This window comes from Melanerpes formicivorus, unplaced genomic scaffold, assembly GCF_026170545.1.
Source record: "Melanerpes formicivorus ecotype bairdi unplaced genomic scaffold, bMelFor1.0.p_v2 SCAF_14, whole genome shotgun sequence".
Lineage (NCBI taxonomy): Eukaryota > Metazoa > Chordata > Aves > Piciformes > Picidae > Melanerpes > Melanerpes formicivorus.
The window spans coordinates 266,043-540,410 of NW_027142366.1; the positions used below are offsets into that span (position 1 = coordinate 266,043).

The 274,368-nt window shown below is 58.2% G+C and overlaps 7 protein-coding genes across 14 annotated transcripts; 3 read left to right on the forward strand and 4 right to left on the reverse strand.

Moving 5' to 3' along the window:
• Positions 1-11,820: 11,820 nt before the first annotated feature.
• On the forward strand, positions 11,821-102,647 carry LOC137445064 (polycystin-1-like). 2 transcript variants are annotated; one of them, XM_068146470.1, is made up of 46 exons: positions 11,821-12,250; positions 42,554-42,625; positions 43,332-43,403; positions 44,757-44,926; positions 46,543-47,211; positions 47,712-47,895; positions 53,317-53,531; positions 54,981-55,093; positions 55,171-55,297; positions 56,283-56,560; positions 57,382-58,131; positions 59,359-59,490; positions 60,140-60,315; positions 60,680-60,813; positions 61,624-65,246; positions 67,599-67,748; positions 71,071-71,214; positions 72,427-72,706; positions 73,593-73,809; positions 74,655-74,805; positions 75,278-75,430; positions 76,843-76,987; positions 77,722-78,324; positions 78,759-78,915; positions 79,795-80,047; positions 81,119-81,314; positions 84,210-84,380; positions 84,941-85,084; positions 85,468-85,678; positions 86,108-86,234; positions 86,707-86,823; positions 87,715-87,764; positions 87,919-88,121; positions 88,803-88,908; positions 89,512-89,630; positions 89,894-90,096; positions 90,882-91,076; positions 91,594-91,733; positions 92,604-92,731; positions 93,454-93,622; positions 94,268-94,393; positions 94,990-95,164; positions 95,630-95,917; positions 96,725-96,859; positions 97,417-97,731; positions 98,626-102,647. In XM_068146470.1, the coding sequence occupies exons 1-46, from the start codon at positions 11,997-11,999 to the stop codon at positions 99,193-99,195; spliced, it is 13,110 nt and encodes a 4,369-aa protein (XP_068002571.1). In that variant the 5' UTR covers positions 11,821-11,996; the 3' UTR covers positions 99,196-102,647. The 2 variants fall into 2 exon arrangements, with proteins under 2 accessions (XP_068002571.1, XP_068002573.1); XM_068146472.1 differs by having other exon boundaries at positions 67,602-67,748.
• Positions 102,648-102,746: 99 nt separating this feature from the next.
• Positions 102,747-144,478, reverse strand: LOC137445065 (tuberin-like). Of its 4 annotated transcripts, none has more exons than XM_068146474.1 (42): positions 144,424-144,478; positions 142,029-142,192; positions 140,786-140,872; positions 139,501-139,611; positions 138,337-138,481; positions 137,182-137,299; positions 136,675-136,723; positions 135,811-135,936; positions 134,881-134,954; positions 134,391-134,517; positions 133,348-133,491; positions 133,096-133,233; positions 132,370-132,473; positions 132,031-132,112; positions 131,172-131,327; positions 130,410-130,526; positions 129,865-129,987; positions 128,927-129,033; positions 128,066-128,219; positions 126,595-126,717; positions 125,860-125,994; positions 124,939-125,128; positions 124,263-124,356; positions 123,542-123,644; positions 123,293-123,387; positions 121,193-121,321; positions 119,624-119,788; positions 119,097-119,249; positions 118,822-118,934; positions 117,944-118,165; positions 117,165-117,380; positions 114,500-114,568; positions 112,249-112,409; positions 111,044-111,546; positions 110,229-110,304; positions 109,383-109,469; positions 108,647-108,833; positions 107,732-107,871; positions 107,444-107,522; positions 106,221-106,312; positions 105,914-106,012; positions 102,747-105,067 (listed from the first exon to the last, which is right to left on the reverse strand). In XM_068146474.1, exons 2-42 carry the CDS (start codon positions 142,164-142,166, stop codon positions 104,900-104,902), a joined length of 5,499 nt encoding a protein of 1,832 aa, XP_068002575.1. In that variant the 5' UTR covers positions 142,167-142,192; positions 144,424-144,478; the 3' UTR covers positions 102,747-104,899. The 4 variants fall into 4 exon arrangements, with proteins under 4 accessions (XP_068002575.1, XP_068002574.1, XP_068002577.1 ...); XM_068146473.1 differs by having other exon boundaries at positions 121,193-121,324; XM_068146476.1 differs by lacking the exon at positions 121,193-121,321.
• Positions 144,479-144,573: 95 nt separating this feature from the next.
• On the forward strand, positions 144,574-150,887 carry LOC137445067 (endonuclease III-like protein 1). Of its 2 annotated transcripts, XM_068146479.1 has the most exons (6): positions 144,574-144,682; positions 145,422-145,669; positions 146,429-146,599; positions 147,220-147,379; positions 148,888-148,993; positions 150,370-150,887. In XM_068146479.1, exons 1-6 carry the CDS (start codon positions 144,616-144,618, stop codon positions 150,491-150,493), a joined length of 876 nt encoding a protein of 291 aa, XP_068002580.1. In that variant the 5' UTR covers positions 144,574-144,615; the 3' UTR covers positions 150,494-150,887. The 2 variants fall into 2 exon arrangements, with proteins under 2 accessions (XP_068002580.1, XP_068002582.1); XM_068146481.1 differs by lacking the exon at positions 146,429-146,599.
• Positions 150,888-152,283: 1,396 nt separating this feature from the next.
• On the reverse strand, positions 152,284-194,244 carry LOC137445066 (Na(+)/H(+) exchange regulatory cofactor NHE-RF2-like). 2 transcript variants are annotated; one of them, XM_068146477.1, is made up of 7 exons: positions 193,858-194,244; positions 188,513-188,770; positions 162,993-163,169; positions 161,063-161,216; positions 159,043-159,086; positions 158,326-158,388; positions 152,284-155,780 (listed from the first exon to the last, which is right to left on the reverse strand). In XM_068146477.1, the coding sequence occupies exons 1-7, from the start codon at positions 194,065-194,067 to the stop codon at positions 155,622-155,624; spliced, it is 1,065 nt and encodes a 354-aa protein (XP_068002578.1). In that variant the 5' UTR covers positions 194,068-194,244; the 3' UTR covers positions 152,284-155,621. The 2 variants fall into 2 exon arrangements, with proteins under 2 accessions (XP_068002578.1, XP_068002579.1); XM_068146478.1 differs by lacking the exon at positions 193,858-194,244 and adding an exon at positions 190,985-191,054.
• A 23,376-nt stretch (positions 194,245-217,620) lies between these two features.
• On the forward strand, positions 217,621-232,984 carry LOC137445068 (E3 ubiquitin-protein ligase ZNF598-like). Of its 2 annotated transcripts, none has more exons than XM_068146482.1 (12): positions 217,621-217,942; positions 221,797-221,909; positions 223,439-223,568; positions 224,877-225,088; positions 226,460-226,677; positions 226,902-227,019; positions 227,710-227,891; positions 228,386-228,458; positions 229,203-229,957; positions 230,827-230,962; positions 231,624-231,771; positions 232,274-232,984. In XM_068146482.1, exons 1-12 carry the CDS (start codon positions 217,760-217,762, stop codon positions 232,619-232,621), a joined length of 2,616 nt encoding a protein of 871 aa, XP_068002583.1. In that variant the 5' UTR covers positions 217,621-217,759; the 3' UTR covers positions 232,622-232,984. The 2 variants fall into 2 exon arrangements, with proteins under 2 accessions (XP_068002583.1, XP_068002584.1); XM_068146483.1 differs by having other exon boundaries at positions 217,622-217,942; positions 231,627-231,771.
• A 1,335-nt stretch (positions 232,985-234,319) lies between these two features.
• On the reverse strand, positions 234,320-251,953 carry LOC137445086 (synaptogyrin-3-like). Its single transcript, XM_068146510.1, has 4 exons — positions 251,636-251,953; positions 243,410-243,650; positions 239,972-240,114; positions 234,320-237,742 (listed from the first exon to the last, which is right to left on the reverse strand). Exons 1-4 carry the CDS (start codon positions 251,732-251,734, stop codon positions 237,533-237,535), a joined length of 693 nt encoding a protein of 230 aa, XP_068002611.1. The 5' UTR covers positions 251,735-251,953; the 3' UTR covers positions 234,320-237,532.
• Positions 251,954-264,668: 12,715 nt separating this feature from the next.
• LOC137445088 (FAD-linked sulfhydryl oxidase ALR-like) lies at positions 264,669-270,715 on the reverse strand. Its single transcript, XM_068146512.1, has 3 exons — positions 270,512-270,715; positions 269,687-269,898; positions 264,669-267,006 (listed from the first exon to the last, which is right to left on the reverse strand). The coding sequence occupies exons 1-3, from the start codon at positions 270,713-270,715 to the stop codon at positions 266,844-266,846; spliced, it is 579 nt and encodes a 192-aa protein (XP_068002613.1). The 3' UTR covers positions 264,669-266,843.
• Between the last annotated feature and the right edge of the window lie 3,653 nt (positions 270,716-274,368).

The following is a 274,368-nucleotide window of genomic DNA, read 5'->3' on the forward strand; positions in this document are numbered from 1 at the left end:
GTTCTGTGACTGGCAGCATCCCTGCGAGAGATCAGATCTGAGGGCAGAGTGTGGGCTGCTGGGGCATAGGCTGGAGATTTTTCTCTCCAGTCTGTCTCAGCAGCTGGTTTCATGAGCAACATTTGGCTGCAGGTTGAGGTGTCACCTGAGGCACTCGCAGGTCTCTCGGATGGAATAAACCTCTTCAGCCATGTGACATATTTCCAGTGGCACAGCCTCATCCTGACTGGAAAAGGAAGCTGGCAGGCATGGTGACATCAGAGCAGGAGCAGAAAATAAGTTGCTGTGGTGAGAAGCTGGGCAAGGAACAATGAGGATGTAAATAAAGAGCTTGCTCAAGAGGGTGGGGAGGTGGTGACCAACACGGTGGGGCTCAGATACAGCCAGGCTGGCTCTGCAGCTCGGGTGTCAGCAGGGTGATGCTGAGGGGTTGCTTTTCCTGTGTATGTGGACAAACCTTTCCCTTTTCTGCCCTGGGAGCACTTAAATCTGTAGTTAATCCACATTCAACAGCCCTAAAGGGCTCCCTCCAGTGAAGGAGGAGCTGGTAGCAGAGCTCTGATGGCTTTGGCCATGGACAAGGGTGATGAGCTGTGTCAGGAGCTCCTGTCCATGGTTCCTGGGTGAGATCCTCCTTCTCCCACCAAAGGTGTGTCAGGAGCTCCTGTGCACATTTCCTGTGTGAGATGTTCCTTCTCCCAGCCCTAGTCTCAGGCATGGGCACAACATCATGGGCCCCAGGAGCTCTGGGTTTGCCAGCACACAGCTAAGGCCAGAGGAAAAGCTCTCATGCTTGAGGTTTATTCCCCCTGCTCTGTGTGCTCCTCATCCGAGAGATGGAAGACCTGAGCGGGGAGAGCAGACTCACTGCCAAGGCTCTGCATGTAATCTGATTTCCAGAGCAGCTGCATCAATAGAGTCCAAGGCCTCGAAGCAAAGTGCAGTGCTGGAGCTGTCTGAGGGGCTTTTAACTGTTCCTTTTTCCATGGTGTGGCTTTTCTCCAGCATTACCTGCCTGTGGGAAAGGGGTACAGAGCCCTGGCACTACACACCTCTGGGGCACACCGGGCCACAAGCACTGAGTGCTGATGCCTGGGGACTTTTCCCCTGTCTCAGCCCCGGCTGCTGCTGATGGAAATCTCCATCAGCAGCCTCGTGTTCAGGAGCAAACAAAGCCAGCTGCTTATCGCTGCAGCATCAAGGCAACGCCGGAGGAGGATGGGCCTTTATCACCGGGAAAGGGCCTTGTTAATGCTGCCCTTACCAAAGGTCAGGTGCTGCAAGGGCTGGCCCTTGCTGCCCCCAAAAAGTCATCTGCCCCGAAACTCAGCCCACTCTAACTCCTCTTCGCCAAAGCTCGTGCCTCCCAAACTCTGCCCTCTGAAATTCTGCCCCTCAGAAGTCATCTCTCCCAAATTTCAGCCTCCTGAAAGTCAGTCCCTCAAGACTCAGCCCATCAAAAGTCATCTCCCCCAAAGCTCATCCCCTTGAAACTCATCCCCAGAAAAATTGTCTCCCCCAAACCTCAGCCCCCAAAGCTCATCCCCTGAAACTCAAACCTCCTGAAACTCTGCCCTTAAACTTATCCTGCCCAAAAGTCAGCCTCTGCAGCACCAAAGCTCTGAGCACCAAAGGCAGAAGCATCTCTAGCAAGTTTTTCCTCCCCTAGCAGAGGTGGGTGCAGAGCTGCAGCCTGCTCAGCGATCACAGTCACGCCTGGAGATGTTGATCCTCATGTAGTTACAGGAACTAATCAGATAACTGCAGCTGAAAGCAGGGGAATATAGCTGCTAAAAATAGCTGAATGGGCTACCAGGTGCCTGCCAGCACAGCATGCCACAGAGAACAGGGCTGTGGTGGCTGCCAGGGCTCAAAGTGGGGCTGGCAGTGCCAGTGGTGATTGGAGACTCTGCTAGAGCTACACCTAAGCAGGGAATTGAGGCACTCTCAGCCAGTTTGCAGATGGCACTAAATTAGGTGAGAGTGTTGATCTGCTGGAGGGTAGGAAGGCTCTGCAAAGGGATCTGGACAGGTTGGATCAATGGGATGAAGTCAGTTGTATGAGGTTCAACAAAGCCAACAGCTGGGTCCTGCACTTGGGTTACAACAGCCCCAGTGATGCTGCAGGCCAGGGGCAGAGTGGCTGGAAACTGGTCAAAAAGGACTTGGGGGTCCTGGTTGATAGCAGTTGAAGATGAGCCAGGGAGTGCCCAGGTGGCCAAAAAGGCCACCAGCATCCTGGCCTGGTTCAGCAATGGTGTGGCCAGTAGGAGCAGGAAGTAATTGTGCCCTTGTACTGGACACTGGTGAGGCTGCACCTTGAGTCCTGGGTTCAGTTTTGGACCTCTCACTCCAAGAAGGACATTGAGGAGCTGGAGCAGGTCCAGAGAAGGGCAACAAAGCTGGGGAAGGGTCTGGAGAGCGTGACTGGGGAGGACCAGCTGAGAATGTTTAAGGATGTTGCTAGGTCTTGTAGGAAGAGAATTAGGGAGGCAAAAGCACACTTGGAACTTAAACTGGCCTCTACTGTGAAGGACAACAAAAAGTCCTTCTATAAATACATTAATAGTAAGAGGAAGGGGAAGGAAAACCTCCACTCCTTGGTGGATACGGAGGGGAACATTGTAACCAAGGATAAGGAAAAGGCAGAGATACTTAACACCTTCTTTGCCTCAATTTTTACTAGAAGGGCAGAACGTCTTCCTGACAGCTGGTCTGCAGAGCTAGCAGAAGGAGCCAGGGAGCTGCACAGTTTCCCTATGTTCCATGAGGCGGTAGTTGGAACTCTCCTTAGCAGCTTGGATCCCCACAAGTCCATGGGACCAGATGGGATTCATCCTAGGGTGCTGAGAGAGCTGGCAGATGAGCTGGCCAAGCCACTCTCCATAATTTTCCAGCAGTCCTGGCTCACTGGCGAGGTCCCAGAGGACTGGAAGCTGGCCAACGTGGTGCCCATCCATAAGAAGGGCCGGTTGGATGAGCCAGGGAATTATAGGCCTGTCAGCCTGACCTCAGTGCCAGGCAAGATCATGGAACAGGTCATCCTGAGTTCAATAACACAACACTTACAGGATGGCCAAGGGATCAGGCCTAGCCAGCATGGATTTAGGAAGGGCAGGTCCTGCCTGACCAACCTGATCTCCTTCTATGATCAGGTGACCCGCCTGGTGGATGTGGGGAGGCCTGTTGATGTAGTCTACCTGGACCTCAGCAAGGCCTTTGACACCGTCCCCCATAGCAAACTCCTGGCCAAGCTGTCAGCCCATGGCTTGGACGGGAGCACACTGCGATGGGTTAGGAACTGGCTGGAGGGCCGAGCCCAGAGAGTGGTGGTGAATGGTGCCACATCCAGCTGGCAACCAGTCCCTAGTGGTGTGCCCCAAGGATCAGTGCTGGGCCCTGTGCTCTTTAACATCTTTATTGATGATCTGGATGAGGGCATTGAGTCCATCATCAGTAAATTTGCTGACGACACCAAGCTGGGGGCAAGAGTTGATCTGCTGGAGGGTAGAGAGGCTCTGCAGAGAGACCTGGACAGGCTGGACAGATGGGCAGAATCCAACGGCATGAGATTTAACACATCCAAATGCCGGGTTCTGCACATTGGCCACAACAACCCCATGCAGTGCTACAGGCTGGGGTCAGAGTGGCTAGAGAGCAGCCAGGCAGAGAGGGATCTGGGGGTGCTGGTTGATGGTAGGCTTAACATGAGCCTGCAGTGTGCCCAGGCAGCCAAGAGGGCCAATGGCATCCTGGCCTGCATCAAGAACAGTGTGGCCAGCAGGAGCAGGGAGGTCATTCTGCCCCTGTACACTGCACTGGTTAGGCCACACCTCGAGTACTGTGTCCAGTTCTGGGCCCCTCAGTTTAGGAAGGAGGTTGACTTGCTGGAACGAGTCCAGAGAAGAGCAACAAAATTGGTGAGGGGTTTGGAACACAGCCCTGTGAGGAGAGGCTGAGGGAGCTGGGGCTGCTTAGCCTGGAGAAGAGGAGACTTAGGGGTGACCTTATCACTCTCTACAACTACCTGAAGGGAGGTTGTAGACAGGCTGATGATGGTCTCTTCTCCCAGGCACCCAGTACCAGAACAAGAGGACACAGTCTCAAGCTGCGCCAGGGGAGGTTCAGGTTGGATGTTAGGAAGAAGTTCTATACAGAAAGAGTGATTGCGCTATGGAATGGGTTGCCCGGGGAGGTGGTGGAGTCGCCGTCATTGAAGGTGTTCAGAAGGAGACTTGACGGGGTGCTTGGTGCCATGGGTTAGCTGTTTGGGTGGGTTGGATTGGTTGATGGGTTGGACACGATGATCTTGAAGGTCTCTTCCAACCTGGTTTGGTTTATTCTAATAAAGGTTTATTCTAATAAAGGGAGCTGGGGGTGTTCAGCCTGGAGAAAAGGAGGCTGAGGAGAGACCTCATTGCTCTCTACAGCTCCCTGAGAGGCTGGAGCCAGGTGAGACTTGGTCTTTTCTCCCAAGGAACAAGGGACAGGACAAGAGGCAACAGCCTCAAATTGCCCTGGGGAAGGTTTAGGTTGGACATGAGGAACAGTTTCTTCCCCACCAGGGGTAGATATGCAGGGACCCAGAGGGAGCATGTTGGAGGGACATGTGCTGGAGGTAGATCCCAGCACCCTGCCACACTTGGCAGGTGAAGGCTTTGGTTTTCTCTCTGCTGCCCAGGGAAGGTCCCAGCCCACGTGGTACTGAGCAGGCACCTTTCCCTCCCTCACCATTGATTGTTCTCCCCTCCTCGTTGCTCATTTAACTTGGAGGGCTTCAATCTGGCTGCCTTTGTCAGTGTCACTGGCTTTTAATTGAAATTCCTCAGACAGCAGCTCAGCAGTTCCCTCTGTGTGGGAAGCAATTGTTTTCCTCCTGCAGCTTCAAAAGTTAAATCCCAGCCTTCTGCTGGGAGGCTGCTTTTGTCTCTTCCCTCTCTGACACTGCCAAACCCCATCTTACATTGCAGCCCTTCTTCCTTTGGCTGCTTAGTTCATCTGCCATCTCTCCTGTGCACAGTCTCTCTCTTTCCATCTTGGGCTCTTCCACTTCTCTGACCCATCCTGAGGAACATCTTCCACCACCATCTTCCGGCAACCTCCTTCATCACCAATGTTTCTCTTGAAGAGCCCATGGGATCACAGAGTCATAGAGCTGTTTGGGTTGGAAAAGCCTTCTAAGACCATCCAGTCCAACCATCGACTCAACACCATTAAACCCTGTCCCGCAGTGCCATGGCCACAGGTTTCTTGAACACCTCCAGGGATGATGACTCCACCACCTACCTCCCTGGGCAACCTATGAATCCATTGCTTTCTACAGCTCCCTGTGAGAGCGTTGCAGTGAGCTGGGGGTTCATCTCTTCTCCCTAGCATCACCTAGTACCAAGGTGACAGAACAAGAGGAAATGGCCTGAAATTGTGCCAGGGGAGGGTTAGGTTGAAGATAAGGAACAATATCTTCACTGCCTCCAGAGCATCCCTGAAGGTCTGAATTCTTCCCTGACTCCAGAGCCTGGCAGAGCTGCCCAGTCAAGATGGCAGAGCCTTGGTGTAACTCGCTGAATGTCACGGGCTCATGCTGGCAATTGTGGGGCACAGCTTCCCCCTGCACCCTGCTTTGATGCTGGCTCCCCAGGAGTACCCACACCACGGCACTGGGAGGTGGCACCAGTATCCAGGGCCAAGCAGGACACTGTGGCTGCTGATACTGGCTGTAAAATAACCTAACCCCTAGCAAACACCCCTCACACCAGACAGGTTCTGCTCCCTGCAGGCTGACATCCCTGCCAGCCACGAGGCATGCCTGGCACATCCTCCAGCACTGGCATGTCTGTATGGGCATCCCCAGGGAATCACAGTGATGTCCCTGGCCCCTGCTGCCTCCTCCTGCACACAAAAGGGTGATGGTGCCAGATCTTAATGAGCCTGCATTGGGCTGAGGCCAGGAAATTAATTTTCCTTGTGCCAAGACTGAGATGAGCCAAGGTTCCAGCCAGTGAAGGACCAAAAGCAGCAAAGTCTTGGCTCCAGCAGTCACCCATGAGAGCTTCCAGACATGATCAGGAGTTGGATGTTCAAACCTTTTGCAGAGAGGAGGGGAAGCCTCAGCTTTCACTGCTTCTCATCAGTAGCATCTGTGGTGGAAAGAGGAGCATCACACGTCAAGCTTGGGACCAGACAACACTTCTCCTGGGCTCTCTGCACCAGGCTGGGAGTCTTCTCCTTGTGCAGATCAGGGTCATGCCATGCTGGTGGGTGTGAGAGGTGAGGGAGAAGGGACATGGCTTCCTGAACCCCTCCATGGTGAGGAAATGAGCAGCTCTGGCTGCTCCCTGACTTTTTACTCAGCTAAACCCCAGGATGTCTCCAACCCTCCTCAATGCAAGATGCCAGCTCCAGCCCTGCAATGCCTCCTGACGGTGCTGCGACATCAGCATTGCTATAGCAACGGGCCCAAAGCAGCCGCAACTGGGGGGGACCTGGCTGTGGTCAGATGGGCACTGATGCCCTGTTGCTGCCCATTGCTATGTTGCATGGTCAGCCCCTGTGCAATGAGGCTGGACCGTCATGGGGCACCCACTACAGAGAGCAGGTCTCGTCCCAGCTCCTGCAGCGAGCACCTGCCAGCATCTTCCCGACTCACTTCCTTGTTCCCTCCTTGTGCTTTGGACTTTTCCAGCAACACAAGAAATAAGAGACTGGGCTGGTTTGTCCCTGCTGCCAGCACTGATGTGCCTGCAGCTGGCAAAGGAGATTTCAGCAGCATTGGATCTTGGGGGAACTGGTGCGTGTGATGGTCAAAGGAGACTTTCAAGACCCATCTAGATGCATTCCTGTGTGACCTGCCCTAGGTGATCCTGCTTTGGCCACGGGGGTTGGACTCAATGATGTCCAGAGGTCCCTTCCAACACCTACCCTTTTATGATTCTATGATCCTATGCCCAGCATTGCAGAGGTGCAGCTGGGAGCTGTTTGGTGGGCAGATTGCTGCTTTAATTCACAGAATCATTGAATGGTTTTGATTGAAAGCACCACATCTACACAGCTCTGAAACACTTCCAGGGATGGGGACTCCACCACTGCCCTGGGCAGCCTGGGCCAGGCCTTGACAACCTTTTTGGGGAAGAAATTGTTCCTCGTGTCCAACCTAAACCTCCCCTGGGGTGACTTGAGGCCATTTCCTCTTGTCCTGTCGCTTGTTCCTTGGGAGAAGAAACTGCCCTTCACGTGGTTCCTTTCAGGGAGTTGTAGAGAGCCAGAAGTTCTCCCTTGAGTCTTTTCATCCAGCATGGGTTATATCTGCTCGGGAGGTGAGGTGGCTCTGCTGGCTCTGGCTGAGCTGGGAAATCAGGCTGCGCACAAGCCCTCACTGCACGCACGGATTCCATATGGATCCCCGTGCAAGGAGGATGCTGCTGGCAGGAGCTGGGCTCTTCCCCTCTCCACACCGGTGTCTATCCCAGGGCTGCCCGGGCTTTGCTGCTCCCTCGGGGCTCTGTTCGCGGCCGATTCTAGGCAACACTCGGCGCCGGTGCTGCTCCAGCCTTTACCCCACCCCGGGTGCGGCTGCGGAGCAGGGCGAGAGGGCGCCCGGGGACCGCGGTGCGGGGTGGGAAGGAACCCTTAAAGCTCATCCAGCAGGGACATCCCCAGCCAGAGCAGGTTGCTCAGAGCCCCAGCCAACCTGACCTGGGATGGTGCCAGGCATGGGGCAGCTCCCACCTCACCGGGCAACCTGGGCCAGGCTCTCAGCACCCTCCGTGTCGAACATTTCTTCTGTGCAGTCATCTGGGTCATGGGTTGCAGCTCTTTTACCGAGAGGTGATGCAGAAGCCAGGTCTGGGTGGAAGGAGGTGGCTTCTGGAAGGGTCGTTCTCCAGATACCCTCTTAGCAGGATGAGCATGAACAATACATTCACACAGCAACAACCTGCAGGGATGGAAACAGCTGCATCCTCCCATGACAAGGAGAGATCTTCACCTTCCCTGGGTACCTAGATCCCCTTCAAAAGCTCATGGGACAGCTCTGTCCCCCTGGACACCTTCTGAGAACATGCTGTACCACTTCCATCAGGCTAGAAAACTTCTAAGCAGGGAAATAAAAGCAAACAGAGCACCATGGCCATAGGTGGGCAGGGACCTCCCCTCCAAAGGGACCAAACACAAGGAGAGAGGACAAGTCCAGTGTTTGTCCCAGCCTGTTTTCAAACACAAGGTACAGAGGACACAAACTGCTGGAGACAGAAGGCTCCCTGTCCTGGCCCAGCTATCCCAGCCCCAAACCAACCTCCAGTTGAGACACAGAGCTTCCCCTCCATGGGCCAGAGATGCACCTGTGTGATGAGGTGTCCCCATCCCTCCAGCCCATGCATAAATGTGACAGAGTATTTCTGGATGAGAGAAAAAGCAGCAAACTAAGGCTTTAATGCCCAGAAATGCAGTGCTGAAGAGGGGTGCCGCAGGGTTTGGGGCTGCCGAAGGCATCTGCAGTGTCTTTGGGATCTGGATGGAGGGGCCTGGAGGCAGTAGTGACATTCCCAGCTGGCCATAGCTCCATCATGTTTTGCTGACCACAGTGTATCTGCTGCTGCTGCTGTCCTGGGTGAGTTCAGCCTGCAGGACTGGTGGGACAGTGAGAATTAATACTCTCTTAGTTGGGGGGTGGAATTGCACTGCAAGTAAACAGCATTGAGAAACTCTCTGCGTGCTTGCCAGTAGGAGGACCCAGAAGAATCCCTTCCCCAGGAGCAGCCGTTCCCAGCTTCACCATGAGCAGCAACCTCCCCACTTGCATTATTTTTAAGCAGCTTGGGTTTCTAAAACCCATCCCAACTCCGCCACAGGACCTTCCTCCAGGATCAAACATTGTGATCCTGTATGAGCACAGAACGTCTGTGGCTGTGTTGAGATTTGCTGTCTCCTTTCCCACTCACTCAGTGACTTCCTTGTTCCTAGCCCTCATTCCAGCTTGGCAGCTCCAGCCTTCTGAGGGAAGAGCTCTTAGGTTCTCTACATCTGCTAGGTAACATCAGCTATCTGAGCTGCTGATTACAACTCATACAGAGGGTGGTTTCTCCTTGCTGTTATCTGAAAAAAAGTACAGACATCGGTACAGCAAAAAGGGGGGAAAAAAACCAAAACACCCCCCAAAAAAAGCAATTTACAGCTGAGGGAGAGGAAATAAATCCACCGTAGTCACATGAGGAAGTAGTAAGCACTGAGCTATTTTGGGCACAACGCATCCTGCAGGAGCCTGTGTGTCTTTCAGGCAGGTTTGGAGTCCAAAAGGCACAAAATGGTTTTTTGGAAAGTAAATTCTCACATACATTAAAGCACCTTGTGAAGAAGTGAAACTGGAGTCTGGCAGGTTGCTCAGCATTAGGGTAAGGAAATGTGGAGCCCCAGCTGATACAAACCGATACCGTCCCTAGGGTTTCAGTGGGACAGTACCTAACACCATGTAGGCCCTTCTGGATTTTATGGGATCAGCCCCATCCCGAATCGATCACTCTGGGTAGAGCCCCTCTGGGGTGTAAAGCAGCTCCCTAACCACAGTGGGTCTACAGCCAGTGCTGTCAGCTCAACCCCTTGTTCCCTGGAGAATCACTGTGTCCAAAAATAAAAGCACCTTAAAAACTCCTCCATGGTTCAAACCCCCTTGGCTGGTTGTCCTCCTCTCTCCTGAGCTCTCCAAGGGTACCTCATGCCAGAGGGAGAGTGAGCTCAGCAGTCATCAGCTCTTTTCTCTCAGGTGAAGGAAAGCTGCCTGTGCCTCTGAGCTTGGAGGAGCTGTGGTGCACAGGACCACAGCAGCCACGAAATCCCATGCCCTGGCCCCAAAGTGAGTGTGTGCCCATGGGGTGACTCCATTGAGGGCACAAGCACTAGGCAAGGCCAGCTGCCAGGAGAGGCAAGCATGCCTGCACATCCCTCCTCTCCCCCAAGTCTCTTCTGAGAAGAGAAGCAGGCTTGGAGGCTCCTGTCCTTCATCTGGTGCAACCAAAGAGCTGTTCTGGCTCCCTGATGCCTGAGCTCAGCAGATGCCCATGGACAGCTAAAGTGTCTCTTTCCCATCCCACCACTCCTCCTGTGGTTTCTGCCTTGAAAACTGCCAGGCAGGTTTCCTGAGCCTCTCTGTGGATGGGTGACTTCGCCCAGGGGTGCTGGTTGGACAGCCCAGACTGAACAGGCTGTGTTGTGACAGGACAAGGGGTGGTGGTTTAAGAAAACAGAAGGAGATTTGGACTAGAGAGAAGCAAGAGGTTTTTGCCCCTGAGGGTGGTGAGACTCAGGTCACCCAGAGAGGTGGGAGATGCCCCATTCCTGGAACCATTGCAGGTCAGGTTGATTTGGGCTCTGAACAACCTGCTCGAAATTGAACATGTCAGCTGACTGCAGGGGGTTGAACTGGATGGGTTTTAAAGGTCCCTTCCCAGCCAAACCAGTCTGGGATTCTGGCACATGGGTAGCGCTGGGGACTCCTGGGGACGCCTGCATGGCTGACACCAGGGCTGAGGGGCTGAGGGCTGATGTGCTGTGCTGAACCTCAGCATTACAGAGGAATATTTGAAAGGGTGTGGATTGCTGCAGGAGTTAATGGGATCACAAAAATTAAGAGAAAGATGCTCATTTGCATTTAGCAAAACCCCTGCTGAAAGGCTTGCCCGGGTCAGAGAATCTTTGGTTGGTACTTGAGATACCAGCCCCCACTGAGCAAACCAGCCGCAGTGTCTGGAGGATGTGCCTGTGTCCCCCAGGGATGGTCCCTTGGGATGCCACTGTCCCCCAGGATCTCCCTGCCCCTCGGGATGCTCGTGTTTCCTGCACTTCCACGTCCCTCGGAATGTTCCCGCCCTCCAGGAGTGCCCATAGCCCCTTGATGCTCCTGCTCCAGGAATGCCTTTGCATCTTGGGATGCTCCTGCCTGTCCCCAGAGACGGCCCCTGCCCCACGCGATGCCCCTGCCCTGGGATACTCCTGCCCCATGGCATCCTCCTGCTCCCGGGACACTCTTGCACCCTAGGACCTCTCTGGTTCCCGGTAATACTTGTGCCCCTCGGGATCCTCCTATCCCTGTGATCCCCCTGCTCCCCAGGATTGCCCCTGTGCTCCGCGATCCTCCTGCTCCCTGCGATGCATCTGTTTCCCGCGATGCCCTTTCCCTCCGGGTTCCTTACGCTCCCGGGACACCCCCGACACACGGGATCCCCTTGCTCCCCGGGGTGCCTGTATCCCCTGGGATGCCCTTATCCCCGGGATGCTCCTGTCTCCCGGGATCCCCGTTACCCAGGCATGCTGCCGAGATCCCCCCCGGTCCTGAGACCCCACCATATCCACAGAATCCTCCTGCTCCCCGAGATACCTGTGTACTCAGGGATAGCCCTGTTCCCCAGGGATTCTCCGGCCCTTCGACATCACCCTGCTCCCAGGACCCCTCTGCTCCCCGGCCCCCCTGACCCGAGGGGTTCGCCCGCATCCGGGATCTCCCTGCACCCCCGCTGCCGAGCAGGGAGCCGCGGCCCGTGTGTGCCCCGCTGCCCGGCCCGGCAGCGCTGCCGGGAGCTCCGCATCAGCCCCCGGGCTGGGTAGCGGAGCTCTCCTCTCTCCCCGGCGAGGCTCGGGCGGGCGGCGGGGGCGGCCCGGGCCGGCGGCTGGGCTGGAGCGGCGCCGGGTTTCCGCCGGGCGGGAGGCGGAGCGGGGGAGGTGGCGGCCGCGGCCCGGGCGGAGCGGAGAGCGCAGAACCGAGAGGCACCGGGCCGGGGCTGTCAGCGCGGCGGGGAGCAGCAGCGGGCCGGGCCGGGCCGGGCCACCGCAGCGCATCGGCAGCCCCGCGGCGGTGGCCGCCATGCCCGGCGCGCGCTGAGCGGGGCGCGCGGCGGCGGGAAGCGGCGGCGGGCGGCGGCGGAAGGGAGCGGAGCGCAGCGGAGCGGGGCGCGGCCGGGCCCGGCCGGGGGAGCGGCGGGGCCGGGGCCATGCCATGCCCGTAGGGAGAGATGCCTTTGGGAAATGCAGACACTGGATCACAGCGCAGACATGGCGCCCCCGCGGCGCGGCTGCCGCTCTCGGGCTGGTGCCTGCTCTGCTCCCTGCTGTGCGGGGGGATGGCGGCGGCGCGGGCACCCCCGGGCCCCGCCTGCCAGCCCTGCGCCGCCGACTGTACCTGCACCGGCCCCGCCTGCCTCCTCAATTGCTCTGCCCGAGGGATGGAGCGGCCGGGAACCGGCTTCCCCTCGGCTGCCACCGAGCTGTGAGTACCGCGGTGGCCTCGGGGCTGGGCCCGGGCCCGGGGCTCTGCTGCGGGTCGGGGGCTCTTCCCGGGGCCCGGGGACTCCTCTCTGGACTGGGGATCGGCTCTGGGCCGGCAGCCCAGCAGTTCCAGTCGCCCTCGAGCGTTGCTCAGCCTGATGGATGGGGCAGGGACGAACATCGAGACAGAGCAGAAAGTTTGCTAGGAGCCCGAGGGGGCAGGCGTGGGCAGAGAGGAGGAAAGGGGAAAACCTGCTTTAGGAGGTGCAGGACGTGGGCCCGCAGCCCCTAGGAGCTGTGGCTGGGTGGATGTGCTGCCTTCACGGCTGGGGACAAGTCTGCAGGGCTGAGCCCAAGCTGGGTCATCTCCTAACGCGTTGTCTTGCCAAGAGCTGGTGCTGAGGGAAGTGGTCTAGAACCAGACTTGGTAGAGAAGAGCTGGACTTAATGATCTTGAAGGTAAATTCCAACCCAAAGGATTCTATGAACTGGCTGGGTAACACCAGGGAGTGAGGTTAGAAACAACCCAACAGGTATGTTGGGGGGACCTTTGGACAACATTCCCCATGAGAATGGGGTCAAAGAGAGCTGGGAGCTGCTGTGATGGAGGTTTTGTGCTGAGAGTTTAATTTCTGAGGTTTTGGGGGAAATGGCAGGGGGAGAATGGTGTCAGGAAGCGAGCAGTTGGATGTGGTTTGAACACTGCTAACGGTGAACCCAGAAGACTCAAGAAACAAGGTCAAATATAAATTTATCCATGGAAGTGCTGGGATGGGATGACAGTTTTGTTTGTGCCTGGATGCCGAGTCTGCTGTTTGGGAAAATCATTTGGAAAGGTGTTTCTTGGAGGGGCCTGAGAATGATCCTTGTGCTCAGTCACTTCTGTAAAGTTATGACACAGAAAATAGAGTTAGGGGGAAAGTGCTTTGGGTAAAAACCCAAAATGATTTTTGAACCTCAATTTGTTTTCCTTAGGGAGCAACTTTTCTGTCCTTGAGAAGACAAAAGCGTGGAGTGATTCATGTAGGCGAGGTGACATGGGGCCCAGCAAGCAGAAAAATCTCAGCAGCACTAATTGGTGCTGGTATTTCAATAAGCTAAAGATCTGCTTTTCTATTCACGTATTCCAAAGTTTCCACTTTCTAGTGTCAGCCTGGGCTAAGGCACATTGCAGAAGCACCACAGTGAACATGAAATTGGAGGTCAGTGAGATGTGTCTGGAAAGTGTGTGTCTAAATCCAGCAGGCAAGGTGTTTCCCCACTGTGCTCTTACAAGATACTCTTAGGCTTTTCCAGAGAGCCCAGCCGTTGGTTGCTGCAGACAGTCCCTGCCTGGGGCAGGCTGATTTCTGCTGCAGGGTTTCTGGTGCTGTGTTGTCTGCGGTCCCCTGGCCATGGGGGTCTGCAGCTCTGGAGACCAAACGCGCTGCTGTGATGGGCAGAACGTGCCTGTGCCTCGCTGGTGATCACAGAGCAGCCTGCTGAGGGCTTTGGAAGTATTTGGGGTTGTTGCAGTGTGACTCTAGGATTATTCACTTAGGTAGTAAGTGTTTGAGACTGTTTATATTATTGTTGTTCAGAGGCATCGAGTGGTAGAAGCTCAGCTCCCAGAATGTCTTGGATCAGATTCTGTTGTGCAGTGACAAAGGGAAGTTGGGCATAAAGCTCTTGCAGGTTCACAAAACGATGTGCCCAAAGCTCATGCAGATCTACAAACAAAGTGCCTGGAATATGGAAAGGGGAAATCTGCTGAAGCAGAGAGAACACTAATGGACGTTTGGATGTTAGGAAGAAGGTGGTGTGAAGGTGGTGGGATGCTGGAATGGCTTGCCTAGAGAGGTGGTGGAAGCCTCATCTCTGGAGACATTGAAGGTCAGGCTTGATGGGACTCTGAGCAATCTGCTCTAGTTGGGGACGTCCTTGCTTACTGCAGGGGGGTTGGACTGGATGACCTTTAAAGGTCCCTTCCAACCCAGTGTGTTCTTTGACTCTGTAACTGAAATGGGAGGATGGTGTTTGTGACATCTCCCTGTGATTTCAATAGGGAAATGTTTGTTTGCAGCAGTGTCAGATCAGCGTGATGAGAGGAAGAGCTCTGCTGCGCTGAGGGATGTGTCTTGGAATTCAGAGAGTGGAGCCTTCTTTGTCAGCCAGCAGATCATCTTCTGTGTCTAGTCTTGGCTCAGCTGAAGGAGTGTGCGCTGGTCACACTTTGATGACTGGTCTAGGATGTGCTGGAGCAGTCTGTGGCACATGGATTTCCTTTGGGGAGAAGTTCACTGCCCTGCTTGACCTCCTGATGAGGGGAAAGAAGGTGGGTGTGTGTCTGTGTGTCATCACTGTGCCCATGAAAGACTGACAGATTGATTTCTGTTGCGATGAGAGGGACTCTGGCTCTGGCACAGTGACATTATGCAAGCAGTTTTGTCTATTCATTTCATGTTCTCTTGACTGAATGCTGACAGATAAAGTCAGTAACACTTTTAATGATTGCTGTCTGGTCTTTCATTAGAGAAAAGCATTTTAGTATCTCAACAAAACATTTTTTTTTGGTTAACCCAACATGACAACAGCCTTCAAAAGGCTGAGTGCAGAAAATTAACCGAGACTGGAGCTTCCTGATTCTGCGGCAGAAGCCTGCATGAGCAGTTGCTCTCAGCAAATGGGACACCTCTAGCTGTAGAAGCAATCTGCTAGGAAAAATGTCTTCACTGCAGGAGTGGTCAGGGATTGGAACAGGCTGCGCAGGGAGGGGGTGGAGGCACTGTCCCTGGAGGTGTCTGAGAAATGTGTGGCCATGGCACTTGGGGACATGGTTCAGTGGCCGTGATGGCCTGAGGTTGAAGGTTGGACTAGGGGACAGGCTATGAGAGCTGCAGTTGTTCAGCCTGGAGAAAAGAAGACTCCAGGGAGACCTTAGAGCTACCTTCCAGTACCTGAAGAGGGCTACCGGAGAGCTGGAGGGGCCTTTTACAAGGGCTTGTGGTGACAGGACAAGAGGGAATGGATTGAAGCTGGAGGGGGGCATATTTATACTGAATATTAGAAAGAAATTCTTTCCAGTGAGGGTGATGAGACACTGGAAAAGGTTTCCCAGGGAGGCTGTGGCTGCCTCCTCCCTGGAGGTGTTGAAGGCCAGGCTGGATGAGGCCTTGAACAGCCTGGGCTGGTGGGAGGTGTCCCTGCCCATGGCAGGGGGTTGGAGCTGGATGAGCTTTAAGGTCCCTTCCAACCCAACCCATTCTATGAATCTATGATCTTAGAGGTCTCTTCCAACTGAAACAATGCCATGATTCCATGGTAAGGCCTAGGAAATGAACTGCTCTGCTAGCAGACGTTCTGGACGCAGCAGCCGCGAAGGAGCAAATGCGCCACGCTGTTACTAGGAGCAGAGAAGTGCCCCATCCAAAGAATCACTAAGGAAATGAGCTCTGCTGCTTGCAGACGCTACAGAGCTAGCTGGAAGCGGTCTCCAGGCAGAGTGAGTGGGAATATTGGCCCTTTCCCACCGCCAGAGTCGGGTTCTTGAAGCGTAACGCAAAGTCTGGCTGGAAGCAAGAGCAAAAGCTCTTTTTCCAAAGCATCTGCAGACAGGGAAACAAACTCCACTTCCAGAGCAACGTGCTTCAAGTGGCAGCACTGCACTTCCAAGTCCCTCTGTCTGAGAAGCTCTCTGATCCGAGCTCTTTTCAAGTGTTCTGCGTTCAGAGCTATGGATTTTCTTCATGTTCACTGTGAGACTGAGCTGTTTCAACCAGCCCATGTCCTTTCTTTTATTCCTCAACTGGAAGTAAACCTTGTAAAGATGTTCTGACTTTTCCCTTGCAAATGCTGGCTCCCTCTGTCACATCTTCAGGATGGTGACAGTTTTGAAGTGGAGATTAGAGTCTTGATTTATGAGACTAGAGGTGAAACTCCCTTCATGAATGTGAAATACTACTGAGAATCGTAGAATTGTTTCACGTGGAAGAGACCTTTAAGATCAGGGGGGTTGGACTGGATGACCTTTGGAGGTCCCTTTCAACCCAAGCGTTCCATGATTCTGAGATTCTATGATCATCCAGTCCAACCTTCAACCTGAGACCACCAGGGCCACAGGTTTCTTGAAAGTGTCAAGGGACAGTGACTCCACCACCTCCCTGGGCAGCCCATTGAATCCACTCATGGATGGGTGAGAAGGAGGAAATAACAGAGCAGTTCTGCCATCAGCCTACTCGTCAGGAGCTTCACAGATCTGGAGGGCCTGAGCTTTCATCTGAACCCCTGTGGGGCTTGTGTGCATTTGTGAGTCCCCAGCGCTATGCTGCCCAGCAGTGACTTCACCTAAGCAAACCATCCTAAAATGAGCAGATTTTCTGATCTGGGGTATTTTAGTCTCAGGGGTTGGCAACAATCAGTAGATTTTGGTATGGTTATGTGATGCTGTAAAAAACTCTTAAAGGCTCAAGGGATGTTCAAAATTTATCTATCTATCTATGGGGGAAATTACAATTAAGACTAAAACCCAGTTCAGGTAGAAGCAGAAGAGGTGCAGTGTCTATACAGCAGTGCTCAGGCTGGTCTGCCGAGTTCCTAGAGAAAATTCCTGCAGCCTGGAATGTCATTCTTATAGGAAGCCACATCCCCCTCAAAACAAGGCTGTGCTTCTCTGTTGTAAGGGATTTTGGAGGGGGGAAAAGCCCAAATGAGGTGCTAGATAAATATTTTGCAAACGAGGGTCATTCAGCCTGTGGAAGGGGCCAATCACGGAAGCAGACTGTAGATTAAGCCCCAGACAAAGAGGTAGTTCTGTACTATTCTGTGAGAGCATAATGATCCCTGGTGTTCCTGGAGTGTCACCCTAATGCCATTGCAGCACCAGCAGAAGGGCTGGCTTGGTTACTGTGCTCCATCCTGAAGCCTCAGAGAAGTCCAAGTCCCATGAGCAAGAAACTTACTCAATTTCAAATTAAAACCTTGGATGTTTGTTTTTTGGGGCATTTTTATGGTGTTTAAAGATGTGCTAACACAACCATCCTTCTCGGTAAGCAAAGGCTTCCCTGGAGAGGCAGTGTTTGGAGATGTTCCTGCACCATGTTGTAATTAAATAATCTCAAGCAGCACCCAGGTGTTTCACTCCCTTGATGTTCATGGAAAGACTTGGGATTTGCACTTTGGTGCAGCTACAGCTGTAAGCCCTGGTAGTGACAGAAACCCACACATTTAAACCCAGGAGATTCCATCTGAACAGGAGGGGAAACTTCTTTGGTGTGAGGCTGCTGGAGGCCTGGAGCAGGCTGCCCAGAGAGGTTGTGGAGTCTCCTCTGGAGAGCTTCCAACCCCCCCTGGGCACTGTGCCCCTGGGCAAGCTGCTGTGGGTGCCCTGCTGGAGCAGGGGGGTTGGAGTGGATGATCCCCAGAGGTTCCCTCCAGTCCCACCATGCTGGGATTCTGGGACTTCATCATCAACATCCAAAGCAACTGCACAGAGCCAGATGAGCTTCTTGATACAAGGAGCTGTCTGCATGAGCAACTTTAAGTTGCAGCTGTTAGGACAAAAAAGAAGTTGCCCAGGTGACCAGAAGGAAGAAGGCCATGGATTGGTGTCTTGGTACAGTCTCAAAGACCAGGAACAGGCTGGCAGAGTCCTGGCTTGGATCCACAATTCATGTCACTACAGACAGTCCCAGTGGCTTGTCAAAGGCAAGAACAGCTGCAGACAGCTGCTGTTAGAGGGAGCACAGTCTTCTGACAATGCTCAGGAGCATCTGCCAGCACGACTGTGTACCTGGACACCGTTCTGTGGCCTTTTTCCTTCTAGGGGGGGGGCTGGGCAATGTATATTCCTTGCACCTCTTCAGGCAGCTCCTTGTATCAAGCAGCACATCTGGCTCTGTGCAAGTGTTATTTTGCATGTTGATGATGAAGTCATGAGGTCTAATCCCAGAATCCAAGATTGTGGGGCTGGAAGGGACCTCTGGGGATCATCCACTCCAACCCCTCTGTCAAAGAAGGGGCACTGACAGCAGCTTGCCCAGGGTCACAATGACTAGAGGGGGTTGGAATCTCTCCAGAGGAGACTCCACAACCTCTCTGGGCAGCCTGCTCCAGGCCTCCAGCAGCCTCACACCAAGGAAGTTTCTCCTCCTGTTCAGACAGAACCTCCTGGGTTCCAGTTTGTGCCCCCTGCCCCTTGTGCTGTCCCTGGGCACCACTGAGCAGAGTCTGGCCCCAGCCTCTTGCCGAGCAGTGCTCAGATCCCCTCTGGGGCTGCTCTTCTGCAGGCGAAACTGCTCCACTGGTTTGAAACTGAGATTTCCAGGGTGGAGTTTGTAGCCTGGCTGGAGCCTGTGCCCACCTCCTTGGATGGACATCACTAATGGTACTTGCAGATCCCCAGCAGCGGCCTCCTCACAGCTCCATTGCAACATCCCCTGGCAGGACTTCGGCCCTGGCTCCCGCAGAATCCCTGCTGTGCTGGGCTCCTCTGGCAGGGAGGAGAACTTCTGCAGATCCAGAAGCGAAAGAGCAGTTTTCTCTGCAGCTGCGACTGAGGCGGGCAGGGAAGCTGCTCCTTGCTTTCCGTGGTGCAGGGCTGTGGGGTTCTGTGAGCACCTTTCCTGCTTGTCCCAGGGCACGGCTCCTGCTGGGAATGGGTTAAGTAGGTCTTGCTACAGCCTAGGCTTCTTGGTCGGGAGAGGTGGGAGTGGCTGTCTAAAAAGAGGATGAAGGGTGTGGGTTGAGTCCTCCTGAGGGAGGAACCAGAGGAACAGCTAAGCCTGGGAAAGCAGGAGCCCAGACCAATTGTGTTGGCCAAAGCTCTTCGTTTCTCTCTAAAGCCACGCCTCGGGAAGGGGTGGAGTGACCCTGGCCTGAAGTGTGCAGCTCTGGGTTGGGTCAGGTCGGTGAAAATAGCCCTTTGGGGACCACGAGTGGCAGCGGCTCTGCACACAGCCCCGTGGTGGTTAGCTGCGGGGTGGTGGGGAATACCCCATGGGTCTTGAGAGGATCGTCCCTGTGCCGCGCCGCAGCCCTCGGACAGCTGCGAACCCCCCGAGTGCTCCTCCTCTGTGTTTGTTTTTGTAGGGCAGGCTCGTGTGGCTTAAAAGAGCACGACAGGAGAGGCTATTTTTGTCCTTCTCTGCTCATCTGCTGGCCTCACAGCTGGGCTGCTTGTGTTCTAGGGCAGGAATACTGCACAGCTTCTCCAAGTGCGGCTCAGAGAAAACCCAGATGCTGCAGTCCCTGTCTCTGCTGCTGCTCTCAGATGCCATGTTTTCAACCGCAGGACATAGGTGCTGGCACATGCGTTCTAGACTGTGCACAGGAGTGTTTCTGTGTGCCTTCTCTAGGGGACCCTGCCTTGGCCAGGGGGTTGGACTCGATGATCTCCCGAGGTCCCTTCCAACCCCTGCCACTCTGTGATTCTGTGAATCCACCTTCTGGGGCTTAGAGAGCTGAGGAACAGCTGGAAACTGCAAATGACATGCAGAGTGGTGTCCCTAAGAAAAGTGTTGCAGCCACATTTGTTATTAGCTAGGTTTTTTACAGACACCTCTGTTCAAGCTACTCTTCTTGAGAGAGAGGAGTGGGATGAAGGTTTGGGGACAGTGTCTTGCCTTGTCACCCACAGACATATTTCAGGAGCATTGTGAAGACCTTGTGAAAGAGTCTGTGCTGTGCCTGGGCCAGTGCAAGGCAGCATTGTGTGGAGCTGGCCCTCAGCAAAGAGCTGTGTTTCAGCCCTTCCCAGGTGAAAGGGGATTGGAAAGCTGTCTGGAAAGAGTGAATTTTTGAAAGGAGGATTTGGATATGGAAAGTGCAGTCAGCTGGCACCTTTAGTATTTTGTACTGCTGTATCACCTCTGGGAGCTTGTAGCTCCTGCACAGTGCAGGCAGGGCAGGGGGCCAGCCCTTACCCAAGAGCTGCAGGGGGTCCAAGCAATGTATTTTGTACTGCTGTACCACCTATGGGAGCTTGTAGCTCCTGCACAGTGCAGCCAGAGCAAAGGGCCAGCCTTATCCAAGAGCTGCAGGGAGTCCAAGCAATCCTGCAGAAGCTTAAGTTGTGGGATATGGGCACTTGGCTTTGAGGTGTTAGCCGAGCTGCTGCCATTCTGGGCTCATAAATGATTCCAGCAGTGATTTGTGTCACAAAGCTCTCCTCCCACCTAAGCACAGCACAGTTAAAAGAAATCTTCTCTCTCCTGAAAGAAAACAAAGCACTCAGCTGAAAGAGGATGCAGGGTGATTCCCTGGGAGAAGAGTTTCCAATGGAAAAGATGCTGGCTCTTGGCCAACCTTCTATAAGGGAGCTGGAGAGCACAGGTCGTTCTTGCAGCCTGGGCTTTCTGCACGAGGAGTGCTACATAAGCAACAGGTTGGTGAAGCCATTGGTCAGGAAACCTTCTCTGCTACCTGGTGACAAAAGGGTTCCCTGTCCTGGACGCAGGAGACAGCTGGGAGCAGAGAGCCACTGAAATGAGCGGTGACGTTGGCCAGAGATTCATAAGTAATGAATTAAATCTGTGTGGAGCAAAGGTTTCTATCAGAGTGTGGGAACGTTATTGTACTCCTGCAGAGGCAAAACATGAAGTCATTTTGCTTTATAGACTGCCTAGATGTGCAGCCTCTGAGTACATGGAGCAGCACAAAGCTTCCAGCGGGGGCCTGAAACCATTTGGTGGAGTCAAAACTGAGGTGGCAAGACAAAAGCTCTTGGAAGAGGCCAAGATCTGGGCTGTGTCAGTCAGCTTGTTGTGTTGAGGAAGTTTGCTGCAGCCCTCGTGTGTGGTGGGTTGTGCTCAGAGCAGCGAGAAATGGCTGCACTTGGAGAGCGAACAGGAAAACTGCTTTGTGCAGGAGAGCTGTTGTAGGGCACAGTGCCGTGGAAACAAAGCTTGAGCTGTCTGGGTGGTGCTCCAGACTCTGCTAGACTGACACAAGACAATTCCCAAGTTTTAGAGAGAAGACACTCCCCATTTTTTGGAGGGTGTGCCAGAAGCATCACTGATTCTCAAGTCTGTGTTTCATACAACAGAAAACAACTTCAGTAGCTCAGCAGCCAGAGCTTGAGCTCCAAGATTCCTGGTCCTCACTGCTTTGCCTCACGTCATTGATTGCAGCCAGTAGCTGGCCAGATGTTCATCACCTTTCTGCCTTTCTGGTGCTTGCAGGAGACTAAATTGTCAGTGCAGCAGTGTCACTGTCCTTGGGTAATTTAATTTTGATTGCCTGCATGGATTGCGCCTGACACAGCTTCCAATTTCAGTTGTGTTGCCATGGGCTTGCTTTGCACTGATTGGAGTGATCCATGACCTGATCCCTAGTCTCAGGTGATAGAATGAGAGGAAAAGGCCTGAAATTGTGCCAGAGGAGGGTTAGATTGGAGATCAGGAGCAATTTGTTTGCTGCAAGCGTGGTCAGGGACTGCCACAGGCTGCCCAGGGAGGTGTTGGAGTCCCCATCGCTGGAGGTTTCAAGAAAGGTATGGCCATGGCACTTGGAGACGTGGTTTATGGCCGTGGTGGTGTTGGCTTAATGGTTGAACTGGATGAGCTTGAAGGGCCTTTCCAATCCAAACCATTCTGTGATTCTGCCAGCAGTCAGACTGGGTGTTTTCCTCTGGCATCATTTGGAACAGGCAGCATTTAAGGGTTTATTGCTGCTAGCCATCAGAGCTCTACAAGAAGACAGCAAGGCTACTGCTGTGGTCTGTCCTCCAGAGAATGAGCTGTGACACATCCTGTAGCTTGATCCCATAGCTCCAGAGAGAACTGGGAGTGGAGACTGGGTTTGGAAATCAGTCTCCAACACCCCCATTCCCACAGGACACAAGCATCTCCTGAAGTAGTTTCAGTGGTATCCCACGATAGGACAAGGGGCAATGGGCACAAACTGGAGCCCAGGAAGTCCCACCCCAGCAAAAGGAGAAACTTCTTTGGCGTGAGGCTGCTGGAGCCCTGGAGCAGGCTGCCCAGAGAAGTTGTGGAGGCTCCTTCTCTGGAGCCTTTCCAGCCCCATCTGGATGTGTTCCTGTGTGCCCTGCCCTGGGTGATCCTGCTCGATGATCTTTTGAGATCTCTTCCAGCCTCTGCCATTCTCTGATTCCTGGAAGGTGCTAAATTCTGCAGCAGCCAAGGAGACTGCACATGGTGTGCTTAAGGCCAGGGTTTACTTCCCACTTTGTCCTTCTCCCTTCCACAGCCAGGGAATTGCAGTGCATACCTTAGCTTGGGAAGGAAGCCGAGCTACTGGGGGCAGTGTTGTCTAACATCTGGAGCACAGAGCGGGACCTGGGGCTCGGTGTTTTGTTTCCAGCTCTGACCCCGGTGGGGTGAGCTGGGCTCTCATTGCTTCCTCTGCCCTCAGCCTGCCCTGGCTGGGCAGTGGGGCTGGGGGTTATTTATGGGAAGCCAGTGCCTGTGGAGGGCTGGAATGCTTGGCTACTGGATGAATGCCCTGGATTGCTGATTCCTGCTTCCTTGGTGCTGTGCCATTCTTGTGGGAAGGCAGCAAAGGGTTCTCCTAGACTAGCTCTTTGGGCATCTGAATCTTGTCTGAGCAAGATAAAGAGCACAAAACACAGACTCATCCTGACCATCTTGTTGATAACCTTGGTTCTACCTTCAGCCCCTTCTTGCCATCATCCTTGAGCTAAACACTTAACCCTGTGCTTTGGTGGCACGTGCTGTGACTCTGACACTGTGGCAGGCAGCAGGAGCTCACTGTGCCATCCTTGCTGGACAGCCATTTGTTTTGCTTTTAAACCACCTAAAATAAAGCAAAGTTGTGTTTTCTGCACAGCTTTGCCCTTTCTTTCAAGGCAATGCCATCAGTTTTCCAAACAGAGACATCTCAGCTCCAAACAGGGACTCAGTGCTGACTCCAGCCCAGTCTGTCAGCTCCTGAGAGGATGTGGCTGCTCCCTCTGGGCTCCTCAGGGATGAAGGACATGGAGCTGGGACCTGAGCTTGTAGCACCAGGCTGCAGGTACAGAGAATGATGTACAGAGCCAGAGGAATTCTGCTGGGACAAGGTGGTCCATCTCAGCAGGCCTTGGCCATGTTCCTGGGTCTTGATCTGCTCAGCAGGGTGATTTTTCAGTGCTGCCAGCACCTCCAGTCTGTCTTTAACACCGTGAAACTCATTTCAGTACCAGTTTTTGGGGTTGTTTTCTTTTTCCTTTATTAATGATCTAGAGTAAAAAAGCCCTCAGCAGGAGCTTGATCCTACTGCTGGGATGAGACATGGGCCTGTGGCATGGATGGTCTCAATTCTCTTTCTGTCTTCAACCCAACTTTTGCATTTGTTTCTTTTAACTTCTTGGGGTCCTAATTCTTGTTTCTCCTGGGCTGTCTGGCAGTAGCAGAACCAGTCATTGGGTGATGAAGCACAGAATCATTAAGGTTGCAAAAGACCTCTAAGATCATCAAGTCCAACCTTCCACCCAACACCTCCATGGCCACTAGACCATGTCATGAAGCACCACATCTGCTCACTTCTTGGACACCTCTGGGGATGGTAATTCCACCACTTCTCTGGGCAGCCTGGGCCAGTGCCTGACAGCTCTTGCAGCAAAGAAACTATTCCTAATATCCAAATGAAGCAGCATTTACTGTGTGGAGGGACCAGAGTGCCCAATATAAAACACAGAGGTTTGGTATTCTCTCTGTTGCATGGTACCTGTGGGCTTGTGCATGGTCTGTGTGGGCTTGCAGAAAAGACCCAGAGCTCTAGGAACTGGGGTGGTGGGGCTTTTGGGTGTTGTGCTGAGAACTCTGGGCAGGATTGGGACCTCATGGTGCTGGCCACTGTGCACAAGCACATGGAATAGCAGACCTTATCCTCAGGATCTGGCAATGAAAACAGACAAGGCAGAAGCAGAAGGAAGTCTTCCTGGTTTTCAGCTGGGTGAGACTGCACAAGTTCTATGCTCACAGAGAAGGGAGTTGCCTGAGGTCATACAGCGAGCTTATGTCCCAGCCCAGCACTGAGCCCTCCCAGCCTTCTGAGGGGCAGCTGAGTGTGATAAACACGTGGGCTTGCACGTGGGGCCAACCTGATGTGAAGGTCCTGCTGTGTGAGGGGACTTGTTGGGGATTCAGATGGATCTTAATGCCACTGCTTGGAAGCATCTGCAGCCTGGCAGAGCTTGCTGTCCTTGTAGAATGTTTTTGGATCTCAAAGATCATCAGTCACCAGCCCCCTGCTGTGGGCAGGGATGCCTCCCACTAGACTTCCAAGGTCCTGTCCAGCCCCAACCATTCTAGGATTCTGTGACTGTAGACCAGGTTGCTCAAGGCCTCATCCAGCCTGGCCTTGAACTCCTTCAGGGAGGGATTCCACAGCTTCCCTGGGCAACCTGTTCTAGTGTCTCACTGGAAAGAACTTCTTCCTAATCTGCAGTCTGAATCTCCCCTCTTCCAGCCTAGAGAGGTGGTGGAGTCACCATCCGTGGAGGTGTTCAAGAAATGTGATGGTTTGATGGCCACGGTGGTGTTGGTTTGATGGTTGGGCTTGAGGGCTTCGAGGGCTTTTCCAGCTGAAACAATTCTATGATTCTATCCCAACAAAGCCTTGTAAAAGGTCTCTCCAGAGCTTTCTTCAGGTACTGAAAGGCTGCTCTAAGGTCTGTCCAAATCCCAAAGGTGTGCTTCATTTCTGGGGTGAGTAGAGGAACATCCTAGGCAGTGCCTTCTTTCGCTGCCTCACAGGGGGCTGTCCTTGCAGTAACCTTTGCTCCTGGTGGTCATGGAGGTCCTGCCTCTGCAGTCCTCTGCAGAGACCTCCAGGAAGCAGAATTTACTTAGATCTGTTTGGTGTGACAAGAAGAACACCATTTCACCATGAGCTGAAGGCAGGGTTGTGGATTAATCATTACTGCACTTAATGAGGTTTAACTCGAAGCTAGACCCATCTGCATCACCTGACGCCTCGGCAGGTCAGGCCAGTGGGGTATCAGGTTTTGGCGTGGCTTTGCTACCTGGAGCTGGGCTTTCTGCAGGGCATCAGGGAATGGAGAGCAATAGTTAATAGGTTGGATGGAGTTAATCATTCACTGAATTTCTTCCCTACAAACTCTCTCCTCGCTACGTTTTTCTTGGTGTGTTGCTGGAAGGGCAGTGGGGCTGTGTGAAGCAAACCCATCCTTTCCTAGTCACAGTAGCCCTGGTGTGTGGAGCATTCCTTGCTTTTTGCTGAGGGTGGAGCTCCCCTGAGGCAAGAGATGCTTGAATGGTCTGTTAGAGCTGAGCAGGGCTGGCAGACCCGAGAGATCTGCACTGTTTTGGGATGCTTGGGCCTGAGATTGGAGGAGGAATATCTGACCTTTCTTTCCCCTCCCTGAGACCAGAGATTGGTATTTTTCTCACAGCAGCCAGTGGCATCCCCAACACCTCAAACAGAAGGGGGAGAACTTATCTTAATTGATGAAATAACAAGGATGCAGTTACTTAGAAGAGACTGTCCCTGGCAGCCAAAACATGAGTCAGCTCCCTCTCATAAATCCTGAGATTAAAAATACACCAAAAAAGGTCAAATGTTGCTGCCTTCTGGGTTTTGAGCCTGAAATGTTATCTAGGAGACACTTGAAGGCATCTGTACTTCTTAATAAGGAGATGTGGAGGAGAAAGAAAGACTTTAGCACAATAAAAGGGGAGGGGAAATTAGAGATTATCATTGAATGCCATGGTTCTAGGAGACAGCTATAGGGATCCCACTGCTTCTTCTACAGCAAGGCTGAGTATGGCTTCTGATTCCCTTTTTGGGGTAAAAGTGGGACATCTGGAGCCAGCTACTATGGGACTAGCTACAGGAGCTGGTTAGGGTTAAGTGAGGTTGCTAGAGAGGCAGCTGAGGGTCAGTTTTCACAGAGTCACAGAATGGCTTCAGTGGGAAGGGACCTAAAGGTCACCTGGATTCAACCCCCCTGCCATGGGCAGGGACACTTCCCACTAGCCCAGGCTGCTCAAACCTCATCCAGCCTGGTCTCAGACACTGCCAGGGATGATTTGTCATATGACCAGATGGATTGTCCAATTTTTCTGCTGTTTAGAGGTAAAGATTTCATCTGCAGCTAACCCAGGGCTGTGCCAAAGCCTCTGATCCAGGAATCCGAGTCATCCTTCCTCTCCTCCCTAGCCCTGATACACCTCCCAAATACCTCTCAGACATGGTGAGCTTTTATCTCTGATCTTCTGCCTTTTCCCTTTTTCTGAGTTTGTAGGCTTGGGGATGGTGGTTGCAAGGGTGGTTCTCGAGTTGGGAGTGTGATGTGCCCAGCCCTGACTGATCTCTGCCCTTCCTTGGGAGCGCTGTCTGAATCCAAGGGCTGTGACTGCAACTGGGACCTGTGGGTTCAGGATGTGTTCAGTAGCTAGCACCAAATTCAAGCACTCTGAAGTATTTAAGGGGAAGGGCAAGCTCCTGCAGCTCACTCTTTGAGTTCCAGTTCTCCCAACTCTGCCACTTCCCTGGGCAGCCAATTGGAACAGGCTGCTCAGGGAGGTGGTGGAGTCCCCATCCCTGGAGCTGTTCCAGAACCCTGTGGAACATGTGCAACCCTGGAACATGGTTTGGTGGCCATGGTGGTGGTGTGCTGAGGGTTGGACTGGATGACCTTAAGAGGCCTTTGCCACACCAAACCATTCTGTGATTTTTCCAGCATCACCTTCTCCCCATGTTCAACAGGACTAACTTGGCACTCTTTCCCTCATGCTTCCTGAGGACTCTAGTAAAAATTGGTGACTTGCAGCCTCATTCTGCTCTGCCTCCCAGCAAGGATCCCAGTGTTATTCAGCTGAGTGCTGTAAGCTCACACCAGCAGCACAGAAGTGGAACAGATTCAGACTTTTCTGTCCATAGAGCTCATGATCCTCTAAATGCCAACTCTAACAGCTCATACCAGACACCCATGGGACACCTAACAGAGGTGGATGGATTGCTTGTGCAGCTGTTTGTTCCCAGTTTGAAACTACCCCCTCAACTGCTCACTCTTGAGTTACCCAGACCCCCCTGTGGAACCTCATTAGAGAGCAGAGGTCATGGGAGAGCAGGGGGAGCATTTAAAGTGTGTTTGATGAGATGTTGAGCTAAGGAAGATTAGTCCAAGAGTACAGATGCCACTAGAAGGGGAAATCTTCCTGCAGTTCCATTCCCCACATCTGAGTTGCAGGACTGGGGCTGTCTTCACATCATGAAAGGTAGATTACTACAAGAAAATGATAGATTTAATTTACTGGCATGGTTTTTTTGAACCTTTTTAGATCCCATCTAGGATGAGCATGCTGGCTGCTTCAAGGATCCTGTGGGAGCTGCTGGTTGTGCAGGGAGGGACTCCTGGAACTGGCTCTGTGGTTGCATGTCTTGGGAAGTCTCTCCCATTTCTCTTCATGCCATTAGTGATGTTCCCAGCCCAGTTTGCCTCCTCCATTAAATGAAGCCACAGCCTGGCAAGGAGGAGGGGAGGTTGTGGAGGGAGAGCTCTGAAATCAGAATCCACAGTTTGTGAAAGGCTTTTCCTGGTAGGGGAAAGTGTTGGTTCCACAGGGTGTTCCATACACCCCTGCATGCTTCCTGGGCCTCCTGTCTCTGGCCAGTCTTCTACAGGTATATTAATGGGAAGAAGAAGACTAGGGAAGGTGTGGGCCCCCTCAGAAAGGAAAATGGTGACATGGTTGCAAGTGATGAGGAAAAGGCTGAGGTACTTAATAACTTCTTTACCTCAGTCTTCACTGCAAGGGCCTCTAGCCACACTCCTGATGTTATGGACGGGGAGGAAGAACTGCCCATTGTAAGTGCAGATCAGGTTGGTGATCACCTGAAGAACCTGAAAGTGTTCAAGTCCATGGGACCCGACGGGATACACCCACGGGTACTGAGAGAACTGGCAGAGGAGGTTGCTGAACCCCTCTCTATTATATTTCAAAAGTCATGGCAATCTGGTGAAGTCCCCACAGACTGGAAAAGGGGAAACATTGCCCCCATCTTCAAAAAGGGCAAGAAGGAGGAACCAGGGAACTCCAGGCCAGTCAGTCTCACCTCTGTGCCTGGAAAGATCATGGAGCAGATCCTCCTGGAGTCACTACTCGCTCAAAAGAATAGTGAAGAGGTGATTGGGAGCAGTCAGCATGGCTTTGCCAAGGGCAAATCCTGCCTGACCAACCTGGTGGCCTTCTATGAGCAGGTGATAAAAATTAATAGCTGAGGGGCAAGCAACTGATGTCATCTACCTGGACCTGAGCAAAGCCTTCGACACTGCCCCGCACCACATCCTGGTCTCCAAACTGGTGACACATGGGTTTGATGGGTGGACCACTAGATGGATAAGGAACTGGCTTGATGGCCGCACCCAAAGAGTGGCTGTCAATGGCTCCATGTCCCAGGGGAGGCCAGGGACAAGCAGAGTCCCTCAGGGATCAGTCCTGGGACCTGTCTTATTCAACATCTTTGTGGGTGACATGGACAGTGGCATTGAGTGCACCCTCAGCAAGTTTGCTGATGACACCAAGCTGTGTGGTGCAGCAGACACGCTGGAGGGAAGGGATCCATCCAGAGGGACCTGGACAGGCTGGAGAGGTGGGCACAAGCCAACCTCATGAGGTTCAATAAGAGCAAGTGCAGGGTCCTGCATCTGGGTCGAGGCAACCCCAGGCACAAATACAGGCTGGGTAGTGACTGGCTGGAAAGTAGCCCTGAAGAGAGAGACTTGGGGGTGCTGGGGGAGGAGAAGCTCAACAGGAGCTCTCAGTGTGCACTTGCAGCCCGCAAAGCCAATCAGATCCTGGGCTGCATCAGGAGAAGTGTGGCCAGCAGGTCGAGGGAGGTGATCCTCCCTCTCTGCTCAGCTCTGCTGAGACCCCACCTGGAGTACTGTGTCCAGTTCTGGAGCCCCTATTACAAGAGGGATCTGGAGGTGCTGGAAGGTGTCCAGAGAAGGGCCACAAGGATGATCAGAGGGCTGGAGCACCTCTCCTGTGAGGACAGACTGAAGGAGTTGGGGCTGTTCAGTCTGCAGAAGAGAAGGCTCTGAGGTGACCTCATTGTGGCCTTCCAGGATCTGAAGGGGGCCTACAGGAAGGCTGGGGAGGGACTGCTCAGGATCTCAGGCAGTGATAGGACTAGGGGGAATGGAATGAAGCTGGAGGTGGGGAGATTCAGGCTAGATGTGAGGAGGAGGTTCTTCACCATGATAGTGGTGAAACCCTGGAATGGGTTGTCCATGGAGGTGGTTGGGGCCCCGTCCCTGGGGGTGTTTAAGAGCAGGCTGGATGAGGCTCTGGCCAGCCTGATCTAGTGTGGGGTGTCTCTGCCCATGGCAGGGGGGTTGGAACTAGATGATCTTTGTGGTCCCTTCCAACCCTGAATGATTCTATGATACTATGATGCAGTCAGCCAGGCTGTTGGTCACTTTTCAGGGAGAAAAAAAGGAAGGGAGAAGATCCCCAAACTCCTGGAAGCACAGAGCCAAGCATGGATTGTAGAAGCATTGCTGAAAATGCCACAGAACTCAGCTAAGGCAGCAGGGGTCCTGCAGCTCTTCACTGGTCGGGGGGCTGTGGCACTTGGCCTGTGAAGATGATCTGAGAGAGTTGGGGTTGTTCAGCCTGCAGCAAGGAGACCTTCTGGTGGCCTTTCACTGCTTAAAGGGGGCCTGTGGAAGAGACAGGGAAGGACTCTTATCAGGGGCTGTAGTGATCAGACAAGGAGCGATGGTTCGAAATTAGTAGAGGCCAGGGTTAGGTGAGATTTTGGGAAGGAATTCTTTACTGAGGGTGGGGGAATGCTGGGATGGGCTGCCCAGGCACATGGCAGTGTCCCATTTCTGAAGCCATCCCAGGCCAGGTTGTTTGGGGCTCAGAGCAACCTGCTGTAGTTGCAGAAGGCCCTGCTGACTGCCCGGGGGGTTGGACTCGGTGAGCTTTAAAAGTCCCTTTCCACCCAAACCAGTCTGGGATTCTGTGGTGGGCTGAGGGCAGCCTTACGGGGACAGTCACCTTCTTGCTTTAGCTTCTGTAGCAGTGACCTTCCTTCTGTACTTGTGTCCTGCCCAGCCTCATGGGCTGCAGCTGCCTTTTGTCTAAAAGAAAACCAACGAATCATGGAATGGTTTGGGTGGGAAGGGACCCCCAAAGGCCATCCAGTCCAACCCTCTGCAGGCAGCAGGGACATCCTCCACTAGGTCAGGTTGCTCAGAGCCCTGTCCAGCCTCACCTTGAATAGCTCCAGGGATGGAACCTCTACTGCTTCCCTGGGCAACCTGTTGCAGTGTTCCAGCAGCCTCCTGGTGCAGAACTTGTTCCTCACATCCAGTCTCAGTCTGCTCTACTCTCATTTCACACCATTGCCTCTGGTCCTGTCCCTGCAAGCTTTTGGGAACAGTCTCTTTGCAGCCTTCTTGTAGCCCCTTCATGTACTGGCAGGCTGCTGTGAGGTCTGCCTGGAGCCTTCTCTCCTCCAGGCTGCACACCCCCAGCTCCCTCAGCCTGTCCCTTCTGCTCACTGTGCTGGGGAATGCAGCAGCTTTTCCCCACACCTCTCCACTCACAGATTTGCTGGTGAACTCTCATCCCTGCTCTGCCCACACCCTGCATAGTTTATCCCTCACCTCTTAACTCTGCTGCTCTCTTTGACTCTCCTCTCTGCTGTGACAGGCAGATGGAGCAAAAGATAAAAAAAAGCAAAAAAGAGCTGAATGAGAGTGAGAAATGAGGCATCTGGAGTTAGCCCTGCTGCAGAACACTTAGCAGCTCAACAATGGCCTTAAACACTTAGTGGGATCCAATTTAAACACATAAAAGTGAGGAAGTCTGGACTTGGAGCCTGTTGTTCTACCTGTGGAAGCAGCCATGTGTGTAGTAGCTGTGGCACAAGCAGCTTCCCTGAAATTCATCAATTTGATCATAAAAATAGATGAAAGCCACGGAGCAGGCTGCCCAGGAGGTGGTGGAGTCCCCATCTCTGGAAGTGTTGGGGAAACTGTGAGCATGGCAGCTCGGGACATGGTTTGCTGGCTGTGGTGGTGGTGGGTCAGTAGTTGGATTCCATGTTTTCCAGCCAGGCAGGTCCATGATTTTGAAGGCTGGGCTGCAGCCACGAAGAGCAGAACCTCTCTGCAGAGAGCATGCTTCGGGGAGCTAAGCTGGCAATCCCTTTTGGATCAGGAAAGAAGGAGGGTGCTATGGAAACTGACCTTGTTATTAGGAATGAAGTTTGTTACGTTGCCCTTCTGCCTCACTTTGTGATTACACCATGGAACAATTCTTAGCCTTGGCGAGAAGATGATTTAATGTCAGAGCAAAGATGAAGCTTAGCTTCTTGTCTGCCATAAATCCTGGGAAGTTGTGCTGCTCTCTGAGCCTTGATGTACCTCAAGAACTGGGCAGATGTTCTTTCTGCTAAGAGAGCTGTTGTAAGGGCTGATTCATGAGTGTGACACTTCCCAACACGGCTGTGCTGTTCAAGGATTACTAAGGATGTTTACCAACACTCTCCAGAGTCTCCATATGGAGTCCCAGTTTGCCCCAGGGCAGGTGTAGGTTGGAGCTGTCAGCTCTTCCACTGCAAGAGCAGAGAGATGTTCCTCGAGAGATGTTATGCAGGGGACAAGTGGGTAACTCACTCCTGTGCCTTTCACCAGGCCTTCTAGAGGTAGCAGCTCTGCTGCAGAGCTTGGGATCCTGTGGAGGCCCAAGCAGGCTGCACATTTCCCTTTGTACCTACTTTGGGGCCTCTGAAGATCAGCATTTTTGGAGCAGAAGTATTTTGCCTGCATCACAGAGGACTTTCTAATGCTAAAAGGAAGCAACCCAACCACAGATTATTAATGCCAGAAACATGCAGATGCATTTTGCACTGGAACCAGCAGGTCTCTATTGGGTTCTGATTGTTTTTTGTTTGCAGAAGGAAGATGTTTAAGTATCTTTAGTGAACATGCTCCAAACACATTCTGAGCAGAGCCCTCCAACCCAAACAACCATGCTGGAAAACATAAGGGGAGCTCATCTCAGCAGCAGAGCACAGGGATTAAGGGCAGGCCTGTCCTTTGGCATCTGGTAAAGCAGTTCCCTCTGTCTGTCTGTCCAGTTGCAGAGCAGGCTGGCTCTGGGTTTCTACTGTGCCCTGTGATTTATGGCACCGAACGTGGAGCACAGCTGCTGTTTAATGAATTCCATGAGTGTTTCTGTTCCAGGAGGGCTTCATGGCCTGACTTGGAATGATGGTGCCCTTGTGCTGGGGATGTTTGTAACAGAACAAACTGGAAGCCCTTTCTCCCTGGGAACTGTGGAAATAATGTTACCTCCAGCTTCAGAAGGAACTGTGGTGCGTGGAGACCACCCCAAGTGCAGACCCTCCTGCCTGCAGAGCACCTCTGCCTCTGCTTACACCTCCACTTGCTTTGGGTGGCTTAATTAATCAGCTTTGAGGTTGGTTGGGTGTTTTTTCCCCTTAAAGAGAGGAAATCTCTAGGCTTGATTCTAGATCTCTGTTATTGCCCAGCAGGCCAGGGTGTGAAGCAGACATTTAGGCAGGTTCTGCAGTGTTGTCCCCTCCCTGGAGGGGCTCAAGGCCAGGCTGGACAAGGCCTTGAGCAACCTGCTCTAGTAGGAGGTGTCCTGGCCCATGGCAGGGGCTTGGAACTGGATGAGCTTTAAGATCTCTTCCAACCCAAACCATTCTAGAATTGTGTGATTCTGTGAAGTGTTTTTTTGTAGCTGATAGACACAGCAACTCCTGCAGAACTGCTGCCTGGATCCTCTAATGAAACACATATTTAGGCATTTGAAACAGCAGCCCCAGCTTGTTTCTGTAGTTGATAACATATACTGGAACAAGAAAGTCCAGTTAAGGGCACAATCTCTGTCTGCCTGCCTGTCTCTCTGATTTCAAACACGGAATGTTTGGGTTGAAGCCATGGCTTTGCCAGCTGATGCCTCTTCCTACAGGCTCTCCATAAAGGAGCCCATCAGAAAATGCACCAGGGAGAGGGCTGGAGGCCAGCAGTCTTCTAATTTTCATCCACATGACAGAGAAAAAGAGCTGAGAGAGAGCTTTAAGCATAAGGAAGGGAGTTGTAGACTGGAGACACTGGCACAGGCTGCCCAGGGAGGCTGTGGATGTCCCCTCCCTAGAGGTGTTCAAGGCCAGGCTGGATGTGGCTTGAGCAGCCTGGGCTGGTGGGAGGTGTCCCTGCCCATGGCAGGGGGCTGGGACTGGATGGTCTTCAAGGTCTCTTCCAACCTAAACCAGTCTATATAACACCCAGGGATCCAGGGAGCATAGAAGTGAGCCAGGAAGGGGAAGGAGATGTGCTCTAGGAACCAGCCCCTGGGGGTCTTTAGTGTGGAGGAGGCTGGTGAGCGGAGACCTCGCTGATCTCTGGGACCCCTGAAAAGATGCTGGAGCCAGGTGGGCATTGGTGTCTTCTCCTAAGGACCAAGTGACAGGACAAGAGGAAGTGGACTCAAGTTGCCCCAGGGGAGGTTTAGGTTGGACATGAGTAGAAACTTCTTCCCTGAAAGTGTTGTCAAGGCCTGGAACAGGCTGCCCAGCAAGGTGATTGAAATCCCTGGAGGTGTTTGAAAGAGGCAAAGGTGTGGTGCTGAGAGACATGGTTTAGCACCAGACCTGGCAGAGGTAGGTGAAGGTTGGACACAAGGATCTTAGAGGTGTTTGCCAGCCCAGGTGACTGATTCTCTGGTTGCTGTGGCACTGGACTTGCTCCCCTTGCATATTCATTCCACTTCTCTTCCTCTTGTTCTTCAGGCTGCCAAACGTTTTGTTCCTTCCTCCCCCATAGCTGTGTCTGCACCCTCTGCTGTTTGTGTTGCTGCCTTCCTTTGGAGGCTTGTGTTGGGGGTTTTGAATGTCAGTTGCATTTTCATCATGTTTGGCTCCTGTGAGTTTGAGATCAGTGCACAGTGCGGGGCGAGGACGCTGTGCAGACAACCTCCCTGCTCTGGCCCCTGGCCCCTGCCAGCTGACCAGCTTGGCTGCAGACAAATGCCAGAGGGTTTTACCAGCAGACCTGTAGTTCTTCCTCCTCAGCAGGCCACGGTGGGAGGCAGCCAAGCTTCTCTTTGCCTCCCATTGTGCTTGCTTTGATGTAGAAGTGACTGAGAAACCTCTTGTCTGTGGCTGTCCTGAAGTCTGGTTTAACACTAGAAGAAATTGGGCACCAGCAAGGAGTGTGGCTACCAGGCCACAGAAGGGGTTTTTTGTCCTCATGGCCAGTGGTAGTGTGGCAGGGCAGCAGGTGGTGAGACCCTTGGTGTCCCCTGGCTCTTGGTGAAGAAAGGGAAGCAGGGCACTGGGACTGGGACAGAGAGGAACTGGGCACCAGGATGGGGCTAGAGAGGAGCTGGGCACTGGGGCAGGGCTGGAGAGCATCTGGATGCCAAGGTGGAGCTAGAGAGAAGATGGGCACTGGCATGGGGCTGGAGAGGAGCCAGGCTCCAGGACAGGGCTGGAGAGAAGCCAGCCAGAGAGGAGCCAGGCTCTGGGAGAGAGCTGGGCACAGGGAAAGGGCCGGAGAGGAGCCCGGCTCAGGGCTGGAGCAGCATTACATAACGCAGTGCCCTGCTCCAGAGCCATGTTCAGATGATTAATCTGAGGCTCTGGCAGCCTCTTCCCTGTAATAATATTTTAAACGTTACTTTTCCACTGCTCCCTGCCAGCGATCGCTGCTTTGCGCCGTGCAGGCTGTAAAGTTTCACTTCAAGGATGGGTTTCACTCCCCTTACAAAATGTGTCTGGAATGTGCAGATGTTTCCTTCAGGGACCAGGGAGCCAATGGGCTCTAGCACAGCATCCCCATGGGGAGGACTCAACGTGCTGAGCAGCCCTATTCACAAAATCACAAACAAACACACACACAGAGCCTGTGGAGCTGGACCTGGGCTGGGCACGGTGCTCAGAGCCCTCTCGGTGTGAAAAGCTCAAGGTCTGGGCTGGCGCTGCAGAAGCGTTTGGGTTGGGCTGCTGCTGGGCTGCAGGGACGTGTGGAGTGGTGGCAGAGAGGTCCTGCTCTGCAGTCTGTGGGAGCTATGTGTGGTTTCTGCAGTTGTGGCTTTTAAGTCTGGGCCTCTCACCCCAAGAAGGACATTGAAGGGTTGGAGCCTGCCCAGAGAAGGGCAACAAAGCTGTGTCCTGTGAGGAGCAGCTGAGGGAACTGGGAGAAAATGAACCGGAGGAAAGGAAGCCGAAGGGAGACCTCACTGCTCTCTGCAAGGAGGTTGGAGCCAGGTGGGGCTTGGTCTCTCCTTCCAAGGAACAAGTGATGTGACAAGAAGAAACAGACTCAAGTTGCCCCAGGGGAGCTTTAGGTTGGACATGAGGAACAGTTTCTTCACCAAAAGGGTCTTTGGGCAGGTATCCAGGGCTTGTGCAGGCCAAGGACAGAGAGGTTCTGGAGTTAATGGGGAGATGGGATTTTAGGGGAGAGTGGAGAACACTGAAAGACGTTTTTTGTGGAGCAGCCACCTTGTGTATGGGAACCCCAGTGCCTGGGACCTCACAGTGAGGCTGTAGCCATGCCTGAGCAATGTTTGACCAGGCTGCTCCTGGCTTTGCAGTTCTTCACCAGGAGGCTGCTGGAACACTGCAGCAGGTTGCCCAGGAAGGCAGCTGAGGCCCCATCCCTGGAGCTATTCAAGGTGAGGCTGGAGAGGGCTCTGGGCAACCTGACCTAGGGGAGGATGTCCCTGCTGCCTGCAGGGGTTGGACTGGATGAGCTCTGGAGGTCCCTTCCAGCCCAAACCATTCTGTGATTCTATGAATTCTCTCCCTGAGGTCCCTTCCAACATGGCATTCTGTGATAGATGGAACTGCCTGCACCCTGTGTCCAAACCAAGTAGGACCTGGAGAAGAAATGAAGGCAGTTATGGAAAATAAATAGATGAGCTGCAGCACATTGAAAGAGAAATGTGGATAGTGATGAGTGTGGACAGGGAGCTCGAGCCCATCAGACACTGATAAGCAAAGGAATGGGAGGGAAAGTCTGTGGCCAGCAAAGCTGAGAAGAAGAGAGAGTTTTTCCAGTTGGGAATTAAAGGAATTAAGTTCTCCTGGTCTGTTACTAGATGGCCATGGTCAAATCATCAATGAAAGCAGAGCCCAGGCAAGAGTGTTCAGTAAATATTTCTGTTTGCTGTTGGGCACAAGCCAGGTGATGTATTTCTGTCATATGAGGATGATGAAACGCTTCCCACTCCAACCGTAACTGAGGAGGATGTTAAACAGCTGCTATTAATGTCAGATCTTCTGAGACAGCAACTTCTGATGGGTTCCATCCAAGAACTGGAGCAGGTCTGGCTGAAGAGCTCTCTGGGCTATAAATGGTCACTTGCAGTGGGTTTGGGGGGCGTTTGGGGAACCCGAGAACTGGATCTCATTGTATCAGGTGATAGAATCATAGAATCAGTCAGGGTTGGAAGGGACCACAAGGATCATCTAGTTCCAGCCCCAACTCTTTCAGTCTCTCCTCATAGGAGAGGTGCTCCAGCCCTCTGCTCATCCTTGTGGCCCTTCTCTGGACACGCTCCAGCACCTACAGATCCCTCTTGCCATAGGGGCTCCAGAACTGGAGGCAGTACTCCAGGTGGGGTCTCAGCAGAGCTGAGCAGAGAGGGAGGATCACCTCCCTCGACCTGCTGGCCACACTTCTCCTGATGCAGCCCAGGATCTGATTGGCTTTGCAGGCTGCAAGTGCACACTGAGAGCTCATGTTGAGCTTCTCCTCCCCCAGCACCCCCAAGTCTCTCTACTCAGGGCTGCTTTCCAGCCAGTCCCTGCCCAGCCTGTATTTGTGCCTGGAGTTGCCTCGACCCAGATGCAGGACCCTGCCCTTGGTCTTGTTGAACCTCATGAGGTTGGCTTGTGCCCACCTCTCCAGCCTGTCCAGGTCCCTCTGGATGGATCCCTTCCCTCCAGCGTGTCTGCTGCACCACACAGCTTGGTGTCATCAGCAAACTTGCTGAGGGTGCACTCAATGCCACTGTCCATGTCACCCACAAAGATGTTGAACAAGCCTGGTCCCAGGACTGATCCCTGAGGGACTCCACTTGTCCCTGGCCTCCACTGGGACATGGAGCCATTGACAGCCACTCTTTGGCCATCAAGCCAGTTCCTTATCCATCTAGTGTCACCCATCACACCCATGTGTCACCAGTTTGGAGACCAGGATGTGGTGTGGGGCAGTGTCAAAGGCTCTGCTCAGATTCAGGGGAAGGACATCAGTTGCTGGCCTGGAGTTGGGAATGAGGAGAAGGAGTCAGTGCAGTGTAAGAATAATTTGTAAGTGGAGCTGTGCTGTGGGTCTGCTGCATGCAGACATGCAGCAGTGCTCCAGTTCCTGGGAGCCTCCTGCCTGGAATGCCCAGCCTCAGCCCTCCTGGCCAGAGGGGAGAGGGATGGGGAGCACACGATGCCATGTCCTGGGAGCTGGCCCTGGCAGAACACGCTCCATGAGGTCACACATCCCCCTTGCTCCGGTGGCTCCATCCCTGCTCGGACTTCATAACCATATTTGGGAAAGGCTGCCAAAAGCTGCTGGCTGTGGGATCTGAGGAGCTGTTCCTTGAGTCTCTGCTGCATTGCAGACAGCTCCCACCTGGAGGGTCAGGATGCCCTGACTGTGGTGGCATGGCCTGGCTCAGACATCCTGCTGGCACTCACAGTCACAGCCTTGCTTCCTTTGGAGGTGGGACATAGGCAGATGAGCACAGGGAGTGTGGATGAGCAGTGGATGGGTAGGGACTGCCCAGGTGTCACCTAGGGTGTCCCAAGGTCTCAGCTTGGTTTTGTGTAGGGCTCAGGGATTGGTCTTTCCCAGCTGCTTGAAGCACAGGCTATGACAGCCCCTGTTCTTCAGGGTCAGGTTGGACAGGATCCTGAGCAACCTGCTCTGGTTGGGAATGTGCCTGCTGACTGCAGGGGTTTGGACTGGATGAGCTTTAAAGGTCCCTTCCCACCCAAACCAGTCTGGGATTCTGTGATACTATTATTGCTGTCTACAACTCCCTGAAGGGAGGTTGTAGCCAGGTGGGGGTTGGTCTCTTCTCCCAGGCAAGAAGCACCAGAACATGAGGACACAGTCTCAAGCTGCACCAGGGGAGGTTTAGGCTGGAGATGAGGAAGAAATTCTTCACAGAGAGAGTGATTGCCCATTGGAATGTGCTGCCCAGGGAGGTGGTGGAGTCCCTGGAGGTGTTCAGGAGGAGGCTTGATGGGGTGCTTGGTGCCATGGGTTAGTTGATTAGGTGGTGGTGGATGATAGGTTGGATGCAATGATCTTGAAGGTCTCTTCCAGCCTGGTCTGGTCTATTCTATTCTATTCTATTCTATTCTATTCTATTCTATTCTATTCTATTCTATTCTATTCTGTTCTGTTCTGTTCTGTTCTGTTCTGTTCTGCTGCCAGCATGACCAGCAGGATTTACTCCTGGTGCTCTGGGAGAAGCTTGCAGCAGGATGAGGTGGGAAGGGAACACAGCTCCACAGAATCACTGCTGGGGTTTGAAGTGATCTCTGAAGATCATCTAGAACAGGATCACCCAGAATAAATCACACAGGAGCTATCCAGGTGGGCTCTGAATGCTTCACTCCATTGCTCAGAGCAGAGCCTGCAGTGGTGGAGTGAACTCGTGGTCCTGCAGCAGAGCTGGGAGTTACATCTGGGTCTGCTTCGAGTCAAACCCACTGTCTCCTGGCACAGATGCTTTCAGGGGCATGTGTGAGAGTGCTTTGGAGCTATCCCAGGGGAGCACAGAGTGTTCAGAACATTGCAGAAGTGCTGTCTCCTTGCCTTCCACTTTCATATCAGCAATTAAGGACTCAGTTGTGGGGAGGAAAATGTGAACTTTTCAGATGGCTGTTTGTGACCAAAGTCTTCTGGGGCAGGTTCCTTAGAGAGGGTGAGGATGTGGGCCAGCATTTGGCACTCATAAATTCACAAGGAGCAAATGAATTGTCATCATGCAGTGCCAGCTGCAGGGAGACAAAGGAGCTGGCTGCCAGCAGGCAGCTCTGCTCAGGACTCGCTCACAGCAGCTCCTGCTGTCTTCCACTCAGCCTTTCCCTGGACAGTCCCCTTCATCCTGAGCATTCTTTGGGTGCTGATCTCTGCAGTAGAGTCTTATGGCATGTGGGGCAGCATCCTGGCCTAGATCAGGAATAGTAGTGGCCAGCAGGAGGGAAGTTATTGTCCCCCTGCTCTCAGCACTGGTGAGGCCACACCTCAGATACTGGGTTCAGTTTTGGGCCACTCACTCCAAGAAGGACATAGAGGGGCTGGAGCAGGTCCAGAGAAGGGCAATGAAGCTGGGGAAGGGTCTGGAGAGCAGGGCTGGGGAGGAGCAGCTGAGGGAGCTGGGGGTGTTCAGCCTGGGGGAAAGGAGGCTGAGGGAGACCTCACTGCTCTCTGCAGCTCCCTGGGAGGAGGCTGCAGCCAGGTGGGGGCTGGGCTCTGCTCCCTAGTCTCAGGTAACAGAAGTGAGAAGAAATGGCCTGAGATTGTGTCAGAGGAGGGTTAGGCTGGAGATGATGCAAGAGTGGTCAGGGACTGGAAGAGTCTGCCTGGGGAGGTGGTGGAGTGCCCATCCCTGTGGGTGTTCAAGAGGCCGTGGCGGTGCTGGGCTGATGGTTGGACTGGCTGCTCTCAGAGCACTGTTGGAATTGAAACAATCCCACGATTCTGTGGAGCAAACACAGCCTCCCCAGGGCTGGGAAGCACCGGGTCACAGTGAGCTGCTGCATGGCCCTGGGGAGGAAAGTGGTGAAACCTCCAGGGAATGGCCCCATCTTTGTGTTCAGCTGCACTGGGTGATGTGTGGTGGAGCTGGAATCCCTTTGCCCCGAAAGAGTCCTCCTTCACTGTGACTGAAACCAGGAGCTGGTTGTGAAGCTCTCCAGGTGCTGCTGCCCGTCTGTCTGCATGAAAGGCTGAAGGCTGCTCGCAGAGCAGAGCTGGTGAAACCCTTCCTGGTAGCCTCGTGCACGGTGCCAGCATTGCTCCCTGTGCCTGGCGCTCTGAAAGAGCAGAGTTGGTTTCAGGTTTCTGTAGCCCCCGTGGCAGGAACCTCCGTTCCCCTCCTGCACAAGTCCTGTCACTTCTGCTGTGCTTCCTAGGGGAGCTGCAAGCCAAAGATGAGGTCCAAAAGGAGCCAGGTCAGCAAAAAAACCTCATTTTTCCTGGCTCAAGCATGCAAAAACACACAGGGTTTGTCCTCCTCTCTTCTGGAAAGTCTGTTATGGACTCAGGCAGCTGAAGCCCAGCACAGGGGGCATGGGCTGCCCTTTGCTCCTTGGCACTGACACCTAAGGCAGTGGTTGGTACCTCCTTGGTGGTTTGCTGCCTAGGGAGCACTGGGCTCCTTGTGTCTCACAAGCCATCCTCTGTGCCCCTCTGGCCATTGTCCTCTCTGGTTGCCTGGTGTGGAGTGGTGCAGCCTGGCTTTTGGTGGTGGCATTGCTGGGATCACTACTGGATGTTTCTGGGCATCACTGGGAGCATTACTGGACTTTGCTGGATATCACTGGGCATTGCTGGGAGCATTGCTGGGCTTTACTGGGTGATGGTTGGACTCAGTGATCTTGGAGAGCTTTTCCAACCAAACCAATTCCATTATTCTATCTCCAGAGGTCCCTTCCAGCCCTTCCATACTGAATTTTCTGGGATCTCTGTCACTCTCCCTGAGCCTGCACTCAGTCTCCTCTCTGCAGTTGCTTCACCCTGTCTGTGGATGCTTTTCCCATTACTCTTCTGGCTGAGCTCCACACACCAAAAGGGCTGGGGAAGGCAGAAGCCAGCAATGTTCCTCCCTTTTCTTTCCTTTCCTTCCCTTTCCCTTTCCTTCCCTCCCTTTTTCTTTTGGTGAAATGGAGGCAAACTGGGGCCACAAATGACATAATGAGAGCATGACATCAGGCTTGGCAGGCAGGGGCTGCTATCCTCTGCTCCACGCTGGCTGTTCTCTGCAATCCAGAGAAACCAGCAGTGCACCAAGAAAAGCCTGTCCACCACCACAGCTGGGGAAAGAACCCCCAGGCTGCCAGCTGTGAGGCCATGGAGCCCATCTGAGCAGCAGGAGTGGGTCCAGAGAAGGGCAATGAAGCTGGTGAAGGGTGTGGAGGGGCTGGTGCGAGCAGCTGAGGGAACTGAGGTTGTTTAGTCTGGAGAAAAGGAGACTGAGGGGAGACCTTCTGGCTCTCTACAGCTCCCTGCAAGAAGTTTGGAGCAGGTGGGGGTTGGTCTCATCTCGTAAGTCACAACTGATAGGACAAGAGGAAATGGCCTCAAGTTATGCCAGGGGAGGTTTAGGTTGGGCATGAGGAAAAACTTCTGTATCAAAAGGGTTCTCCTGGCCCTTCCTGACCACAAGCTGCAGGCCACAAGCACAGCACCAGGCGTCCTGCACCCTTTGGGTTCCTGTTGGATCACTCCTCTTCGCCAGGAGCCCTTCCCTCGTGCTCAGGCAGTGACATCTAGTGTCAGCCCATCACGCTGTGGGAAGGGCAGCACCAAGCTGGGAGCTCCTGCCTGAGGTTGTGTTGTCCCTGGCTCTTGAGGCTGACGGCAGCAGCTCTGCCACTGAGCATCTTCCTGCACAGCTTCCAGGTCTCAGTCATCTCTGATCCTGCTCTTGTGTGAGAATGGAGCTGACTGACTCCGGGGAGTTGAGGGTTTGGGGTCTTAGCCTTCACTTATGTGAAGTTTAAAAGCTCTCTCTGAGTTGGACTGGAGATGATGATTCCAAAGGGATGTTTGTAACAGTCTGGGGGAGGCTCAGGTCCAAAATCAGGGAAAATAAACTCCAGAGACATCCATCCTTGTTACCTGTCCCCAGAGCTCCCTGGAGTCATCATCACTCTCCTGCCAGTTTGGAGAATTCTTTGAATTGGGATAATCTGAACTTGAAACGTCAGCTCAAACCAAGAGCTGGTACTGGGATCAAAATGAGAGGGGAGGCAGCAAGGAGGAGTAACAGAAGAGGGACATAAGCCAACAGTGTGAGCTTGCAGCTCAGAAGGCCAAGGACAGCCTGGGCTGCATCCAAAGCAGTATGGCCAGAGATGGAGAGAGGGGATCCTGCCCCTCTGCTCTGCTCAGACCTCACCTGCAGGGCTGTGCCCAGCTCTGGGACCCCCAGCACAGGAAGGACCTGGAGCTGCTGGGAAAGATCTGGTCTTTGTCTGCTCCACTTGGCACCCTACATCTGTCTGCTCTGGAGTCTGGCTGGGGTTTGGGGTTTGCAGCTCCAGTGAGAGTGCTGGGGGAATGGCAAAGTGAAGTTGGAGGAAAGCTGAACATTGTGTTTTCTTTCCCTAGGGACCTTTCCAGGAACAAGATCAGTGGTTTGGGTGTTGAGATATTCGAGAGCCTGACTTCTCTGCAGAAACTGTAAGAACATCCTGGGCCCTTCATCTCCCCACTTTGAGCACATCCTTGAGTTCCACAGGCCTGACCTCCTTTGCTGAGTCCCAGATTGATGTACCAGTGGACTTCTTCCTCAAGATCTTTCACTGCATGGTCCAGTGATTCACTTACTGGCATTCAAGAGAGTTGGGCAGGATTTGACCCTGCAGGTCAAACTGATGTGTCAAATTGACCCTTATCATTGCTTATCAATATCTAAGGAGCAGAGGTCAAGAGGCTGGGGCCAGACTCTTTGTCAGTGGTGCCCAGGGACAGGATGAGGGGCAGTGGGCACAAACTAGAACCCAGGAGGTTCCATCTGAACAGGAGGAGTAAATTGATTGGTGTGAGGCTGCTGGAGGCCTGGAGCAGGCTGCCCAGAGAGGTTGTGGAGTCTCCTGGTCTGGAGAGCTTCCAACCCCCCCTGGGCATTGTACTCCTGGGCAAGCTGCTGTGGGTGCCCTGCTGGAGCAGGGGTTTGAGTGGGTGATGCCCAGAGGTCCCTTCCAACCCCCCTGTGCTGGGATTCCATGACTTAGTGCCTGGCTGAACATTTTGCTGTCATGTGCACCAGACTGAAGATGCTCAGAGAGTAGCTAGCACCCAAGCAGAGCCTGGAACAGGGGTTGGTCCTGCCTGTTGGTCAGGCTGTTGTCACCATTGTGATGAACTTCCACTTTCTCTTTTACAGAGATATAAGCCACAACAAGATTTCTACATTAGAAGATGGAATATTTGATAATTTATTTAATTTAAGTGAAATGTAAGTTCCTCCTCTCTTCCTCAGCTCTTCCTGTAGACCTTTCCTTGAAGCAGCTGTCTATGGGTGCCTTAGGGTGCTATGGAGCATGCACCCAACCAAACAGCTGCCTTCTGCACTCTCTCCAGTTTCTTCCTTCAGTTGTGTCCTGCTCCTGACTCTTCATGGTGCCCTTCAAGCCTGAACTATTCTCAGTCTTTGCTTCTTCCTCCTGGATTCATCCAAGCCTTGCTACTGCTTTGTTGGTTTCCTTTCTTCTTTCCCACACCAGCCCTAACTATTTGTTCGTCTCTGGCAAGAAGTGTGAGTGGCAGATCCTGGAAAGTTCTCTTCCCCCTCTACTCTGCCCTGGTGAGGCCACATCTGGAATATTGTGTCCAGTTCTGGGCTTCCCAGGTCAAGAGAGACAGGGACCTGCTGGAGAGAGTCTAGTGGAGTATACAAAGCTGCTGAAGGCCCTGGAGCAGCTCCGTGAGGAGCAGAGGCTGAGAGCCCTGGGGCTGAGAGCCTGCAGCAGAGCAGCCCCAGAGGGGAGCTGAGCAATGCTCAGCAAGAGATAGAGGCTGGGGGGCAAGAGGCTGGGGAGCAAGAGGCTGGGGCCAGGCTCTGCTCAGTGGTGCCCAGGGACAGAACAAGGGGCAAGGGGCACAAAGCGGAGCCCAGGAGGTTCTGTGTGAGCAGGAGGAGAAACTTCTTTGGTGTGAGGCTGCTGGAGGCCTGGGTGAGAAGGCCCAAGTAAGGCTGTCCCTCCTTAGGCTGGCCAGTGAAGTGCTGCTTGCAGTTCCAGAGCTGGTGGGCCCAGCCCCTGCAGCAGCCCAGCCTGGCTGGCGTCAGTTGAACAAACATCCTCCCACCCCTGTCCCGCTGGCAGCAGAGTGCCGAGGGCTGTCATTTGCATCCAGCTTGGCTGCAATTAAAGTTTCCATCTTGTCATTAAACTGCCACATGGAAGGATTAGCACTGACTTGGCCTTTCTTCTTGACAGATCAATTTTGTTCTCGGAGCTATTTTTTGTCATGGAGCTGTAAATAGTCCCCCGGTGGCTGCAGGAGCTGCTGCTCCACCACCAGGGCTCTTCTCTGGCAGACTGCTTGAAATATCAGGCTGGGGCTGTAATTTGCTTCTAATTGCAACAATTATTTGCAAAGTTAAAAAAGTACTTGGAGTGCTTGCCTAATTCTAGCCATCTAGAAAGATGATGTTAATTGTTGCTTGATTCCCTATTCAATCCTTCCCCTCCCAGCCCTCTCCCAGGCTCGCAGATGGGAGCAGGGAGGGATCTGCACGTGGCTGTGATTAATGCTCCACACGTGTCACCTTGGGGCTGAACTTCTCCCTCTGATCTCCCTCTTGCAGAAACTTCAGTTGGAATCCATGGGTTTGTGACTGCAGACTTGCCTGGCTGCCCCGCTGGGTGGCAGACAGAGGAGTGAAGGTGATGCAGGTGTCAGAGACGAGGTGTGTCCAGCCTCCAGAGCTGGCAAACCTCTCCCTCTTTGATGTCTCCTTCATCAATGCCACTTGTGGTAAGGAAATGCTGTGGGTTGTGGTGGGAGAGACAGCCAAAGGGTGCAAAGAAGGGGCCCAGGGGCAGCTGGTGATCACATCCAGACCCCTTCAGACCTCAGCTCACCAGTTCTGATCTGATTAAACAAATAATGACAGTGCCTGACTGTAGCCTGATGCCTTAAGGATTGAGTCCATCTGAAAAGGAGGAGAAACTTCTGTGGTGTGAGGCTGCTGGAGGCCTGGAGCAGGCTGCCCAGAGAGGCTGTGGAGTCTCCTGGTCTGGAGAGCTTCCAAACTCGCTTGGACATTGTGCTCCTGGGCAAGCTGCTGTGGCTGGGTTTAGCAGGGGCTTGCACTGGATGATCTCTGGGGGTCCCTGCCAACCCCCCGTGCTGGGGATCTGGCACTCTGTGTAAGCTGGATCTTTGCAGGTGACAGAGCTCCTTGTTGGGTGTGTTCAATGAGCACTGCCCTCATCTACAGCCTGTCACCTCCTGTCTACCTTGGCTAGCAGAACTATTGGGCAGTGTTTAACTGGAGGGTGGGAAGGGGAGCCTTAAGGAACAAATCCTGCTTGGGTGCTCAGCTGTCTGTAAGTGAGAGAGGCAGGGAGAGGGAGTCCTTCCCCCCAGCATGCATCAAGCATCTTCTGTGATGCTTGATGGGATGATGCAGTGTTGAAAGCTGAGGGAACCAGGGCTGCAGGGAGCCAGCTGAGCTGCCTGGTGAAGTGCAGAGCTCCCTGGAGAAAAAACCTGGGTGGTGGTTGCTCCTCTTTCTCCAGCAAAGCTCTCCCAGCCTTGCAGCACCTTGAGGAGATAGCACCAGTACTGTCACTCCCCTTGATAATGAGTTCTTCCCTACTCTAAGTTAGTATGGGGTAATGTGGGGCTGCTTTCTGGGTAGTTCAGTGCAGTGGGAGGTGGCTGGGAACACCCTGCCAGCTACTGACAGAAGAACACCAGGCTGGTGTCGAAAGGCAAAGCAGTTCCCATGCCGAGGTCCTCCTCGGGGGCCTGCTCTTAAGAGAAGTGGCTCAAGTTTTGCAGGAAGGCTGTGGAGAAAGCTGGGCAGTTGGATGGATGTCTTGTGGGAAGATCACACAAGGCCAGAGCTGTTGAGATGTTTGGGGTAGATGTTGTAGCAACCAGCAGAAACAGAGGAGCAAACACGCCTGGGGTGCGTGGGCAGAGCTGGGGAGGAGGCCAGGCGGTCCCAGCTGGGCTGCGGCTCCGCAGCGTGCTGGGGCCTCTGTCTTTGTGGCAGGGGAATGTCCCTCCCCTTCCAAGGGAAGGAAGCTTGAGGGAGGGAGCTGCTGCTCTGAGCTGCCGTGGCTGTAGGAGCCTGTGCGTCCCTGCATGTGTGTGGCTGTGCTCCCTGCAGCCAGGCACCTGGCTGTGCTCTGCACCTTGCCCACCCTGTGCATCCCTGCACATCCCCTGGGTGCAGGCTGTGTGTGGCACCACAGAATCCCAGCTTGGGGTGGGGGGTGTGTGTGTAAAGGACCTCTGGGGATCACCCAGTCCAATCCCAAGGCCTCATCCATCCTGGCCTTGACCAGCTGCAGTGAGGAGGCAACCACAGCCTCCCTGGGCAGCCTGACTGCAAGAGAATCTTCTGCTCTGTCCCCCAGGAGCTCAATACATAACATGTCTGGTGAGCAACCATACGGAAGGAGCTGAATTTGTTATCCTCTTCACATCTGTTCACCCTGGGAACCTCACAGAGGAGACCTGCAGTGCGCTGTGCTATGCTGAAGATCAGGAGTATGGAGGTTTCAGCCCTCAGGGGCAGTGCTGGTGTGGAACTGCCCAGGAAACAAACTCTTCCTCCAGCTGTTTGCCATTTTGCACTGAGCCTTTGTCTGGGCAGGCCTGTGGTGGCCCATCCCTTGTCCCCTCTCCTTTCCAGGCACAGCTGCCTGTGTCTTTCAGAGGACTCCAGTCCCGCTACAGCCTGCACCAGGCCGTGCTCTTCAATGTCAGTATTCCCATTGCTGCCAGCACTTTACTGTGGGAATTTGGGGACCACACAGAGGTTCTCAACACCACTGGAAATGCAGCTGTCCATGTCTATGCCTTACCTGGGCAGTACAACGTCACTGCCACTGTCTTTGTGGGCACCAAGATCTTACCTGTGCAGGCAGAAATTGAGGTGGTGGCTTCACCTCAGGAGCTGGAACTGCAGTGTCCTTCCTTGGTCAAGACAAATGAGAGTCTGGACATAAGGATCCGCAACAGAGGTGGCACTGGCCTGGTGGTGCTGTCTGGTATCACCACGGGGGCTGGAGAGCTGGGCAGAGGTAAGGAGGGTTGGCTGGATGGGTGCTGGACAGGGAGGGATGGCACTGGGTCCTGGGCCTTCCCTGTCCCTTCCTACAAGGAACGAGAGATCACAGATTCAGAACTGTAGATGATTTGGGTTGGAAGAGACCTCTAAGAGCACCCAGACCACCCCTCAACCCAGTGCCACCATGGCCACCAAACATGTCCCAAAGTGCCATGGCCATGCCTTTCTGGAACACCTCCAGGGATGGGGACTCCACCACCTCCTTCTGACCTAAACCTCACCTGGCACAGTCTTAGGCCTTTTCCTCTCATTCTGTCACCTGATTGAAGGGAGTTGACTCCTCTGGGCTCCCTTGACAGCATTTTGCACCCTCCTTGGCCACAGAGTGCACTTCAACAGCAGAGGGGCTTTGTGGGCTCCAATGAGGACAGGACATGCCTGGAAGCTCACGCTTCACGGGGGTTGTGAGCCCATAGGAAGGACATCCTGTTTGTGTTCTTCCACCTCCTGCAGCAGTTCACCCCCTGTGTCCCCCTGAGGGCCTGGTGTTCCCGGGAAACAACCATTGCTACCAGCTGGTGGTGGAGAAGGCTGAGTGGTGGGAGGCCCAGCAGCACTGCCAGCAGCATGACAGTGGAGATCTGGCCTTCGTGAGCAGCCCTGAGATCCAGAGCTTCTTGGTGGCTCATGTCACCAGGTAAGTGAGGAGGTCATGCTATCATTTCCTAGGGTCCTGGTGTGCCTGGGGTCACATCTGAAGAGGGCTCTAGGAAGAGGGATCCTGCTGAGCCTGGCTGCTGACTCAGGCAGCAGAGGCACACAGGGACAGGCTGAGGATGGGGAGGTGGCTCCAGCAAGACCTTCTAGTGGTCCTCCAGTACCTGAAGGGGGCCTACAAGAAAGTTGGGGAGGCACTTTTGACAAGGGCTGGGAGTGCCAGGATGAAGCAATGGCTTTGAGCTGGAAGAGGGGAGACTGAGACTGGAGATGAGGAAGAAATTCTTGAGAGTGAGGGTAGGGAGACACTGGAACAGTTGTCCAGGGAGCTGTGGATGTCCCCTCCCTGGAGGTGTTCAAGGCCAGGCAGAATGAGGCCTTGAGCAGCCTGGGCTGGTGGGAGGTGTCCCTGCCCACTGCAGGGGCTGGGACTGGATGATCTTGAAGGTCCCTTCCAGCCTATTCTGTGGTAGAGGTGAAGCTGCTGAACAAAGAGGAGGAACAGGCAGAGCCAGAGTGCTTGCTAAAGGTGGCTGTGGATGGAAGAGGAGGAATGGGGCAGAAAGGCCAGAAGTCAGAACTGGGAATTGCGGGGTGCTGCTTGTGGGCTTCTGGTACCTACCTGTGTGCTTGTAGGTGCATCTGAGATGGTGTAAATGGTGCTGGGCTGAGCACATCTTCCCCTGGGACTTCAGCAAAATCTGCAGGCTCAGGCTGGGTGATGGAGAGGGTCAGAGGTACTGGTGTCCAGAGGATGTGTGTCTGACAGACTGGGCCTGGGGGTGATCTTGCAGCCAGCTCCTTCCATCACCAAGATCACAGCTGGATTGTCCCACGTATGACACCACAGTGTGGAGCAGCTGGGATCCTGCACCCTCCCAGGCACAACTTGGAGCCCTTCTCCTCTTCTTTCACCTCTTGAGAAGGAGCAGAGCTCCTCTCTGAGTGTCAGGCTGCAGCACCATCTGTTCCACTTCACACCTTGGGCTTTATAAACAGATAGCACTGGAGCTGTCAGCCTGTGCTGAAGTCCACATCTGCGAGTGCCCCTCTGCACCCAGCCAGTGCCTGGGGGGAGGACAACCAGAAGAGCCTGCAGGAAGCTGACAGCCCTTGTCAGCACTCCCAAGTGTTGGAGATGTTGGACAAGGCCTCCTTGTAAATAGCTCAGGAAGCACATGTGCAGGGAATCACAGAGACATGGGATTGTTCTGCTTAGAAGAGTCCAGCCATCAGCCCAGCCCCACCATGGCCACTGGAGCACCTGCCCAGGTGCCATGGCCACAGGGTTCTTGAGCATATCTAGGGATGGATATGTGGACATGTCCTTGTGTGGAGAGCTTCCAACCCTCCCTGGGCATTGTGCTCCTGGGCAAGCTGCTGTGGGTGCCCTGCTGGAGCAGGGGCTTGGAGTGGATGATCCCCAGAGGTCCTTTCCAACCCCCCTTGCTGGGATTCTGGGCTTCTGTGTGATTCCTCTTGTTCCTCTCTTGAAGCTGTGGGCCCAGTAGTGTGGCAGGGTTGGGTAGCAAGCCAATGAGACTATTCATCTCGTTTCGTCCTGCTGCCTTGCAGTTAGGTCACAGCTGGAATTGGAAGAGGAAGCTCTCCATCGAGTGGCTGGGATGGCAGCAGCAGAGGGGCAGCCTCCTTGCCCCTCTCCCTCATCCCCTGCCAAGGGGTTGGGAGCAGAGGTCATTTGGTTTCTCACTTTATCTGCAAGGACAGACACTGATTCATGGGGCAGTTATTTTCATCCTTGTCCTTTGTCAGCATGACCTCACCCAGCACTCCATCTGGCTCAGCCCAGTGGTGCAGAAACACCAACTGCCTCCCTGGGCTGCTTGTTGCAGAGCAGTGGTAGCACCCTGGGAGCACACAGGAGCTGAAGGCAAGGCCAGAGCAGAATTGATTGCAACCTGCCAAGAGAAGGAGCTGGGGGCTTTGAAGTGCTCAGATAATCTTTCAGGTTGCTTCCAACCCAAACCATTCTATGATTCTATGATCATGAGACTATTTCCCCCTACTCCAGAAGTTACTATGGAGCAAATGCCTCACTTTCTGCTGGGTGTGATTAGAAACAGTTGTCCAGGCTGTTTGTGGCTGTGAAAGACCACTCAGCACTTTCCACCACTGGGCTTCGGCCAGTTTCCAAATGTGGAAGGGACAATTTCATCTTAGAATCATAAAATCCTAGAATGGGTTGGGTTGGAAGGGACCTTCAAGATCATCCAGTTCCACCGCCCTGCCATGGGCAGGGACACCTCCCACTAGCCCAGGTTGCTCAAGGTCTCATCCATCCTGGCCTTGAGCACCTCCAGGCAGGAGGCAGCCACAGCCTCCCTGGGAAACCTGTTCCAATGTCTCCCCACCCTCCCTGGAAAGAATTTCTTCCTCCTCTCCAGTCTCAGTCTCCCCTCTCCCAGCTCCAAGCCATTGTCCTTCAGCCTGGCACTCCCAGTCCTTGTCAAAAGCCTCTCCCCAGCTTTCTTGTAGCCCTTAAGTGATTCTGGAAGTTCCTCCTGCATGTGGGGTTCATCTGCCTGCTGTGCTGGGCTCTTGTTCCCCCCACAGCTGCTGCCTTTTGGTGGAGGCTGAGAAGTTGGTGGTCTTCCAGCAGCTCTATCAAAGACCCCCCAGTTTGAATAGGAGTTCCTATACCTGGGACCATCCAAGGTTTAATCCTACACTGGTGCCAGTTCCACTTGCAGTGGAGAGTGACCTGCTGGCAGATTCCACAGGTCTGCAGACATAAAGCAAAGGCTGCAGCTCTTTCAGATGGATCTGCGTGACCATCCTTCCTCTGGAGTGATGGCTCACTGTGGGCCTGGAAGTGTCTGTCGGGGGCACTCCAACTGGGGCTTGCACTGGGTGACCTTTAAAGGCCCTTTCCAACCCCAAGCACTCTGTGAGTCTCCATGCAGTTGGAGGTTGTCCTGGGAATTTCTGGAGGGGAACACAGTTACTGAGGATGAGGATAAAGCTGAGGTCCTGAACACCTTCTTTGCCTCAATGTTTAACAGCAAGGCAGGAGTTCAGGACGAGTGGTCTCCGGAGCTGGGCGTTGGGGTCGCGGAGCAGAGTAATACCCTGGAAATCCATGAGGAGTTAGTTCGGGACCTGCTGAGCCACTTGGATATCCACAAGTCCATGGGACCGGATGGGATCCATCCTAGGGTGCTGAGAGAGCTGGCGGATGTGCTAGCTAGGCCACTCTCCATCATTTTCCTCCAGTCCTGGCTCACTGGTGAGGTCCCAGATGACTGGAAACTGGCCAACGTGGTCCCCATCCACAAGAAGGGTCGGATGGAGGAACCTGGAAACTACAGGCCAGTCAGCCTGACCTCAGTGCCAGGGAAAGTGATGGAGCAGATTATCCTGGCAGCAATAACTGCGCACCTGAAGGATGGCCAAGGGCTCAGGTCCAGCCAACATGGATTCAGGAAGGGCAGATCCTGCCTCTCCAACCTGATCTCTTTCTATGATCAGGTGACCCGCCTGGTGGATGTGGGGAGGCTGTGGATGTGGTCTACCTAGACTTCAGCAAGGCCTTTGACACCGTCCCCCACAGCAAACTGCTGACTAAGCTGTCAGCCTGTGGCTTGGACCACTACACTCTGTGCTGGGTTAGGAACTGGCTGGAGGGCCGGGCCCAGAGAGTGGTCGTGAACGGTGCCACATCCAGCTGGAGGCCAGTCACCAGTGGTGTCCCCCAGGGATCAGTGCTGGGCCCTGTCCTCTTCAACATATTCGTTGATGATCTGGATGAAGGGGTAGAGTCAGTCATCAGCAAGTTTGCAGATGACACAAAGTTAGGGGCAGATGTTAGTCAGTTAGAGGGTAGAAAGGCTCTGCAGAGGGACCTCGACCGACTGGACAGATGGGCAGAGTCCAATGGGATGGCTTTCAACAAGTCCAAGTGCCGAGTGCTGCACTTTGGCTATGGCAATCCCATGCAGAGCTATAGGCTGGGGTCGGAGTGGCTGGAGAGCTCCCAGACAGAGAGGGACCTGGGTGTGCTGATCGACAGCCACCTGAATATGAGCCAGCAGTGTGCTCAGGTGGCCAGGAGGGCCAATGGCATCCTGGCCTGCATTAGGAATAGTGTGGCCAGCAGGAGCAGGGAGGTCATAGTGCCCCTGTACTCTGCTCTGGTTAGGCCGCACCTTGAGTACTGTGTCCAGTTCTGGGCTCCTCAGTTTAAGAAGGACATTGAGACACTTGAGCGTGTCCAGAGAAGGGCAACAAGGCTGGGGAGAGGCCTTGAGCACAGCCCTGTGAGGAGAGGCTGAGGGAGCTGGGATTGTTTAGCCTGGAGAAGAGGAGGCTCAGGGGTGACCTTATTGCCCTCTACAACTACCTGAAGGGTGGTTGTAGCCAGGAGGGAGTTGGCCTCTTCTCCCAGGCAACCAGCACTAGAACAAGGGGACACAGTCTCAAGCTGTGCCAGGGGAGGTTCAGACTCGAGGTGAGGAGGAAGTTCTTCACCGAGCGAGTCTTTCGGCATTGGAATGGGTTGCCCAGGGAGGTGGTTGAGTCATCGACCCTGGAGGCGTTCAAGGGGAGATTGGACGTGGCACTTGGTGCCATGGTCTAGGCATGGGGTCTGTGGTGTCAGGTTGGACTCAATGATCCTCGAGGTCCTTTCCAACCTAAGTGATACTGTGATACTGTGAGCACAAAAGCAGCCTGTGGTTCTCCTGTCCAGCTACTGTAATTTCCTCCTGTGCTGCGTTACCCTCTCTGGTAGGGTCACAGAATGGATTTGGGTTGGAAGAGTTCATGGAGTCCAACCCTTAGCCCAGCACTGCCAGGGTACTACTTGGCCTCCAGTCCCCTATCTTTGTGCTGTACCAGTTGTGGCTGGTAGGAATAAGTGCTTACCAGTGTGTCATGGGCTCTGTGGCGCTGATGGGGCCTTTGGCAGCTCCTCTTGTTACCCAGGCTAGAGGATGGCACTGTTGCCAAGGAAGAGTCAAGCTGTGGGGCAGGGAACATCAGGTGTCTGAGGCAGTGACACACATTGGTCCTCTGAGCTGCTTCTCTCTCTTCTGCCCTGCCCTGTGGTGTTGACTGCTCTGCCTGTGTCCTTCTGGCTCAGTGTCCCCTCAGATTACCAACGGGCAGGTGACTTTCTGCAGCTCTCAGGCCAGGTCTGAAGGGCTGGCAGGTAACCAGGGTGGTGTGTTATGAACGAGGTGCTGGTGGTCTGATGGATACTGAAATCCCTCAGGAACTAAAAGGCTCTGTTGAGCACAGCCTGTGACATGTGGCTGGAGCTGTTGTTGTTATTGTCACAGAGGAGCTGTGGATGGCATCTGGCCCAGGCCTTCCTCATGCTCAGGATTCTCTCAGATCCCCTCCCCCTACTGGTTTTTTGTTGTTGTTTTTTTTCTTGAAGGGGCCTCGATGTCTGGATTGGATTCAATGATTTTGCAAGCCCTGGAGCACAGCAGCGAGGAGAAGGATTTAATCTGGAGAGCTGTCAGAACTGGCTGCCAGGAGAGCCCCATCCGTCCCACGCTGACCACTGCGTGCGGATGGGCCCCGCGGGGCAGTGCAACACCGACCTCTGCATGGCCAAGCACAGCTACGTCTGCCAGTACAGGCCTGAAGGTGGGCTCTGCTGCACGGGGGCAAGCAGCTGCCCTGCTCCCTGGCACGTGCCAAGGAGAAACAGGGCTGCAGGGAGGGGATCATCCTGGGCACCACCCCCAGAGCAATTGGGAGGGGCAGCAACTGCCAACGAGCCCCCTCCAGTTCTGGGCTTGCCAGATAAGGAGGACAGGAACCTGCTGGGGCAGGTACAGCAAAGGGCTATGAAGATGCTGAGGGGACTGGAACAGCTCTGTGAGAAGGAAAGGCTGAGGGACTTGAGGGCTTTTAGTCTGCAGAAGAGCAGACTGAGAAGAGATCTCACCAATGTTGATCAATACTTACAGGGTGGGTATCAGCAGGATGGGACCAGGCTTTGTTCAGTGGTGCCCAGTGATAGGGCAAGGAGTAAGGGCACAAACTGCAGCATCAGAAGTTCTGTCTAAACATGAGGAGGAACTTTATGTTGAGGGTGGTGGAACCTGGAGCAGGCTGCCCAGAGAGACGGCGGAGTCTCCTCTAGAGAGCTTCCAAACCCAGCTGGACAGGTTCTGAACCTGCCTGGACACCATGCTGTGCAACCTGCTCTAGGTGAACCTGTTCTGGCAGTGGGGCTGGAGTGGATGATTTCCAGAAGTCACTTCCAAGCCCTATCATTCTGTGATTCTGTTTGACTGGTGCACTTCCAGAAACATGGCCTCAGGCTGCAGATAAGAATTTGGCCCACTGCAGTCTTTGCCCTCAGTAAAGCAGAGAGAGGAGCAAAGCTCTGAGACAGAGCTTTAGAAATGGCTTTTTGCTTTTATTTGAGCTGCTGCCAGGATCTGAGGCCCTGGTGCCAGTTGCCTTTGTGAGAGGCTATCTTGTGGCTTAGAAGATTGTAGAGGCCTGGAGGTCATGAGGTGTGTGCTGTGTGGCTTTGTGTTTATGCAGCCTCTCAGATCTCCCAAAGCTTTGTAGGGAGTAAGAAAGGGAAGCAGAAAGAACATGAGATATAGGAAAAAGCGTAGGTAAAAAGGAAAAGCTATCAGTAGGAGGAGGGCACAGTTGCCCTGGGAACTGGGACAGCATTAGCTAGTAGTGTTCAGTCCCCAGAGCCTGACCTGGCTTTGAATCATCCAGAAGTGTTTGCCACTGGTAAAAACCAGCTGGTCCTGGCCACATTTCCCATGATCCAGGGGGCTGGGAAGTGCACCTATGCTCAAAACCTCAAAGTACATGATGTTGGAAGGGAGAGGCACTTGCAGGATTCCCAGAAGTCAGGGTTGCTGAGAATGCAGAGACTGCTGGTGTCAGAGCAGCTGTAAAGGGGAAGAAGGAAGCAACAGGATGGCAGCAGCTGCCTCTCCAGCGGAGCTGGAGCTAGAGTACTGCCACAGCTTTGCTGAGTGGGGTGAGCAGGGTGGGGGGAATCTCCTCAGGCCTTGGTGAGTCTCATGGGCTCTGTTCAAACGTGTCCTTTGCAAACAGGAGTTCTCTTAAACGCCGAGAACTTCTTTGTGGGGGACCCTGTGTTTGAGGCGCGCGAGGCTGAGAGAGCTGTGGCCGAAGAGGTGGCGTCCGCTCCACGGCAGGCTCTGGAGGTAAGCAGTGTTTGCTCAGCCTGCTGCTCCCTGAGCCCAGGGAGGTGCAGCTGGTGAGAGCCTGGTTTGTTCTGCAGGTGCTGGTGTTCCCTGAGCTGCCATTCAGGCATGAGGGCTATCTGACTGCCCTGGAGTTGGTGACACAGGAGCTGCAGCAGCCTGTTCAAGTGAGGTTCCAGGTGCACAGACCCAGAATCAGAGAAGGTGAGGCCTCCCCTGCCCTCACTTGTGGGCAGGAGAGCTGATGCCATCAGGGCTGCATCAGAGCATTCTTGGCCATTGGTGCCTTGTCTGTCTTCAGAGCAGCATCCTTACAGGATAAGAGATTTGCTTTGAGAGGACTTGCAAAGTCTGCAGGGGTGGTTGGACAGCCTGAGGTTGCCTTGGAGTAGTGATTGTTCTGGGGAAATTAATTAGTCTCAGTGTGAGAGGAGCTTGTGAGTGCAAGGAACACATGTGAAAGTGAGGTCGTCTTCTGAGCTGGACTCCTGTGCTGGGGAAGACATGACGTGGCCAAGGGGAATGTTCTGGTCCCTCTGGCCCCCCAGGTTAACAAGGAAGAATATTTTCCTGAGCCCATTCCTTCCCCATGGATGAGATAATCCAATAAGCTCTTTATTCCTTGTACACAAGCTCAGCAGTCACAGCTCTGGCAAGAAGGAGTCCTGCAGCAGAATGTTTGCTCTTAGCTGTAGAGTTGGCTGGTTACAAAAGGACCTTTTTTTGACACTGCAAAGCTGATCCTTTGACAGGGAAACATTAACTTAAGAGAAGTTGCTTAATGTGTTTTGAGTGTCAAAGCCAAGCTCTGCTCTTGCTTGGACTGGCTTTGGCTTCAACAGAGATGCTTTTCAGATTGCAAAGTGGTGGTATTCTTAGAGGGAGAGATTTGGTGCTTTGTGAAACAGGACCCTGAGCTTTTCTAGCACCAGGGCTTGGTGTAGGTGCAGCTTTTACTCAGCACAGAATGGGGGGGGGGTTGGAAGGGACCTCCAAAGCTCATCCAGTCCCAAGCCCCTGCAGGCATCAGGGACATCCTCCACTGGATCAGATTGCCCAGAGCCTTGTCCAGTCTGAGCCAGCCTCGAAGTGGGAAAAACCAAAAAGGTCAATTTGAAGGAAAGGAGAAGTCCTCTAGAAGTGTTCCTGTGAGAAGAGTGACTGTTCCTTTCTCTTTCACTTCTTCCAGACTACCAGGAGGAAGAAAATGCCACAGAACCTTTTCACACTGCTCAGGATGATAGAAACTGGACACTACCTGACTGTCGTCCTGGTTTCCAGTGGTGTCCTTTGACTAATCTGTGTTTGTCCCTCCATGAGTGCTGCAACAAGAGCGAGCGTGCCAACAGCTCTCTTGCCAGCAGCCCTGCCCTCCTGGCCCTTCAGCAGGATGAAAGGCAGCTCAGCTATGAACTCATCAAGGACTTCCTCTTTACACTACCAGCTGGCCCTTCTTCCCCATATCTGGTCAGTGTTTGTTCACTGCTGTACACAGGGAGTAGATGGGGCAGTGTCCTCCTGAGTGCTGAAATGTCCCAGTTTGCAGGGGGAAATACCAAAGTCCATCCAAATGAAGTGACTTGCCTTGTGTCACACATGCCACCAGAAGATCACAGAATGGAAGGGATCAGCTCCCCTGCCAGAGCAGGGCCTAAGGGAGGTCACACAGGAACACATCCAGGCAGGTTTTGAGTATCTCCAGAGAAGGAGGCTCCACAACCTCTCTGGGCAGCCTCCCCCAGTCTTCTGCCACCTGTAAGATCATCACGTCCAACCCTTAACCCAGCACATCCAGGCCACCACTAGACCATGGAATCCTAGATCTTTTGAGGTTGGAAAAGGCCTTTAAGGTGTAGTCCAACCCTTACCCCAGCACTGCCAGGTCACCACTAAGCCATGGCCCTCAGCACCACACCTCTGTGGCTTTGAAGCTCCATTCAGAGATGGTGAAGCATTTCTATCTTCCCCAACCCTTAGCCATGGACTTGCTGCAGTATCCTGCTGCAGCATCACAGTTGGTCAGAAGGTTCTGCAGATGTCCTAGGCTGCACCCATCACCCTCACACAGTGGAGATGGAGCAGAAAGCAGTTTCCATGTCAGCACTTTGGATTCAGAGTGGCCGAGGAGAGCAAGGTGCTGAAGTGTCTCCTCATGCTGTGGCTGTACCTGTGGCTTTTCTGTTGGTTTCCACTTGGCAGGGCATCCATCCGCCTTGCCCAGGCAGGAGTTGGGTGCTGAGTCCTCTTAACATGAGACATAAACCCAGGAATCTCTCTTCCTCCTGCAGGTCTCATTTAGAAAGGAGAACATCTTGGTCAGGGCCGAGGATATCTTCAGCATCCAGCACGACGCAGGCCCGGGCTTGCTGCTGCGCTGCCAGCTGAGCTCCACCTCCCCTTACAGAACCAACATCCTCAGCACAAACTCTTCAGCATGGGCAAGCAGCCTGTCCCCGGGCTGGCTGGGTGGCTCCTGGCTGCAGGACACCGTCTGCTCGCTCCGCGTGCGCTACGCCCAGGAGCAGCTGGTGCCGGTGCTCCAGCCCCGCAACGCAGGCCTGCAGCGGCCAGGTCCCTACACGCTCAGAGCCAGCGTGGGCAACGGCATCTTCAGCACCAACCTCTCCTGCAGCTTCTGGGTGGCTTCCTGGGTGTCTGGCTTGCGTGTCATCCACCCTGCTCCTCAAGGCAGCAAGGTCTACCTCCCATCCAACCACACCACCCTGGTCGTCAAACTCTCCTCGGGGGTGAATGCCACAGCAAGCTGGCTGGGGGACAACTACACCTTCCCCTTTGAGGGCTCCTGCCCAGCAGCAATCACCCAGCTGACAGCGGAATGTGCCAGGGAGACTAATGACACCTGGTTTGCTGTGGTCACCCTGAGGGGCCTCAGGGAGGGGGTGAGCACCCACGTGCTGATTGCAGAGAACGCGGTGAGCCGGCAGAACATCACCATCACAGTCAAGGTGGAGGAGCCCATCCGTGGGCTGAGGGCCACCCCTGACCCCGAGAACAGGGTCCTGCTCAACACACGAGTGGTGAGTGCTGGCTGCTGCTTCCTGCTGGGTGGGTGCGGCTGGGGAGGAGAGCCAGGGCTCAGCTCCACACCCATGAGCTGGGGCCCTGCTTGCTGCTGAGGCCATACAGACAGCCTGCTGTGGGCACAGGGAGGAGGCACAGAGCCCTGGTACTCTGCAGCCAGAAGGAGCTCAGCTGAACCTTCACTTCAGTCCCCTCAGCTACAAGGCAGCACCTCCTGCAAGGGGCAGGCTGACTTTGCAGCTCCATGGCAAACCAGAGCCACCTTCTTTGGCTGGTCAAGATGGTTATTCCTTTAGGTGCTCAGATTTGCTCTACTAAATCCTCACACCCTATAATGGTTTTGGTTCAAAGCAACCTTACACATCATCCAGTCCAACCCCTACCCCAGCACTGCCAGGGCACCACTAGACCATGGCCCTCAGCACCACAGCTACACAGCTTTAGAAGCCTTCCAGGGATGGGGACTCCATCACTGCCCTGGGCAGCCTGGGCCAGGGCTTGACAACCTTTTTGGGGAAGAAATTGTTCCTTACATCCAACTTAAATCTGCACTGCTGCAACTTGAGGCTTTTTCCTCTTGTCCTATCAGATGATTGAAGCTACTAAAATATTCCATCCATCCATGTCTGGTAGGTGCAGCCTCTTTGGTCTCCAACCCCCAGTCCCCTCAGCTACAGCTGAACCATGGGGAACTGTTCAGGAACTGCCTGTTGGTGACTCTGAAATGCTCTGCTCACCCTCTGGCTACTTCTAGCAGATCCCTGTGCCTCCAGTATCTCTTGGCCTCACCCTTCCTGGCTGCCAAAGAGGCACTGTATGAGTGAGGAGGAAGCCCACCCTGTCCAGTGCAAGTCAGCCAGCCACTGGGTCAGGCGCCATGCAGGGATGAGGGCCAGAGACTTTTGAAGCTAAAGCTGAGTTGTTCCTGCAAAGACCTTCAGAAGTTTTGCAGCCATCAAGAGAGAAACCTGATCCCAGAGCAGGAGGCTGTGGGGCAGGCATCTGGGTTCTGCTCCCTGCTCTGCTCTTCGTTTGGGGAGTCAGGGTCTGTAATTTCCCTGCCAGCAAAGCCACAGCTGACCTTGTGCCTCAGTGTCCTGCTCTGAGTACTGGTGTGTGATGCCTCCCGGTCTGGCCCTGCTCCCTCTCCAGCCGCAGATCTCCCGGGAGGCACTGGAATACCTCTCTCTTGCCCTAGTCTGAAGTGCTCTCCTGCCTTTCAGAGCTACATCCCAGTGATGGAAGCTGGGTCAGACGTGACCTTCCGATGGACAGTGGATGACAAACCATCTTTCACTTTCTACAACGTTGTCTTCAACGTCATCTACCAAAGCCCAGCTGTCTACAAGCTCTCGGTGAGCCCAGGCCCTTCCCGCGGCTCCATTTCCACCCTGCCCTCGCCTCACCCCGTCAGCCGAGCAGGACAGGCAGCAGGCAGAAGGGAGGGCACAGTTGAGGCTTGAGCTGCTCCTGCCAACCTGAAGTCCTTCCCTTACAGCTGACTTCTGTCTGCCTCCTCTCTCTTTGGTTTCTCACCTTTTCTCCATTTCCTCTCTGGTCATAGAGTGTCCTTCCTCCTCCCCAGCAGCAGTGAGGCAGGAAGCTGCCACAAGCTCCTCTGGTCTCTGTCCTGCTCTCTTGTACTGGTGCAGGCCAGAGTGCTGGGTTTTGTCATGACCCTAGAAGAAGGGTGGAGTGGAGACCCTGCAAAGAGAGAGGTATCTGTTATGGAACAGGAATTTCTCTCTGACCAGAGCATCTTTCTGTGTCATGCCCTGTCCTGCCATGCAGAGCCCTAGTTGGCTCCAAGCTGTTTAACTGCTGGTGGGACACCAGCCCAAGCTGTTGCCTCTGCCTTCTTGCCCCAGAGACAGCTCTTCCCTGACCTAAGCTGCTCACCTGCCTGGTGCAACCTCCTCAGTAGAGTGAAACCCCCGTCCTAGGAGAGTGGTCAGCAGAGCTAGGTGATGCCAACTGTGTTCTTTGTCCCACTGTCTTCCCCAGCTCACCGCCTCCAATCACGTCAGTAACTTCACAGTCAATTACAATGTCACAGTGGAGATGATGAACAAGATGAAGAACCTGACTGTGTTGGGTGTCCTGCCAGTGCTCCCCCAGAACAGCAGCGTGGAGCTCACAGCCAGAGTTCAGGTTGATTCTGCAGTGGAAGCCCTGTTCCTGTGAGTCCTTTGCAAGTTGCTCTAGCTTTGGGTCTTGCTGCACCATTTCTCCTGCCAGGGCCAGCTGATGCCAAAGGGTCACCTGTTCTCCTGCAGGTATGCTGCAGGCACCTGCCCAGCTCCCCTGCTTCAGGCTGAAAGACCTGAGATTGGCACATGGCTTTGCCCTTGGCTTCCTCCTCCTCTTTCCAGTGCCGTGCTCTTCTCACAGGGACTCCTTTCACTGCTTTCATGCTCGACATGATGCTTCCTCTGGAAACACGACCCCTGAGCCTGAAGGGAGGCCTAGGCCCAGCCAAGGCTGCTCTGGAATTTTCATGGTTCTCCTCTTGTGCAGCTTCACACAGTTTGCTTATTTCTGCAGGTGGGACTTTGGTGATGGTGCCCAGGAGACATGCCTGTTCAAACCTCCCTACAACAAGTCCTTCCTTGTTCCTGACCCCAGTATCCATGAGGTTGTGATTGAGCACAATGTCTCACACATCTATCAAGACCCAGGTATGCTCAGCATGGTTCTCTAGGGACAAAGGGGCTCAGGGGGTAACTCTATCCTGTCTCTGTTGGAGAGGAAAAAGATCAATTTCATTTAGAAAATCTACCATGGTACTGACATATGGAACCTTGGTGGTGCTCAGCATCTTGTATGGATGTGGCTCCTGAAGTGCTGGAAAATAGTTAGTGGTTACCTTTCTAACTGCAGTCATGAAGTTGTTCTGAATTCCAGCAGCTGATAGGATCTTCTGTTTGTGGAGCTGGTGGGAACACTCATGAGAATAAGTTGTAACCACGCTGAAGAGAGCAGCAGGTCAATGACAGATTGCTTGGAGGGCCACAAAGATGCTGAGGCACCTGGAGTGTCTGAGGGGCACAGGCTGAGAGCCTGCAGAAGAGCAGCCCCAGAGGGGAGCTGAGCAATGCTCAGCAAGAGATAAAGGCTGGGGGGCAAGAGGCTGGGGCCAGGCTCTGCCCAGTGGTGCCCAGGGACAGGACAAGGGGCACAAACTGGAACCCAGGAGGCTCCATCTGAGCAGGAGGAGAAACTTGTTTGGTGTGAGGCTGCTGGAGGCCTGGAGCAGGCTGCCCAGAGAGGTTGTGGAGTCTCCTGGTGTGGAAAGCTTCCAAACCCAGCTGGATCCTGGGCAAGCTGCTGTGTGTGCCCTGCCTGGTCAGAATTCTTGCTGGTCCTGGTTGGAGGAGGGGAGCACAGTGCAGAAGCAGAGTCCCCTGTCATGCTGCCCACACTGCTGCAGCACTGTTGCCACCAGCATCTTCCCATGACTGCTCTTTTTCTGCTCTCTTCCCACACAGGTGAATATGTCCTGATGGTTCTTGTATCAAACCAGTTTGAGAACCTCACCCACTTCACCCCGGTCCATATCCACAGTTACCTGGTTGATGTGAAGGTGGAAGCAGAGGAGGATGTTCTGGTTGTGAGCCGTCCAGTCACCTTCAGAGCCAGCCCACTGCCATCTCCTTACAGTGTGGTGTACACCTGGGACTTTGGAGATGGGTCCCCACCGTCCACAGGGAGCCAGCCCACAGTGACCTACAGCTACTCCCAGAGAGGTGTGTACAACGTCACCCTGACTGCAAACAACACCATAAGCAGCGTGGAGGCAGTGGAGACATACCAGGTGTTTGAAGAGGTGACTGGGCTCCAAGTCTCCGCAAGGGAGGCAGCAGAGCTGGGGGCATCTGTGACCTTCAATGCCTCTGTGGAGACAGGGGACAGCATCACCTGGACCTTTGACCTGGGGGACGGGACAGTGCTGAGAAGCCTGACGCCTGTGGTGGAGCACGTCTACGTCAAGGATGCCAACTGCACTGTCACCGTGACCGCCTCCAACCCAGTCAACAACGTCTCCCGGGCGCTGCCGCTCCGCATCTTTGTCCTGGAGGTGCTCAGGATCGAGCCTGCGTCCTGCATCCCAGAGCAGCCCGAGGTGCAGCTCACTGCCTACGTGACAGGGGACCCCCAGGACTACACCTTCGACTGGACCTTTGGGGACGGCTCCCCCAACGTGTCGGTGCGAGGGGCGCCGGTGGTGAGGCACAACTTCACGCGCAGCGGCACCTTCGCGCTGTCGCTGACACTCTGCAGCCGCTTCAACAGGGCTCACTACTTCACCAGCGTCTGCGTGGAGCCACCGCTCACCAATGTCACCCTGCTGCCGCCCAGGCAGTTCGTGAGGCTGGGAGAGGAGAGCAGCTTCCAGGTCAGCGCCCTACCCCCCTACCACTACCGCTACCGCTGGGACTTCGGCAACAACGACTCTGCCAGGTCCGGTGGCACGGAGGTGACCTACACCTACCGGAGCCCGGGGGTGTTCCTGGTGACTGTCACCGTCTCCAACAACGTCTCCTTCAACAACGACACCGCCTTTGTGGAGGTGCAGGAGCCGGTTGGGGTGGCCAAGATCGACTACAACGGGACAGATGTCTTGGAGCTGAACCAGATCTACCTGTTCTCAGCCACCATGAACGGCACCAATGTGACTTACTGCTGGGACTTTGGCGATGGCACCGTCCAGCCTGGCCGGGTCGCTGCCCACGCCTATGGCAGGACAGGCGACTACGCCGTCAGTGTGCTGGGCCGCAACCACGTCAGCTTCAACCGGACCGTCCTGCACCTCACAGTGAGGCGGCGGCTCCAGGGGCTGACCATCAATGCCAGCAGGACAGTGGTGCCATTAAATGGCTCGGTGAGCTTTGTAGCCACCCTTGTGGCTGGCACTGCCACCCGCTACTCCTGGATCCTCTGTGACCGCTGCACTCCCATCCAAGGCTCCTCCACCATTTCCTACACCTTCCGGTCTGTAGGCACCTTCAATGTCATTGTGACAGCAGAGAACAAGATCAGCTCCTTGCAGGACAGCATCTATGTCTATGTCCTGGAGCAGATTGAAGGCCTGCAGGTGCTCAGCAGTGACCTGGTGGAGGGCCTCTATTTCCCAACTAACAAAACACTGCACTTGCAGGCAGCGGTGAGGGAGGGCACAAACATCTCTTACAGCTGGGTGGCCCAGCAGGATGGCAACGCTGTGCAGACCTCCACAGGGAAAACCTTCTCCTTGAGCATCCTAGAGGCTGGAAGCTACACAGTCTACCTGAAAGCCACCAATATGCTGGGGTGTGCAACCACCAACAGGACACTGGAGTTCATTGAAGCCCTTGGTCTTCTAAAGCCTTGTGCCTTCCCCAGCCCAGCGGCCATCAACGCCTCTGTCAACATAAGTGCCACCATAACCAGTGGCACTGGCATCACCTACATATGGTACCTGGTAGATGGCTTCTCTCAAGTCACCTCTGAGCCCTTCATTATACACTCCTTCCAAAGCCCTGGGGTGATGGAGGTCACCATTGGTGCAGAAAACAAGCTGGGCTCAGCCAATGCCTCAATTGAGATCTGCGTGGAAGAGGTGATTGAGGGGCTGAGCATAAGCACTGCAGAACTGGACTGTAGATACGTGTCCTCGGGCTCCACCGTGGTCTTTGTGGGGGAGCTGCAGAAGGGGACCGCAGTGACATGGCTCTGGGAGGTCCCAAATGGCACCTTGGCTGGCCAGTCCGTGGCAGTCACCTTCCCCACAGCAGGGATTTACACGGTGCACCTGAACGCGTCCAACGACATCAGCTGGGCCTCGGCCAGCAGGAACATCTCTGTCCTGGACAGGATTCAAGGCCTGGAAGTTCTTGCCAGCAGGAAGGTGGTGGAGCCAGGAGAGCAGGTCACCTTTGTGATCAGGATGTTGTCAGGGACCTCTGTGAGTTACTGGGTGAGCATCAGTGGGGACTACTCTCTGAAGCTCAACAGCTCCAGGTACACTCACTGGTTCCCCGAGAGCGGCGACTACCTGGTGACAGTGACTGTGCAGAACCAGATCAGCATCGCCCACGCCCAGCTGCTCATCTCTGTGCTGGAGCCCATCCGTGGCGTCAGGCTGCTGAACTGCTGCGAGGCTGCTATCCCCACGGGCACTGAGAAGAGCTTCAGTGCCCAGGTGGGCAGCGGCTCCCGGGTTTCATTCTCCTGGCACTTCTTCCTGTGGAAATATCAAGGTCCATCTGTGGTCACCATGGCAGGGGAAACTGTTTCCTACACTCCAGAAGCTGCAGGGCAGCTGGAGATTCACCTCCATGCCTTCAATGACTTGGGAGGTGTCAATGTCACCAGGACCATCCAGGTCCAAGACCCAATAGTCAAAGTCTCCCTGACTGCCTCCAACACCTTTGTCAACAGGACAGCACTGTTTGAAGCGGTGGTGGTGCCCAGCAGCAGGAGTGTGGAGTTCCTGTGGACCTTTGGGGATGGCTCTGCTACTCAAGTGACCAGGGCTGCAGTAGTCAGCTACTCTTACCTGAGCCCTGGGGACTATCTGGTGGAGGTGAATGCCACCAATCTCATCAGCTTCTTCGTGGCCCACCTCACTGTCACTGTAAGAGTCTTGGAGTGTGAGGAGCCTGAGGTGGAGTTAGCCTTGCCCCCTCAAGTAGTCATGAAGAGGTCCCAGAGGAACTACCTGGAGGCACAGATTGACCTTCGAGGGTGCATCAAGTACCAGACAGAGCACCTGTGGGAGATCTACCGAGCACCCAGCTGCCTCAGCCTGGATGCCTCCAGCAGGATCCACCTGCCGAGTGTTGATGTGAACAGGCCCCAGCTGGTGATCCCCAAGCTTGCCCTGGAAGTTGGAAACTACTGCTTCAGCTTCATTGTCTCCTTTGGAGATACCCCGCTCTCCAAGAGCATCTTTGCCAATGTCACTGTGATACCAAGCAGGCTGGTGCCAATCATTGATGGGGGCTCCTACCGTGTGTGGTCCAACACCCAGGACTTGGTCCTGGATGGGGAGAAGTCCTACGACCCCAACTTGGATGATGGTGAACAGACTCCGCTGCTGTATGACTGGTCTTGCACCTACTCCTCCAAGGTAAGGGCAGTTAAGGGCAACTAGACAGAGGGAACCGTTGGGAGCTGCCCCTCAGCTCCACACAAATGTGGCTGCATTGAAGTGGTATTGAGGGAAGCTTTTGGGAGCATCTTTAAGAAAGCCACTCCAGAAGGAAGGTTGCAAAGGTTTCCCAGTTTCCAGCTTAGTGCTTTACCAGGAGACTGCTGGAACACTGCAACAGATTGCCCAGGGAGGTAGTTGGGGCCCCATGCCTAGAGATAGTCAAGGTGAGGCTGGACAAGGCTCTGAGCTCTCCTGGTTCCCCCAATCCCCTTCTTCATCGTCCCAAAGCAGCTCCTGCTCCCTCTACGCCATCCTCCACCCTGCCTAAACAGCTCTTGCTCCACCACTACCATTCTTGCATCCATCCCAGAGACAGGGGCAAGACCCTCAACCAACCCAAGAGACCACACAGAGAAGCTCAGCCCCAGCCAGCACCCGTGGATGGTGTTGGAGTAGCAATCAATTCTGGTCCTAACAGCCGGGGGGCCACCAGGCCCCCCGGCCTTTTGTCACCACCACCATCACCCAGTGCACACCATGGGGAGGCCATGGGTACTCACCAGAGATGAGAGGAGGATCCTCCAGCCCCGAGGGGCTCAGCTTAGGGCTGCTGCCCTTCCTGGTGGGGATTACATAGGGGAGTGGGTGGGGAGGGCCAAGTGGCCACACCTGGGGTGGGAGGAGACTCCAACAAAGCCCAGGTGCTGTGGGTTTGAGGAGAAAAAGGGGGGAATGGGGTGGGTGGGATAGGAAAGTGGCAGAGATGGTGGTGAAAGGAGGAGATGCTAAAATAACTTTATTTTCCATCCATCTTCCATGATGCACAACTGCAGCTCATGGTTTGCTTTGCCTCCATACAAAAACACCAAGCCCATCCATGCTTCACAAAGCAAAGCACAGTGGTGGCCAATACAGTGAAACCTTTCCCTCAGTATCATTCTGCTTGGCAGCAAAACCTGTGCTTTTCAGATCAAAATAACAAGTTTTAACAACAACAACAAAGTTCTCCAAGAGTGAATTTTCTCCCTGGATAGCAGTAGACAACACCAGGATGCTGAAGGGACTGGAGCATGTGCCCTGTGAGGAGAGGCTGAGAGCCCTGGGGCTTTGTAGTCTGGAGGAGAGAAGGCTGAGAGGGGATATAGTAAATGTTTATTAATATCTGAGGGCTGGGGGTCAGGAGGGATGGGACAGGGACAGGCTCTGCTCAGTTACACCCTGTGATAGGACAAGGGGCAATGGAGATAAACTGCAGCACAGGAGGTTCCACCTCAGCATGGGGAGGAACTTCTGCACTGGAGTCACAGAGCCCTGGAGCAGGCTGCCCAGGGAGGCTGTGGAGTCTCCTTCTCTGGAGCCTTTCCAGCCCCATCTGGATGTGTTCTGTGTGCCCTGTGCTGGGTTCTGTGCTCCTGCTCTGGCAGGGGCGTTGAACTCAATGATCTCCTGAGGTCCCTTCCAACATCCTATGATCTAGGGAATGATGTCCCTGCTGCCTGCAGGGGATTGGGCTAGGTGACCTCTGGAGGTGCCTTCCAACCCAAACCATTCCATGACTCTGTGAAGTGGTTGTCAGGAGCTGTGCAGTAGAGGCTGCTGAGGTCAAGTTTGTAGTTGGTGTTTCCCTTGTGCTTGGCCTCTGGGTCATGGTTTCTGTGTAGCTCTATGACCTTCCATGACCTGAAGGAATTAGAGCTGCTGATCACAGCTGAAGGTTCTGGTTCCTCTCCCATTAACAGGTGAATGTTTCTGAATCCAGCAGGGGCCAAAGTTAGGCTCTGAAGGAGTCAAGTGACCGCAAGCCGTGGTCACTGTGGTCACTGTCCTCATACACTGAAATAGTCTAACTCTAGAGAAGGGCAAGGAGGAACTGTCCTTCAGATTGTTACAGGAGATCCACCTCAGGAGGGGTTTCTGGTGGGATTCTTTTGATTATTAACACTCATTAATTCCTATTTTTACCTCAAAAGAGAAAGATCAGGAGAGTTTGAGCCTGGTGTGAGCCTTTTGTCTCATTTGCTGTTTAATGAAGCATTGAGTTAGTGAAGAATTAAAGTGGGGTTGGACTGGATGGCCTTTGGAGGTCCCTTCCCACCCCAACCCTTCCATGATTCTATGATTAATTGCTGTAAAATAAAGAGTCTGAAGCTCACCTGAGGGCATCCTACATGCTGCTTACTAACCAGCTTGCTGTTGTCCACACACCACCTCGTCTGTGCAGCCCCTGTGGCGGCTTTGCGCAGCAGGGTCTGTGGCAGTGGCTGTTGTGGACTGACCTGATGTGGACCCTTACCAAGGAGGGTTTGAAAGTTCTTTTCTCCTTGCAAGCAGAGCTCGGCTGCAGGGTGCTCTCTGAATTTCAGTGCCAAGGAAGGAATTGTCACAATTTCCAAAGCTGCCTTAGAAGCAGATGTGGAGTACACCTTCGACCTCACCATCAGGAAGGAGGGGATGAGTCCCGAGGCCACCAACCAAACCGTACGTACCGCGGGCAGCTGCCACCTCCTGTCCTCTGGGCCTGCTGTGGCCACTGCAGCTCCACAGCTCTGGAGCAGAGCGTTGCTGCCTCAGGACCATGCCCAGCCCTGGTGACTCCCAGGCTGTGTCCCCCTGGCCCCATCCAGAGCTGGTGCCCTTTCAGCTGGGGGTGTGAAAGCAGCACTGCCTCCCCGCAGCAGCCAGTGTGGGGAAAGCAGACTTTAGGCCATTGCTGGGGCTCCATAGCTGATCCTGTCCACGCCATTGGAAGGAGCAGACATGGCCAGGCTGGAGGTGTGGGTGCAGGGAACCTCATGAAGTTGAACAAGGGCAAGTGTAGAGTCCTGTACCTGGGGAGGAACCTCCTGCAGCAGGACAGGGGAGGGTGACCTGCTGGGAAGCAGCTCTGGGGAGAAGGACCTGGGAGTGCTGGGGGACAACAGGTTCTCCATGAGCCAGCAATGTGCCCTTGTGGCCAAGAGTGTCCTGGGGTGCATGAAGAAGAGTGTGGCTGGAGAAGGGCAGCCCCAGAGAGGATCTGTTTAATGCTCAGCAAGAGATAAAGGCTGGGGGGCAAGAGGCTGGGGCCAGGCTCTGCTCAGTGGTGCCCAGGGACAGCACAAGGGGCAGGGGGCACAAACTGGAACCCAGGAGGTTCCATCTGAGCAGGAGGAGAAACTTGTTTGTTGTGAGGCTGCTGGAGGCCTGGAGCAGGCTGCCCAGAGAGGTTGTGGAGTCTCCTCTGGAGAGCTTCCAACCCCCCCTGGGCAAGCTGCTGTGGCTGCCCTGCTGGAGCAGGGCTTGGACTGTGGGATCCCCAGGGGTCTCTTCCAGCCCCCCCATGCTGGACTCTGGGATTTCCCTGGTTTCATTTTACGCTGCCTTCGGCAGCTCTTTTCACTTGTCCTGCCAAGTCCTTTTGGCTTCCTACTTCCTTTAGACCTTGTGTTAGTCCCTGTCTGTGCAGAGTCTGCGCTGGTGACCCAGCCCTGCACAGTGCTGGCAGCCAGTTCTGTGACTCTGTGACCACCAGTCTGCTGTGGGAGGACAGCTCAGGAGTCCAGGGGTGGTAGCTCCGTCCCTGTGTGCAGGGCTGGGCCCTTCACCTGTCACAGCACCAGGCTCTTCCCTGACTTTTTCCCCAGAGGGAGCTTCCCAGGGACTGTTCACAGTCTCTCTCCTCCTGGATGTTTCCTGGGGAGGTTTTCCTTAAGTGCACATTGTTTGTGTCACGTTGAGCCTGAGGCTGAGCTCATCTGCAGGCTGACAGCACTTCTGGCTTATGTCAGAGGCATTCGACGTGGTGCCTTTGGCATCAGAGATGGAGTTAGCCTGGAAGTGGAAACTCTTACTGCCTGTGTTTGAAACCAAAGCTGGAGGATGAAAGGCGAAAAAAATAGCCCTAAATTGATAGTCTTTCCAGGACATTCTGTACTATCTGGTTTCCATGCCTGAGCACAACACAGTGATTCCAGTGCACAGACTGCAGCAATGAGGGAAGCTTCTCTGTGCTCCACCTTGGTGAGGCCACTCCTTGAGTCCTGGGGTCAGTTTTGGGCCCCTCACTCCAAGAAGGACATGGAGGGGCTGGAGCAGGTCCAGAGAAGGGCAATGAAGCTGGGGAAGGATCTGGAGAACAGGGCTGGGGAGGAGCAGCTGAGGGAGCTGGGGATGTTGAGCCTGGAGGAGGCTGAGGGAGACCTCATTGCTCTCTGCAGCTCCCTGAGAGAAGGTTGGAGCCTGGTGGGGGTTGGTCTCTTCTCCCTAGTCTCAGGTGATAGGAGAGAAACTGGCCTGAAACTGTGTAGGTTCGAGATGAGGAACAATTTCTTTGCTTCAAGAGTGGTCAGGGACTGGCACAGGCTGCCCAGGGAGGTGTTGGAGTCCCCATCCCTGGGGTGTTCAAGAAACTGTGGCCATGGCACTTGGGGACATGGTTTGGTGGCCATGGGGGTGTTGGGCTGATGGTTGGACTGGATGAGCTTAGAGGCTTCTTCCAACCAAAATGATTTGATGCTTATGGTTCTTTTACACATCTGCCATATTAAACAGTGTCTCCAGGGCTGTCTTTGGGTTCAGAATATTCCTTATGCCAGGGCAGAGGGCTCTGCTGAATGCTGGCCAACCTCATGTCCTGGGGATTGCAAGGAATTTAGATCAAGTACAGGGATCAGAGCTCAACAGCCACGGTGTGTGAGCCACCAGAGCTTGTGAAGCTCTCCTCTCCCTGAGTGCTTGGCCAGGGAGGTGTGGTGCACATCTCGAGATGTGCAACTTAGGTCTCAACTACAAGCCTAGAACAATGCTGGTTGGACTCAGTGACCTTTAAGGGAGCCTTCCAACCAGCATCACTCCATAGTTTTGTGACTCTGATTTCCTGCTTCTCTGAACACACCACCCCCTGAAAAAGGTGGTTCCTGCAGGCTGCACAGTGGGAGCTGGCTGTCTTTGTCACCTTCCTGCCTCTCAGGGACATCATAGGCAGTGTCACAAAGGATGATGGTGATGATGGTTCTGCACAGGCAGGGCAGGTCCTGAGGTATGGTTCTGGTCTGAGGTCAGTAGATTAGCATGGAGGCAGCAGGACCATGCTGGGTTTGAACAGGGCAGCACATCCTCAGCAAAACCCAGGCTCTTGATCCTGCTCTGGACTGGAAACACTTCCCATTTAGCAACCTTCCAAGTCAAGGACAGGGACCCACAGTCTCACACTCCTGTGTCCATTGCAGATGTGCTCTGTCCCCACCAGGTCAGTCACTCCACATCTGCAGAGGGAGGACCAAGAGTTTGGCCCACAAGAAACAAAGGAGAGCTGCAGTTCCTTCCCAGGGCAGGTGCTCACCAGCTGTGTGGGCTTTCCTGCTCCCAGTTAGACTGCTCCTCTTCTCCAGACTCAGACATGGATCCCCTTTCTCCAGGGCTGACAGCTGTCCTGGGATGGTGGGAGCAGCAAAGTGCTCCAGTTAGCTTCATCCCAAGCTGGACTTGCTGGCAATTCAGCACAGGGTACTGGAAGGACTCCCTGGAAGTGATTTCTCTTGTTAAAAAGTATAAATTAAGGAAATCCAGAACTACCTGGGCTGGCCCAGCTTGGGACTGTGTGGCTTTTGCAGATGAGTAGCAGGAGAACTGGGCAGAGTGAGACAAGTGAGGCAGCTTCACCCTGAAATCCTTTGGGAATCCCTTTCAGCTGTTCCCTTGCACAAACTGGGCTGGTGCAGAGTGATTCCCCTTGCAGAACCAGGTGCTGAGAGGTCTTCTTCCCTGTTGGATAGCTGTGTTTTTGTCTCAGGCTTTCTGATTGAGGCTCTTACTTCCCCAGGTATTCATCAAGAGGGGGGGCATCCCCATTGTGTCCCTGGAGTGTGTTTCCTGCAAGGCTCAGTCTGTCTATGAAGTCAGCAAGAGCTCCTATGTCTACCTGGAGGGGACCTGCCAGAACTGCCACGACGACTCCAAGCTGGGGGTAAGGTCATCAACAGCATTGGGCTTTGCTTCATCTTTGGTGGGCTTCAGAGAGAATGGGAGAGTTAGAGAGGACAGGGTGGAAAGAGCTGTGTGGGAACTAAAGTCCTGGACCTAAAGTGCTGTAGCTGCAAGGAGGGGGAACAATCTGTGAGCATAAATGCAGCAGCAGGCTGGGTCTGGCTGAAAGGAGGCTGACACCTGGCTGGTGCTGGCCTCTTCATCCCAGTCTCTGGAACTGGCTACAGGACAGGCTTGCAGAGTCACAAGTTTAGAAGAGGCCCTTGCCTGGTGTGCTGTGGGGCTCCCACATGCTGTGCCGTGTCTCAGCAGCACAGAGGATGCTGGGAGAGCCTGTGAAGCAGGGTCCCCATGTCCTGTAACCTCTGAACCCCTTGTGAGATGTCCAGAGCTTCCACTTGCCCTGGATTGTGACTGTAGGCAGCAGGACATGGACTCGTGGCCTGTTAGTGCTCCATCAGTGCCTGCACCTCCCCCAAGGCAAGGCCTTGCTGTCACTTCCCAGCCAAGGCCAGCACTGACCACACCAAAGCCACTTTTCTTCCTAGGAGACATCTGCAGAGCATTTTCTTCTGCCTGCTGCTTGCTGGCTCATTCTGGTGGCTGAAGCAGAGGTGGTTCAGTCTCTTCTATCTCCCAAATCCCTCCCTAATTACAGATTCTGCTCCACAGCATCTCTGCAACCTGCTGAGCAAAGTAGGTCTCAGAGGTGGCAGTCCTGTGGTGGCAGCCAGCCTGTGTTGCTCCCAGATGCCTGGATGGCATTTTCTGGTTGGCTTCTCACTGCTTCTTGTTATCCCAGCTGCCCCTCAGTGCTCAGAGCAGTGACCCTGCAGCACAGGGTCAGCCTGCAGCACATGACCCATGGTGTCCCTTGGAGACTCCACCACTGCTTAACTTATTTCCTCTGTTTGTGTCCTCTATCATGAAATCTTCTGCTGGAGGGTGATGTAATCCCAGAGCCCAAAGTAGATCTCACAGGGGAAATATTCCCACCAGACAGTTTGGAGAGGTTCCAGTCCTTGTTGCTGTAGCACACAAGCCTAAAAGCTGAATGATCAACTGCAGCTTTGGCAGCCTCTCCCCCTGGAAATCTGCTCCTGGATCAGAGGCTCAGCCGAAAACATTTTAAGGACGTAACTCCAGATTTAAACCAACCTTCTCCTGTCTTTCCCCCACTTCTTCTCCACAGAGATGGGCAGCACATAGCTTTAAAAACAAGTCCCTCATCCTGGACAAGAGAACCACCTCCACTGGTGACACAGGAATGAACCTGGTGCTGAGGCAAGGGGCTCTGAAGGATGGGGAGGGCTACACCTTCACCCTGCACGTCACAGACCTCACCACAGGGGAGCAAGGCTTCGCCTCCATCGACCTCCTCCCCAACCAGCCACCGGTGGGAGGCTCCTGCCAGCTGTCTCCCAAAGGCCCCCTCAAGGCTCTGATGGCCAAGGTGCACTTTGAGTGTGCAGGTGAGAGCGCAGGGACAGCTGTGCTGGGCACCTGCCACCGCCTCCAGCTCTGCTCCTCAGGGTCAAAAGGTTCTCATGAGCAGCATGTCACCAGCTGCCCTGCTTCCCAAAGAGAGACCCAAATGATTGTGGTGTTGGAAGAGATCTTTAAGATCATGAGGGACCTGGGGGTGTTAGCCTGGAGAAAAGGAGGCTGACGGGAGGCTTCATTGCCCTCTGCAACTCCCTGCATGGAGGCTGGAGTTAGGTGGGGGTTGGGTTCTTCTCCTGAGAAACAAGGGATGGGAGGAAAGGAAACTACAACTAAGGAAACTCTACAACTACCTGAAGGGAGGTTGTAGACAGGCAGAGGTTGGTCTCTTCTCCCAGGCAGCCAGCACCAGAACAAGAGGACACAGTCTCAGGCTGCACCAGGGGAGGTTTAGGCTAGAGGTTAGGAAGAGGTTCTACACAGAGAGAGTGATTGCCCATTGGAATGGGCTGCCCAGGGAGGTGGTGGAGTCACCATCACTGGAGACTTGATGGGGTGCTTGGTGCCATGGGTTAGTTGTTTAGGTGGCTTGGATTGGTTGATGGGTTGGACACAATGATCTTGAAGGCCTCTTCCAACCTGGTTTATTCTGTTCTATTCTAAATCAGAAATGGCCTCAAGTTGTGCCAGGGGAGGGTTAGGTTGGAGATTAGGAACAGGCTGCCCAGGGAGGCGGTGGAGTCCCCCTCCCTGGAGGTGCTCAAGAAACCTGGGGACGTGGTTTAGTGGCCGTGGTGGTGCTGGGCCTGTGGCTGGACTGGATGATCTCTGAGCTCTATTCCAGCCCAAGCCATCTGTGAGTGTGGCAGCTGCAGCCCCAGCTGTGCCCCTGCCCACTCTGGCTTTGCTCTGCAGGCTGGCGAGACTCGGAGGACGCGGAGGGGCCGCTGGTGTACATGCTGCTGGTGTCGCGCCGCAGGCCTGGGCACTACCACGAGTTCTGCGTCTACAAGGGCAGCCGAGCCGAGCACGGAGCCTTCCTGCCGCCTGGCTTCCGCGACAGCGGCTTCCTCGTCTCCGTCTCTGTCCTGGTGCAGGACCAGCTGGGTGCCACCGTGGTGGCCATTAACTGGTGAGCCCCACTGCTGTTAGGCTGGGCTTGGCCAGGCTGGGCTCCTGGGGAGGCTCAGCAGAAGGAACAGAGTGTGGCTCATTGCTCGACAGGGAGACGCTGCCCTGAGTTGCAGCTTTCCAGACCGCCTTCATTCGCTGGTGACACCTTGCTTTGAAGGCATCCTCTCACTTTGTGGTCTGTGCCCCACCTCCTCTGCATCAGGAGCCCTTAAAGCAGAGGGAATTAGCTGTGCTGATTGAGAGGCTGGGGCCAGACTCTGCTCAGTGGTGCACAGGCACAGGGCAAGAGGCACAAATGGGAACCCAGGAGGTTCCATCTGAGCAGGAGAGGAAACTTGTTTGGTGTGAGGCTGCTGGAGGCCTGGAGCAGGCTGCCCAGAGAGGTTGTGGAGTCTCCTCTGGAGAGCTTCCAACCCCCCCCGGGCATTGTGCCCCTGGGCAAGATGCTGTGGACTGGATAATCCCCAGAGATCCCTTCCAACTCCCCCATTCTGTGAGAGTTGGTGGCCCCAAGCTGTGGTGCTGTGGGTGGCCTGGTGTCTCACTGCTCATGTAGCCAGGGTGGGGACCTGGACTTACTTTCTTCTCTGGGCTCAGTGTGTCCCCTCCACGTGCAGCTTCACAGAGCAGGACTAGTGAGGACCCAGGCTTCATGTCTGTGATGTTCCTCCATAGACCTGCTGCAAACTGGGCACCAGCACAAGCATCAGCAATCTTGTCTCTGTTGTTTAACCACCTTCTTCCCACCTCATCTTCCTTCCCAGCTGAAGGGCAGGTTCTGCCTTCTTCCCCCTGCTCCATTCGATAGCAAGAACTTAACCCCAGTGCCTCTTCCCTTGGCAGCTCCATGGAGATCAGCTTGCCTGAGGGCTTTCCCAGCCTCTCCTACTGGCTCTACAACCAAACTGACACTGTGCTCCAGGGCTTAGTGAAACAAGGGGACCCTCAACAGGTCATCGAATACTCTCTGGCCCTCATCACCATCTTGAATGAGGTAAAGCAGCTCTCTGCCCAGGAGGGGCCTCCAGGAATGTTCTTTGGCCAGGTTCTCCAGCAATGCAGTGACATGACTAATGCTGCAGCTTTTGATGTAAACCCATGGGTGTGCATGCTGGGAGCTAGGCTGGAGCAAGGCCCAGGCACCAAAAAGAGCAACAAGCTCCAGACAGACAGGTGACCAGGAAAAGCAGAAGGGTTGCAATGTAAAACAGAGGTCCCAGAGCAGGTGGTGGCCTGGGTGTCTCCCATGCAGCTGCTTTTGTGTCCTCACCCTGAGAGAGCTTTTCCTCATTGTTGCCAACCTCAAGTCTAATTCTGCGTTTAGAAACAGAAAACTTGGCCCAGCTTCCTCCACCTCCTCCATGCTTCCCCTGAGCACCCACCCCACTGTGGCTCAGCAGGCCTGGAAGCTCCCTGGAGCTGCTGAGGTGTTGCCCTCCCTGACCCTGCCTGGCTTCCCTTCCCAGTACGAGCGATCCTCGCTCCCGGAGCCGGCGGCTGGGAAGGAGTTGGAGCTGCGGAGCTGGACACGGAACAACATCACCGACACCCTGAACGCCCTGAGCGTGAACACCCTGGATGACATCCAGCAGATCTCCGCGGCCCTGGCACAGTGCACGGTGCGCTGCCCGTCACCCCTCCTGCTCCCCGGCTGCAGACGGATGTTCTGCAGTGCTGCTCCTGCTTGTGTCTCTCCCCCCTCACACCACGCAGCTATCTCTGGCTGCCGTCCTGAAGGTGACTGTGGTGGTGTCCTGTGTGTATCAGCTCTTGCTACTGACCACAGAGTTGGTTGGAAAAGACTTCCAGGCTGAGCCGGTCCAACCACAGGCCCAGCACCACCATGGCCACAGGTTTCTGGAACACCTCCAGAGATGGGGACTTCATCACCTCCCTGGGCAGCCTCTGCCAGCCCCTGACCACTCTTCAAGTGAAGAAAAAACCTCCTGATCTCCAGGGCTCTTAGAGCTGCCTTCCAGAAGCTGAAGGGATCCTAAAGGAAGGCTGCAGAGGAACTTCTCATCAGGGTGTCTAGAGACAGGACAAGGGGGAATGGTTTGAAGCTGAGACAGACCAGGGTTAGATTGGAGTTGAGGAAGAAGTTCTTCAGTGTGAGGGTGGTGAGACTCTGGAACAGGCTGCTCAGGGAGGCTGTGGATTCCTCCTCTCTGAGGGTGTTCAAGGCCAGGCTGAATGAGGCCTGGAACAGCTGAGTCTATCTGAGAGGTGACCCTGCCCAAGGCAGGGAGGTTGGGGAAGATGATCTCTGAGGTTCCCTTCCAACCTGAGCCATCCTAGGATTCTACAGTTAAAAGAAAAAAATAAGAGAAATAAGAGCTAGGCACAGGGTTATGGCAACAGCTTCCATGTGTTGCCTTAGTCCCTCCCATCCAGCTCAGGGAGCTCCAGGCCATGGCAAGAACATCCTGTTTGCTGGACACATCTGGGAGCAGAGGGAGGGACATCCATCATGCTGGAGTGGCAGGATCCCTCCCACAGCTTTCAGGAGTGTTTGGATACTGAAATGGATTCAGTAAGGGCTAAATCTTCCTTCCACTGGAGATAGAGCGGGTGCAGGAATTCTTCCCAGCATCCTTTGGTGGATTTGTGTAGAAAGAGTGGGTGGCCACAAAGTGCTGCTCCTGAGATGGAAGAGCTCACAACATGCTTGGTCCTTGCAAGTGAGCTCTGGGGAGCTTGGATGTGCTGCTCTGCATCGCTCTTTCCAAGCCCAGTGCTTCCTGCAGCAGAACTTGGCATGCCTGCCCAGGCCCTGGCCAGCTGTAACCTGAGGGGAGGTGGATGAAAGAGTCCCAGAGACCACCAACTTCTTGGCATCTCTTGGTGGAAGCAGAGCAGCCATGGCTTCTGCAGTCACCTGGCTGGGCTTGGAGAGAGCAGAGGTGGCTTTGGCAGGGCCAAAGGTGTTTGAGGATGGTCTCTGCAGCACTGAGCCACCTGAACTTGCTCACGGCTGCCTTCATCTGCCTCTGGGAGTGTTCCTTCTGACCCAAACTGTGTTCCTGTGCAGGTAGTGAGCAAGGAGCTGGTTTGCAAGTCATGCCTGACTAGGACCCTGAACAAGCTGGAGACCATGATGACCATTCTGCAAGGGGAAACTACCCAGGGCACCATGACACCGACCGGCATCGCCGACAACATCCTCAACATCACAGGTTGGCTCTGCTCAGGGAGCTGGGGGGGGCAGCTGACCAAGCCCCATGGGGGACAGGCTTTGCCCAGGGCTGTCCTGGCTTGGGCAGCTGTCTCTGCAGACATTCAGCTGTAACAGCTGTTTCCAGACTCACTGACACTGCAGGGAATTCTGTTTGGTAAGCAACTTTGGCTTCCAGGAGTGGCCCTTCCTGGCTGCAGTTTGAGGAAGCAGCTCAGGCTCACTGCAGCATCTAAGACCACTGTGTGGAACTTCACAGAAGCACAGAATGGGTTGGTTGGAAGAGACCTCTGATGTCATGGAGTCCAACCCTTACCCCAGCACTGCCAGGGCACCACGTTTCCATGACTGAAACCCCTCCAGGGGTGGGGTCTCCACTGCCCTGGGCAGCCTGGGCCAGGCCTTGACAGCCCTTGTGGGGAAGAAATTGCTTTTCAGTCCCAGGCTGTCCCATGGTGTGTGTGAGGGGTGCTCAGGGCCTTGCTGTGGCTTCTACCAGGCTGCCTGACAGGACTGGTGCTGTTGTAGCTGTCCACTGTGCTCCTTTGTCCTTGGAGGAGGCAGCTGTGTCCTGGGCAGGATGCTGCAGACTCCCTACACTCCAGCACTGGCACCTCTGCTACCCTGGCACTCCCACCCCTACCACTCTGTGATTTGATTCTGTGATCCAGACTGCAGCAGCTGTGGAGGCTATTAACCTCTTCTCTCTTTGCACCTTTCTTTCTCCCCTGGCAGGAGACCTCATTCATCTTGTCAACACAGTTTCCCAAGAGTCCAAGCCCCAGGAGCTACTCTCTGATGCCCACAATCTCCTGCTGGCTCCCAAAGCCTACAACCTGTCCTCCAGCCTGATGCGCATCCTCATGAGGTCTCGCGTGCTGAACGAGGAGCCCCTCGAGTTGCTGGGAGGTGAAATTAAGGCCACAGGCAAGAGGTCTGACCCCTTTAACTTGCTTTGCTATGAGAACACACCAAACTGCCAGTTCTCCATCCCCCAGGCCTTCAACACCACCCTTTCCAACCTGACTGATGTCATTCAAGTCATGTTCCAGGTGGACTCCAATCCTTTCCCTTTCGGTTACATCAGCAACTACACTGTGTCCACCAAGGTGGCCTCCATGGAGTTTCAGACACACACTGGGGTGCAGATCCCCATAGGGAGCCTGGACTCAGAAAAAGCCATCACTGTGATGGTGTCAAACAGCACAGATCCAGACAATCTCTCTGCTGGCACTGAAGTCATTGAGCCAAGAACTTCTGTGAACCTGATTGTGACAATGGAGAGCAACAACAGAGAAGCAGGGCTGCACTTCCAGCTCACTTACAGAGTCCTGAATGGTAGGGCCAGCTCCTTGTGCTCTTTGCTGTTTCTTCCAGTGGGAGAGGAGGGCTGCCAGGGGAGAGCTTGTGCATGTCAGGTACAGCCAGCAAGTTCTGTGCTGCATGACTGAGGTTCTGGCTGTCACAGGCATTGTCCAGTCCCCAGTGTCATCATTGGGGCATTCTGTCTCTGAGCAGCTTCTGCTTTCCCCAGCCTTTCTGTTAAACCCTGTTGGCACTGGAGGGACCTGGGCCCAGCTCTCCCTTAGTCATGGACTGTGGTAGTCTCTTCCCCAGGGGTCTTCTGAACTGCAGGCTGAGAGTGTACACTGTGGAAAAGATCCCTCCTGACTTTGTGTTGCTGATGCTTCTTCATGAGCATCCTCTGCTTCTGGTCAAGCCCCCCCTGGTGTTTCTGAAGGACTTTTGCTTTCTCTGCCCTCCCCACACAGAGCAGTACCTGGCTAGGGAGCCCGAGCCATTCATCATGGCTTATCTCCATCACGAGCCAGAGCCCAACCAGCACAACTGCAGTGCCTCCAAGAAAATTGGTCTGGATGCCCTGGCTGGAAGTGACCACAAACTCTACACCTTCTTCACCTCACCCAGGTAGGAGCAGCCTCTCTTGTAAACATTGCCATAGAATTGTGGAATCAGTTTGGTCAGAAGAGACCTTTAAGGTCATGAAGCCCAACCCTTACCCCAGTACTGCCAGGTCACCACCAAACCATGGCCCTCAGCACCACAGCTCCAGGGCTTTGAATCCCCTCCAGGGACTTCTTCACCAAAAGGGTTGTCAAGGCCTGGCCCAGGCTGCCCATAGAGAGGGGAGATGCCTCATCCCTGGAGCCATCCCAGGTCAGGTTCTCTGGGGCTCTGAGCAGCCTGCTGTGGTTGGGGATGTCCCTGCTGGCTGCAGGGGGTTGGACTGGATGATCTCAGGGGTGACCTTATCACTCTCTACTACTACCTGAAGGGAAGTTGTAGACAGCTCTCTTCTCCCAGGCAGCCAGTACCAGAACAAGAGGACACAGTCTCAGGCTGCACCAGGGGAGGTTCAGGTTGGATGTTAGGAAGAAGTTCTACACAGAGAGAGTGACTGCCCATTGGAACAGGCTGCCCAGGGAGGTGGTGGAGTCGCCGTCATTGGAGGTGTTCAGAAGGAGACTTGATGGGGTGCTTGGTGCCATGGGTTAGCTGTTTGGGTGGGTTGGATTGGTTGGTGGGTTGGACACGATGATCTTGAAGGTCTCTTCCAACCTGGTTTGGTTTATTCTAAATAAAGGTTATCTCTAAAGGGTCTCTTCCCACCCAAGCCAGTCTGGGATGCTGTGAAGTTACACCACATTCCCTGGGCTCTTCCTCTGTGGGTGCTTGCCTGTCCCTGCAGCAGGATGCTTTCCATGGACACTCATCCATCACAGTGGGCTTTGTGTCCCTTCACCAAGCAGATGAATGATGTTCCCTTCCTGTCCTGCCCTTCTGCAGAACTGATGACCCAATCCAGAAATACTACTTCAACATCACAAACCACTTCAGCTGGACCCCCGTGGAGGTGACCCTGGGGCTGTACACCTCCCTCTGCCAGTACTTCAGCGAGGAGGAGAGACGCTGGAAAACAGAAGGCATCATCCCTTTGGAGGAGACCAGGCCAGACCAGGCTGTGTGCTTAACCCAGCACCTCACTGCCTTTGGGGCCAGTCTGTTTGTCCCCCCAAACTCCGTCCAGTTCATCTTTCCTGTGAGTAGGACAAAGCAGAGGCTCTGCAGCGTTGCCACAGGCTGAGCAGGTTGCTGTCACTAGGCTCCCGTGGGCTTGGTGTGGAAGCTGGGTCATGGCTGACTCGTGCCCAGATTGCAGACCAACACCTGAGAACCTGTGGGAGCTGCAGGTGGGCACAGCTCACAGAGAAGCTTGGTCCTCTGGTTATGAATGCTGCTTGCTCCTGCTAAAACCAGACCTTTGCAGATGGTTTAATTCCCTAGTCTGGGCCCCTCACAGTGTGTTCACCTCTTAGTGAGGTGCAAACCTTCCTTCCAGTATGGTCTTATCTCACCCAGCTTGCACCTCTGACCTGCTGCTTGCCTCCCAGAAAGCTCTGCTTACTCTCTTGGTGTGACATAGGTGGAAGCAGAGAGCCCTTGGCAGCTTCAGCCACCTGCTGCACTTACTCTGCACAGCCTGTGCAGGGAAAGGTCTCTCTCTGAGTATAAAAATGGTTTTGGTTGGGAAAGACCTTTAAGATTGAGTCCAACCCCTACCCCAGCACTGCCAGGTCACCACTCAACCATGGCCCTCAGCACCACATTTCTATGGCTTTGGAACCAATCCAGAGATGGGAACTGCACCACTGCCCTGGGCAGCCTGGGACAGGCCTTGACAGCCCTCAAGGAGAAGAAATTGCTCCTCATATCCAACCTGAACCTCCCCTAGGGAAATGTGATGACGTTTCCTCTTGTCCCCTTCGTTGCTTGTTCCTCCAGAGCCCAGCCCCCACCTGGCTCCAATCTCCTTTCAGGGAGCTGTAGAGAGCAGTGAGGTCTCCCCTCAGCCTCCTATTCTCCCAGCTGAACACACCCAGCACCTTCAGCTGCTCCTCCCCAGCCCTGTTCTCCAGACCCTTCCCCAGCTTTGTTGCCCTCCTCTGGGCCTTGCCCAGCCCCTCGATGTCCTTCTTGCAGTGAGGAAGCATTTGCCTGCAGTGTCTGTGAGCAATGGCACAGCAAGGAAAGAAGCAGCACAGCTCCTGGAGAATGGAGGTTTCCCCCTGGGAAAGGAGTAGCTGCTTTCAGTGTGTTTCTTTTCTTGTAGGCTCAAGGCCCAGGTCTCAACTACATAGTTCTGCTGACTTGTGCTGTCTGCTTTGTCACCTACTCGGTGGCTGCACTGATCGTGCACAAGCTGGACGTGATTGACGTGGCCCGGGTGGGGGTGATCCCCTTCTGTGGCAAGAATGGGCTGTATAAGTATGAGATCCTGGTGAAGACTGGCTGGGGTAGAGGCTCAGGTGAGTCCAGAGTCTGCTCCTCTGCTCAGTGGTATCCCTGTGGCTTCCCTGAGGTCTCCCCTCAGCACATCATAGTCACTGAGGCTGGAAAGGCCTCCAAGGTCAGCATTGTGCACAGGGCTGTTCCTGCTGGAGGTTCAAACCAACACAGGGTGGCTGGGGTTGGATAAGCCCTCTAAGATCATCCAGTCCAACCAGCAACTCAGCACCACCATGACCACATGTGCCCATGTGCCATATCTGTGTGTTTTTTGAACCTCCCTAGGGATGGTGAGTCCACCACCAGCCTGGGCAGCCTGTTCCCATACCTGACCACTCTGTTCCCTTGCAGGCCCCAGCACTGGGCTTGTGCTTGGAGCAGCAGCTCAGCAGTCAGTTCAGGGCTTCCCACAGCATCACCTCCCACAGTGTGGTGATGGGGCAGGTCAGCAGAGCTGTGCAAAAGAATCACAGAATCATAGAATCAATAAGGTTGGAAAAGACCTCAAAGATCATAGAGTCCAACCCATCACCCAACACCTCATGACTACCAAACCATGGCACCAAGTGCCACATCCAGTCCCCTCTTGAACACCTCCAGGGACGGCCACTCCACCACCTCCCTGGGCAGCACATTCCAGTGGCTAGCAACTCTCTCAGTGAAGAGCTTTCTCCTCACCTCCAGCCTGAGCCTCCCCTGGCACAGCTTGAGATGGTGTCCTCTTGTTGTGGTGCTGGGTGCCTGGGAGAAGAGGCCAACCCCCACCTGGCTACAACCTCCCTTCAGGGAGTTGTAGAGAGCAAGAAGGTCTCCCCTGAGCCTCCTCTTCCTGCTCTGGAGAACTGCCCTGTGAGGAGAGGCTGAGAGCCCTGGGGCTTTGTAGCCTGGAGGAGAGAAGGCTGAGAAGGCATTTAATAAAAGTTTATTAATATCTGAGGGCTGGGGGTCAGGAGGAAGGGGACAGGGAGAGGCTCTGCTCAGTTACACCCTGTGATAGGACAAGGGGCAATGGATGGTGTTGGAGTAGCAATCAATTCTGGTCCTAACAGCCGGGGGGCCACCAGGCCCCCCGGCCTTTTGTCACCACCACCATCACCCAGTGCACACCATGGGGAGGCCATGGGTACTCACCAGAGATGAGAGGAGGATCCTCCAGCCCCGAGGGGCTCAGCTTAGGGCTGCTGCCCTTCCTGGTGGGGATTACATAGGGGAGTGGGTGGGGAGGGCCAAGTGGCCACACCTGGGGTGGGAGGAGACTCCAACAGAGCCCAGGTGCTGTGGGTTTGAGGAGAAAAAGGGGGGAATGGGGTGGGTGGGATAGGAAAGTGGCAGAGATGGTGGTGAAAGGAGGAGATGCTAAAATAACTTTATTTTCAATCCATCTTCCATGATGCACAACTGCAGCTCATGGTTTGCTTTGCCTCCATACAAAAACACCAAGCCCATCCATTCTTCACAAAGCAAAGCACAGTGGTGGCCAATACAGTGAAACCTCTCCCTCAGTATCATTCTGCTTGGCAGCAAAACCTGTGCTTTTCAGATCAAAATAACAAGTTTTAACAACAACAACAAAGTTCTCCAAGAGTGAATTTTCTCCCTGGATAGCAGTAGACAACACCAGGATGCTGACGGGACTGGAGCATGTGCCCTGTGAGGAGAGGCTGAGAGCCCTGGGGCTTTGTAGTCTGGAGGAGAGAAGGCTGAGAGGGGATATAGTAAATGTTTATTAATATCTGAGGGCTGGGGGTCAGGAGGGATGGGACAGGGACAGGCTCTGCTCAGTTACACCCTGTGATAGGACAAGGGGCAATGGAGATAAACTGCAGCACAGGAGGTTCCACCTCAGCATGGGGAGGAACTTCTGCACTGGGAGGAACTTCTGCACTGGAGTCACAGAGCCCTGGAGCAGGCTGCCCAGGGAGGCTGTGGAGTCTCCTTCTCTGGAGCCTTTCCAGCCCCATCTGGATGTGTTCTGTGTGCCCTGTGCTGGGTTCTGTGCTCCTGCTCTGGCAGGGGCGTTGAACTCAATGATCTCCTGAGGTCCCTTCCAACCCCTAACATCCTGTGAGCCTGTGTGCTCTTGGGCTGGGACAAGCTGGAAGGAGCCACCCAGGGCACAAATACCCCAGGCCTGCTTCCCTGGACTGGTCTGAGGTTGCAATAACAGCCAAGAGGCAGCAGTTGTTCCTCACATCTGACCTTCTCCCACAACAGCACTCAGGTCCTGTGGGCCCCTTCGACCATTTGCCATTCTCCAGCTTCCATCACTTTGTTCCACCATCTGAATCTTTCCCAGCAGTGTGAAGGCAGACAGCTTGGGTCTCTGATCCAGGGCTGGGTTGGTAGCTAGAGCTGCCAGAAACATCATCCTGGCCTTAGAAATCCAGGCAGCTGGGATGTGGAGGCTCTAAACAAGGTTGGAGGTAGAACTGCCACTATGTCCCTGCCAGAAACCTGCTACTGCTGCTCTCAGTGTAACCACTAGTGTCACTGGGAGCAGCTGTCTCCTGAAGCCACCCAAAGGACCATCCAGGTTGAGCAGGTGGACTAAGGAGCATCTGGCAACTGGTACCAGAGACAAGACAAAGAAAAGAAGTCATTCTTGATGGAAATTCCCTCCACAGCAAACATTTTCCACCAGGGTGTTAGCAAGGCAAGGAATGGCAGCTTCAGTCTCCTCCAAAGAGGAGAACCATGAGCATGGCAAGTCTATGCATCAGGCCAAGCTGAGCAGCTGCCCTGCAGGCTGTGTGACACCATCCTGGGGTATGGGGTGGCTGTGGAGCACGTCCCTCCCTCCCAGGTTTCCCTTCCGAGGGCTTGTTGCATCTGTCCACAGGTTGCTGGCAGTCAGGGCTGGGGAACCCCTCTGGCTTGGCTGGGCTTTTCTAACCAAGTCCCCTGACCTCTGCCAGGTACCACTGCGCACGTGGGCATTGCCCTGTATGGTGTGGAGCACAAAAGTGGTCACAGACACCTGGATGGGGAGAACGCCTTCCGCCGCAACAGCCTGGACGTGTTCCAGATCGCCACCGAGCGCAGCCTGGGCAGCATCTGGCGCATCCGCATCTGGCACGACAACAAGGGTGAGGCCTGAGGGGCTGGGGCCCACCACACCTGGGGCAGAACCAGGCTCTGCTCCACCCAGGACCTGGGCCTGCAGTCTGGATCAACCCTGGTGGGACACTGTGGCTTGGGGGGAGGGTGTGTGGGGGAGCACCGGCACAGGTTGTCCAGGGAGGCTGTGGCTGTCCCCTCCCTGGAGGTGTTCCAGGCCAGGCTGGATGAGGCCTTGAGCAGCCTGGGCTGGTGGGAGGTGTCCCTGCCCGTGGCAGGGGGTTGGAACTGGATGGTCTTTAAGGTCTTTTCCAACCCAAGCTGTTGTATGAATCTGTGAGGGTGAAGTCCCCACCATGAGTCATCTGGGCTGCACTCCCATACACACAGGAGGCAGCCTGCTGGCACAGTCTGAATGTCCATATGACCAAGGAGGTGACCTGGCTGTCACTCTGCAGTCCCCAGGAGAAGATGGCATCACAGGATGTCTCTGCCGTCCCACTGAGGGGCTGTTGCCTGGTTCTCAGCTCTGCAGCTCCACACAGGCAATGTCTGCATGAAATACATTCCTTCACCTCTGCACTTGCAGGCCTCAGCCCCTCCTGGTACCTGCAGCACGTCATAGTGCGGGACCTGCAGAGCAGCAAGAGCTACTTCTTCCTGGTGGACGCCTGGCTGTCGGTGGAGAGCGAGGACAGCGACGGCCTGGTGGAGAAGGAGGTTTATGCTGCTAGTGAGTGCTCACCCAGGCTGTTGGGTGTGATGGGGGAGCAGCATGGTCCTGAGCAACATGGCCCTGAGCCAAGAGGGAGATTCAGACTGGAGAGAAGGGAGAAAGGCTTGACACAGGCTGGGGAGAGCCTGGCCCAGGTTGCCCAGGCAGGTGGTTGATGCCTCATCCCTGGCACCATCCTAGGTCAGGTTGTTTGGGGCTGTGGGCAACCCGCTGTGGTCAGGGATGTCCCTGCTGGCTGCAGGGGGCTGCGCTGGATGAGCTTGTAAGATTCTTTCCCACCCAAAGCAGCCTGGGATTCTGTAGCAGCAGTCAGAGGAGGGCCCACTGCTAGGTGCCCTCTGCAGGGCAGGCGTCCCTGAGCATCCATGTGTGTGTGCCAGGCGAGGCTGAGCTGCGGAGCTGCTGGCGGCTGCTGCGCGTGGAGCTGCAGCGAGGGTTCAGCGAGAAGCACCTCTGGCTGTCGCTGTGGGACCGGCCGCCCCGCAGCCGCTTCACCCGCCTGCAGAGAGCCTCCTGCTGCTGCCTCCTCGTCTTCCTCTTCCTCTGTGCCAACGCCGTCTGGTACGGTGTGGTGGGCAACGCTGGCCTCAGGTACGCCCTGCCCTGCCCTGCCCTGCCCTGCCCTGCCCTGCCCCGTGCTGCTCTCCCCCAGCCCTGCCCAGCCCTGCCCTGCCCTGCCCCGTGCTGCACTGCCCCAGCCCTGCCCTGCCCTGTGCCGCACTCCCCCAGCCCTGCCCTGCCCACGCTGCTACCCTCCTGCCCTGCCTGCGCTGCCCTTCACGGCAGGACGAGGCCTCAGGGCTGCTGTCTGTGGCTGCCCTTGAGTCCTGCTCTTCCTGTTCCAAAGAACATGGGACCAGGACATGGCTGACCAAGGACAAACCAACTTTCCCCTGTCCCTGGCTGACACAGCCCACACCTGTTTCCTTCTCTTGCACATCTGGAGGGCCAGCTGTGCAGTTTAGCTGGCAACCCCGAGTGTCCCTGCTGACTCTGGCCTCTGGTCTTGCTTCAAAGCAGCAGTGTGGCCGTTTCCAACCTGGTCCCAGTTAATGTGGACACGGTGGCTGTGGGTCTGGTGTCCAGCGTGGTGGTCTACCCTCTCTACCTGGTCATCTTATTTCTCTTCCGGATGGCTCGTGGCAAGGTAATGAGGGGAGGTAGTTGCAGGCTGCTCAGGTGGGTGTGGTGCCACCAGGTTTGCTCACCTGAGGCCAGCTCCTGCTGTTTGTGGCTCATCATTCCTCCAGCTGCTCTCTGTAGTTTCACAGTCGTGCCACTGCCCTGCACCATGGCCAGACCCTTGCCCGCAGCAAGTCTCAGCCTCCCTGCTGAGCTGGGAGCAGCCCCTGATCTCGGAGGTCACTGCCTACTTCTGAGCATGCACACACAAACCTAAGTGGGCAGCTTTTACAAGTATCAGAGGGGTGGTGGGCTGTGCTATGTGTGGGTAGCAGTGCTCAAGGTGGCTGGCAGGCAGTGGAGGATGCCTCAGCCCTTCCTGCACGAGCGTGGAGCTCCCCAGCCGAGCAGAGAGCTGATGGGTTCCACTGAGCTGCAGGATTCTGAGGCCACCTCCAACCCTTGCTTTCCTGCTCTAACCTTCTTGCCTCCTGCAGGTCTCAATCACCCCTCCCCTCACCCACTCAGACCAGCAATCCTTGGAGATTGACAACTACCTGGACTCCTCCATCCTCGACAGCTCCTTCCCCACCTTCCCTGGGCTGCGGGCAGAGGTAAGCTGCTTCCCACCCCAGGGCTGGATAAGCTGCAGGGCTCTGTGTGCTCCCCTGCATGGACAATGTCCATCCTCAACTGCCAGTTCAGGAGATGGTGCCTCTGGTGAGGAAGGAGAGCCACAGCCCTTCATCTCTGCCAGCCCCAGGTACTGAGCACAAGCTGACTGCACCTCCTGCTCTGCCTGGGGTTGAGGGAGGTGATGCTGCCTCTCTGCTCTGCTGAGACCCCCTTGCAGTGCTGGGGCAGCTCTGAAGTCCTCCGCTCAGACGGGGACCTGTTGGAGCAGGGCCAGAGGAGGCCACAGCAATGCTGGGAGGGCTGGAAGCCCTCTGCTGTGAGGCCAGGCTGAGAGTTGGGGTTGTTCAGTCTGGAGAAGAGAAGGCTCCAGGAGACCTTCTGGTAGCCTTGCAGTGCTTGAAGGGCTGAGCAGAAAGCTGGGGACAGACTTTTGAGCAGAGCCTATGGTGACAGGAGAAGGGGGGATGGCTTGAACTGAAAAAAGGAGATTTAGACTGGAGAGAAGGAAGAGAAGGAAGAGATTTGTTACACCGAGGGTGTTGAGAGCCTGGCCCAGAGCTGGTACAAGCCCCATGCCTGGCACCATTCCAGCTCAGGTTGGGGTTCTGAGCAGCCTGCTCTGGTTGGGGATGTCCCTGCTGGCTGCAGCAGGGTTGGACTGGATGAGCTTTGGAGGTCCCTTCCCACCCACACCAGTCTGGGATTCTGTGGGTATTCCCAGCATGCCTGGGCACCTCCTGGAGGCGTGGAGCCAGGGCTAGCAGCAGCTCAGGCTTCTGTCTCCACTGCCTGCTGACGGTGACAAAGTGCTGGTTTAGCCAGGCACAAACCAGTGTCAGGTGCCTGAGGTTTCTCCACTCCCTCCACAGGCCTTCTCTGAGCAAACCAAAACAGATCTGTTCCTGGAGGACTCCAAGAGGTGAGTGGGTTTGTGGGGGTGGAGCAAGCAGGGGTTTAGTGCCATGTTCTGCTTTGGTGGCTGGGGTTGTGCTCTTCCCAGAGCTCCTTCACACTGCAGCTTTGCCTTCCCCACACACCCCTGATGCTTGCACTCATTCTCTGTTTCTCCACAGCCTGGTGCGCTGGCCCTCCAGTGAGGCCCTGCTGAGCTGGCCAGACCTCCTCAGCGACCCCTCCATCATGGGCAACACCATCCAGAAGCTGAGGAGAGGCCGAGCCAGCCGCCACCTCGGCCTGGAGGCCCCGCTGCCTGCGGAGGAGGACAGCCTCTCGCTGGCTGTCCACCAGGGCCAGCCTCGCTATTTCTCTGCCTCGGGTGGGTCTGAGGGCAGCCTTGCTCTGGGCCAGGCTTTGAGTGGCCAGGGAAGGGCAGGAGGAACAGTCTGGCCCCTGGCAGAGCCTGTCCCAGCACTGCTGGCTGCAGAGTGAAGGGCAGAAGTCTGCTTCTCTAGAGATTTTAAGTCCCACCTGGCTGCATTCCTGTGTGACCTGTCCTGGGGGATCCTGCTTTGGCAGGGGGATTGCACTTGATGATCTCTGGAGCTCCCTTCCAACCCCCACCACGCTCTGGTTCTGTGGTTGTATTTTCTTAGTTGGGATTTCAGTCTGGGAAGGCAGAAATCCTGGTGTGGGTTGGACTGCAGTGAGTGGCCACCATGCTGCTGGCAGGCCAGGAGCAAGGTCCTGTGTTCCCATGGGATCTGAGACAATCAGAGCTTCTTCACTGGTTGCAAAGCCACAGTAAATGCCTGGGGGCAGAGAACGTGGCCTCCTGCACCACCAGCTTCATGCCAGGCTCTGCAGCCAAGCTGGAGATAGACAGGAGCTGGGGGTCAGGGTGCAGGGGAGGACTGTCCCGTGGAGAAGGAGCTCACCCTGGCCCTCCTCCTCCTCAGTTGCACAATGTGGCTGATCCTGAGGAGTACAGCACTGTCCCCCAGTGTGGGGCTGGTGCTGGGTGCTGGGCTCCTGCCAATGCTATCTGCTCTTTCCCCAGATGAGGACCTGATCCGTCAGATCCTGGCAGATGGAGCTAGTGGCATCTCCCACCCCCAGGACCTTGGGCCATACATGAGGGCTGAAACAGATCTGATCTCAGGCCTGTAAGTATCTGGGGAGTTGAATCCCCCTCTGAGCCTCCTGGCCCTTGGTCTCCAGCAGAGCTCCACAGTGGCTGAGCTGATCTGGGTTTGAGACATTGCAAGATGCCTGGGGCAGCCTTGTCATGGTCACTGTGTTCTTGCTGGCCATGAACCCTGCAGCCCCAAAGCCAGAATCAAAGCACAGGTCTGGTGAGGAGCAGCTGAGGGAGCTGGGAGCGTTCAGCCTGGAGAAAAGGAGACTGAGGGGAGACCTCATTGCTCTCTGCAGCTCCCTGAGAGGAGGTTGGAGCCTGGTGGGCCTTTGTCTTCTGAGTAACAAGCAATGGGACAAGAGGAAATGGCCTCAAGTTACCCCAGGGCAGGCTTAGGTTGGCCATGAGGAACAACTTCTTCCCCTTGAGGGCTGTCAAGCTCTGTCCCAGGCTGCCCAGGGCAGTGGTGCAGTCCCCATCCCTGGAGGGGTTTCAAAGCCCTGGAGCTGTGGTGCTGAGGGCCATGGTTGAGTGGTGCTCTGGCAGTGCTGGGTTGAGTTGGACTCCATGATCTTGAAGGTCTCTTCCAACCCAAAGCATTGTACAATTCTTCACCCCTTTGCCTTGGCAGTTCCAGCATGTTTGGGGAGAAAGTGGAGGCTGTCATGATGCAGAAGTTGAATGACAAGGGCCAGAGCATGGCAGCTCCTCCCAGGGAAGTCAGCAGATCAGCCAAATCAACATGGACAGGTATGAGTGCTGCAGTTTGCTCATCCAGCCCAAGCCCCTGCAGCCAGCAGGGACATCCCCAACCAGAGCAGGCTGCTCAGAGCCCCAAACAGCCTGGCCCGGGATGGTTCCATGGCTGGGACCTCCCAGGTTGGGATAACCTCTCCAAACTCGCCCAGGACTAGTGGAGAGCTTTGTGCTGGGCCAGCGGTGTGCCCAGCCCTTCCTGTGCCACTGGGACCTTTCTGCAGTGGCACTGCCCCTCGCTTCCCTTGCTCCTCCAGTGGCAGACCAGGCCTTCCGGAAGCGCTTGCTGCCGGCCTGGTGCTCCCGGCTGGCTCACGGCCTCAGCCTGCTGCTCTCGGCCGCCGCCGCGGCGCTCTCCGTCTGGATCGGGGTTGGCTTTGCTTCCAGCGTTGCCCTCATGTGGCTCATCTCAGGGATATTCAGCTTTCTGGCATCCTTCTTGGTCTGGGAGCCGCTGAAGGTAAGGAAAACGAGAGGGCACCAGCATGTATCTGCATGTGAGGCCACAGCTGGAGTGCTGGGGCCAGCTCTGGGCTCCCCAGTTCAGTACAGACAGGGAACTGCTGGAGAGAGCCCAGGGGAGGCTGCAAAGCTGCTGAGGGGCCTGGAGCAGCTCTGTGAGGAGCAGAGGCTGAGAGCCCTGGGGCTGAGAGCCTGCAGAAGAGCAGCCCCAGAGGGGAGCTGAGCAATGCTCAGCAAGAGATAGAGGCTGGGGGGCAAGAGGCTGGGGCCAGGCTCTGCTCAGTGGTGCCCAGGAACAGGGCAGGGGGCACAAACTGGCACCCAGGAGGTTCCATCTGAGCAGGAAGAGAAATTTCTTTGGTGTGAGGCTGCTGGAGGCCTGGAGCAGGCTGCCCAGAGAGGTTGTGGAGTCTCCTGGTCTGGAGAGCTTCCAACCCCCCCTGGGCATTCTGCCCCTGGGCAAGCTGCTGTGGGTGCCCTGCTGGAGCGGGGGTTGGACTGGGTGATTCCCAGAGGTCCCTTCCAGCCCCTACTAGTCTGGGTTCTGGGATTAGCTGTAATTATCCTCCTGTCTAGGTACCAACCCAGCCAGCCTGGACACTGTCTGCATCCCTGCAGCATCCTGCACACCAGCTGCAGTAGCAGAGGCAGGGCTGGGGGCAGTTTGCTTTGGAGGACATCCAGCTGCTCTCAGAGCGCTCAGGACCTGTGCCCTGGTGGCTGTTGGTGCTCAAGGCCCACAGGAGGTGCTCTGCAGCCTCACCGCTCTGCTTGTGTCCCCAGGTCCTGCTGGAAGCCCTCTACTTCTCGCTGGTTGCCAAGCGCCTGCACCCCGAGGAGGATGACACTCTGGTGGAGCACCCCTATGTAGAGCATGTCTCGGAGAAGATCAGCAAAGTCCGACCCCCACAGGGCTTTGCCCTCTTCCAGGCCAAGGAGGAGGCCAGGAAGGTCAAACTGCTGCACAGAATGCTGAAGGTGAGCCACCTCCTGCCCGTGGTGCTGAGGGCAGAGAGCTGGCTCCAGGAGCTGAGATCAGTCTTTGTGTGTCCTCCCAGTCCAGCTATGACTCCCTGAGCTAGTAGGTGCATAGCTCCAGTCTCTGCCTCAGTTTCCCCATCTGTCTGGTGGTGACATTCCTCTTGTTTGTGAAGCTCTGAGATCTGAGGTGGCTGGAAAGCAGAACCATAGAGGGGTGGTTTGGGGAGGCCAGCATGTTTGACTCCGTAACTGGAGGGTTTGGGGTAGGCTGAGGTTTGCAGTGTGGAGCAGGTGGCAGCTTGCACAAGGAAAATCATTAGCTGAGGTTTGGAGATATCCTACCTAGGAGCAGGAGTTCCAGTGGCTTTGCAGCTCCTTAGGTCTCATCCTGGGGACACCCAGCTGCTCTAACTGGGTAAGGGCTGGAAACCCCAGGACTGGTGGAAGCTGGGGATGGAAGTGAGGACCAAGCTCCCTGTGCTGGGTGCAAGCCCTTTCTCTCTCTGCATGCCAGAATTCCCTGATCTACATGATGTTCCTGCTGGTGATCCTGCTCACCAATTATGGAGATGCCTCCCGCCACAGCAGGGCCTTTCTCCTGCAGAGCTCCATCAAGCAGCAGCTGGGCAGCAGCGAGTTCCTGCGCATCAAGAGGTGACTGGGGCTGGGCAGGAGCTGGAACAAGCTGTTGCCTTCAACTGTTAAGCTGTGCAGGGCTGAAGTGAGGAGCTGGGGAGCAGCTTGTGCTCCACAGTTGCTCCTATAAAGCAATGCTTTGGCTTGAAAGAGACCTTAAAGCTCAGCCAGCTCCAACGCCCTGCCATGGGCAGGGACCCCTCCCACCAGCTCAGGCTGCTCAAGGCCTCATCCAGCCTGGCGTGGAACAGCTGCAGGAGGGAACAGCCACAGCCTCCCTGGGCAACCTGTGCCATTGTCTCCCCACTCTCACTCTCAAGAATTTCTTCCTCATCTCCAGTCTCAGTCTCCCCTCTCCCAGCTCCAAGCCACTGTCCCTCATCCTGCCACTTCCATCCTTTGCCACAAGTCCCTCCCCAGCTCTCCTGGAGCCCCTGCAGGTACTGGCAGGCTGCTCTAAGGTGTCCCTGGAGCCTTCTCTTCTCCAGTCTGAACAGCTCCAACTCTCTCAGTCTGTCCCCATAGGGGAGGTTCTCCAGTCCTCTGATCATCTTCATGGTCTCCTGTGGCCCCTCACCAGCTTGTCCCAGCCACCCAAAGCCACAGAAGCTTTTACTTTCCATGATTTGCATCTGGAAGGAATCCAGTGAAGTCGATGGAGTTCTGGGGTGAAGGTGGTGTGAAGGGAGCAGAGCAGAATCAGGTCCTTAAATGTTGTCTCTTTTCCACTGCACTGCCACAGCCCCACTGGTCTGCCCCTCCTCCAGGTGCCAGCTGGATCTCCTTTAGGTTAGGCAAGTCAGGCGAGTCCTCTGCTCCAGATGGTGGTGGGTGAGACCTGCAGAGCTGTCCCCGAGCTGTGTCTCTCCCCCCTTTGCCCTGTTGCAGGTCAGATCAGTTCTGGCTCTGGATGTCTCAGGTGTTCCTCCCATACCTCTACCACAACCGCTCCGCCCAGGAGAGCTCCAGCACCACGCTGGGCACCGCCCGCCTGCGCCAGCTCCGCCTGCAGGAAGGTACCTGGGCCAGGAGGGCACAGGGCTCCGCTGTCACCAGCTGGGTGGTGACATTTCTGGAGGGATGAAATGGCCATGGCTGGGTGCAGATGGGGCTGAGGGAAGCAAGGCAGAGGTGACAGAGGCAGCTTGTCCTTTGTGACCTGCATTGGTTCTGCTCCTGTCAAGCTGATCGGCGAATCGCAGGATGCGTTTGCCTGGGAGGGACCTTTCAGGCCATGGAGTCCAACCCTTGACCCAGCACTGCCAGGGCACCACTCAGACATGGCCCTCAGTACCACATCTCCAGGGCTTTGAAATCCCTGAAGGGAGGGGGACTCCACCACTGCCCTAGGCAGCTTGACCCAGGCCTTGACAGCCCTCAAGGGAAAGAAATTGTTTCTCATGTCCAACCTAAAGCATTTCCTCTTGTTCCTTGGGAGAAGAGCCCAACCCCCACCTGGCCCCAGCCTCCTCTCAGGGAGCTGTAGAGAGCAAGGAGGTCTCCCTCAGCCTCCTCTTCTCCACACTGAACACCCCCAGCTCCCTCAGCTGCTCCTCACCAGCCCTGTTCTCCAGACCCTTCCCCAGCTTTGTTGCCCTTCTGGGGCTCACAGGGATTTGAAGAGGGGTTGACTTTGTGGCCTTGTCTCTGAGGACATGGAGGTGGAGTGGGCTTGTGAAGAAGGGAGATAGCAGGTGTGACAGCTCTCTGTGGGGTGACAGTGTTGGTTTCATTCCAGCTGAGTGCCAGCGTAGTGCCCAGGACATCCTGCACAGCCTGGGCCGGGCTGGCAGGAGGAGCTGCACCGACCCTCACAGCTTCTCCACTGCTGACTATGGAGCTGGCTGGGAGAAGGCAGCTGTGAACTTGACAGCTGCATGGTCCCACTCACCACCTGACCTGACAGGGTAAGGAGCTGCCCAGTCTGCATCTACCCCCCTGCTCCATTCACCAGAGATGTGGCCCTCTCTCCAGTTGATCTGGTGCCCATCGTGCTTCCCAGCCTGGTCCCAGTGAGGCCAACTGCAGCCCTTGAGCCTGGCAAGGTGCAAATAAACACGGAAGTGCCCTGGACGTGTGCAGAGTGGTGATAGGAGTGGTGGGAGGCAAGTAGCTGCTGCTCGTCCAGCTTCCCTGGAGATGGACAGTACCACCGTGGGCTGTCTGAAGGGCAGCATCCTGCTGTTCTGGGGCCCAGGGGCATCTCCAAGAGCAAAGCCGAGCTGCAGGACAAGGTCACCCAAGCCCCCATGGGGCCCACAGAGCAGCACTGGCTTTCTGCTAAAGAACTGGGTTGTGGAGATTGGCCTTGACCAACATGCTGGGCATTAAATCAAGGTTAATTTCCGCTCTGGTTTGTTCCTGAAAACATCTTCATTGAAGTCTGAGGGACCAGAGGGGCTTGGGGCTGTTGGGAACACTGAGATGGATGCAGTGTGTCCTGTGAGATGAGTCGTGAGGCGGTTGTCACCCCTGGAGGTGCCACTCTGGGGGCAGGGTCACACAGGAGTCAGTGTCCTTCAGCTCTCCCCCCCGGCTCCTCTTCTCTGCAGGGTCTGGTACTGGGGCTACAGCTCCTTCTACGACAGCAGTGGCTACGTGCAGGAGCTGGGCCCCTCCCTGGAGGAGAGCAAGGCTCAGCTGGAGTTCCTTCAGCAGCACACTTGGATTGACAACATGTGAGTGTGGCAGGGGAAAGGAAGTGTTCTGCTCTCACCCAAGTCTGCAAGGGGTGCTCCTGGGCTGCCCCTGGGGGAAAGGATCTGTGGTCCTATCAAACAGTGACAGCAGAGTTGGGGTTAGAACCACAGGACTGTTGAGGGTGGAAGGGACCTTTGACCTCACCAAGTCCAACAGCTTGCCCAAAGCTCACAGCCCACCCCTGCTGCTGAGCCACTGCCACTGCACCACCTCCCTCAGCACCACATCCATGCAGCCTTCCAGGGACGGGAACTCCACCACTGCCCTGGGCAGCCTGGGCCAGTGCCTGAGAGTACTTTCTGGGAAGAAATTGTTCCTCACGTCCAACCTAAACCTCCCCAGCACAGCTTGACGCCATTTCCTGTTCTCCTGTCACTTGTTGCATGTGAAGAGAGCCCAACCCCCACCTAGCTGCAGCCTCCTGCCAGGGAGCTGCAGAGAGCTCCCCCCAGCCTCCTCCACACTAAACACCCCCAGCTCCCTCAGGGCTCCTCACAGACTCATTCAAGGCCCTTCACCAGCTTGCTTGCTCTTAGTGTTGTCCCAGTGCCCTGAGCTGCTCTTTTCTCCTCAGGAGTCAGGTGGTCTTTGTGGAGCTGATGCAGTACAACCCCAGTGTGGACCTGCATGTGGCCATCACCCTGCAGCTGGAGTTCCTGGGGGATGGCCAGGCCATGGCTGCCGTCACCATCAGCCCCTTCCCGCTGCTGCGGCTCAGCGAGGGAGTCACCCTGCAGCTCCTCATGATGGTGAGCCTGCTGCCTGCCCTCTCCTCCTCTTCCCTCTGGGTCACTGCACAAGGGACCCTGGGCTCCCAGAAAGGCAGTGTTGGTCACTGTGGACCTCTTCCTCAGGCCACTTGTCCCCATGCCTGGCACCACTCTGCTCCCAGGCCTGCACAGCACAGAGAAGCCGTGCCTGGCACCGCTGAGGGACAGGAGGTTCCCTGCCTGGGGCAGGAGGTTCCCTGCCTGGGCCAGGGGTCAGTGTGAGCAGAGCCTTCTGGCTGCTTCCCCCATGCCACCAGTGTGCTGGGCATGGTTCAGGGAGCTTGAGGGAGCTGTGAAGGTCTGGAAGGGCTCAAGGGGTGCCCCAGGTGTAGGCTGCCAGAACTCAGCCTGGGACTTGGAGCTTTTATTGTCCTGGGGTGGTGCAGCACAGCAGCCAAGCAATTGCCTTCTCCTTCCCTGGTAACTTCTCCATTCCTCTCCCAGGTCTTCCTCATGATGTTTGTGGTCTACTTCGTGGTGTCTGAGTCACTGTCCATCAAGAAGGAAGGCAGAGCCTACTTCACCCAGTGGGGCAACTATGGCCAATGGCTCTTCATCCTGCTCACTACCTGCACGGTGCTGGTGCACCTCAGCCAGGCCACCCTTGCTGACCAGCAGTGGCTCAAGTACCTCAACAACCGCAAAGGATTCACCAACTTCTACCAGGTGGCCTTCCTCAACACCATCTTCAGCAGCTTGGCTGCCTCTCTCCTCTTCCTCTTGACTGTGCAGGTATGGAGAGGGTTGGGTGGGAGCAGCACATGGACAGGGATGTTGCTTTGGTCCTCCTATGCCAGTTAGTCAGCCGTGTCCAGCCCCACGGCAGGGGCAGCAAAGGACCTCGATGTAAAAGGAAGTGCAAGGGTTCTTCCTGCCGTGCCAGACACACAAGAGGGCTGCTGCAAGGCAGAGCAGATGCCATCCACCTCTGCTGGAGACACTTCAGGTCTCTAAAGCCTCACAGCCCTCGGTTCCCTTGAGGACTTCAGCCTCACTTCAGCTCATGGCTGAGCTGATTTTGTCTTCAGGGAGCCTTTTGTGGGTAGGATGTGTCCTCCACTTTGCCAGTGTAAGCTTCTCCTGCTTAAAGGAGTCCAGGGGGGGCTGAGTGCTGGACATCCTCAACAGGGAGCACAGATTCACAGCATACTGGGGCTGCAAGTGCCAGAGCTCCCCTGCACCCTGGTGCTTCTTGGAGGTCCTTTGAGCTGGCAGGGAGCAGAACTGGTCCCACATGTGGAGGCTGTGAGGCATTGGGGAAGCAGCTGAGGGCCAGCTCCAAGGACAGCCCTGTGTGCTGATCCCAGGGACTCTGGCACAGTGTGAATCATGGAACCACAGAATCAGTTTGGTTGAAGGACCCCCTCAAGACCACCAAGTCAGAGCATTGTGTATCTGTAGCTGCAGGACAAGAGCAGAGCACACCAAAAGGTCCATTCCTCATGGCAGGGCAGGGCTGGTGTGGAAGAGGCTGTGCAGCAGCACACTGGGCTGGCAGGACCTCAGGGCACCTCACAGCCTCCTTTCTCCTGCCCCCAGGCCGCGCAGCAGCTGCGCTTTGTCCGGCAGTGGTCTGTCTTTGGGAAAGCCTTTCAGAAGGCCATGAAGGAGCTGCTGGCTGCAGGCCTGGTGTTCACCCTCCTCATCCTGGCCTACGCTCAGCTTGGCTTCCTGGTAAGGACCTGCTGTCCCCATGTCTCCCTGGAGAGTGGCTGGTGGCAGCAAGGGCTGCCCAGGCTCCTGCTGGGCCTTGCTCCTCACCACACCTGTGCGTCCTCAGGAATGCTTGTGTCTGCCACAGGCCAGGTATCTTTGGCCAGGGGTTGTGTCTTTGGCCTGTGCCTGTCCCAGCTGATTCATGGCCCCTCCTCAGGGCTCGTGTTTTGCAAGCTGGGGTGATGAGTACTGGGGGTCAGTGCTCGTAGTGATGGGATGAACTGGGAGAGGGGAGATTGAGACTGGAGATTGGGAAGAAATTCTTTCCAGTGAGGGTGGTGAGATGCTGGCAGAGGCTGTCCAGGGAGTTTCTGGATGTCACCTCTCTGGAGGTGGTGAAGGCCAGGCTGGATGAGGCCTTGAGCAGCCTGGGCTGGTGGGAGGTGTCCCTGCCCATGGCAGGGCCTTGGAACTGGATGATCTTTAAGGTCTCTTTCAACTCAAAGTGTGATGCTATGGATGTTTGCCTGCTGATCCCTTCCCATTCCATCCCGTCCCTGATGTCCACTCTGCAGCTCTTCTCCTCCTCCTCGGAGTCCTTCCGCAGCGTTGGCAGCAGCCTCCTGCTGCTCCTCGCCATGCCGCGGGGCAGTGTGAGCCTCCGGCCCGGCCTGCCCCAGCCCTCGGGGCTCTACTGCCTGTTCTGCTCCAGCTACATCATCCTGGAGGTGTGGATGGTGCTGAGGCTGTTCGCCGTGGTGCTGATCCACAGCTACCGGGAGATGCGCTTCGAGCTCTACCGCCCTGCCTTCGAGCCCCAGGACTATGAGATGGTTGAGCTCTTCCTGCGCAGGCTCAAGATGTGGATGGGTTTCAGCAAGGCCAAGGAGGTGAGCAAGGCCTGGGAGATGCTGTGGGGAAGAGCCCAGGAGCAGGCTTGCAGAGTCAGCCTGGGGTTGATTTAGTGGGGGTGGCTTTCTGAGCTCTGGCACTTGGTGACCCCAAAGGTCTCTGCCAACCCAACAGTTCTGTGGTTCTGATGTCCACATCGGGGAACCCCAGGCTGCTTTGGGACCTTCAAACCCCATCCAGTCCAACCCCCTGCAGTCAGCAGGGACATCTGCAGCTAGAGCAGGCTCACAGCCCCAAACAACCTGACCTGCAGTGGTTCCTGGCATGGGGACATCTCCCACTCTCTCTGGCCTACCTAGGCCAGGTCTCAGCACCCTCAGTGTCAAACATTTCTTCTGTGTCTAGTCCACATTTCCATCCTTACCCTTCCTTTGCCTCTGGCTGCTTTCTGCTGCTCTTCACAGTCAGGTTCCTCTGGCAGGTGACCATTCCTGGAGGCCCAAGAGATGGGTTAGCTGTGGGAGGATGTAGGGCCATCTGCTGCCAGTTCTGTCCCACAGTTCCAGGTGTGTTTATCTGGCATCTGTCCCTGACTCAGCCAGGAGTGGCTCAGAGCATCCCTGTCTGGGGCAGGACATAGTGGTGCCTGTGGGACAGGACATAGTGGTGCCTGTGGGACATTGTTCCCAGCTCCAGTGGCAGCCCGGACTGCACCCAAAGCAGTAGGGCCAGAGGTTGCTCAGGGAGGTGGCTGAGGCCCTGTGCCTGGAGATATTCAGGATCAGGTTCGATTTATCCCTGAGCAGCCTGCTCTGGCTGGAGGAGTCCCTGCTGCCTGCCCGGGGGGTTGGTAAAGATGCCCTTGGAGGGTCCCTTCCCACCCGACTCAGTCTGTGTCTCTGTGACTGTGAGGTGTCTCTGCCCCCACCCAGTTCCGGCACAAGGTGAGGTTCGAGGGCATGGAGCCGCTGCCCTCCCGCGACTCCAGCGACTCCAAATCCTTCCGGGGCCCCACGCCCAGCGCCGCCTCCGACAGCTCCAGGGCCTCCACCTCCTCCAGCCAGCTGGACGGACTCAGCCTGGTGCTGAGCACCCGCGACAGCCTGGAAGTGGACGCTGACATCCAGCGCCTGCTGTCGCTCTTCGAGCTGCTGCTGGCTCAGTTCGATCGAGTCGCCAGGGTGTCGGAGGACGTCTGCCGCATCGAGCGCCGGCTGCAGGGCTGCAGCTGCCGCCGCAGCTGCCCCAGCCTGCCCCAGGGCACTCCCGGCAGCTACAGCGTGGAGCAGGGACCCTCCCCGGAGGCCTTCTCCGACACGGACCCGCGGGATACGCCGGGCAGCCAGGGCTCCGTGCCCAGCCGGCTCCTCCGAGCCCGCAGGGGCCTCAGCGTGGCAGCCTCGGTGCTGCCCCCACACAAACCCTACCCTGCTGCGGCTCCTGCGGTGAAGAAGAAACGTCCTGGGCGGGCCAAGAACAGGGTACACCCCACCGGCAAGTAAGGGGCAGGGCGCCGGACGTGGTGGGGAGCAATGCCCTCAGAGGGCAGAGAAGGGGTTTGCAGAGGGTGGGCTGTGCCCACTGCCGTGCAGACCTGGAGCTCAGGAGCTGCTGCTCTGCAAGCTCCTGCCGTGCTGGCTGGACCTGTTGGGGGCGTGCGGTGGGGCTGCTGCCCGTGCCGAGGCTGGCACCACCACCACCCTCCACAAAGCAGTTTGTGCCCGTGAGATGTGCTGACCTCACTGCTGGGGCTGCCCAGCGCCTGGGGTTGGGTGGGGAAGGCTGAGCCTTTTCTCCAGGGAAGGCTGCACAAGGTGTGGTGGTCAGCAGAAGGTCCCCTTGGGACCGAGGCAGTATTATGGACGTTGTGTTTGGTTGTCTTTGGTTCCTGTTCCTGGCTCCCTGTGCACCACAAAGACACTTTACTGGGGGCTGCTGGCACAGGGTCACTGCTACCGAGCTTCCCTCCCTTCCCTGCTGGCTGTGCCAGGTGGGAGCGGGCAGAGGAGAACCTCAAAGTCTTGGAAGGGTTGGACTGAGTCTCTGGAGTGGTGTTGCCCAGTCCCCCTGTGGAGGAAAAGCTGCAGGTTTCAGGATGGTATTTACCCATAGGTGGGGTTTAAGCATAACTATATAAACCTAGCTCTAGCTAAGCGCTCTCTGCAGCCAGCTCAGCTCACTTCCAGTATTGGCTACTTCTACCCTCCAGAAATGGGGACTCTGCTCTCTATTTAAAGAACTCTCAATATTTAAACCCCAAGAGGGGACATTGAGGGTCCTCTGTGCCCACCTCAGGGCTAGGCTCAGAGAGGGGGACCCTGAGCAGCAGCTCAGCCCAGCCTGAGGGCCCTCTGTGCCCACCTTGGGCTGGCAGGAAGCAAGTGTGGGGTTACCAAGGTGCTGGCTTCACTGTGGTCCCCACCCTGGCCCCCTTGCCCGCCTGTGGTGGTCCATGGGGCACTGCTGCCTGCTTGGCTTTTCTAATCCAAGGAATGTATTGAGCTAAATCTCTGGATTTTTGGTTTACTTGTTGGTTTGTACTGCCCAGCACTTTAAATAAGGCTTTCCTCATCTACCCATGACACAAGCGAGCTGCCACCCAGGAGAAGACAGCACAAACCCAGTAGTGTTTGCTTGTTTGTTTGTTTGCTGAAATCATGACTGAAATGAGCTCCTGCTGGTGAAGCCAACACAGCCCCTCCCCTCCCCCCCCCTCCCCAGCATGCCCCTTCCCGAGCAGAAGCACAAAGGCCTTGGGGAAGGCAGCTGCAGCCCCAGCAGAGATTTGGTCAGGGATTGGCACAGGCTGCCCAGGGAGGTGGTGGAATCCCCATCCCTGTAAGTGTTCCAGAACTCTGTGGCCGTGGCACTGGGGGACGTGGTTTAGTGGCCATGGTGGTGTTGGGCTGGGGGTTGGACTGGGTGATCACAGAATGGACCTCTGGAGATCATCCAGGGCAACCTCCCTGCCAAGGCCAGGGTCACCTGGAGGTCACACAAGAACACAGCCAGGTAGGCATTGGCAGTCACCAGAGATGGAGACGCCAGCACCTCTCTGGGCAGCCTGCTCCAGTGCTCTGCACCCTCAAAGCACTTCCTCCTCATGGTTAGAAGGAAATTCCTGTGCTCAAGGTTATGCCTCTCGTCTTGGAGATCCCTTCCAACCCAGAGAGTTCTATGGTTTCGTGGCCATGGTGGTGTTGGGTTGGACTTGAGGATCTTAGAGACCTTTTCCAGCCCATATGATTCTATAGTTTCAGGGCCAGGGTGCTCTTAGGTTAAAGATTGGACGCCATGATCTGAGAAGTCTCCAACCAAAACCCTTCTCTGATTCTATTTATTGAGGTGTCCATCCCCTTCCCCCCACTCCTGTTACCCCAAAGCCCCCTGAGGACTGGCTGTGTGCTGAGCTACAGCTGGGCTGGGGGGTGCTGAGCAGCATCCCAAGCCCCTTCCCCAGGCCCTGGGCTGCGTTGGCTTCGCCACCCATTTCCCCTTGTGTCTAATGTCAGTAATTTATATGGGGTTGGGGTTTGGGTTTTTTTGTCCAAATGTGTATATTTTTATATCTTTGCTATATTTTCATAGCATCAGGACCATGTTTGAAGTGTCTGTAGATAGGAGACAGAACACTATTGTCAGAGTTATTTAAAGGATGTATGAAGTGCTGCTGCTGCTGCTTCTCCTCCTCTTCTCCTCCTGGTCTTGTCCCATCTGTGCAGTGTGAGGTGTCTGTGTGGACGTGGTGTGTGTGCTCTCCTCCCAGCCCAGGGCTGGCTGGGCTGCCTTGAGGGTTCTACTGGGGTCCATTAGGAGCCCCAAAGTGAAGCAGAGCCTGCTCTATGCTTTGGGAAGGTGATCGAGTGGGAGGGAGCCTCACTGCAAGTGGGAAGCAGTGCCAGGGCTTGCCTGGAGGTGTTTGCCCATACCCATGGCAGGGGAGGCACTTGGTTGCTAATCACATCACCTCTGGAGCCTCCTCCTTCTTCAGCTCCTGGCACTTCAGCCAGGTACAAGAGGAACAGCCCCAAGGTGCCCCAGGGGAGGTTTAGGTTGGACATGGAGAACAATTCGTTCCCCAAAAGGATTGCCAGGCCTGGCCCAGGCTGCCCAGGGCAGTGGGGAGTGCTCATCCCTGGAGGGGACCTCAGGCCATGGTTCAGTGGTGCCCTGGCAGTGCTGGGGCAAGGGTTGGACTCCATGACCTTAAAGGTCTCTTCCAACCAAACCTATTCTACTGTTCCATACTGTAAAAGATTTCATCCCAGCTGCCCCTCTGCTTCCTGGGCTCCAGGCACCTCCCCATGTCCCTCTGGATGGCTGAAGGACACAGGGGTGCTCCTTGTGATGGCTCTGGTGAAAGTTACCTTTGAACTGAGAGAAGGACAGATGCTGTGCAAGGTTGCAGCAGGGTGTGGGTAGAAGTGAGCTGTAGGGAGAGGGTGTTGGTCACTGTGCAGGTTGCTGAAAGAGCAGATTGCAAAGGAGAGAGAGAAACATCCCAGCAGTAAGTAGGAAGCTTCCTCAGTGAGAAGCAAGGGCAGGTAGAAGAGCAGAGGATGAAGAGGGGCCTGCAGTTCAGTAACAGTTCTTGGAGATGAAGGATTCCAGGTGCCTGGAGCAGACAGAACCAGCAGTGAGGTCAGGGATGTGAGCACAAGCCCTGGATGAAGCTCAGGAACACTTCTGACCTTCAAGGCCAAGTTTCTGGCCAAGAGAGATGAACAAGGAGTTACTCAGGGGCAGGTGCTGCTGGCTGGGCCACCAGCCCTTGGTCTCTCTGGGTTCTTACCTGCGAGATCTCCTCAGCACAACTGCACCAGAACAGCCACTCCAATTCCACCCTGGCTGCACCCCAGCAGTGCCTTCCAGCCACCCCTGAGGGTTGTGTGGGAACTTCCAGTGAGTCAAGTCCAACCAAACAGGTCTTGGACACCTCCTGAGTCTTCCAAGAGCCAGAGAGGTTCAGGCCAGTTCTCAGCTGACGTTTGCTCAGTGGAAGAGGCTGTTGGCAGGGGTGAAGTGCAGGAGGGTGGGACAAGGGGAGAAGGTAGGGGTGAGGCTGCTCAGAAGCCTTTGATAAGCTAACAGGAAGAACCAGGATGGTCCCCAGGAGAGGTCAGGGTTTGTGTTCCCAAGTGCCTGTTGCTCTGTGTGTGTGAGACTCTGTGTGACTGAGGTGCAGAAACAGGAGCAGACAACTGCCCTACTTCTTCCCTTCTCCTGAAGTATGGGGAGCAGCTCTGAACCCCACAGTTGTTCCTTCAAGACACTCAACACCTCCCTCAGGGCCCACAGGCAGGATGGGCACCACTGCCAGCTTCCATAGTTCTCATCACAGTGTGGACTTGGACAAGCTGTGGCCACTGCTCCCTGGGCTCCTGCTCTGCCCCAGCTCAGCGACCACCTGCACGCTGCACCTGCTGCAGCCAGAGGTCCTTGGCCTGGGGTTACCCCCACAGTCCACTCCGACTTGCAGCCCCTAGCAATCCATACTCCTGGAGGTCTATTTCTGTGTTTGTAGGCATAAGAGATGGTTCTTATTTATTGGCTCACAAAGATGCAACCAGCATGGAGCTGCTGCAGCCACCCCCTCCTCGGCCCTCAGCTTGAGGGGGAGCTGGAGGGGACTTTGCTAAGTGCTTTGGTTTGTAAGAGAGGAGAAGGTTGTGGCCAACACTCCAACTGTCACTGCCTGGTCAGCTTCACTGCACACAGAAATAGCTTTGTAACTGTGGGGATGTTTCTGAGGTACTTGACAAGGTCAAATAAAAGATGACTGCTGACACCGGGCTCTGGAGCTTCTGTTGTGCTCACTCCATCCCAGCGAGAGCTCAGCGAGGCAGGGACAGCACAGAGGGAGGCAGGGACAGCTTCCCCTCCCCCTCAGTCTTCTCTTGTGCTCAGGGGCTGGCACAGGCTGCCCAGGGAGGTGCTGGAGTCCCCAGCACTGGAGGTGTTCAGATGGTGGCCATGCAGGTGGGGGAAGAACTTCCATGCTCATGAAGCAGCAGGATGTGTCCCAGGCCAGCAGGAAGCCACCAACCATACCAATGTTTTATTTCCTTTACAGTTAGAAACACCCAGAACACAACAAACACCTCGAGGTCCCCAGGCTCCCTGCACAAGCCAGTGCCATCCCTTTGATCCTTCACCCTGCCCTGTGCAGAGGACACTGGGCACCCTCTCCAGGGCCAGGCTGTGGCTGCTGTGTCCCCACAGTGCTGCTCTCCCCCGTGACAGACAAAGCAGCAGATGAAGGCTCCCAGTATCCTCCCTGGGCTCTCCAGGGTGGTAGTGTAGTGTCTGATGAGCTTACCTGAAAGTGGGCTCTGTGATCCTGCTCCACCTGCACACTCATGCACTGGAAGGACATTTCCTGCTTGCTCCAAGGGGCCAGCAGGAGACACTGTCCCTGTGCTTTAGTGCAGCAGGCAAAAGCTTCCATGGCCCAAAGCCATGGCAGAGGTCTCTCCAAATGGGATGTCCCCAGTTGCTACAGCCCTGGGAGATGCCAGGTCTGGCCTCTGGCTGAATCCCTGCAGTCAGGGATCAGGGTGGGCAGCCCAGAATCCACGGCCCAGCTCCACCATAGGCCATCCACCTCCCATCTGTGTGCCAGCTCTGGCAGTGAAATCCTTCCTGCTGCATGGGCTGAGGGTTGCCCTGCATCTGTCAGAATGGAGAGGAACCCTTGGGAGGTGAAGCAGAACCCAGATGAGCTCCCACCACAGCTGGTAGCAGAACCAGTCTGAGCCCCTGAAGAGTTGAAGTGCCGAGAGGCCAGGAGGGGAGCTGGAGTCCCAGGGTGCTTAGAAATAGCAGCTGGATTTTCAGCCCTTCATTTTTCATTCCCAATAAAACCATCCAGATGCCCACAGTTCCTGCACCATCCAACTCCACTATGAGCTGCAGAAGATGAGACTCTGTCTGCCTCCACCAGGTGCTGGTGTGGAAGGAGTCCAAAGAAAGGTTCTGCACCCACCGGAGATGGAAGCCTTGAAAGAGCTGAACCCAAAGCCAAGCAGGAGAGCTGGAGCTGGTTCTCCCTTGGAGCATCTGCTGGGCTTCCTCAGCAGGCAGCTGGAGTGAGTGCAGCACCGGAACCTCCAGCTACAGTCCCATGCCAAGCACCTACAGACCCTGCTCCCCCACCTCCCTGCAGCCTCAGGGAGGCCCAGCACAGCGCCCCCCAGCTGCTGGGGGCTACACGAACTCGGTGAAGTCGTCCACCGAGGAGATCAGCCTCTTGCGCTGCCCGGTCTCGTAGGTGGCAGGAGGGTCCTGAGGGAGCTGGGAAGGGGGCTTGCTGGGAGCAGAGGGATGCACCTGCAGGGGAAGGCCAGGAGTCTGGTACTGGGTTTCTTCACGTAGCTGAAAGTCAAACAAGAACAGATGAGCTCTCACGCTCTGCACTCTCCATCAGGGCAGGGCAGGACAGGCTCTTCAGGACAGCTTTGTTCTACCGCCCCTAGCATGGGATTGTGGGGGGCAAGACCCTGGCCCAGGTTGTCCAGAGAGCTGGGAGCTGCCCCATCCCTGGAACCATCCCAGGTCAGGTTGTCTGGGGCTGTGAGCAGCCTGCTCTAGCTGCAGATGTCCCTGCTGACTGCAGGGCGTTGGACTGGATGAGCTTTAAAGGTCCCTTCCCACCCAATGTATTCTGTGATTCTATTCCAGTCTGTGGTGCCAACTAGGTGCAGCTCTGGGTGCAGCTATTTGGTTCTCCAAACCCCTTTGCCAGCAGGGAAGCTGCCTAGACCTGCCTCACTCCACTGCTCATTCCCACAACAGCTGCACTCTGCCTTTCACACACATCTTGTAACTAGCACCAGCCTTGGCAGAGTCAGAGATGGTTGGACTTGAGGATCTCGAGGGGAGATTGAGACTGGATGTTAGGAAGAAATTCTTTCCAGGGAGAGTGGGAAGACACTGGCACAGGTTGCCCAGGGAGGCTGTGGCTGCCTCCTCCCTGGAGGTGTTCAAGGCCAGGCTAGATGAGGCCTCGAGCAGCCTGGGCTGGTGGGAGGTGTCCCTGCCCCTGGCAGGGGGCTGGAGCTGGATGGTCTTTAAGGTCCCTTCCAACCCAAACCATTCTATGAATCTTCAAAGTTTTCTCCAACCAAAATGCCTCTGCTCCTTTTGCCTCATGGTCTGGTCTGTAGCAGGACTCTGAGGCAGGGCCCAGTGCCCCACAGCACAGCAGAGCCCTGGACTCACCCTGTGCCTCAGCCTCTTGATGTGCCGCAGCCTGGCGATCCACTTGGAGGGGTAGGTGTCCGTGGGGTTTGAGCGGCTGTGGTGCACCTGGGAAGCCATCTGGTGTGGGGAGAGCAGGGAGGGGACACCTGAGCATCACCATGGCCACAACCTTCATTAGAAGGCTCCAGTCGAGTTTTACAGCAGCTGGAGCGCAGCCCCAGGTCCTAACTGTCCCTGAAGCAGACAACCTGCTGCAGCGAGCCCCCTGGCCTGCAGCAGGAGCCCAGCTAGGGCCGGGAGGTCTGAGGGCGCCCAGGGCACTCACGTTGGCGTGCAGGGCCATCTGACGGGCTACAAAGGGCAGGTTCTTGTCAGAGATGATCTTGGCCACGCTGGTGTCCACCAGGCCCTCCATGTCTGTGTTTGAAAGCAAGAAGACCTTTCCTGGGAGGCAGTTCAGGACAAGGCAAGGGCTGCCAGGAACTAAAGCAGCAAAATAACCTGGAGGCCACAGAAGCTCAGAAGTTCTCCTCGAGCTCTACAGCTTCAACTGCAGCAGAACCTGCACATAGCACAACTGGCTCTCAAATCCTGGCTGCTCTGTGAAGGTCTGAGGTGACCCTGCTGGGCTTCTCACCACATGAAGCAGTGTGAGCAAACACTACCTCAGAAGTGCTCCTTTGGTAAGATCCAAGCAAATGCCCCTGCAGAAGGCACCAGCACTGCTGAGCTCACAAGGAGCCAAGACTTGCTTCCAGGTCCTGCAGAGGCCAAAGGTACAGGGACCTCCACCCCAGATCTCCTCCAGTATTCCCAAGCAATTGCTAAAGGGACTTGCTCTACTCTGCTGGAAGATAGAAGAGGCAGCAATGTGCTCTTGTAGCCAAGAAGGCCAAGGGTCTCCTGGGGTGCATGAAAAGGAGCACAGGCAGCGGCTAGAGGGAGGTTTTCCTCCCCTCTACTCTGCTCTAGGGAGGCCACAGCTGGAGTCCTGGGTCCAGTTCTGGGCTCCCCAGTTCAGTACAGACAGGGAACTGCTGCAAGGAGTCCATCAGAGGCTACAAAGCTGCTGAGGGGCCTGGAGCAGCTCCGTGAGGAGCAAAGGCTGAGAGCCCTGGGGCTGAGAGCCTGCAGCAGAGCAGCCCCAGAGGGGAGCTGAGCAATGCTCAGCAAGAGCTAAAGGCTGGGAGGCAAGAGGCTGGGGCCAGGCTCTGCTCAGTGGTGCCCAGGGACAGAACAAGGGGCAGGGGGCACAAACTGGAACCCAGGAGATTCCACCTGAGCAGGAGGAGAAAGTTGTTTGTTGTGAGGCTGCTGGGGGCCTGGAGCAGGCTGCCCAGAGAGGCTGTGGAGTCTCCTCTGGAGAGCTTCCAAACGCTTCTCTTGGGCATGAACAGGTCATACCCAGTCATATGTAGCAGCAAACTATTTTCAGAGAGTTTCTCCTGCAAGCTTTGACTTTTGAGACACAGAAGCCCTGCAGGTGAAGGCAGCTGTGGAATCTGCCAGCAGAGGAAAGGCCAAGAGCAAAGGCCGGAGGGTTCCTACCTTTGCGGCACTGCAGCGTCACCAGGTTGCAGTCGTAGTCCAGCGGTGTGATGATGACATGCACAAAGTTGAACTGCCCCTGAGGAGAAAACAATCGGGGGCGGGGGAGGGAATAATCATGTCCCTGGCACCCAGAGTGAGCCCTGTGAATGCCACCCATAGGTGACCCCAGCAAGGCCAACAACCCCCAGGACATCCATGCTGTCTGCTGACAGAACAGACGAGAAGAAGGTTCTGCAGGCAGCCACCAGCCTCTTTTGGAAGCCACCCCCAAGTCAAACCTTGTACCTTTATGGTGCCCAGTTTAAAGTCTTCCCCAGAGTCGTTGTAAATGATAGAAACAAAGTCATTGCCAAGGTGTCTCTTCTTGTCACAGCGATACTTGTCCAGGTCCTTCGTGGGCATCAGGGTGGCGATGTGGAAAATGGCTGCAGGGGAGGCAGGGGAGGCCTCAAGGCTGGGCTGCAAGCAGTGCTGCAAGCAGCAGCGTGCCACAGAGTAGCACCAACAGCACCAGAATGGAAAACAAAAGCTCTGCTCTCCCAACACAGGGGCCAGAAGGAGCAGGGCAGGGATTGTGTCCCTCTGTCCAGCGCTGGCAAGGCCACACCTTGAGTCCTGGGGTCAGTTTTGGGCCCCCACCCCAAGAATGACTTTGAGGAGCTGGAGCAGATCCAGAGAAGGGCAATGAAGCTGGGGAAGGGTCTGGAGAACAGGGCTGGGGAGGAGCAGCTGGGGGAGCTGGGGGTGTTCAGCCTGGGGGAAAGGAGGCTGAGGGAGACCTCACTGCTCTCTGCAGCTCCCTGGGAGGAGGCTGGAGCCGGGGGGGAGCTTGGTCTCTTCTCCCTAGTATTAGGTGACAGAAGGAGAGGAAATGGCCTGGAACTGTGCCAGGGGAAGGTCAGGTTGGAGATTAGGAATAATTTCTCTCCTGCAAGAGTGGTCAAGCCCTGGAGCAGTGTGCCCAGGGAGCTGGTGGAGTCTCCATAGTGGGAGACATTCCAATCATGTCTGGATGTGTTCCTGTGTGACCTTCTCTGGGTGACCCTGCCTTGGCATGGGGGTTGAACTAGAGGGTCTCCAGAGGCCCCTCCCAACCCCTGCCATTCTGTGACTCTGTGACAGAGAAACAGAGCCCCAGCCCTAGAAAGGAAAGGCTCAGATGAGAAGAGACCATCCCTCCCCGACCTGGAGCCTCCTTACCTTGCATGATGTCATCGTGCCAGCAGTAGGTGAACTGCCCATCCTCCCCACACACATCCAGGCCCCCGAGGTAGATCTTGTCTGGCTGGCAGTCCTTGAGCTCGATGAGCTTCCCCAGGCCGGTCAGGAACTCGGTGTAGCGGTAGGAGCCGTGCTCGTTGGACAGGATGGCGATCTCGTTGTTGCTCTGGGGAAGGGGCAGTGCTAGAGCACTCCAGCAGCACCAGCTGCTGCCTTAGTGCCCTCCTAGAAGGCCTGCATCAAGGCACTGATTTTAGTACAAATAAGGAAAGAAAGGGACACCACAGGAGAGGGAAAAACTGTTCAGCCTGGAGAAGGCCCCAGGAGACCACCTGGTGACCTTTCAGTGCTAAAAGGAGATGAGAAGAAAGCTGGGGACAGACTTCTGAGCAGGGTCTGTGGTGACAGGACAAGGGGGGATGGTTTGAACTGAAAGAGGGAGATTTAGACTGGAGAGAAGGAAGAGAATTGTTACACTGAGGATGGTGAGAGCCTGGCCCAGGCTGCCCAGAGAGGTGGAAGCTGCCCCATCCCTGGCACCATCCCAGCTCAGGTTGTTTGGGGCACTGAGCAGCCTGCTCTGGTTGGGGATGTCCCTGCTGGCTGCAGGGGGTTGGACTGGATGACCTTAAAGGTCCTTTCCAAGTCAAAGCAGGCTGTGACTCCATGAGATCTCAGAGCTGGAGCAGTGGTGCCCATGGAGGGCTGAGCTCACCTGGCCCTCCCCAACGTAGAGCACAGCGATCTTGTGTGTGTCATAGGAGGGGATCTGGTCCAGCAGCTGCACTGACCTCTCGAATGTCTGCAAACAAAGCATGGCCCACAGCTTCACAGCCCCACCTGCACAACCCCACTGCCCTCCCTGCAAGGGCAGCACGGTGACAGCACAGGGCCCTGACCCTCCCTGCTGTCTGCCTGGGGGAGTCTGCCCTACTCTGCTTGGCAAGGGCACAGAGCACCATCGGCGCGAGGTCCAGAGCAGTGCTCCGTGGCACCCATCCCCACACTGCCCTGTTCTGTGCCCCAGGTGAGCTTCACCTGGCAGACTCCAGGGGTTAGATGCAGCTGCCACAACAAATAAAGCTCCAGGCATGAATCTCTCTTGCTCTGAAGACCATTTCTAGCATCAGCCATCACTCAGGCTTCCCACCCCCTGATCACCCAAACCTAAAGGGAGGGAAGCGATCAGGAGCTCTGTGGGGCTCCGTCCTCAGCAGCCTCATTCCAGCACTACTTCTCCAGCAAGTTTATCACCAATTTTCCACACAACCACAGAAAGCTTCTTGGCCACTCCAAGTGTCTCTCCCAGTGACATCCTGCCACGGTCACCTACTGCTCAGTTTTCATCCTGAACTCCTCCCAGGAGCTAAAACCCAAAGCTCCACAGATCACCCTGGGAGCCTGGCACAGCACCAGCCAACTCACCCAGCACCTCCAACTCAATCCAAGTGGGAGGCAGCAGGATGGGGGCTTTAAATCACACCATCTGAGCTGGACATTCACCTCCCCAGAGATGAACTCCAAGAATTTAAAAAGGAAAGCCCAAACCAGCTGTGCCTACCTCGTTGGGCAGCAGAAGAGGCTTGTTGTTCTCATCACCAAAGAATGGGGAGTGGTACAACTGCAGAAACACAAAGCTGAAGGAGATAGGAGGGGAAGGGTCCTGTTACCATAAAAATGTATCCAGTTTGGATCTGCTGGATGTAAGATGCATTAGGTACAGGAAAAAAGAGAGGCAGTTAAAAGGCTACCAGAGAGTTACTCATCCTCTAGAGACACTTCAGAGGATGGTTTGTAATAGAGCCCTGCCAGGCAGGCAATGCTGGTGTCAGACAGCAGCAGCTGCACTAAGCCCCTGCTCCAAAGGCAGGCTGGAGGAGGAGTGGGACTTGACTCCTGCCTCACAACCATGGAGGTCCTCCCAGGCAAGCAGAGAAGTGATTTTACATCTCTCTGCATTTTACCTGCCCCTGAGAAGATGAACACTGTCTCATCATGGAATTTTGGGCAACTACCAACTATTCTAAACTCTGCTGGCAGTGCAAGAGCAGCAATTCATCCTGTTGGCAGCCAGACTAACTCTGGGTGACCTGCATTCCAGCCACACACATTGGGACTCTAAGCTGGGAGCGACTCTGACATGAGCAAACTCTTCATCTATTTCCTTCCCCACTCCTAAACCACCAGAGTGCTTTGGTGGCTCTGGGTTGAAGGTGTCTTCATTAGCTGCTGCCAAGCAGGTCATTCATCTCCAGGCTCTGAGTCAGGCACTGATTTCTGGATCCCACCACACCAGCAGAGCAGCAGCTCCAGCAGCCATGGCTGCAGCAGCTCTGAGCTCATCATTTCTAGCTTCAGCAAAGCCCCAGCACCCACCTGGGGTTTATTCCAGGTACTTTCTCAGCGTTGGAAGCTGCAGTTCTGCTCCTGAGGGCATCTCTCTCGATCCTCTTGCCCCTCCTGGATGGGGCTGAGTCGGAGATGGTGTATCCTCGGGGCCGGTGCCCGCAGGGGGAGCGAGGCGAGGTGGCAGGGCCGGTGCCGTCCAGCCCCCCCGGCCCAGCCCCTCTGGTGTCTTCTCCCTGGCCCAGCCAACTGCCCAGCCCTTCCCCTTCCAGGTTCCCTGACTGGGACTTGCACTTCACTTCTGTGCTCAGCCTCCTCGTTACTTCTCTGCCGTTGGCATCCCGGAGGACCTCCTGCAGAGTCTGCAGCTCGGGGGAGGAGCTGGACTTGCTGAGGGGCTGGGCCGGCTGGAAGGAGAGCTCCTCCAGCGTCCGCCCCTCCTCCGACGGCAGCACTCTGCCGATGGGAATGCCACCCTCCACCAGCTCTTCAGACTTCAGAGACTTTTCATCTTGGCTGGAGGTGGAGGAGGACTTAAAAGTGGAAGAAACAATGATGAGAAGTTTTCCTGGCAGGGAAAATAAAAGCTGACAACAGTAATGCTTGAGGCACCCCTGAAGGTCCAGTGAGAGGTGAGCAGAAAGGTCCCACTGGAGGGCAAGGACCCTGCACTACATGGGCCTGTACTGGTGCTGCTCTGCCACCCAAAGTCTCCAGCAGGGTTCCATCTGCACCTTGGCATCACTAGTGAGCTCTTTCAGATGGTGCCAGGAGGGGTTCATCAGGGCAAGCTGGAGAAGTAGAACCTCCTGAGGGTCAGCAAGGGCAAGTGCCAGGTCCTGCACCTGGGTCAGGACAATCCTTGGTATCAATCCAGGCTGGGGGATGAAGGGCTGGAGAGCAGCCCTGTGCAGAAGGACTTGGGGGTGCTGGTGGGGCAGAAGCTGGGCAGGAGCTGTTGCTGTGTGCTCACAGCCCAAGAGGCTACAGGTTTGAAACTAAAAGAGAGAGACTTGGACTACAGAGAAGGGAGACATTTTTGGCACTGAGGGTGGTGAGACCCTGGCCCAGGTTGCCCAGGGAGTTGAGAGCTGCCCCATCCCTGGCACCATCCCAGCTCAGGTTGTTTGGAGCTGTGAGCAGCCTGCCCTGGTTGGGGCTGTCCCTGCTGGCTGCAGGGGGTTGGGCTGGATGGGTTTGGAAGGCCCAGAACTGGTCAGCCTGTTTCCTCTTACCCTGCTGTAGGACTCGTGGGGTTTACCAAACCTTTCCTCACTCAGGACTTGTTCAGAGCACGAAGTGTCAATGTCCTCACTCTCTGGAGACTCAGCTGGGGACTCAGCCTCCTTCAGCTCCATCTCCAAGGGGCTGCCCTCCTCCAGCACCACCGCGGACTCTACCGAGACACAAGGCAGAAGAACTGAAGTCTGTAGAGAGGCCCAGCTGGCCAGGCCCCCTCCTCTCCTCTCAAGTACCAGCCTTTTCCCTGTGGGATTTCAGTGGAAGGCCACATTGACTGAGTGCTCTGATTGTCTGTCCTGTCAGACTTGCTCCTGGCTGCCCTTTGGTGTACAGAATTACTGATCACCTCACCCTCACAGCAAAGGGCTGCATCTCCTTGGGTCCAGAGCAGTGCAGCTGGTTCCAGTTGTTACTGATGAACAAGCAGGGGACAGGATGAGGAAATGGGACCTTGGACACCAATGCTTGGTTATCAGGACAGACAGGAACTACAGAGATGTGAGAAAGTAAAGGCTAGCGTTCAAAGTTCATCACCATCCAGGCGAGGAAGACACAGGCTAGGGGCAAGAGCGTGGCTCTCATCCTGCAATGCTCCTCTGCCTTCTGGTGGCCTAGGAGGAGATAAGGAGTTCCACCAGGAGGTGCAGTCTGGCAGTTTTCCAAGTCTGTCTCAGCAGAAGCAAAACAATTCAGCCCTGGGGGTCTGAACGGCCAAAGAGAGCAGGGGCAGCACTGCAGCAGCAGAGAAACCTGCAGCTGGTTTGATGGAACCACCCCCACAGGAAGGCTCCTGGGAAGCCCTGCCTGTGGTGCAGGGGGCAGGACCCTGAGCACAGGGAGGAGTCTGAGCAAGGGCTCCACTCTTAACCTTTTTGGTTATGCATTTTTTTATCCTGAGGAAAAGGCTGGAGAACAGGAGGCTTCCCATAATGCACACAAGGGACTGGAAGACCAATCTGAAAGGCCAAGATTTGTGTTCCAAAGTAAAAGAAAATCAGCACACACACACACAAATTATATCCAAAAAATTACCAAATCAGCAAAATTAAAGTAGCAAACCCCCCAAACAACATAAATCACTAAAGCAGCTTTTCCTGGGGTGATTTCAGCTCTCAGGACCCAAGTTATTTCAAAGAAGCAATTAAGAGTTAGCACTGCACACACAAAACCTTCTGAACACACACCCAAAACAACCCCAAACAACGTGCTGATCTGGTTAGCTGTCCAAGCCAGAGCACAGCTGCACACTGCCAGTGCTTCCAAGCTCCCTGGGCTGCCCCACAGCTGCCAACCTCGCTGCTGGCTTCACACAGTCTGAGCACTGCCTCCTTATGCTTTAGGTGGGAAGAGCAGAACAGGAGCAGAGAGGAGAAGCAGGGATCAGGACTTTCCTGCAGTGTGGTTGTGCTGCTGGCAAGAGGCTTGTGACAACCACCACCAGAGCTTCCAAACACCCTGCTGCTCTGAGGGTTTTCCAGTGATGGAAGAGGAGGCAAAAAGCCATTTCAGGCCCTCCAATTCAGAAAGCACTGCAGATTAGCAAAGCAATGCAGGTGCTGTGCTCATAAGGTAGGCAACTGGATCCCCACTTTGCTTCATTTTACTGAAGTGGAGAAAGATTTGATGCTGCTTTAGAGCCCCCAGGAGAGGCTCTGAGCAGGTCTTGCCCTGGAACAGGTTTCCTCTTCATTATAGATACAACTTGGAAGCAGCATCTGTGGTACTGTCAAGTTTCATATAGACCTCAGATACATAAGTCAGCTCCTGCCAGCTTTTCTCTGCCCAGCTCTGACAGACTCTTGTGGGCTGAGTCCATAGGAAGCCATTTTGGGGCAGCTTGTCCCTGAAACCTGCTCCTGCTGCACTGTTTTGAAGTGTGGGAGCTCACAAAGGGCCAGCTGTAACATGGAGCTGGAAAGAAATTAATCAATCAATCAGGAAGTGATTAAATGAATCAAACCACTCAGTCTTTTGGCCACAGCCTGTAATTGATGTCCTGCCTGGTGCCTCACAGCTAAAACCAAAGCTGCTTTAAGACATGGTCTGAGCTTGCAGGTGTTGGGTCTGGCTTGGACTTCTTCATGCTAGTCAAGATCCCATTTGCTGAGAGTAATGAGACTGGGTACAGACAGGAGACATGGAAGGGGAGATGAAGGATGAGGGATACATTGTCTATGAATCAGAGGTGTTCTTCCATGGCAATACTTTGGTTGGGTTTGTTTCCTTAAAGATATATAAATATACCTGCCCAGGATATGCTCCTGTGCAACTTCCCTTGACAACTGGACTGGTACATGGAAGAGAAAGAGGCCACTGCAAAGGGAAATCAAGTGAGCAGCTACATCAAAAAGGAAGGAGAGACTATATGAAAAAAAACCCAAAACCAAACCAAACCAAAAAGCACAGAGTTTAAAATGTAACCAAGAGCCTAGTGAAAAACAAAGAAGTAGAGAGATCAAACCAAAAGGAAGGAGCAAGCTGGGGGTAAGCTCACCAGACGCCCAAGGGACACTCCAAGGGCTACAACAGGAGTAAGGAGGCACAAAGACATTCAGACAAGGCAGACCTGTGGCAGTCTTAGGCTGCACCTTTAAATTCTCCACAGATCTTGAGCACAAAGTGGTAGAATGTAAATAAATGCCCACTGGGTGCAAAAAGGAAAATAAAGGTAAGCTCTGAGCAGTCCACTGGAGAGAGAATCCACACAGGCAGGGGATGGGAGCTAACTGCCTCCCTCTTTGCCTCCTGGCTCTGGGAGACGAACCTGTGCCTCCTGCTTGGCTGCTGACCTTGGCTGCTGACCTTGGCCCTGGCTCAGCACAACAAAATAACTCTGCTCTCTTCTCCTTTTGTGTCCAGGGGGGAAGGAGGGGGCAGGGAGGGGGGAGCTGTTGCAGCTCCCCTGGTTTTGGCCAGGGGGGTTCTTGTGCTGTCTATCAGTTGTAAATACCTGTCAATATTGCATTTCATTGTAGATTGGAGTCTTGCCTGTAAATACAGCTTCATTTGCTTCCAGCTGGGCTGGGCTGGCAATTTAATGCTGGGGGGAGTGTTCAACCCACTCCAAGACCCAAACTGCTCTATGTGAAGGATGCATCCTGGTGAGGTTTAGAAAGAAGAAACTCCTCAGTGATGTCCCAAGCACAGAACCCTGCCTGAGCAGTTCCTCACCTGCACACTGTGGGCTGAAAGAGAATTACTAACCCCAGGGACAGCCTGAAGAGGAGAAAAATGAGCAAGATTCACGTGGGTTTAACCTCTGAAGAGGCAAACCAACATGAATGTGGCAGTCAGACAGCAAAAGATCTTCCACACATTCATTCAGCAGCCAGCTCTGGCAAGTAGGAGTTGTGTTAAGAAGGATGTGGCCAAAAATGGTCTTCTCAGCCTGCCAGAGGAGAGGCCTTTGGGTGGGTGCTGCCTTCAGCTGGCACCAAACACCACAGCTCAATAGAACTGGTCATGGATAAGGATTTAAATCCTTTTTTATAAGGTGATCATTTGAGTTTTACTCTGATTTTGTGCCTGCACGTTCTGAAATCCTAAAGATCAAGGAATCATTAAGGTTGGAAAAGACCTTTAAGATCATTGAGTCCAACTCTTATCCCAGCACTGCCAAATCCCATCCTGGCCTGTTTCAAACACACCTGAAAGCCAGAATGTGTATCCATCCTGACTCCACATAATCTATAGCCACAAAAATGACCATGGGGCTGGAGCAGCTCTGCTGCAAGGCCAGGCTGAGGGAGCTGGGGGTGTGCAGCCTGCAGGAGAGAAGGCTCCAGGCAGAGCTCACAGCAGCCTGCCAGGAGCTGAAGGGCTCCAGGAAGGCTGCAGAGGGACTGCTCCCAAAGGGCTGCAGGGCCAGGAGCAGAGGCAATGGTTTGAAATGAGAGCAGAGCAGATTGAGATTGGAGGTGAGGAACAAGTTGTGCCCCAGGAGGCTGCTGGAGCACTGCAGCAGGTTGCCCAGGGAGGTGGTTGAGGCTCCCTGCCTGGAGCTGTTCAAGGTGAGGCTGGAGAGGGCTCTGAGCAACCTGATCTAGGGGAGGATGTCCCTGCTGCCTGCAGGGGTTGGCCTGGGTGAGCTCTGGAGCTCCCTTCCAACCCAAACCATTCTGTGATCCTGTGACTGATGCCACCTCCCCAGAAAATCCCCTGTCTGCTGTGAGCACTGCTCAGAGCCTCAGTGTCAGAGGCTGCTGACTCTTAGCAGGGATTACACAAAGCTTTACAACTTTCAGCTGCTGGCCACCACCAACAACCATTCACAGCTCTCTTAGAGGTGAAGCAGCCCCCAGACTACAGGAGATCCCTGGGCACTCTGGTGAAATGAAGCCATCAGGAGAAACTGATTCATCTGCACCAGTCTGAAGGCTGAGCACTCTCTAAGAGGTGAATAAATCTGCAGCCCCCAAGAGTTGCATTCTGCTGTCTCCTGCTGTAAAAGTCAGCCTGATTTGGGCCAGCCCGAACAGCAGCAGGCAGCTGCCCCAGGCTGGCCTTTGCACCGGGCCATTGCCTCAGGAACGCAGCCCCCTCCACGCCCAACACAAATGCCTATGCTGGAGACAAATGGAAATGGAAACACTGCATGGGAAGATCTGTCCACATGTGGGATGCCCAGATCAGCTCCAAACAAGTGGAAGAGGGAAAAGATCCATGACTTGGTTCATTTTCATTTGGGAAACAGCATGAAAAGCATGAACCATCCACAGAAGCTCCATTCCTCCTCTTTCTTCTCTCCAAGAAAGAGAATCTCTTTTCTGAAGCAAGGGGAAGGGAATTTCCCACTGACAGTTTCTAGGGACAGGAACTGGTTCCCCTCCTCACTGCTGTGCTAGCTTGACCGCTGCAGAAGGCCTGCAGCAACCTGGAGAGGCTCTGCAGAGGCTGCCGCGGCTCTCACCTGTGTTGGAGCGCTGCAGGAGCGACGGCTTGGCTGTCCCAGTGGCCAGGCTGGAGGAGGGGACAGAGAGGGACTTATAGAGAGCTGTTTCTCGGTGCTCCTTAAACCTCTCTGCAGCCATGAGAGCATTGGAGAGCTCCTGCAGGGGCATGTTGTTAATGTCTGAAGAGAAGGGGCTGAGGGGGTTCTCCAGACTCATCAGCCAGCTGGTGTTACCTGGCAGGAGAGAAGGAGGGAGGAGCATTGAGCCACCCAATGCCAGGGAGTCTACAATTCCCAGGCACCAACTGGGTTGGATTTTGCAAGTGAAAAATCAAAGCAGAGCAAGCCCTGAGCTCTGGTTAAGCTGATTGATCATAGATTCATCTCCTGTTTGCAGGAAGCAGCTCCCAGTGCTCAGCTCTTCACCCAAGCTCTTCAAACACCATCCCTGGAGACTCATGCCTATGGCAGACCCCCCACAGGCAGCCAAAACACTCAGGTCCTTTAATCAATGAGAGCATGGCATGGGCTGGGTTGGAAGGGACCTCCACTGTACAAATGGAAGTCTTTGCTTCAACCTTTTCCCAGGGCTTTTGTAGACTTGAAACACTGCAGAGTGACTGCAAAGCATCCAGGCTGCTCTCCAAGGTCTAGTCCAACCCCAACCATTCTATCTGTTAGTTTCAAGAGGCAGTGTGCAATACAGAGGTCCATTTCCAACTAAACAGAGGAGGCTTCCTTCTTCACCCAGGCTCTGGTGCCTGTGGCAGTCAGAACTGCCTCCATGCTTTAGATACCTGTGGGCCTGCGCACGAGGATCTCTGCCCACCCCTGTGTCAGCAGTGGCACATAGGCAGCTAAGTTTGCTTTTTCCTTCTGCAGAGGTGTCTGTGGAGCAGCAGCAGTCTTCTCTGATCGAGATGCAGAAGCAGGAGGAGCCTGTGTCCCTTGGGAAGCTGAGCCACTGGGAAAATGGGAGGCTGAGCTGTCTAAGGCACCCACACGTAAGGCATGACCACCTAGGAAGACAGGCAGAAACCAGGAGAGCCATGGTTAGCTACACTAAAATACCTCAGAAGTGAGAACTCTGCAGCTGGAGAGAGTCCAGGGGAGGCTACAAAGCTGCTGAGGGGCCTGGAGCAGCTCTGTGAGGAGCAAAGGCTGAGAGCCCTAGGGCTGAGAGCCTGCAGAAGAGCAGCTGGAGGCCTGGAGCAGGCTGCCCAGAGAGGTTGTGGAGTCTCCTCTGGAGAGCTTCCAACCCCCCCTGGGCACTGTGCCGCTGGGCAAGCTGCTGTGGGTGCCCTGCTGGAGCAGGGCTTGGAATGGGTGACCCCCAGACATCCCTTCCAACCCCCCCATGCTGGAATTTGTGAAGCTTTTTCAGCTTGGGAACCTAAGAGAACTTTTCCTTCCCTGTGCTTCCTATAAGCCACCAGGTCAGCTAACCAGAGATGATTCTCTCTGCTGGTGCTCACCACTTCATACCAAAGCTTTTCTGCAAGGAGCAACAAGCAGGAGCAGCACCACCCCTCCTGGGGCCACTGCTCCCTGCCCACTATCAAGCACCACACAGGTCCAGATTCCCAGATCTGTTTAGACTGAGGTCTCCTCAGCAGGCACTTGGAGACTCAAGCCTGTGTCCCAGCAGTGGCAGTGCTCCAGCACAGGCACTTACCAGACATGGATCGGACTCTGTTGCGAGAGCCTCTGCAGACCTGCTGCCCAGCCTGAGACTCCAGTTTTGCTGGAGCCTCTTTGGTTTGTCTCACTTGCAAAGCAGGCTCTGAGCTGTGGGCAAAGAAGATATTGATGGTACTGAGAGAGGGCTCAGCCATGCTGGACAAGTAAGACATTGCTCTTCTGCTAAGGGGAAAACTCCAAAGCTGAACTGTAACAGGGGTTAAGTGACTTTGGTAGGTGGAAAGTTCTAGAAATGGGAGTAGAAATTACCTTGATTCTGTGCTGCTTTGGAGCTCTACAGAGTCTAGGCCAAGCAGGGACCTTGTGCCCGTTCCAACACTCGTAGTGATGGTCACCAGTTTGTTGCCAACCAGCCAGGTCTTTGTCCTTCCTCCAGCCAGCAGAAACTCACCCACAGGAGACCTACAAACACATTTGTGATGAACACAGCTCTGAGGCTGCAGAGCACAGAGCCTACACAGGAGGTTCCTCCATGATAGAAGAGGAGGAAATGGCCTCAGGTTGTACCAGGGCAGGTTTAGTTTGGACATGAGAAGCAATTCCTTCCCCAAAAGGCTTGTCAAAGCCTGGCTATTCCAGGTGAGGCTGTAGAAGGCTCTGCTGAGCAGCCTGATCTAGGGGAGGATGTCCCTGCTGACTGCACTCTGCAGGTCCCTTCCAACACAGCCCATGACTCTATGGTCTCACACAGGCCATGGTTGTCCTCCACTCCTGAAGTGAACCGTGCACCTCAACCGCAAACACCTCTGCCCCACTCACCACGGGCTGAGCCCTACCTCTTGGGCACTGCAGTGAAGTTGGAGAAGACATAACGAGCCATCATGTCCAGGCAGGTCTCAGTCAGCTCCAGGTGGAGGGTTTTTAAGTTGTCATCAGCCTGAGCCATTGAATTTTCATCTGCAGAGCCCAGGCTGGCACTGGTGATGGACGTTTGGATCCGGCTAGGAGAGAAGGTTTCCAAGTGACAGATCACAGAGCACAGGGCCTGGTCCTGCCACCCCACAGACTCTGCTGCAGCACCACCTGCCACACATGCATGTGCCAGATCAGAGAGCTGGCCAGGCCTCAGGACTGCATGAGGCTGGTTTTGGCAGGGCCTCACCTTATGCTTTGTGGATTGTCCCTGCAGGAAGCACATTTTAGCTGGAGAGACTGAGCCAGGTGCCAGTGTCCATCAGCTCTCTGATGCTGGCTGGCCCATGGGCAAGTGCATCAAGCAAAGAGTAAGCAACAGCACCATGCTTTGAGTTTGCTAATCTATCATGAGAGCAAGCATCCCATGATCTGCAGTTTCCCAGGCAGCATGCTGCCTGTGAGCCACAACCAGAGGCACCTGAGCCTTAGCTTCAGAGCTCTGTGTTTTGTTTTCTCTGCTGCATCCCTTTTGCATATTGATTGGGAGTTTTTGGTGTGGGTTTTTTTTACCCCTCCAAATTCAACAGCTTGGTAAAACCTAATTTGAGACAGAAAACATTTGCACTCTGAACAGGAAACTGGCACAAGACCAGAGAGGATTTTGCCTTCAAACCAGCCACAGCAGCAAGGCAGTTTGAAAGGGCTGCAGTAACAGGCTGGGGTGCAGTGTCTGAGCGAGACAACTCCTTGTGCCATTGACCCACAAACCATGCTGAGAGCAGAGCAGATTGAGACTGGATGTGAGGAACAAGTTCTGCACCAGGAGGCTGCTGGAACACTGCAGCAGGTTGCCCAGGGAGGTGGTTGAGGCCTCATCCCTGGAGCTATTCAAGGTGAGGCTGGAGAGGGCTCTGGGCAACCTGATCCAGTGGAGGATGTCCCTGCTGCCTGCAGGGGGTTGGACTGGATGGCCTTTGGGGGTCCCTTCCAGCCCAGACCATTCCAAGATTCTATGATCTCTGTGTACCTAAGTTTGCAGAGGAACCAAAAGCCTCTCCTGGGGCAGGTCACTGCTGAGAAGGCTGCAGGTTGGCTGAGTCTGGACCAGGTCTCTCCCCTGCACACAATGCAACCTCTTCCCTTTTCTGGTTTTTTTTGGTGTTTTGTGATTGTGGTTGGTGTTTTTTTTCCTTCCTTCACCACCTTTACTTTGAAACCAGCATTTTTGGGTGCTAAAGCATCAGAGAACAGGGCAAAACAACCCAAACTCACCCCACAGGGTGCAATGCGACAACCCAGCAGGCAGCGTCGGGAAGCCATCAGATATCCACCAACCTCTTCCCTGTGCCTGAGGCCAGGTTCTTCTTGGGGCACCAAAGTCATGCAAGCATCCCACATGCAAAATCCACCCTGCTGCCACCCACCCTCACAGGTCAAACTTCCAAGTGCTGAGTTGCTCTTGGATTTCTCCCCACTTAAAGTGCCTCTACCTGCGGACCACATGTTCAGACACACTGATGCTGCGGGACCGGAAGGCATCAACTGCAGAGGGTTCTTTCAGCTCTTTCACTGGAGGAGAGTTATTCAAGCCTTGCTTTGCATTTTTGCCTAGTCTTAAACTACTAGGTGGAGAAGCACCAAGCCCCCAAAAGAAGGGAGGAAATCATTTGTAGGGTTGAAAGGTCACCCAGGTGCCAGGGTCAGTGTTTGGGAGGGGATGCCGGAGGGCGGTGCAAAGGTCAAACCAAAGCCGAAACAAAAACAAAAAGGAAACGGGAAATTAAAAAGGGACAAACAAGCAGAGCTGAAAGCAGTAAAACAGACAAACAACATCCTGAAAAGGAGGGGTAAAAACGTGCTACAAACCAAAGGAAATCAGGGTAAGCTCAAAACCAACCCAAACACTGCTCGAGAGGGCAGCTGGACACTGCTGCTGGGCGTTGGAAGCCAGAGGAGCAGCAGAAGGGCTGGCGGGAGGGGTCCCTGCCCGTGGCAGGGGACTGGAGCTGGATGGCCTTTGCAGGTCCCTTCCAACCCAAACCATTCTGGGAGCCTACGACAGGACTGCAGAGAGCCCTGCCCATGCTCTGATCACCACTCAGACCATCACCACCCCACTCAGCAACCTTGGGAACCACTGGGGTCTTGATCTCTTGGAGCCCAGCACCTCAGCCCGGGCACAGGAAAACATTGTTGGTGCTTAAGGAGTGGAAGCTACCAGGTACAGCAGCAGGGAAGCAGATTTATCTGCTCAAACTATTTCCCCTCTCACTTGGCCAGACTCCAAGCTCAGAGGCATCCCGTCTGAGGGCTGCCCACACTCCTGAGCAGAGACTTCTGTGGAGAGTGATCCAGCAAAAGCCTTTAGGTACAGCACTGTTCCACCCTGGGAGAATTCAACAAATCTGGGGGGGGAGGAGGGAACCAAACCAAAAACAGATTAGTTGAAATTCTGGTTTGAGAGATGAGTGTCAAAGGCTTCTCTTCCAAGCTTCTGAATGAAAGAGCAGGAGGTGAGAGAGATGGAAGACAAAACAGGGGTCAGCTAGAGCAGCAGGGCAGGGATGGGGCTTCTTCATTGCAAGACCCTGGCTGAGCCTTGCAAGTTGAAGTAGAGGCACTTTCCCCAGGGTCTGAATGCTGCTGTCTGCTTACAGCACATCCACACAAGCAAGTCAAGTGAACCAGTTTAGGTGAAGTCCTGCAGGTCCAAGGACATGAGAGACATCCTGAATGCCTCACAGGGTGTAGTCACACAGGGAAGCCTCCTTCTAGGAATGCCTCTCTCTGCTACCCTGGCAAATGCTGCTTTGAAAGGGTGCTGGTGAGAGATGTTCTGACTTCTACAGACACCAGGCTTTGCTTAACTCTGACATAATGGCTTCAAGATTCAGGCTCAGGACATCTTCAAGGCCAGGCTGGATGAGACCTCGAACAACCTGCTCTAGTGGGAGGTGTTCCTGCCCATGGCAGGGGGCTGGAGCTAGATGACCTTTTAAGGTCCCTTCCAACCCAGCCAGTTCTGTGAATCAGTTCTATGAACCTAGATGCCCAGAAGGCAGCTGCCTGCTGCCCAGCACACTGGGCTGGTGGAGGACACCATGGGGAAACACTGCACAGGCTCTCTGTTTGCACAGGTTGCTTCATCACAATCTCTGGCCATCATTTTGTACATTACCTCTGAGGAGGAATTAACACCACTGGAGGAACGTGGTACTCTGCTGCTGCTGCTACCAAGCCTTCCTTCTGGGAGCACTCTGCTGACACACATCAGCCTGAAAGAACTCCTGGGTTTAAAATCACCCAAAAAGAAACACCCTCACCCTACTGCAAAGGCTTAAAGAACAGCCAGCAATGCTTCTGAAGTTTGGTCAGGTTTGACTCTAGCTCCTCACCACCTTAAGTCTGGTCTAAGTCCTGAGACCTAAGCCTTTTCCCAGTCCTCTGACCTAAAGAGGTTGACTTTGCTTGCTTAAATGCACTGTCACATTTTGGCTATCTGGACCCAGCCTCCTTCAGACCAGCACAAGGAAGGGTGTGAGCACTAGAAGGGGGACCACAAGAGCCTGCTGGAGTCGATCATCATTTACCTCTTTGGCCTCTCATTCAGGCTTGTGCTTCGAGCCCTGAAGCTGTCCTTCTCGGGGGTGTCATCGAAGGACAGGAGGACATTGGAGCGCAAACCCTGCGAGGGGGATGGGGACACAGTGGTTTGGGTGGGCAGGGTGGACAGCTGAGGCACTGCAGCCACGAGAAGTAGAACTGCTCAAGCTTCAGAGAGCTTTCCAGCTTCTCAAAGCACTGCTGCAGCCCAGCGTGGAGCCAGCAGCGTGCATTACCTTGGTGATGTAGGGCACAAAGTCCTTCCGGAAGGGGAGGCGACAGCGAATGAACCACATGGCTATGACGTGGTGTGCCAGGCAGACAATGTACTGGTTAAACCTGCAGGGCAGAGAGGACCTCCAGAGTTAGTGCTGCATGAGGATGTCACTCCACAAATGAACAGAACTGTTCCTCCAGCCACAGCAAAGAAAGTTCTCCTACCAAAACCAACTACTTTGGCCCAGGTGCATGCATCCCTTCCTCAGAAACAGCCTGGAGAGCAGTGTCCTAGAATGGCTCAGGCTGGAAGGGACCCCAGAGATCATCTCCTCCAACCTCCCCACCATGGGGAGGGACACCCCTCAACTAGATTTGGCTGCTCAAGGCCTCACCCAGCCTGGCCTTGAACACCCCCAGGAAGGAAGAATCGACAGCCTCCCTGGGCAGCCTGTGCCAGAGCCTCACCACCCTCATACTGAAGAACTTCTTCCTCAGCTCCACTCTAACCCTGCTCTGCCTCAGCTCCAAACCGTCCCCCCTTGCCCTGTCCCCCTGATGAAAGTCCCTTCCTGTGGGATCCCTTCAGCTACTGGAAGGCAGCTCTGAGGTCCCCCTGGAGCCTTCCCTTCTCTAAGCTGAATATCCATACATAACCCTGACCCAAAGTGCTGCAAGCTAAGCATTCTCTTGAAGAGCGTTGAGTTTCACAGAGGAAGCAGCAGCTGTGCTGAGGCTTACTTGGAAGGGTTTGTGTAGGGCAGGGAGATGGCGAAGACGCTGGCGTACTGCTCCGCCGCGAAGTTCCGGTAGAGGTGAGGCAGCCGCGCCAGGGCTAGGAGAGAGCAGGGAGCCTGGGTGGGGAGGGACCTTCCAAGCCCATCCAATCCAACCCCTGCTGTCAGCAGGGACAGCTGAACCAGAGCAGGCTGCTCGGAACCCAAACCAACCTCACTTGGAATGGTGCCAGCCAGGGGGCAGCTCCCACCTCTCTGGGAAACCACCAGGGTCTCACCACCCTCAGTGTGACAAGCCTCTTCCTTCTCTCCAGTCTGCATCTCCCTCTTTCAGTTCAAGCCACCACTCCTTGCCCTGTCACCACAGGCCCTGCTCAAAAGTCTGCCCCCAGCTTTCTGGTCAGCCTCTTTCAGTACTGAAAGGCTATTAGAAGTTCTCCTGGAGCCTTCTCCAGCTTGAACAATCCCAACTCTCCCCAGCTGGCCTCACAGCAGAGGGCTTCCAGCCCACCTGTCATTGCTGTGGCCTCCTCTGGCCCTGCTCCAATAGGTCCCTGTCTGAGCTGGACCTAGCACTGCAGGTGGGGTCTCAGCAGAGCACAGAGCTGCAGAATCCCCTCCCTTGCCACGCTGGCCACAGCCCAGCACAACTGACCCCATGCAGGAACATTGGAACTTACTTGACAGGAACTCTAGGAGGGGGATTGCCATGGTGGCTGTAGCAGAGATGTGTGTCAGTTTGACAATGAGGACAGGAAGGGCCTTGATGATGATGTCTGGCATCTCCACGCTGCAGACAGAGAGTGCCAGCACACACTGGTTGGCGCAGCGGTAGATCAGGCCGTGCTCCAGGCAGTACACCAGCTCACGCTGCCAGGGGGAGAAGGCACAATGCAGGGGCAGCCTCCTCTTCTCAGCCACACTGCCCTCAGCTGCTCCTCACCAGACCTGTTTTCCAGACCCTTCACCAGCTTGGCTGCCACTCTTTGGGCATTTTCCAGCCTCTCAATGTCCTTCTTGGAGTGAGGAGCCCGAAACTGAACCCAGTCCTCAAGGAGTGGCCTCATCAGTGCCCAGTACAGGAAGACAATCACTGCCCTGCTCCTGCTGGCCACACTGCTCCTGATCCAGGCCAGGATGCCAGGATACCCTAACCCTGGCCACCTGGGCACACACTGGCCCATCTTCAGCTACTGCCAACCAACAACCCCCAGGTCCTTTCCTGCTGGGCAGTCTCCGGCCCCTGTCCTCGGCCTGGAGCATTCGTGGGGTGGTTGTGACTCAGGTGCAGGACCCAGCACTTGGCCTTGTTGAGCCTCATCCCGAGGGCTTGGCCCACTGATCCAGCCTGACCAGCTCTCTCTGTAGAACCTTCCTGCCCACCAGCAGATCAAGACTTCTGCCCAGCTGGGTGTCACCTGCACACTTGCTGAGGGTGCTTTGATCCCCTCCTCCAGATCCCTGACAAACTGGCCCCAGCGCTGAGCCCTGGGAACACCACTGGTGACCAGCCAACTGGATCACATGGGATGGGAAAATGCTCTACCAGCCAGGCTCAGGCCTTGTCCCTGTCCCCCTACACCCTCTTCCCTTCCCTGTACCTGTTTAGCCTTGTCCAGGTAGTTGTGGTAGGATATCAGTGCTGTCAGCACCGGCACCACAGCCAGGTGCAAATCGGTGCGAGAAAAACCTTCTGGGGTTCCGTGGAGCCTGTCCGTGGTCTTCTTGTCTGTGAGCTGACATCACACAGCAAGTGAGAACCCTCCAGCTACAGACATGGCCCACAGCTCCCTCCTAACACCTCTACTCTCCTAAAGACCACTCAGCATCTCCTTCTGTACCAGAATGGGAAGATCAGAGACATAGAATGGTTTGGGGTGGAAGGGAGCTCAAAGCTCAGCCAGCTCCAGTCCCCTGCCACGGGCAGGGACACCTCCCACCAGCCCAGGCTGCTCCAGGCCTCATCCAATCTGGCCCTAAACACCTCCAGGGAGGGGGCAGCCACAGCCTCCCTGGGCAACCTGTGCCAGTGTCCTACTACCCTCGAGGCCTATCAAGAATTTCCTCCTAATGTCCAGTCTTAATCTCTCCTCTTCCAGTTCAAATCCATTCTCCCTCATCTCACCACTACAAGCCCTTGGCAAAAGTCCCTCCCCACCTTTCTTGGGTGATGATGAGTGAGGATTAACAACCAGCACGCTAAGGCTTCAAAATATCAGACTCAAGGGAAAAAGCCAAGCCTAACCCTGCCCCCACCCCAAAGAAACCACTCCAAGCCATCTCCCAGTTAAACCAAGAGCCTGCTGAATGGCCAGCAGCATGCCCTGGGCCATTACCATGTAGCTCAGTGCAGAGGCCAGGAGGTCTATGTTGCATGGAGAGGTTAAAAACAGCACTTTGTACCGGAGGGACTCAGGCAATTTGTTGAGGACCAACTTCAACACCTTCCAGTCTGTCTCCTGCAGAGGAAGGCAAAGTTAGGATGGAAACTTCTGGGAGCATCTGAGTTCATCTAGAAGTGAGATGAATGAAGCCTCTGCCTGCAAGCCATCTCCTGGGCAGCTGTCACTCTTGTCACAGCAGCTATAGGAAGAGAAGTGGCATTTAGCGGCTCTAAGTTCCTTGCTGCCTGTCAGCCAGCCCCAGGTGCAGTACTGGCACCACAAGCTGGAGGAGAACTGGGATACAAGTCTGCCAGAGCTCACAAAGGCAGAGCCAGGATTCAACTCTCCCAAGCACCAGCACAAATTAACTTCCAGAGCAAGCCAAGTCCACAGCACCTAACTGTGTCCAACAATTTATGTAGAGTCATGGAGCCCCAGACTGGCTTGGGTGGGAAGAGACCTTTGAAGGTCATCCAGTCCACCCCCTGCAATCAGCAGAGCAGGCTGCTCAGGGCCCCAGACAGCCTGACCTGCCATGGTTCCAGGGATGGGACAGCTCCCACTTCCCTGGGAAACCTGGGCCAGGGCCTCACCACCCTCAGTGTAACAAACCTCTTCCTTCTCTCCAGTCTGAATCTCCCTCTGCTAGCTCAAACCCTCCCCCCCTGTCCTGTCACCACAGGCCCCACACAAAACTCTGTCCCTAGCTTTCGTCTAAGCCCCTTTTAGGTCCTGAAAGGCCACCACAAAGTCTCCCTGGAGCCTTCTCTTCTCCAAGCCCCTCCAGGTCCCTCAGCCTTGGGCCCATCATTTGTTCCAGTTCACAGCTGTCTTCAGTTTATTTGTGACTGAAAGAGTTATCAGTTCTCAAAACACTTCCAAACTCTGCAGGAGGAGGAGAGGACTTTCTCCTCCTTTGAAGACTTTCAAAAGCCACCTGGTCATGACCCTGGACAAGCTGCTGCGGGTGCCCTGCTTCAGCAGGGGGATGGGCTGATCCCCAGAGGTCCCTTCCAACCCCCCTGTGCTGGGATTTGATCTTTGTTTAAGAAACACTTTGTGGTCTTTGCTCTGAAGCAGAGCAAAATGAAAGCTCTGCTTAGTTTCTGAAGAGCTGAACTGCTGCTCCCACTGGTGGCTGGAAAGCTGCACAGTGACACCCAGACTCTGCCCAGGAAGGGCAATGGTTGGAAAAGACCTCTAAGATCATCAGACCCAACCCTTACTCCAGCACTGCCAGGGCACCACTGAACCGTGGCCCTCAGCACCACATCTGCAGGGCTGTGAAGCCCCTCCAGGGATGGGGACTCCACCAATTTATGTGTTGCTTGGTCAGCTGCTCTGGGCTAGAGCTTTGCAGCCAGCTGGTTTGACTTGGCACATTTCATGTGAAGATGACAACCCCCATTCAGAGTGCACCTACTTGCTTCAAACACTGCAGGAGGACCCCAAAGACCATGGAGTACGGCAGATGACCCACACGGATGGTGGCACTCTGGGAGGGCACACTGGGGCTCCCTGAGGGTGGGGAGAGTGTGCCAGCAGGCTTTTTCTCAGAACTCCTCTTCTCTGTTTCTCTACACCAGGGAAAGAGAGAAAAAGGCAGGTTAAAAATCTAGCTCAAAAGAGCCAGGCTGCCCAGGGAAGTGGTTGAGGCCCAGTCCTTGGAGGCACTCGAGGCTCTGAGCAGCCTGATCCAGTGGAGGATGTCCCTGCTGCCTGCAGGGAAATGGATGAGGTCCCTTCCAACCCAAAACATCCTGTGATGCTGTTTGTGTGGCCTACAAGTGCTGCCTATTTGGTAACCATTTTAATGGCCAAAGAACAATAGGAACTGCACTTTCAATGAAAATCCCAGAGGGCTGCCCAGCAGCCAGGCCAAGGGAGGCATTTGGGGCAGGTTAAGGACTTTTCTCTCCAGGCTCCCAACAAACACAGAGAGATCTTTGGGGCACGCTGCACAAAGAACTTCAGACCAAAACCAGGTTTGTACAAATGATTCAATCAAATCCCAGTGTGAAAAAGGGTTCCAGGCAGTTATTTTAGTGAAGTTTTGTGTGCAGGGCAAGAAATGTCCTGTGTGAGGCTGAGAGCTCTGCAGCTGAGTGAGCTGCAAGAACCAATTCACCAGCAGCTATCAGCTGAGGCAGTTCCAGGCCACAACTATAGCCTTGGCCAGCAGCGGATTGATTCATCTGGATTTGGAAGGTGCAGATTGCTACTGATGGACAGTCAAGCTGAGGCAAAAGCAGCAAAGAGTTTAAAGTCACAATGAGAAACCTACACAAAATCACACAGGCAGTAGGGGCTGAACCTCACTGCTCCATCCTTGTTGGCAAGGCCGAGACGGTGGAGGGAATCAGCTCGAAGCATCAGCAGGAAATCAAAGACCTGGAACAAAGAGGAGACTGGAATCACTCAAACAGCCAGTGGAAGACCCTCCCACCTCCTCAGGTGATACTTTATGTGCAAAGGGATTTTGAATAGCTGCTGTGGCTGGCTCTGTAGGAGGCATCGCTTCTGGAACTGTCACATAGGATCATGGAATGGTTTGGGCTGGGAGGGAGCTCCAGAGCTCACCCAATCCAGCCCCTGCAGGCAGCAGAGACATCCTCCCCTGGAGCAGGTTGCTCAGAGCCCTCTCCAGCCTCACCTTGAACAGCTCCAGGCAGGGAGCCTCAACCACCTCCCTGGGCAGCCTGCTGCAGTGCTCCAGCAGCCTCCTGGGGCACAACTTGTTCCTCACCTCCAATCTCAGTCTGCTCTGCTCTCATTTCAAACCATTGCCTCTGCTCCTGGCCCTGCAGCCCTTTGGGAGCAGTCCCTCTGCAGCCTTCCTGGAGCCCTTCAGGTCCTGGCAGGCTGCTGTGAGCTCTGCCTGGAGCCTTCTCTCCTGCAGGCTGCACAGCCCCAGCTCCCTCAGCCTGGCCTTGCAGCAGAGCTGCTCCAACCCCCTGAGCATTTTCCTGGCCCTCCATCAGCTCCAGGTCCTTCCTGTGTTGAAGGGTCCAGAGCTGGACACAGCCCTGCAGCTGAGGTCTCACCAGCACAAAGTGGCAGAACCACATCTCCCCATCTGCTGCCCACACTTCTATGTGTTTCTAGAAGCCAGGAAACTTCTGCTTCTGGCAAACTCTGGATCACAAATTCCCCACCTGCCACCTTAGAATTCCAAGCCAGCAGGCAGCTTTTGACCTGGAAGCAAGAGGTTGCTGCTCATACCTGCAATCTGATGCTGCTGGCCACAGCCAGGCTGTAGGCATAGATGTAGTGGCGCTGGACGTGGTGGATCAGCATCTCATACACCCTCATGGCATGGCTGGAGGGGAGGCTGTACAGCTTGGTCTGCACAAACATGAGGCAAAAAGGCAGGCTGACATTTGGTACTCAGATATGTCCACCTGCACTGAGAAATCAAGGACACCACAATGGAAAGAACACAGCTTGCCCAGAGAAACTGTGGACATCTCATCAGGATCAGGCTGGGAGAGGCTGTGAGCAGCCTGGGCTAGTGGGAGGTGTCCCTGCCTACAGCAGGGGGCTGGAAATGAATGATCCTCAAGCTGCCTTCCAACCTAAATCACTTTATGAATGTATGAAAGCTGATGAACAGATGGCTCTGGACAGAACCTCTGCAAAGACTTCAGACCACTCTGCCTGGAACAACCAGGCCTTCACAACTCAACCATGCCTCAGGGCACTCTACCCAAACTCAATGGATCCAGCAGAATGCTCTGAAGATGTGCTCAATACCCTGCAGTGCTTACCTGAAGAATGATCAGGAGTCCAAGAACTGCTGTCTTGACATCCTCCAAAGAAGCTGAGTATGACAGCAAGTCCCTTTCCTCCAGTTCAGAAGGAGATGAGAGAGAATGTGCAGCCACCTTTGAAAGAGTAAAGCAGCACATGGTTTAAATCCACTTTGATTCACAGAATCCCAGCATGGGGGGGTTGGAAGGGACCTCTGGAGACCACCCAGTCCAACCCCCTGCCAAAGCAGGGCACCCACAGCAGCTTGCCCAGGGGCACAGTGCCCAGGGGGGGTTGGAAGCTCTCCAGAGGAGACTCCACAGCCTCTCTGGGCAGCCTGCTCCAGGCCTCCAGCAGCCTCACACCAAAGAAGTTTCTCCTCCTGTTCAAATGGAGCCTCCTGGGTTCCAGTTTGTGCCCCCTGCCCCTTGTGCTGTCCCTGGGCACCACTGAGCAAAGCCTGGCCCCAGCCTCTTGCCCCCCAGCCTTTAGCTCTTGCTGAGCATTGCTCAGCTCCCCTCTGGGGCTGCTCTCCTCCAGACTCTCAGCCTTTGCTCCTCACAGAGCTGCTCCAGGCCCCTCAGTGGACTCTCTCCAGTGGAGAGAGTTTCTGAAGCTCCCTCCTGCCCTGCCCTTCAGACCAGCCCCCTCCCCAGGTGTACAGTGTCCTGTTGAGCCAGGCAAGTGGTCCCAGCTGTGGGTTACTCTCCACAGCCACACTGAGAGGATCTGGCAGAAGATGTGGTGCTGGTAGGAGCAAGTGGCAGTGTCAGCCTCACCTTCTCTATGATGTCCAGCAGGCTGTTGAAGTGGTGAGTGTTGCAGCCCTCAGCCAGGTCCACCAGCAGCTGTGTCGCCAGCTTCCGCACCTGGTGGTCCTTGTCCTCCGGGATGTGAGCCAGCTGGGAGATCACCACCACATTTATCAGCTCCTCCTGCAACAGGACAGACCTTTGTGAGACATTCTGCTGTTGGCATGGTAAAGACACAAAGAACACTGAGATGCTGGATCCAGGCTTGTTCCTCAGCTCCACTGTTTGGTTCCTTCAGCTTCCCTTTTCCAGCCAATGAGGTCTCTCTGGCTGCCATTCCTCCAAACATTTATCACTTCTGTTCAGCTTGGATTCAGGGGTTTGGTTTTTAACCCTGTCCTACAGATTTGATAGCCAAGGTTCCAACAGACTCTTGTCAAGGCCTCAGAGCAGCCTTCCAGTACCTGGAGAGGGCTGGGGAGGGACATGTGACAAGGGCTGGGAGTGCCAGGCTGAGGGACAATGGCTTGGAGCTGGGAGAGGGGAGACTGAGACTGGAGAGGAGGAAGAAATTCTTTCCAGGGAGGGTGATGAGACACTGGCACAGGTTGCCCAGGGAGGCTGTGGCTGCCCCCTCCCTGGAGGTGCTCCAGGCCAGGTTGGATGAGGCCCTGAGCAGCCTGAGCTGGTGGGAGGTGTCCCTGCCCGTGGCAGGGGGTTGGAGCTGGATGAGCTTTGAGCTCCCTTCCAGCCCATTCTATGGGTCTGTGAAAAGCATCCTAAGGAGGCCACCTTTATAGCAGAGCTCTGTGCCTTGCCTGGTGGCACAGATGAGCTGAAGCAGCCCATACAGAAGGCTGGGGCAAAGCCCTTCCCAGGCACACACCTCATAGAACTGCCTGTTGATGCTCAGCACGAAGGACAGCACATCCAGCACCTTAATGCGAACGGCACTGCGGCTCTCGTTCCTGCCGGGGGAAGAGCACAACTCCAGCTGGACCCAAGAGAGCAGCTGGCACTCAGGGAAGAGCAATGGAAATAAGGAGACACAAACAAAGCTTAAAGAACTCAGGGCAAAGCTTTTCCTTAGCTCAACAAACTTTCATGCCCTGTTCCCACAGCTCTCCACAGTCCCTCCCTAGGGCCAGCCCCTCAGGCACCAACATCACCTCCAAGGACAGCAGCCCTGGAAGTGCCTCCCAGGCACAAAGCTGTAACTCCCTACCTGAAGAACCTCTCCATCAGCATCTGCAGGTTGTGGATCCAACCATCTCTGGCAGGATGAATGGACTGAGCTCTGTAGGTTATCAAGTTTAACACAGAAGATTCCTGCCATGGAAGGATCAAGAAGGAGTTCTCAGTGCCTAAAACAACAGAGCAATCTTCCCAACTCACACCCCAGGACAAAGGCTGATGGGGTCCTTGCTGTGAGGAAGTCCCTTGCTTTGGGGGGCTGGAGCAGCTCTGCTGCAAGGCCAGGCTGAGGGAGCTGGGGCTGTGCAGCCTGGGGAAGAGAAGGCTCCAAGCAGACCTTACAGCAGCCTGCCAGGAGCTGAAGGGCTACAGGAAGGCTGCAGAGGGACTGCTCCCAAAGGGCTGCAGGGCCAGGAGCAGAGGCAATGGTTTGAAATGAGAGCAGAGCAGATTGGGATTGGAGGTGAGGAACAAGTTGTGCCCCAGGAGGCTGCTGGAGCACTGCAGCAGGTTGCCCAGGGAGGTGGTTGAGGCTCCCTGCCTGGAGCTGTTGCAGGTGAGGCTGGAGAGGGCTCTGAGCAACCTGCTCCAGGGGAGGATGTCCCTGCTGCCTGCAGGGCTTGGACTGGGTGAGCTCTGGGGGTCCCAACCCAACCCATTCTGTGGTCTCCTGCTCACTTGCTATTTGAGGGCTCCAAACTTTGAGTAACCAAATGGATTCAACTGGCAGCAAGGGAAGGCAGGAATAAAGCCTTACTGGTCTCTGATCAGCACATCTTTCCACCAGCTCAAAAAATCTCTCCTCAGAGCCATGGAATTCGTTCTGGTCACAGAGTTCCTCGACTGTAGTCAGCAGGTCATGAACAATGGCCCTCAGCTCCTGGCTCTCCAGGCTCTGGAAGGCAAAGGTGTAGGCAAGGCTCCCGGGGCCCCGGCGGGCTCGGGCTGACGGCTGGACCGCAGGATCCCAGCGCAAGCAGCAGGCTTGCAGAGGCAGGCTGAGGCTCACCTGCAGCTGCTGCAGCAGGCGCTGCATGATGTCCAGCAGGGTGTCCCAGGTGACAGCCTGCAGCTCCCGGCCGTACTTCTTGATCAGCCGCGTCACCGACAGCACGATCTCGTAGGACACCACCGCGTTGGGACAGGTCATGGCCTGCCACAGAGCTGCTGTCAGCCAGCAGCCACCAAGCAGCAGCCAGGCAGCCTCCTCCCTCCAATGGAGCACCCCTTCCTCAGGAGGAGCTCAACCTGAGGGCCTCAGATGAGCAGATTCAGGCCTCTCACACAGAGGGCAGAGCGAAGAGCCACTTCGCTGAGCCAGGGACTGTGCTCTGCCCACAGCTGCGGCTCAGAGGGCAAACCCAGGCCCCTCCTCAGAGCAGGCACAGGCTAGAAGCCAGGAGCTCTTGCCTGAGGCACTTCACTCAGACAGCTTCACCAGAGCTCTAGGCTGCCACTGAGTTCACCATTCCACCAGGCTCACCCGGAGCAGTGCCCAGCTCTGGAGCCCCCAGCACAAGGACCTGGACCTCCTGCAGCAGCTCCAGAAGGAGCCTTGAAGGTGACATGAGTGCTGGAACCCCTCTGCTGTGGGGACAGGCTGGGGGGGTTGGGGTCATTCAGCCTGGAGAAGGCTCCAGAGGGACCTCAGAGCAGCTTTCCAGTAGAGCTGGAGAGGGACTTCTGACAAGGGCTGGGAGTGGCAAGGATGAGGGACAGTGGCTTGGAGCTGGGAGAGGGCAGATTGAGGAAGAAACTCGTTGCGGTGAGGCTGGGGAGACTCTGGCACAGGCTGCCCAGGGAGGCTGTGGCTGCCTCCTGCCTGCAAGTGTTCAAGGCCAGGCTGGAGGAGGCCTTGAGCAGCCTGGGCTGGTGGGAGGTGTCTCTGCCCGTGGCAGGGGGCTGGAGCTGGATGATCTTGAAGGCCCCTTCCAACCCAACCCATTCTATGAACCCATGAACCTGAATCTCCCAGGCACACAAAGATCTCCTTGCTGCAGGGGACCCCAGATGCATACCTGATGACAAAGCCCCTCCAGCATCCCATCCTACCTTGAGGAATGAAGGCAGCACTGAAGTTGGGGAATTCTTGAGGGAACTGAGGCGGTGAGCACCCCACAGAGCCATCCCAACAAAGAACACAGCTCCTCTCAGCAGTGCTGCATCTGCCATGTAAGCTCTGAGAAGAGGTGGAAGGGATTCTCAGACCATGCCACAGCCATTCCGCGGGAAGAGTCAGCAGGGACACAGGCGTCCCAGCTGTCACACACCAGAGCCTTGCACAGCAACTGACAAACACTAAAAGCAGAGAATCACAGCAGCCCTGCAAGGTGAGGGTTGGAAGGAACCCCTGGGGGTCATCCAGTCCACCCCAGGCTTGCCCCAGAGCAAATCACTCAGCACCATTTTAAACCACACCTGAGAACTTCAGCAGCCTGACCAAGGAGGGAACTGATTTCCAAGCACCAGCTTGGAGCTTGTTGCACTGAGGTCAGTGACTGTGTGTCTGAAGCCCCTGGGCCCTGGCAGCCAGCTCCTTTACCTGTCCTCCATGATCCTGCACATGTTGTAGATGGCACTGTGCCCCAGGTGGGTCCCCAGCAGGTTCCGCATCAGCTGCAAAGGCAGAGAGAAGGTCAAGGTCTGCACTCCTGGCCCAGCAGCCTGGACATGCAGCTGGCTGCCCCAGGGGCACACCTCTGGCACCTCCATGCCACAGCAGAAGCCTGGCACACCACCTGGACCTCCATAGAGTCAGAATGGGTTGGGCTGGAAGGGACCCTGAAGATCACCCAGTTCCAAGCCCCTGCCCTGGGCAGGGACCCCTCCCACTGCAGCAGGCAGCTCAAAGTCTCACCCACCCCAGGCTTGAACACCTCCAGGGAGGAGGCACAATCACTGAATGGTTTGGGCTGGAAGGGAGCTCCAGAGCTCACCCAGCCAAGCCCTGCAGGCAGCAGGGACATCCTCCCCTGGAGCAGGTTGCTCAGAGCCCTCTCCAGCCTCACCTGCAACAGCTCCAGGCAGGGAGCCTCAACCACCTCCCTGGGCAGCCTGCTGCAGTGCTCCAGCAGCCTCCTGGGGCACAACTTGTTCCTCACCTCCAATCTCAGTCTGCTCTGCTCTCATTTCAAACCATTGCCTCTGCTCCTGGCCCTGCAGCCCTTTGGGAGCAGTCCCTCTGCAGCCTTCCTGCAGCCCTTCAGGTCCTGGCAGGCTGCTGTGAGCTCTGCCTGGAGCCTTCTCTCCTGCAGGCTGCACAGCCCCAGCTCCCTCAGCCTGCACTCACAGCAGAGCTGCTCCAGCCCCATGGTCATTTTTGTGGCCTCCTCTGGACCTGCTCCATCAGGGCCATGGATACATGACAGATCCACACTGACAATGTGCTGAAGTCTGAATACTTGAAACAGTTTACTCTCAAAAGCAAACAAGGCCAAAAGAGTGAAGTCACCAAACCCCAGAAAGCTCTGACCTTCCAGCAGGGCTCACAAAGCTCCTTCACATTGATGGTCCTGCACAAGGTGATGATGAACACTGGCAGGTTCTCTGAGGGCAGGCAGTTATAGCAAACAACTGCATCCAGGACCTGCAAGGAAATCTTGGGGAAAGAGAAGGACAAAATGGTCAAAACAATGATACAGGGCTGGGAGGAGAGGCTGACACCCTGCCAGGCAGTGCTGGCACTGAGTGAGAGCTGAGCAGGAGGAAGAGCTGGGTAGAGGAAACCTCATGAGGGTCAACAAGGGCAAGTGTAGAGTCCTGCACCTGGGGAGGAACAACCTCCTGCAGGACAGGGGAGGGAGACCTGCTGGGAAGCAGCCCTGGGAGCGCTGGGGCACAAGAAGTCCCCATGAGCCAGCAAGGTGCCCTCCTGGCCAAGAAGGCAAAGGTGTGCTGGGGGGGACAGAGAGCAGCATGGGCAGCAGGCTGAGGGAGGCTCTCCTGCCCCTCTGCTCTGCCCTAGGGAGGCCACAGCTGGAGTGCTGAGGCCAGCTCTGGGCTCCCCAGGTCAATACAGGCAGGGAACTGCTGGAGAGATCCCAGGGGAGGCTCCAAAGCTGCTGAGGGGCCTGGAGCAGCTCTGTGAGGAGCAGAGGCTGAGAGCCTGCAGAAGAGCAGCTCCAGAGGGGAGCTGAGCAATGCTCAGCAAGAGCTGAAGGCTGGGGGGCAAGAGGCTGGGGCCAGGCTCTGCTCAGTGGTGCCCAGGGACAGCACAAGGGGCAGGGGGCACAGCCTGGAACCCAGGAGGAGAAACCTCTTTGGTGTGAGGGTGATTTTGTTAGTTAAGTTACAGTCTCAAAGCATTTCACACAACTCTGAGGCACAAATTACTGACCTCTATGTCCATAGATGATGAAGTCTGAATGCACAAGAGACAGATCTTGCTGTGAGGAGAGAACATTGAACTCAAATGATTTGCTTGATGTGATCTGAGGTGAATCACAAAGAGTCAAAGCAGGTACATTGGCACACTCTTGTACTCATCATGCCCCTCACTGAGAGGTGGTTGGTAACATCCCCAGAGCCACTCAACACCAGCAGCTCCTCTGCAAGGTTAGAGCTGCACTCAGACACAGCTGGAGATGCCTGCACTGATCCCACAGCAGAGGCCAGACTGAGCCCTGCACTCAGGGGCAGCACAGCACAGGAGGAAAGCTCTGCAGTTAAACTAAACCAGCTGTGACCATTGCAAGAGAAGCCAAACACTGCTCAGAAATGTCAGGTGTGGCCTGGAATGGAACAGACCCAGAGCAGAGGAAACAGAAATCCACTTCTCTGAGCCTTTTGCCTGCAGTTTCCTGAGAGCAAGCATGCAGGGCTTAAAAAGCCAACAGCAACTTACTGCACCATGTCAGCTACATAGTCTTCCAGATAGCAGCTGTTGAATTTCACCAGGTTCACTAAGACCAGGAGGAACTCAGAGGACAAACCAACATCCATCCACTGCAGCACAAAGTCAGCTAAGGAAAGAAGGAAGCAAACTGTTACACCCAGAGCTGCTGCCCACCCAGAGCTGCTGCCCTGCCTTGCTCCCTTGCTGCACCTCTGTCCCTGGGACTTCCTCCTACCAAACCCTCAGTGAGGCTGCAGCTGGCACCCAGCTGGGTGGCTGTGTCCATTTGCCAGAGGCTAGGGAAGCTTTACACTGGGATCTGGACAGGTGACACCCAGGGGCCAAGGCACATTGGGTGAAGTTCAATGAGGCCAAGGGCCAGGGCCTGCACCTGGCCCACAACAACCCCATGGGGAGCTGCAGACCTGGGGAGGTGTGGTTGGGAAGCTGCAGCTTGGAGACAGACCTGGGGGTGCTGGTTGAGAGTCCAATGGAACATGAGCCAGCAGAGCCCAGGGGGCCAAGAAAGCCAATGGCAGCCTGGCTTGGGTCAGAAGCAGGGTGGGCAGCAGGGCCAGGAGGTGACCACCCCCCTGTGCTCAGCACTGGGGAGGCCACAGCTGCAGTGCTGCGCTCAGCCCTGGGCCCTCACTCCAGGAAGGACATTGAGGGGCTGGAGGTGTCCAGAGCAGGGCAGCCAGGCTGGAGAAGGGCCTGGAGCCCCTGGGCTAGAGGAGGGCTGAGGGAGCTGGGGGGGTTCAGGCTGGAGAAGAGGAGGCTGAGGGAGACCTCTTTGCACTCTGCAGCTCCCTGCAGGGAGGTTGAGGTGAGGAGGGGCAGCCTCTGCTCCTTGGTGGCAAGGAACAGGAGCAGAGGCAATGGTTGCAAGCTGCCCCAGGGGAGGCTGAGGCTGGAGCTCACTGGAAGGGATCTGAGAGGTGGGAAGAGGCTGCCCAGGGCAGTGCTGCAGTCACCTGGGGGGGTTCCAGCAGTGCCCGGAGCACGCCCTTAGGGACAGGGTTTAGTGATGACCCTGCAGGGCTGGCTCACGGGGGGCCTGGCTCAGGGGGGGCCTGGCTCAGGGGGGGCCTGGAGGAGTTTTGAGCTCTCCTCCAAGCAGCTCTGCCCTGTGGCTGTGTGAGGAGAGGCAGGGCCAAGGCTCACCCAGCTCTTCTTCCAGGTAGGTGATGTAGCGCCCGTTCTCCGTCAGGGCCTTGAACACCTCCAGCCGCTCCTGCAGGTCCTCGCTGCTGGGGTAGTCCTTGATGACCTTGAAGAAGTGTGCCCTCAGGATCCCTAACCTCTCACCCTGGGGCAAGAGGGGAAGAGCAGGGGCAGTATTCAATGCTGACAGCTAAGGCCAGGACCCTATCATGGTCTACAACATTAACCTCCTTCAGGCCATGACAGTGCCCTGAGAACAGCTCCAGCCTCAGCAGCTCAGGGCTTCCCAACCTGCCCAGCAGCACACAGCCAGGATGCAACACACAGAGTGATCCCTGGGAACTGCAACTCCAGTGCTCCAGCAGAGGATTTTGGAGCCACCAGACCACACAGCAGTGGAAACCAGAACCTTGGTCTGAGCCTCAGGTGTGCAACCTGGTGTGAAACCTGGAGCACTCAGTGTGCTCTACTTGGCCAGGACAGAAACGGCTCACACAGAAGTTCTGGCATGCTTCACCTGCTGAAACATCCAAACCAGCTGCAGAGGAAGGCTACAGGGTCTGGGAAAAGTCCAATCAAACTCTGCCACATTCTGTGGAACTTAACCCAAGCAATTTCCTCTTTGTTTCTTTTTCCTTGCATCATTTTTGGTCTCATTTGCAGATGACACCAAGCTGGGTGGTGCAGCTGATAGGACTGGAGGATAGGATGGCATCCAGAGGGACCTGGACAGGCTGGAGAGGTGGCTGACAGGATGAGAGGCAATGGTTTGAAATGAGAGCAGAGCAGACTGAGATTGGAGGTGAGGAACAAGTTGTGCCCCAGGAGGCTGCTGGAGCACTGCAGCAGGTTGCCCAGGGAGGTGGTTGAGGCTCCCTGCCTGGAGCTGTTGCAGGTGAGGCTGGAGAGGGCTCTGAGCAACCTGCTCCAGGGGAGGATGTCCCTGCTGCCTGCAGGGCTTGGCTGGGTGAGCTCTGCAGCTCCCTCCCAACGAGTCTGTGAGTTTTCCAAGAGCCTTGCCCCAAACCAGCAAAGTTTTCTATGAGCTGTATGAAAACTTTTGCTCTGAGGTGAAACCAAGACTTAAACTGGGATTCCATTCAGTAGCACAAGCAAAAGGAGAGGCAGGGAGGGCTGGCAGAGCCCAGCTGCATCTGCTGTCACCTGTCCCTGCACGATGGCCCTCAGCAGGTGGAGCACGGCGTGCCTGGCCTCGGCGGGGCGCTCCGGCTGCAGCAGGTCGGCCACCACCCTCCAGATGGCTTCCACTGCGTGCTGCAAGCAAGCACAGGACAGCAGCACCCAGGTCAGCCTGCTTCTGGCATCCCCACCCAGCACAGCAGACATCACAGCAAGGAAAGCAGCAACATCTCCAGGGGTTTCACATCCTGCCCCATCAACTGGCACAGGCTGCCCAGGGGGGCTGCCCCCTGCCTGCAGGGGCTCAGAGCCAGGCAGGATGAGGCCCTGAGCAGCCTGGGCTGGTGGGAGCTGTCCCTGCCCATGGCAGGGGTTAGAGCTGGGTGATCTTGAAGGTCCCTTCCACCCAAATCATTCTGTGAATCTGTGACCTCAGACAAACCACAGGAGACACCAAATCCTGTCCCCAGTGACATCTGCACCCCAGCCACTCAGGCTCCCCCCTCACACTCCCTTCAGCATGGCCATTCCTGCACAACCCCCCACTCAAAGATGAGTTTGAAACCAGCTGGAGGCTGCTGGTTAGGAAGGTCAGAGAAAGGCAACCAAGCTGGGGAGGGGTCTGGAGAACAGGGCTGGGGAGGAGCAGCTGAGGGAGCTGGGGGTGCTGGAAGAAAGGAAGCTGAGAGAAGAGCTTCTGGCTCTCCACAGCTCTGTGCAGGCTGCACAGGCAGGTTTGGTCTCTTCTGCCAGGGGCCAAGTGACAAAATGAGAGCAAATGGCCTGAAATTGTGGCAGGGGAGGTTCAGGTTAGAGATGAGGAACAGTTTCTTTGCTGCCAGAGTGGCAAGGGACTGGCACAGGCTGCCCAGGGAGGTGGTGGAGTCCCCAGCCCTGGAGGCATTGAAGACACTGTGGTCATGGCAGCTGGGGACAGGGTGTATGGCCAGGGCCTGTTGGGCTGACTGGGTGACCTTAGAGGTCTCTTCCAACCCAAGCAGCTCTATGATTACACAAGACAGGAGCCAGCAGACAGCTCCTCTAGAGGGCTACCATCTCCCATAAGCTGTCCTGTGCACCCTCCTGCTCAGCACAGGAAGCTCACCAGCTGTGTCCTCCCTGCTGCACAGCTGGGAGCTGGCACAAGATTCACTTCCTTAGCCTGGGGTCCATCCTTGTGCAGGCTTGGAGAGCTCCTGGGGTTATCAGGTTTGAAAGGTACCCAACCTACAGAAGCCTCCTGTGAGAGGTGAAGAGCCCCAGTTCCAGGGCCACCCTCCCAGCCTCCCCCAGCCCCTGCAGGCTTCACCTCTTCGATCTTCTTTGTCTTTGCCACCTCACAGAGCTGGCTGATGGCTCGGATCCTGTTACTCAGTCCACATTCTGTGCTCAGCTCCTGGAAAGGGATGTGGAAAGAGACTGAAGTTCATCTTCCTAGACACCCCTGGAAAGCAGCCCCCACACCTGCCCCAGGTGATGTGACCACCACTCAGCACTGGAGCTCTGCAGAACTCCTCCAAACCCTTTCAATTGTGGGTTGGTTTTCTCCCCATTAGGAACTGATCAGCCACAACTACAACCCTCACACAGCTGCAGCCAGCAGCCTCTCAGCCCAGCAGGCACCTCATGCTCCTCAGGGAACAGCTCTCTGGCTTTGGTGCTGGCCCAGCTCACAGGAGAAGGGCAGAGAAAAGAGGGACCTGGGGCTGAGAGCCTGCAGCAGAGCAGCCCCAGAGGGGAGCTGAGCAATGCTCAGCAAGAGCTAAAGGCTGGGGGGCAAGAGGCTGGGGCCAGGCTCTGCTCAGTGGTGCCCAGGGACAGCACAAGGGGCAGCAAGGGGGCACAAAGTGGAACCCAGGAACCCATCTGAAGAGGAGGAGAAAGTTGTTTGCTGTGAGGCTGCTGGAGCCTGGAGCAGGCTGCCCAGAGAGGTTGTGGAGTCTCCTCTGGAGAGCTTCCAACCCCCCCTGGGCACTGTGCCCCTGGGCAAGCTGCTGTGGGTGATCCCCAGAGGGCCCAACCAGCCCCCCCAGCTGGGGTTCTGGGACTAAGGGGTGGCCCCCAGCCCTCCAGCAGGTTAGAGCTTGGCTGCTCCAGCACAGGCAAGAAAAGATTTTGGACTTCTTTGCCTCCCTGTCTGCCAACTCCTCTGCTCACAGCCTTGCTGCCCCAGCTGTTAGCATCAATTTATTGTTTCATTTTCACAGAGCTCTCTCAGCTGCTGCTGACTGCCAGGGCAAAGGACTTCATCAAGCTCAGCACTCAGCCCTTCCTCAAGCATTCTGAGGTAACACACAGGAGACCAACACCAGGCGAGCTCATCCCACCTGCCAGGCAGCCTCAGCCCATCAGCTAGCCCCAAAGAACTCAAACAGTGAACAACTGCACACTGGCACTCCCAAGGGGGGAGTTCTGCAACCCCCTCCCTAGAGAACTGGGAGAGAGTAAAAAGGCAGAAGAGGAGAGGGCTGCAGTGGCAGAACAGGCAGGAGCATGAGCAAGTCCTCCTCCCAGAGCCCTCAGCTCAGCTGATGCAGGCACCCTGCTCACACCTTGAGGATCTCTGCAGTGATGATGAACTCTGTCTGCTTGCCCTCGGACGACTTGGAGCTTCCTCGAGATGTTCCCAGCCCCAGCAGGTTCCTGAACCTCTCCTTCAGTCCTGAATCCTTGCTCTGAGGCTTTGCCATTGCTGACAAGCAGGCAGTGCTGAGTCCTGCAAACACAGATGGGATCCCTGCTAAGGGCACTCCTTCAGCAGGAAGAGACCAGCAACAACCTCAGAGTGTGGCTTTTCCTGCCAGCTGCCTGTCTCAAGCTGCTCCAAACAGGAGAGAAGCCCAGCACTGAAGATCAAACAGCACTGCCCCTGCCTTCAGCACCCACACCCTGCAGCTGCCTGGGGATGGGGCAGCACCACCAGAGCACCCAGCCCCCCAAAGCACTGAGCTGCTCTGAGGCACAGGCACAGAGCTGTGGTGGCTGTGAGCTGAAGCCCTCCTTCCCAGTCCAACAGCAGGGGACAAGCACACAGCAGGCTGAGGCAGATGTTGAAAGCAGCTTCTGTGATTCTGTGCCATGAGGAAGGAATTACAGACCTGAGCGCGGGGCCATCCAAGCCCTGCCACGGTGAGGAGAGGAGGAGCAAGGAGCAGCACACCCACTGCATCCATCAGAAACTGTGCCCCAAGCCAGCCCCAGCCCCCTGCCCCGGCCACAGCCCCCTGCCCCGGCCACAGCCCCCGGCCCCGGCCACAGCCCCCTGCCCTCACCACAGCCCCCTGCCCCGGCCACAGCCCCCGGCCACAGCCCCCGGCCACAGCCCCCGGCCACAGCCCCCTGCCCTCACCACAGCCCCCTGCCCCGGACACAGCCCCCTGCCCTCGCCACAGCCCCCTGCCCTCACCACAGCCCCCTGCCCTCGCCACAGCCCCCTGCCCCGGCCACAGCCCCCTGCCCTCACCACAGCCCCCTGCCCCGGCCACAGCCCCCTGCCCCGGCCACAGCCCCCTGCCCTCACCACAGCCCCCTGCCCCGGCCACAGCCCCCTGCCCCGGCCACAGCCCCCTGCCCCGGCCACAGCCCCCTGCCCCGGCCACAGCCCCCTGCCCTCACCACAGCCCCCTGCCCTCACCACAGCCCCCTGCCCTCGCCACAGCCCCCTGCCCTCACCACAGCCCCCTGCCCCGGCCACAGCCCCCTGCCCTCGCCACAGCCCCCTGCCCTCACCACAGCCCCCTGCCCTCGCCACAGCCCCCTGCCCTCGCCACAGCCCCCTGCCCTCACCACAGCCCCCTGCCCCGGCCACAGCCCCCTGCCCTCGCCACAGCCCCCTGCCCTCGCCACAGCCCCCTGCCCCGGCCACAGCACCCTGCCCCGGCCACAGCCCCCTGCCCCGGCCACAGCCCCCTGCCCTCGCCACAGCCCCCTGCCCTCGCCACAGCCCCCTGCCCTCGCCACAGCCCCCTGCCCCGGCCACAGCCCCCTGCCCCGGCCACAGCCCCCTGCCCTCGCCACAGCCCCCTGCCCCGGCCACAGCCCCCTGCCCTCGCCACAGCCCCCTGCCCTCGCCACAGCCCCCTGCCCCGGCCACAGCACCCTGCCCCGGCCACAGCCCCCTGCCCCGGCCACAGCCCCCTGCCCTCACCACAGCACCCTGCCCTCACCACAGCACCCTGCCCTCACCACAGCACCCTGCCCTGGCCACAGCACCCTGCCCCGGCCACAGCCCCCTGCCCTGGCCACAGCACCCTGCCCCGGCCACAGCCCCCTGCCCTCACCACAGCCCCCTGCCCTCGCCACAGCCCCCTGCCCTCACCACAGCCCCCTGCCCCGGCCACAGCCCCCTGCCCTCGCCACAGCCCCCTGCCCCGGCCACAGCCCCCTGCCCTCGCCACGCTTCCCACAAGCTCAGAAGCCTCCCAGCGAAGCACCAGGGGCACGGCCCGGCCCGAGCACAGCAGACAGCAATCCGCTCTGCTTCCCAGGCGTGTGCCCCGGGCCCTGTCCCAGCCCCTCAGGGGACATGCTGCTGCCCCCCGCCAGAGGCCAGGCCACGGCTCCCAGCCCAGCCCGGCGCCCCGGGGACACCCACACCCCACAGCCCAGCTGTCACTGCGGGACTCACCACGGCCAGCCCAAGGCGACCACAAGACCCCGCGCAGCCCCAGCCCGGCGCCCCGACAGACCCCGCGCAGGGCACAGCGTCCCCGGCGCTCCCCCGCGTGCCGCAGGCACCGCAGCGCACTCCCCGCACCGCCCCCCGGCCCGGACCCCCCGCCCGGCACACCGCGGCTCCCCGAGCGGCCACCCCCGGGCCGAGCTCGGCCGCAGGGAGCCTCAGCCTCCCGCCAGGCCCCGCGCGGAAGGCAGCTGCCGGCGGCGCGGCCGCGGCCACCGGGGGGTTCCCCTCCCGACCCTCCCTTCCTCCCTCCCTCCCTCACTCACCGGCCGGCCCCGGCCCGGCCCCAGCGCCCCCGGCCCGCTGCCCTCGCCGCGCCGGGCCGCCCCGCGCCGCGCCCCGCCCCCGCCGGAAGCCCCGCCCCGCCCCGCGCCCCGCCCCCGCCGGAAGCCCCGCCCCTTCCGGCGCTCGCGCCCGCCGCGGGGCATGCCGGGGCCGGTAGTGTCGGCGCCGCCGGCATGGCCGCCGCGGCCCTGTCCAGCGGCGGCGGGAGGGCGGCCCGGGGGCTCGGCAGGGCGGCTGGAGGTACCGGGAGGGGCCGATCGGGGCCGCGGGGTGCCTGCAGCTGGGGCCTGCCGGTACGGGGGGCACAGGGGCTGGGGCCTCGACACCTTCCCCGGCCCCGGGGCTGCTCAGCCTGGAGACGAGAGGGCTCCGAAAGACCTCCTGGTGGCCTTCCAGTGCTTGAAGGCCCCGACCAGAAAGCTGGGGACAGAGCTCTGAGCAGGGCCTGCGGGGACAGGGCAAGGGGGGAGGGCCTGGAACGGAAAGAGTGGAGCGAAGGGAGAGATGGTTTATGCCGAGGGTGCCGAGAGCCTGGCCCGGGCTGCCCCGAGAGCTGGGAGCTGCCCCAGCCCTGGCACCACCCCGGCTCGGGCTGGCTGGGGCTCTGAGCAGCCTGCTCTGCTTGGGGCTGTCCCTGCTGGCTGCAGGGGATTGGGCTGGATGAGCTTGGAAGGTCCTTTCCCACCCAAGCCAGTCTGTGTGGGTCCTTCGGTGGTCACTCGGTGCTTGGCACATGTGTCCCCAGCTGGTGTCAGCTCTTCCCCAGGTCCTTCCCAGACATTTCTCACCCATCCCTGGCACCAGCTAGAGCTGGCTGGATGTGAAACGCTGCTGCTGCTGCAGTGAGTCTCTGGGGAGCAGGAGTCTGGCCTGTGCCGGGGTCCCCTAGGCTGGCTGCTGGCACTCGTGGCCAGCCCTGGGCTCCGAAGGCTTCTTGGCCCTGGCCTCAGGGCTCAGCTTCCTCTCCCATCTCGTGCAGTGAGCCAGGCCCAGCGCCCGGCCAGCGCCCCGCGGCGCAGCAGGAGGAGGCAGAGCGTTGCCATTGCCTACGAGTCCGGGCAGGGGGATGGTGCTGAGCAGAGCAGGGCTGAGCCCCAGAGGCCACGCTGGGAGCCAAGGAACTGGCAGCAGCAGCTGGAGAACATCCGGGAGATGAGGAGGAGCAGAGATGCTCCTGTGGACCAGATGGGAGTGCAGAAATGCTTCGACAGCAGCGCAGCCCCGAAGGTAACAGCACCCTGCTGCCCTGCCCCAGCAGCCCCCTCAGCTCCCTGTGCCCCTGGATGTGCCCCACTGTGGGTGTCTCTGTCAGGCCTCTAGGCTGGGGTTGGTGCCACAGAGCTTACTGCAGGAGCAGGCATGTGGAAGAAGCCTGCCTGGGGTTTCGCCCTGCTGGAGAAGTCAGCTGCTGCCTCCCTGCTCCTGGGCTGCTTGGCCTCAGACAGCCCTTGTGCTTGCTGAGCTGCTCTCTGATCATCTGCAGCTGTGCTGGGCATTGGAGAGCAGTGAGCAGCCTGGGCTGGGAGAGCTCTGTCCTCTGCCTGAGCTGCTGCCAGACCGCAGCGAGCAGGCTGGCGGCGAGCGCGGCTGTGGGCAGAGCAGGGCATGGGGGCAGGGAAGCAGGCTTGGTGCTTCCAGGGAGTGGATGCTGTAAGCCTGAGGGCACACCAGCACTGCTCACAGCCTCCACAGGATGACAGAGCAGTTTAGGCTGGCAGAGGCCTTTCTGCTCAGCCAGCTGCAGCTGTGTGTGGGGACAAGAGCCAGGCTTTGGACAAAGGCAGGGGGTGACAGGGCCAGGGGTAAGGGCTTCTGGCTGGCAGAAGCTCTACTGGGATGAGACATTAGGAAGAAATTCTTCCCCTTGAGGCTGGGGAGGCACTGGGACAGCTGCCCAGGGAGGCTGTGGCTGCCCAGGGCGTGGGGAGCGGAACTGGATGAGCTCTGAGAGCCCTCCCAGCCCAGCCCCCTCTCCCCCCTGCCCAGGTGAGGCGCTACCAGGTGCTGCTGGCGCTGATGCTCTCCAGCCAGACCAAGGACCAGGTCACCGCGGCTGCCATGCTGCGCCTGCGGCGCCACGGCCTCAGCCCCGACAGCATCCTGCAGCTGGATGATGCGGCCCTGGGGGAGATGATTTACCCTGTGGGGTTCTGGAGGGTGAGTGGAGGCTGCCAGCAGCTCATGATGTGTGTGTGGAGGGACCCCCTCTGCTGGTCCCTGCTCCTGTGCAGCTGAGCTCTCGGGGAGGAGCACAGGGCAGCTGCAGGCTTGTCCTGAGGCTGCCCTAGCTGCAGGTGATGCAGCAGTGCTGGCTGACAGCAGCTGAAAAGGAGCCAGCACGGAGCTCATGTGGCCAAGGAGGCCACCAGCATCCTGGCCTGAATCAGCAATGGTGTGGCCAGCAGGAGCAGGGCAGGGATTGGCCTCCTGCACTCAGCACTGGGGAGGCCACAGCTTGAGTCCTGGGCTCAGTTTTGGGCCTCTCACTCCAAGGAGGACACTGAGGAGCTGGAGCAGGTCCAGAGAAGGGCAACAGAGCTGGGGAAGGGTCTGGAGAGCAGGGCTGGGGAGCTGGGGGGGTTCAGCCTGGAGAAGAGGCTGAGGGAGACCTCACTGCTCTCTGCAGCTCCCTGAGAGGAGGCTGGAGGCAGGGGGGTCTTGGGCTGCTCTCTGCCAACCCCAGTGTGTGCCCCCCAGGTAACACAGGCTCAGGAATGGTTTCTGAGCTGTGTCTCTCTTCCCTGAACAACTTTCTGCCTTTCTCCTTGGCTCTGCAGAACAAAGTGAAGTACATCAAGCAGACAACAGCCATCCTGCAGCAGAAGTATGGGGGTGACATCCCACAGACTGTGGAGGAGCTGGTGCAGCTGCCAGGAGTGGGGCCCAAAATGGCTCACTTGGCCATGAGCACTGCCTGGGGCACTGTGTCTGGCATAGGTAGGTCAGGCCTTGGCTTTCCCATCCCTCTCCTCAGTGCTGCCTGAGCCATGCCCCAGGCAGTGGTGATGAGATGCCTGCTTCAGAGCCTGAGAGCATCCTGTCAGTTTAGTCATCTGCAGGGCTGGGTTGGGTGAAGGATGTGATCCTCAGCCACTGCCAGCAGGTCAGCTGCTCCAGGATTTCAGTCTCTCCTGAACTGGAGAGCCCAGAACTGGCCATGGGACTCCAGCTGAGGCCTCACCAGGGCAGAGTAGAGGAGGAGGAGAACCTCCTTGGACCTACTGACCACACTTCTTAACACATCCCAGGAGCCCATTTGCCTTCTTGGCCAGGAGGGCACCTTGCTGGCTCATGGGCACTTGTTGTGCCCCAGCACCCCCAGCTCCTTCTCCCCAAGGCTGCTTCCCAGCAGCTCTCCCTCCCCTGTCCTGCAGGGCAGGTTGGCATCTCCACAGCTCCCAGGTGAGCAGCACCCTGGCAGCAGCCAGCAGATGGAGCTGGACAGCTGCAGGCTCCAGCCTGGGAGCCCCGGGGGACAGATTAGTATTCCAAGTGGCTTTGCTTCTTTCTGGAGGAGCCTTGGGAAAGCTGGGAACAGTTCCTGCTGACCAGTGGCCACCACCAGGGCCAGCACAGGGCCCAGGCTCTGCCTGGGCAGCCACTGCCGACCGCCGGCTGCACACAGCCTGGCTCCTGCCCTGCAGCCCAGGGCTCTCCTTGCTGGGGGGGAAGGCCAGAGGGAGCCAGAGGAGCCAACTGTTCCCAAAGAATGGTGTGCTGGGGGTTGGCTGAGGAGGCAAGGCTTTGGCTTCCTGTTTACAGGCATGTGCTGGGCTTTGCCCAGTCAGCCTGAGACAGCTTTATCACTGCTGATCTAACAATAACACACTTTGCTTCAGAGCTTTCTAGCTCAAAGCACTTGATAAACACTGCTGTAAGCCTCCCAAGCCCTCCTGTGCTGCTGGCTGTTATGAAATGTGTTTTGCAGCTGGGGAAAGCAGGGGGCAGAGACTGGGGCTTGCATAAGAGCAGCTGAGACAGAGGGAGGAAGAGAGCCTGGGACAGGCTGCCCTGTGCCTGCCAGAGCAGGCAGAGGAGCCTTGGAAGCCAAGCTGGGTCATGGGGGCTCACAGAATGGGCTGGGTTGGAAGGCATCTTGAAGATCATCTAGTTCCAGACCCCCTGCCATGGGCAGAGACAGCTCCTGCCAGCCCAGGCTGCTCAAGGCCTTGAACACCTGCAGGGAGGGGCAGCCCCAGCCCCCTGGGCAGCCCCAGCCCCCCTGGGCAGCCTGATCTGGGGAGAGTGTAGCTTGTGTGGTGTGAGATCTCCCTCCCAGCTGCCTTTGGGCTTTGGCCCTATGCAGAGAGCTGCTCTGTGGGTGACTCCTCCCCTCATGTCCCTCCTGCAGCCCTGCAGAGGACTCTGGCAGGGAGCTCCTGGCTGTGCTCTCTCCTTGTGCAGGTCTGCCTGCCCCACCTAACCTCTGGGCTCTCCCTTCCCAGCTGTGGACACCCATGTGCACAGGATCACCAACAGGCTGAGGTGGGTGAGGAAGGAGACCAAACACCCTGAGGAGACTCGGCTGGCACTGCAGGAGTGGCTGCCCAGGTGAGGTCTGAGACCCCAGCCCCCCTCTTCCACACCAAGCCCCCTTGAGCTGGCTGCAGGAGCCATGGCTGCAGCTGGTCCTGCTTGCAGTATTCCCAGGGACTGCATTTTGGGTCCCCCCTGGGCTGCAGGTGTTTGTCCTCTGCCAGAGAGCTGCAGCAGCAGCAGATCACCTCTTTGCCTCCTGCCTGATGTATTGGTCACCCCCAGAGCAGCCAGGGTCTGCAGGCCCTGAGGCCTGAGTCTTCTTTTGACAGGTTTACTGTAGAATGGTTTGGGTTGGAAGAGACCTTTAAGGTCATGGAGTCCAACCCTTACCCCAGCACTGCCAGGGCAGCACCACCCCATGGCCCTCAGCACCACATCTGCACTGCTTTGAATCCCTTTCAGGGATGGGGACTGCACCACTGCCCTGGGCAGCCTGGGCCAGGCCTGGACAACCCTTTGGGGAAGAAACTGTTCCTCAAGTCCAACCTAAACCTTCCCTGGGGCAACCTGAGGCCATTGCCTCTTGTCCTGTCCCTTGTTCCTTGGGAGCAGAGCCCAACCCCACCTGGCTCCAGCCTCCTCTCAGGGAGCTGCAGAGAGCAAGGAGGTTTCCCTCAGCCTCTTCTCCACACTCAACACCCCCAGCTCCCTCAGCTGCTCCTCCCCACACCCCATGACCAGGTGCTCCCCTGCACAGGGCTTTGCTGAGCCTGATGGCCACAGCAGCATCAGCCCATGGTTGGAGTCTGGCTGTCACTGATGCTTGACCATCAGTATCAGACTACAGCTGATGGATACTCTTGCACCTCCACATGCCCTAGCAAGAGAGCATTACCACAGCCCCATCCCTGGAGCCGTCCCAGCTCAGGCCTGGAACGGAAAGAGACTCAGAGTGGAGCGAAGGGAGAGATGGTTTATGCCGAGGGTGCCGAGAGCCTGGCCCGGGCTGCCCCAGCCCTGGGAGCTGCCCCAGCCCTGGGAGCTGCCCCAGCCCTGGCACCACCCCGGCTCGGGCTGGCTGGGGCTCTGAGCAGCCTGCTCTGCTTGGGGCTGTCCCTGCTGGCTGCAGGGGCTTGGGCTGGATGAGCTTGGAAGGTCCTTTCCAACCCAAACCAGACTGTGATTCTCTTGCCTGTCCTCTGCTCCCACCCCAGTTCAGAGGGATCACAGAATCATCATTTAGGTTGGAAAAGGCCTTCAAGATCATGGAGTCCAAGCAGGAGGGGTTGGGGCTGTGGTTCACAGGAGGCTGGGGCCCACTCCCAGGCTCCTTGGGAAGCCAGGAGGAGCAGGCAATAGGGGAAAGGGAACCATGTCACAGCATGGGCTGTTCCTTAGCCCCTCCAAGCAGCTGCATGGACAGGCTGATGCTTCTCCTCTGCCTGCAGAGATCTCTGGGGGGAGATAAACTGCCTCTTGGTGGGCTTTGGCCAGCAGACCTGCCTGCCCCTCAGCCCTCGCTGCACCCAGTGCCTCAATCAAGACATTTGCCCAGCTGCCAAGAGACACTGAGGGAGCAGCTGCCCTTGGAGCAACCAAGCTGGGGGACACTGAGGGAGCAGCAGCTCTTCAGGGAGTAAGGAAGCTGCCTCTGCTCAGCAGCAGCCCAAGGCTGAGCCCTGCTGCAGCCACGTTTCACATGGGGCTGGCTGTGTGACTGCAGGGCACAGGAACTGCTGCAGCCTCACCAGGAAGGGAGCAGCTGCTGGCAGGGGCTGAGATCTTGAGAGCAGAAAGGAGGCTTTCAAAGTGCAGAGAGAAAGGCTCCAGCCCCCTTCCTTGAATGCCTCAGCACCTCCAGCAGAGCAGCCACCACGTTGGGAGGAGCTGCAGAGAAATGCTTTGTCCTGGGAGACCTCCTGCTGCTTATAAATACACATCCAATAAAGCTGCTTTTTGATTTCCACCCATGAGGTTTGCTGGCATCTGTGCAAGACAGGGCAGGGGGAGGAGGGCTGGAGTGACCTCATCAAGTGTGAGACCATAGCAACCAGTCCTGCAAGCTGGGAACAGGCAGCTGCAACCTGCCAGATTGCCTGCCCAGGCTGGGCAGTGGGCACTGCAGTAAGGGACACCAGAGAGAGTCCAGAGAGGGCTATGAAGATACTGAGGAGCCTGGAGCAGCTCTGAGCAGCAGAGGCTGAGAGCACTGGGGCTGAGAGCACTGGGGCTGAGAGCCTGCAGAAGAGCAGCCCCAGAGGGGAGCTGAGCAATGCTCAGCAAGAGTTAAAGGCTGGGGGGCAAGAGGCTGGGGCCAGGCTCTGCTCAGTGATGCCCAGGGACAGGACAAGGCTCATGGAGTCTCCTGGCCTGTATTAGGAACAGTGTGGCCAGCAGGAGCAGGGAAGTCATTGTGCCCTGTACTCTGCACTGGTTAGGCCACACCTTGAGTCCTGTGTCCAGTTCTGGGCCCCTCAGTTTAAGGACATCGAAACACTTGAAGGTGTCCAGAGAAGGGCAATGAGGCTGGGGAGGGGTCTGGGGCACAGCCCTGTGAGGAGAGGCTGAGGGAGCTGGGGTTGCTTAGCCTGGAGAAGAGGAGGCTCAGGGGTGACCTCATTGCTCTCTCCAACTCCCTGAAGGGAGGTTGTAGCCAGGTGGGGGTTGGGCTCTTCTCCCAGGCAACCAGCACCAGAACAAGAGGACATAGTCTCAAGCTGTGCCAGGGGAGGTTTAGGGTGGAGGTGAGGAGAAAGTTCTTCACTGAGAGAGTTGTTGGCCACTGGAATGTGCTGCCCAGGGAGGTGGTGGAGTCCCCATCCCTGGAGGTGTTCCAGAGGGGATTGGATGTGGCACTTGGTGCCATGGTCTGGTCATGAGGTCTGTGGTGCCAGGGTGGACTCGATGATCCTCGAGGTCTCTTCCAACCTTGGCAATACTGTGATACTGTGAGAGCTTCCAACCCCCCCTGGGCAAGCTGCTGTGGGTGCCCTGCTGGAGCAGGGCTTGGACTGGGTGATCCCCAGAGGTCCCTTCCAGCCCCCCCCCGCTGGGATTCTGAACTGAAGGCTTCAGAAGCCAGGATCAGGAGGGCACCACCCAAGTGCCCTTTGGGGATGCAGGCGCCAGGGCTCTGTGTGCCAGCAAGGGTTCCAGTGGCCATGGCAGCCAGGCCCCTGGGTGCCTCAGCAGCTGGCAGAGGACAGCAGCACCCTCTGTGCTCCATCCTTCCAAGAAAGGGCAGCACTGGCTTCATGGTAGAGCTTCAAAGGAATGCCTTCAGCTCTGAAGGCTCAGGGGAGGAAGGGAGGTTGGTGAAGCACCGAGTCCCTGCTGCAGAAGGAGCAGAGCAGGAGCCAGGCTGTGGGCAACCCGAGTTTATTACTGCCAGTGCCAGGTGCAGGAGGCCTGCAGCATGCAGCTGACAGCCTCACACTCAGGGATTGTTACTTGTTTTTCTTTCCCAAGTTACATGTACAGGAACTGGATAATGAGGAGGGAGCTACCAGATGCCAGGATACACTAAGTGCTTGCACCAGGAGCAGCTCCTTGGCCTAAGCAGAGATTAAGAGTTTAGAATCTTATCAGTACACATCTGCACACCTGATTCCTTTTGATCTGCAGGCAAGACAAAGACCAAACTGCACCACCCTTTGTTTCCCCCCTCCCTCTCTTTCCACTGCAGCAGCCCAGGCTCCGTGGTGCTTACAAGTGGCTCTTGCTCCCTGACATGCATCGGGGAGCAGAGGGGGAAAGGGAACACTCTGCCCTGCACAGCCCAGGGCACTGCCTGGGGCTTGGCTATGCAGGCACAAGAAGCAACAGCACAGCAGAAGGGCTCCTCCCAAAGGTTGAGAGGAGCTCCAACCACAGCTGAGGGATCATAGGACGAAAGAAAAAGAGCAGATCTGGGAAGTGGGAGAAGGGGAGGAGAGAACCACAGAATCCTATTAGCCAGGGAGAGGGTGGGGTGGGGTGGAAGAGACCTCAAAGATCATCCAGTTCCAACCCCACTGCCCTGGGCAGGGTCACCTCCCACTGCAGCAGATTGCTCAAGGCCTCATCCAACCTGGCTTTGAGCACCTGCAGGCTTGGAGCCTCCACAGCTTTTCTGGGCAGCCTGCTCCAGGGTCCTACCACCCTCCTGGGCAAGAATTTCTTCTTGATGTCCAATCTAAATCCAGCTTCTCCCAGCTCAAAGCCATCACCCCTCGCCCTGTCACTCCCAGCCCTTGTCACAAGTCCCTCCCCAGCTCTCCTGGAGCCCCTGCAAGTACTGGCAGGCTGCTCTAAGGTCTCCCTGGAGCCTTCTCTTCTCCAGGCTGCACAACCCCAGCTCCCTGAGCCTGTCCCCACAGAGGAGATGCTCCAGGCCCCCTGAGCATCTTTGTGACCCTCCTCTGGATCACAAAGATCCTGGATGGATGCCAACTTCCCACATCCTGAGCTGTCATCCCACTGCCATTCCTGTCCCCATAGCCAAGCACTTGCACCAGTTCCTCTCCAAAGTCATTATTTTCACCCTGCTCAGCTCATCAACATTCCTGCAAGACAACTGTCAAAGAGTTGATCTCCATGGAGGCTCCATGGAGGCTCTCCATGCTCTCCTGCCAGCCAGCTCCCAGCATCAGCTGCTTCCCATGGTTAAGCTAGACATCCTGGGCTCCCCTGGTGCAGTCCCTCTGCCCCAAGCTGACTGCAACCTGCTGCTGTGGAGCAGGAAATGGTTCTTCAAGGCACCTGTTAGCTCAATGCTGCAGAAAATCACTCAGAGCTGTTCCCATGCCCACAGCACTGAGTGCCACCCAAAGCCACCAGCTTGTAACAGCAGAGGGCTGGAGGGACACAGGGCAAAGCCACAGAATCCACTGGGCTGGAAGGGACTCTCCAAGGGCCTCTTGTCCAAGCCACCTGCAGCCAGCAGGGACGCCTCCACCTGGAGCACACTGCTCAGGGCCACAGCAAGCTCGACTCCGAGTGTCCCCAGGGATGGGGCCTCAGCCCCACCGTTGGGCAATCTGTTCCTGTCCACCACTGGCTGTGAAGCCACAGCTCTGGGTGTACAACACCCACAAGAAGTTCCTCACTTGAAGAGTGCTGGAGCCTGGAGCAGGCTGCCCAGAGAGGTTGTGGAGTCTCCTTGTGGAGAGCTTCCAATCCCCCCCTGGGCACTGTGCCCCTGGGCAAGCTGCTGTGGGTGCCCTGCTGAAGCAGGTGATGCCCAGAGGTCCCCTCCAGCCCCCCCATGGAATCTGTGGTGTCCCAGGGATCGCTGTGCTTGACTGCCCTGCTGTGCCCTGTCCCTTCCCACTGCTGCCCTGGCATCTGAGCTTGAATCCACCCCCCGATGGGCTTGGGGAGCTGCTGGAGCATGGGAGGGAGGATCAGCCCCATCACAGCCAGGACCTTGCCCTGGTACCTGACCTCTGCAGCCTCCCAGAGGGCTGGAGCTCAGCTTAGCCACCTGTACTCACTGCCAGCCCAAGGCAAGCAGTAAGGAGCCAAACTGAGCTTCCCCTGTAGCGCTGAGGCTCTGACACCAGGAGCTGGTGTTCCACAGAAAGCCAAAGCAACTGCCCACCCCTGCCAGCCCCATGGAGACCTCTCAGTCACCCTCCCTGCCCATGGAGCGGCTCACAGGCTGGAGGCATCAAATCCCAAGCCAGGAGGAACAAATTAGATGGGACCCAGACCCTGCCTCAGGACCCAGACACAACCATGGCTGAGCCCTCCTGCCCGAACCCACAGCCAGAGCTGGATCCCTGTGCTCCTCCCTGGAGACACATCGGAGTGTGCAGGCTTCCATGTCTGTCCAAGGAGGTTTGGTGGCATCTCACAGCTCTCTTCTTCTCAGGAGGCTGCTGGAGCCAGGCTGGCAGCACCAGTGGGGCAGGATTTGCCCCACTCCCCACCTTCCTCCACCGCATCAATAGCTGCAGATGGTGAGAGCTGTGGCACTGGGTGTGGGGTTTGCTTTTGAGTCCTGCCCTCTCCCCTCTGCAGAGCTGTCAGGGATCAAAAGGAGACTTTTCTTGCTGGGGCAGAAGTCACTGGTGGGGAGCAAAGTTCCAGCACTGAGTGGCAGCAGATGTGACCTCAAAGGCAACAATCCTCCTCTGCTTGTCTCAACAGCAAAGCCAACAAGAGTGATCCCCAGCCACTGTCCTTGTCCCATCCTGTGAGGAGCTCATGCTGCAGCCAAGCTGCTGGAGGGAGGATGCCAGGGCCAGGTCCACCCCACCCCACGGGTGCCCACCGCAGTGGGGGCACAGGGCATCCCATGGGGCTCAGCCTGGGACACCCCTGCAACAAACATCCCAAACAATAATTATTATAATAATAACAATAATTCAAAAAGGCAACAGAAGCCTCAAGGCTGCAGGCAGGGAACTCTCCCAGGGCCCTCTCAGAGGAACAGGGGACGGTGGGCAGCCGGGGCCAAGAGCAAGCAGGGAAAGGAGCTTTGGTCGCATTTGTCTGAGGAGAATCGCTGGTGAGCAACAGTAACAGCAACAACAATCATAAAAAATAGCAACAAGAAGGAGATAAACCCAGAAGAGAACCAGGGAGGGCTCTGAGGCGCTCCGGGGAGAGGCGGCCGGCGGAGGGCAGAGCACAAAGCAGCTCACTGAGGCAGGGCGCAGGCCCCTCAGGAGGGTCCGGGCCGGGGCAGGGCAGTGGCTGGCAGCCCCCAGGAGGCTCAGAAGTTGCTGAAGATCTCTTTCTTCTTGTTCCAGTCCATCTGGGGAGCTCTCTTCTTCACCCGCTTGGCCCTCACCTTCTCCTTGGCCTCGGCAGCCGTGGGGCTCAGGCTCAGCCCGCTCTCCTCGAAGGGATCCTTCTTCTCCAGCTCTCCATCCTGCGTGGGGAAGGCAGGGAAGAGCTGAGCCCCTGGCAGCAGCCCCACCAGCGCCATGGTGTGCTGCAGCACCTCCACCCAGCCACAGGGGAATGGCTTCAGGCTCTGCCAGGGGAGGGCTAGGTTGGCAGTGACACTAAGAGGGGAGGTGGAGGCTGGAGAGGAGCAAGAAAGTCTTCCCAGGGAGGCTGGGGAGACTCTGGCACAGGCTGCCCAGGGAGGCTGTGGCTGCCCCCTCCCTGGAGGTGTTCCAGGCCAGGCTGGATGAGGCCCTGAGCAGCCTGGGCTGCTGGGAGGTGTCCCTGCCCGTGGCAGGGGGTTGGCACTGGATGAGCTTTAAGGTCCCTGGGTTCCAGTTTGTGCTCCGTGCCCCTTGTCCTGCTCAGGACACCACTGAGCAGAGCCTGGCACCTTTTCAGTGGCCATGACTGTGCAGCTTGGAGCTGCATGGTCATGCCCACAGAGGACAAGCACATACCAGGGGGACCTTGAGTTCTAAGGGAACATTTCAAACCTGCCTGCTCACATGGCTGCTCCACCACACAGATGAAACTCCAAACCCTGATTTCACAAGCCCTGCTGATAGCCATGGGCAGGCCTCCCACAGTGGCTCCAGTATTGCTCTGCCTAAGGAATGCAAACTCCTCAGGGTGGTGGCTTGAAGGAGCTGGGGGAAGAGCCACAGCCAAACCCCTGCCACCCACAGGGACTCTGGTTTCTGGGGCAGGGGTAGAAGAGAGCTCTCTGGAACAGCCAAGAGGTGACTCCACGAGAGGAACCACTGCCCTTGGGCAGCAGCAGCCACTGGAGCAGGACAGGTCGCACTGAACGGCCCTAGAGGAGTGGGGATGCTGGGCTGCAGGCTCCTGGCCACCCCTGGTGCCTGGGGTGTTGTAGGGGCTCTGGGTGCTCAGAGGAGCTGCATGGGCACTCCTGCTCCAGCTGTCCTAGAGTCATAGGTGGAAAAGACCTTAAAGATATCAAAACACAGACTGGTTTGGGTGGGAAGGGACCTTGAAAGCTCATCCAGTCCAAGCCCTGCAGCCAGCAGGGACATCTGCTGCTAGAGCAGGCTGCTCACAGCCCCCTCAAGCCTGACCTAGAATACCTTCAAGGATGAGGCCTCCACCATCTCCCTGGGCAGCCTGCTCCAGTGTCCTAACACCCTCAGACCTTCTTCCTGATGTCAAATCTACATCTCCCCTGCTCTAGTTTCAAACCATTGTCCCTCATCCTGTCACTCCCAGCCCCTGTCAAAAGTCCCTCCCCACCCACCTCTTCTGTAGCCCCTTCAGGCACTGGAAGGCTGCTCTAAGGTCTCCCTGGAGCCTTCTCTTCTCCAGGCTCAACAGCCCCAGCTCCCTCAGCCTGTCCCCACAGCAGAGGTGTTCTAGCCTCTGATCAGATGTGTGGCCTCTGGAAACTCACAGCTCTGCTCCTCCTGCCCTCTGGGCTCCAAGTTCCACCTCTTGCCCTGTGCCTTGCAGCTCCTCACTGTCATTACACTGAAGATCCAAAGCTCTTGTAGACTCCTTTCCCCTGACACCTTCCCTCAAACCACTGGAGCAGAGTCACTGCCCCACAGAGCACCAGTTACCTTGCTGCCATTGTCCTGTGCCCTCCTCCTCTGCTCAGCTTGGGGCAGTGCCACCTCCTCCCTGAGGTCAGGCTGACCGATGGGACAAGCACAGCCTGGAGCCAGGGCTGAGCATGGATTCACTCCCATTCATATGAGACCTGCTGCTGGCAGAGGCCATGCTCAGAACATCTCTGGCAGCTCAGAACATCTCTGGAGAGCAGCTTTGTCATCCCCAGGGGCCTGAGCCCCTGCCCAGCCACCTGCAGGGGTTACTGACCCAGCAGTGCGGTCACCTCTGCACTGGAACCAGCAGCTGCTGACAGCTCATGGCTCCAGTTCACAGGATGCAGCACAGGGGGGTTGGAAGGGACCTCTGGAGACCACCCAGTCCAAGCCCTCTGCCAAAGAAGGGCACCCACAGCAGCTTGCCCAGGGGCACAGTGCCCAGCGGGGGTTGGAAGCTCTCCAGACTCCACAGCCTCTCTGGGCAGCCTGCTCCAGGCATCCAGCAGCCTCACAGCAAAGATGTTTCTCCTCCTCTTCACATGAAACCTCCTGGGTTCCAGTTTGTGCCTCCTGCCCCTTGTGCTGTCCCTGGGCACCACTGAGCAGAGCCTGGCCCCAGCCTCTTGCCCCCCAGCCTTTAACTCTTGCTGAGCATTGCTCAGCTCCCCTCTGGGGCTGCTCTTCTGCAGGCTCTCAGCCTCTGCTCCTCCCAGAGCTGCTCCAGGCCCCTCAGCAGCTTTGGAGCCTCCCCTGGGCTCTCTCCAGCAGTTCCCTGTCCTGGAACTGTGGAGCCCCAGGTCTGCATCCATCATGCAAAGGATGAAAGAAAACTCTGGATGGATAGAGTGCCCCTGTGAGATAAAAGTGAAGTGCCTGGAAGGGCAGCACTGGGCAGCACCATGGGGCAGGGAGGTACCTGCTAGGCTGTGTGAATGGGAGGGGGAGGGCCTGGGGGTTTACCTCTGACTCCTTCCCAGGACTTTGAAGGTCACTGTGAGATGAAGATGTGGATCCTCCGTTCAGCTATCAGAAATGAAAAGGTTAGTTCAGTTTGCACAGAGATAGGAGTGGAACAAAGGGAAGGGCAAAGGGGAGAGGGAGCAGAAAAAAAAGAGGAAAAAAGAATTAAAGAAGCAAAACCAAAAGAGGAGGAAAAGAAGGCAGGAGGCAGAGGACTGCTCCATCCTGGGGGCAGAGCTCACTGCAGCCCCCTGAGCAGCAGAGTGCTGTGTCTGGTGTGTCCCGGGACAGAAACAGAGCCTGGAGCTGACCCTGCCCACAGGAGGTGCCTGGCTGCCACTGCTCTCCTGCACCCCCCTGCTGGGCACACCTTGGCCCTCAGCCCTCCTCCCTCCATCACTGGGGACAGCCCTGGAATGGGGCTGGAAGCAGCCTCCTCCCACCCCTCAATTGCAGTTGCAGCAGGAAGCAGCTCAGGGCCACCAGCAGCGGCCAGGCTGGGTCACAGCAGCCAAGGGGACAGGAGCCTGAGGCCATTGATGAGCATCCCTCGTGCCAGGATCATGCCAAGGTGGGAGCCGAGGGAACCCAGCATGCCAGGAGCTTGGCATCTCCCCCACACCCCTCCTGAACCCCCCAGCATGCTCCCCCCCGAGCTGGGGCATTGCCCAGGCAGCACCCTGGTATCAGAGCATCCTGGAGCAGGCAAGGCCTCACCTGAGTCTGTGCAGATCCATTGGTCATGGGCTGAGGCACCACACCTGTGGGCACAGGGTGGCATCAGATGGTCAGTACACTCAGGAGGGACTGGTGGCCATGGGCCCAAGGCAGAGCCCCTCAGCACTGCCTGGAGGCTCTCTGCTTAGAGTCCACTTTGCAAAGTCTGTTCTGCACCCATGGTGCGGAGAGTCCAGCACCAACCAACCATGGCCCTCAGCACCACAGCTCCAGGGCTCTGAAACCCCTCCAGGCATGGGGACTGCACCACTGCCCTGGGCACTGCACCACTGCCCTGGGCACTGCACCACTGCCCTGGGCAGCCTGGGCCAGGCCTGGAGAACCTTTCCAGGGAAGAAACTGCCTGCCCCTGGCACAACTGGAGGCCATTTCCTCTTGTTCTATGGCTTGTTCCTTGGAAGACCAACACCCACAACACTCCTTGGCTAAACACAGAGGTGCTTTGGGTCAGCTCCAAGGCTTTGTCAGCTGAGGTCCCAGCAGGTTGACTAAAGAGTGTGGTTATCATTTCCTCTTGTCCTGCAAGCACACCACAGAACAGCCCAGGGCACATCACCCCCACAGGTGCCACCCCTGGCCAGGCAGACCCAACTCTGGATCTCTGATGAGGTTCAGAATTGGTCATCAGCTGCAGAGCTGCAGCCACCCATGCCCTGGCTGGGTCCCCACCCCGGGCACAAGGGCTCCTTTATCCCTGGTGCCAGCAGATAGCTCTGGCCCCAGCTCCTCCTTGAACCGAGGAGCATCTGACACCGCTCCTGCCCCAGCAGCTTCTTCTCAGCATTGTCTGCCCTCAGCTCTCTGCACAAACCTCCCCATTGAGCATCCAGGGTGGAGATCAGATAAGGAACAGCTGTCCTGGGAGCACAGAGCTGCGCTGGGAGCACAGAGCTGCCCATTCAGCCAGGGGCAGCAGGGCTGGGGAGCGTCCCACTCCCTCCCCAGCCAGGAGCTGCTGCACAACAGGTTGGGGAGTGGACAGGCAGCTTTCTCTGCCAGGTTTCAGCTGCAAGGAAAACATTTCCTGCAAGAACCACCCCTGTGATCACCATGGCATGAAAACAGAGGCCACACCTTCAATCATGGCCTCAGGTTTGAGCACCTCACCCCAAGGAGGACATTGAGGGGCTGGAGGGGGTCCAGAGAAGGGGAATGAAGCTGGGGAAGGGTCTGGAGAACAGGGCTGGGGAGGAGCAGCTGAGGGAGCTGGGGGTGTTCAGCCTGGAGAAGAGGAGGCTGAGGGAGACCTCATTGCTCTCTGCAGCTCCCTGGGAGGAGGCTGGAGCCAGGTGGGGTTGGGCTCTGCTCCCAAGGAACAAGGGACAGGACAAGAGGCAATGGCCTCAGGTTGCCCCAGGGGAGGCTTAGGTTGGACATGAGGAACAATTTTTTCCCATGAGGGTTGTCCAGGCCTGGCCCAGGCTGCCCAGGGCAGTGGTGCAGTCCCCAGCCCTGGAGGGGTTTCAGAGCCCTGGAGCTGTGGTGCTGAGGGCCATGGGGTGGTGCTGCCCTGGCAGTGCTGGGGTAAGGCTTGGACTCCATGACCTTAAAGGTCTCTTCCAACCCAAATCATTCTGTCATTCTGTAGTGCCAGACCCTCTGCCTCCCAGGGCATGGATGCTGCAGCCAAAACCAGAGGTGCTGAAGGAACAGATGTCCAATAAGCTTCTCAGCCCAAGCAGACAGACTGGTCCCACCTGGACATCCCTCTGTGGGCTCATTGCTCACCCAGCTCCCCATCATCACACATCCCACCACCCTCTGCCTCAGCCACACTGGCAGCAGTTTCCCAAGTGAATTCTTCACTCTGTGAAGATCAGGAGTTATTGTGGGGCTGCAGTAGGAAACCTTCTCACGGTTACAAACAGCTGGGTGGTGCTCAGGAAGCCACTGAGGGATGAGACAGAAGGAAATGAGACCCTCCCTGCCATCCCAAATCCCACCCATGGCTGCTGAGTCACAGTGCAGGCTCAGCCAGGGAAAGCCACCAGAGCCTCACCTTTGGTGTGCTCCTCTGTGGGGGTCACCCCCAGCTTCTTGAAGTAATCATCTGTCTCAGGGTCCACCACCAGCAGCCTGGCTTCGTGCTCCCTGGCCTTGATGTGGGACACGACCTCGGAGTGCCGCAGCCCTTCCACGTTCATCCCATTCACCTGCAGAGAGGGCATCAGCAGCCAGCCCTGGGTGCCCAGCACAGCTGGCCCAGCTCACACCCCTGCAGCAGCCTCCTCACCACCCAAAGCATGCAGTTGGCCTTTCTGAACCCCTGGCTGCCCAGGGAGGTGGTGGAGTCCCCTTGGCCGAAGCTGCTCCGGAACCGTGCGGCCAGGGTGCTCCGGGGCTTGGTTTATAGCCATGGCGGTGCTGGGCTGAAGGTTGGTCTGGATGAGCTGGGAGGCCTTTTCCAACCACCATGAGCCTATGGCTGCATGACAGGAAGGCTTTACAGGCTTTTTCCTCCCCCTTTGTGAGCAAGCCATGGGCTCCTACCACCCCAACACCACCTCTGCCAGAGCATCCTTCATGCTACTGCATAGGTCCAGCTCTGCCCTCACCCCAAACATCTTTCAGGCATCACAGGCCTCAGACCATGTCCTGCTGAAATGCTCTGGCTGCCCCCAGTGATTCCAAACCCCACCTATGCTTTGGGTGCACCCAAAGTGAAGAAATTGTTCCTTGTGTCCAGTCTAAACCTGCCCTGGTGCACCTCGAGGCCATTTCCTCCTGTTCTAGGAGCTGAGTCTCATCTCTGTGCTGCAGGGGCATGGAGGTGTCCTCACCTCAGGGTGAACCCCAAACCCTCCCGTGGCAATGAGGCCATGGCCCTTCCTGCCAGCTGCAGAGGGGAAAGGAGTTTGCACTCCTGGAAGAAGCCAGCCCCAGGGAGTCCTGAAGGCCCAGGCAGTCCCCTGCTCTGCAGCCCCGTGGGAGCTGCTGCCTCTCTTCCCCAGCACCTGAAAGTTTAATGCTGGGAGCAGCGGGAGGCCGGTGGCAGCGCTCCTGGCAGCGCAGTGTCACAGCCAGGCTCCTCTTATTTATTTATCAGAGCTTGGCAGAGCTCCTGGCACACACAAAGCAGTGAAGGGTGAGCTGGAGAGCTCAGAAACCTGATCTCCTCCACCTCTGCTCTTTGGGGCTTGGATAAATATTTGATGCCCCCCAGTGCTGCTGACCTGGGCTTGCTGGGGGTGCTGGGAGGGGAGGGCAACCCCACCACACCCTGCTAAAACCTCTGCCTCCAGCTTCCTTTAGGTATTGAAGGACCACCAGGTCTCCCTGGAGCCTTCTCTCTCCAGGCTGAACAACCCCAGCTCTCAATTTCTTCCCCTTGAGGGCTGTCCAGGCCTGTCCCAGGCTGCCCAGGGCAGTGGTGCAGTCCCCATCCCTGGAGAGGTTTCAGAGCCCTGGAGCTGTGGTGCTGAGGGCCATGGGGTGGTGGTGCTCTGGCAGTGCTGGGGTAAGGGTTGGACTCCAGGACATTAAAAGACTCTTCCAGCCAAAGCACTCACCAGGCACTCCATCTGTCCATGGAATCCTGCTGCCCAAGGGGACACAGGGGCAGCAGCTCACCCACTGCCACCCTCCTTCATGCCAACTAGAGGTAGCAACACCACCCAGACACCAGCACCCACAAGTGCCTGGCTGGAACGAGCTGCTGAGGGCCACAAAGCCACTGCCCAAGTGCCCACACAAGTCCAATGGGCATCAGGGGAGTAAGAGGGGAGCTGATAGGAAATGTCAGGGATGGAGCTTTGTCTCAGGCTTCCCAAAGACCTCTCCACTCCCAGCAGCCCTGACCCAACCCACGAGACCGGGACGAGACCTGGCTGCTCCCGCCAGGCTGGGCAGGACTGAACCCCTGTGGCGTGTGCCAAGGACACCCCAAGAGCCTCTCCAGGCAGAGATGCTCCAAGCCTCCCCAGCATTACCTCCACCAGGCGGTCCTGGGGCCGCAGCCCCGCTCTGGCCGCCGGTGAGTCGGGGTCCACCGAGCGGATGAACTGCCCCGGCCGCGACTTCTCGCTGTGCAGGTTGAAGCCGTAGCCGTTGGGACCTTTCTTCAGGTGGCAGAGACGTGGGCACAGATCCTTCTGCCCATTTAAATCCTGGGTGAAGGAGGAGGGGAGACAAAAGCCTTGATGGATGGGTTGGGGCTTGCTCTAGAACAGACGGAGCCAGGAACAAAGCCCCCGAGGAAGCTCCGTATCTGCACCTCGTCCTCCCGACCCCCGAGCGGGGACAGCCTAACAAATGAATTTCCTCTCATTGAGCCTATTTTAGACAATCAATTGTCCAAAGGCAGTCCAGAAAAATCAAAACAAAAAAATCCATTTCCTTCACCAGAAGCAGCAGCCCAGACAAAATCCACCCAGCCACCAAGACCTGCCCCCAGCAGCAGCCGAGCCCTGGCGCTCCTCAAGGCACCGCAGCAGCCTGACTGCCTCGGCCTTGATCTGGGTCACACCAGCATCACCCGTGGGGCTGAGCACCTCCAGAGCAGGGGGTCTAGGGGCTGGGCTGATGAAGCCCATGGCTGATGGCTCCTAGTAGAATGGAAAGGCTGAGTTTGCTGCACAGTGCTCTGTGGGGGGCTGGTGGAGCAGCAAACCTCAGGTCTCCTCCAGCCCACAGGTTCCATTATGTTCCCTTTATTGCTGCTGTCACAGAGCCCCAGCAGGGAGGGCTGGAAGGGACCTCTGGGGATCATCCACTCCAACCCTCCCACTAAAGCAGAGCACCCACAGCACCTTGCCCAGGGTCACAATGCCCGGGGGGGGTGGAAGCTCCCCAGACAAGGAGACTCCACAGCCTCTCTGGGCAGCCTGCTCCAGGCCTCCAGCAGCCTCACACCAAAGAAGTTGCTCCTCCTACTCAGACAGAACCTATTGGGTTCCAGTTTGTGCCTAGTGCCCCTTGTCCTGCCCCTGGGCACCGCTGAGCACAGTCTGGCCCCAGCCTGGTCCTCTGTCCACCAGCCCTGCCATGAACTGGGCAGCACCACCTCACAGCTCAGCACCATGGCAGGAGCCACCTCAGGGACAGAGGTTTCCATTGTCATCTGTGGCTGCAGGAGAACATTCCCTGTGGCTGAGTTTTGATCTTTCATGAACACAAACACCTCCTGCCCACAGACCTGACCTCATGCTGCAATCTCCTCCACTCTCTCCTTTCACAGCAAAAACCCACGCAGCAATTTCCTCCACATTCCTGCCCTGGCCAAGAGGCACCGTGCAACACCAACCCTCTGCTCCTTCCCATAGCATGCCTGGAGATGTTCTCCCTCCTGCAGCAGCTCCAGGGCTCCCACACAGGGGCTGGTCCTGCCTGTGCCAGCCCCACGCGCACGCAGCACCTTGGGGCTGCTCCTGCAGAATGCCCTCAGTGGTGCTCCAAAGCCCAGGAAGGGCTGTGGGAGCTGAGGGTACCCATGGCTGATGTCCAGGAGATCAGAGCAGCTCATCTGGTTGCAGCTGTCCCTGCTTGCTGCAAGGGGGCTGCACCAGATCAGCTTTAAGGGTCCCTTCCCACCCAAACCATTCTATCACTATGATTCTTTGACTGGCACAGGCTGCCCAGGGAGGTGCTTGAATTCCCATCCCTGGAGGTGTTTGAAAGAGGCAGAGATGTGCTGCTGAGGGCCATAGTGAAGTCAGAGGATGAGAATCCTTCAGGCTACTTAAGCACTAACTCAGAAGGTGCCTTGGGAAACAGCCCTTAAAAAACAAAGGGCCCAGGAGGGCTGCAGCTGCTTCCAGAAAGGAGTCCTGAAGGCTCAGAGCAGGCTGTGCCAATGTGCTGAAGAGAAGCCACTGGGGCAGACAGCCTGGATGGGCAGTGAGCTTCTGAATGAATTAAGGGGGAAAAGAGGAGGTATCACCTTTGGCAGGAAGGAGAGGTGAGCCATGGGGTGTGTAAGGATGTTGCTAGGTCTTGCAGGAAAAACATTAGAGAGGCAGAAGCCCATTTGGAGCTCAGCCTGGCACTGCTGTGAAGGACAACAAGCAATCCTGCTACACATACAGGAGTGGCAAGAGGAGGGCAAGGACAACCTCTCTTCCTTGGTGGACACGGAGAGGAACATGGGAACTAAAGATGAGGCAAAGGCAGAGGTGCTTAACACCTTCTTTGCCTCAAATTTTACCAGCAGGACAGAATGTCTGCCAGACAGCTGGCCTACAGAGCTGGCAGAAGGAGCCAGGGAGCAGCATAGCTCCCCTGTGATCCAGGGTGAGGTAGTTAGAGACCTGCTCAGCCACTTGGATCCCCACAAGTCTATGGGACCGGATGGGATCCATCCTAGGGTGCTGAGAGCTGGCAGAGCTGGCCAAGCCACTCTCCATCATTTTTCATCAGTCCTGGCTCACTGGAGAGGTCCCAGAGGACTGGGAGCTGCCAACGTGGTGCCCATCCACAGGCAGGGCCAGTTGGATGAGCCAGGGAATGCCAGGCTTGTCAGCCTGACCTCAGTGCCAGGCAAGGTTATGGAACAGTCATCCTGAGTGCAATCACACAGCACTCACAGCATGGCCAAGGGCTCAGGTCCAGCCAGCAGGGATTCAGGAAGGGCAGGTCCTGCCTGACCAACCTGATCTCCTTCCATGCCCAGGTGACTGCCTGGTGGCTGTGGGGCAGGCTGGGGATGAGGTCTGCCTGGACTTCAGCAAGGCCTTTGCCACCATCCCCCACAGCAAACTCCTGGGCAAGCTGTCAGCCCCTGGCTGGGACAGCAGCACTCTGAGCTGGGTTAGGAACTGGCTGGAGGCTGAGCCCAGAGAGTGGTGGTGAATGGTGCCACAGCCAGCTGGCAGCCAGGCACCAGTGGTGTGCCCCAGGGAGCAGTGCTGGGCCCCAGCCTGTTCAATATCTTTATTGATGATCTGGAGGAGGGGATGGAGTCCATCATCAGTAAATTTGCAGATGACACCAAGCTGGGGACAGGAGTTGAGCTGTGACAGGGCAGAAGGGCTCTGCAGAGGGACCTGGACAGGCTGGGCAGATGGGCAGAGTCCAAGGGCAGGAGATTGAACACATCCAAGTGCCAGGGGCTGCACATTGGCCACAACAACCCCAGGCAGTGCTACAGGCTGGGGGCAGAGTGGCTGAGAGCAGCCAGGCAGAGAGGGACCTGGGAGTGCTGGTTGACAGCAGCTGAACAGGAGCCAGCAGTGTGCCCAGGGGGCAAGAAGGCCAATGGCATCCTGGCCTGCATCAGGAACAGTGTGGCCAGCAGGAGCAGGGAGGTCATTGTGTCCTGTGCTCAGCACTGCTCAGGCCACACCTTGAGTCCTGTGTCCAGCTCTGGGCTCCTCAGGTTAGGAAAGAGGTTGAGCTGCTGGAAGGTGTCCAGAGAAGGGCAAGAAAGCTGGGGAGGGGTCTGGAGCACAGCCCTGTGAGGAGAGGCTGAGGGAGCTGGGGTTGCTTAGCCTGGAGAGGAGGAGGCTCAGGGGAGACCTTCTTGCTGTCTCCAACTCCCTGAAGGGAGGTTGTAGCCAGGAGGGGGTTGGGCTCTTCTGCCAGGCAACCAGCACCAGAACAAGAGGACACAGTCTCAAGCTGTGCCAGGGGAGGTTTAGGCTGGAGGTGAGGAGAAAGTTCTTCACTGAGAGAGTTGTTAGCCACTGGAATGTGCTGCCCAGGGAGGTGGTGGAGTCCCCATCCCTGGAAGGGTTTAGGAAGAGCCTAGATGAGGCCCTTGGTGACATGGTTGAGTTGATCAGATGGTGCTGGGGGATAGGTTGGACTTGGTGATCTCAGAGGTCTCTTCCAAGCTGGTCAGTTCTGTGTTCTGTATGAAGGATGTGGCTTCACTTCTCACAACCTCTCTGTACAGAAGTGTGACTGAGACTTCCAAGCCAGGCTGGAGTTTTTCCCCTCTGCATTTAGCATCATGAAACATAACCCCCCTGGAGGAGATGCAGCCCTGCCCTGTCTGTTCCTTATGACATTGGTCTTGTGACTCACAAGAAGGGATTCTCCCTTCCCCCCTGCCCCTCTTCCTGAGGGCTTCCTGCTCAGAGCTGATTGATAAGTGAATACTTTCTCCAGATCTGCTTTATTGCTTTTTCCCTCCTTTCCTTCCTTGCTTCTGAAGGGAGGCAGTGAGGGGAAGCAATGGTCTGAAAGTGAGGCACAACAGCAGAGATTTATTGATGAGAGCAGAGTCCAGGCCTCCAGGTCACTGCAGTGCAATCAGCATCACATCCTCTGCCTGAACAGCTCCTGCTCCACCACCACCACTCCTGCACCCAGCCCAGAGCCAGGGGCAAGACCCTCACCAGCCAAGACACCACCCAGAGGAGCTCAGCCCCAGCCAGCAGCCCCAGCCAGCACCCGTGGGTGGGACTGGAGGAGTCAATGTTGGCCCTAACAACCGGGGGGCCACCAGGCCCCCCGGCCTTTTGTCACCACCACCATCACCCAGTGCACACCATGGGGAGGCCATGGGTACTCACCAGAGATGAGAGGAGGATCCTCCAGCCCCGAGGGGCTCAGCTTAGGGCTGCTGCCCTTCCTGGTGGGGATTACATAGGGGAGTGGGTGGGGAGGGCCAAGTGGCCACAGCTGGGGTGGGAGGAGACTCCAACAGAGCCCAGGTGCTGTGGGTTTGAGGAGAAAAAGGGGGAAAATGGGGCAGGTGAGGGTGTCAGGGAGTGATAAGACTAGGGGGCATGGAGCAAAACTACAAATGGGTAGATTGAGACTGGATGTCAGGAAGAAGTTGTTCCCCATGAGGGTGGTGAGAGCCTGGCACAGGTTGCCCAGGGAGGTGGTGGAAGCCTCCTGCCTGGAGGTGTTTGCAGCCAGGCTGGAGGTGGCTGTGAGCAACCTGCTGTAGTGTGAGGTGCCCCTGCCCATGGCAGGGGGTTGGAACTGGATGAGCCTTGAGGTCCCCTCCAACCCTGACAGCTCTGAGTCTATGATTCTAAAACAACTTTGCAGCTCAGGCTGTATGTGAGGGAGAAGTTCTTCCCAGAGAGACTGGCCACTGGGATGTGCTGCCCAGGGAGGTGTGGAGTCCCCATCCCTGGAGGTGTTTAGGAAGAGCCTGGTTGAGGCCCTTGGTGCTGGGTGAGAGGTTGGACTGATCAGGTGGTGCTGGGTGATCTCGAAGGTGTTTTCCAGCCTGGCTCATTCTGGGCTCTGTGAGGGTTGGACTGCATGACCTCAAAGGTCTTTCAACCAAAACAGTTCTGTGACCTGGCCTGGCCACCACCCACGCTGGGGACCCTGAGGACAGCACAAAGGGTCTCCAGCTGCACATGGGCCCTGTGTGGCAAGAGCCAAACCAGTGAAAGGCTCCTTCCCACTGCCACCACGGAGCTGGATCATCCACAGCTCCCTGCACACCCCAAGGTCCCAGGGAACAACCCTTTGCAATGGCACAAGGAGGGTTCTGGCCACTGCTGCTCGTGGTGGGGCACATACAGAGGGTGGCTCTCTGGATGCCCATGGGGACAGTGGTGACCCACAGAAGGAAGCCCTGGGGTCAGAGCCTAATGGCCAGAGGAGCACAGCTCACAAGCTGATTACTGCTGGCCAAGCCCTGCTGGTGAGCTGCCAGCTCCTGCTGCCAGGGCCACCATGGCTAAGCCACCTCAGGAGCTCTCATCTTCTTCATCCCTCAAAGAAGGCAACCCCCAGACCATCAGGGCAACCCCAAATCACCACTGAAGCATCAAGACCATCAGTGGAACATCCACTGCTAATAAAAGCCCAGGTCCTGCCGAAGGGTAGGGCTCCCAAAGCCCTTCAGATACCTGCTCCTCACAAGCCAGGAGCAGCCCCTCCCCCAGCCATGACCCCACACTCTCACCCCTGCCCTCAGCCCATGTTTTCCCATGGCCCCAGCACGGTCACTTCACTCTCTCCACAAACATTTCCAGCTCCCTCTGAGTTCTTCACAGGCTGAAGAAAACAGGAAATGATTCAGCTGGCCAAGGAGGGTCAGGGGTGGGTGACCTTAGAGGATGCAGAGCACTCTGTGAAGCTAGGGAAGGGGCCACGGGTGGTGAGTGGAGGGGAATGCATCTGGGACAACCTATTTGAGCCTTTTTAATTACTTAGATTAAGCAAAGTGTGAGCAGCAGGTCAGGAGAGGCTCTCCTGCTCCTCTAGTCTGCCATGGGGAGGCCACAGCTGGAGTCCTAGATTCAGTTCTGGGCTCCCCAGTTCAGGAGAGACAGAGAAGTGCTGGGGAGAGGCCAGGGGAGGCTATGGAGGTGCTGAGGAGCCTGGAGCAGATCTGTGAGGAGCAGAGGCTGAGAGCCCTGGGGCTGAGAGCCTGCAGCAGAGCAGCCCCAGAGGGGAGCTGAGCAATGCTCAGCAAGAGCTAAAGGCTGGGGGGCAAGAGGCTGGGGCCAGGCTCTGCTCAGTGGTGCCCAGGGACAGCACAAGGGGCAGGGGGCACAAACTGGAACCCAGGAGGTTCCATCTGAGCAGGAGGAGAAACTTGTTTGCTGTGAGGCTGCTGGAGGCCTGGAGCAGGCTGCCCAGAGAGGCTGTGGAGTCTCCTCTGGAGAGCTTCCAACCCCCCCTGGGCACTGTGCCCCTGGGCAAGCTGCTGTGGGTGCCCTGCTGGAGCAGGGCTTGGACTGGGTGATCCCCAGAGGTCCCTTCCAACCCCCCCATGCCTGGATCCTGGGATCTTCACCCAGTTTTAGGGGACACAAACTTGCTCCATGTTGCAAGTTTTCTGGCAGCAAACAGAAGTGGAGCTGTGGCTGCTGCTCCCCAGGGGATGTGAAGCAGCTTCACCCAAGTGCCCTCTCTGCCCCTGGCCTGGGTGCGTGGCAGAGCCTCCTGCAGAGCAATGCCCAAAGCCTTCTGCAGAGCTTGCTGGGGAGCCCAGGGAACATCCTGCACTTCCAGGCAACCTTTGGTTGCAGGGCTGGAATTTCACAAAGGCAAATTTTCTCCTGGGAGCTTAGGAAATATCTTCCCAGAACACAACCAGGGAAAGGTTGGCACCAGACAAAAAGAAAACAACCATCAGAGCTGGCAGCAGCTCCCACATGGAAGCCTGGAGGGTCTGAGCCTGTGCTCAGGGCTGGGTGAAGCCAGGGGAGCAGCCAACATCTTCCCTTACTCCCAGCAAGGAGCTTTGCACAGCTCCAGAACTTGTTGGCTTTTTTTTCCCAGGGGCTGAGGATTGTGTTGGTTGGGAGGGTTAAGAGCCCAGAGAAAGCCCCAGGGGATGATCGCTGCAGGAGGATAAGGATAAGGAGCTTCTGCTGGGGGATTTCTGCTGGGAACAGATGTTGAGCTGGGATTGCTGACTTGGGTCTTTTTAAAGCAAAGATCCAGAATTCATTTTATGTAAGGGCCTGGGATTCAAGGTTTGGCAAAGAGCTGAGCAAATCCATGCAGGACATGGACCCACAGACAGCTTTGGGTTGGAAGAGACCTTTATGGTCATGGAGTCCAACCCTACCCAGCACTGCCAGGGCAGCACCACCCCATGGCCCTCAGCACCACAGCTCCAGGGCTCTGAAACCCCTCCAGGGATGGGGACTGCACCACTGCCCTGGGCAGCCTGGGCCAGGCCTGGGCAATCTAAACCTCCCCTGGGGCAACCCAAGGCTGCTGCTAGTTCCTTGGGAGAAGAGCCCAACCCCAGCCTCCTCTCAGGGAGCTGCAGGGAGCAGTGAGGTCTCCCTCAGCCTTCTCCAGGCTGAACACCCCCAGCTCCCTCAGCTGCTCCTCCCCAGCCCTGCTCTCCAGACCCTTCCCCAGCTCCACTGCCCCTCTCTGCCCTGCTGCAGTCCCCAGTGCCCTGCTCGGAGTGCAGGGAGGTGGCAGTGGTTGTGACTCACAGCCCAAGGGTTGGAGCTTTTCCCACTGTGTTTATTTCTTCAGTAGTTTGGTTTCTGGCTGAGTCCTGGGGGATTCCCCAGAGGCAGAGGGACTGTCCCTGCTGCCATGTCCCCCTGTAGCCACATGCCAAGCCACAGGGATCCCCACACCAGGACAGCAGCCACAGCCCAGTGTTTTCATTTGGGGGGGGCAGAATTTCCTGGTGCTTCTGCACTGCTGACCCTGTAAAAATGGAGAAAGAGGAAAATCCCAGCGGGGGTGGGGCTGGAAGGGACCTCTGAGGACCACCCAGCCCAAGCCCTGCTGCAGCAGGGCACCCACAGCAGCTTGCCCAGGAGCACAATGCCCAAGGGGGGGTTGGAAGCTCTCCAGAGGAGACTCCACAACCTCTCTGGGCAGCCTGCTCCAGGCCTCCAGCAGCCTCACACCAAAGAAGTTTCTCCTCCTGCTCAGATGGAACCTCCTGGGTGCCAGTTTGTGCCCCCTGCCCCTTGTGCTGTCCCTGGGCACCACTGAGCAGAGTCTGGCCCCAGCCTCTTGCCCCCCAGCCTTTAGCTCTTGCTGAGCATTGCTCAGCTCCCCTCTGGGGCTGCTCTGCTGCAGGCTCTCAGCCCCAGGGCTCTCAGCCTCTGCTCCTCACAGATCTGCTCCAGGCCCCTCAGCACCCTCTCAGCCTCCCCTGGCCTGTGCCCAGCAGCAGCCAAGCCATGACACACTCCACCTGGAAGCATTATTGTCTGGACAGGGTTCAGGTGAGGTCACCTGGACACTGAACTCTGCCCCACAGAAGCCCTGGAGCTGCCACCTGAGCCAGCCCTTGGCCACTCCAGAGAAGTTTGGGAAGTGCAGCTCCTGGTGCTTTCAAACAGCACAAACAGCCATGGAATAACAATCAGCCACCCCCAGTCAGCAGAGTAGCAAACAATGAGCCCCCCAGCCGGGTGCTGCCTCTCACACCTCCCACAGCAGCTCCTGCACCACCTCCGTCCTTCCCTTAGAGCTTCCACTGCTGCTCCTGGGAGCTGGGACCCTCATGGACATCCCTCAGCTCACCAGGGTCCACAGGGACAGTCCTTGGCTCAGCAGGGGCCCCCAGAGTCACTCTGGCTCAACAGAGACCTCCAAAGACATCCCTTAGCTCTCCCTGCCCAGGATGCTCTAAGTTGGTGGTGGGCAGGTCCCAGGACCATCTCCAGTCCCCTCACCCCACAACTCTCCATGCTGCACAGATACCCCAGAATGAAAAGCACCTCCAAGAGCCACACCTCAGGGGCTTCTTCCAGGAATAAACCCCTGGTGCCAGCAGGGACACCTGAGGCTCCAAGGGCCTCCAGGAGAGGAGAAGGAGGAGGACCACACACACACAGACACAGAGCTAGTCTAGCAGGTGGTACCATCAGCTGTGGGAGCCCAGCAGGTCCTGGCACCCCGTGGGGCAAAGCAGCTCCTGCAGATCAGCACGCCGAGGGCACGGTGCTGCTGGGCACCTCAGCGAGGGGCTCAGCCCCGAGCCTGCCCCAGGGCTGAGGAGATGCTCTCAGCACAGCCAGGAAGCATGTGGGGTCCCACCCAGCCCCAGCAGGACAGGGATTTGCTCCAACCAGGCTGAGCTCATCTGCCCTGGGCCACCCCAGCCTTCTAATCACTGGAGATCAGGGCTGGTACCTAATCCCCTCAGCCCTGCCTGGCACCACCTCACCCCCGGCACTCCAAACCCTCAGTGCCAGCTCCATCCCTCCACAGCCCACCCTGGTGGGATTGCCACGTCCTGGGACACCCAAGCAGGTTCTAAGCACCACTGCTGGAGGCTGCAGAGCCTGCACACGCTCCAGCCTCAGACCAGCTGGGGACACATCCAACCTGCCCAGCTCTGCTGGAGGGAGCCCAGGCAGAGGCTCTGCTGCTCCTCTGCGCTGCTGACAAGTTGGCCTCGGTGCCACCGCCGCCGGCGTGCCAGGGGGCAGCCCCGGGGAAGCACAGGGAGAAACGCAGGAGGGAAGCACAGGGGAGGGCGTCAAGGAGGGAAGCACAAGGAGGGAAGCGCAAGGAGAGCTCTCCAGCCACCTTTTGGCGTTGAGGAGGACAAAGGCAGCAGCAGCAGCACAAGACCCTGACCAAATCCCAAGCCCCAGCAGACGGAGCACGGAAGAGTGATGCTGGGAGCCAGGGAGGAGCCAAGCAAGGACTGAAGCTCCCGCAGGCCTGGGGCCACAGCAGAGCCAGAACAAGGGGTCCATTTCCCCCCACCCTGGCACAGGCCCCCCTTGGCAGCACTGGTTACAGTGGGAGCTGAGCTGAGCCGTGGGCCAGCTTTAATTGCCACTGTAATTAGCACAGTTGTGTTGGGAGCTCCAAGGCTGCCTGTGCTCGGTTCAGGATGCACTTAACTTTAAGCAGTTGCTTATGGCCTTGATCTGGGCAGGGGAGGGGGCAATCCCCCCATCCTAGATGCCTGTCACACTACAAAGGCAAGGGGAGCCGGCAGAAGCAGGAGCCCACACCCTGGCTGCCAGCAGTGCCCACAGCCCTGCTGTCTCTGAGCGCTGGGCAGGCTCTGGGCTTGTCCCACAGCCAGGGGTGGGATTGCTGCCTCCATTCCCTGCCCTGCCAGGGACTGGCTGCCTGCTGCAGCAGGGCTGGTTTGCATTCCCCTTCCCCCAGGAATGACTCAAGCTTTCCCACTAAAGCAGCACCAAAAGGGGACTATTGTAGCACTTCAACCCCTAGGGCCAGGAGGACCTCGGTGACACTCTGCAGCGGGGCACAGGGCTGGCTGCCGATGGTAAATGTCAAAGGGGCCTCAAAACGCAGCCAGAAAGCAGGGCTGGCAGTGCTGTGAGGGGGGCAGGCAGAGCACCCCCAGGTCTGTGCCACGTCAGCACCCAGCAGCTCTCCCACCGCTGGGAAAGGCAGGGAGGATGCTCCAGGGGCTTCCCACCCCTGGCTGGCCCTCAGCTCCACGCTGGGATGTGCAGCTCCCCACACCCTGGGGGGTCCACCCTCGCCTGTCCACACAGCCAGCTCCATCCCCCTCAGCTCCAGCACAGAATGGGCTCAGACTCCAGATGCTGGTGAAATGCTATAAATAAAGGAGGGGGAAGGGGAGAGGGGGCTGGTGGGAGGCCAAGCCCACCAAAACACAAGCAGATGTGCTCCCTGCTGCAGAGCTGGGCTGCATCCACCCTCAGCATGGGCTGGGGAGAGAGAGGGCTGGGAGCTCCAGCACCTAGAGGTGCTCTGGCTGGTCTGACCCCCTCCAAGCACCTGCAGAAGCGAGGCTTAATTCAGAACTTTTCCAACCACCCAGGCCAGGAACAAATCCTTGGGCAGGACCAGCTTGGTAAACAACCTGGATCCATTTTCACAGAGCCACAACTCTAATTGCCACCCTCCCCAGGAGCTGAGGAGGTGTTTTGGCTCCCACACCAGCACCCAGAAGGGAAAGACCTCACCTCAGATCTTCCAACACAAACAGCCTGACCAAGACTCACTCTGAAAGGTTCTTCCTCCACAACATCTGAGCAGCTGAAGCCTCCAGACCACAAGAGGCAGGAGAATGATCTGGGGACAAGTGGGCACTGCAGCAGTGCCCACAGCGTTCTCCACCCCAAGAGACTCAAACACAGCTGAGCTGCCACGAAATTCTTTTTGCTGAAGCCTGTGGTCACCCCAAAAGGAGCAAAGTTACCTTCCCCATCCCCAGGGTGCTGCAGGCTCCTGACACATCACAGTGCCACCACCCTCCACCTGGCTGGCAAAGCCTCATGCCACCACCCACCCAAAGTGCCAGGCACCTCCTGCCTGCCCCAGAAGCGAGGTCTGGGCTTCCAGAGCTCCTTGAGGCCTCACTACCCAAATCACTCCAATGATTTCAATTGCTCTGAGTTTCAGCAACAGAGGCAATCAAAAAATGATTGATTTGTTTTCAAAGAGCCTTAAAAGAGCAGACCACAGCTCCAGCAGCAACACAAAAGCAGTCAGAAAAGATGACTGAGGCCCTTCTTTGTCCCTTGGCATCACAGGGTGGCATTCAGAAGGGTCACACAACACCCCTGAGCCATGCACCAAAGGGTCCAGGCCTCCCCCAAGCCTGTGCCCCCTGGCCTGGTCCCTTCTAGGATGCAAACCCCCCCAGGAGAGCAGGGCAGAGGTGCTAGCACCATTGCCACAGCCCCAGGCATAACAAAAGGTCATTATCCCAAGAAAATGCCAGGCAGGGGAAAACAAGAGCAGGAAGGATGTGAAGGGTGGGGAGGGTGCCTGGTGTCCAGCCCATGGTGCCAGTGCCTGCCAGGCTGGGCTGCCCCACAGGATGGAGCAGCTCTCACCCCCACCCTGGGCAGCGGAGCAGGGTGATGGGGAAAGCTTTTGCCTCCTGGAGCTGAACCTTCAAGCAGTTTGCTGCCAAAGAATCCGGAGCTCAGCCTCAGCTGCTGCTGCCCTGGGGCAGAGTAAGCCTGGATTTGCCCTGCGCCCAAATCCTGCCCGCAGCCGCTCCGGATGGGCATTACAGAAATCCCTGAGCACAAAGGGGCTCTCAGCAGAGGGGCTGCAGCCAGCACCCTGCCCTGGGGAGCCCCACAGCCTGGATTTGAGCCCAGCAAGGCCAATGGCATCCTGGCATGCACGAGGAATGGTGATGCCAGCAGGGCTAGGGCTGTGAGTCCCCTTCTGCCAGCACTGCTGAGGCCACACCTGGAGTCCTGGGGGCAGCTTTGGGGCCCTCACTCCAAGAAGGACATTGAGGAGCTGGAGCAGGGCCAGAGAAGGGCAACAAAGGTGGGGAAGGGTCTGGAGAGCAGGGCTGGGGAGGAGCAGCTGAGGGAGCTGGGGGTGTTCAGCCTGAAGCAGAGGAGGCTGAGGGAGACCTCACTGCTCTCTGCAGCTCCCTGAGAGGAGGCTGCAGCCAGGGGGGGGTTGGTCTCCTAAGGAACAAGAGATAGGACAAGAGGCAACAGCCTCAAGTTGCCCCAGGGGAGGTTTAGGTTGGACATGAGGAACAATTTCTTCCCCAGAAGGGCTCTCAGGCACTGGCCCAGGGCAGTGCTGGAGCCCCCATCCCTGGAGGGGTTTCAAAGCTGCCTGGATGTGGTGCTGAGGGAGGTGGTTCAGCTGTGGTGGCTCAGCAGCAGGGGTGGGCTGTGAGCTCTGGGTGAGTCTTGGATTTTATGATCTCCAAAGTCTCTTCCAACCTCAACAGTTCTATGGTTCTGACTCCTGGTGGAGGCAGCTTCTGGAAAGGGTCTCCAAAAGGCATAGCATAGCCCATGGCTGGTGCAGGGGGATGCCAGCCCAGCTCCACAGGGTCAGTCTGATCCCACTGGCCTTTCCCCAGCAGCCCGCAGCTGGGGAATCTCTCAGCCACAAGCCAGCAGAAGCAGCTTTTCCCCCTGCTTTGCTGGTGTCGGAGCAGTCAGACAGCAAAGGCTTCCATGCTCCTCCTCCAGCAGGGCTGGAGCCAGCAGCAGCAGCCCAGGCTTGGCTGGAGCAGGGACCAGCTGGCCCAGTCCATGCACGGAGTGGGAAGGAGGAGAGAGAGGCTGGAGGAGGGAGAGGAGCTGGAGGGGGGAGAGGGGCTGGAGGAGGGAGAAGGGCTGGAGGAGGGAGAAGGGCTGGAGGGGGGAGAGGGGCTGGAGGAGGGAGAAGGGCTGGAGGGGGGAGAGGGGCTGGAGGGGGGAGAGGGGCTGGAGGAGCCCTGTGCCACCTGCAGCTGTTTGCTTTGAGAGAGACCTTTCCAGCACGGTCTGCCAGGGGATACCAGCAAGCTCCTCTGCTCCAGAGGGATCGGCTCTGGGACAAGGCAGAGGGCCCTGGCAGGCTGGGGTTTCTTCAGAAGGATGGGATCTCTGTTCTGGATGCAAAGGGATTCCACCAGACCCAGAGGGATCTGCTTCCTGGTGGGTGGGAGGGAAAGGAGGAAAAGAGGCCACGAAGTGCAGGGCTGATGGAACAGGGAAAAAGTCCTTCCCACACTCACTCTGAACCCCCTGGGTGAGGGGAGGGCTGCTGCAGGTGATGGGAGGGCAGTGGGAAGGAGCTGCCCAAGGCACACATTGGCACAACTGCCACTCACAGCAGCGCCTCTCAACCCGCTCAGCACTGCTCCAGGGATGGGAGGTGGATGCCAGGCAGAGCTCCTGTGCAGGGCAGGATGCAGAGCACAGTCAGGCTCACTTGCAGCCACAAGTTCTGGCCAGAGCCCCACAGAGCTGCTGACCACACTGTACCAATCTGCCCTTTGGACTCCCCAGCTCCTGGCTGAGGCCAAGCCTTGAGCAATCACCAAACTGTTGGTTACTGCCAGCCCTGCTCAGGGCCTTTAACGACCCCAGGTCATTAGCAGGAATCCAGTCAGACCAGCTGTGAGCTCCCAAGGTGACCAGCTCAGCCCCACCACTGCCGAGGGCATCCCCCTCCAGTGCAGCACTCCTGCAAGGTGCAGGGAGGAGCAGGGGCTCCTGTGACACACTGGGAAGCTTGGGGAGCACCAGGAACCACCAGGAGCCCTGCTCCATCTCCAGAGAGCACCACAGGCAAAGCTTCCCCAGCCACATGCCCCAGGAAGGGTGAAGCTCCTCAGGTCCAGTCCTGGCCACGGCTGCTCTGTTTACCTTGCAGAGCCCAAGGCAGCACATGCAGGGTGGGAAACAGACCACAAAGTGTCACCCTGGCCCCTCCTGCTCCCACCTCCCATGCCCACCCTGGGCTGAGGGGTGCAGCCCCCATCCCCACCTCCTGCCCAGCCGTCCCCAGCACAGGGACACATCTGCACCCCCCCAGCCCGGCCCCTGCCTGGGCAAGGGGGAGAACAGGGAACAGGCCCTGCTCTGTGAGCACTGGGAGCAGGGAAGTTCAAGAGTTTACTCCCAATATTTGTCTTGGCTGGGCAGCACAGGCTCGCTGGAGGAAGCAGGACAGGGGGAGGGCTCCAAACATCCTCCACATTCCTCATCCTCAGAGCCCAGGCACCCATCTGGGGTTAACCCAATGTAAGGCCTTTTGTATCCCCCAGCCCTGCAGCCAAACATCCAGGGGTGCACTTCCCAAGCAGCAGGAGTCAGTGGCCTCCTGCCCAGCCCTTGACACGAAACCAAGCTGCCCCCTCCCCCCCAAAATCCCAAAGCTTCTGAAGAGAAAACCTGCCCAAGGCGCTGCTCTGGACACAGCACCCAAAGCCCACAGCCCTGCCTGGGGCTGTCAGCCTCCTCCTCCCAGCTCAGCCTTCCACAGTGACCACTGCAAACTGCTGGAGGCTGGAAGGAGCCTCTGATGCTCTGTTCTTACAGGTGACAAGCAACAGGAGGTGGCCTCAAGTTGTGCCAGAGGAGGCTAAGCTTGGACGTGAGGAGCAACTTCTTCCCCCAACAGGTTGCCAAGCCCTGGAGCAGGCTGCCCTGGCAATCACAGACTGCACTGGCTGGGAAGGGACCCTCGAAGGTCATCTTGCCCAAGCCCCCTGCAGGGAGCAGTGTCCAACTAGATCAGAGTGCTCAGGGCCCCACCAGGTCTGAGCTCAAGTGCCCCCAGGGCCTCAACCACGTCTCTGGGCACCCTGCATGTGGTGGAGCACGGTAGGAAGTGGAGCCCCCAGCCCTGCAGGTGCTCCCAGGCCATGCAGATGTGAGGCTCAGGGATGTTTAGTGGTGTCCTGGCAGTGCTGGGCTCCTGGCCAGACTGGGTGATGTTAAAGGCCTCTTCCAACCAAAATTATTCTATGATCCCACATCACTGCTGGAAAACATGGGACCAGACTGGAGCCTGGTGCAGGCAGGGACCAGCAGGACTTGCTCCCTCAGCTCATTCCCCTGCAGTGCTCCAGAAATGCCACATTCTTAAACCCAGCTCCTCAATAACCACAAGACCCCAAGAGGTGTCCCTTGCCAAAGGCTGGTGGGAGCTGAGCAACCTGGGGGCCAGGGGCTGGGGTGGCCAAGTGGCATCTCCACACTGGGGCAGATAGGGAGGTTTGGGAAGAGGCTCTGCCAAGGCCCTCAGCAGCAGTGGGTGCTCCAGGACAAAGCTTGAGGCAGAGCAGGAGGATCTGCAGAGATAACAGCCCCAACATGGCCAGCACCAGGCTCTGGCTGCTCCTGCTGATAAGGGGAAAAAAGCCCTGATAAGGCTGATAAAGATGGGTGGAGGGTGCTGGGCACAGGCTGGTGCTGCTGCAGGGCTCTGAGGCTGCTGTGATCCATGCTCATGAGGAGCAGAAATCCACAGGGAAAGTGGTCCCCTGGGAACAGCCCAGCACAGGGCTGGGTGCCCAGTAAAAACCAGCAGCTGCTTCAAGGTGACTGGGACTTGGGACTGCCCCAAGCACCTCTCCAGCTCCTCTGGAGCCTCCAACCCAAGGAGGGCAGGGATGTGCTGGAGAGGGTCCAGAGGAGGCCACGAAGGTGATCAGTGGGCTGGGGAACTTCTCCTACAAGGACAGGCTGAGGAGTTGGCTCTGTTGAGCCCAGAGAAGGGAAAGCTCCAGGGAGACCTCAGAGCAGCATTCCAGTGCCTGAAGGGAGCTCCAGGAGAGCTGGGGAGGGACTTGTGACAAGGGCTGGGAGTGACAGGACGAGGGGCAATGGTTTGGAACTGGAGCAGGGGAGAGTTAAGCTGGACTTTAGGAAGAAGCCCTTTAGCAGGAGGGTGGTGAGGCCCTGGCACAGGCTGCCCAGGGAGGCTGTGGCTGCCTCATCCCTGGAAGTGCTCAGGCTGGACAAGGCTTTGTGCAGCCTGGGCTGGTGGGAGGGGTCCCTGCCCATGGCAGGGGGCAGAGCTAGATGACCTCTAGACTCCCACCCCAATCCATTCTGTGATGTGGGGTGTCCCATGGATCCCACCCCCAGGATGGGCTCAGCCCCCCTCGATATCAGCCCTGCCCTCCCTGCCGGCCGCCCGGCAAGAGCAGGAACTCTTCCAGGCCTAGCAGACTATTCACCCTTATTAGAACTAATTAGGGCTTGTCTTAATTAAATCCTGCTAACCAGGAACAGCCCAGGGCCAGAATTCACTGATTTACCTGGGATGGCCTTTGGCTGCCCCTGAGGGACTGCCAGCCCAGCTCTGGGTCCCAAGGCAGGACAGGAGGGGTGGGAAGAGCCACCAGAGCCCCAGCCCACGGCAGGGGATCCCACTCCAAGGGGTGGGTGCTGGGCCATGTGAGGAGCTGACAGCACAGCCCGGGGTGGGAGCTCAGCACATCAAAGCAGGAGCAGGATCAGCCCTGCCCCCACTTGTGTGCTGCTCATTTCTTTAAGGGGATTAGTCCCTGTAAGCCCCTAAGAGGCTTTCATCACATCACACCCCAGGGTGATGGAGGTCCTGGGGCCACATCCAGACATCAGCTCACTGCTGCTCCCTTCCTGAGCACCTCCAGCCATGGGACACCCACCAAGGAGAAGCCCCCAAAGCAGCCTCACACACCACTGGGGCACTACAGGCAACCCCAGAATGGTTTGGTTGGCAAAGCTCTCTAAGGTCATCCAGTCCAACCATCAACCCAGGACCACCACGGCCCTCAGTGCCATGGCCAGGTGGGATTCACCAGCCCCATGGCAGCATCCTCAGGTCCATGGTCAAACTCCTGGAGAGGTTAAAACATCAAGTGGTGGCAGCAGGGCCAGTGCTGCATCATTGTGGTGTGCCCCCTCCTCCACAACTGATTTGGTTGGGGAAATAAAGAGTCCAAGGCCAGCCCTCCAGCCCCAACACTGCTTTAGGGTCTCCTCCACCATGAGAGTGCCACAAGCCCAACCAGCCCAGAAAGAAACTCCAAGGGACGCAGGGAAGCCCCAGCAGAGGCTCTGTGCAGCTGCCAGGGCACAGACAGAAGACCTTGACACTGCCAGAAGATGCTGAAGCTATCCAAAGCCATTCAGTATTTCCCACTGAACAGAGCCCTCAGAGGGCTGCGATGAGCCTGAGCTGCTGGAGCACATCCCTGCAAGCAGAGGCGCTGGGGCAGGCTGCATCCTCACCAGCTCCCATTGCAGAGCAGGTTTGCAATCCTCCTCAGGGGGTCACAGGATGGCTTCAGTTGGCAGGGACCTTACAGACCACCCAGGTCCAGCCCCGCTGCCACGGGCAGGGACACCTCCCACTCAAGGCCTCATCCAGCCTGGTCTTGGGAATGAGTTGTCCCTGAGTTGCTTCCCTGGGCCTCACCACCCTCATGGTAAAGAAGTTCTTCCTCATCTCCAGCCCAAGTCTCCCCTGCCCTGGCTTCAAACCGTTGTCCCTTGTCCTGTCACCCCCAGCCCCTGGTTTTGAGGCAAAGCTTTGGCTCGTGAGGGTGCAGAGGGGACCATGCAGAGAGCCCCCAGCATCACCAATCTGCAGCCAGCCCACACCTCCTGCCCCGCTCTCAAGGAGCGGGGGGATGGTTCCAGGGGTGACCCCACCACCCTCTGGCAGGACCTGGTGTCCCTCGGGAGCGAGTGGCACCAGGAACAAAGGCTCCCAGCAGGGCGCAGCTCCTCCCGATGCTAATCTGCCTCCTGCTCCCTCCCACCCGCTTTGTGTTCCACTAAAAATATCCTGGGGGAGGAAGTTTCTGCTGCGGGGTGGATGCTCTCCGCCCCGGGAGGGGCTTCCTGCACTGCCCCAGCACGAAAATAACCCCCCCCGGACAAGCTCCTTCACGGGACACACTGCACACCCAGCCCAGGCAGGCAGCCCGCGGCTGGGGGACCGCTGCAGCCCACCCGTGGCGGCTGGGGGACCGCTGCAGCCCACCCGTGGCGGCTGGGGGACCGCTGCAGCCCACCCGTGGCGGCTGGGGGACCGCTGCAGCCCACCCGTGGCGGCTGGGGGACCGCTGCAGCCCACCCGTGGCGGCTGGGGGTGATGGGGGTCAGTCACATAATCATGGAATTGCTTGGGGTGGAAGAGACCTTTCAGATCACCTCGTCCCACCGTGAGGGGTCTGGAGAACAGGGCTGGGGAGGGGCAGCTGAGGTTCAGCCTGGAGCAGAGGAGGCTGAGGGAGAGCTCATTGCTCTCTGCAGCTCCCTGAGAGGAGGCTGGAGCCAGGTGGGGTTGGTCTCTTCTCCCCAGGAACATTCAACAGGCCAAGAGGAAACAGTTTAGGTTGGACATGAGGAACAACTTTCCCAGGAGAGTGGTCAGGGCCTGGCAGAGGCTGCCCAGGGAGGTGGTGGAGTCCCCATCCCTGGAGGAGTTCAAGAAGCTGTGGCCATGGCACTCTGGGACAGGGTCTGATGGCCATGGTGGGGTTGGGCTGGGTGATCTCAGGAGGCTTTTGCAACCCCAACAGCTCCACAGCTGTATTCACCCAGCACTGCCAGGTCACCACTGTGCCACGGCTCCCAGCATCACTTCTCCACACGCTGCAGCCAAACTCCTCACAGCCTTGGGAGGATGGAAGTGGGTAGCATCTGGAGGGCTGACTCCACCATGCTCCATGCTGCCTTCTCCACCTTACACCACCATGGGTCAGTGGTCCCATGGATCAGGGATGAATCAGGTCCCACGAATCCAGCAGGAGGAGGCTCAGATCCTGCCAGAACCTCTGCAAGTGCTGCAGCAGCACCCAAGCCAAGGCTCCAGCAAACCTGGGGGCTCTGTAATGCCAGCCCCAAGCTGAACCAAAGTCATTGAGAAGTCAGAGGGTAGCAGGTTGATGGTGCACAGAGGGCCATCAGATGGGCAGGAGAGAGCCAGTGGACTGGGGAACAAGGCTGGGGCTGCCCCAGTCCTGCTGTGGGGACCTGCAAGGCTTCAGGACTGGCGGGGGGCAACAGAAGTGCACCCAGCTCCTGGGACATCCCAAAGCTCATGCAAAGAGGTCTCTGCAAAGAGAGGTCTCCCCCTACTCCTGCTACCCAAGCACCAACCCCCAGGCTGTCAGTGACCAAAGGGCTGGGAAGGAACCCAGTTTTTAGTCTTCCTCCTATTTCTGCCTGCACTGGAAGGGGACAGGAAAGCAAAACATTCCAGGCTCCCCTAAGCTCTGCTGGGGTGCAGCACAACCTCCTGTGACCCAGACTGCCACAGGCCACCACACTACCAGGCAAGGGGAAAGCACATCCCCAGAGGTGCCACCTGCCCTAACCTCTGTCCCCAGGCTGCTGTGCTGGAGCTGCTGCAGGGCCCAGCTTGGGCAGCGACTCTGCCCAGCCCATGACACATGATGCCAGGGAGCCTGGTGCCATCAATAATGCAACAGGGTCAGTGCTGGCTTCCCCACGGCCTCACCAGCCCAGCTGCTGCCTCCAGGAGGGGACTGAAGCCCACCTTTGTGCCAGACCCTTCCCCATCACACCAAACCAGTGCCCCCTGCAACCCCACCCTTGGCAGGGAGGCAGCAGGTCTCCAGCCCCATTGCCCTGCATCCCAAATCCCAGTGGGCATCTTCCTCCTCCAGCAGGGATGGGGAAAACCATATTCCCACCTCGTGCCCTCAGCTGGGCACAGCAGAGCAGAAACCCCAAGTCCAAGCAGTCCTGGTGATCCAGTGTGAGGGATCCCTGCCCATGGCAGAGGGCTGGAACTGGATGATCCTCGAGGTCCCTTTCAGCCCTGACAGTTCTGTGATTCTGATGGGAAAACAGCACAGTGGCCACAAGAGCCATGCTGGGACACAGCATGGAGCCATGGCCCTCCTGCCCCCTCCCAGTGACCTGGGGGAAGGGCTGGGGAGCAGGGCTGGGGAGCAGCAGCTGGGAGAGCAGAGCTGTGCCTGCTCAGTCCAGAGGAGGCTGAGGGGAGACCTCCTGGCTCTCTGCAACTCCCTGACAGGAGGTTGGAGCCGGGTGGGGTTGGGGTCTTCTCCCTAAGAATGAGTGAAAGGACAAGAGGAGGCAGCCTCAGGTTGCCCCAGGGGAGGCTTAGGGTGGACATGAGGAACAATTTCTTCAACAAAGGAGTTGTCCAGGCCAGGCCCAGGCTGCCCAGGGCAGCAGTGCAGTGCCCATCCCCAGAGCCCTGGAGCTGTGGTGCCCAGGGCCACAGGGCAGCAGTGGTGGTGCCCAGGGCAGTCCTGGACTCTCTCCACACCATGGGTGCAGAACAGACTCTGCTAAGTGGTTTTTCAGCAGGGAGTCAGCAGGCAGACACAGCCCCCCCCGTGCTGGGGACAGACACCACCACCCCCTGCCCAGCTCGGAGCCCGCTGCTGGGCACAGGGAGCTCAGGGAACTTCTTTAAGTCCGACCATGCTTTGATTTCTTTTTGCTCCTAATCACACAATTACCCAGGACATTTCTGCTCATGTTAGGCTTTATTACATCTTTGTGGTTGTTCTACAAACCCCACGCTCTGGGCCTCAGCTGAGCTGGCAAAGCTCTCCAGAAACATCTGTCCTGAGTTATTCTCCTTCCTGAGCCCTGGCCAGGAGCTGCTGGTGGGGGATGTTGCAACGCAGAGCCTCTGCTATCCAGCACGAAAAGCTTCTTACTCCTAACCCAAACAGGGGTGTAAATATTTACTGCCTGGATGTCAGTGCTGGCCCCACACCTGGGGGTCCCAACAAGCACCCCCACACTCATCCACCCTCCTCCAGGACACAGCACTCTGTCCCCAGCCACTCCAGCTGCTCTCAGCGTGGGCTGGTGGCATGCAGGAGGCTCCACAGCTGCTGGCAGGGAGAGCATCACAGCCTGCTTTGGGTTGGAAGGGACCTTCGAGATCATCTGGTTCCAATCCCCTGCCTCAGGCCATGACTGAGCTGGCCACAGTCTGTGTCAGCAAGGGGACAACCTTCTCCTGCTGACTGCGTGGCTGAGGTGTCCCCGGGAGCAGCAGCCCTGCCACCAACCAAGGTGTCACCTCCCCTCCCCAGGCAGGACCCAGTTAACAGCTGGTCACCAAAACCTCTCTGTTAGAGCTCCCAGACCCAAGAGGCTGCTTGAGCCCAGCAGCTCCAAGAGGAGGTTTTGTTCTCCAGATCCCTGGCTGTCAGGGTCCCTCTGCACAGCCACCCCCAGCTCCCTGGAGCAGCCATGGAGGGAGCTGCATCACCCCAACCACACCTCGGTGTCTTTGCTCTTGTTGATCCTCCAAACACACCTGGAGAAAGCAGTGGGGCAGCAGTTCCAAGGACACTGCTACAGTGGCTCATGAACCTGTGTGGCCATAACTGGGCTGCCAGTAACAGCACAGCCCTCCCACTGCACAGCAGGAGTGGGGACACTCAGGTCACAACTCCAGCCCTGACCACACTGCCTGCACACCACAAATGCCTCCAGGATGGCCAGCAGCTCCCATTCCAGCACCAGTCCAGCCCTGCAGCACTCTGTCAGCCCAGGCCATCAAGGACCAGCCACAAGCAGCTCACTCCTGCCCCAAAAGCACCTTCACAGGAACAGTGAGAAGGAGACACCCTGCAGCCCAGCCATGGGGATGGCTGCAGGGCTGTAGGATGGGGCAAGGCACCTCAAGCCTGACTTCAGTTTTGGGCCACTCACTCCAGGAAGGACATTGAGAGGCTGGAGCAGGTCCAGAGAAAGGCAATGAAGGTGGGGAAGGGTCTGGAGATCAGGGCTGGGGAGGAGCAGCTGAGGGAACTGGGGGTGTTCAGCCTGGGGAAAGGAGGCTGAGGGAGACCTCACTGCTCTCTGCAGCTCCCTGAGAGGAGGCTGGAGCCAGGTGGGAGTTGGTCTCTTCTCCCATGGAACAAGTGATAGGACAAGAGGCAACAGTCTCAAGTTGCCCCAGGGAAGGTTTAGGTTGGACATGAGGAAAGAGTTATCAAGGCCTGGCCCAGGCTGCCCAGGGCAGTGCTGGAGCCCCCATCCCTGGAGGGGTTTCAGAGCCCTGGTGCTGAGGGCTGTGGTTTGATGGTGCACTGGCAGTGCTGGGTTAATGGGTGGACTCCATGATCTGAAAGGTCTCTTCCAATCCAAACCATTCTATGGCTTCAAGGCAGATCCTGACCCTGGTGTCACCACAGGCACCCAGGACAAGTCCCCAGGGTGCTGTGTAGAGCTGCTGGCTGTCAGCTGCAGCACACTGCTCTGGGGCAGGCAGCCTGACTTCAACCACCTGCTGAATTATTCATTCCCATGGTTCCTGGACACCAACTCTCTGCTGGGGGGGCACAGTGACCTCCCCACCCACAGCAGACCTCCTGGGGCAGGGTGGTAGTGGTGGTGGTGTCATTCCTCTTGCAGAAGAGGGATGTGACAGCATGGAGGGGCTGGCAGGGCTGTGCCCAGCTGACTGCTCCATCCTCTCCCTGCTGCCCACCTCTACAACCACCCTGATGCCAGATTTCTCTCCTCTTTGCTTCACCTGCTCCTTGCTTTGGGTTGCACCAAACAACCCAACCTGCAGCCCCTGCATAAACACTGCTCAGAAGAATGCTGACCTCTGCAAGCAGCCCCAGATCCTGCAGGGACAGGCTGGGGCCAGGGCTCTGCTGGGGAATGGGAGCTGCCTCTTCTCCCTCACCAAACACCTCCAGAGAAGCTGCACCAAAGACCCAGGCACAGCTCCTCCCAGTGCCACCCAACTCACAGCCTGGCCTCCTCCACAGCTGCTTAGGGACAAGCCTCTGACTGGATCCCAAGCCCACAGTCAGGGGCTCCCCCCCGGGCCCAGTGCTGGTCAGCAGCAGGGAGACCTTAGACAGAATCATTAAGGTTGAAGGAGGCCTCCAGGCACTGCATGGTCCAACGAGAGCTGCCCCAGGCAGGGACACGGCGCTGGGGGGCTGACCGCTGGGGGACCCAGGGTGGCAGCACCACTCCACTGACCTCCAGTTACCTTGGAGCCAGGAGAGCCACAGCACCCAGCCCTGCAGCAGATCTCAGCAGCGAGCAGGACTGCAAGGCACAGGGAGCAGGACACAAGTCCACGCCATGACCTCCTACCAGGGTCACTCATGGTCCCGGCATGGAGAAGTGACCTTGGCCAGCAAAGCCAGCAGCACCCAGCTCTCCAAGAGCTGCTGACCGTGGGGGCAGGAGCAAACCAGCCTCTGCAAACATCTGACGTGCTCAGCACCACCCAAGCTCAGCACCTCCTGGCCCCAGCCCCACATGGTGGCCACTGCCCCCGGAGCTGGTGCCCTCTGTCCAGCTCATGCTCCACCAAACACCAGCCCCGGCCCTGAGGCACAGCAAATCCTGAGCCACACTGAACCAGCTGAAGCCCCCAGCCCCTCCAAGGGGACACAGTGGAGTTCCTCCCCCCTCAGACCCCAGCTCTGTCCTGCTCTCCGTGTCCCACCCTCTCCTCAGAGGAGCCAGACCCCGGAGGCCGGAAGGGACTGTCCTGTTCTCGCCTGACTTCCCGTCAGGACACTCTTGGACTGCACCCAGCAAACCAAACAGAGACAGGGGAGGAAATCCCCAGCTTGCAGAGCAGCCCCTGCCCAGGCCCAGAAGCCCCCTTCCCCCCAGGAATGGCTCCTTTCTCACCAGCCATCCTGGGGGTGACTATGCTCCCCATGTCTTGGTCTCCAGGAGGAACATAGCCATCACCATCACCCAGCTTCAAATGATGCAACAAGTCCAACACAGCCTCCAGCCCCTCCCCTGCCAGCCCCCAAGAAGGGGGAACCTCCCCTGCCAGATGGCTCAGGAGCAAAGGACCAGAGGTGAGACCCCTCCTCACACCAGCAGCAGCTCTCAGCTGCGGGGGTGTTTCTTCAGCTGTCCTCCACGGGGGCTCCTGAGGACACAAAGCTTTCCTGCTGCCCCCACCCATGTCCTCCCAGCAGCCCCACGGCCACTTCTGGGCCAGCGTCCAGCCACCACCTCGGAGCGGGCAAGGAGCTCGGCAGCGGAGGCAGCAGTCGGGCACCAGCGCTGCCAGCTCGGCAGCACAGAGCAGCACGCCCGGGGGGGCACAGCCCCAGCGCCGCCCTGCCCCGAGCCCAGACCCCGCGCTCCGCCGCGCTGCCTCCCGCCGCCAGCCCAGCCCCAGCCGCGCAGCGGCCATGAAATTGGAGCCTTTCCACCCCAAATTCTTTCCTTTTTGGAAGGCAGCTGACCAATCACAGCCGCAGCTGCAGCCTGGCAGGCCAGCCCCAGGCCACTCGAAGAAGCCTTCATTTCCTCCAGCTTTCAGCAGAAGCGCTGGGAGCAGGCTCGCCCCAGACGGTTCCTCCCTCCAGCAAATAATGGAGGGGAGAGAGAAACTCATTCATGAGCTCCGGCTTCGCCACAGCCCTCGTCCACACAGGCAGAAAGGGCCCAGTTGAAACACAGAGCCTCAACCAAGGCACCGTGGGGTCACTCAACCCCTCCCCACCACTCAGAATGTTCTGGGGGTCAGGAGACCCTCAAAGAGAACAGGAGAGGAGCAAGCAGCAGCCTCCAGCAGCTCATGCTCCTTTGAGCAAGAGCAAATACAGCCAAGGAGCAGCTTGCTCACTGCCAGACTGGGACATCACCCTCAGCCGAGGCACTTGGGGTCACTCATGCCCCCACCAGCCCCCCACGGCTCAGGAGACCCTTGAGGAGCACAGGAGGGGAACAAGCAGCAGCCCCCCGCAGCTGAAGCTGCTTCAAGTTGGAGTTAATAAAGCCGAGCAGCAGCTCAGCTTCGGGACACAGCAGGGCCCCCAAACCCAAGAGCCACACCCAGAAGGTTTCTCTGCAAGGGGAAGCAAGCCCTGCTTGCAGAGGGGGTACTCCCGGGGGGGTGCCCCCACACCACCCAGCCCTGCCCTCACCTTCCTGCTGCCATGCGAGGAGAAGCTGTGGGAGTGCCGCTGGAGGCTGCCCCCGCTCAGGTCCAGCTGTGGCTTCCAGACCTCCCCGTTGTCACTGCCCACAGACTTGGTGGGCGAGGTGCTGGGGCGCAGCAGGATGCCGCTGTGCACCATCTCCTCGGTGCAGGTCAGGCGCAGGCTGCACAGGTACTCATCGGTCTCCTTGTCCACCACCAGCAGCCGCGTCTCCGACTCCACCGCCTTGATGCGCTGCACCACCTGGGGAGGGGAAGGACAGCTGAGTGTTGGATACCAGCGACAATCCCTGCCCAGGACGGGCTCTCGGGCACTGCCCCAGGCTGCCCAGGGAGGCAGAGGAGTGCCCACCCCCGGAGGGATTTAGAAGGCACATGGAGGTGGTGCCGAGGGACCTGGTTCAGAGGCAGTGGCTCAGCAGCTGTGGCTGTGAGCTCTGGAGTGTGGTTGGACCTGATGATCCCAAAGGTCTCTTCCAGCCTCCACAGTTCTGTGACTTCATGAACCATTGGGACCTCCCAATGGGGCAGGAGCTGGATCTGAGGACCAGCAACACCTCCACACTTCCCTGCAGCTTCAAGTCCTGCTGCAGGATGCCAGTCTGCTGTCACTTCCAGCCAGCAGTGATGGGCAGAAGGACAGAGCAGGGCGTTGGGGCACCCCAGGATGAAGCAGGTGTTGCCTGCAGCCCTGGGTGATGATGAGGATGGCTCTTTCCACTTCATACTTTACAATCCACAAGACAACTCAGCCCAGGACAATTGCACAGACCTCCCAGGATCACCCATCCAGCTCAGGAGCTTTCACAGAGGCTGCTTCACCACTCAAGCATCTGAAACTCTGGGCTTATCCTGCAGAGGGACAATACAAATTGCCCCACCAAGCCACCCCCCTAGCACACCCTCATTACAGTGCTCTAGGCTATCTTTGCAGGATGCAAAGGGAGGCACAGAGCTCTCACACAGGCATCCAGTGGCTGGGCTGCCCCTGCTGGGTGCTCCTCGGCCCCCAGGTACTGGACTGATGAGAGAAATACCCCAGTCTGCACATCCACCCCCAGCCTGTGCAAGGGAGCAGCAGAGATAAGAGAAAGCAGTGCTGGGAACGGGAGATGTGCCCATCCCTGCTGGGACCCAGCTCCAGGCAGCACTGAATGGGGACCATTGTCCTGCCCGGCTCCTTCGCAGGGCTGGTGGCTGGCAGAGGCTCTGAAAGGAGCTCATGGTGTCAGCAGGGTGGGGAGAGCCAGGAGGAGCTGATCCCAGCTGGGCAGGGAGGCAAACCCCACCAGGGTGGGCTGGAATGGAAACAGGCAGGTCCAGGACACACACAGGAGCAGGACAATAGGAAATCACCTCCAGAACCCCTGCAGCAGCTGCTGGAAGCTGGCAGAGCAAGCAAGGGGCAGGGTGGTACTGCTGGGGATGCTTCCCCATAGCCATCTCCAGCCATGGGGTGCAGATCAGCCCCCACTTGCTGCCCTCCAGAGCCAGGATTCCTCCCCCTGCAAGCTGGGCTTCCTTCTGGGGCTCCTGCCCCGATCCAGGTCAGGCTGGGCAGACACAGCCAAGGTTCCCAGCACCAAGCCAGCCTAATGCGCAATTAGCTGGCATTTATTTACTGCCCTGCACGCTCCACTCAAGGTCAGCAGAGCTGCTATCTGCACAGGGGAAAAGCCAACACCACAGCCAAGCAAGCACCACGAAATTTATAGACTGCAGCCAAAGCTGCTTGTCCTGAACCCACTGCAGCTTCCAGCTCCAGGGCTGCCAGCAGCGCCCAGGGCTGCCAGTCCTAACCAGGTGTGGATCCCTCAAGCCCCAGCAAAATCCATCTGCTCCCTCTCGGCTCTGTTTACAGGTGACATCAGATGGTGATGCTGACACCAGTCAGGGAGAGCCTGTGCGAGGCCACCTCTCCCAAAAGGGACCTGGAGCAGGCAGATGATGCATGGTGCTGGCAGGAGGGGCAGCTGGGCAATGCCTGCAGGAGAATTCTGCTGGGTCCTGGCACATTGGATCTCCCAGATCCTGCAACTTGGGTGCTCCAGGCATCACTGCCAGGGAGCAGGGTCCCCTAGACCACCACAAGCAACACAGAGGGACCTGAGAAGCACCCAGATCTGCCACAGTGCTGCCTGTTCCTGGCAGGGCAGGTGAGCTGCCCTAGCAGCCACCAAGGAGCGATGCCAGGGCTTAGCTGAGCTCCCCAACAGCCATGCCAAGAGCAGCAATGGAACAAGCATCCCCCAAGCCCCACAGCTGCCAGGGGCTGAGCCAGGCAGGGACAGGAGTGGGCAGAGAGCAGCCCCTCAGCCTCTCCCCTTTAGCAGGGGCAAGCAGAGGAGGCTTTCTGTGCCAAGCTCCCCGGGCAGCAAGTCACCCTTGGGGCAGAGCCAGGTGGAAGGCAAAGCAGCAGGCAGGTCCTGCCCGGCATGGGCAGAGCCTGGCACCCTACCCGTTTCCGAGCCATGGTCACAGTCTCCAGCCTGCAGCTTTCTGGGGACAGCTCAGCCTCAGCCACACATCTGCCGCCTCAGGACCTTCTCAGCACCGCTCCTGGGTGCATCATTTCCGCAGCTCCACCCAACCAGGCTTTCACCCCGGGCTCACCAGCACCAGCCCAGCAGCAGAGCCTGCCCTGGCCATTGCACCCTTGCCACCAGCTGCCCACAGCGGTGGCTAACTGCACCACTGGGCCCAGCTCTGGTCACCCCTCCTGCTTCCGAAGAGTTGCCCAAGCACCACTCTGCCAGCCACACCACGGGCCTGGAGGCCTTCCTCACTTTGGGCTGCTCTGCCCAAGTGGGCGAGGAACCCAGCCGCCAGGATGCAACTTTGCATCCAAGCCACGGAACGCCCTGAGAACAGCTCTGCCCTGGGCAAGGGCAGGAAAAAACAAGAGAACAAAGCCCACACCGCCCCGGCTCCGGCTCGCAACAGTTACACCCAGCAGCACGACCTTGCTCCCTGCAGGCTCCGTCCCACCGCAGCTTCGCAGCCGCACGGCTCCGAGTGTTACCAAGTGAAGGTCAAGAACCTCAGCAGCACAAGCAGGAGGCCGCACAGAACTGGCTGCTCTAACACAGCAGCAGGAGCCAGCATCTGCCCCACCACAGCATCACCCTTCCCACACCCACCAGCGCTGGGCAGGTCGTCGGAGGGGGAAGAGGTTCTTGTGCTGAGGGAGGAGAGAGGGTGATGCAGGGCACGTCCTGCGGCAGGGCTGCTGCTGCTCACACCACTCACACCCACTGCATCTTGGCAGTCAGCTGCACAACCTCCCACACGGGACCCCCCAGCATGGGACACCCCTGCTCTGCAGCAGGCAGCCAGTGCCAGAGCCTCATCCTGCCTCCAGCAGCAGGCAATGGAAGACAGGAAAATTTCTCCCTTTCCTCTCGACCTTCTGGAAGAGCCCAAAGCCCCTGCAGGCTGTCCCAGCCCTGTGCCACCCATTCCAGTACCCCAGTGCCAGCAGGCAGCTCCTGATGGCTCCCACCACGAGCAACTCCCGACAGGACCACAGCCCTCCCTTCTGCCCAGCCAGCCCAGGGATGGGATCCTCCTCTGAGGGTTTGGAAATCACATTCAAGACAAACATTAACTCTGTGCAGCTGCCTCAGATCAGCCAAAGAAGCTCCATTAGCCAGGAAAACCCACCCAGCCCACGGAGGGGAGGCCACGGGGCTGTACTGGAGCCACCTGGAAGCCTCCACCTCACCTTTAGCACATCCCCACCTGAAAGGCGAGGCTCAGGAACCCACGACCCCCCACACTCATGCCAGGGCCTGAAGGCACACAGGGTACCCCCCTGGCCTGCTCCAGTACGGCGCTGGCAGCAGAATTCAGCCATAGCCTAAGGTACTGAAGCACCAAGCCCCCAGGCTGGGGGCTCTGCCCCTGCCGGGCCCCATGCCTGCAGCAGACCAGGAGCAGTGTGAATCTCCCTGCTCGGTTTGGGGGGCAAAGATCACTTTCTATTTTGCAAGCAGCAAACGACAGAGCTTGAAGCCTGCAGCTGCTGGGGAGCAGCCTGCTGGGCCCAGCCGGCGGCCACGGTCTCCTGCCAGCCACTGCTTGCCCACCAGCCCTATCTCCCTGCAACCAGCCAGGCTGCTCAACATCTGCAGAGCTTTATCAGTAGATGTGGAGGCATCCTCACACGCTCTGCGCTGCAGGAGCAGCAGGAGGAGCAGCAGCTGGCCCAAAGTGGCCAAGAAAAACCCCCAGCAGAGGCGGAAATAGGACCTGGGTCTCCCCATTCCTTTCCACCACAGATTGCATAACGCCGGTGCCCTGCCCATGCCCAAACACCTTCGCTCCTCACACCAGCTGCTAGACCAGCACCACCCAGACACTCTCAGGGGAACTCAGAGCCCCCTGCTCTGCACCCCAGCCCTGGGATTGCTGGGGGCACCACCCCAGTGACCACCAGAACTGGCCAGGCCAAGCATGCTCCAGGGGAGCAAACCAGCCCAAGGTGGTAGAGCCAAAGTGGTGAGGGGGCTGGGAGCTGGGCAGGCTTGGCCAGGGAGGTCAGCTGGCCACTTTGCCCAAACCCCTGCATATCCCCTGCCCACACTGCTGCCCATCTCCTGCCCGATCCTCTGCCTGCACTCCTGTTTTAAACCCTTTCCCACCTCCTGCCCACACCCCTGCCCAGACCCACCCAACTCCTGCCCATCTCTTCTCTGCACCCTTGCCTAACACCCTGCCCATTATCTGCCCACACCTTTGTCCATACCTCTCCTTGCACCTCTGCCCATCTCTTGCACACACCCCTGCCCACGCCCCAGCCCACCCTCTGCCCATTCCCTGACTGGACCCTCACCCACCTCCTCACCACATCCCTCCTTGAACATCTATCTCCTGCCCAACCTCTGCTCATCCCCTGTCTGCACCCTTGCCCCCCTCCTCTTTGCACCCCTGTCCATTGCCTACCTGCACCCTTACTCACCCACTGCCTGCACCCCTGCCCACCTCTTGCCCCTTCTGCCTGCACCACTGCCCAGCCCCTTGCTGCACCCTTGCTTGTATCCATGCTTGCACCTCTACCCACCTCCTGCCCAAACTCTACCCACTCCTTGCTCACCTCCTGCCTGTATCCCTGCCCATTCCCTGCCTGCACCCTTGCCCACCCCCTCAGCACATCCTTCCTTGCACCTCTGCCCATCTCTTTCCTGAACTCTGCCCATCCCCTGCCCGCACCATTGCCCACCTCTTGCCCGCACCCTGCCCACGCTCTCGTTCACCCCCTGTCCATTCTCTGCCCGCACCCTCGGAGCGCCCTCCTTGCACCTCTGCCCAACCTCTGCCCACCGCCCGCACCTGGTGGTGCGTGTCCTGCTCCACGTTCGTTCCGTTCACCTCCACGACGCGGTCCCCGGCGCGCAGCCCCGCGGCCTCGGCGGGGGAGCCGGGCTCGACCTTGCGGATGAACTGCCCGCTCTTGCCCTTCTCGCCGTGCAGGTGGAAGCCGTAGCCGCTCTCCCCCTTCAGCATGCGGCACAGCCGCGGCCGCAGCTGGTCCTTGGCCATGGCCGGGCCGGCGGCAGGGCAGCAGCGGGGGCGGGCGGGCTTCGGGGCTCCTTTTATAGGCGGCCCGGGGCGGAGGGGCGGGCCGGGAACGGGGCCGGGGCCGGCAGCGGGGCTGGGAATGGGGCCGGGGCCGCGGAGCTGCGCAGCGCGGCCATGCTGGAAGCTGCCCCGCGGCACCGGAGACCGGCGGGCGGGGACGGGGACGGGGACGGGGACGGGGACGGGCCGGGAGGAGCCGGGGCGGAGCCGCCGCTGGGAATAGGCAGGGAGGTGGAACGGCACCGGGACCGACAGCGGCACCAGGATCGGGACCGCCAGCGGCAACCCGCACTGGGATCGGAACTGACAGCGGCACCGAGACTGGCACCGGCACCCAGCATCAGGACCGGGGCCCGGAGTGACACCAGAACCAGAAACGGGACGGGGGTGTGCTGGGTCCCTACAGTCCAAAGAGGGGACGGCACAGGCCGGCAGCTCCTCTGCCCATTGGGCCCCAGCTCATGACCATGGGGAGAGGCCACACGGAGCTGATGCTCTTCATACGCTCCGTGTGGTCTCTGTGCCCCTGAGCCCCAGCCTGGGCGCATCAGCTCTTCCACCCCAGACATGCCTGGTGCAGAAGGGCTGCTGCTGCACCCCTGTGCCCCTGCTGAGGCTGTCCAGCTTGCACCCAGCATGAGCTTCTTTTGGTGGAGCACCGAGATCCCCAGCCTCACCTTTTTGCATTCCTGGTCTTCATTTCCTTGAAATCTCTTCCAAGAAGGAAATGACCCACAGTGATTGTCACACTGCTGGCACTGGTTCCCATATCAGAGGTTTACAAGCTCCTCTGTGGCCTTTCTCCATCCTCAACCACTCTCCCTCATGACTTTTGTGGAGCTGAAGCAAATGCAGCGGGCAGGAGGTAGATAAACGACTCCAGCAATGACTATTGATTGGCTTTTAATCTGCACCCTGCTTGAAAAATAAAGACTTCCACCGTGGCTGTACATGAGACACTTGATGCTTGAGCCACAGAGATGTTTGGTGTCTTGGAGGAGAGTCACTGTCCTGGACAAGAAATGGCACCATCAGTGCATCCCAGCCTCATTTCCTGCAGGTAACAGAGCTCCTGGGCATCCCCAGGGGAGCAGTGCCAGGACAAGGGGTGATGGTTTGAGACTAAATAAAGCAGATGCAGACTGGGGAGAGGGAAGAGAAATCTGACACTGAAGGTGGTGAGAGCCTGGGCCAGGCTGCACAGAGAGGCAGTTGATGCCCCACGCTGGGACCGTGGCAGGGCAGGCTGTTTGGAGCTCTGAGCAACCTGCTGCAGCTGCAGATGTCCAGGGGGGTTGGACTGGATGAGCTTTCAATGTCCCTTCCCGCCCAAAGCAGGCTGTGAGTCTGTGGTTCCCCATCTGTGGCCCATTGTGGAAGGAGAAGAGAGCCCAGGAGGACTCCAGCACTGACTGCTGCCACACAGCCATGATCAAACCCAGCAGACAAGGCCCAGGAGAGCTTTTCCCATTGCAATTTCGTGTTTTGATCTGAGTCCAAACTGAGCCAGAGGCTGGGGAGCTCACAGGCCCTGTGTGCTCACTGGCTTGGAGGATTCAGAGCTCTTTTTGTCATCTGCTTCTAATTCCTTGGGTGCACTTGGGTGAGCAGCCAGAGGGACTCACACCTGAGCCCTGCCCCACGTTTGCTGTGGCCCTGACCCTGTTGCTTCGTGCAAAATAATCTGTGAGAAGCTTCACGACAGCAGAGAGGAAGTTTGAGCAACTGCTGAGTGGGCAGGATGGGCTTTGGGGGCCATAAAGTCCATCTTTGCTCAGGAACTGGGAAAGCCTTAGCTAAAACCTTGGGTGAAGGTGGGATCAGGGAGAGGGATCTTGGAGGAGGAGGATGGTTTAGGGAGGTTGGTGGTGGAGTCACTGGGCTGTGACACTGCCTCCACAGAGAGCTGAGCTCCCACATGTGCCTTTGGGCTGTGTCTGGAGGAGAGGAGGCTGAGGGGAGACCTCCTGGCTCTCTACAACTGCCAGAAGAGGAGGCAGGAGCCAGGAACAAGTGACAGGACAAGAGGAAATGGCCTCAAGTTGCACCAGGTGAGGTTTAGGTTGGACATGAGGAACGGTTTCTTCTCTGCACTGGCACAGGCTGCCCAGGGAGGTGGTGCAGTCCCCATCCCTGCAGGTGTTCCAGAAACCTGTGGCCAGGGCACTCGGGGCCATGGTTTGATGGCCATGGTGGGGTTGGGCTGAGGGTTGGACTCACTGACCCTAGAGGGCTTCTCCATGGTTCTTTTCTGCCACAGAGCACACACATGTTCCAGACGCCAGGAGCTCCACGTCTCGCTCCACCTCCTGCCTGTTAGACGGTTTGGGGCAGGCCCTGTGGCTTCTCTGTCTCCCCTCAGCTCTCAGCCCCTCTCCCACCATGCAGGTCACTCCCCTGTGCTTGTCCTTCTCAGGGCTGGGGACTTTGCCCAAGGCAAGGAGAGGGTGAGGAGAAGCCTGGGCCCCTCCAGACCCCCCTTCCTTCTCACTGGTGAGAGAACCATTTCCATCCCAGCCGTGGGAGCAGGAGGGAAGCTCTTCCTCCCCTCCCACTCAGCCTCCTCCTCCCCCCATTGTTGTGCTTTGGTTGGGGTTTATCCACCCCCTGCTTCACACCCAGCTCTCCACCCACCACAGAGCTGGAGCTCACTGCTGCTCCTGCAGTAATTTGCTCTGACTATTAATTAATGAGGTGTTGGGCTTTCTGCCTGGCATGGGTGGTGTAGCCACGCTCATGCCTCCCTCCTTTCACCATCACCCAGCAGGGAGTTCCTGGATCCCAGCTGCTCTCAAGGGATGGGCAGCTCACGGAGCAGGGAAAGCTGAATGGTTTATCTGCACTGCTGGAGGAGCTGGGGACGAGAGGGCAGCTCAGGAGAAGCACCTCTCATCTCCTCAAGGACTCTGTGTGTGGCACTATTGAGCTGTAAACATTTTCCAGGCTGGAGATAAAGAGCTGGAAGGAGGAGAATTGATCATTAGGAGGATTAATTAGGTACTTCTGGGGTTGTGGGAGTCCAGCAAGTTCAGTTATGCTGCTGGGAGCTGGGAGTCCCTCCTGGCTGAGCCAGCAGCTAGGAACCTGCTCAGGTCCTTTGTTATTTGCAAGGGTGCTGAGGTGGAGGGGAGCTCCTGAGCCAGGTGCCAGATGATGCTGGCACCAGTGCCACACTGGTGTCCTACTGCTTCTGCCACAGCAAGGATATGGACATGAGAGCAGCACTCAGCCTTTCAGCTGGCTCTGGGAGCACCCACCCCCAGGAGCGCCCACCCCCAGGAGCACCCACCCCCAGCAGCACCCACCCCCAGGAGCACCCACCCCCAGCAGCACCCACCCCCAGGAGCACCCACCCCCAGGAGCGCCCACCCCCAGCAGCACCCACCCCCAGCAGCGCCCACCCCCAGGAGCGCCCACCCCCAGCAGCACCCACCCCCAGCAGCGCCCACCCCCAGGAGCGCCCACCCCCAGCAGCGCCCACCCCCAGCAGCACCCACCCCCAGCAGCGCCCACCCCCAGGAGCGCCCACCCCCAGCAGCACCCACCCCCAGCAGCGCCCACCCCCAGCAGCGCCCACCCCCAGCAGCACCCACCCCCAGCAGCACCCATCCCAGGAGTGCCCATCCCTGGGTTGCCCGGAGAGCTGAGAGCTGCCCCATCCCTGGCACCATCCCAGCTCAGGTTGCTTGGGGCTGTGAGCAGCCTGCTCTGGTTGGGGCTGTCCCTGCTGGCTGCAGGGGGTTGGGCTGGAGGAGCTTTAAGGTCCCTTCCCACCCAAAGCAGAGGGTGGTTCTGTGATGCCCAGGAGCACCAGCCCCAGCAGCACCCACCCTGGGCAAGGCTGTGGTGGAGCAGTGCCAGTGAGCACATCCACAGAAGTGCCAGCATGGCAGGGGGACTTCCCCAGGCAAGAATGCACCCATGAGGTCCTTGCCAGTGCCAGCTGGATGGGCAAGAGGAATGTTGCCCAAGAGGAGCTTCGGTGTTCCTTCAGCTGCAGCCAGCTCCACTGCTGCCAGGGGAGGGAGCTGGACCCAAGCCCTGGGGGTGGGAGGGGCAGGAGCACCTTGAGAGGCTCTTGCAGGACTGGAGGTGGTTGGAGATGAGGCTGCTGCCAGCTTCACTCCAGGGACAGAACCCCGAGGTGCTGGGGCTCAGCTGCTCTGTGGCTGTGTCTCAACCTCACCTGGCTTCAACCCTTCTGTGCCACCAGAGCTCTGCTGCTGGCATGTCCAGCCTGGGATGCCACCCCCAAGCTCAGGGCAGCCTGTCGGAGCTGGGACCATTCCTGAAACATCTTGGCCCATGGACTCTGCTTCTTCCTCTGGGCATTGTCACAGAATACTCAGGGTGGCCTTGGCATTGCCCTCAGGACCCCTGAGAGGACATCCAGGGGTGGGAGCCTGTGGCCCAGCTTGGTGTTTCCCCTTGGACCCCCGGGATGCTGCAGCTTGGCCAAGGAGATCTCTGCCTGTGTCTCTAGGCTGCTGTCACCTTATCAGCCCTCAGGACAGCTTGGAGATAGGCAAAGCAGCAGGCACAGAGATCTCCTTATCTCCTGCAGCTCCTGCCCCTTATCTCCAGTCAATTCCCCTGGGTGGTGTCAGTGTGGAGGTGTGGACAGCCTGCTGGATGGGATCCCCGGGATACCCCAGCTCAGAGCTGAGTCCCACAGCCCTGAGTTCTCTGCAGGGTCATCTGGGGCCACCCCAGAGACCATCTGGGCTACCCAGCTCTGCCCAAGGGCTTCTCATCTGCAGCCACCACTGCACCCAGCAGCGACCACCCAGCAGAGAGGAGCTTGGACCCAGCCCCGCAATTGCATCCTGGAACAGGCTGCTCAGGGAAGCTGTGGGGGCTCTAAGCCTGGAGCTGTTCAAAGCCAGGCTGGATGGAGCCTAGGTCTCCAAACAGGTCTAGTAGAAGCTGTCCCTGCCCATGGCAGGGGGTTGGAACTGGATCCCTTCCAACCCAACCCATTTCATGATCCTATGATCCAGGTCCAAACCCTATGTGTTCTGCATGGGGAGCTCAGGAGCTTCCCCATCCCTGGGCTGCTGTGATCCAGACCTGGAGTAGCAGGAGAGGCTTTAGCCCACAGCTTCCTCCCCCTCCCAGACTCATAACCTGGGCTGGGACCACCCAGAGAGAGTAGCAGCCATGGGCACAGTTCTCTGCTCTGCGAGGGGCAGGGAGGGGGATGTGGTGGCAGGGATCATCCTCAGCCCTGTTGCAGCTTCCCAGCCCTTGGCATCAATGTGGCCACAAGAGGGCACGGCAAAGCCACCCTAGTGCCACTGCACTCCTGGCACCCCTGCGCCCTGCACGGCCTCCCCAGCCCCACCCACCTGGTGAGACAGGGTAGGAGAGGAGGTCTGACAGGTTCCATCCTCACCTGGGGCTTTAGGAGCCCCCCCATCTCCCGGAGCCCAGGGAGATGCCAGGAGTCACCCTGCATCATCCTGCATGCAGTTACCCCACCCAGAGCTGCTCCTTGGGGGCCAGGACGGCACCAGGACCTTGAAAAGGACCAGGAGACAACGTGCTGGGCCTGTCCATGTGCCCCCAACAGCTTCTGAGCCTCCTGCTTTGCTCCTGGCTCTGAACCCAGGCTGAGGTGGGCAAGGACCCAGCATCCCCCCCAGGAATCCTGCCCTGCTGCTGGCTCCCTGGGGCTGCACTGTGTGTTGGGGCACTCGTGGAGCTCAGGAGAGAGGGTCCCCATGGTCTAGGCACACAGCCCCCCTGGGGGGAGTGGGACAGAAGGCACTGTGGGGAGAAGGTACCTGATGGCCATCCACCAGGGATGGCTGTGTCCTGCTCCAGGGCAGGAAGGGGATCAAAGATCTCCTTAAGCTCTCTGCTGTTTTGGGGAGTCACAGAATGGTTTAGGCTGGAAAAGCTCTGTAAGGTCACCCAGGCCAACCATCAACCAACCCAGCACTGCCAGGGCACAAAGGAAATGCTTTGCTGGCCCTGGGCTCACACTGCTCCACAGGAAAAGTGATGTGAGGAGGTGAAGTGAAGGGCCTGTGGTCAAGTGAGTGTCTCACTGGTGTTGTCCCAGTAATTGGCACCCACAAGTGCCAGTCTCTGCCCAAGCAGGGTGGCAGCAGGCGCTGGAGTGGGGCTCTCAGCACGGAGCCCTTCATCTGTGCATCCTCCACTCAGGAGCTGACCTTTGCGTTCTCTGCCTCATTTTCTCCCTCCCCTGCATCAAGAGGGACAATCTGCCTGGGTGGCTGCTCCACAGGCTGCTTGGCACCTAGGCAGATGTGGACCTTCTGGAGTGCAGCTGCCTAATGGCTTGTTGGCAGCGTGAGTCACTGAGCACAGCCGAGCACCAGGTGCCAGCCAAGCAGAGGCTGGGAAATCAAGGGGAGGAAGGGAGAGGGGACATGGAGAAGGAACAGCCCCAGGCTGTGTCAGAGCAGATTCAGGTTGGATATCAAGAGTGATTTCTTCCCCAGAAGCGCTCTCAGGCACTGGCCCAGGGCAGTGCTGGAGCCCCCATCCCTGGAGGGGTTTCAAAGCTGCCTGGATGTGGTGCTGAGGGAGGTGGTGCAGTGGTGGAGGCTCAGCAGCAGGGGTGGGCTGTGAGCTCTGGGTGAGTGTTGGATTGGATGATCTCAGAGGTCTCTTCCAACCTCAACAGTTCTATGACTGATTAATCAACTGTGGGACAGCAACCCCTGAGGTGTTACAGCACCCAAAGTCCCCCTCGAGATGTGGAGAGAGGTGATGGCAGCTCCAAACGTGAGGGACAGCAGCAGAGAGGGCTCAGTGTGTGCCCAGCTCCCCTGACAGGCACCACGAGGGTTGTGTTCCTACAAATCAACCCCCAGGCAGCACAAACCCTGCTGTGCCCACTCCTGGTGAGCTGCAAATGCTTGGCAGGACCAGGAAGCTCAGGCAAGAGGGGTGGAAAGATCTCTTTTTGCCTGATCAACTGCAAAAGCCACCAGAGCTGGGGTGCAGGAGAGCAGCAGCTCCTGGGGGCTGAACTTAGCAGCCCAGACCTTGGGTTTCCTACAGCCCAGATCCCACCTGCCCCAGCACACCCTCCCCACATGCTCCTGCTCCTCCCTTCTTCAGTGGGGACAACTTTTGTTTAACATTTCAGCTATGTAACATTTCCACTGGGTGCATGAGGAAGAGTGTGAGCAGCAGGTCCAGGGAGGTTCTCCTCCCCCTTTAATCTGCTCTAGGGAGGCCACAGCAGGAGTCCTGGGTCAGGTTCTGGGCTCCCCAGTTCAGTACAGACAGGGAACTGCTGGAGAGAGCCCAGGGGAGGCTGCAAAGCTGCTGAGGGGCCTGGAGCAGTTCTGTGAGGAGCAGAGGCTGAGAGCCCTGGGGCTGAGAGCCTGCAGCAGAGCAGCCCCAGAGGGCAGCTGAGCAATGCTCAGCAAGAGCTAAAGGCTGGGGGGCAAGAGGCTGGGGCCAGACTCTGCTCAGTGGTGCCCAGGGACAGCACAAGGGGCAGGGGGCACAAACTGGAACCCAGGAGGTTCCATCTGAGCAGGAGGAGAAACTTCTTTGGTGTGAGGCTGCTGGAGGCCTGGAGCAGGCTGCCCAGAGAGGTTGTGGAGTCTCCTCTGGAGAGCTTCCAACCCCCCTGGGCACTGTGCCCCTGGGCACTGTGCCCCTGGGCAAGCTGCTGTGGGTGCCCTGCTGGAGCAGGGCTTGGACTGGGTGATGCCCAGAGGTCCCTTCCAGCCCCACCCTGCTGGAGAACAAAGACTTTCAGCAGCAGAGACATGAAATGAAGCTCTACACAGACAAACCACCCCGGGAGCAGTGAGGACTTGCAGAGCTTTTGTTCAGGCCAGGAGAGATTTCTGACTTTGTCATCTAAATTGACAGTGCTCTGGCAGTCCCTCCCTGGTGGGCAGTGAAAGAGATTTGCTGTGAAGCTGCAGAGGAAACCTGAGGAGTTAAATCATGGCAGAGGAATCTGGGAGTGACCCTGGGGCTGGATCAGCAGCCTGGTGTGAGGCTGTACCAGGTTCTGCTTCACCACGACCCCCCAAAGCACAGCAGCAGGCAGCCAGAGTTTCCTTTGATCAGCTCTGACTTTAATGAGGGCAGGCTCCTAGGAAGCTAACACAGGAGGTGTTTGTCTCATGGTGCAACCAAGCTCCTACAGAAACCTGGAAAATCAGCAAAAATAAACCTCTTCCCTCTTTGTTCCTCCCCAAGTTTGTGGCACTAGGCTGACCTGGACACGAGATGATTTGCCACTGCTCCTGGACAGTGGCCATGAGAAAATGAGGTGGGGGCTTGGCCCTTTGGAATGCCACTGTCTGTACAGGCTCAGAGAGGTGCCAGGAGGTCACTGATGAGACTCTGCCTTGCAGCCAGGGAGAAGGGTCCCACCTTGGGCAGTCAGTGCTCCTGCAGTGGCTGAAGCATCTCTGATGTGGCTCCTCAGTGGATCAGGGCCAAGTCTTCAAGCTGGAGAAGCTGCAAGAGGAGGAGCTGGCTTATTTGGGAGCATCCAGCTGCATATCCAGCTCCTGCTACCACCTCCCCCCTGTGTGGGACCACAGCTCCCCTCCACACAGCACTCAGGTGGTGCTACCCATGCCATGGCACATGTACTGCTACCCAGCTTCACTCCAGGTGTAACCTGCCACAGGAACCCAGACCATGTGGACCTCTCTCACTCCCAGAGGGACACTGAGGGCTGGAGCAGGGCCAGAGAAGGGCAACCAAGCTGGGGAAGGGTCTGGAGAACAGGACTGGGGAGGAGCAGCTGAGGGAGCTGGGGGTGTTTAGTGTGGAGGAGGCTGAGGGGAGACCTTCTTGGCTCCCTAGGACTCCCTGAAAGGAGGTTGGAGCCAGCTGGGGCTGATTTTCTCCTCTGTGGGCTGAGATCTGACCTGTGGTGGCTGCAGGCTCAGCAGAGAACCCTCCCCCAGCCACCCAAGCCCAGGGTCTGGCTGTGATTTCGGCTGTGCCATCAGACAGAAGCCCTCACAGCTGCATGCCCAGAGCCCCAGGCATGGCACTGGGGCAGCCCTGCTAGGGGACCAGCATGTGGGAGGGTAGAGGACAAGGCAGACACGACCCAGGGCCGAGCTGCCCTGTCTGGGCTTTCCCAACAAGGTGTTAAATTAACACCACATTTCCTCCAGAGAGCCAAGGGGTGGGGGCAGGAGTGGAGCTATGGGTTTCAGGGGCTGATCCAACAGCTAAAAGCCTCTGCCGACTTCAGCTGGATGCTGGCTCCAGCTTTACATCAGAGGAAAGAGATTTCATGTCTGGATCCAGCCCCAAGCCAGTCCCACGCGGCCTGGCTGAGCCCTGAGTGGGCAGGCAGAGGGCTCCTGCGGAGGGGCTGTGCTAGGGGGGGCTTGGCATCACACAGAGCCCCTCCTGGCACCGGCAGCTCGGTCCCACAAGGACCAGGTGAGTGGCACAGGAATCTTCTGGCTCATTTGCTGCCCTAAAGCCAAAGTGAGAGACCCCAGACGTGTCCTGTGGGGAGGAAGGACCCCCAGAGACCCCCAGACATGCCCCATGGGGAGGAGGGAGCACAGCCCCTCTGGGTCAGGCTAAAGAACCTGTGGGGACTTGCCAGGGTGAGCAGTGCCAGAGCCACAGCAGGGACAGGGCTGGAGTGTGCCCAGCACGGGGGCTGCTCCCCTGGCTCCCCTCACCCTCCCAGCCAGGGCTGGGCTGCAGTAGGTGCTGTGGGTCTGGGGGGGCAGCTCCCCACGTTGGGGCGACGCCATGGGGCAGCCCAGCTCTTTGCTCGGAGCACCCTGAGGGGTGAGAGAGCACAGCAAGGCTCTGTGCACCCCCAGTTACCTGCTGAGCCCCTCCCCCCGAGCCTCTGTGCACCCCTGGAACCTCTCCGGGGCTCTGTGCACCTCCCACTGCCTGGTGAGAGCCATTCCCAAGGCTGCCTGTGCCCCTCCCTGGCTCCGTGCCCCCCCCAGTTACCAGTGAAACCTCCGAGGTGCATCCCCTCTCACCTGGTGAGAACCCCCCCAGGCTCCATGCGCCCCCAGTTACCCGATGAGACCCCCCCCAAGCTTAATGCATCTCCAGTTACCTGGTAGACCCCCACCGAGGCTCCATGCACCCCTGGAACGCCCACAACAGGCTTCGTGCCCCCCCCCCCCCGTTACCGGCGGACACCCCCCCCTAGCGCCCCGGGGTGCATCAGAGATCCCCCCAAGTCTCCTGCACCTGGTGACACCCCTGAAGCCTCCCCGGGGGGGTCATCGTGTCTCCCCCGTCCCCAGTGACCCCCAACTCCAGGTCTCCAGAGTCGCCAGGTACCCCCGGTGCCCCCTCCTCCCTCCCACTGGGGTGCCGCTTACCTGAGCTCCGCGGGGCCCTGGCGGGGGGGGTCTGGCGGGGGTCGGTCGGGGACCCCCCCATCCCCATCCCCTCCGGAGCAGCCTCTGCAGGAGGCGACCGGGAGCAGGCGGAGGCAGCGGAGTGTCCGCGGCGGGGCGGGCGGGGGGCGGCTGGGGGGCAGCGGCGGCGGCGGGAGCGGCTGCCCCGGGCCGGTTCGCGGGGCGCTCTGCCGGTAAGTCCCGGCGCCAGAGGTAAGGGGAGCGCCGGACCCCCATGAGCAGCCCCGAAGCTCGTCCCACCGTGTGGTACCGGGGGCTGGCGACGTGTTTGTACCAAGCCCACGTCGGGGCTGCCGGCAGCATCAGCCCCAGCAGCACCAGAGCCCCCCAGGCGCCCCCCGACAGCCCCCGCTTCGCCATGGTACCGGGAGCCGGACGGGCAGGGCGCGGACAGGGTGCCAGCAGGGGTGCGGGCAGGCAGGGGTGCGCCCCGGCCCCGGGGAGCCCCAGATAAGGCTGCCCCGCATCCGAGCTCCTCCTCTTTATACCGCTGTCGGGAGGGGCCCCCCCACCCCGCAGCAGCTCCTCCCCGGTAGCCCCCGACCCCCTGTACCTCCTCCCTGCTGCTTCCTCTGCACACACCACCCCCATTCCGCTCTCCTGCTGTAGCCTCCCCCCGGGCTGTCGGCATCCTCCCCATTACGCCCTGAGCATCCTTGAACAGCCCTGAGCATCCCCCTGAGCATCCCCCTGAGCATCTCTCCAGCCCTCAGCATCTTCCCTCAGCCCTGAGCATCCCCCTGAGCATCCCTCAGCATCTTCCCTCAGCCCTGAGCATCTTCCTTCAGCATCCCTCCCAGCCCTGAGCAACCCTCCCAGCTTCAAGCATCCTACAGCAACCCTCCCAGCCTTGAGCATCCTCCTTTCAACCCCAAGCAGCTCCTCTCCAGTCCTGAGCATCCCTCCCAGCCCTCTTTGCCACTCCAAGCATCTCCCCGTGGCGATGCCAAGCACCTCCCCTGCAGCTGCAAGCATCCCTTCCATCCTTGAGCATCCTCCTGCAGCTCTGAGCATCCTTCTTCCTGCCCTGAGCATCCCTCTCAGCCCTGAAGATCCCCTTTCCCACCCTGGGCATCTCCCCAGGGCCCCCAAAGGACGAGAGATAGGAGAGGGAAATGGCCTCCATCTGTCCCAGGGGAGGTTTAGGTTGGCCATGAGGAACAACTTCTTCACTGAAAAGGTCATCAGGCATTGGCCCAGGCTGCCCAGAGGGGTGGTGGAGTCCTCACCTCTGGAGGGGTTGCAAAGCACTGCAGGTGTGGTGCTTGAGGATATGGCTTAGAGGTGGACCTGGCTGAGTAGGGTTAATGGCTGGACTTGGTGACCTTGCTGTGGGGAGGTGGAAGAGGTGGGGAGGTGTGAGGTGGTCGGTGCAGAGCCTCACAGCTGTCCTCTTCTGGGAAGGCTGGGAGCAGTGAGATTCCCAGCTGGGAAGAAGGGTCTCCTGGCCTTGAGGAGTGCTGGAAGGCAGAGCTGTGCCAGGCAGGGATCAGCTATTCATGAACCAGACCCAGAAAGTCCGGCTCAGCCGAGCCCAGCTTCTGGGAAGCACCCAGGCTGCCCGGAAGGAGCACGCTGAGTTCCACCTCTCACCGAGCAGCTCCTTGCTGGGTTGGTTATTTTTGACCCCCTCTGAGTGCTGTGGGCATCAGGAACAGCCTCACCACTTCCAGGACTTAGAGAGCCATTAATGAATGGCATTGGTACAGCAGAGACCAACCCAGCCCACCCCTGCCTGGGCACCACGGCACAGGTGCTGCTGGCTTTCGCTCACTCCACACACAGCTCTTATTCTCCCTTCTGCTCCCCAGCTCTGATCACCTCAATGCTTGGAGAAGCCTCTTCCTCCTCTGCCCCTGCTCCTGAGCCAACACCCAGGTTTAGCAGCTTCTGCTTCGCTGCAGCAAAGGCACCAGCGTGGGCTCAAGCTTCCCACCAGGGCTGGAAGATCTCATTCCCAGGGATCTGCTGAGTGTCTCTCTGGGTATTTCTGGCACAATCTGAACGACTTGTCAGGCTGACAAACTCTCCAGGAACTGAACTGAACTCTCTCCTCCCAGAGTGTGAATGATTCCTGCTCACAGCCAGCCTGTTGTGTCTGCAAGGTGCTGGGAGATCCTTCATGGAATCCCAGGCTGGTTTGGGTGGGAAGGGACCTTGGAAGCTCCTCCAGTGCAGCCCCCAGCAGGGACAGCCCCAGCCCCAGCAGGCTGCTCACAGCCCCACACAGCCTGGCCTGGGATGGTGCCAGGGATGGGGCAGCTCCCACCTCTCTGGGCAGCCTTTGGTCATTCTCTCACCACCCACAGTGTCAAACAGTTCTTCCTTCTCTCCACTCTAAATCTCTCTCTTTTAGTTGAAGCCATCCCCCCTTGTCCTGTCACTACAGGCCCTGCTCAAAAGTCTGCCCCCAGCTTTCTGCTCAGCCCTTCAAGCACTGCGAGGCCACCAGAAGGTCTCCCTGGAGCCTTCCCTTCTCCAGGCTGAACAACCCCAACCCTCTCAGCCTGGCCTCACCAGCTGCCCACACCTGAGGCTGGCACAGAGAGGCTCTGGAGCAGGGGGCACCTCTCCTCTCCTCTCCTCTCAGATGAGGGAGCTGGGAAGCCATTTGTCTCCTGCTGTCTATACTTCAAGAAGTTAAAAGATCATTCTAGCCTTGCCCTTCCCCTCGCAGGAGCCAACCTTCCTGCAGACACTGCACACCTCCCCTGTGCTGAGATGCTCTTTGTGCCAGGAACTCCCCCACAGGACCCAGATCCTGCTCCTTTTGGTAATAAGCAGCTGCTGAGCAAAGCTCCCACAGAAGCTTTCTCCAGACTCCCATGGGATGAAGATTTCAGCCTTTGGGGTCACTCCTATCAACTGCAGGAGGTTGGCTTCACCTAAGCAAGGTCCAGCTGATCTCAAGCCCCATTGGAAAATCTTCTTTCAGGGAGTTGTGGAGGGTCTTGAAGTCTCTCCTCAGCCTCAGGCTCTTCTGAAGACAAAACAACCCCAGCTGCTCCTCACCAGCCCTGCTCTCCAGCCCCTTCACCAGCCTCACCGCTCTTTGGGTGCTTCCCAGCACTTCAATGCCCTTCTTGGACTGAAGGGTCCAAAACCGAGCCTGGGACTCCAAGTGTGGCCTCACCATTGCCATCTCCACCGCAGCCCAAAGCCAAGAGAGCAGAGCATGAAAGCTGCCCAGCAGGTGGGTGAGGGGGAGAGGAGCTGGAGGCATCACCGTGCCTTCAACCCTGCGATGAAGCCAGCTGAGCTCTTCTGTCAGACTCTCTCCCTGATTTAATGCCTGTTGTGCTCTCACCTCCCACCACACACATTACTGAGCCCAGCCAGGATTTGTGGCTTTTGAGAATGATCTAAATGAATTTGATGTCCCAGAAAGAGGCACTTGAAAAAGAAGCTGCCGTGGTTTAATGACAGCATTTTCCCTGCTTTTATTATCCTGCCTCTGCTCTTTATTGGGAGGTTTTTAGCAGCTCAGCCGAGCATGAAAACAAAGCAATTGGAGAGGCCAGGGCTGTGATGGGGTCTCTCCAGGCCTGGTCATTAGTGCTGGTGCCAGACATGACACTCTGGGGCCATTTGGCCTCTAGAGCAACTCCCTGCGGGAGGAGGATGAGAAGGTGAAGGATCCAACACTGCGGGTGAGGAACCTCTTGGACTCAGAGGGCTGCAGAGCCTCTGCTGTGGGCACAGGCTGGGGGAGCTGGGGCTCTTCAGCCTGGAGAAGGCTCCAGGGAGACCTCAGAGCAGCCTTCCAGTACCTGAAGGGCTCCAGGAGAGTTGGGGAGGGACTTGGGACAAGGGCTGGGAGTGCCAGGCTGAGGGACGATGGCTTGGAGCTGGGAGAGAGGAGATTGAGAGTGGAGATGAGGAAGAAATTGTTGAGAGTGAGGGTGAGGAGACTCTGGCACAGGCTGCCCAGGGAGGCTGTGGCTGCCCCCTGCCTGGAAGTGCTCAGGACCAGGCTGGATGAGGCCTTGAGCAGCCTGAGCTGGTGGGAGGTGTCCCTGCCCATGGCAGGGGCTTGGGGCCGGATGAGCTTTGAGGTCCCTTCCAACCCAACCATTCCATGAGACTGTGACCCTGTGAGAAGCTGCCCCCTGCTCAGGGGGAGCAGCACTCTGAGCCAACACTTCCTCTGTTAACTGTGGCTGTCCTGGTTTAGGGGAAACCAAGGTCCAGAGCGATCAAGACAGTTAGCTGAAGCCATCCCCCCTGCTCCTGTCACCACAGGCCCTGCTCAAGTCTGTCCCCAGCTTTCTGCTCAGCCCTTCAAGCACTGCAAGGCCACCAGAAGGTCTCCTGGAGCCTTCTCTTCTCCAGGCTGAACAACCTCAACTCTCTTCCCCTTCCTCCCCACAGGGCCGCTCCAGCCCCCTCATCATTTTCATGCCCCTTGAACTCCTCCAGCCCAGGAGTTAGGAGGTCACTGAAGCACCACTCCCACACACGTGGCTGCAGCCCCCCCGGCGCTTGCCAAGCCCCCGGCCCGGCGCTGGGTGGATCACAGGAGTGTGTTGTGCCCAGCAGTGGGGATGAGACCCCCGGGGCCCCCCTGACAGCACCCCAGGCAGATAGTCCTGGGAATAACAACCACCTTCGTTGTTTCCTTGCACTGGAGTGTCCTGGGGTAATAGATGCAGCTCGAGGAGTGATTCCTCCCCCAGTGATTCAGCACACGCTGGGTAAATGCTGCTTCTTTGTTCCCCTGGAAGAGAGGAGCTGTGGCTGATACAAACAAATTAGGGTTTCAAACTGTGAGCCGAGGCACACCTCGGCTCTGCTGAGAGCTGCTGCATGCTTCGGTGGCTCTGAAGAGAGCCATGGAATCATAGACTGCCAGCAGGGTGGGGTTGGAAGGGACCTCTGGGCATCACCCAGACCAAGCCCTGCCAAAGCAGGGCACCCACAGCAGCTTGCCCAGGGGCACAGTGCCCAGGGGGGGTTGGAAGCTCTCCAGAGGAGACTCCACAACCTCTCTGGGCAGCCTGCCCCAGGCCTCCAGCAGCCTCACACCAAACAACTTTCTCCTCCTCCTCAGATGGAACCTCCTGGGTTCCAGTTTGTGCCCCCTGCCCCTTGTGCTGTCCCTGGGCACCACTGGGCAGAGCCTGGCCCCAGCCTCTTGGCCCCCAGCCTTTATCTCTTGCTGAGCATTGCTCAGCTCCCCTCTGGGGCTGCTCTTCTGCAGGCTCTCAGCCTCTGCTCCTCCCAGAGCTCAGCCCTGAGCTCTCCTCTCACTCCCCTTTGAATGAAGGAACACTAAGTGGTGTTTCCAGACACTCCAAATGGTTTGATTAAAGTGACACAATTAATTCCTTCACCCTCGGATCCAGCTCCCTCCTCACTATTTTTAACCTCCTGCACTGCTGCTTTTTCCCTTCCCCAGGTCCAGCCACGTGGCAGTTAAACAGCGAGCAGGGAAATCTCCGAAGGAGAACAAACTCTCTCCAATCACTTTGCTAATGGAACAAAGAGCGCTGCAAATGTCACAGCCGGAGCAGCAGCAGCCCTCACCTCCGACGAGGGCTCCATTAGCTGCGAGCTGCACACACACAGAGACACCTCCCCCTCCCCCTGCCAGCCTGCTGCTACCTGTGCCCAGCCCCACCGAGCCAAACCGAGCTGCTTCTCATGCCAGCTCCCCACACAGCACCCAGCTGCTCTCCAGGCATTGATCACTTGGCTTTTCAAAGCCCTTCAGAGGCAATGAGGAAGCCCCCCCGTGCCCATCTGAGTCAGTGGAATTATTTCCACTTAGAACCAAGGCAATGAGTGAATCACTGAGTTGGGACCAAAACCAAACCTCACACAGACCCAGGTCCTCTCACTGCCCACCAAACCATCGTGGTCCTCACCCATCCAAGCTTAATGAAGCACTTCATCATCCTCTGAAATGCAGAGCTCTCAAGCTCCCCTTCCTCCATGACTCATTGAGACTCTGGCTCCGGTGGAAGGATGTGTCCCCCTGGTGGAAAAGCACCCCCAGATCACCAGGCCAAGGCTGGTTTGGCCAAGCCTGGTGCTGGCCAGCTTGGATTACCAGGCTGCCCAGGGCAGTGGTGGAGCCACCACCCCTGGAGGGGTTTAAAAGCCATTTGGATGAGGTGCTGAGGGCCATGGTGGAATGGAATGGAATGGAATGGAATGGAATGGAATGGAATGGAATGGAATGGAATGGAATGGAATGGAATGGAATTTCTTCCTCACCTCCAGCCTAAACCTCCCCTGGCACAGCTTGAGACTGTGTCCTCTTGTTCTGGTGCTGGGTGCCTGGCAGAAGAGCCCAACCCCCTCCTGGCTACAACCTCCCTTCAGGGAGTTGGAGAGAGCAATGAGGTCACCCCTGAGCCTCCTCTTCTCCAGGCTAAGCAACCCCAGCTCCCTCAGCCTTGCCTCACAGGGCTGTGCTCCAGACCCCTCCCCAGCTTTCTTGCCCTTCTCTGGACACCTTCCAGCAGCTCAACCTCTTTCCTAACCTGAGGAGCCCAGAACTGGACACAGGACTCAAGGTGTGGCCTGAGCAGTGCTGAGCACAGGGCAGGATGACTTCCCTGCTCCTGCTGGCCACACTGTTCCTGATGCAGGCCAGGATGCCATTGGCCTTCTTGCCCCCTGGGCACACTGCTGGCTCCTGTTCAGCTGCTGTTAACCAGCACCCCTAGGTCCCTCTCTGCCTGGCTGCTCTCAGCCTGTAGCACTGCCTGGGGTTGTTGTGGCCAATGTGCAGAACAGTTGTGTAGAGGGGGAGGTTGGGCTCTGGTGAGACTTGATCTTAGGTCTCTTCCAAGGAAGTGACTCTCTGATTTCTGTGATTCTTCAAGAGTGATTCAGATGTGGTCCCAGCTCAGCTCCAGACACCCCTGAGGGTCCCACCCTGCCCAGAGCATGGCTCTGTGTTCCCCTCCAGCTGCCCAGCCCCCAGGACCTGTCATAGAATCACAGAAGGGGTTGGGTTGGAAGGGACCTTAAAGCTCCTCCAGCTCCAACCCCCTGCCATGGGCAGGGACCCCTCCCAGCAGCCCAGGCTGCTGAAGGCCTCATCCAGCCTGCCCATGACCAGCTCCAGGCTGGAGCATTGGCATCCCAGCACCAGCTCTCCTCCCTCATACAGTAACAGGGAGCTGCTGCTGCTCTCCACTGCAATGCTGCTCGCACAGAGCTCTCTGCAGGGCCTCATCCTGTGCTGGGAATTCACACCTTGGTGCTTCCCTTTGAGAGGCTGATGCCATGTCTTCCTCCCACATCAGCTCCTCTGAATTCCCATCAAGGGATTAGGTTCTCTGCTGGCTGCACTTACCCAGCTCTCCTCCTCCAACAAGCTGCTGCTAAAGAAAACTCTCTCCCCAGGCTGATGTTTATGAATGCCTCCAAACACAACTCTGCTTCCCAGCATGGGGCTGCTCCTGCAGGCTTTAAGGACCCTGCCTCTCCCTCCTCATCCTCCCCCCCTCCAAGGAACTGCTGCTTTTCAGAGCAGCTTTTCTCACCAAAACTTGGGGGGTTGCACAAATAAAGAGCTTGGAGGGCAATTCCCTCCTGGAATGTGAGGTTGTGAGTGGTGGTTGTGACAAAGCCGAGGGGTGAGGAACGTGTGAGCCTCAGCCCCTGGACTCAGACACAAAACCATCCTCTGGTTACAAAGGAAAAGGTGAAGAGCTCAAGTGGTTGATCCTGGCAGGCTGGGATGGGTCAAAAGACACAGCACCTTCCAGGGTCCAGAGACACTGCAGTAGGCTGCCCAGAGAAGTTGTGGCTACCTCCTCCCTGCAGGTGTTCAGGACCAGGCTGGATGAGGCCCTGAGCAGCCTGGGCTGGTGGGAGGGGTCCCTGCCCATGGCAGGGGGTTGGAGCTGGCTGAGCTTTGAGGTCCCTTCCAACTCAACCCCTTCTGTGATTCTGTCAGTGCCATGGCCAGGACTGTCAGGGCATCTGATGCAAAACCACTGCCCCTGTGCAGTCTGAAATGGCACACAGGGGGTTGACCCCCCCAGAGTGTGAGGGGGGATCTCAGAGGAAGGCAGCATCAGGTATCAAGGACAAACTGCTCCCAGCAATCTAAAATGGGGCTCTCAGCCTGGAACTCTGAACCATAAGCTCTGAAGGCTATGGATGGTCAGGGCTGTCATCAGGGTAGGGTTGGAAGGGACCTCTGGGCGTCACCCAGCCCAAGCCCCTGCTCCAGCAGGGCACCCACAGCAGCTTGCCCAGGGGCAGAATGCCCAGGGGGGGTTGGAAGCTCTCCAGAGGAGACTCCACAACCTCTCTGGGCAGCCTGCTCCAGGCCTCCAGCAGCCTCACACCAAAGAAGTTTCTCCTGATGCTTAGTGGGAAAGCTCAGGCACCTGTGTAGAATCCTCACTAAGAAGAGGCTCTTTGAGACTCACTCAAAAGAAAAGAAGGCTGGGGAAATCCTCCCTCTTAACAGAGACTTTGTCAAGGGGAAGCAAATTTGCCTCTCACCAAGAGCCTTGAGTGCAGATGAGCCTCACCAGGCTCAAGCTGTGAGGATGAAATAAACCCAGGAGTAACTTTCAGCTCACCACTGGCAATATTTTAGTGCCCAACCATAAATATTTCAGCTCTTGCTCTTCTGAGTGCAAGGATTTGCTCTGCTCTCCCAGCCTGTCATCAATTATCCCAAAGTACTCTTCCTGGGCATTCCATGACTCCCAAAGTGCCTTTTTTCCTGCTGCTGAGGAGGGGCAGGAGGGGATGGAGCTATCCCCAGCAGCACCATTAACTCTTTATCCTCAGGAGAACTTTCCCTGCCCGACAGCACCTCGAGCTAGAAACCAACCAAGACATTTCCAATCAGGTTGGAGCCTGATTAAATATAGATGATTGGATTTCTTCATGTTCTGAGGTCACTCAGTGCTAAGATGCAGCTTCCATTTCCCAGTCACTAGAGGAATAAACCAGCAGCCTGAAGCCATCACCAAAGGATGATTCAATGCCTTGCAGGAGTGTTGTAAACCTCTCTGTGCCGTGAAGGAAATGAATCACAGGATCCTAGAAGGGGTTGGGTTGGAAGGGAGCTCAAAGCTCATCCAGCTCCAAGCCCCTGCCCTGGGCAGGGACCCCTCCCACCAGCCCAGGCTGCCCAAGGCCTCATCCAGCCTGGCCCTGAGCACCTCCAGGGAGGGGACAGCCACAGCCTCCCTGTTCCAGTGTCTCCCCAGCTTCACTGCAAAGAATTTCTTCTGGGTCCTCCGTGCTCCCAGATGAGCCTGGGATGGAGGGCCATGGAATCATAGCATCACAGGGTGGTTTGGGCTGGAAGGGACCTCCAGAGCTCACCCAGTCCAAGCCCTGCAGGCAGCAGGGACATCCCCCACTGGAGCAGGCTGCCCAGAGCCCTCTGCAGCCTCACCTTATGAAGAAGCTCCTCAGTATGGGGGTGGTGGGGCTCTGGGGGGTGTGGGTGCTTCCTTCCTGGGAGTGTTTGAGGCCAGGCAGGATCGGGCCTTGAGCAGCTGAGCCTAGTTGAGAGGTGTCCCTGCCCAGGGGGTTGGAGTGGATGATCTCCAAGCACCCTGAGCTGCTCTGTGGAGCCTCCCTGGGCCACCCATGGCAGCGTTCCCAGAGGCACCAACCCCCTCCCACCCACCCAGAGCCTGCAGCACTGCCCAGGTCCCTTCTGCAGCCTCACTGCCCCGGGGTGTGGGTGGCCCTGGGTGGCCCTGCTGAGGTGCCAGGGCAGTTTCACAGCCCAGTGCCACTCAAGACAACGCCAGGCTGGCAGCAGCCCGCTGCTCATTTCATGCTAACTGCTCCTCCAAATCGGGCGATGCACTTGGGCTGCACAGACCCCCAGGCACCCAGCCCCAGGCGCTGCCCAGCGCTAGTCCAAGGCGGGGAGGGGGAGACAGCTCCCGGCGCAATTACAGCCGCAGAGTCACCGCTGCCTCATTACCGAGCCCAGCCTCCCCCAAACACTTCAGTGCTGATGGGCACCCCCACAGGCGTTATCTGCTGGGCTCTGAAGTGCGATAAATGAGGCTCTCCAGGAGAAGGGAAACGTTAGCTGCAGCGGTCAATGATCCAAAACCTTGAAACCTTTCATTAGTCTGTTTCCAAAACACTCATCACATCCATCACTTCCTTTATTGGCTGGCACAGACCTCGCTGCGCGCCGCTGGGGCTGCAGCACCAGCGCCATGAGGCACTAGGTGAGCTCCCCGTGTTGGGTCTGCTCCTTGGTCCCACACTGCTGCTTGTGCTGCAGGGACTGTGGCCAGCAGCTCCGGAGGGGCTTCCTGCCCCTCTGCTCTGCCACCCGGAGGCCACAGCTGGAGCGATGAGGCCAGCTCTGGGCTCCCCAGCTCAGTACGGACAGGGAGCTGCTGGAGAGGCCATCAGAAGCTCCAAGGCTGCTGAGGGGCCTGGAGCAGCTCTGTGAGGAGCACAGGCTGAGAGCCCTGGGGCTGAGAGCCTGCAGCAGAGCAGCCCCAGAGGGGAGCTGAGCAATGCTCAGCAAGAGCTAAAGGCTGGGGGGCAAGAGGCTGGGGCCAGGCTCTGCCCAGGGGTGCCCAGGGACAGGGCAGGGGGCACAAAGTGGAGCCCAGGAGGTTCCACCTGAGCAGGAGGAGAAACTTCTTTGGTGTGAGGCTGCTGGAGGCCTGGAGCAGGCTGCCCAGAGAGGTTGTGGAGTCTCCTCTGGAGAGCTTCCAACCCCCCCTGGGCACTGTGCCCCTGGGCAAGCTGCTGTGGGTGCCCTGCTGGAGCAGGGCTTGGATGGGTGATGCCCAGAGGTCCCTTCCAGCCCCACCCTGCTGGGACTCTGTGAAAACAATAATCTATGCCTCAAAGAAAACGCAGATCATCTTTTAGCTGAAGTGACAAGGGCTGTGGGGAGCAGAAAGCAGAGCTGAGGCAGGGAGATGCTGCTGGTGCCACCTCCCAGCCAGGCTGTGCAGAGCCAAGGAATGTGCTGGAGAGTGGAATGTGGAATTCCGCCTGGATTCTCTCCATCTCCTTTCCCAGAGGCTCAGATCCTTGGGAGGTGTTTTCCCTTCAGGGCCATTTCACCCTGGCAGTCAGCAGCCAGGCACTGCCCTGTGTCCCGGCGGCACGGCGTGTCCTGGAACAATTCCTCACCCAGCCCCTCACTCCTGCTCCGCAGGCCACAGCAAACCCTCAGACAGACAAACAGACAAAGCCACCCGGGGGCCGTGCTGCCCCCCGCGGGCAGGCAGCAGCCCCTGGCTCAGCGGGCAGGGCTCCAGCAGGCTCCGCTCGGTGCAGCGCTGCGCTGCCAGCCGCGGACAGTGCCCTGGTGCGGCAGGGGCAGCGCCTCAGGGCAACAGCCTGCGGTCTCTCGGGGGCTCCCGTCTCGAGCTAGGCACAGCCCCCGCGCTCGGCAGGGACCTGCGGTGCCTCTTCACACGTGGAGAGAGACCCCGCTGCGCGGAGGGAGAACAGCGAGCGGGGAGGTCCTGAGGGCTGCAAACCTCTCTGGGTCTCCTCCTGCGCTGCCTCCCGAGCAGCTCCTGCGCCGCCCTCACCTTACCGGGGAAACGGCAGCTGAGCCCTGCCGGCGCCGCGCCCCTCCCCTCCCGCCGCGCCCCTCCCCTCCCCGCGCTCCCGCCGCGCCCCTCCCCTCCCCGCGCTCCCGCCGCGCCCCGCCCCTCCCCGCGCTCCCGCCGCGCCCCGCCCCTCCCCGCGCTCCCGCCGCGCCCCTCCCCTCCCCCGCGCTCCCGCCGCGCCCCTCCCCTCCCCGCGCTCCCGCCGCGCCCCTCCCCTCCCCGCGCTCCCGCCGCGCCCCGCCCCTCCCCGCGCTCCCGCCGCGCCCCGCCCCTCCCCGCGCTCCCGCCGCGCCCCTCCCCTCCCCGCGCTCCCGCCGCGCTCCCGCAGCGCCCTCTCCCGTCAGGAGCTGCAGCTCTCACCCCCGCGCCCCAGCGGCGCGCCGCCAGCCGTGAGCAGCTCTCCGCCCGCAGAGCAGGCACAGGACGTTCACTTCTCCAGCGAACAGCCCGGAGCCCAGGGCTCAGCCGCAGGCTCGCCCCAGCTCCCTCCAGCAGCCTGAGCTGCCCCTCGCGCAGACACCAAGGCTGTGAACCACCCCTGTGCACACACGGGGAAGGTTGCTCTGACTTTGCTCTTCACGGAGCTCCTCTCTGGCACTGCTCTGAAGGATGCAGCAGCCGATTTCCCCCCGTTTCAGGCACGTTGTTCAAGGCCTTGCTCCAGTTGCACCCAGTTTACACCGGGTACCGGGGGGCTGCTTTACAACATCAGATCAAGAGGATGCCCAGGAAAAATCCCAGAATCCCAGCAGGGAGGGCTGGAAGGGACCTCTGGGCATCCCCCAGACCAAGCCCTGCTCCAGCAGGGCACCCACAGCAGCTTGCCCAGGGGCACAGTGCCCCAGAGGAGACTCCACAGCCTCTCTGGGCAGCCTGCTCCAGGCCTCCAGCAGCCTCACACCAAACAAGTTTCTCCTCCTGCTCAGATGGAACCTCCTGGGCTCCACTTGGTGCCCCCTGCCCCCTGTGCTGTCCCTGGGCACCGCTGAGCAGGGTCTGGCCGCAGCCTCTCGCGCCCTGCCCTTCAGACCCCACGCACAGCACCCCCCGGCCCCTCTGCTGCCGTCTCAGCACGCTGCCAGCCCTGCAGGGCACCAACCACACCACTCGCGGCCACAACACCTCCCGCACACAGCCAGCGCCGGGCTGCCTCTCGGCCCCCGCCCAGCCGCAGGGCAGCGCTCGGGGGTGCCGGGAATGAGCCTGGGGTCTGCAGTGCAACCACAGGCGCCGGGGGCCGCCCACTTCCCCACAACCACGGCCTCCAGCTCCGCAGGGCAGACGCTCAGCACCGCTCGGCCTCTCCCGGGCCCTGCTCCGCTGCCATCAGGCAAGGGGCGGCCAAGGGGCGGCCGCATACCACCCGCCGGCCGCCGCCGGCCCGGCCACGACCATAGAGCAGCCGCAGGACGCCCCCGGCTGCGCTTGTTTATGCTGCGAGGCCGGCGAGAGGCTGGCTAGAGCGGCGCGGCGCCGGGCGACGCTCTGCGCATGCCACTCTATGGTCAGGAGCTGGAGGACGCTGAGTGACGTCAGCGCCGCGGCGCTCTACCCGTCGGAAGCGGTAGTTAGCGGCTGACGCCGCTCTAGGCCAGGCTCCTCTATGGTCAGGCGCGGCCGGCGCTGGTGTCTGTGGTAGGCGCTGGGCGGAGAGTCGCAGGCCGGGCGGCGCTCTAGGCTGTCTCTCTATGGCACTGGCTGTTGCTAGGCGGTGCGGGGCCTAGGCCGCGGCGGGTCGGCGCCGCCATGGCCGCCATGGCCTCCGGCGCGGCGGGGTCGGCGGACGGTCCGTGCGTGCTGTGCTGCGGGGAGCTGGAGGTGGTGGCCTTGGGCCGCTGCGATCACCCCATCTGCTACCGCTGCTCGGTGCGGATGCGGGCGCTGTGCGGCGTGCGCTACTGCGCCGTGTGCCGAGAGGAGCTGGGCCAGGTGAGGCCGGCAGCGGCCGCGACCCCCGCAGCGCGCAGGGCTCGGGTGCCGGGCCGCGGGGAGCGGGGAGCGGGGCCTGGGAGCGGGGGCAGGCCTGGGGCCGCGCCGGGGCGCAGATCGGCTGAGCGGGGCCGCGGCGGGGAGCGTCCACAGGCCGCGCGGCTGCCGGCGGCGCCGGGGGAGGAACGGGAGCCCTGTCGGGAGCTAAACAGGATGAAAGGGGAGGGTAAAAGCAGTATTTTGGTGCTTTTCCCAGTCGGCAGGGCTTGCCCTCCGGGGCTGGTGTGACGTGTCGGCGATGACTCGGCCGTCCTGCCCAGTGCCTGACTGTTTGAAGCCGGCGGTGCGGGCAGGACATGCTTTGCCTGCTCATGCCCGGCGTCCCTCCCCGCCGCCGGCTCCGGGGCGCCTGCTCCGCCAGTCCTTTGCTCTGTGCGCCTCCTGCCTGGCCGCCGCCGAGGCTGTGGCTGGGCTGTGCGGGGCACCTGGGGGTGCTGAGTCTGGAGGAGAGGAGGCTGAGGGAGGCCTCCTTGCTCTGCGCTCCTGGAGAGGAGGCTGCAGCCGGGGGGGTTGGTCTCCTCCAGAGTACCGGCTGATAGAACAAAAGGCAGTGGCCTGAACCTGTTCCAGAGAAGGTTTAGGTTGGAGATCAGGAAAAAATTCCTTGCTGGCAGAGTGTTCAGGGACTGGCAGAGGCTGCCCGGGGAGCTGGTGGGGTCCCCATGCCTGGAGGTGTTCAGGGAAGGAGGGGATGTGGCACTTCAGGACATGCTTTAGTGGCCGTGGTGGTCTTAGGTTGCTCTCTGTGATCCTGGAGATCTTTTCCAACCCAAGCAATGAGTCCAGGCATGAAACTCCTCAGTTCTTCTCAAATACATCAGGGGAGGAGGCTCTCCCCTTGATGAAGGAAGGGCCCCAGCTACCCTGCCCCGGCTGCTCTGCACACTGCTCAGATGGGGGGAGGGGGCGAAGGTCTTGCGCTGGCTGCTGGAGCTGCTCAGCCCTTGTGGCAGCTGGAAGGGTCAGTGTGGATCTGAGGTGGAGCTTCCTGGCACGTGGGCAGCCTCTGTGTGCAGAAGGAGACCCTGAGAGAGCAGCTTTGGTCACCTCTGAGGAGCTGCTGCTCTGCTGCTGCCTTTGGAAGAAGCAGGCTGTGAGGTTGCCTCTCCTCCCTCAGCCTGCTGGGCCATGGCTGGGCCATGAGTCAGGAGTGCTCCACAGTGCTGTAGTCTTGGTGCCCTCTGGGGCCTGAACTCTGCCTCATTTGACCATTTTTCTTCTTGGGTAGCTGTTCAAAGTGATCCTTCTGTTGCAGTCACCTGAGAGGTCCTTTGGGATGGCTCTGCTCTCCCCCCCTGCTGCTGGTCTGTCTGGTTAAAGGCCCTGGGTGGCACAAAGCCTCCCAAATCTGCAGCTGAACGAACTGATGTTTGTGTAGGACCTAAAACCAGGTCTCTCAGTTTGCAGAGGCTGTGGAATGAGCAGGTACAGCACTGCCAGGTCTCAGCTGGTGCTCTGCAGAGCAGTGCAGATGAGCTGATGAGTGTTGGAGCAGAGGACAGAAAACTGTGATGCAAATCTGCCTCTGAGTGAGTGGCAGCACAGGGCATGAGGGAGGAGCAAGCAGGATCTGCTTGTTATGGTAGCAGTGCTGTCTGCCCTGGGTGGTGGTGGCAGGGCAGCTGGGGAGGACTGACCTGGAAACTCCCCCTGACGTGGGTCAGGCTGGGAGGGTCTGTCACTGGTTGTGGTACTCTCTGTCTGCTGTTGTCCTTGGGGCTGCTGGTGGAAAAGGAGCAGGGATCCTGCTCAGGCCTCTCCTGCAGGGCTGTGCCCAGCTCTGGAGCACTCAGCACAGGAAGGGCCTGGAGCTGATGGAGCAGAGACAGAGGAGGGCCAGGAAAGTGCTCAGGGGCTGGAGCAGCTCTGCTGCAAGGCCAGGCTGAGGGAGCTGGGGCTGTGCAGCCTGCAGGAGAGAAGGCTCCAGGCAGAGCTCACAGCAGCCTGCCAGGACCTGAAGGGCTGCAGGAAGGCTGCAGAGGGACTGCTCCCAAAGGGCTGCAGGGCCAGGAGCAGAGGCAATGGTTTGAAATGAGAGCAGAGCAGATTGGGATTGGAGGTGAGGAACAAGTTGTGCCCCAGGAGGCTGCTGGAGCACTGCAGCAGGTTGCCCAGGGAGGTGGCTGAGGCTCCCTGCCTGGAGCTGTTGCAGGTGAGGCTGGAGAGGGCTCTGAGCAACCTGCTCCAGGGGAGGATGTCCCTGCTGCCTGCAGGGCTTGGCTGGGTGAGCTCTGGAGGTCTCTTCCATGAAGCTGCTGAGCTCCTGTGCTAGATAAACCAATTCTCTCTCTTCCCTGTTGCAGGGAGGCAGAGCTGCTGCTTCCTCAGAAGCCAGGGGAGTTCTCCCTGTTCTGCCCTCCCCAGTAGCAAGGGCCAGGACAAGAGGGGACAGCCCCAGGTTGCACCAGGGAAGCTTTAGGCAGAATTGGGGAAAAACCATCTTGGCTGAAAGGGTTCTCAAAGCCTGGAGCAGGCTGCCCAGGGTTCAGTCCCCACCCCTGGAGCTGCTGAGGGCCATGGCTCAGTGCCAGCCCTGGCAGGCTCAGAGAGGGGTTGGGCTGAAAGGTTTCTCCCCAGTAAACTCAAGCTCCTGTCAAAGCTTGAGAGCCCTGTCAGTGAAACTTTCTTCTGAGACCCAACCTAAACCTCCTTGGTGCAGCTCAAGGCCATTTCTTCTGCTTGTCCTCTTCTGGCAGTGACAGTCAGACTGGAGAGAGGTTTCCTGGCCAGACTCTGGGTACTGTCACCTCAGGCTCACAGAGTTCTGTGTGACCTCTGACCAGGAGGGAGCTGAGCACAGGGCTCCTGCCAGGCATTTGCAGCAGGAGGGGTGGAACTGGCTGGAGGTCTTTATGCTTAGCCCAGCTGTGGTATCAAAACCTCCTGTAAGAGAGTTGCCCAATCTGGTTCAAAATCCAGAGCCCAGCCCAGGCCAAGCCACTTCCAGTCCAGCTGGGAGCTGATAGGGAGCAGTCACCTTGGCCTGGCTGGCACTTGTGGGGGCAGAACTGGGGGTGGTGATGAGCAGCTGGGGCTGACACAAAGCTCTGCAAACTTCATGCTGTGATGAGTTCCCTCTCCAGCAGCATTTGTGCCAAGGAGTTTATGGAGCAGGCTGGAGGAGAAGGACTTGGGGATGACAAAGTCCCCAGGAGCCAGCCCTGGCCCCTGGCAGCCCAGAGCTAGCCCTGTGCTGAGCTGCAGCCAGAGCAGGGAGAGCAGCAGCACAGGGAGGGGACTCTGCCCCTCTGCTCTGCTCAGCCCCCACCTGCAGCACTGCCTCCAGCTCTGGGGCCCTCAGCACAGGAAGGACCTGGAGCTGATGGAGGGGCTCCAGAGGAGGCCACAAGGGCTGGAGCAGCTCTCCTGAGGGGCCAGGCTGGGAGAGTTGGGGCTGTGCAGCCTGGAGAAGAGGAGGCTCTGGGGACACCTCAGAGCAGCCTTCCAGTACCTGAAGGACTCCAGGAGAGCTGGGGAGGGACTCTGGACAAGGGCTGGGAGTGCCAGGCTGAGGGACAGTGGCTTGGAGCTGGGAGAGAGACTGAGAGTGCAGATGGGGAAGAGATTGTTTATAGTGAGGGTGGTGAGAGCTGGCACAGGCTGCCCAGGGAGGCTGGGGCTGTCCTCTCCCTGCAGGTGTTCAGGACCAGGCTGGATGAGGCCTGGAGTAGGCTGGGCTGGTGGGAGGGGTCCCTGCCCAGGGCAGGGGTTGGGGCTGGAGGAGCTCTGAGCTCCCTTCCAGGCAGGGCCCTGTGCAGGCTCAGTGCTCTGAGTGCTTCTCCTGTTGCCTGCAGGTTGTCTTCGGCCGCAAGCTGACCTCCTTCTCCAGCATAGCACTCAGCCAGCTGCAGCATGAGAAGAAGTATGACATTTATTTCATGGATGGAGATGTTTATGCACTGTACAGGTAAGCCCTGCAGCCCTGTCTCTAGCCTGCCCCTCAAGCAGCAGGCCCTCAGCAGCCTGACGTGGCAGGAAGTGCAGAGGGGCTGTGTTCCAGGGAGCTGAGTGGCTGCCATGTGTTAGTCACCTGAGCAGGTGGCAGTGGTAGGAGGAGAGCCTGGGGCAGGCTGGTTGGTGCCAGCAAAGAGGCCAGCTGCTGAAGGCTGAGGTGTTCAGGGCATTGATGTGCAGCACAGAAGCTTTGCTCTGGGTGTTTCTTGCTTTAGGAGCAGCAGCCCTCCAGTGAGGCTCTGCCATGATTGTGTCTGTTGCTGTGCTGCAGCAGCAGCCACCAAAACCAGCTGTACCAGATGTTGGATGGAAGGGGGAGCAGCCCTGCCTGCCTGCCTGCCTGCAGAGACCTTAGCTCCAAAGAGGGAAGCCAGAAGGCAGTGCAGAGTGAGTCTCTGGCACCAGCACCATGCTCTGAAAGTGTTCTTCATCATGGAATCCCAGGCTGGTCTGGGGGGAAGTGGCACTTCAAGGTTACCTAATCCATCCCCCTGCAGCCAGCAGGGACATCCCCACCCACAGCAGGCTGCTCAGAGTCCTGGGGAGGTGCCAGGGATGGGGCAGCTCCCACCTCTGGGCAGCCTGGGCCAGGCTCTCACCACCATCGGGGCAGAAGTTGCTTCCTTCTCTCCAGTCTGGATCTCCCTCTGTCAGTCCCAGCCCTGCCCCCTTGCTCTGTCACCTCAGGCCCTGCTCAGAAGTCTGTCCCCAGCTTTCTGATTGTCCTCATTAAGCACTGAGAGGCCACCAGAAGGTCTCCTGGAGCCTTCTCTTCTCCAGACTGAACAACCCCAACTCTCCCAGCCTGGCTCACAGCAGAGGGCTTCCAGCCCCCCAGCACTGCTGTGGCCTCCTCTGAACCACTTGGGAAGCTTTAAGAGAATTAAAAGCAGATAAAAGGAAAAGAGTAAAAGAAGAACCAATGCAGAGTGGTGCCCAGGGACAGCACAAGGGGCAGGGGGCACAAACTGGAGCCCAGGAGGTTCCATCTGAGCAGGAGGAGAAACTTCTTTGGTGTGAGGCTGCTGGAGGCCTGGAGCAGGCTGCCCAGAGAGGTTGTGGAGTCTCCTCTGGAGAGCTTCCAACCCCAGCTGGATCCTGGGCAAGCTGCTGTGGCTGCCCTGCTGGAGCAGGGGGGTGGATGGGTGATCCCCAGGGGTCCCTTCCAACCTCCTCCTCTCCATCCTGTCCAGGTCTCTGTGGCAGCACAGCCTGACAGGGGCTCAGCAGCACTTACCATTGCCACAGCTCTTATCTCTCCCTGCTGGCTCCTTCAGTGTCTGGCAGCAGGAAGCAGACTGCGATGGGCTGTGGAAGCTGTAGTGGAGTCTTCAGGGAGCAGGGGTTTGCTGCCTGAGCCTGCTGGCAGTCCACTGTTAAGCTCCTCCCTGCTGCCACCAAAGGAGCTTCTGGGCTGCACTTAAAGCATCTGGCTGGGGAGAGGGAGTGAGGTGATTTCAGGGAGTCTTTCCTGTCCCCCAGGAAGCTGCTGCAGCATGAATGCTCTTTGTGTCCAGACCTGAAGCCATTCAACACCTTTGCAGATCTGGAGCAGCACATGAGGAAGCAGCATGAACTCTTCTGTTGTAAACTCTGTGTGAAGCACCTCAAGGTGAGGGAATTCCACCTGTCTGTCTGTGGGCAGGGGGGCTGCTGCTCTCTGAGACAGTGCCTGGGGAGGTGGGGAGGAGGAGGGGCTGACAGCACTGAGTTACTCTCCAAGGTTCTCTCTACCTGCAGGAGCTGGTTAATGAAGAGGCCTGGAGGTTCTCAGTGCATTATGTTTAAACAAATCAGATTAAAACCCTTCTGATGTCAGCTCCTCTGCCCCAGGGGATACCCAGCCTCCCTCTCTGGTGATGGTTCAGAGTCCCAGGCAGACTCTCTTACCATTGGAACCGCAGAGATTTGATATTGATTAAGATTTATACTCCTGATGGCCTCCACAGCTCCAGGTGCACCTGAAGGAACTGCTTGGTGCCTGCTCAGAGGGCAGAGGGCTCTGTGGAGGGGTGGATTTCTCTCAGACCAGTGCCATGTTTCCAGCTGGATCCTGGACAGGATGGGAGCCCATCCTGCTGGGCTAATGAGAGATAATTATACCTCATTACCTTCCTTATTTGTTCAAGCACATTTCCTGTGTGTTCTTCACTTGACTGGAAAATGAAACTCACTGTTGCCTGCACTCAAGGTCCACTCTGTTTGCTCTCCAGACCTAGCCCTTGCCCAGGGGCTGTTTGGAAATGTGTGTTACAACATGGTGAAGGGAAAGCAGTTCCTGGGGAGATGAGTTACCTCTGCACTGGGGAGGCCACAGCTGCAGTAGAGGCAGGAAACTGTCAGCAAGAGCTGCTCAGCAAGAGCTGCAGGGGGCAAGAGGCTGGGGCCAGGCTCTGCTCAGTGCTGCCAGAGACAGGACCAGGGGGCACAAAGTGGAACCCAGGAGGCTCCATCTGAGCAGGAGGAGAAACTTCTTTGGTGTGAGACTGCTGGAGCCTGGAGCAGGCTGCCCAGAGAGGCAGTGGAGTCTCCTCTGGAGAGCTTCCAAGCCCTGGGCAAGCTGATTTGGCAGGGCTTGGACGGGATGATCCCCAGAGGTCCCTTCCAGCCCCCGTGCTGTGCTTGGTCGAGGACACTCTGTGTTGATCTGGCACCCTCAGCCCCTCTCACCCACACAGCTCCCTGCAGATTTGTAGGAGTCAGCTGTCAGGCTGCATCTTGGGGAAGCAGAGCCTGCAGTGCCACAGGCACACAGCCTCTGGCACAGCCCAGCTCCGCGCCGGGGCGCCGGGGCGCGCGGCGCCGGCACTGCCGCGGTTCACGGCCGGGCGGTCTCGGGGGCCCGTCGCAAGGCACACACCGTGTGGCCCTCTGCCCCGGGCCCCCTTCAGCCAGGGAGTCACAGAGCCTCTGCTGTCAGATCTTCAGCCACGAGCGGAAGTGGTACTCGCGCAAGGAGCTGGCCAGGCACCGCATCCACGGGGACCCGGACGACACCTCGCACCGCGGCCACCCGCTCTGCAAGTTCTGCGACGAGCGCTACCTGGACAACGACGAGCTGCTCAAGCACCTGCGCAGGGACCACTACTTCTGCCACTTCTGCGACTCGGACGGCGCTCAGGAGTACTACAGGTTGGTGCCAGCGCCTCCCCCCTGCCTGCAGAGGCCTGGGGCAGCAGCTGTGGCAGGCGGAGGCAGCCTGGCTGCGCTATTCCTGCTCTGTGAGCCATGGAGAGGCTGGGGAGAGCCTGGCACAGGCTGCCCAGGGGGGCTGGGGCTGCCCGGGGGGCTGGGGCTGCCCCCTCCCTGCAGGTGCTCAGGGCCAGGCTGGATGAGGCCCTGAGCAGCCTGGGCTGGTGGCAGGGGCTTGGAGCTGGATGGGCTTTGAGCTCCCTTCCAACCCAACCCATTCTAGGGTCCTGTGACTCACATTTTCTTGTTCCTGGTTTTGAAGTGTTCTTCATGTTTTGAAGTTCTCTTCATTAATGTTCAACATCCAAAGTTACATTTCCCTGGAATCACAGAACCATTTTGCTTGGAAGAGACCTTTAAGGCCACCAGGTCCAACTGTGCAGCCGAGTCCATCAAGGCCAGCTGCTGGTTGGCAGCAGGATGTCTGCTGTGTTAACTCCCGTGCTCCACAGCTCAAATGCAGAGCAGGGAGGAGGAGATTGCTCTTTACTGAACTGCATTGCTCCCTACGACCTCCTCATTCTCTGCAGCTTCCTGAAAGGAGGTTGGAGGCAGGTGGAGCTTGGTTTCTTTGATGAAGGAACAAGCAATGGGACAAGAGGAAGCAGCCTCAGGTTGCCCCAGGGCAGGTTTAGGTTGGACATGAGGAACAATTTTTTCCCATGAGGGTTGTCCAGGCCTGGCCCAGGCTGCCCAGGGCAGGGGTGGAGTCTCCATCCCTGGAGGGGTTCCAAAGCCCTGGAGATGTGGTGCTGAGAGCCATGGTGTGGTGGTGCCCTGGCAGTGCTGGGGCAAGGGTTGGACTTGATGCTCCTAAAGGGCTTTTCCAGGCTAAATAATTCAGTGATTCTCTGATTCTGCAGGCCTTGGGTGCAGCTGAGCGTGGGGAGCAGGTTAAGTTTAGCAGGTTGAGAGTCACAGAATGGCTTGAGGTGGAAGGAACCTTCAAGATCATCCAGTCCCAGCCCCCTGCCACGGGCAGGGACCCCTCCCACCAGCCCAGGCTGCTCAAGGCCCCCTCCAGCCTGGGCTGGAGCACCTGCAGGGGTGAGGCACCCACAGCCCCCCTGGGCAAGCCGCTCCAGCGCCTCATCATCCTGTGCCAAGGAGCTTCCTCCCGGGTCACAGAGCTGTTTGGGCTGGAGAGGCTCTCCAAGCTCTCAGACTGAGGCCACCATGGCCTCTGAACCCTGTTCCCAAGGGCCCCTGGGACGTTGCCTCCAGCACCCCCGGGCAGGCTGTGCCGGCGCTGCCCGCTCTGGCAGCGCCGCGGCGGCGCCCATGCCCACCCCGAGCCCCTCTGTGTGGCAGTGACTACGAGTACCTGCGGGAGCACTTCCGGGAGCAGCACTTCCTGTGCGAGGAGGGACGCTGCAGCTCCGAGCAGTTCACCCACGCCTTCCGCAGCGAGATCGACTACAAGGCTCACCGCAGCGCCTGCCACAGCCGCAGCCGCGCCGAGGCGCGCCAGCACCGCCACATCGACCTGCAGTTCAGCCTGGCCCCGCGCCGCGCGCGCCACCACGACGGTGAGTGCCCTGTGCCCACCGCTGCCTGGTGCCACCTCGATGGTGAGTGCCCTGTGCCCACCGCTGCCTGGTGCCACCACGATAGTGAGTGCCCTGTGCCCGCCGCCCAGTGCGGCCGTGACGGTGAGTGCCCTGTGCCCGCCGCTGCCCGTGCCCACCACTGCCCTGCGCCGCCGCGACGGTGAGGATTAGCCAAATAACTGAGCCCCCTCCCTCCTGTCCAGGTGTCATAGGTGGAGAGGACTACGAAGAGGTGGAGAGGTACAACCGGCAGGGGAGGGCCAGCAGGCTGGCAGGCCGAGGCAGCCAGCAGAACAGAAGAGGCAGCTGGAGGTACAAGAGGTGAGTCTCAGTCTCCCTCTTCAGCACAAGCCCACTCCCCCTCAGGGTGCTCTGAAGTGAGTGCTGAGTGCTTGCCCTTCGCTTGTGGGCAGTGGTGGAGCTGCTCTCTGAGCACCACGCTCCCCACTGAGCTGACAGAGCTGTGTGGCCAGACCGAGTGCTGTGGGGGAAGAGGAAGGCTAGGTTCTGAAATGAAACTCTGCATCTCCACCTCTCCATCCACACAAGACCTTAACCTTCTTTCCTTTTTAAACACATGCTGCATCTCTCTCTCCTTTTCTTTCCCTTGCTGGTTCAGCACTGGTGGCCAAAAGTCCATCCTGAAGCCCTTCCCCACGTGGGGGTGCATGTGTTGGGAGTTCACAACCAGCCACGCTTCAGAGGATGCCTGTGGCTCCCAGCTGTGACTCCATGTGCTTGGACTCCAACAGGGGAGTCAGGGGTCCCCATGCATCCCTGCTGCCTTCTCTCCCAGTTCACCCCCTGTTTCCTCTGGCCTGGATTGTCAGCAGCACCTGGAACCTGCAGCCCCTGGGGGTTGCTGCCTCACCAGCAGGGAGGTGCTTCGGTGTGGTGGGGTTGGTGTGGCCTCAGCAGGCAGCAGCGCTGGCTCAGGGAGGGAGGGGAGAGCTGGAGTGAGACAAAGCTGCTCCATGCTCTCTGACCAAGGGAAGGTGTCCTGTCCTGCAGGGAGGAGGAAGACAGGGATGTGGCAGCAGCAGTCAGGGCATCAGTGGCAGCCAGACGGCAGGAGGAGAAGCAGCGCGCGGAGGACAAAGAGGACAGCAGCAGCCGAGGCAGGAAGGAGGAGCTGAGGGACCCCGAGGTGCTGGGCTCCAAGCGTGTGCCAAAGTCTTCAAATGATGCTGCAGGTGAGTGCTGCATGAGGCCTGCAGCTGCAGGGGGTGTGGTGGGTCTGGAGGAGTGGAAGCATCCTGGATGGAGCTGTGGAGAGTTGACTCAGCCCTGGGCTGAGGGAGAAATCAGAGAGCTGCAGAGCAGTTTAGGCTGGGAAGGACCTTGAAGATCAAGTGGAAGTGAAGAGCTGGGGACATGGAGGCCTGGGCCTGGAGGAAGGTGCCCCCCAGGGAGGGCCTGGGCAGGTGCCTTCCCAAAGTGCTTGCCAGGCAGTGTGTTGCTCAGCAGTGTCCTGCCTGTGTGCTGCAGCCAGGCTAGGATGACATCAGGGTGACTGAGGGAGATGGGGAAGCATGGGCTTGAAGTGTCCTTTTGGAATGTCACAGCTGACATCAGCTGCTGAAAATAGGGCTTGTTAGCAGTGCTGTCATCCTGACTGGTGGCTCCTGCTCTGGAGTGGAGGATTTTAGCTGTAACCATTTCCTTGCTCTTTTTGTCACTCCTCCAGAGGCAGCTGCCAACGGTGCTCTAAGCCAAGAGGACTTCCCAGCCATCGGTGCAGCAGTGGGAGCTCTACCAGGGTAAGTTGAGGGAGGGCTGCAGTGACCAGAGAGCAGGCTGAGAAACTCCCTGATGTTCTCCATCTCTGGAGAAAGGGATCCTACAGATCATTTGAACCACAAATGCTTCCCCTGCTGCCCTGGCCCCCTTCTGCCTCAGGCTGCTCCTGTGCTGGTCACCTGCATGAGCAGGGGCAGATGTGGCTTCAGGCCATGGCTGGATCCTGGGGGGGCAACTTCAGACTCCCAGAGTGGGGATCAGCCTTGGTGGCTGGTCCTGGAGGAGCCCTGTAGTGTGGGCTCTAAAACTCATCTCCTGAAGCATCCTGATCAGAATGATGTCTGTGGAAGCTGTGGCAGCTCAGATGCAGCCCTGTGTGGAGCTCTGGGGTGTGCTGAGGCAGTTCTGCTCTCACAGCAGGGCTGCTGTGACATCTTAAGGAGCCCCATCCCAGACACAGTCTGCAAGCCCAGGTGCCTCTTCCCCCTGTTAACACTTCATCATCATCATCATCATCACAGAATGGCTGGAGTTGGAAGGGACCCTATAGATCATCGAGCTCCAACCCCCTGCCAGGGGCAGGGATACCTCCCACCAGCCCAGGCTGCTCCAGGCCTCGTCCTGCCTGGCCTGGAACACCTCCAGGGAGCAGGCGGCTGGCTGGGGCAGTTGTGCCACTAAGTGGCAGTGTGAGGGCTGGGGCAAGGAGCTCACTCTGCCTGTGCAGCACTGCTGAGTCTGGTTGTGTTCTTCCTTCCTCCCAGCCCTGCCCAGCCCTCAGCAGTTAAGCTCAAAGAGGAAGATTTCCCCAGCCTGTCACCTGCAGCACCCAGCACCCTCTCCTCTGGGATCTCTTTGACCTACACAGCCACCCCCAGGAGAGCTGCCTTCCAGGAAGAGGATTTTCCAGCCCTGGTGTCCAGGATGAGGCCCAACAACAAAACAGTCCCCAGCATCACATCTGCATGGAGCAGTGGTTCCAGTAAGAGCGTGGTGAAAGCCATGAGCACGCCCTGCAGCACCCAGGCCGCCAGGAAGCCTTCCCTCAGCACCTCCAGGGGAGGCAGGAGGAGCAATAAGCTCTCCCAGTCCGATGAGGAAGAGGGCGGCGCTGGCCTGACCACCCAGGAGATCAGGAACACCCCAACCATGTTTGATGTTTCCTCCTTGCTGGCAGCTTCTACCTCACAAACTTTTACCAAGGTGAGCAAGAAGAAGAAGCTGGTGGAGAAGCAGAGACCATCATCCCCACACCCCCCCCAGGAGACAGCTCCCAGGGCAGCGGCCGAGAAGCTGCCCGAGGCGGAGCAGCCCCCGAGTGCCTCCGCAGCCCTGCACGCCTCTGACAGACCCCCAGCCCTCATGAATGGCCATCTGGAGAAGTCACTGAGCAGCTGCAGCACCCCCAAAGAGCCTCCTGGCCTTAAAAAGCCCACAGTGACTAACAAATGCCCTTTACCTCAGGAAGACTTCCCAGCTCTTGGGAGCTCAGGGTCCGCTCGGATGCCCCCACCACCAGGTGAGCACCGGGGGAGCCTGGCATGAGGGGGAGGTGCATCAGCCCCTTCTGACTGAGCAGCTGCTCTGCCACCTAGGTTAGGCTTTGAGGTTTGAAGTGGCAGACTAGGTGACATGGATGAGCTCACAAGAGTTGGGGTTGTTCAGCATGAGAAAAGAAGGCTCTGGGAAGACCTTAGAGCAGCCTTGCAGTACCTGAAGTGGGCTAAGAAAGCTGGGGAGGGACTTCTGCAGTGATAGGACAAGAGGAAATAGATTGAAGCTGGAGAAAGGCAGATTTAGTTCCTTGCAGTGAAGGTGGCACAGGTTGCTCAGGAAGGCTGTGGCTGTCCCCTCCCTGGAGGTGTTGAAGGCCAGGCTGGATGAGGCCTTGAGCAGCCTGTGCTGGTGGGAGGGGTCCCTGCCCATGGCAGGGGGTTGGAGCTGGAGGAGCTTTTTAAGGTCCCTTTCAACCCAACCCATTCCATGATTCTATGAAATATCCTGGTGCAGGGCAGTGTGGGGAGGATGGAGCCAGGCTCTGCTCAGGGATGTCCAAGGACAGCACAAGGGGCACTGGGGGCAAGCTGGAGCAGAGGAGCTGCCATGGGAGCAGAAGGGGAAACTTTGTCACTGTGAGGGTGCTGAGCCCTGGAGCAGGCTGCCCAGAGAGGCTGTGGAGCCTCCTCTGCAGACATTCCAGGCCCAACTGGATGTGTTCTGGGTGCCCTGCCCTGGGTGCCCTGCTCTGGCAGGGGGCTGGGCTGGATGATCTCCAGAGGTCCCTTCCAGCCCCTCCCATTCTGTGACCCTGTGTAATTTTGGGTGGTGGTCTGTGAGGGCCATGGGTGCCTGCCCTAACTTCCTGCCCCTTCCCTGCTTCCCTTGCAGGCTTTAACACTGTGGTGCTATTGAAGAGTCCTCCTCCACCTCCAGGGCTGTCGGTGCCTGTCAGCAAGCCCCCCCCAGGCTTTGCTGTCATCCCATCCCCCAGTGTCTCTGAACCTCTCACTGCAGCTTTGAAGGAGTAAGTACAAATCCCTGGGGTTGGAGATGCTTCACACATGAGCCTTGGTTGTGTCAGATGAGGTCCAGCCAAGACAGGAAATGCTCCAAGAGGCTGATTTTCAACAGGTGCTGCCACAGAATGGCTTCTCTGGGGCTGGGGTCAGGAGAGCTGAACAGAGCACCAGAGCTGTGTGGCAGCAGCTGAGGCAGCTCAGACCTTCAGCTTCCCTGCATCACATTCTGTTTGAGAGCCATTTGCAGCTTCAACCTGTTTCTCTTACCCTTTGCACTGACTCCAGTTCAGGAGCAGGGTGCTGCAGCATTGTCTTCCCTGGTGACCTCTGAACACCTTCATTTCTTGATCTTTCCAGGAGCTGGTTTTTGGCCAGGGCCCTTCTGGGCTGGAGAGAGGAGTTGTGGGGAGAGGGGAGGGTAAGCTGCTGGGTTTGCTCAGGGCATGGTCTCTGCTCACAGCCTTGCAAAGAGGGTGGTCAGCACTGTTCAAGTGGCATTGTAAGTGCTCTGTCCAGCTAGGGCTGGAGCCTGCAATCCCACAGGACACATCCTGTACTCCTCTTGCTGCTTATAGTTGGGAGGAGGAGTGGAGAACAGGCACATCCTGCACCCTGCAGTGTCTGTGTAGCATGAAGTACCATCACTCACTCTTGGTCTCCCCAAAGCAGGCCCAAATCCTGCCATGGCTCCTACCTGATACCTGAAAACTTCCAGCAGAGGAACATCCAACTCATACAATCCATCAAAGAGTTCCTCCAGAGTGATGAGTCCAAGTTCAACAAGTTCAAAACTCATTCTGGGCAGTTCAGGCAGGTGAGTGGCCAAGAGGCCTTGGGCAGAGCTGGGTGCTTGAGGTCCCTTCCAACCCAACCCAATCCATGGCTCTGTGCATTTGGGGCTCTCAAAGCCTTCCTCTGGGAGAATCATGGAGAGGACCTCCAGAGGTCACCCAGTCCCAGCCCCCTGCCAGGCCAGCATCACCTGGAGCAGGGCACACCAGGATGATCACAGTTAGCAAAGGAAGTGTTGGCTCAGAGTGCTGCCAGCTGGAGCAGGGGGCAGGTTCTCACCACTCATGAAAGCCTGCAGGGGGTTGGAAGAGACCTTGAAGCTCATCCAGTCCCAGCCCCATCCAGCCTGGTGCTGAACACCTGCAGGGAGGGGGCAGCCACAGCCTCCCTGGGCAGCCTGTGCCAGAGTCTCCCCAGCCTCCCTGCAAAGAGTTTCTTGCTGAGGGCAGCCTGACTCTGCCCTCCCCCAGGCTTCTCTGGGCCCCTCTCCTGCCTCTGCTCACCTGGGCTCTCTCCCACGCCAGGGCCTGATCTCTGCAGCTCAGTACTACAGGAGCTGCAGAGAGCTGCTGGGGGAGAACTTCAGGAAGATCTTCAGGGAGCTGCTGGTGCTGCTGCCTGACACAGCTAAACAACAGGAACTGCTTGCTGCTCACAACGACCTCAGGGGCAGGGAGAAGCAGAGCTCCGGCAAGCCCCCCAAGAGCAGAAAGAACGCTTGGGCGACGGCCTCCAGCCCCGAGCTCGACTGCTGCATCTGCCCCACCTGCCAGCAGGTGCTGACTCAGCAGGACCTTGGCACCCACAAGGCTTTGCACCTGGAGGATGAGGAGTTCCCCTCCTTGCAGGCCATCAGCAGAATCATCAGTTAGCTGTGCCCAGGAGCCAGGCACCGCGGCGAGGAACCTGCACTTTCTGGGCTGGAGGTGTGGTGGTGCTCTGCTGCCAGCCAGAGTGCTGGGCCAGGAGCTGGATGTGGAGCTGGGGAGGGGGCCTGGGAGAGAGCCCCCTCAGTGCTGTTCACTAATAAAGCAAAAGGGGTGGTGGGGCTGTGAGTTCATGGTGACATCCAAAAAGGTTGAGCTTCCAAAAGGCCTTGGGTAGAGTTTAGGCTGAAGGGGTGGGAGGGAGAGGCAGGGGGCACAGGCTGGGGCCACCTTGCTCCTGGAACACACAGCTGAGGAGATGCTTTCTGCTCTGGGGGCTGACAGGGGAATAAAGATCTGCCTTGGGGATCTCTGTTTTGTTTCTGGGGCGTTGGGTTGGGTTGGCCTGGGGCAGGGGCAGGGTTGGCTCAGGCTGGGCTTTAGTTGGGCTGGTCCTGGGTTGGGGATTTTGGCTGGGCAGGGTCTGGGGTTGGGGTTTTTGGTTGGGTCAGAGTTTTGGGTTGGGGTTTGGGTTGGGCTGGGTTTCAGCTGGGCTGGGTTGGGGTTTGGGGTTGGAGTTCTGCTGTGTCTCTTTGGGTTGGGGTCTTTGTCAGGGCAGCTGGGGGAAGCTTCAGAACCACTGCACTAACCAGCAGCAAAGTTGGTTCCCTTCTAATGTCCTGAGTTAACTTTTGCTGTGCTGAAGGTGGCAGCAGTCAGGGGAGGGCACAGAGGTGCAGGAGATGCTCCTCACTGCTCTCAACACTTCCAGAGCTGCCAACACAGGGAGGGAGCTGCTGACAAGCCAGGAGAATGCCTGGCTGCAAGGGGGAGTTCATTCTCCTTGAAGAGCTGCACTCTGCTCCATGCCAGGAGAGGGGAAGCTGCCTCTGAGGCTTTTCTGTACTGGGTTTGTAGCACTGCATGTGAAGAGGGAGGCTCTGTCCTGGCTGTGAAGCTCACTTCCCAGGGGTCTGGGGTTGCCATGGTTCTCATTCCTTGGATGTATTTGCTGGTGGTAGCTCCAAACCACAGCCTGTTGGGACATTAAATGCTGCTGCTCACTGACTCTGGGTCTCTGCAGTGCCTCTGGGTGCATCTCTGGTTAACCAGGATCATTCCTTCAGACTCAGCCCTTGACACTTCCTCTGGTGGCAGTGGTCTGAAGCAGCTTCCCTTCTGCTTGACCTCTCTGAACTCATAGAATCCCAGGATGGGTTGGGTGGGAAGGGAGCTCCAGAGTCCAAGCCCTGCAGGCAGCAGGGACATCCTCCCCTGGAGCAGGTTGCTCAGAGCCCTCTCCAGCCTCACCTTGAACAGCTCCAGGCAGGGAGCCTCAACCACCTCCCTGGGCAACCTGCTGCAGTGCTCCAGCAGCCTCCTGGGGCAGAGCTTGTTCCTCACATCCAGGCTGAAGCTGAAAGGAAATCAACCAGCCCAGGTCCTTGTCAGCTCTTCCCTGCCTCTCCCCTTGGTGTCAGAAGTTGAGGGGCACTCAACTTCTCTGCAGGAGCAGCTCCCATCCTTCCTAGCTTCTCCCTCCCTTTCTCCTGCCTCAGCATCTCCCTGGCTCCCACCAGGAGGGAGCTGCTGTGAGTTTCCTTCAGGTGCTGTGGATCTCTGACCTGCTGCTGAAGGTTCCCCCTGCTCACCCAGTTTAAATGAACGTTCCTGGGGGTTGGTTGGTTTTCAGGCAATTTATGGTTGGCTTTTGTACCCCTTTATTGCAAACCAGCTGCAGTTGGTAGAGGCACAGTGACAGCCCAGGGCCCCAAGAGTGCTCTCTCAAGGGGAGGTGGAGAGAGAGCAGAGGTACAAAAGGTTGTAAGCATTTTACCTTGGTTCTCTTCACAGCCCACTTCCTGCTGCAGCCTTGCAGTGCTGGGCAAGCTACTCCCAGCTCCAGCTGAGCCAAGGAGCTCTCTGTCCTGCCTTGCTGCTGCCAGGAAGAGTCCTGCATGCCCAGGATCCTCCTCCTCTCTTTCTCCTTCTCCCCCTTCATTTCTCCTTCTCTTCCTCCTTTTCCTCCTCCTTCTCCTCCACCTTTTTCTCCTCCTCCTTTGCCTTTCTCCTGCACCACCTTCTCTTCATCCTTCTCCTTCCCCTCCTCTTCTCAACCAGATGCTTCCACTCACCCTGTGCCAGCTGCAAGTTGGTAACACTGCCTCTGGGGAGCTGCCAGAAGCTGCTGACCTCAAGAAGAGCTTCAGAGCCTTATCCTGGGGGGCAGTGAAGCAGTGCTGCAGGCCTCCCCCTGCCACCATCGCTGCTCTTGGGGTGAGTCCCAGCAGAGGGCCAGAGGGGCTGTGAGAGTCGCCCCAGGGGTGGGGTGGTGAGGAGGAAAGAAAGGCAAGGCAGGCCTGGGGTACATTCAGATGTTGTAATATTCAGCATGGTTACAGCAGGGCTCAGGACACATCCTGCAGCTGGACAGAGCTTGGATACAAGGAAAAACTCTGGAACAGTTTTTGTATAGTTAGGAAAAACAAACAAAACCAACCAAAAGCCAACCCAACCCCCCCAAAAATGCCAAGAACTCAACTGTACAAGGAACAAACATCCTCACAGACAATCAATTTAAACATTTAAATTGATTATAGTTGTGGCTAAAATATGAACACAAGTCCTGGTTGTGCTGCTAAAACTGCAGTGTTCCCTCCAAGGAAAATATTGCTACAAGGTCTGCCCCCCAGCCCCTCTGCCCCCCAGCCCCTCTGCCCCCAGCCCCTCTGCCCCAGCAAGCTGACTCCACAAGGGCTGCAGCATCCCTTCAGGGCCTGGGGATTCCCTGCTCTGCTCTAGCCCAGAATCCCAGCACGGGGTGGGGGGGGGGGGGTGGAAGGGACCTCTGGGGACCATCCAGTCCAACCCCTGCTGAAGCAGGGCATCCACAGCAGCTTGCCCAGGGTCACAGAGTGGGCTGAGGTGGAAGGGACCTTAAAGCTCATCCAGTTTCCACCCCCCTGCTGCGGGCAGGGACCCCTCCCACCAGCCCAGGCTGCTCAAGGCCTCATCCAGATTCACCTTAAGCATTCCCAGGCATGAGGTGTCCACAAGTTCCCCAGGCTGCCCTGCTCTGCTTTCAAACCTTTGTTCCTTGTCCCACATGCCCTTGGCAGAAGTCCCTCTCCAGCTCTCCTGTAGCCCCCTCCTTGGTGCTACCAGGTGTGGCCAAGGCTGCAGCAGCTTGGGCAAAACACTGTCTGCAAAATGCCCTCAGAGGAATCAGCTGGAGCAGGGAGAGCTCAGGGCCCACAGACTGCTGCCAGCCAGCCCCAGAGCAGAGGAGTGGAGACCTGCCCTTTGCCACTGCTCAGGTGGCTCCTGGTGAGCTCTGCTGCCCAGCTAGCACTCAGCAGCAGGCAGGAGCTGTCCTGATGGTGGCTGCAGGGTAGCTTTGCTACAGGGAGAGCTGGGGCAGGGGGTGGCTATTGCTTGGCACGAGGTCAGAAGGCAGCACACAACCTGTGCTGGTGTTAAACCAGCAAGGTGAGACCCAGCCCCCTGGGGGCCTCTGAGGATGGAGCTGCCAGTGAGGGGTGGGAATTCAAGTTTCAGCTTGGCATGGAGAGCAGGCAGGCTCCTCACAGGGACCTGCTGGATTTTACACCTGTTTGGATGATTTCTGCAGCTGAACACCAAACCTGAGCCTCTTCCGTGGCTGCTTCTCAGCCCTCTCTCCCCTCCCTGCACACCCAGGGCTGTGAGCTCCCCACACGATGCACCTTCAGCACAAGGTCCTTCCACCTGAGTTCCTAGAGCACAGGGGGAAAGGTTCTGCTGCACCTGGAGGCAGCTGGGGGCTGTCCCCAGTTTGAAACCACAGGGTCAAAGCCATTCCTGACCTTGGTGACTGAGACTCTTGTGCTGGCAGCGCTGGGGCTGAGCCCCAGCTCAGCAGTGCCAACCAGCAGCTCCTTGCAGAGCTCTGCCAGGGAAGGCCTGGGTGCAGGAGCAGCAGCTCAAGGTGCTGTGCTGTGCTGTGCTGTCCCTGCTCAAGGGCTGTCCCTGCACTCACAGCCAGCCACAGCTGGACTGGTTTCCATGTTCTTTGACTCCCTCAACTCTGCTGAAGCACAGAAGTCATTCTGGACGCTCAGCAGAGCCCCAGCCCACCCTGTCCCCACCACTCCCCACCTCACTTGATCCCAAGCTCAGGTTTCAAAGACCTGTTTGGCTTTTTGGTTTTTGTGCAGCAAGACCTTGACACAAAGAGGCACAGCCCCTGCTGCCCTGCCGCTCACCTTGGCACCTTCCATGGAAGGTGAGAGAGGGAAGCCCTGCAGCAGGAGCAGCAGGGGGCTGGCTCTGCCACCCACCCTCACAGACAGCAAGGGCAGCCTTGTCCAGCTCCCCTGCAGGCAGCAGGGACACCTCCAAGCAGGGCAGGCTGCTCCCCATCAAGTGTGACCTCGAGTGTCCTCAGAGACGGAGCCTGCACCACATCTCTGCGCAGCCTGTCCCAGTGCTCCACCACCCCCACGGCGAGGAGCTGCCTGCTGGCGTCTAACCCTCACCCCCACTGCTCGACTCCGGGCGAGCAGCAGCAGCAGCTCCTCAGCCCCCTAACAGGCAAAGGTACTTTGGCTTCTCCTGGGTGCTCGGCGGGGCCCAGCACCACGCGCTCGGTGCCCAGCCGCAGCGAAGGCCTTCGGTCGCCCCTGGCTGTGCGTGGGTGAGGTGGCAGCCACCACCCTCCCTTCCTGGGGACTTAGAGGGAACACTGCTTTTAGAAACCCCTTGGACAAGGCAAGACAAGAACCAATACCACTGTACAGACCTCACTGCACGACTAGCTAATAGCAAGGACCCCGGCACTGAGCCGCCACAGGGGAGGGAAGGGACCGGCGAGGTGCGGGGGGCAGCCGGCTCGGTGCCGCCGCGGGCGCGGGCGCTGCCCAGGCTGAGCCCTGCCCATCAGTACGCTGGCACTTGGTAGCCTTTAGGGTTGGGCTCTAAGGTGTCGGTGAAGGGAGGGCTCTGGTAGGTGTCTGTGCTCTCCACGCCGCTGCCGCCAGGGTAGCCAGGGTAGGGCACGCCGGCGTCGGCTGCCAGCTGCTCGGTGGCAAACAGAGACATGTCCGTGCCCAGGCGGTACCGCTGCAGGGCCTTCAGCGCCAGAGCCACCTGCAGGGGGGCAGGAGGCTCAGGGGGGTGCCCACGGCATGCTCCCAGCACCCCACAGCCCGCCAGGACCCCACACCCTCCCAGCCCCCCGGGCGATGCAGTCGTAGGAGCACAGAGCGGTTTGGGTTGGAAGAGACCTTCAAGGCCACCAAATCCAACTCAGCACTGCCAGGGCTCCACCACCCCATGGCCCTCAGCACCACAGCCCCAGGGCTGGGGACTGCACCACTGCCCTGGGCAGCCTGGGACAAGCCTTGGCAACTCTTCTGGGGAATAAATTGTTCCTCATGTCCAACCTAAGCCTCCCCCGGGGCAGCTTGAGGCCATTGCCTCTTGTCCTGTCCCTTGTTCCTTGGGAGCAGAGCCCAGCCCCCACTCGGTCTCCCTCAGCCTCCTCTTCTCCAGGCTGAACATCCCCAGCCCCCTCAGCTGCTCCTCACCAGACTTCCCCCCACCCAGCACCCCTCATTCACAGCCCCTGGTGCCACCTCCAGACCCCATGTTCCTCCCAGGCCCCTCCATCCCCCAGCTGACTGCAAAGCACTGAGCACATCACAGCAGGCAGGCAGCTGCTGGCCCCAGCCCACAGCCCTGCAGCCCAGCCCACAGCACAGGCTGGCTCTCGGCGCTCTGCCTGCGGTTGGGAGGTCACAGCTGGGGCTCAGGTCCCTTGGCTGTGCAGATTTGGCCCCAGTGGCACCAATTAAAACCCATTTGCTGCTGGGAGGGGAAAGCTGCTGCGCCCCGGGGCCAGGCGACGTAGGTAGCTGTGCCCAGAGCCCTTCAGCCTCTGGCAGGTTGGCAGCACCGAGGTCAGCAGGGGTGGGCAGGGCGGGGGGCACACTGCAGGAGGCTTCATCCACAGTGCAATTAGTTCATAAATGACAGGCTCAGGGAGGGGGGAAAAAGGCACCCTCAGACCCCCCAGCAGCTTCTGCCCCTCCTCCCTGGTGCTGGTGGAGTGCTGCCCACACCACGGCTCTGGGGCAGCAGCGGTGCCAGCGCAGGGCTGCTGGTGGGGCCTCAGCTCCCAGCCATGCTCTGTGCTGCTGGCAGGGACTGGTGTCCCCAGGGCCCTCTCTGCAGTGGGAGCTGGGAGGGCATCCCAGCCAGCTGCCTTCCTGCAGGGAGCAGGCAGTGTGGCAGTGTGGTGAGGGAGCTGGGACCAAAGGGATTTGTCTGGGTAATAAGAGTGGGGAGCACTGAAGGTGCTGAATGCCTGCAGCCAGCCCTGCTGCTGGGGGCCCTGCCTGGCTGCTGCCCCAGCCCTTGGAAGGCAACACTGAATTCATGGAATCCCAGACCTTGACAGCTCACCCCTGGCAGCCAGCAGGGGCAGCCCCAACCAGAGCAGGCTGCCACAGCCCCAACCAACTGAGCTGGGATGGCTGCAGGGATGGGGCATCAACCACCTGCCTGGGCAGCCTGGGCCAGGCTCTCACATTTCTCCCTTCTCTGGAGTCTGAATCTGCCTCTCTCAGTTCAAACCATCCTCTCCTGTCCTGTCACTACAGGCCCAGCTCAAAATCTGTCCCCAGCTCTCTGACTGGGCCCTGAAAGGCCACCAGGTTTCCCTAGAGCCTCCTCTGCTCTCCAGTCTGGGCCTTCAGGAGTGCACATCTTGGGTGCTGTGCCCACAGGGGGGGTGGTGATGAAGCAACCATCCCTGCTCCTCCATGCCTCCAGAGCAGGAGCCCCTGAGCAGCACAGCCATCCCAGGCCCATTTGGGGTCCTGTGGTTGTGGTCCAAGGGCCTCAAGGTGTTTTGCCCACCCCTGGCAGGTGTCCCTCTGCTTCTGTATGGCCCTAGGGATGCACAGAGCCTACAGGCAGGAGCCAAAGGGGGTTCTGCAAGCCCCTGCCTTCAGGGTGGGCCATCCACACTTCCTGAGGTTGAGCTGATGAGCTCCTGAGGGCTCCCAAACCCCCCTGCCACCCCCTGAGGCCAGGTCAGCACAGCAATCCGCTCCTGGGACCCCTCTGCCTCCGGCCAAGCCGCTCCTGAGGCCCTGCAGCGAGGGCAGCTGGTGGCACACAGCCTTCCAGCAGCAGCAGGGGCAGTCTGGAATGCACTGAGGCTTCCCAGCACAACCCAGGAGTTCCATCTCTCCTGGAGAGCTTCCTCACCCCGGCCCCTGCTGCACAGCAGCATCACTTCCGCTGCACATCGCTTCTGCAAGCCCTGCCCCGCGCTGGTTTGCTGCCCCTGGGCTCCCAGGCTGCACTCACCCAGACAATGATGGAGAAGAAGGAGAAGGTGATGGCTGCCCGGGCAGCATCAGCGCCCTGCCGAGCTCCCCTGCTCATCGTCGTCCTCTGCCACTGGTTTGCCAGGAAGCAGAAGGCTACAAACCACAGGAAGGACAAGAAGCCTGCAAGAGAAGAGAGCTCAGGGCTGCCCCTGCCCACCACCCCCTGCTGGCACAAGCTGCTGCCACCAGCAGCCCTGCCCTGAGCTGGGGCCCCCAAGGAGCTGATCTGCAGTCACTGGAAAGCCAGGGCTGCAAGGAGCTCTGCAGGGCTGCAAGGAGCTCTGCAGGGCTGCAAGGAGCTCTGTAAGGCTGCAAGGAGCTCTGCAGGGCTGCAAGGAGCTCTGTAAGGCTGCAAGGAGCTCTGCAGGGCTGCAAGGAGCTCTGCAGGGCTGCAAGGAGCTCTGTAAGGCTGCAAGGAGCTCTGTAAGGCTGCAAGGAGCTCTGCAGGGCTGCAAGGAGCTCTGTAAGGCTGCAAGGAGCTCTGCAGGGCTGCAAGGAGCTCTGTAAGGCTGCAAGGAGCTCTGCAGGGCTGCAAGGAGCTCTGCAGGGCTGCAAGGAGCTCTGCAGGGCTGCAAGGAGCTCTGTAGGGCTGCAAGGAGCTCTGTAAGGCTGCAAGGAGCTCTGCAGGGCTGCAAGGAGCTCTGTAAGGCTGCAAGGAGCTCTGCAGGGCTGCAAGGAGCTCTGCAGGGCTGCAAGGAGCTCTGTAAGGCTGCAAGGAGCTCTGCAGGGCTGCAAGGAACTCTGCAGGGCTGCAAGGAGCTCTGCAGGGCTGCAAGGAGCTCTGCAGGGCTGCAAGGAGCTCTGTAAGGCTGCAAGGAGCTCTGCAGGGCTGCAAGGAGCTCTGTAAGGCTGCAAGGAGCTCTGCAGGGCTGCAAGGAGCTCTGTAAGGCTGCAAGGAGCTCTGCAGGGCTGCAAGGAGCTCTGCAGGGCTGCAAGGAGCTCTGTAAGGCTGCAAGGAGCTCTGCAGGGCTGCAAGGAGCTCTGTAAGGCTGCAAGGAGCTCTGTAGGGCTGCAAGGAGCTCTGCAGGGCTGCAAGGAGCTCTGTAAGGCTGCAAGGAGCTCTGTAAGGCTGCAAGGAGCTCTGCAGGGCTGCAAGGAGCTCTGTAGGGCTGCAAGGAGCTCTGCAGGGCTGCAAGGAGCTCTGTAAGGCTGCAAGGAGCTCTGCAGGGCTGCAAGGAGCTCTGTAAGGCTGCAAGGAGCTCTGCAGGGCTGCAAGGAGCTCTGTAAGGCTGCAAGGAGCTCTGCAGGGCTGCAAGGAGCTCTGTAAGGCTGCAAGGAGCTCTGTAAGGCTGCAAGGAGCTCTGCAGGGCTGCAAGGAGCTCTGTAGGGCTGCAAGGAGCTCTGCAGGGCTGCAAGGAGCTCTGTAAGGCTGCAAGGAGCTCTGTAAGGCTGCAAGGAGCTCTGCAGGGCTGCCTGGCTGGAGTTCAGCTCATTCACCTCTCAGCTTGCTCTCAGAGACCTCCAAGGACAGCACAGCCCTTCCAGATGTGTGCCCTGCAGGGATCTCAGCCTGCTTGCAGGCCTCGAGGTGCCACCAACCCAGTGCCAGCACCCTGGGGTGCTGATCCACCATTCCTTCTGCTCCCTGCACACCACCAGCTCCTAGAGACTTGGGGCTGGATACTGCAGGCCTCCCCAGAAGCAGCCTGCACCCTGGTGCAGATGGCTCCATGGCTCCTCTGTGCTGGGCTATGCCTTGGTCCTTCCCAAGGACACAGCCAGAGAGCTCAAGAGCCAGCAAGGAACAACCAGCCAGGGGCATGGGGAGGCTGAGAGGAAGCCCTCCCCAGGCATGGGGGTGGCAAGTGACCTTGGGGTGTCCATGCATGCCAAGAGGACAGCAGACGAGCTCCACACCCAGGGCAGGGATGGAGCAGAGCTGTCCATGGAGCAGGAGCTTCACCTGAGAGAGCTCAGCTCAGCCCTGGCTCTGCTCCTGCTCCCCATCCTCCCCAGGCTCTGGGGGATTGAACCAAACCACCCTGGGGATTATTCCTTCCTGGAACCAGAGCTGGCTGAGCAGGACAGGGCTGCAGCTCCCTAATTCAATCCCCAGCCAGCAGCACTGCCTGGTGCCAAGGAGCTCAGAAAGCAGCCAGGCCCCAGGCACCCAGTGTGAGCAGCAGGAAAGCCTCCCAGCCCTGGCAAGAGGAGCTGCACACCCTGGAGCTTTCCTGCAGCTCTCCTGAGCACCCCCAGCACAAAGGTTCCCTCCCACCCCACCAGCTCTGGGAGTCAGTGGGGATGCTGGGCACTGGCAGGATGCTGAGCTACCCAGCAGCTCCCTGCCTGGGTCCCCAGTGACCCAGCCCTGGTCTGGACTGGATAACCTTTAAAGGTCCCTTTCAACCCAAACCAGGCTGTGCCTGGATGGTTCTGCCATTCCCAAGGGCCAGCAGGAGCCAAGCAGTCTGGGCAGCCACACTGCCAGCCCCAAGGGGCAGCTGGCTGCAGGGCAAGGGCTGGCTGCAGGGAGAGCAGGGAGCTTCTTTTGCTCCCCTTGGCAGAGTCACAGAGTTGTTGCAGCTGGAAAAGGCCTCCAAGCCCATCCAGCCCAGGCCTCAACCCAGCACCCCCCTGGCCAGCAAACCATGGCCCATGGTGCCATGCCCACAGCCTTCTTGAACCCCCCAGGGCTGGGGACTCCACCACCCCCCGGGCAGCCTGTGCCAGTGCCAGCTGCTGCTAAGCAGGATCTAAACTGCACACAGAGCCCCAGAGCCAGTGGGGGTTGCCCCCCTCACCAAGGACAGCACAAGGGGCACTGGGGGCAGGCTGGGGCAGAGGAGCTGCCATGGGAGCAGAAGGGGAAACTTTGTCACTGTGAGGGTGCTGAGCCCTGGAGCAGGCTGCCCAGAGAGGCTGTGGAGCCTCCTCTGCAGACATTCCAGGCCCAGCTGGATGTGTTCTGGGTGCCCTGCCCTGGGTGCCCTGCCCTGGGTGCCCTGCTCTGGCAGGGGGCTGGGCTGGGTGATCTCCAGAGGTCCTGTGTGAGCCTGTGCCCGTGCTGGATTCACAGCTGGATGGCACAGCCTGTCTGCCCCTCCTGCCCCCCAGCACTGACACCACACCATGTGAGGAGAGGGAGCTGCAGGCCACAGCAACACCCCCACACTGCCAGGGCGCCCCCACACTGCCAGGGCACCCCCACACTGCCAGGGCACCCCCAGGCTGCCAGGGCACCCCCACGCTGCCAGGGCGCCCCCGGGCTGCCAGGGCACCCCCACACTGCCAGGGCACCCCCACACTGCCAGGGCGCCCCCAGGCTGCCAGGGCACCCCCACACTGCCAGGGCACCCCCACACTGCCAGGGCACCCCCAGGCTGCCAGGGCACCCCCACACTGCCAGGGCACCCCCACACTGCCAGGGCGCCCCCAGGCTGCCAGGGCGCCCCCAGCAGAGGCAGAGCCCTACCGGAGAAGCCCAGGTCGAGCAGCACCGCGCGCCGGCGGTCCCTGACGCTGCTGATCTGCTGGAAGTAGAGGTCCAGGACGAGGAAGAAGATGCAGCCGAAGAAGGCAATGATGCCGACGGCGATGCCGTAGCCGCAGGCGCTGTCGTTGCCGTTGAAGACGCAGAGCAGCTCCGGGCCGCGGCCGTCCTGGTTCACATAGCCCTCGTTGACGATGGAGCCGAACACCACGATGGAGAAGATCTGCAGGAGGGAGCCAGGAACACAGCCTGCTGCTGCCGCCCCCCGCTGCTGCCCCCAGCCCTGCTGCTGCTGCCCCCCGCTGCTGCTGCCCCCCACTGCTGCTGCTGCCCCCCGCTGCTGCCCCCAGCCCTGCTGCCCCCAGCCCTGCTGCTGCCCCCCGCTGCTGCCCCCAGCCCTGCTGCTGCTGCCCCCCGCTGCTGCCCCCAGCCCTGCTGCTGCCCCCCGCTGCTGCTGCCCCCCGCTGCTGCCCCCAGCCCTGCTGCCCCCCGCTGCTGCTGCTGCCCCCCGCTGCTGCCCCCAGCCCTGCTGCTGCTGCTGCCCTCCGCTGCTGACCCCAGCCCTGCTGCCCCCAGCCCTGCTGCTGCTGCTGCCCTCCGCTGCTGCCCCCAGCCCTGCTGCCCCCAGCCCTGCTGCCCCCAGCGCTGCTGCTGCTGCCCCCAGCCCTGCTGCTGCTGCCCCCAGCCCTGCTGCTGCTGCCCCCAGCCCTGCTGCCCCCAGCCTGGCTCCCAGCCCAGCAGTGCTGCACTCCAGCCTGCCCTTGGCTCCCTGGCAGCAGGGCAGCTGTCAGACAGAGCCCAGCTCTGGCCTGTTTGCATCCCCAGGCTGTGAGCAGTGAGGGATCAAGGTGAGCAGACCCCTCCAGCAGGCTGGGAACCTCTGATCTCCTCCCTTGCTGCCAGCACCAGCCCTGCAGGGCACAGCTGGAGGCCATGCAGCAGGAGAAGAGACAAAAGGCTGCTCCAGCAGGCCCACAGGCAGCTGGAGTCCCAGGGCACGGTGAGCTGTCCCCATCCCTCCCTGCCTCACCTCAGCTCCACAGATGAGCCACGAGCTCAGGGACAGCTCAGCTCAGCCCCTTGCATCTGCAGCCTCTTCCTTGCTTACAGAGCACTTGGGGGTCACAGCACCACGGGGACATCATCATCATCATCACCTTCAGCTGGATGACCTTCAAGGCCCCTTCCAACCCAACCCATTCTATCACTCTATGGCCATGGTGGCCTCAGGGGGATGGTTGGACCTGGTGATCTCTGAGGTCTTTTCCAAGCCAACCAGTTCTGTGACTCTGTGATTCCATCATCATCATCACCACCACCCCCAGGCAAAGAGCAGGGGGGGCTTGCAAGGAAGCAACAACACCAAAGAGCCCTCAGCATCTCCCCAGCCTGGCAGCAGCTGGAAGCTCAGCAGTTGTGGAAACTCTCTCCATAAATGATGCAAAATTGTTATTTACCCTCAGAAATAGCAGCAGCATTTATGACACAGGCCCTGGGAGGAGCAATGGGACTCTGGAAGGAGAAAATACAGCCATGAATAATTGAGGAGCTCTGATCCCATGGGATTGCTCCTCTGGCACAACAGCAAACTGCTGCTCAGCCTCCCGGAGAAGTCTGCACTTGGTCCTCCCAGGATCAACAACCTGGATGACTTCTCTGTGCTTTAGGAATCACAGAATGGTTTGGGCTGGAAGGGATCCCCAGAGCTCACCCAGGCCACCCCCTGCAGGCAGCAGGGACATCCTCCCCTGGAGCAGGTTGCTCAGAGCCTCAAACAGCTCCAGGCAGGGAGCCTCAACCACCTCCCTGGGCAACCTGCTGCAGTGCTCCAGCAGCCTCCTGGGGCACAACTTGTTCCTCACCTCCAATCCCAATCTGCTCTGCTCTCATTTCAAACCATTGCCTCTGCTCCTGGCCCTGCAGCCCTTTGGGAGCAGTCCCTCTGCAGCCTTCCTGGAGCCCTTCAGCTCCTGGCAGGCTGCTGTGAGCTCTGCCTGGAGCCTTCTCTCCTGCAGGCTGCACAGCCCCAGCTCCCTCAGCCTGCACTCACAGCAGAGCTGCTCCAGCCCCTGCCATGGTACCAGGTCAGCCCAGGACACCTCCTCAGCTGGGTGCTGCCTGTGGACCTAAGGGCAACCAAGCTGGGGAAGGGTCTGGAGAACAGAGCTGGGGAGGAGCAGCTGAGGTTCCACCACTGCTGAGGTGCTATGGCTCTGAGAAGGATGCAGAGATCCTGCTCTCCACAGCTGCTCATCAGGTTGGTCCCCAAAAGCACCATGCCCATGCCCAGGGCTGTCACAGCACTCAGGACCACGTGCCAAGGTGCTGGCACACACAGCACAGGGGCATCTGCCCCACAAGGCAGTGAGTGTGTGCCAACCCCGACCAGCCTCCTGAGAGGGCTCCTCCAGGCTTTGCAGAGCAGCCTGAGCACCACAGGACTCCATTTCCCAGCTGAAAACCCAATGCACCAAGCAGCAACTTCTCCTCTCACGGGTGAGCTGCTGCAAGACCCAGGAGCAAGCCTGGGCCACCTCCAGCAGCCCCAGCTGGAAATGCCTCCTGCCTGCCAAAGCTTGCACACAGACCTGGCTGCAGCTTGGCTTCTCCTGGCCACCAGAGCAGGTGGCTCAGCCCTGCCCCTTCCCTGTGCCAGAGAGCAGCTGGGAGGTGCTGGCACATGGCCCCAGCAGCACTGACCATTGGTGACCCTCTCCACACCCAGCTGCAGGGAGGGATGGGCAGGAGGGAAGTTTCCTCTCCCATCCCTGCCATTAAGACTTGCCCTGGGGGGGCAGTCTGCTCCCATGGAATGGGTGGTAGGAAATGGTTTCAAGCTGCACCAGGGGAGGTTTAGCTTGGACATGAGGAACAATCTCTTCCCCTTGAGGGCTGCCAAGCTCTGGCCCAGGCTGCCCAGGGCAGTGGTGCAGTCCCCATGCCTGGAGGGGTTTCAGAGCTGTGGAGGTGAGGCCCATGGAGCAGGACTCCACAGGAGGTTCATGGCCATGCCAGCAGCTGGTGCAAGGACCGAAGTGCAGAGGCTGTGTGATGCCAGGAGAGCTGCTGGCTGGAACACTGACTCCATTCTAAGCTCTTCATCTAGCAAGGCCATCTGAGCACATGGGCAGGCACGGCCTGTGGGAGCAGTGATGACAGGAAGATGATAATGCAGCAATGCTTCTGCATCCTTCCATTACCAAACCCGTTCAGTTTCAGCCCTGCTTTAACCTCCAGCCCACAGAAAGCCAGAAGCAGGACAGAGATGTGGTGACCCTGCTGAAGAGCAGCCAAGAAGCAGACAATGTCCAGGGCAGCTAGGGTCACACCACTGCTCCTCAGCACCACTGCAGGCTCCTGAAGTGCCAGCCAGCCCTGAAGCTCTCCTCTGAGAGCCTGAAGTGCTCAAGCAGCAGTGAAGTCCCTGAGGCTGTGGGAGCTGTTTGGAGCTGGCAGCACCAAGGTTCCTACCTCCCATTTCTCACTGATGTCTCAGCCCAGTGGTGGCTACACCAAGCAGCCATCTCCACCTGAGGCTGCAGGACATCTGCAGCAGGCCAAACCTGCTTGGGCAAAGCAGCTTTGCAGGCTCCAGCCCCAGCTCTTTGCAGGAACTGTGAGCTGTAGCCCTGCACTCCCCAGAGGACACCTTGCAGCCCAAACTTCTGCAGCTCCACTCCTCAGAAGTGCTCTGGCTTGAGGGTAGCAACAACCCTGCAGCCTCCTCTGCCTCTGAGCTTGCTTGGGGTTTCCTGAGGAAATTCAACACCTTCTCAGCACCAGCAGAGACCTCTCCCCTCCCACCTCCAGGAACAGAGCCAGCCCAGGACAGGACAGACACTCTCCCTCCTCTCCCCAGGCATCACCACCTGCTCCTGGCAGAGCAAACCACCAGCTGGGAAAGCCTCCACTGAAGCCCCAGCTCAGCACATTTGGCTTGCTGGGTGACACAGATCTGCTGCAACAGGGTCCAAGACCCTGACCAGCGACAGGGGAGCACATAAAGGCTCTGCTGGCTCTGAGCTGAAGGGACCTCTGCTCAGAGATCTTCCTTAATGGCATAGCAAAGGCTGCAGGGACTGTGGCTCTGCTGCTGTGACTCTGCCAAGTCAGCAGGTTTGGCTGCCCCAGTTGAGGCCCTTAAGAAAGGTTTTGCTCTTAAAAGCATGAGGCTGTTGCAAGGAAGACCCAAACAAAATGCTGGTCCTTAGGAGATCAAACACTGCAGAGGGAAAGCTCTCTTCAGAGAGCCAAGTGATGAGCTACAAACTCTTTCAGCTTCAAGAAACAAGAGAGAGCATCACAGAATGGTTTGGATCCAGCCAGCAGGGACAGCCCCAGCCAGAGCAGGCTGCTCAGAGCCCCAGACAGCCTGGCCTGGGATGGTGCCAGGGATGGGGCAGCTCTCTGGGCAGCCTGGGCCAGGCTCTCTCCACTCTCACCACGGAAAATGTCTTCTCTCCAGTCTAAATGTCTCTCTCGGTTCCAACCACCACCCTGCTCCTGTCACAACACCTCCTGCTCTAAAGTCTGTCCACAGATTTCTTAGTGCCCCCTCTACATCCTGAAAGGCCACCAGGAGGTCTCCCTGGAGCCTTCTCCAGGCTGAACAACCCCAAGCCTCTCAGCCTGAAGGCAGCAGCAGCAGACAGGGTCAGGCAGGGCTGTCCAGGTGGAGGTCATGCAGGCAGCAGCTGGGGGTCAGTGGGGCAGGACAGAGGCATCCTCAAGACAGCACTCCAGGACTCTTCCATGTTCCCTGAGCTCCTGCTGAGATCCACAGGGTGGCCTCTGGCTGGGTGGAAGGGGGTGAGGGTGGCCCAGCCCCTCATGCCTTTGCTGCTGCTCCTCCTGAAATTCATCAGACTTGCTGAAAATACTTCCCAGAACTGCTTTTAAAAACCAAACCCAAACCTGCATGAAAGCAAGAAAGGCCCTGAGGAGCTGCACAGCCCCTTGAAAGCCCAGCTGGTGCTGGCAGCCCCTGAGAGAGGAACTCATGCTTTCACCAGCAGCCCTTCTGCATGTCCAGCTTGGTCTGCTGCACAGAACAACCTCTCAGAGAGAAACCACAAGAGTGATCACATCTCCATCTGACAGACTGCAGCAGGCAGAGGAGGAAGAGATGAATGAGGAACTGGCACAGGGTTCTTTCCAGAGCGTGAGTACAGCTCGAGCCAGGAGGCCTCTGCTGCCCCTCACACAGAGTCAGTGCATCTGGCAGGGAGAGGTTGGAGTCCTGAGGCAGGCTCAGGAATCCCCTCTCAGCACCACTGACACTTGGGGATTCACACTCTGCAGTCACCACCCCCTGCCAGCGCCTGAGCTCCCAGGCTCTGAACTCTGCAGCAGCTGCAGGAGCCACAGAGCAGAGCTGGACCCTCCCCTGCTGGTACCCCAGCACGAAGCCCCAGCAGGGGCCCCCAGCTGGGTCAGCATCCCCTCACACCCCACAGGCACCTGAGGCTGGCCCCAAAGCCTCACACTGGTTGTCCATCACCCACACTCCCACCCAAACCAGTACCCCCCAGGCAGCTCCCCGCTGCCCACGCCACAGGAGGACACAGCAAGGGTTATGGCTCCAGGGCTTGGTTCAAAGGCACAGCTCAGAAAGGTGCAACAACAAAGCACAGGAGGAGAAAACCGACCCCCAGCCCTGAAGAATCATCCTAGGAACCTCAGCAGCCTTCTGGGCAACCATCCTGCAGGCACAGGCAGCTCCTCTGCCCCATGGTGCCAGGCAGGGAAGCCCAGGAAGGTTTCTGTCTGCCTTGGGAACGAGGGCAGGACACTGGTCCCTGTCACCAGCACAGCACTGCCCATGCTCCCCTGGGGCAGCGACTCTGGGTGCCAGGGCAGAGCAGAAAGGCAGACAGAGACCTCTCAGGCAAGCCCTGTTGGCTGCCTGCCCCATCCCAGCTTTCCATCTTGACGTGGGTCCCACCTGGCAAGAGCAGCACAGCAGCCCCTCCAGGGGAGCCCAGGCCTGTGCTGTGGCACAGCACCTGGAAGAGAAGCTGATGGCCACGAAGGCAGCTGGGCAGGAAACCTCCACTCAGCCCTCAGGAGTCCCTGCTCACACTGGAAGGGAGCTGGGAGCTGAACAGGTGGAAGGGTTTCAGGCACAGGCAACTGGACTGCAACAGCTAAACAAAGGCCAGGCAGGGCCCTGACCCTCCAAGCTGGAGCAGTGGTGGAGAAGGGTCCCCAGCAGATGAGAGACCAAAGGGCTTGGACCATGAGCTTCCCCAGCAACCCCTCCCTTGGGGCTCAGGGGGCTCTGCAGGCACTTGCAGCAGGGACAGCACAGTGAGTGCCCAGCCATGGCCCAGGAGAGCTGAGCTGCTGTGCTCCTGTAGCTGGAGGCACCTGGCTTCCAGGGCTTCCCTTCCCCACTGCCCCAGCCAGCCAGAGAACACACAGGTGGGCATCTGCCAAGCTGGGATGTTCAGCTGGTCTCCATGCCCACATGCTGCCCCAGCACCATCTGATCCCCTGCTGCACAACAAGGGTGCTGAGCTCTCAGCCTGCACCGTGGCAGACTGAGTTTGTGAGGAGCCCAACTCACCTGTGGGTCAACCAACAGCTCACCTAACCATGCCCAGCACCAACACCACTGCCAAGTTTGCCTCTCAAACCCTGACCAAGATTTCTATGACTGAAGCTATGCCTCTAGGAAGTAACTGCTGCCAGGTGCCCTAATCCTGCCCCAAATGCCCCATCCACCCCAGGATGCTCCAGACCCATGCCTGGCCTCCAGCCTCCTCCAGTACCGGAGCTGGGGGCTTCCCAAAGCCCTGGAACGTGCACTGCCCCCCAGCCAGCCAAACACTTCGGCTTGTGAGAGCAGCTGGAGTTGTGCACAGGCAAGCAGAAGCCCCCCACCCTCTGCTGCCCAGGGCCCTGGCTGGCACACCCTGCCCTGGAGAGCCTGCGATGGCACCTGCTGTGCTGGCTGGCAGGAGCACAGCTGGCAGGACAGCACCTTCTCATCACACCTTCCCTTCACTCACTGCCTGGATGTGGCACTGCTGAAGGTGACACAGAGCCAGCAAGGGGGGCTGAGGGCCTCTGGGCACAGCAGAGGTATGAGATGGGTGAGGACAAGCCCCCCCATGCCCACCCACAGCCTCTGCCCAAGCACCAGAGCCAGAAGGTGGCCACAGTGGGAGCTGGGCAGACCCTCCCCACCGGAGGCTTTTGGGCACTGCCAGCTTCCTGAGGCCACACTCCAGACCTCAGCAGGTAGCAGCCGAGCTGGGGGAGATGAGTTCGTGGCTGTCCTTGGTGTCCCAGCGTGGTCCCCAGCAGCTTCCTGTGCTGCTGCCAGGGAGCAGGACACAGTCCAGCTCCTGCTCTTTGCTCCACGCAGGGGCTGGGAGACGGGAAGCAGCCCAAAGGCCCAGGACATGCTTCCAGAAGCAGAAGGGAGCTGGGCAGGGCTGGCGCTCCCAGCTCTGCTGTCACAGGCACGGAGCATGGAGGGAAGGAAAATGTCCTCTGCCTCCCACCCCATCCCCTTATCCTTTCCTCAAGCACCAGGGGCAGTGGCACCACCACCCGCCGCACCCTGCCCCGCTCCCATGGGATCTCCCTGCAGACGCCCAGGCGGCCCCGGCAGCCCTGCCAGCCCCGGCACCCCTGCCAGCCCTGCCAGCCCCGGCAGCCCTGCGAGCCCCGGCACCCCTGCCAGCCCCGGCACCCCTGCCAGCCCCGGCACCCCTGCGAGCTCCGGCACCCCTGCCAGCCCCGGCACCCCTGCCAGCCCCGGCACCCCTGCGAGCTCCGGCACCCCTGCCAGCCCCGGCACCCCTGCCAGCCCCGGCACCCCTGCGAGCTCCGGCACCCCTGCGAGCCCCGGCACCCCTGCCAGCCCCACGCTGCACAGCTGGCTGCCGGCCGCCACGGCTGCACCGGGCACTGCCACCCTGCACCGGGCGCTGCATGGGCACTGGCCCTGCAATGGGCACGGCACAGGCAGTGCACACTGCGGGAGGCACTGCACGGGCACGGCACCCTACAAAGGGCAGGGCACGCCGAGACAGGCGTCGCACATCGCCCGGGCACTGCACGGGCACCGCACCTTGCAATGGGAGCTGCATGCTGCACAAGCACCGCACCTTGCAGCGGGCACTGCCCACGGCACAGCCGCTGCCCGGTGCCGAGCCCCGCGCCGCCGCTTCCCGGCCGGGACCGCCCGTTCCTTACCCAGGTTGTCACCCGGAGGATGGTCTGCGGCTGCTTCACGAAATCCACAGGGTCAATGGCCCCCCCGGCCCGGCCCGCTCCGAACGAGGCCCCTTCCATCTTCCCCCGCCGCCCGCTCCGCTCCGAGCCCAGCCGAGCCGAGCCGCCCTGAGCCTAGCCAAGCCCAGCCGCTCCGCTCCGAGCCCAGCCGAACCGCTCCGAGCCCAGCCGAACCGCTCCGAGCCCAGCCGAACCGCTCCGAACCCAGCCGAACCGCTCCGAGCCCAGCCGAACCCAGCCGAACCGCTCCGAGCCCAGCCGCGCGCGCACCGCGCCGGCCGCGCGCCCCCCACTTCCCCACCTCCCCCCCACCCCCCCGCGTGGGCTCGTCCGCAGCACCGCGTGCGGGCAGCGGGAGGAACCAACCGGGGGGGGGAGGGAGGGGGGAGGGACGGACAGACGGACGGGAGCGGCAGGTGACAGCGGGGACAGGCACTGGCACCGTGCTGTGGCCGTGGGCACCGTGGGACAGCTGTGGGTACCAGGGACAGGCACTGGCACCGTGCTGTGGCTGTTGGTACCGTGGGATAGCCCTGGGCACTAGGCACAGGCACGGGCACCGTGCTGTGGCCGTGGGCACCGTGGACATGCACTGCTGCTGTGCCGTGCCCATGGGCACCATGGGGCAGCTGCGGGCACTGGTACAGGCAGTGTCACCACGCTGCAGCTGGGCACACCAGGCTATGGCCGTGGTCACTGCGCTGTGGTCAGGGTCACCACCCTATGGGCACAGTCGCTGTGCCGTGGCTGGGCACACCGTGGTGTGCCCAGGATGCCTTTCCGCAGCCAGGGGCATCGTGCTCTGAGGATTACTGTGCTGTGGCCACAGTCACCGGGTGGGGATAGGGCATGGTGGTGGTGCAGGGGCTGCCCTGCCAGTGCCACTGTGCCATAGCAAAGGGCTACCCACGTGGCTGTAACACCTGGGCTGTCGGCAGGAGGGACATGCCATGGCCCAGAGGTCACCACGCTGTGCAGCTCACCTCTGCTGCTGATGGACATCTTGGCCTCCCCCAAGACAAAGACCCTTCCTCCACCCAGACCCTCTGGTGCGGGCAGACCATGGAATTCCGGCTGGGTTGGGTGGGAAAGGACCTTAAAGGTCAGCTGGTGCCACCCCCCTGCAGTCAGCAGGGACATTCTCAACCAGAGCAGGCTGCAGCCTGACCTAACAGCGGCAGCCCGAGAGCAGAAGGGGCTGGGGTCACCCCCCGAGAGCGCAGCAGGTGAGAGGTGCAGGCAGGGCTCCTGCTGCAGGAGCAGAGACCTGAAGCCTGAGGGGGAAGAAGCTCTTCTGTACCACCGGCAGGAAAGGAGACCCTCAGAGCTGCCACAGGAGGAGGCCGAGGCCAAACCCTACCCCTGCTCCCTCCCCAGGGACAGCAGGAAGGAGGAACAAGAGAAGGTTAGGGGGGAAACCCTCAACTGCTGCAAAGGGAGTTCCCCCCGTGGCTGCAGGACCATCTCCAGAGCCGGTGCTGGTAGCAGGGTGCTGCTGCTGGCTCCATAGCTACCGATGCCATGACAACCCTGACATCATCCTGCCTCGGACGGGAGCTGCGGGAGCAGCCGGCACTGCTGGCACCCAGCAGCCTGCACTTGGCCTTGGGAGGCTCCTCCTGCCCCAGCCCCAGCGCCACCTCCTGCCCCAGCCCCAGTGCCATCTCCTGCCCCAGTGCCACCTCCTGCCCCAGTGCCACCTCCTGCCCCCAGCCCCAGCACCACCTCCTGCCCCAGCCCCAGCACCATCTCCTGCCCCAGTGCCACCTCCTGCCCCAGTGCCACCTCCTGCCCCCAGCCCCAGCACCATCTCCTGCCCCAGCCCCAGCACCATCTCCTGCCCCAGTGCCACCTCCTGCCCCAGTGCCACCTCCTGCCCCCAACCCCAGCACCACCTCCTGCCCCAGCACCACCTCCTGCCCCAGCCCCAGCACCACCTCCTGCCCCAGCACCACCTCCTGCCCCAGCCCCAGCCCCATCTCCTGCCCCAGCCCCAGCACCACCTCCTGCCCCAGCCCCAGTGCCACCTTCTGCCCCAGCCCCAGCACCACCTCCTGCCCCAGCCCCAGTGCCACCTCCTGCCCCAGCGCCACCTCCTGCCCCCAGCCCCAGCACCACCTCCTGCCCCAGCGCCACCTCCTGCCCCAGCCCCAGTGCCACCTCCTGCCCCAGCACCACCTCCTGCCCCCAGCCCCAGCACCACCTCCTGCCCCAGTGCCATCTCCTGCCCCAGCCCCAGTGCCACCTCCTGCCCCAGCCCCAGTGCCACCTCCTGCCCCAGACCCAGCGCCACCTCCTGCCCCAGTGCCACCTCCTGCCCCCAGCCCCAGCACCACCTCCTGCCCTGCTGCCCCTGCACCGCAGCTGTGTGGGGATCAGTGTCCCTGCCAAGTCCCATGGCAGCACACGGCAGGGGTGTGGGGCAGGGAGGGGTGTGGCAGGGGTGTGGCAGGCGGTGTGCCAGCCGCTGTGCCCCGTCAGCAGCTGGCTGTGGCCCTTGGCAGCTTTGCTGGGCTGCCGTTCCTGGCAGGGCAGAGGGCACCCGGCTGCTGGGGCCGGCGGCGCTGCCCTCCGGGTTCTCTCTGCTGCAGGGCAGTCATCCTCTCCCCAGGTCTGCTCCTGACCCTCAGCAGGAAGGGCAGAGCTCTCCCTGGGGCTGCCCAGCTCAGCAGCACTCACATCTTGCTGTGCACAACAGCAGTGGCTGTGAGGAGAGGGCAGCTTGGTTCCCCCTGCTTGCCTCTGGGGCTGCCTGGGGGGTGCCTCCCACTGTCGAGCGCTGCCCCGACAGGCCCTGCCCTGCAGCCTGTCCCAGCCAGTCCCTGTTTCTAAACCCATGCTCCTTCTCCAGGGCTCAGCTCTGCAGCTTCTGTGTGCAGCCTGTGCCCCAGCCCTTCACATCCTGCTGGGTGAGCTCTCCTGCTTCCTCCCCTGCCACAGCACAGCTACGGCACAGGAGCCCTCTCAGCCCACACCCAGACTGCGCTTCCTGCTAAGCAAAGCAGCTCAGCAGACAGGTGGAGGCAGCCAGGAGCGGGGAAGGACCTTGAGCACCCTCCCATCGGGGGGCAGAGGACCTCTGGCTCTCTGCAGGGCGCTTGGTCAGCCTGGACAAGCTCTGTCTGTGGTTACCATCCCCGGGCCCCTGCAGGGCAGGGCCTGGGCTCTGCCTCTGTGCTGATTTTGCAGGAGTTGGATTAAGTGGTGGGAAATCCCAGCTGAGCTTCCTGCTGCTTGTAGGTCACAGAATGGCTTTGGTGGGAAGAGGGCTTTGAGACCATCAAATCCAACCCTTCAGCCAGCACTGCCAGGGCACCACTGCACCATGGCCCTCAGCACCGCAGCTCCACGGCTCCGGAGCCCCTCCAGGGCTGGGGACTCCACCACCTCCCTGGGCAGCCTGTTGCAGTGCCTGACATGCCCTGGATTTCCACCCTCCCTCCAGAGCTGGGAGCAGAGCTGTGCTTCAGGGGCATATGTCTGGACTGAGCCCACCTGAGGGCTCTGCACCTTACCTGTTGGCAGCTGAATGCCTGGCAGCGATGCCAGCTCTGCTCTGTCAAGCAGCAATAATCTCCAGGCAGATGGCTGAGGCTATCACAGCCTGCTTCCCACTGCCAGCTCTGCCAGCCCTGGGACCAGACCTGGCCTGGAGAAGGCCCAGGGATGGACCAGCTGAATCTTCCCTGGGGCAGGGGCAAGCAGCAGGCAAATCAGCCACACTGTCTGCTTGAGGTCCCTGGAAGAAAAGGGAGATGTGAAACTGCCCTGTGCTCAGAACAGCTCTGCCAGGGGATACATGGTGAAGCTGCTCAGGCTGAACAGCTCTGCCAGGGGATTCATGAAGCTGCTCAGGCTGAGCAACCCCCACAGGCAGAGCACAGCCCACGGCCCGAGGGGACCAGGGCCAGGCTCCAGCCAGCCGTTGCTGCCCACCAGCTCCCTGAGCCCTGCTGCTGACTTGGACATGGTGTGGGTGGCACAATGGCTCAGCCCTCACATTCCCCAGGCAGCAGGCTTGGAGCTGGGCTTTGCAGTGCCCTCATTTGATTGCTGCTCAGGGGCACTGTGAGGAGTGTGGCCAGCAGGACAAGGGAAGTCCTCAGTGTGTTCCACTCTGCCCTGGTGAGGCCACAGCTGGAGTTTTGGTCCAGCTCTGGGCTCCCCAGTTCAGGAGGGACAGGGAACTGCTGGAGAGAGTCCAGTAGAGGCTGCAAAGCTGCTGAGGGGCCTGGAGCAGCTCTGTGAGCAGAGGCTGAGAGCCCTGGGGCTGAGAGCCTGGAGGAGAGCAGCCCAGAGGGGACCTCAGGAAGAGATAAAGGCTGGGGGGCAGGGGGCACAAAGTGGCAGCCAGGAGGTTCCACCTGAGCAGGAGGAGAAAATTCTTTGGTGTGAAGCTGCTGGAGGCCTGGAGCAGGCTGCCCAGAGAGGCTGTGGAGTCTCCTCTGGAGAGCTTCCAACCCCCCCTGGGCACTGTGCCCCTGGGCAAGCTGCTTTGGCAGGGGCTGGGACTGGCTGATCCCCAGAGGCCCCTTCCAACCCACACCCCCACCCCCCCCGTGCTGGGATTCTGCTAAATGCTTTGCCTGAGGCTCCTTACAGCCTGGCTCTTGCTGCTTGCAGCCCTTAGTGTCTAGGAAAAGAAGAGCTGATGGAAACCCTGAGAGGAGCTCAGAGACCCAGCGAGGCCAGCAGCAGAGAGCAGGGCTCGGAGTGCCTTAGCACACCGTCACTAGAAAGCTGCTGAATGCCTTCCACCCCAAGAGATCCAAAAATATCTGGAAGATCATTTCTCAGCTGGTTACTCATCCACCTCTGAGCAGCAGCCCTGCCTCAGGTGGGATCCAGCAGCTCCTCTGCAAGGCAAATGCAGGAAAGCAGGCTGGGAGCCTGCGGTGACAGGAGTCAGCAGGAGACAACCTGGGGAGCGGAATGCAGGACCTGAGGCACAAAGGTCCCAGCTCAGCACTTGCAGGGGAGTCAGACTGGATGAAGAAACCCTCATAAGGTTTCAAAACCCTTTCCAGAGCTGCAGCTGCAGGCTGAGGGCTCCCCTGGTAAACTTCTGCTGTGCTTCCTCTCCAAATGAATCATGGAGTGGTTTGGGCTGGGAGGGAGCTCCAGAGCTCACCCAGCCAAGCCCTGCAGGCAGCAGGGACATCCTCCCCTGGAGCAGGTTGCTCAGAGCCCTCTCCAGCCTCACCTGCAACAGCTCCAGGCAGGGAGCCTCAACCCCCTCCCTGGGCAACCTGCTGCAGTGCTCCAGCAGCCTCCTGGGGCACAACTTGTTCCTCACCTCCAATCCCAATCTGCTCTGCTCTCATTTCAAACCATTGCCTCTGCTCCTGGCCCTGCAGCCCTTTGGGAGCAGTCCCTCTGCAGCCTTCCTGCAGCCCTTCAGCTCCTGGCAGGCTGCTGTGAGCTCTGCCTGGAGCCTTCTCTCCTGCAGGCTGCACAGCCCCAGCTCCCTCAGCCTGGCCTTGCAGCAGAGCTGCTCCAGCCCCCTGAGCATTTTCCTGGCCTCCTCTGGCCCTGCTCCATCAGCTCCAGGCCCTTCCTGTGCTGAGTGCCCCAGAGCTGGGCACAGCCCTGCAGGTGAGGTCTCCCCAGAGCAGAGGGACAGGATCCTCTCTCTTCACCTCTGGCCACACTGCTTTGGATGCAGCCCAGGATGCATCAAGATGAAATGCAGCATCAGAAAATTTGGGGTTTTGGCAAACCTGGGCTGAATTCTGCCCTGGGAAGGTGCAGCCTCAGAGGAGACAGAGAAAGGGAAAGAAGATCCCTGGCTGCTTTCCAAACCAACCTCCTAGGACCACAGCAGCAAGTCACATCTTGTAGGGCCTGGCCAGCAGGTTGGCTTTGGTGCTCCTCATCTGCTACCTGCTCGGTGTCAGAGCTGAGCAGGGTGGCAATGAGAGCAGAGCTGACAGCTCCAAGGCCTCAGGGCAGCTGCCCAGCAGCTCCACCAGGCTCTGACATGCAGAGCCCCCGCAGCTCTCAGGAGAGCCACCTCCAGCTTTGCAGCCAAGGGCTTCCCCAGCTCAGCCTTCCGTTGTGCTGGTGTCACATCACCCAGCAGGATCCACAGCACAGCTGCTGGGGGCAGTAAGGGTCCTGGTGGCTGTGGAAGGAGTGAGCTGTGTGCAGTGAGACTGCAAATCAGGGAGCCACAGCAGGGTTCGAGCTGGAAAAGCCTTTCAAGGTCATGGAGGCCAAACTGCAAACCCAGCACTGCCAGGGCACCGCTCAAGAACCACAGAGCTGTGGAGGCTGGAAGAGACCTCTGGGATTCTGGCCCCCAGCACCACATCTCCAGAGCTCTGAAACCCCTCCAGGGATGGGGACCCTACCGCTGCCTGGGCAGCCTGGGCCAGGCCTGGGCAACCCTTTTGAGCAAGAAAATGTTCTTTATGTCAAACCTAAACCTCCTCTGGGGCAACCTGAGGCCATCTCCTCTTGTTCCTTGGTAGAAGAGACCAACCCCAACCTGGCTGCAGCCTCCTCTCAGGGAGCTGCAGAGAGCAAGGAGGTCTCCTTCAGCCTCCTCTTCTCCAGGCTGAACACCCCCAGCTCCCTCAGCTGCTCCTCCCCAGCCCTGCTCTCCAGACCCTCCATCAGCTTCCTTGTCCTCTGCACACAAGAAATGTTTTGTTTCTCAAGTGATCAACTAGTGAAGAGGTCCTTGGCAGGCTGGGCTGCAGGAGAAGTGAGGGCAGCCTGAGCTGAGTGCTGTGGTTACTCTGAGCACTCTCAGGCCCAGGCTTGTGCACAACAAACATTAAAATAGCTTCCCTGGAAGATTATTTCCATCTAAACAGGCACCAGAACCCAGGGCTGCTGAAACCACTATTTTTATCCCCATTCTGCAGCAGGGGAAGTGCAGCTGCAGCACATGGAGTGAGTTACCTGGAGGCCAGCAAGCAGCTGCTGAGGAAGAGCTGAGTGGGGATCCCCTGAGCCCATAGCCACAGTCCTCGTCTTACAGCTTGCCTACCTCCTGCCCCTTCAACGATTACACAAGGCACAGCCACACTCCTGGCAGCCTGGGCCAGGTGTCAGGGGTGGAAGGAGCAGGGAGATGCCAGCTTGGCCTGACCACAAGCAGCAGGTGCAAGGAAAGTCCCTGCCCTGGGACCTGAGGTGCTGGATGCTCTGGGGAAGAGAGGGAATTTCTAGGGACTGCACTGAAGTCTCTGCTGGGTGCCTGCTGTGGGAGGGACATTGATTTAACCTGGCTGCTCTCCTTCCCAGAGATCTGCTAATGCAGAGCAGGGCTCTCCAGAAACTCTCTGGGATCTCTTCCTACCTCTTCCACGCAGCCAGGCTGGGCTGCACCCCTGCACCCCCAAAGGAACAGCTTCGCTGAGGGCACAGCTCTCCTCTGATCTTCCTTCCACATCCTCCTCCTCCTCCACGAAGCATCCAGGGCAGCTGACAACCATGGCAAGGGAGTTTGATCCCTACTCTGAGTCCATGGCTGCTGTGCACCACCCCCTGGCCTGTGTCTGGCTGTGCACCACCCCCTGGCCTGTGTCTGGGCTGTGCACCATCCTGGCCTGTGTCTGGCTGTGCACCATCCTGGCCTGTGTCTGGCTGTGCACCATCCCCTGGCCTGTGTCTGGCTGTGCACCATCCCCTGGCCTGTGTCTGGCTGTGCACCATCCTGGCCTGTGTCTGGGCTGTGCACCATCCCCTGGCCTGTGTCTGGCTGTGCATCACCCCCTGGCCTGTGTCTGGGCTGTGCATCACCCCCTGGCCTGTGTCTGGCTGTGCACCATCCCCTGGCCTGTGTCTGGCTGTGCACCACCCCCTGGCCTGTGTCTGGCTGTGCACCATCCTGGCCTGTGTCTGGCTGTGCATCAGTCCCTGGCCTGTGTCTGGCTGTGCACCATCCCCTGGCCTGTGTCTGGGCTGTGCATCACCCCCTGGCCTGTGTCTGGCTGTGCACCATCCCCTGGCCTGTGTCTGGCTGTGCACCACCCCCTGGCCTGTGTCTGGCTGTGCACCACCCCCTGGCCTGTGTCTGGCTGTGCACCATCCTGGCCTGTGTCTGGCTGTGCATCAGTCCCTGGCCTGTGTCTGGGCTGTGCACCATCCCCTGGCCTGTGTCTGGGCTGTGCACCATCCTGGCCTGTGTCTGGCTGTGCACCATCCCCTGGCCTGTGTCTGGGCTGTGCATCACCCCCTGGCCTGTGTCTGGGCTGTGCATCACCCCCTGGCCTGTGTCTGGCTGTGCACCATCCCCTGGCCTGTGTCTGGCTGTGCACCATCCCCTGGCCTGTGTCTGGGCTGTGCACCATCCCCTGGCCTGTGTCTGGCTGTGCACCATCCTGGCCTGTGTCTGGCTGTGCACCATCCCCTGGCCTGTGTCTGGGCTGTGCATCACCCCCTGGCCTGTGTCTGGCTGTGCACCACCCCCTGGCCTGTGTCTGGCTGTGCATCAGTCCCTGGCCTGTGTCTGGGCTGTGCACCATCCCCTGGCCTGTGTCTGGGCTGTGCACCATCCCCTGGCCTGTGTCTGGCTGTGCATCAGTCCCTGGCCTGTGTCTGGCTGTGCACCATCCCCTGGCCTGTGTCTGGGCTGTGCACCACCCCCTGGCCTGTGTCTGGCTGTGCATCAGTCCCTGGCCTGTGTCTGGGCTGTGCACCATCCCCTGGCCTGTGTCTGGCTGTGCACCATCCCCTGGCCTGTGTCTGGCTGTGCACCATCCTGGCCTGTGTCTGGCTGTGCATCACCCCCTGGCCTGTGTCTGGCTGTGCACCATCCCCTGGCCTGTGTCTGGCTGTGCACCATCCCCTGGCCTGTGTCTGGGCTGTGCACCATCCTGGCCTGTGTCTGGGCTGTGCACCATCCCCTGGCCTGTGTCTGGGCTGTGCACCATCCTGGCCTGTGTCTGGCTGTGCACCATCCCCTGGCCTGTGTCTGGCTGTGCACCATCCCCTGGCCTGTGTCTGGCTGTGCACCATCCTGGCCTGTGTCTGGGCTGTGCACCATCCCCTGGCCTGTGTCTGGCTGTGCACCATCCTGGCCTGTGTCTGGCTGTGCACCATCCTGGCCTGTGTCTGGCTGTGCACCATCCCCTGGCCTGTGTCTGGCTGTGCACCATCCCCTGGCCTGTGTCTGGCTGTGCACCATCCTGGCCTGTGTCTGGCTGTGCATCAGCCCCTGGCCTGTGTCTGGCTGTGCACCATCCCCTGGCCTGTGTCTGGGCTGTGCACCATCCCCTGGCCTGTGTCTGGGCTGTGCATCACCCCCTGGCCTGTGTCTGGCTGTGCACCATCCCCTGGCCTGTGTCTGGCTGTGCACCATCCCCTGGCCTGTGTCTGGGCTGTGCATCACCCCCTGGCCTGTGTCTGGGCTGTGCATCACCCCCTGGCCTGTGTCTGGCTGTGCACCACCCCCTGGCCTGTGTCTGGCTGTGCACCATCCCCTGGCCTGTGTCTGGCTGTGCACCATCCCCTGGCCTGTGTCTGGCTGTGCACCATCCTGGCCTGTGTCTGGCTGTGCATCAGCCCCTGGCCTGTGTCTGGGCTGTGCACCACCCCCTGGCCTGTGTCTGGGCTGTGCATCACCCCCTGGCCTGTGTCTGGCTGTGCACCATCCTGGCCTGTGTCTGGCTGTGCACCATCCCCTGGCCTGTGTCTGGCTGTGCACCATCCTGGCCTGTGTCTGGCTGTGCACCATCCCCTGGCCTGTGTCTGGGCTGTGCACCATCCCCTGGCCTGTGTCTGGCTGTGCACCACCCCCTGGCCTGTGTCTGGGCTGTGCACCATCCCCTGGCCTGTGTCTGGCTGTGCACCATCCTGGCCTGTTTCTGGCTGTGCACCATCCCCTGGCCTGTGTCTGGCTGTGCACCATCCTGGCCTGTGTCTGGCTGTGCATCAGCCCCTGGCCTGTGTCTGGCTGTGCATCAGCCCTCAGGAGTCTGTGCAGCCCCTACAGAGCTCATGTGTGGCACAGCTGGGTGGTGCCAGCAGGCAGCAGCTCACCTTTAAGCAAGGCAGACATCTGCCTCACATCTGCACCTGGCCCAGGCTGCCCAGGGCAGTGGTGGAGTCCCCTGGAGGGGTTTCAAAGCCCTGGAGCTGTGGTGCTGAGGGCCAAGGGCTGGTGGTGCCCTGGCAGTGCTGGGTAGGGTTTGGACTCCACAATCTCAAAGGTCTCTTCCAACCAAACTGTTTCTGTTTCTGTGCAAGGCAAAGGCTCTGACCCAAGGGATTCCTGAGGGCTGCCCACAGCTGTGGCTGCCTTCCTGCAAGCAGTGCCCTGGATTGCAGTCGAGCAAGGGACTGTACAGCAGCCACAATCCACTCATCCTTCCCCATCCCCTCCTCAGCTGTGCAGCATCCTGCACTTCCCCATGGAGGAGCAGTCCTGAGCTGAAGCTCAGGTAGGCAACATGCTGGAGAAAGCAGCCAGCCAGTGGCTCACCACAGCTGGAAGGCAGATTGCAGCTGCCCATCGCTCACTCAGACACCTGGACGAGAGGCACTGCACACTCTGCGGGCAACTGGGGTCACCGACAGCTCCTGCCCGAGGCACAGGGCAGGACCAGCAGGAGGGAGCCCTTGGCCAGCCTGGAGCTCTTGGCTCTCAGCGGCTGAGGCAGGGAGGGAGCTGCTCTGTTGCCCTCTGCTGCTGGCCTGGACCCGGTGCGAAGCAAACTCTCCCAGGCTCATCCCTCGGAAGCACACAGCAGTAACAGAGCACAGAAGCCACTAAGCAGGATGCCAGGGGATGCATCCCAGAATGCCAGCTGGGGGGGTTGGAAGGGACCTCAGGGGATCACCCAGACCAACCCCTGCTCCAGCACAGTGCCCAGGGGGGGTTGGAAGCTCTCCAGAGGAGACTCCACAGCCTCTCTGGGCAGCCTGCTCCAAGCCTCCAGCAGCCTCACAGCAAACAACTTTCTCCTCCTGCTCAGATGGAACCTCCTGGGCTCCACTTTGTGCCCCCTGCCCCTTGTGCTGTCCCTGGGCACCACTGAGCAGAGCCTGGCCCCAGCCTCTTGCCCCCCAGCCTTTAGCTCTTGCTGAGCATTGCTCAGCTCCCCTCTGGGGCTGCTCTGCTGCAGGCTCTCAGCCCCAGGGCTCTCAGCCCCTGCTCCTCACAGAGCTGCTCCAGGCCCCTCAGTATGTTTCCAGGGATGGGATTTAGAAAGCTGGGGAGGGGTCTGGAGCACAGCCCTGGGAGGAGAGGCTGAGGTTGCTTAGCCTGGAGAAGAGGAGGCTCAGGGGAGACCTTCTTGCTCTCTCCAACTCCCTGAAGGGAGGTTGTAGCCAGGTGGGGGTTGGTCTCTTCTGCCAGGCAACCAGCACCAGAACAAGAGGACACAGTCTCAAGCTGTGCCAGGGGAGGTTTAGGGTGGGGGTTAGGAAGAAGTTCTTTATAGAAAGAGAGATTGGCCCTTGGGATGTGCTGCCCAGGGAGGTGGTGGAGTCCCCATCCCTGGAGGTGTTCAGGAGGAGGCTTGATAGGCTGCTTGGTGCCATGGTTGAGTTGATTAGGTGGTGTTGGATGATAGGTTGGATGCAATGATCTTGAAGGTCTCTTCCAACCTGGTCTGGTCTATTCCTATCAGCCTACAAGCCCAAGAGCTGGCTTCACACCACCTTGTTGGCAGCTTCTCCTCCAGTGCTTGCTCCTGCCCACAGCAAGCACTGCAGGGCTGCTCTGCTCCCCTCAAACTCCTGAGCAACCACCCCAGGAATGGCAGAGAACAACAGAAACAAATCAGTGCTGATAGGAAAGGGCAAAAAAGCCCAAAGGGAAATCTGAGCCCTACCCTCTCCAAGCCTCTGAAGCCCCTGCAGGAAGGAGCATCAGCCACTGCCTGCGCCGTGCTGGAGGGGAAGAGCCTCCCGGGAGCCCTCCTGTAAGCAGGAGACTGCCAGCCCCAGCACACTGCAAAGGAACAGCTAATCCCTGGGAAAATGCTAAGGCACAGCAGTGCTTCCACCAGCACCTGCCCCTGGCTCCCGCTGAGGCAACTGCTCCCGTTGGTGAGGACAGAGCCCTGGAGCCTCCCTGCCCTCTGCTGTGGGAGAGGGGAAAAGAGCAACAGAACTGCAGCTCTGGGTGCAAGCAGTGAGGCCTTGGGAAGGCTGCAAGGCTCCTGAGGAAGGTGACCCCAGTGCCTCCAGCAGCACCTCAGCATGGCACAGACTGGGAGGAGTGGCTGGCACAGGAGGGCTGTGCTGCCCTTAGGCAGAGCTGGGCAGGCTGCAGAGCTGGGCAGGGAGAAACTGACTGAAACCCAACACAGCCAAGGGTAGAGTCTTGCATCTGAGAGAGAACACCCCCATGGAGCAGGATAGGCTGGGGCCTGATCTGTTGGAGAGCAGTGGAGGGGAAAAGGACCTGGGGGTCCTGGTGGACAGCAGGATGCCCAGGAGCCAGCAATGTGCCCTTGTGGCTGAGAAGGCCAAAGGCCTCCTGGGGTGGATTAGAAGGGCTGTGGGGAGTAGGCCAGAGAGGGTCTTCTCATTCCCCAGCAGTCCTTGGGTCAGTGGTGTCAGTTCAGCACAGCAGCTGCAGCCCACCCTGGCTGAGCAGGGCACACAAGCACAGCAGCTCAGGAGCTTGCAGACAGCAGCACAAGGTGATCCCTTTGCTCCCACAGCAGGGATGCCCAGCCATGGGATCATGGAGAGGCTTGGGCTGGGAGGGAGCTCCAGAGCTCACCCAGGCCAAGCCCTGCAGGCAGCAGGGACATCCTCCCCTGGAGCAGGTTGCTCAGAGCCCTCTCCAGCCTCACCCTGAACAGCTCCAGGCAGGGAGCCTCAACCACCTCCCTGGGCAGCCTGCTGCAGTGCTCCAGCAGCCTCCTGGGGCACAACTTGTTCCTCACCTCCAATCTCTGCTCTGACCCAGGTGCAGGACCTTGCCCTTTGCCTCACTGTCCCTGATGAGATCCCCCTCAGCCCAGCTCCCTCTGCATGGCTCCCATCCCCCCCTTCAGGCTTACAAACCACACCACTCAGCTTGCTGTCAGCTGCAGCTTTGTGCTTGGTTCCTTTATTGTTTTCACCTCCACAATTCCATTTGCACACAGACATTTTCAAGCTCAGTTTATCCAGGTGCAGCCAGAGCTCCCCATGCTCTGCACACAAAGTCTCTTCCAGAACAATTCATTCTGGGAGACTGCAACTTGACATCTGGTACAACTCCAAAATCCTCCCCTCCCCACCCCCTCAAGCCCACAGAGGTCATCAGATGCCTGAGGCAGCCAAGTGCAGCTCCCTGCACAGCCAGGGAGATGAGGGAGCAGTGCTGCACCAAATCCCCATCCAGCCTGGCACTGGAACAGGTTGTCCAGAAAAGGTATGGAGGCTCCAAGCCTGGAGGTGCTCAGAGCCAGGCTGGATGAGGCCTGGAGCAGCCTGGGCTGGTGGAGGTGTCCCTGCCCATGGCAGGGGGGTTGGAGCTGGATGAGCTTTGAGGTCCCTCCCAGCCCAACCCCTTGTAGGATCCTAGGAAGTGGCCACTTCATGGAGTGCCTCCCCAGCAGCCACAGCTGGTGGCCTCAGTGCTGGCAAGCTGTCCTGTCCTGGCAGAGGAGCTCCAGCCCTGAGCACTTCTGTGCTGCCCTGACCCAGCTGCAGGACCTTGCCCCTTGCCCTACTGACCCTGATGAGAATCTCCTCAGCCCAGCTCTGCAGCCTGCCCAGGTCCCCTGCCCAGGTCCCAGCTCACCCTTCAGACCTACCAACCACACCACTCAGCTTGGAGACAGCAGCAGCCTCACTGCATCACTGACACTGCACAGCACTGGGCCCAGCACAGACCCTTGAGGGACTCTTGGATCTGAAATCCACCCTTGGGTATCAATACAGTGGTGGAGTAAAGCTGGCCTAGCAGTACAGAGAGCATGGGTTTGGAGCAGTGTCAGAGGGAATTCACTCCAGGGACCCCCTTGAGTCCCCTGTGCTGTAACTCCTCCATGAAGCTGACACTGTGGAGTCCTTTGGTTCTAGAGAGTCTTAGCTGAGGCTAACCAGGTCAGCAAACACCAAAGCAAGGCTTTGAGACAAGTGCCAAAGCAAGCTGCCTGTGCCTCCTCCTGCTGCACCTCAAGCTCACAGCAGAGGATTTCTGCTCCAAGCAGAACTTTCCATCCTGCCACTTCTGGCTCCAAAGCAAGTTAAACCCTTGGAATCTGCCCCAGCTGCTGCTTCCCTCAGCAGACCAGGGGCTGGCCTCCATCTCTTTAGTTTCCCTTCCTGCAGTGTCTTCTTCTCTGACCTGGAACAGAAAGACTGAGAGGAACCTGGGCTCAAGACTTTGATGGCTCCAAGACTCAGTGCCTTGAACTGGATCCAAGTTCCACAACAATTGGAGTCTCAGAAGAGATTCACAGATTGGGTTGGGCTGGAAGGGACCTCCAGGATCATCCAGTTCCAAGCCCCTGCCACAGGCAGAGACACCTTCCTCTAGACCAAGCTGCTCAAGGCCTCATCCAGCCCAGCCCTGAGCACCTCTGGGGAGGAGGCATCCACAGCCTCCCTGGGCAGCCTGTGCCAGGGTCTCCCCAAAAGTGTCTTTCCCGTAGCCAGTCTGACCCTGCCTTGCTGAAGGAGGGCAGGCCTGGCACAAGCAGCAGCTGCAGGCTGCTCTGGAATGAAGACTTCCCTTGGCTGCAGCTTCTAAGCAAGGCCAAGGCCTGCAGGGCAGTGTCAAATGGGGCAGGGCAGCCCCCACTCCACGCTCAGGAGTGAGCAGATGCCCCTGAAATAAGGAAGGGTCCTCATGAACGAGCCTGCAGGAGCCTGGCAGTGACCTCCCTGCACAGGATGCTTCAGGCTGGAAGGGACCTTAGAGCTCAGCTGCTCCAACCTCCCCCCCAGGGGCAGGGACACCTCCCAGCAAGACTCTGCTGCTCCAGGCCTCATCCAGCCCGGCCCTGCACACCCCCAGGGAGGAGCGAGGAAGGCTTCAGCCACTCAGGCCATGCACTGCTGACATCACTGAGCACAGTCCTGCTGGGAGGAGACTGCCAAGTGTCTGTTAGAGTTTGCTTTGCCTTTATTGGCACAGCCAGAGCAGGGGCACAGAGCAGGCACAGAGCCAGCTGCTGACTCAGAGCTGCCTGCAGGGCCGGGCTGCTCCGCCAGGCTCTGCCAGGCCCTGCCAGGCTCTGCCAGCTCCCAGGGCAGCCTGCCCGGGCTACCCGCAGCTGCCATCCTTCCAGCCGTCCCTCCAGCGCTCGTCCACGCGGGAGCAGTCGAACTCTGCCTTGCCCAGCTTCCTGTTCACCTCATTGTGCAGCAGGCACAGCCACCGCGAGAAGCTGCTGCGGCTGCTGGTGTCCGGCTGGCTCCGGCGCAGCCTGCGGGCGGGAGAGCGGCGTGAGGCCCCGGGGCGGGCACCACAGACAGACAGACAGCACCACAGACAGACAGACACAGGGGCTGGGAGGGACCCCTGCAGCAGGCAGCAGCACAGACAGACAGACAGCACCACAGACAGACAGACAGCACCACAGACAGACAGACACAGGGGCTGGGAGGGACCCCTGCAGCGGGCAGCACCACAGACAGACAGACAGCACCACAGACAGACAGACAGCACCACAGACAGACAGACAGCACCACAGACAGACAGACAGCACCACAGACAGACAGACAGCACCACAGACAGACAGACAGCACCACAGACAGACAGACAGCACCACAGACAGACAGACAGCACCACAGACAGACAGACAGCACCACAGACAGACAGACAGCACCACAGACAGACAGACAGCACCACAGACAGACAGACAGCACCACAGACAGACAGACAGCACCACAGACAGACAGACAGCACCACAGACAGACAGACAGCACCACAGACAGACAGACAGCACCACAGACAGACAGACAGCACCACAGACAGACAGACAGCACCACAGACAGACAGACAGCACCACAGACAGACAGACAGCACCACAGACAGACAGACAGCACCACAGACAGACAGACAGCACCACAGACAGACAGACAGCACCACAGACAGACAGACAGCACCACAGACAGACAGACAGCACCACAGACAGACAGACAGCACCACAGACAGACAGACAGCACCACAGACAGACAGACAGCACCACAGACAGACAGACAGCACCACAGACAGACAGACAGCACCACAGACAGACAGACAGCACCACAGACAGACAGACAGCACCACAGACAGACAGACAGCACCACAGACAGACAGACAGCACCACAGACAGACAGACAGCACCACAGACAGACAGACAGCACCACAGACAGACAGACAGCACCACAGACAGACAGACAGCACCACAGACAGACAGACAGCACCACAGACAGACAGACAGCACCACAGACAGACAGACAGCACCACAGACAGACAGACAGCACCACAGACAGACAGACAGCACCACAGACAGACAGACAGCACCACAGACAGACAGACAGCACCACAGACAGACAGACAGCACCACAGACAGACAGACAGCACCACAGACAGACAGACAGCACCACAGACAGACAGACAGCACCACAGACAGACAGACAGCACCACAGACAGACAGACAGCACCACAGACAGACAGACAGCACCACAGACAGACAGACAGCACCACAGACAGACAGACAGCACCACAGACAGACAGACAGCACCACAGACAGACAGACAGCACCACAGACAGACAGACAGCACCACAGACAGACAGACAGCACCACAGACAGACAGACACAGGGGCTGGGAGGGACCCCTGCAGCGGGCAGCAGCACAGACAGACAGACAGCACCACAGACAGACAGTCACAGGGGCTGGGAGGGACCCCTGCAGCAGGCAGCAGCACAGACAGACAGACAGACAGCACCACAGACAGACAGTCACAGGGGCTGGGAGGGACCCCTGGGGATCACCCAGTCCAGCCCCTGCCAGGGCAGGGCACACAGAACACATCCAGGGGGGCTGGAAAGGCTCCAGAGGAGACTCCACAACCTCTCTGGGCAGCCTGCTCCAGGCTCTGCCACCCTCACAGGACAAAGGTTTCCCTCCTGTTCCCCTGGCAGCTCCTCTGTCCCAGCTGGCCCCCAGTGCTGCCCTTGGCCATCCCTGAGCAGAGCCTGGCTCCAGCCCTGCTCATCTTTATCCCCAGCACTGAGGGCAGCCCTCAGGCTGCTCTGCTCCCAGCTGCCTCAGCCTGGCCTCACACTGCCTGCAGCAGCTCTGTGGCTCTGGGATACTCTTTCAAGCAGTTCCTTGAGGTCCTTCTTGACCTGAGGGACCCAGAGTCATCCTTTCTACTGCTGCAGAATGAATCCCACAGAGAGCCCAGAAGAGGGGACACTCCACAATGCTGATGGCTGCAGCTGCCTCTGTTCCATTCCTTGTCTGCTCTTATCACCTGAGGAAGGCACAGGAGTCTTATCTCTGCTCAGAACAACCACCATGAGCTCATCACACAGAAGTCCAATGGAAAACTCAAAGCAGAACTATCAATGAAAGCCTGAGCAGCCCCTCAGCCATGTGAGGCCTGCTGGGTCAGTAACTCACTTTGACTCTTTCCTGTGGGGGGTCATGGTCCAGAACAGAGCAGCTGAAACTTCCAAGAGCAAAGCTGAGGGAGCAGGAGTGTCTGCAGCAGCAGAGCCCAGGCCACCTTGGCCTTCCTGCCTGCTCACAAAGGGCATTTCCAGGGGAGAGCCAACCTGCTGCAAGTCCCAATCTAACTGCACCACTGCCACGCAGCCCAGGTTGAAGCAGAAAGCCCCCAGAGTGCCTCTGGAGGCAGCACACAAGGTACCAGCAGAAGGAAGAGGTTTTCTGAGCATCTCAGACTTATGCAAGACTAAAAGCCAGCACCTCTGGAGCCCACAGACCCCAGCAGCTGCCCCTGCAGCCCCCCTGCCCCTGCCGCCCCCAGGCTGCAGCCCCCCCTGCCTCCTGCCGCCCCCAGGCTGCAGCCCCCCTGCCTCCTGCCGCCCCCAGGCTGCAGCCCCCCCTGCCTCCTGCCGCCCCCAGGCTGCAGCCCCCCCAGCAGCTCACCTGTCCCTCAGGTCCTCAGCGCAGTGCTCACAGGGGTAGAACTTGGAGAAGAGGTTGATGAAGTCTCTCATCTCCTGCTGCTGGGCCCCGGAGGGGCGGTCAGGGTAGTAGGCTGCCATGGTGTGCAGGAGCGCCCAGGCGCTGCGCCCCAGCTGCTCGCTGTCCAGGGGACAGTTGGGGGGGGGCTCCTTGTCCTCCCTCACCGCCAGCTCCTGCAGCGGGACAGAGGCTTTGTCAGCTGCCCCTCAGCGCTGGGCTAAGGCTGGGCTGGAAGGGCTTGGAGGGCTCTTCCAGCTGGGTATGTGCTGTGCCCCTGGGGGGAACAGCCTCTGCACCCGGCTGGGAGGGAAGCACAGGAGTGCTTGTTTGGGAAAGCAGCTCAAGGTCATCGAGTCCGACCAGACCCCAACATCTCCCTGTGCACAGCCAGGGTCTCACAAACCCCTCCAGGGAGGGCGACTCCACCTCCCCGGGCAGCCTGATCCCGTGCCTCCGGTGAGGAGATTGACCATGAAATCCAACCGGAACCTCCCCCGGGGCAACCTGAGGCTGTTCTCCTCCCGTCACTTGCTACCCGGGCCGGGAGCTGGCCCCCACCTCGCTGCGAGAGGGGCACAGACCCCCACGCTCGGCAGGGACGAGGCCGGAGCTGCTCTGCGGCCCGGCGGGGAGAGGCTGCTCCGTAACGGGGGGGACGGAGCGAGGGGGAACGCTGCACCGGGGGGCGCAGGCTGCGGCACACTGCTGGGGCAAGCTGGAGCACCGCTCCGCAGCCGCGGGACGAGGACAGCTCCCCCCCACCCCCGGCCCTCGCTCGGTGCCTACCCCGGCCCCGGGGGCCGCCCGCTGCCGCTGCTCGCGGAGCCAGCTCTTGAAGTCCGTGCAGGCTCGGCACGGCCTCTTGGACGCCTCCCCCGCCGCAGAGCCCGCGGCGCCGTGCGGGGCGGCGGAGGGAAAGGCGAAAGGAGCACTCTCGGTGCTCAGGAACGGCGAGGAGCCGCTGCCCGCCCGGCCGCTGGGCGCCGCCATCTTGCGGGGGCGGAGCGCCACGGCCCGGGGGCGGAGCCAGCGACGGGGAGGACCAGGGCGCGGGGCCGGGGGCGGAGCCAGCGACGGGGAGGACCAGGGCGCGGGGCCGGGGGCGGAGCCAGCGACGGGGAGGACCAGGGCGCGGGGCCGGGGGCGGAGCCAGCGACGGGGAGGACCAGGGCGCGGGGCCGGGGGCGGAGCCAGCGACGGGGAGGACCAGGGCGCGGGGCCGGGGCGCAGCCAGCGACGGGGAGGACCAGGGCGCGGGGCCGGGGCGCAGCCAGCGACGGGGAGGACCAGGGCGCGGGGCCGGGGCGCAGCCAGCGACGGGGAGGACCAGGGCGCGGGGCCGGGGCGCAGCCAGCGACGGGGAGGACCAGGGCGCGGGGCCGGGGCGCAGCCAGCGACGGGGAGGACCAGGGCGCGGGGCCAGGGGCGCAGCCAGCGACGGGGAGGACCAGGGCGCGGGGCCAGGGGCGCAGCCAGCGACGGGGAGGACCAGGGCGCGGGGCCAGGTGCCCTGGCACTGACAGGACAGCGCCGTGCCAGGGCTCTGCGCAGCGCAGCAGCAGGGCTTGGAAACCCCTCCAGGCGTGGGGGCTCCACCACTGCCCTGGGCAGCCTGGATCCCCTGATGCAGATAGTAAAGAGAGCTGGCCCCAGATGCTGGGGACCCCACTTGTGAGCAGCTGCTGTGTGTGCGCCCCATGGCACGGGGCAGCTCCCTGCCTGCCCTTGGTGATGAAGGTTGGCATCATCCGCAGCAGAGTGGCAGTCACCAGCGTGGTGTGCAGAGCAAACAGACAGATCATGCACTTGCAGCTCCTGCACTTGCAGCAGAGCACATCCAGAGCAGGCTGCAGACCTTCCAGCACCTGCCACATGCTTGCACAGCTACCTGGAGGAAGCAGTTACTGCTTGCCAGGGGCACTGCGCCCTGCTCAGACCTCTCCTGCAGGGCTGTGCGCAGCTCTGGAGCCCTCAGCACAGGAAGGACCTGGAGCTGATGGAGCAGAGCCAGGGGAGGCCACAAAGATGATCAAGGGGTGGGAGCAGCTCTGCTGCAAGGCCAGGCTGAGGGAGCTGGGGCTGTGCAGCCTGCAGGAGAGAAGGCTCCAGGCAGAGCTCACAGCAGCCTGCCAGGACCTGAAGGGCTCCAGGAAGGCTGCAGAGGGACTGCTCCCAAAGGGCTGCAGGGACAGGATGAGCTCCCTGAGCATCTTCATGTCCCTCCTCTGGCCCTGCTCTATCAGCTCCAGGTCCTTCCTGTGCTGAGGGTCCCAGAGCTGGGCACAGCCCTGCAGGTGAGGTCTGAGCAGAGCAGAGGGGCAGGATCCCCTCCCTCCATCTCTGGCCTCACTGCTTTGGATGCAGCCCAGGCTGTCCTTGGCCTTCTGTGCTGCAAGCTCACACTGCCTGCTCCTCTCCAGGGACCTTCCCCCTGACACTGCTGCCCCTGCCCCAGCCATGCTTCCCTGCACCCTGCTTGGGAGCCTGTCTGGAATGCCTCTCCCCTGCACCTGTGCTGCTGTGCCTCTGCTCTGCAGCCACCATCTGTGTGGCACCAGCTGCCAACACTGCTGCTGGCAGCTGGTGCCCTCTGGCCTCCCAGCACAGAGAGGGGCAGGGGGCTGGCAGGCAGTGCATGGCTCCAGAGCAGCTGGCCCAGCCCTTGCCTTCCAGAGGGTGTCAGAGCTCAGCCTGCTGCTGGGAGCAGCGCAGCACCCAGCTGATGATCTCCACCTTCCTCCTCACAGCTCTTTGGTTTCTCCTCTTCAGTCTGCAGTGTCAGGAGAACACTTCCCACCGACACTGCTGAGGGGCAGAGTGCCTGAGAGCAGACACTGAGGTGGCTTTGGGAAAGCTCTTGGCACAGAGCCCCAGATCCCCAGCACGGGGGGGTGGGGAGGGACCTCTGGGGATCACCCAGGCCAGGCCCTGCCAAAGCAGCTTGCCCAGTGGCACCATGGCATGGGGCTTGGAAACTCTCCAGAGAAGGAGACTCCACAACCTCTCCTGGGCACTCTGTGATCCTGGAGGAGTCAATGTTGGCCCTAACAACCGGGGGGCCACCAGGCCCCCCGGCCTTTGTCACCACCACCATCACCCAGTGCACACCATGGGGAGGCCATGGGTACTCACCAGAGATGAGAGGAGGATCCTCCAGCCCCGAGGGGCTCAGCTTAGGGCTGCTGCCCTTCCTGGTGGGGATTACATAGGGGAGTGGGTGGGGAGGGCCAAGTGGCCACAGCTGGGGAGGGAGGAGACTGCAGCAGAGCTCAGGTGCTGTGGGTCTGAGGGGAAAAAGGGGGAAAATGGGGCAGGTGGGGTGGCAAAGGGGCAGAGTGGAAGCAGTGCTGTGAGGAGGAATGGGGATGAAAATAACACTCAAACGTGAGTGGCTGAGCTTTAGGTGCCAGGTGCTGGCCAGGGCTGCTTCCAGCTTGTCCCCTGCCCCTTGTCCTGTCCCTGGGCACCACTCAGCAGACTCTGCCCCCAGCCTCTATCTCTTGCTGAGCACTGCTCAGCTCCCCTCTGGGGCTGCTCTCCCCCAGGCCATCCTCTTATGAAACAGCTCTGTCTCTAAATTCCACTTGCAAAGGGAAGATCAGTGAGGGGCAGGAGACCTTCTGGCTGTTTTCTGTACCCACCAGCAACCAATGAACCTTCAAAAGATGCTGCTGCCCTCATGCCTTTGGTTTTTTCAGTTCAGGGAAGAGGGCTGAGCAGGGATCTGGCCAAGGGACCCCAGGGAATTTCCCCCAGTGCTTTATTGCTTTGCCTTCAAGCAATTAAAGAGCTGCAGAGATGTTTCTGAGGCAAAGCAATCTCCTGGCTGGCTGTTAGCTGTCTGTTTGCTTCCTCCTCACTGATTTCATTTGCTGGGATAGTTGAAATAGGAGTTCAGAAAGTCAAAAGGTGTGGTGGAGGCTGATAGCAAACCAGCTCCTGATGGAGACCCCTTTGAAGAGTGGCTGCTCCCCTGGGGGCAGGGAGCGAAGCTTGGCCCCACCAGAGTCATGGAGGGGTTTGGGTCAGTGGTGTCAGTTCAGCACAGCAGCTGCAGCCCACCCTGGCTGAGCAGGGCACACAAGCACAGCAGCTCAGGAGCTTGCAGACAGCAGCACAAGGTGATCCCTTTGCTCCCACAGCAGGGATGTCCAGCCATGGGATCATGGAGAGGCTTGGGCTGGGAGGGAGCTCCAGAGCTCACCCAGCCAAGCCCTGCAGGCAGCAGGGACATCCTCCCCTGGAGCAGGTTGCTCAGAGCCCTCTCCAGCCTCACCTGCAACAGCTCCAGGCAGGGAGCCTCAACCACCTCCCTGGGCAGCCTGCTGCAGTGCTCCAGCAGCCTCCTGGGGCACAACTTGTTCCTCACCTCCAATCCCAATCTGCTCTGCTCTCATTTCAAACCATTGCCTCTGCTCCTGGCCCTGCAGCCCTTTGGGAGCAGTCCCTCTGCAGCCTTCCTGCAGCCCTTCAGGTCCTGGCAGGCTGCTGTGAGCTCTGCCTGGAGCCTTCTCTCCTGCAGGCTGCACAGCCCCAGCTCCCTCAGCCTGTCCTTGCAGCAGAGCTGCTCCAGCCCCTGAGCATTCTCCTGGCCCTGCTCTGGCCCTGCTCCAGCAGTTTGCTGTCCTTATGCTGGGGACACC

Excerpts from the sequence above, each read along its gene's own strand:
- LOC137445065 (XM_068146473.1), bottom strand. The coding sequence starts at position 142,166 with ATGGCAAAGCCTCAGAGCAAGGATTCAGGACTGAAGGAGAGGTTCAGG. Across the intron at positions 139,612-140,785 it reads AGACAAAGAAGATCGAAGAG|CACGCAGTGGAAGCCATCTG; the intron begins GTGAAGCCTGCA and ends GCTTGCTTGCAG. Across the intron at positions 132,113-132,369 it reads CTGATGGAGAGGTTCTTCAG|GAACGAGAGCCGCAGTGCCG; the intron begins GTAGGGAGTTAC and ends TTCCCCCGGCAG.
- LOC137445086 (XM_068146510.1), bottom strand. The coding sequence starts at position 251,734 with ATGGAAGGGGCCTCGTTCGGAGCGGGCCGGGCCGGGGGGGCCATTGAC. Across the intron at positions 240,115-243,409 it reads GCTCGACCTGGGCTTCTCCG|GCTTCTTGTCCTTCCTGTGG; the intron begins GTAGGGCTCTGC and ends CTTCTCTTGCAG. Across the intron at positions 237,743-239,971 it reads TCTTCTCCATCATTGTCTGG|GTGGCTCTGGCGCTGAAGGC; the intron begins GTGAGTGCAGCC and ends GCCCCCCTGCAG.
- LOC137445067 (XM_068146479.1), top strand. The coding sequence starts at position 144,616 with ATGGCCGCCGCGGCCCTGTCCAGCGGCGGCGGGAGGGCGGCCCGGGGG. Across the intron at positions 145,670-146,428 it reads ACAGCAGCGCAGCCCCGAAG|GTGAGGCGCTACCAGGTGCT; the intron begins GTAACAGCACCC and ends CCCCCTGCCCAG. Across the intron at positions 146,600-147,219 it reads ACCCTGTGGGGTTCTGGAGG|AACAAAGTGAAGTACATCAA; the intron begins GTGAGTGGAGGC and ends TTGGCTCTGCAG.
- LOC137445068 (XM_068146482.1), top strand. The coding sequence starts at position 217,760 with ATGGCCGCCATGGCCTCCGGCGCGGCGGGGTCGGCGGACGGTCCGTGC. Across the intron at positions 227,020-227,709 it reads GGCAGCTGGAGGTACAAGAG|GGAGGAGGAAGACAGGGATG; the intron begins GTGAGTCTCAGT and ends CCTGTCCTGCAG. Across the intron at positions 230,963-231,623 it reads CTCACTGCAGCTTTGAAGGA|CAGGCCCAAATCCTGCCATG; the intron begins GTAAGTACAAAT and ends GTCTCCCCAAAG.
- LOC137445064 (XM_068146470.1), top strand. The coding sequence starts at position 11,997 with ATGCCTTTGGGAAATGCAGACACTGGATCACAGCGCAGACATGGCGCC. Across the intron at positions 81,315-84,209 it reads TGGCTGGGGTAGAGGCTCAG|GTACCACTGCGCACGTGGGC; the intron begins GTGAGTCCAGAG and ends GACCTCTGCCAG. Across the intron at positions 94,394-94,989 it reads CACACTTGGATTGACAACAT|GAGTCAGGTGGTCTTTGTGG; the intron begins GTGAGTGTGGCA and ends TTTTCTCCTCAG.
- LOC137445088 (XM_068146512.1), bottom strand. The coding sequence starts at position 270,715 with ATGGCGGCGCCCAGCGGCCGGGCGGGCAGCGGCTCCTCGCCGTTCCTG. Across the intron at positions 269,899-270,511 it reads GGGCGGCCCCCGGGGCCGGG|GAGCTGGCGGTGAGGGAGGA; the intron begins GTAGGCACCGAG and ends GTCCCGCTGCAG. Across the intron at positions 267,007-269,686 it reads GCTGAGGACCTGAGGGACAG|GCTGCGCCGGAGCCAGCCGG; the intron begins GTGAGCTGCTGG and ends TCCCGCCCGCAG.
- LOC137445066 (XM_068146477.1), bottom strand. The coding sequence starts at position 194,067 with ATGGCCAAGGACCAGCTGCGGCCGCGGCTGTGCCGCATGCTGAAGGGG. Across the intron at positions 159,087-161,062 it reads CACAGAGGAGCACACCAAAG|GTGTGGTGCCTCAGCCCATG; the intron begins GTGAGGCTCTGG and ends CTGTGCCCACAG. Across the intron at positions 158,389-159,042 it reads ATGGATCTGCACAGACTCAG|CTGAACGGAGGATCCACATC; the intron begins GTGAGGCCTTGC and ends CATTTCTGATAG.